Source organism: Aulonocara sp. 'chitande type north' Nkhata Bay, linkage group LG14 (genome assembly GCF_057382095.1).
Source record: "Aulonocara sp. 'chitande type north' Nkhata Bay isolate Kocher_YH1m ecotype deep benthic linkage group LG14, A_spYH_male_GT1.1, whole genome shotgun sequence".
Classification (NCBI taxonomy): Eukaryota; Metazoa; Chordata; class Actinopteri; order Cichliformes; family Cichlidae; genus Aulonocara; species Aulonocara sp. 'chitande type north' Nkhata Bay.
Genome location: NC_141357.1, coordinates 6,863,746 through 7,152,103, shown reverse-complemented (window position 1 = coordinate 7,152,103; position 288,358 = coordinate 6,863,746). Strand labels below are relative to the sequence as shown.

Sequence of the window (288,358 nt, the reverse complement as noted above, 5' to 3'; positions counted from 1 at the left end):
CAGGTTACTCAGGGAAGAGCAGCTTTCTTTCCTCACAGGTTAGCACACAGACACCTATGTACAGAATGTGATCGTGCGCTGCTCGGTTAAATGACAGCCTTCAAATAACTGATCAGGCTACCGGCCTGGTTTAAGGGCATGGCAATCAGAATATACACCCTAGGTAATCTGAATATGTCTCTGATTCTTTCTGCATCTTTCTCAGTCATCCCAACCACCAGCAGGTCCAACACACGCACACACACAGGTGCCAAATATCGATATTTTTAGGAAAATATGTAGGCGCTCTAACAGATTCGACAGCCTGTTTGACTCATCAGGGGTACTCTTCATGACTCCTAGGTGTTTATCAGATAAATGATGGGTAAGTAAGGTTATCATGTCAAGTTATAATGTATTGCTGCTCTGTGAGACCAGCTATGTGCTAGCAATATATTGTGACAGCGGCTGATTCCAACTCATCGTATTGATTAGAAACTGATAATTGCGTCACTACGTTACCACAACATTTCATTTTCAAATGCCAGTGCTGAATTGAAGATGAAATGAAATATAACAGTCAGAGGACAGACAATGGAGTCCCAGTGAGAAAAGAAGCTGAGAAAAGACGACTACGCACAATGACCCTCAGTGTTTGCTCCGTCTCTCACGCGTGCTCAGTCAGGACGTGGGAAGACACCGCCATGGCACTGCCCTGTACCGGCCCCGACTCTCACACTCTCACACAGACGCGGGCTGAGGCCACACTGTCCGGCAAACTCATCAGTGACATCTGACTGAGAAAACACAGCTGTGACAATAACTAGCCTGAGAAAGTGACGCACAAACACAGTAAAATAGACAAATCCACAGAAAAACGGCACAAAAGACAAAGGCTGGGCTCCGTGCAACAAGTGGTGTGAACCCTCCAGAGAGGGCGACGGCAAGAGCATGTGAAAACATTACGCGGGGAGAAAGACGGGCTGAAATATGAGAATCATAACACAAACAGGACTCCACTAAGCGTGAGGAAAAAAAAAAAAAAAAAAAAAAAAGCATGTGAGAAAAGTCAGACACAGACCCAGGTGAGAGGATAAACATGAATACGACAAAGGCTCACAGCTGCAGACACACACACACACACACACACACACACACACACACACACACACACACACACGAAAAGAGCAAGAAGAAGGCCACCATTTAGTGCCAGGCAGGCCAGTTTTGTGTCAATATCTCTAATGAAATAAAGGCTGCCTGAGACAATATTCAATCAACCTGCGTGTGAGACAAACCTGCAGCTCTCAGCATATTGCTGCACTGCACCACCACCACCCACCAGCAACACCCCTTTACCAATTAATCTAATAAGAGTCCTGCCTTTGCTCATGAAAATCCCAAACCGCTTCCATCTATGCTCAAAATGATGTGATTTAAAGTAGTTGCACTTCTAGCCTCAATTTTCCCATTTAATAAGCTATTATTATTATTAATAATAATAATAATAATAATAGATGGATTCTGCTTTCAGGAAAGCAAGATTATAAAATTAGTACAAGGCAGAAGAGGAAGGAGGAAGTGGAAAAGGAGAGGATATGACTATCAAAAAGCAGGGACAGGAGAAGGAGAGCAGAAGGAAGTGGAGGAGGAAAAGTGAGGGGGAGATTGGGGGAGGAAGAGATGGGGGGGAAAGAAGATGCAGGATGGGAAGTGGGAGTAGGAAGAGGTGGAGAAGGAAGAGAAAGAGAAAGAACAAGCAGGGGAGGAGGAGAATAAGGAGGTTGAGGAAGGGGATTATGGGAGGGAGGAATGAGGAGGAGGAAAAAAGGAGAAGAAATGGAAGAGAGGATGATGAGAAGCAACGTTAACAGAAGGGGTGTTACTGAATGTTTATGAAGAGGACGACGAACAAGTATGGCAAGAACCAGAGAGACTGAGGAGAAACAAAAACAAGAGGAACAGCAGAGTCCAATCGAAGGACCGGAAAGAAAATAACACGGATTAATACAAATATGCATAAATTTACAGATATAAATGTAGTTTAAATGAATGGAATGGATATTTGGGATTAAGAACAGCCTTTTCACAAAACAGGAAGTGCTCACTGAATTTAAAATCAGAGTTCTGCTTAACACCGAAAGTCACAGAGCCAAAACACAGACCGACAAAAATCACGTGCACGCACACACGGAGGAATGACTTTTACCCCATTTTATAAAAGATTAGCTGCTTAAGCTTTATCACGTGGGAGGAGATTAGAAACAAGAAAAAGAGAAAACAACTCAATCCTTAAAATTATACACCTGATGACAACAAGTCGGGGGGGGGGGGGGGGGGGGGGAATAACCGGCAAATATATTTGATCATACCGTAAAACAGGAAATAATATCAGCTTTTGTGGTGTAACATTCACTAAAAACAGAGAAAGACCTAAAATCTTCCGTGATCCCCATTTCATAACACGGCCACTCTACATATATTGATCTGTCATCAGTCGTGCATGGCCTTTTGAAAATTAAATGATCATTGAGCATTAAGTACTTGGACCAGTGATAGTGAAACCACTCCACACTGGCGCCTCAGTAAATCCACTTAGCTGACGAGTTATATCAGAGTACTTTCAGACACCTAGAGGAAATTAAAAAGGAGGAAGAAAGTAGGGTAACGGCTTCTTAAACAGAAAATTGCATGATATTATAATAGTACGGCACACTGGGAAGCAAAAAATAAAAATGCACCGTTTTCCTTATGTCTGGCTATAAATCATTTTCATAAAGTGACAGTTGTAATTCAGTAAATGATTCAAACATTTGACAGTTGAGAAATAAGTTAAGGGAGTTTGGCTAACGCTATAGTACACTAGCTAACCTAGCTTAGCAGTCTAAAAAAAAAAAGAAGAAAAAGTTCTTGATGGATACGTTTTATTTTGCTTTAAAAAAAAAAAAAAAAAAGTAATAGATGCAATGAAAACATGCTTTAAATATGCTTTAAATAATGATCATGCTTTTAACCAGGTGGTGCACTTCACAAATGGAAAAACAAACAAACAAACAAACACAACAACAAAGTTAGCCAGATGTAAATGTAAAAATATTGCCAAGGACCTAACACAAATACAGCTGGCGAATGAAATGTTAGGTAATCAAAGTCCAAAAGAGACTCATTCTATGGGGATATTGAAAATTTGTTTGAAATGCTAGCGCCAAACTATAATAATCTCTTAATATTCATCATGATTGTGGCATTAGTTACAAAAAATAAGATGTTTCTACTTGGTAATATAGATACTGTAAGTTTAAATCGATCCACTCAGTTATCGCTCTAGGTTTTTGTAGAATGACCGACTGAACACCATATATCAGTACAGAACATTCAAGAGGAAAAAAAGAAAAATCAGATTTGCTAAGTTAGCGATCAAACAGAGTTAAGTGAGGGTTAACGGTATTAATTTTTCAAGAATACACAGCGTAACATTGAATAATAAGTGATCTCTCATCCAAAACGTTGTTAATCTTTTATTTAAAAGTGAGCCCGCCAACATTATCACTGCAGAGCTCAGTCCTTTCCGGAGGGGAGTCCTGTGATGGAGAGAGTACGTGACTGAACTGGTCCCGGATCAGAGTCTGAGGTCACCAACAGTTTAGAGAGCACTCAGAACAAAGCAGCTGCCTTTTGTCAAAGTACGAAAGGACAATAATGAGTGTTTAACTCGCATAGTGGATATGTAACAGACTAACACTGCATTCACATAGCCAACAAAAAGTTTGAGCACACATTTTTAACTACTAAAGCCTTCCAGTTTCATCACCATGTTGAACCAGACGTCTAATCAATACTATCCAGCATGCTTAGTGGATCACTTAAAAGTGCAAAATAATTTGTATAATTTCACAATCATTTGTATTGTGCGAGTCTGCACTTGGCATATCACGGATATGGGCATTAGCTGAACTGCTGTGCATGGTGTATTACCCAAGTTGAGCAAACTACGAGACAGTCATAAGCTTAGAAGTCACACAGAAACCTGAAGGTTTTATGTTGCTGACATTCACTACATTTCACAGAATCTGTCCACACTCGCTGTCCATATAATGAGAGGCAAGCAGAGCAGAGCTGAACTGCTCGTGGGCACAGGCTGTATGATCTCATCTAAAGAGGACTTCATATTTTTAGGGCACAATGAGACGAATGTCAGTACAGCCTCTGCACTGTGGGTCACGGGCTACCTTTACTTGTGCTGCTTTCACTGGAACACACAAACACAGGCGAGGAGATTCTCATCAAAATGCCCCACGGCTAGTCCACTGAGCCATGTGAGCTACACTTGTGCCAAACACACCAACCCCCTACAGCTTGAATCTCTGCCCTTAATAAAAGTCTTAAGGTAGTAATTTTTTTTCCTGAAACAGAGGATTTACTGTTATGTTGTGACTAATTTGTACAACATGTGAACTTATGTTTGTGTATCCATGCATGGCTGAGATATACTAAGGCACTGGTTTTATCTACCCATATGTTTTTGACAGGGTTACATAAGAGAAATGTGTGAATACATGTCCTTGACATCCGTGGGACCTGTGGAAGGATGCTGTGGTGTGTGGTACTGGGATTACAGAAGATCCTTTGTGCACTGTGTTACAGTGTAGGGCCTCCATGGATGCTTGAGTCAGGGTAGTTTGGAGGGTCATCCCCTTTGGACGAAGGTGGCAGGGGTGGATGGATACATGTAAAAGTAACATCCACACAAAAGTTAAGGCCCACAATGGCTTATGTTTGAAACTGATGCTACTTTCTGCTGCTAATTTGTCACATAAGGTCACCGTGGTCTTGATTTGGTAGAGTTTTACCCAGGAAGTCCTTCCTGACAAATCCGCACAGGGATTTGTGTTTCCAGTTGGAATCAAACCAGGAATCTTTCACTTGTAAACTGCTACATTATGGAGCCACAGTATCTTGCGTCTTGTTTTAAAATAACTTTATAAAGTCCCTGTACATCACAGGTGTAAAACATAGAGCCCAGCAAAGACTTAAATACGGCCCACTAGCCAGCTCTGGAAAAAATAAAGGCACCAAAAAAAAAAGTAAAAGTAATCTTTCAACTGTAGTTTCAGAACTTTTAAAGCTTTCCCAATTAATAAAGACACCCTCCCTCCCCCCATGGCTATTCATACGCCACAGAAATTAAGTAGAAGAAAAACAGTAAAATGAAAGAAAAGTTCCCGTTTCTACGATCTGCCATAGAAGGCATTTTATTTTTTTACAATAAATGTACAGTAAAACTTTTATGACTTTAATTATAGGACAGTCTGCACAATGAGCTATCAAGAACTTTTTCCCCTTCACTAAATCATTGCAGAGATTAAATATGCAGTTAAACATCTTTAAACTGACATTAAGGGGAGTTTTGCTGGTCTGGTCCACTTACTGTAAGATCAAAATGAGCAGTATGTGGCCCACAATGTAAAATGATTCTGTACCTAAACCTTTTGGTGTTAATGCAATACAGGCCTGACGATAAAAAGATGCAGAAAAAAGAAAGAAAAAAAGAAAGGCCACAATAATCTTTATTTTGTGTCAGCAAATATTTATCATTGTGTCTCAAAGAAGCATCTGATTTCTTGGATATCAAACCAGCTGTCACCAGTTCTTCACAAAATTCTTCTGCGTACTATGACGGACAACTAAAGGCAGGAACGGTGAATTGCCAGATGTTTGGCATCTTAAATCAGTCAGTTGCAGATTCATTTCCTGCAGAGTCACTGTCGCAGCTTGTGTTAATAAAGGTTACAATAAAACTGTTTTACTGATGTGCTTTGACTTCACAATTCTAAAGCCATGTAAATTAACTGTCACTGTAACTGTCACACACAACACAGGCCTTTTAATGACTTTGGAGTGGAGTGGCAGATCCATACATCCTCATACACTGCTATCATTATCATTTTTTAAAGAAGTGCTAAAGAGTTTTCCAGACTCTTATCTATTGAGCCTCAATTTGCTCTTTCCTGCCCTCTGAGCCAAAATGATTAACTTTTGGCTTTAGAATGACTTTCTGTGGGAGTTGCTGTATTACACAAGGTACGCCCACGCTTGTCCCCACACTCAATCGTCTTGTGGAAGACAATGCGGCTGCCTCCGAGCGCATCTTTGCTAGAAAAGAGAAAAGTCGGGGAGTGAGAGAGAGGTGTATGCTGTAATTAATTTAAGGTTAATGATTCCCATCTGTCTCAAAGCAAGTGCAAGTCATTTGTAAAAGTGCGCACACACACACACACACACACACACACACACACCTGATTAAATCAGTATCCTTTGATACTGGCAGTACCCCCTCACACAGGCCACAACCGCCTGCACTGCTAACTGTTACTGCAAATACCCCTGAGTGGCTCCTACAGCATGGAGGAGAATAAAAACAAGCAATTAAGGGCTATATCAACAGGGCATTTAGATATGCATACACAAATATGTCCTTTGTGCGAGTATGTGAATGTGTCATGCTATGGTCACTGTGGGCTTTGTATACATGCTTAGTGGGGTTATCATGTTCTAAGAGGTACAAGAGGCAATCAATGTCCACACCCACAGACTCAAATGCATACCAGTACAATTTCGGTTAGTATTTATTAGTCACAGTAGCAGTGCTGTTTGTGCTGGGCTAAAGAGTGTGTGTGAGTGTGTGTCTCCATCCCTAATGCTTCATTTACGATACTGAATCCCTGTAGAGCATTGCAGCAGAGGGTGAGAATATAGTTTGCACTTTGAGATGGTGTAATTGCATTGCTCTCCCATCAAGATTGAAAGTGAGCTGATCATGTAGGATTCATGGATCTAATAAATATTCAGCACTTTTACTCAAATGTAGGAAAGAAAACCGACTGAGTACAACAAGTTCTAGCTATTGCATCGTCATATATATATATATATATATATATATATATATATATATATATATATATATATATATATATATATATATATATATATATATATATATATATATATATGAATAAATAAAAAAAAACAATGTTGGGCAAGGATACGTTTAAAGAGGTGCCAAACAATGGCTTGCCTTCCATTTTACTGCACCTTATTTAAAGTCGATTCTATATCACGATGAAGGTTTCGAAGCTATACCACAGGAGGCTGATTTCTAATGAATGAGCAAGTCAGCTCTAAATGCCACCTTGCATTTGCATCAATTATGCCATTACATTTTAATGGTTTCTAAGGAGCATAGGTCTGTTTGAAAGACTTCCTTTTTAAACTTGAATACAAGTTTAATGTTTTAGAAACAAGACCATTGTGGGTAAAACCAGGACAATGTAGGACTTGTATATGCACAAGTGTATCAATATGATAAAAGAAGCCAAATTTGTCATGTTGCAATACCCTGGATCAACTACAAAATAGACGTACATCATCAAGTATTATAATTAAAGCCATAAATTCTTTCTGTTGAAAACCAAGCCAGCTACAGTAAAACTGTGTCTGAAAGCTCAGGAGTGTCAACATTTTAAGGGCAGAAGTAACAAAGTTTTATCACAGCAGCAGAAGATGACAACAGCATTCGAAACATTTTATAACACTTCCACCTCCTGCTTTCTCAAGGTCTGATATTTCTCACGCTGTGGTTTACAGTATGTGTGTCCATAAAATCCTTGCGCTCTGATATTCCTCTGTCACCACTCAGGCTCAAACAGCGAGATATTAGCAGGCGCTAGTCTGTCAATGCAGTGCCATTAATGGATGCGATACTGTGTCCAATGTCCACATTCTTATCAGCGTCTGCGTGCGTTCAAGTGTCATAATGAACATACGACTACTGCAACAGGAGCTGGGTGTTTCCCAGGTCGTCTGTCCTTGGATTGTGTGTGTGTGTGTGTGTGTGTGTGTGTGTGTGTGTGTGTGTGTGTGTGTGTGTGTGAGAGAGAGGTGGCATGTGTTGATCAAATTGCAGCACACCCAAGCCAGACAATGTAACAGACCATCACTGCATCAAAAATACAAAAAAAAAAAAGAGAAAAAGCTTGTGTGTGTCACATGGGGTGGCTGTGGCTCAGGTGGTAGAGCAGATCAGCTACTGACTGGAAGGTTGGTGGTTCGATCCTTGGCTTCCCCAGTCTGCAAGTCCCAAGTTGCTCTCCGATTTGTCCATCAGAGTGTGAATGCTGGTTAGATTGCACTTAAGGAAGTGCTTGTATGAGTAGGTGTGAATGAGGCATGTTGTACAAAGCGCTTTGAGTACTCCAGGAGAGTAGAAAAGCGCTATATAAGAATCAGTCCATTTACCATGCTTGAGCCCAATGTAGTGCACCATTGCCCTGCAGCGTTTTAAGGCAGTTAAAACCTAACCCCCCACAGGTTTTCCTCCCTGTGCCACTTTTTTTTTTTATTTTTTATTTTTTTTATAAATACCTCCCTCACAAGAGAGCAGAGGAGGATGGGACTCTGAGGATGAGAACGGCTGAGGCTGGTAGTTTACAACCAATACAGGTCATGCACACGTATGATTATAGATGCATGCTAACTACTACTGCGCTAAAACAGACACAATATGCAGCCATAAGGAGATGATACAAAAACTTCTATCTACTTAGGATTTTGGCTGAATCTGTTTAGAAATGTTGAAATGCCTGGCTTAACAGCAGGAGACCAACTTCCCTTTTATTAAAAAAAATAAAAAATAAAATAAAATGTCCTTTTAGAATTTTTATATAACACCCATCTGGATTTTGGATTAGATTTAGTAACACACTGCAACAGCACAAACTTGGTGTTTAAAAAACAAAACAAACAAAAAAAAACAAAAACAAAAAAAAAAAAAAAAAAAACTGTTTTAAAAAGAGCACTGTATGCATTTTTGGAAATTCCTTTCTCAAGGCAAAAATATAGGTAGTGTAATAATTAAATCAAGTGTACAAACTGATTTCCTAGCATTTGTGACATGCAGATTGACTGCTGATAGCGCAGATATTTAACACGATACTTTAACAAGACTGAAATGAACTGAATGCAGCCGTGTTTGAAAAACACCACAACTTCTGTAAATCGTCTGTAAAACTAACCACACTTATGGGTGCTATTTGGAGATTAGGCTCATGTGCTATTTTGCCCTGGTTAGTAATCTGGTCCTTAAATTAGAGTGTGGTCACTTATAAAAAGGCAGCTGTAGCTGACGGGTATCTGCAAGGCATCATCTCCACTCTTTTAGTGTAGTAAAGTAAAGGAAGAAACAAAACAAAAAACTGAGTATTGATTATAAAAAAAATTACGTTACTGGGACCCAAGTGGGCTGCTAGCCTTTGCCGATAACTCTGGACTCCACACTCTCATCCAAATATGGACTTCCAAAAATCTGTCATGCTAGCTGGTTTGCTATTTGGTTGCACTTTTTGAATGTAGTGAGTATTACTATAGCTTATGTATTGTAGTTCAGTTACGCTGTATGACCATTATAGCAGGGAGTAGGGTGTAGAGGATAAGTCAATCGTTTCTGACACTACCACAGTCACTTCTGGCTTCAAAAAACCCAACATGTCGTCAGCCAAAGGGCTAACGTTAAAGCTTCAAAATCCAGAGTTTAAAACCACTGGGTAATGTCACAGTGGCCAAGTAAATCTTTTATATACAGTCTGTGGCGTTCATACAAACATTCCTTCCAATTTACCACCCACACATGCACGCACACACAAACACACGAGCTTAATATCAGCTATTTGAGCATAGCTTCTCACCTGCACTCAGAGATTTGAGAGCAAAGACAGAGGAAAGGCAATTTAAAAAAAAACCTCCTACACTCTCATATCTGTCCTTCCTCAAAGATTGGCAACTCGACACACATGCACACATAAATCATGGAGAAGAGTGGCGCAGGGGACCAGCTTTGGGAGAATGAGCTGAGCCGTAGGTGCCATACTTACAAAAAAAAAAAAAAAAAAAAAAAACCCAAACCCAAAAAAAACCAAACACCCACCTGCGGTAAAAATAAAATGGGGAGATGTTTCAGCTACAGTTCGAACACAGAGAGCAATGGAGAGAGGGAACAAGAAGTGCAGAGCAGAGCTGGGTGGACCTGAGGACTCATCTTCACACAGACAGCTGGGTTTTCATCACGGAGAGAGATTATGTTTCAAAATGGCAACAAAATGTATGATCAACAAAACAAATTTAACATTATAACCATTGTAACATTTTGGTTTTGTTCATTTTTTTAACCCATGACACATTCCATTGAGAGATAAAGTCTTAGTCATGATAACATATTTTCTGTTGCAGAGATTTTGTTGCGCACTTCCCAAGCATAACAATATGTTGTGTTACTTCCATCAGTGAGAACTTTGAAGATGAAACGAGGCTGGGTCTTCCAACATGACAATGATCCAAAACACACCGCCCGGGCAACAAAGGAGTGGCTCCGTAAGAAGCATTTGAAAGTCCTGGAGTGGCCTAGCCAGTCTCCAGACCTCAACCCCATAGAAAATCTGTGGCGGGAGTTGAAAGTCAGTGTTGCTCGGCGACAGCCCCAAAAATCACTGCTCTCGAGAAGATCTGCATGGAGGAATGGGCCAAAATACCAGCTACTGTGTGTGCAAACCTGGTAAAGACCTATAGTAAACGTTTGACCTCTGTTATTGCCAACAAAGGTTATGTTACAAAGTATTGAGTTGTATTTTTGTTATTGACCAAATACTTATTTTCCACCCTGATTTACGAATAAATTCTTTACAAATCCTACCATGTGGATTCATGGATTTTTTTTTTTCACATTCTGTCTCTCACAGTTGAAGTGTACCTCTGGTGCAAATTACTGACCTCTGTCATCATTTTAGGTGGGGGAACTTGCACAATCGGTGGCTGACTAAATACTTTTTTGCCCCACTGTATACTGCTGGTAGAGTATGTTGGCAGGTGGGCAAGTGAAAGACTGGTGTAAAAAAAAAAAAAAAAAAAACAGCTGTAATTAATAACTGCGTGCGTAATTATTAAATTAAACTAATCAGGGACTGTTGGCAAATATGCCTTGCAATTATTCTGATTTGGTCTACTAGTTTAATACTGTTATCAGTCCTGAAAATGGCAAACTCACATATACTGTAAACAGAACTTCTATTGCACTTTTATAATGATTTTCCACAGGATTTACTGTCATTAACTATATTGTAATGCATGCATTCATATACAGATCAACAAATCATATGTGTAAATTAAGGTATGCTGACACACATGGTGGATTAGCGCTCTAAATGTATAGAATACCAAGGCATCCAGTGACAAGCATCAGATGGGAAACAAGTTCAGTGAGGGAATACATCTTAACCATTAAGAACAATTGGAAGAAGGCATGACTAAATGTGGTTGATAGAAGCAGCTTCTTTCCAAAACAGTCTGTTTTATTCGGTGTATTAGTTCTTCTTTCTGTCCCTGCGTAGAACTGTGCCTCACTTTTTTCAGTCAGTGTCTTTTCTTAAAGGTCGTAGCCAGGTCATGCTTGGGTAGCATCAGGTGGCACTACAGGCTAACACAGTGGCCTCTGGTGTCACATAATGCACTCTTTCCAGTGTGAAACTGAGGGGAGATTACTTTATAGCAACGTGCCTTCTGGCCTACAGGTGTCATCAACACCAGTAAGTGCCCACATGGCCCTCCAAGTATCAGAGGTGCTGACAGACTGGTGCTCCTCTCTTAGTAGTGCTTTCTCTAGAGAACACTGAGGTGGATAAATGATACAGGATAAATGGCTTCAGCTGCATAAGGGCAGGTAGCAGCATATATCATCATATATTCATCTCTTCCACTCCCAACTTGGATCAAGTTAACATAAGTGAAATAACTAACACAAAAAACATTGACATCAAAACACATAACAGTCCTAACCCTGATCTTTAAGAAGTGATCTGGGGCAGAGGGAGCAAATGACATCAAAGGGGAGAAGGTGCTGGAGGTGTCACTGTTTATCTCAGAATCAGAATCAGAATGGGGTTTATTGCCAAATGTTGAGCAGGTTTACAACATTAGGAAATTGCTGCGGTGCTTCAGTGCAAACATAGTGTCATAAATAGCACTTAAATAGACATGGAAAAAAAATAAAAGTAGGGATAAGAATTAAAAGTGCTACGTGGAAAGATATATGCATGAGATATACATGAGATATATACATGAGAATAAGAATTAAGAGTGCTACGTTGAAAGATATATACATGAGTGCAGGTGGTGATCAGTGCCAAACATGGAATGATGCAGTGAACACAGCGTAGGGTCATGTGTTAGTGGTGGGAACAGTCATATGGTTATTGTTCATGTGTCCAACAGCAGAGGGGAAGAAACTGTTCTCATGGCGAGAGGTTCTGGTGCGAATGGACCGGAGCCTCCTGCCTGAGGGGAGCAGGTCAAACAGACTGTGTCCAGGGTGAGAAGGGTCAGCTGAGATCCGAGCTGCACGCCGCAATGTCCTGGAGGTGTACAGGTCCTGCAAAGATGGGAGTCTGCAGCCAATCACCTTCTCAGCAGAGGGCACAACACGCTGCAGTCTCTGTTTGTCCCTGATAGTGGCTCCAGCGTACCACACGGTGATGGAGGAGGTGAGGATGGACTCGATGATTGCAGTGTAGAACTGCATCATCGTCCGTGTTGGCAGGTTGAATTTCTTCAGCTGCCTCAGGAAGTACATCCTCTGCTGGGCTTTCTTGATGACGGAGGTGATGGTGGGCTCCCACTTCAGGTCCTGGGTGATGGTGGTACCCAGGAAGCGGAATGAGTCCACAGAGGTGATGGGGGTGTCAGTCAGGATGATGGGGGGGGAGTGGAGCTGTGTGCTTCCTGAAGTCCACAATAATCTCCACTGTCTTCTGGGCATTCAGCACCAGGTTGTTGTGGCTGCACCAGGACACCAGACGTTCAACCTCTCTCCTGTAGGCAGACTCGTCCCCGTCCGAGATGAGTCCAATAACGGTGGTGTCATCTGCAAACTTGATTAGCTTGACAGACTTGTGGGTGGAGGTGCAGCGAGAAGAGCAGCGGTGCTGATGGTCCGGGAGTCCGAGACATTCTTTCCCAGCCTCACATGCTGCTTCCTGTCCGTCAGGAAGTCAGTGATCCACCGGCAGATGGGATCAGGCACATTCATCTGGGAAAGCTTGTCTCGGAGATGGTCTGGAAGGATGGTGTTGAAGGCAGAGCTGAAGTCCACAAACAGGATCCTGGCGTAGGTTCCTGGGGAGTCCAGATGCTGCAGGATGAAGTGTAGGGCCATGTTGATGGCGTCGTCTACAGACCTGTTGGCTCTATATGCAAACTGCAGGGGGTCCAGGAGGGGGGCCGTGAGGGTCCTGAGATGGGAGAGAACTAGGCGCTCAAAAGACTTCATGACCACAGATGTCAGAGCCACGGGTCTGTAGTCATTTAGTCCAGTGATCCTAGGTTTCTTGGGGACAGGGATTATGGTGGAGGACTTGAAGCAGGCAGGCACATGACATGCCTGCAGTGAGGAGTTGAAAATGCCAGAAAATACTGGGGCCAGCTCGTTTGCACAGTGTCTGAGGGTGGCAGGAGACACGCCGTCTGGGCCGGGAGCTTTCCGAGCATTCAGGTTCTTAAACTGCTTCCTCACATCTGCTTCATGAATATGAAGAGTTGTGGTGGGAGGAGGTGGTGTGAAATCCTCTTTTGTGTGGGGTGAGGAGGGGGGTGTTGTAGGTGAACGGTTTGAAGGTGGTGATGGCTCTATGGAGGGGGGAGAGGTGGGGGAATTAGTGTCCAAAGTGTCTCTATTGTTGGGGCTGTTGGAGGTGTGAAGGCTGCCTGATGGCTCGTCAAAACGGCAATAGAAGTCGTTAAGGGTGTTGGCTAAGAGCAAGTCATCAGTGGAGTGGGGGGTTTTAGGCTTGTAGTTTGTGATATTCCTAAAACCTTTCCACACAGAGGCCGAGTCATTCTCTGAGATCTGCTGCTGCATCTTCTCAGAGTGCTGATGTTTAGCAATGTCCACTTCTTTAGTGAACCTGTACTTGGCCTCTCTGTAGCAGTCCCTGTCTCCGCTTCTGAACGCCTTTCTCTTTTCCAGCCACAGCTTTTTGAGTTTAGGAGTAAACCAGGGTTTGTCATTGTTATAACTCACCCTGGTGCGTGATGGCACAATGCTATCCTCACAGAAGTGGATATAGGAGGTGACAGTGTCCGTAAACTCGTCCAAGCTGTTAGAAGCAGCCTTCAATGTGTCCCAGTCTGTGGTCTCCAAACACGTGCGAAGTTCCTCCACAGCCTCGTTGCTCCACAGTTTTTTAGTCCTCACGACAGGTTTGGAGAGCTTCAGCCTCTGTCTGTACGCAGGGATTAGGTGGATCATGACGTGGTCAGAAAGTCCGAGTGAAGCGCGGGGCACCGCGCGATAGGCCCCGCTGATCGTGCTGTAACAGTGGTCCAATATCCTCTCCTCTCTGGTCGGGCATTTAATATACTGCTTATATTTTGGAAGCTCATGGCTCAGATTGGCTTTGTTAAAGTCCCCAAGAGCAATGATGAGAGAGTCCGGGAATGTCCGCTCCGTGTGGAGAATCTGCTCCGCGAGTGCGCACTGAGCTGCCTGCGCATCTGCGTCTGGCGGGATGTAAACAGCGGCCAGGATGAATGAAGCAAACTCCCGCGGAGAATAAAACGGTTTGCAGTGAATAAAAAGATATTCCAGAGAGGAAGAGCAGTGCTGAGCAATCACTGTCACATCTGTGCACCAGCCACTATTGATGTAGAAGCAGAGACCTCCACCTTTGGACTTACCGGAGAGAGCGGCCTGCCGGTCCGCGCGCAGCAGATGGAAGCCCTCCAGCTTGAGCGCACAGTCTGGGATGTTCTCACTGAGCCACGACTCCGTAAAACATAAGACACAGGAGGAGGCAAAGTCTCTGTTCATGCTTCTCATCAGGGCCAGTTCGTCAATCTTATTCCCGAGTGAGCGTACATTAGAAAGGAAGATCCCAGGAAGAGCAGTTCGCAGTCCGCGTCTCCTCAAACGCACGAGTGCGCCGGCTCGCTTCCCTCTCTTTCGGCGTCTCGCTTTCCTGGTCAGAGTCAGCAGTAAATCTGCCGCAGATGCGACAAATATTGGAAATAAATCCACAGGCGTTGTAGTCCTGTAGTTAAGGAGCTCTTCTCTGGTGTACGAGTATCCAGAGGAGTGCCCAGACACAGAAGAAATGCACAAAAACAAAACAAAAGTAAAGCACTGAAGCACCAGGGCGACCATCCGCGGCGCCATCTTGGTAGCGGCCTGAGAGGTTTTATACCAAATTCAGGATATCTTCCAGAGGGCCAAGTTTGTTTGAAGTAGTCAGCAGCAGCAAAGAGGCTGGAGGTTTGGGCATCCTGGTTTTGAATATTTGCATAAGCTCTATGAGATAGTCATAATGTGAGGTAAGCGGTCTGGGAGCGAATGGGAAAGGGAGGCATGAGCCACAAGGTGCCCCTGAGCATACGCGCACACAGACACTCTTTTTGGATTTCATAACAGATTAGAAAGCCAAATGCATTATCAGCCTCTCCACCTCTGTGAGTTTGATCCTTGAGGCCGGTGCTAGCCTGACAGACACCTTATTCTTTGTGTACTTGAGCCAGACAGGTCAGATGGTTACATGACAACACTGCAGATATCATCAGTGTAACATCCAGGTCAAGTTTTTCCTCCCTGAAAACAACAGCAGAAATCAATATGCTGTTCTGGTCCAAGTCTGGTGTGGATTTCTGATCAGATTTCGGGAAAAAAAAAAATAAAAAAAATAAAAAAATAGGCCTGTTTGTTCTTTTAGCAGCTCAGCAAACATTTCCTACGCTATTTAACCTTCTCAAACTGGTTACTGCCTACAGATCAGAGGGAAAACTAAACCTTTCTAGCCTGCCAAAATGAAATTCTGAAGACAAGAAGACAAGACTGAAAATGTGCATTTTGTCTGGATATATTAAATGCTATCTGCACAAAGGACATCAGCTGCTGATGCCTGCGGGGCTTAAAAATAAAATTGTGTGTGTATGCATACATGCATGCATGCATGCATGCATGCATACATACATGCATGTATGCGCGTACACACACACACACACACACACACACACACACACACGGGGTGCAACGATACACAAAATTCACGGTTCGGTTCGATACTTTGGTGTCACGTTTTTTTGTTTTTTTTTTCTCGATACAAAAAAAAAAATTTTCATGCCTTTTTAAATTTGTCATTTATTAAAATTATAAATAGATATTTTAACTCAAAAGTACAGTTTTTAAATTTAATGTTGCTGAAACAACAAAATAATAAAAAATAAATCTGATGGAGAAATCACTCATCTTTGGAAAAGAGAGTTTATTACAGAGAAATGTCTCTTTCCAAAATAAAAGCTATACTATACGCTTCTTCTGGGCTGTATTCTCAGCAGCATATTAAACATATCAGGTCCCCATAAGAAGGATCATGTGCTAACGGCTGTCTAAATGACTCGGGTAACGTTTGTAGCATGCGTGCATGTTGATTTTGTCTGCTTCCACTTGTCTTTGCACTAGGATGATGTCGGCGTAAATGTGCAGTCATATTCGTTGTGTTCCCACTAGTGCTGTCAGCGTTAATCTCGTTAAAATGACATTAACGCCATAACGTGTCAAATCTCCGTTAATGAGTTACCACGGATCACCCCGTGCGTGGGGCTGGACGGCGTCAACACGTTAACAAGCTAACTGCGCTAACGCACTAGTTCCCACCAATTGAGCATTGCGTGGCACATCCTACATACTGTTTTACTTTTGTCCATGACGTGCTTACCTTCAGGGTCATACTTCACATGAAAACCAAGATAGTTCCAAACGCCAGATCTGAATGAGGGTGGGGGAGGTTCAGTTTCGGCTAGCATTGAGGCAGTTGCCATTTTGCAACGAGCTTAGCTTCTGTTTTGCTAGCTTGCGCTGCGCTCAGTGGATCTGCACTCGACAGTGCAGCCTAGGCGGAAAAAAAAAAAAAAAAAAAAAAAAAACCACAATTGTATTGTTCGATACATATGTGTACCGAACTGAAAGCACTGTATGGAATGGTTCAATATCGATACGAGTATTGTTGCGTCCCTATATGTATCGAACAATACAAAATTTTAAATTTATTTTATCAACTTTTCTTCTTTTTTTTTTTCTTCCTTTTTTTGGAAATTTATAGAAGATCTATGATGGAAAAGCAGAAGTAACACAAACTCTAGATATCATATTGTAGAGTCAGTGTTAAACCAACAAATAATCAATTTATTGATAATAAGTTTATCTCTTAACTCATTCACTGCCATTGACGTCTATAGCCGTCAATTGCCAATGGCTGGCAGTGAATGAGTTAACTCCAAACCTTAATGTACAACCTTTAAAAGAGGTTATCACTGTGCTAACACTGGAAATCTAATTTTAAAAAAAGTCTACTGGCCACATCGGGGGAACAGGATTTTTGAATTATTTTTCCATTTATTTCGAGCATGTGTGTACATATACGCAAAATAGAGCATATACACAGGAAGGAAAATACAGTCCTGCAGTACAATAGGTGCTCGAAAAGGAGTTGGAAGAAGTAACACTTATGTACTCCCACCCGCTTCACGTGATGATTAATTAAGTTGGTCCAAGCTGAAATACAAATAAACAACCCTGATCCTTGCTTTCACAGTTTACAACAGTAATTGACATCAGCAGATCATGTCGACTATGAAATCATCTTTAATTCTTAGAGTGAAGATTAACCTGATAGCAAAAAGTTCAAAGTGCTCTGTACTTGTGTCTCGGCCAAAGGTCATTTGAGAGATGGGAACCACCACTCCATCTTTGATCATTTTGTTCATAGCTGGACTGGCCATTGGCCCACCGGGCATTTGCCCAGTGGGCAGATGGTGATTTTTTGTTTTTATAGGCCAATGGGTTTTGTTTGGTTTTTTTCCCCCCCTTTTTTTTTTTCCCATAACGGTAAAAACACTGAAAGGTGGTGGAATGGCCAGATGCTGGGAGACGTGTAAAAATAACTCAATTGTTTGGTGGTGGCGATTGCGGAGCTCCCACAGATTCAGTAACATTAGCAAGTGGTGGAGGCCAGCAGATGCAACACGCTGGCAGGTCGATGACGGAAAGGCAGGAGGAGCAGAGACCCGAGGCGGTGAACTGAACTTCAGGGGCCCGTTCTTCGTACGTCGCTCACTACATCCAAGATCAAATGACACATCCAAGACCAAACCATCGCGCTAACCGTGAGCTCACTAATCTGGTTCCCCGAACACACCTGCTGTTGACGATTAGTACAGCTGGACGCAGTAATGTGACATCACTGGGTGTCGTAAAAGGGGCTACGCATCGATAGTAGAAACATTGATCGGCAACCCTCTGATTGGTCGGCGAAAATGTCGACGGAGCGCGCTCGGCTTGGTATTTTTCGGCAGCAGAGCAAGAACTCTTGAGTGAGGGATTTCAGGAGTTTCAGAGTTTAATCAGAATGCAAGGGAACACTGCAAAGGCTGCAAAAGCAAGGAGCGAGGGCTGGCAGAAAGTTGCTGACAAATTAAACTCGTAAGTGATTTAATAATAACAATAATAATGGAGTGGATTGATATAGCGCTTTTCAAGGCACCCAAAGCGCTTTACAATGCCACTATTCAGTCACTCTCACATTCACACACTGGTGGAGGCAGCTACAGTTGTAGCCACAGCTGCCCTGGGGCAGACTGACAGAAGCCAGGCTGCCATATCGCGCCATCGGCCCCTCTGGCCAACACCAGTAGGCGGTAGGGTAGATTTATTATATTACACTATATTATCCAATATTATATTACATTATATTATAATATGTTATATTATATCCCCTTTCACATTAGAGCCACAACAGGACCCACTAGAACATGGGAACAGGTAAAAGTGAAACATAAGAATATTCTACAGAATGGTAAGATTTATCACTTATATTGCTTTTCGTCTCTTGGAAAGAGACCCTGGAATAATCTGTTTGTTTATAACAGCAACCAAGAAAAGGGCAGAGCAAAAAAAAGACAGGTGGTGGTCCTGCACCCCCTCGTCAACAAGTTGGTTAAGTAAATAATACCCTCACGGGAAAATCGATATCTCTCTATGAGCACACTGTCGCGCTGAGCTAAAGGATCCTGTCTGTCCCGCAATATACGCTGAATTCTGAAAACTCTCCTTATCAATCTTGCACCTTCCGCAATGGGTGGCTCGCGTATACGGACAGGACATGGCTGCGACAGGCTTCCCAAATCCACCTTCGCTTTTATAGCCGTGGTCTCTCATCTTGATTACACAAAGTAATTTGCAATTACTACTCTGAAATATGAATTACATCTGTAATAATCACATACATGTAATAGAATGTTAATAGTACATTTCCCTTTTTTAGGAAATGACCTGTATGTATCTGTGTGAAATCAATAAATGGATCAGTGCTGCATTATCTTCAGTTACATTGATAATATTTATTTATGGTGAAACAGTGGTGGAATATCGCTGTTGCTTTCGTATAAATGAAGCGGACATACCTGCGTGGCTGCGATCTAATCCTGTTTACATAAAGTAAACCTGCTCCCGAGCAGGTTTACGCTTACGGCTCTGTTGCTATGACAGCAAGTCCCGGATGAGCTTCGGGGAACCGAACGATCCAAGATCAGGCGAAATTGTCAACAATCAAATCCAGCTAACCTACTTAGCGAGGTACGAAGAACGGGCCCCAGGTAAGAAGTTATGACCTGCAGTCTATCTGGGTCAGATATAAATCAAGTTTAGGTGGAGTTTATTTTCCTTATGCTGACTTTTTACAGTCAGTTACAATAACTCGTACTGCGTACTAGCTAGCATGACAGAGTTTCTATACAGTTGGGCGGGTGCTATGATGTTAATGATGTTGAACTTGTTTTATCTTATTTTATTTATAAGGTTAGTTATTAGAGTTTCCAACCGTCCCATAAAAAACGGAATCGTCTGGCATTCAGAGAAAATATTGCGCGTTTGGTATTGAGGTGAAAAGGAACAGTTTGTCCCTGACTTCAGCTACAATAAAAAAGACAAAGCTGGAGTTATTCTGTGTCTTTGCTGGACAGCTGACTCTTCTTTCATTCTCCCCCTCCCTCTCCTGTTTCTACTTCAATCATGAAACTGATCAATGATCAGCTGATCGGCTTTTCTCTCTTGTTTATCGCCCACTTTGCGCCAGAACGGGGAAACCGGCGGATGACGCGCTAAACAGCAGCACGTTTAAGCTTGATCAGCTGCTGTTAGAATTTATTTAATATTAATTTCTAGGATCAGCTGATGTTTGTTGGAGCCATGGCTGTAAAAGCTGGTGGTCATGATATTGGTTTGGTTATCTGGTGAGAGGGAAACATGAAGATGAAATCAGGAGATGTCCTTACTGAATCATCAGAGCTGAACAGATGATGGAGAAACAGGTTTACCTTTTAGGTGACATGAATGAGTTTAAGGGAAGTTATGAACCGTTTCTGAGAGACAAATAACACCAGGATCCTTTTCTTAGTAGCTGACAGCTGGTAACTGTGCAGGGGCGGGTCTAGCAAAGTTTTGCCAGGGGGCCAGGTAGGGGATTAACAGGGAAAGGGGGGCACAAAGAAATACTTTTCTTTTTTCCTCATTTAAAATGTCTCGCTTTTAACAAATAATTATCTGAATCTTACAACAAACGTTTTCATCTGATGTAAAATGTATAGAAATCCATTATTGTACATAGTAATTTTTTTTTAGGGTCCCATCATAATTTCTTCAGAAGTAGCTAAGTACTGTATATGATGCCAGTATTTTCCCACACTTTCTAGATACTGTACCAGTACTGTGTGTAAAATGCCATCAAATAGTCACTTTTTAAAGGTTGCCATGTTAGAAAAAATATTTTGCCCTGCCATGCTGTTTATTGATGTGGCAAATGAATGCTTTATGAAAATATATCTAAATCTGTCATCAGTAATCAGTAATGATCATGTCTCACCTCTAGTCTTCTCTGTCTTAATTTCAGGTTTTCACCATGTGTTGTAGATAGTTCAGGAGGTTAACTCGACCAAGCAGTCTACTTTCGGGTACTGTTTAGAATACCAGAATAGGGAGGATGGTGTAGGTTTAAGTTTATTAGACTGATACATATATACCAACAAGACAGTGTACATCACTGTCACAACAACGTTTGTTTTCATTCAAAAGGATTTATGGTTTTTCCTATAATTCCTGGTGGGCCGGTCCCTAGTCAAAATGCCCGGGCCGACATTTTGTCCCAGTCCAGCCCTGATTTTGTTAGAATGATAGTCTCCATCAAAGTGCATCATGTCAGCTTAAATTTCATTTATTATTAAGGTCAATAGTTTCAGATGGTGATGCCACAGTGTGGCGGTTTACACATCTTCCCAACAAGCAAAGGGTTGAAGCAGGAAGGGTACCTGGCATACAAATGTCCTCTGAGCAGGGATGTTAAAAATTTTCAGATGATAGATTAATGGTCATTTCACGCCTGACATGCCAACAAGTATTTTTTTTAGATGACTTTGTGGCTTAATCACAAACTATGGCAACTAAGTGGATGACAAATGTAGATAGTGCTTTCCCTAAAACTTTGATCAGTAATAAAAAAATAAATTTAAAAAAAAAAAGGTCATACTAAATGCTAATCTAATGATCCAAATTTACAACCCATAGAACAATTGTGCAGTGTTTCATGGTGGACTGGAGAGGTTAAAGGTGAAAGCAGATTAGAAAAAAGAAATCACTTTGGAGAAAAACAGGCAAGAAACTAGAGAAATAGAGGGAGAAGGGAGGTGATTGATGGGCGAGAGGTAGATTAGCTGCAGAATTAACCAGTTAACAATCAAGTCACACACTCTAACTGCAACTTAGATCTAGTGGGCAGACCTTCAAACAAAGTGTGTTTAATGTGCATCTTTCATGCCTATATGTTCCTGCATGTTTTCTGTAGTGTGCCCATAGTATCCACTCCATTTGTGTGTGTGTGTGTGTGTGTGTGTGTGTGTGTGTGTGTGTGTGTGTGTGTGTGTGTGTGTGTGTGTGTGTGTTAGTTAGTGAGAAGACTAATCGTATGTTGTGGTGAGAGTACAGAGGGGCGTTCAAAGGCACACAGTCATTCTCCCAGGGGGAAAGAATGCTGTGGAATTTGTTTGCAGAAACAGAAAAACAAAAACAAGACAGAAAATGCACAAATTTGTTAGAAAGGAAGGAGGAAAAAAAAAAAAAATAACACCGAGAACTAAAAGTAGAGAGCATAGAAGTCGCTGCCACATCCAGAAGCTCTGTAAGTAGGTGCCGAAGCGAGTCGCACACCACAAAAAGGTAGAAAGTTAAAGACCAGCAGAGTTACGCCCCATTGTAATGTGATGCTAAATTAAACAGGGCCACTCACAGCTCTTCTGTTAAAACATGCCAGAAAAAGTCAGTGGCATCCGTTTTACAGCTTACTGCTATATCCAAAGAACTGTGTCTAACAGTGAGACGCACACAGCTGGGTCTCAGTGACATAAACGCAGGTAAAATAATAACAAGTCAGAAGGCGTTTATCTGTCTGCATTTGGGCTTACTTCTGCTGATGTGTGCTAGAGGGTTTATTTTAATAGCAGTGACTTCTCAGACTTAATCTTTCCTTTTTCTCTCCAGTGTCACATCACATTACACAATCCATCCATTCCCCACACACACACACACACACACACACACACACACACACACACACACACACACACACACACACACACACACACACACACACGATTGTAGCGCCCAGTCTTGCCTTTGCTACAGCAAAGCTAAATTATAGTTATGTACTGTGGATGTGGTTGTTCAAATGACTACAGGGGTGCTAAAGAATGACAAATTGAAGAAAGCAGTGACACGTTTTATTTACTTAGCCCTGAATTTGACATCTAATGTTCTTTGACTAATCAGCAAAGAGGACTGTGCTTGCATAACGCCTGTTCTTTGAGGGGAGCACATCTGAGAGACTGCATCAATATACTTTAAACCTGTGAAGTCTGACAAGTGTGTGAACAGCATGAAATATACCAAAAGGGCTGACACACGAAAACTCTTACAAAATGTCCATCTTTCACAATATTTAAATAGGATATTAGTCAGCCTTTACTCTAAAGCCAGCAGAAGCTACTGCACCACCACCATCACCAACAACAGTCGCCTCAAGGTGTTAGAATTGTATGGTATAGATTGGGTTCTTGTTCTAATCAAACTATCAGGTGCGCCCCTATGAGCAAGCACTTGGTGACAAGTAGGGAGGAAAAACTCCGTTAACAAGAAGAAACCTCCAGAAGAATCAGGCTCAGGGAGGGGCAGCTATTTACCACGATAGACGATAGAGCGACAGGGGAGTAAACTATGGAGGAGGACACCCACCCCAACCGGCCATGGCAGATGACCACCACTCCCTGAGCCTTGTTTCTTGTTTCTTCATGGGGTTTTTTCCTCCCCACTGTCACTAAGTGTGTGTCATGGGGTGTTCAAATGATTGTTGGGGTTTTCTCTGTATTATTGTAGGGTCTTTACTTTATAATATAAAGCGCATTGAGCAACTGTTGTTGGTGTTACTAAAACTGACTTGAACAAATAACATGCACATCATGAGTGAAAAAAGGAAACAATAGCAAAATTTTAAGAAAATAAAATAATAACAAAATCTTACAGGAATTTAACACTTTCAAATTTAGACATCAGAATAAACCTCCTACTTGCATTTATCCCAGCTCATAATGGTTTTTATTGTCATTACTATTATAGTGATGATGACACTCTTCATTTACTTTATGGAATTTTCCATCATTAACACACACATTTCCTATACCAGATGCAATTGTTGCATCTGGTTGATGCATTGTTATAATGTTCTAATATGTGATGTTATAATGATCTGTTGTACATCTGTTGCCAAGCTTTTATTGTGGTGGCTGTTGGATTATTTTATTCGCCTGTTTCTGTTTGTTTTGTAATTTAAAAATAAAACACATAAATACAACAAAACAAAAAACAAATACTGATAGTTGCAGACAAAGGGCAACAAACTGTAAGACATGAAAAATATATATAAATTATAACCTACTGGCCTTGTCCTCTTTAACATGTTTGTATTCCATTATTGCAGATTTAATTTGTTTTAAATCATCAGCCAATCAGCATATAATGTGCCATGTCTAGTTAAAAAACTAATTAAAAACTCATTACACTGTGTAAAGCTATCAAACGAAAAAAAAATCCAAATTAAAAGCCAGAAACATTATCGCTAAATTAAATTAATTAAATTTTCTCTTCAATTTGTGCACAAAGAAGAGCCTGTTCTCCATGCATGTATGTAGCTTGTTGCTGGTTCTCCATGCATGTAATAAAGTGTTGAGCAACCCCTCATTTCTTTACACTTTGCAAGGAAAATGAGAAACTTGTCCAGTGATTTACTGAGACATACAAACGAACACAGAAATACAGTGTACAAAGCAAAAAATACAGTTTATACAATTATCACTCTCCAAGTAGTTTTTAGGAATAGTTCTCAAGGCTTCTTGAAGGACATTCATAGCCAACGTCCTTTGGATGTTGGCTGTTTAGTAAAAGTCCATCTTGTAAATGATTAATCAATAATAAAAATAAGAATAAAGTAATAAAGTTACTTATCAAAACCGATATTAAAAAGGGCTTGCCAACAACACATAACACTAAAAGGCAATCAACAGGCAGAGATGAAAAGATTTAACAACTCAAGGACAATTTTTTTAATTTAAAAACACAGTGAGTGCACTTCAAAAACAAAATACAATGTGACTATGGATAAGCACAAACTCATTTCCGTGTGTCCACTAATTAATAAATCAACTAATTTTACTTTAGGAAACATTTCTAGGAAACATTTCTAGGAAATATTTCTAGGAAAGCAAAACGCCAGAAAAATATGCTGGACACACAAAGTAGTGATGAAATACAAAAACAAACATAATACATAAAGTCGATTAACTCTTAACATTATAAATAATAATTAGTGACGTTCTGGGCTGATTGCAACACTGATGTTAAACAATCTGGCACCGTGTGAGACAAAAAAAAAAAAAAAAAAATCTTCATTTGATAAAAAAAACAAAACAAACAAAACTGTTTGAACACAGTCTTCCACACTCCTGACATTTCAAGAAGCTCAACTTCACTGGAGAAACTAACAGCAGTTTAAATGATCTAGATAACAATCCTTATCAACGCCTCCACAGTTAATGTACTTTTTTTTTTTACTCCTAAATGCAAAATTAAAAGTGAAAGTCTGCAATTCAATCTTATCTTGTTTGTTTGATTTAAAATGTACTGAGGAAGTGTACAGAGGAAAATCTGTGCCAAAGCAGAAGTTGACTCTTCACAGGGATACTGTTAGCTACATCATTTGTTCAGAGACACAGTGCAGTAGCAAGGATTTGTTTGAAGGAAAGGGTTTGGTCAATATCAAAAAAAAAAAAAAAAAAAAAAAAAAAAACCACACACAACACTTTAGTATCCAATGTTCAAAGGTCGAACAGCCGGCACACAGTAAAACTTTGAAAGAAACCCTCACATCAGCACCATATTATCAACAAGAACAGGCAAGTTACGCTCAGTCCCAAACAATCCAGGAACAGATAGAGAAACATGAGACAAGAGCGTCTGCGACCGGGAATGGTAGGGGGACAAAGAGAAAGAAAATAAAGACGGGGACAGCCATGCGGAAAGTGAGAACAAACCCAGGCCCTCAAACACCTGAGACAGGACAGCAAAGTGGCTCATTTGCATAAAATTAAATCTACTGTGTTCTGATTGGATACGCAGAGCTGCACCCTGTTAGCAACAGTTTGCCTCTGCACAGCAACGGGATGAACAGCACGAGGTATAAAGAGTCATGGATGGTACAAATAAACAGGTGGGCTGTGCACGAGTGCCGATGTGTTAATGTGTCCACGTCACACCTCCCTGCATGCCGTTGTCTAAAGAGCTGCATGTGAGCAAAAGGCCAAGTGCCTATTAGTGAGACGGTGTGTGTGCTAAGAGTTCTGTATAGCCTGCTGATAACCAACATTTGGTGCAACAAAGCACCTTCCATCGTCCCTTCCAATCTGTCAGCACAGGGACCGCTGTGTCTCTGCTGCCAAGAGCAGCGTTGATCAACTTCATTGGGGGCTAAACACCGCCAAGCGTCTGTTTAATTACACTCGATCTAACGGCAATTAGACATCAGGCAGCTGAGGGGGAAGAGTTACTGCAATTCTAGGCTTATGAACTGATCTTGTACAGTATGCAGATTTCACAAGCAACAAACACACAGGAGTGTTGTGTTTGTGTGTGTGGCAGCCACACAGTTACCTTGCAGTTGGTTTATTTTAAAGTGCACTAAAACGCAGGGCTATTAGAAGCACATTAGAAATAGGATAGGCTTATCAGAAACATAGGAGACGGAAACTTTTTTAGAATCAATACTAACCATAAAGCAGCTGAGCTTGGTTTGATTCATGTTGAACAGTAAATTCCTTAAAGCAAACCTTCAGAAACACTGTCATGTCCAGGCTCTGCTGATGCATGATTTACAATTTAATAAAGCCCTTATTTATCTTAAAATGGTCCTTTGTGAAAGCCCTCAGGTTAGCCTCTGTCTTGAATGGGTTGTTTTAGCTTTTCAAGGCCCCACTTCTAAGCCCGCTCTGTTCTGATTGGGCAGCTTTTGAAAGATGCCACAGGCTACAGAAAAAACGCAAACAGATCAGCAATAGATTCAAAGAGGCTGTGATTTAGAACTTCTTAAGGCTGTTGTCAGGCACAAGACAAGTAGGAAAAGAAAGAAAGAAAATAACAAACAACAACAACAACAACATGATCTTACGGGCCTTCTTTTCTGTGCTTTCCATCTCTTTCAGCTCCTTCAGTAGATGCCAAACTTCATTGTGCACAGATCATGAATGGCACCAACTTTGATGATCCCCTGGCTTTTCCTCCTTTGTCACATATATTAGCAAATACCTACAAGTAGGGCTGTGCGATATGACCAAAATCGCATATCCCCATATAAGAATTCTATTGTCCCGATAACGATACAAATCACAAAAATGTAACATTTTCTGTAAATTCTGTGAATCTCGGGCAGCTCGTCTTGTGGGAAGTGTTTCCAGCTGCGCGTCATGTAGCTGGAGTCGAGTGTTTTAACCGATGCATTTTCATGCACCACGAAACAAACGATAGCGTAAAATGAAACTATAGACGTTTTTATATCGTCATCCGATATATATCGTTATATCGAACAGCCCTACCTACAAGACTACTGACAGTCCCATGAGCTTCAGATGTACTCTGTGTTTAGCGGTAATGCTACAACCCGTTACTTTACCAGTTCCACTGGGAATACTTTTTACAGGAATAAGTATAATTTCTACATTTCTCTTTCTTTAAAACTCTAAAATTTATATAAATTGAACACTTTAAGAACTAAAGCTGTAAATGGAAAGCAGAACTTAAAAAAACAAAACAAAAAACAAAAACCCAGCTGTGTGAGATGAACCCATATGAAATTCTTGAGGATCAATATTCAACAATACTCCCGGACTCATCAATACAGTTCCTCTTTTCCTCCGGCCTGGACAAAGATTGTTAAACATGTCCCAAACCATCTCAACCTTGAACTGTCCCTCTGATGTACTTATTTCTAATCCTGCCAATTCTGGTCACACCAAATGAAAATATTATCTTCACTTCTGCTACCTCCAGTTTGGCTTCCTGTCTTTTTTGCCCCCAGTACCACCAACTGCTGCATATCCTTTCCAGCTTACTCTTTATGACCCGCATGTTTAATTTGGATAGATTTTATGTCAGATGCTCTTCCTGACGCAATCCTCACCATTTGTCTGGGCTTTGGATCAGCACCGGGAGTATACTGGCTTGTGGCGCCCTGTCACTGGGTTGTCATTCAAAGAAGGTAAAGGGCTTCAAAAAAAACCAAAAACACCAAAAAGAACAAATACTATTTTGACCATTTAAAACTTTGTGTGTTCCAAGTCAACACTGATGACTATAAATAACCCTAACTGAAAGACTGATAATGAGTTTAGGTGCAGCATTTAGATGAAGCACTTTCAAAAGCCAAAAATCTAACACTAGGCACTGGGGTAGTTAGGCCAAACAAGGTGAAGAAGTCTGGGATCTTTTTCATTACACAGAGTTGATACATCAACAAGAATTCCTTTATCAAAAAGGTGTTTGAAGTAAAAGCAGCTCCAGGCATGGAAAATCTCCCAGAAAACAAACAAACAGTCACACATAGTACTGATAGTGGACTGAACATCCGTTGATGTGTCAACGCTTTAAAAAAAAAAAAAAAAAAAAAAAAATCCAGCTAGGTCACTTTGAGGTGACTGAGTGCCATGATCCGATACCAAAGTCAGACTCCCCATTTGCTTGAACCCACCAAATTCAGACCGTGTCCGCCTAGTTCATGGTGATTCCTGGATAGCTCAGAGAAAAATTTCTAGAACTCACTCAAAGGTGCACAGTTAACAGTTGTGTAGGGGTTAGGCTGGAGTCCCAAATAAATCAATAACATTTCCAGCATATAAACTATCTAACCAATAATAAATCACAATGCACTTTGATATTTGCCCCTTAGATAACTAGTAATTTCCTTAGAGTTGATAAATACCCATTACATACCCATTATCTTGCCATCACCAGTGTGTGAATGTGTGTGTGAATGGGTGGATGACTGGATGTGTAAAGCGCTTTGGGGTCCTTAGGGACTAGTAAAGCGCTATACAAATACAGGCCAGTTACTATTTTTACCATTATAAATTGCTTGACAAAAAAAAAAAAAAAAACAAAAAAAAACACCCAACTACAATTTCTTATTTTATTTTTTTGTATTAAACATGGTTGTGGAATGTTACAATTAATTCTCATCTTCTAGATTTTTGTTTTAAACTAACATTGCATTTTATAAATAAACAGATTACACAGTTATTTACATCTAACAATGTTTCACCATTGTTAGAGGTAAATAAGGTCATTGAGGTTCAACCTCAATTACACTTTAAAGGAAAACAACTTGTGCAATGAAAGTTGTGCACGACATTTGATTTAATCATTTATATTGGTTTTCCTATGAGAAACACTATTGCAAAAGCAAACAGAAGACTCATGGGACTGGTAATGTTTAACTTGAAATCCTTAATTTACCAGTGTTGTCATCATGTTTTCCTGTTGTGTTTTGACTTCAGTTCCTGAACATGTGAGATAATGTTTCGAGGACACAAAGGTTTAGCCAGCATAACAGACTCCTGTAGTGATTGTTTAAATGTAGGGTTGTTGTTCACCTATCACCTGTGTAGTGGATGGGCCACATGAAACAGTTCTTTCCTTACTAATAATCCGTAAGATCTATTGCTGGGTTTTCTGATTTTTTTATTTTTATTTTTTTTTTAAGTTTATAGTTGTATGTACTTAAAAATTAAATTTTTTTGTGACTTAACCTCCAAGTACCTCATGCTTAAACAAGTGAATGCACTGGAGCGTGCCTCTCTGAAGTTAACATAATGCTACAGACTGTCTAGGGAAAACAGTGCTTGGACACTGCAGCACAATCAAAATTATTGCAGCTGTGTGAGATGAACTTGTTATCTTATCTCCTTTGAAATTGTTGTTTTTTAGATGGGGACAAGGTCTGCAACCACTCGCAGTCAGTTCAAAGTGATTTCAGTGGATCAAGAAGGAAATAAAATAGCAATAAGTTGGACTGTCAGTCTGCAGTCATTGGTGATAACTGCTAAACTAGTGAAAATCACAAATCAGAGTCTAGCCAGAACCTCACAAATTTGAAAAAGAAATTCAAAATGATATAGGTACTTGGCAAACACACTATCCAGAACAGAGCCAGCTGGAAACCAACTGGATCAAGTCCCCCAGTTGCAAAAGGCATGTAGATGAATTGCACTCATCAGTGCAGATTGCCAACACATTGCAGTCAATCTTTCTGCATTTATAAATTAGACAGCAATTATTTGCAACCTTAGGCCAATCTGACTCATCTGAGTTGGACCGCTATTGTTTGACGACAGATCTCTCAAAAGACCACCTTGTGGTTAAAAGTGATTGCCCAGAGGTTGAGGTTTTTGCACAGGGCAACCAGCTGGTCACCACAACTACTTTTAAATGCAATAACCAGACAACCACCAATTTTTCCTACTCACAAGAAGTCTGCTGTCCTATTTTTATTTCAATTTCACTGACCCATTACCGGGATGACTGAGAACCTTCACAGACACACTGACCCATTACCATTTTCTTTTTTTTTTTTTTTCAAAAAACAAAGAGTCTGCAGATGTTTAAGGTAAAGCAAAAAAAGTGTTTCCTGAAAAACACAGTAAAACGTTTCTCATATGACATCTTATACACTGGACTATGTTAGATTAATTTAGCAAAGTGATGAGACACTAAAGGTTTAAAGGGTAAAAATTACCAGAATTCAAACATAAGTTCAGACTGAAGGAGTTAATCTAGAGACGGGTAGTTATGATGTGAACTTATCACATGCATTCCTTTCTACTTTGATTAGGAAGTCTTCACAAACTGAGAACGTGTGAAACAGATATCTGTGGAGACACTCATATAAACAGAAATGCTTACATTTTTTTCCCCTTGAAAAGCATAAGTGCTGATATGGGTGTAAACAGTAAACACTGGTTCTTTGGATGCAATCTGATGTTATAGGTAGAGCAGGGCGATATGACCACAAATATTTATCACGATATACATTTGAAAATTTGCGATAACGATATAACTGACAATATAGTTGACACTAGACAAAATACTTTACAACTCCACAACTTTATTAGTGAAAAAAAAAAAAAAAAAACAACATCTATGTATTTTCACTTAAACAAGCAGCTGTTTTTTTATGTGCATTAAAGTTATATAAAAATGTAACAGTGCAAATTACTTGCTGACAGTTTAACCAAAAGGTATTTCCAGTGGAAATTGGCCGACATATCCTCAGCATAACCATGCATAATATCCACAAAACTTAAAAAGAGGTCACACACACACACACACACACACACACACACACCTATGTTGAAGCACAGTATCACTCCGCGAGGCTCCTGCCTACGATAGCCGTAATGCTCCGACAATGTGCTCCGTGTACGACATAAAATCATTTCGAGGTCAGTAAACACAACCAGAATTCAAACATAAGGCACACGGGATTATAAGGGGCACTGTCGATTTTCAGAAAAATTAAAGGATTGATTTTAAGTGTGCCGTATTTTCCAAAAAAAAAACACTGTAATAACAACGGCCCCGCTAGCATGCTCTACCAAAAATAGTGCTTTGTTGAGTATCTGATGGACAAAAGCTAAACCAGTTCCACATCACTGAAGTTGCAGCATTTTTACAAACCAATTCTGGTTCATCCGTTTCATTCAACGATCCCCTTTCGCCCTTCTCATTCTCCGCCACTGCTTATGAAAACAAAAGGCACTGCGCATGCGCGTTTTACCCATATTCTATCGCGATATTTCATTTTCTTATTGTTGCCCAACATTATACCGGTATCACTGTGAACGGTATGATATGGCCCAGCCCTAGTTATAGGTCAAGAAAGTAAAAATTAGTTTTTACTGTGACATCATCACATTTTATTTCTTCCTTCTTTTAAGATAAGTAGTTTAATTACCCTTTACCACAATCTACTATATGTATGTACCCCATTTACTTTTGTTGCGTTCCAGTTGACTTGGATATTTTGTGAGCAAGGCCCATCATTCTGCTTTTGTGACTGACAGCGTTTTCAGACAGAATTTAACAGTCAAAGTAAGGAAACATTTAGCCATCTGCTACAATTCCTAAAATGATCAATATTACAACAGTTTAAAAAAAAAAAATGAATAGACAATATCAGTTCAACTTGAAAACAACCAGCCTTCAAACCAGTTACAGCTGCATTTCAATCACAACTCCAAGTAAATGATTTGGCAGACTTTTATAGTGGATGCCCTTTCTGAGACAACCTCCCAAAAAGATTTCCCTTGTCCCAGTCTAAAAGTCAGGGATCTTTCACTTGTTGGGCACATGTGTAAACCAATATCCAACACCAAAATAGTACATTAAAGTACTAAAGAAGTGAATTCCTTCAGTGGGCTGGTTTCAGTCATTATGCAAATGTATGTTTATAAGAATGAGGAAACCTACAGTCAGCTGAGACTGAAGAAGTCACTTGGATGAGCGACGAAACGTTTCTCCCACAAAACGCTATGTCCAGATGAACAGAATCAAGTTTTGGAGATTTACTTTCCTGGATGATTGAGAATGCATCAAGAAGCTAAACTAAATATTTCTACTACTGTTGAACAGTAGATTTTTTTGCCACAACTTGCACTGCGCAGTCTAAAGCACAGCATCACACACCGATCTGTTGTGCTCCACATCATGATTGTCATCTTTCTTCCGGCTGTGCACTCCCACTGTCCTTTATTACCACTTTATCGCCATTAAGTGCATTATCAGGTTACACCAAGTGACTGACAAAATCCATCCATCCATTTCCTATTATCCATTTCAGGGTTGCGGGGGGCTGTAGCCCAGCTGTCTTAGGGCGAGATGCGGGATACACCCTGGACAGGTCACCAGTCTGACGCAGTGACTGACAAAATTGTACAGTTAATTTAAACATGATGAATTCCTCTCTTTTTTACCTGCACAGGTTTTAAAACATAACTAATTTTTAACAACAAGCGCTCCAGCAGAGCAAACCTCTACCAAGACAGCTCAGTAAAAATTAGATGCAGGTAGCATAACAGAGGTTTACTTTGATTACACGAACATGTTGTAGGAGTTGATCATGGATAATAGGTATTGATTTGGACATGAATAACTTGAGCTTATTATATAATATTACACTACAGTATATTTCTCACTAAGTAGGCAGCTCATTCTCTCTCTTGACAATACTTTCTTTGAGGATATAACACATCTTGGGGTCATCTTGAAAGAAAGACAAATGTGAAATGTAAAAGTGAGATCACTGAGTTCACGTGGACACAAAACAACATTGTGATATTTAGAATCCCCATAGATCATTCCCTATATGCCCATATGTCGTCAGTACAAACAATAGCAGTCAGAAATATAGTTTTAAATAGTTCTATATAGCATTATTCCTTTTACCTCTCCTTCAGGGTCAACAGCTTGATCTGAAGGTCAAAAGCCAAATGTTTCAAATAATATTTACATTTTTTTTTATACTGTACACACTATATGGTGACAATACTTATCCTTAGTCAGGTACTTGAACCACCTCAACTGGCTCCTTTCAATGTGGAGGAGCAGCGGCTCTACTCTGAGCCCCTCCCAGATGGCTGAACTATCTCAACCCATCTCTAAGGGAGAGGCCAGCCACCCTTTGGAGGAAGCTCATTTCTGCCGCTTGTATCTGCGATCTCGTTCTTTCGGTCACTACCCACAGCTTGTGACCATAGGTGAGGGTAGGGACGTAGATCGACCGGTAAATTGACAGCTTCGCTTTTACACTCAGCTCCCTCTTCACCACAACAGACCAGTACAGCACAGCATCCGCATCCACAGCAATCCGTCTGTCGATCTCCCGCTGCCTTCTCCCATCTCTTGTGAACAAGACCCCAATAAACCCTAGCTCTGCAAGCCTGCACACACACAGACACTATTACAGGCCAACACAGTTAAAAGGTATGTAGTGCAGCACCATAGCAAAATTCAAGGTTTCCTAATTGCTTTTGGCTAGAGAACTGTTCCTGTCATCTTATTACAGCCAGTTTCATACCACTCTTTGCAGTCAAGTGAATGTGCTTTGTGTTTTATATTTGTTATCCATTCTTTTTTCTTTTTTTAAATTGACATCACCTCGTTGAGAGTTTCTAATCAGCTCTGCTGAATCTCCCGTATTTGCCTAAGATCTGTTTTTGATCTCTTCTCTGATCCATATTTGTTAAGGACTCAAGAGGAGTAAGAAAGAAAAAGGTGTGGCACTAATCACGAGACACGCCTCAACACTAAAAACTGCCTCATCCTTTTAATCTAATGGCCTATCGAGCTTAACCTTTCCCTCCCGCCATCTCTGGGTGATTAATAATCAACACAACCCGGCCTGTGTGATCAATGTATCTTAGAACAAAGCGTAAGTCGCACAAACACATCCCAGCTTTTGTTTTACCTAAAAAGGCCCAGCCTCCATTTGTCCCGGCCTGTGAAGTGATTGCCAAATGCACCGTTACTATGTGTGGTTTCATCATTAACAGGTTTAAGAATTTTGCTTTTCTGAAACCATCCTCAAGAACCCTCACACCAAGAGGCAAATCCATCACAACTGTTTGTGAAAGAGTAAATACAGGTGGACACATCAGTTTATGAAAGAGAAAAGAAACTAAATGCTTGATCTCTTGTGACAGAAAGAAAACTTGTTAGAGGCTTTTGAAGCTTATCTGCAGTTAGAGCCAGCTTAGGTTATGCAAACAGCCCTTTCTGCACACAGTCAAAAGCAGGGGGTCAAGTAGCTCTTGACCAGTCTGCAAAAAGAAAAAAGAAGAAGAAGAAAAAAAACTTCACCCACAAGGCATAATGAAGCAGAGAGAGATCCAGTGAAGGGAAATTTCCACTATGAATGTTGGGAAGCAAGCTTCAAACAAAAAATTACTACAGTGAGGCGACAGACGCAAGGTTACAAATGATTCTGTGTCACAGCAAGACAAATGGACACAACCCACAGAGCCACCCCACTAACACAGGGAAATATGGACTCGCAAATTATGAAGTCTCCATACTTTTTTAGCTGACACTTTCACTTCCTCATCGTTTTCAAAAAAGCCTTCGGTCAGTATAATAATGGAAGCACATTCCCAATCAGAAGACCTGCTGTCACAAAATACGCCTGCCCGTAACTTCCCTTCCAATGAAACAGTCTGACTGAAATAAGGTTCCAGCATTGCCTTTGTGTCATCCTGCATCACCATAGACGAGCGCAATCAGTGACCATCTTTAACTCTGTATTTGCATGTTGTCCTATCACTCATATCTGAATTACTGAACATGCACGCCCAACAACCACACTGATACGGGTTCTGGAATAGCTGGTCGTAAGCCTCCACACATACCATGTCACACTGCAATAGCAAGCCATCAAAGCCAGTGAGTGAGATAAAAGGGCAAAGGTGGTGATCAGCTGGCTGTCCACAATGTTAGGACTCTAACGTCTAACAATGTCACACCTTTATACACTACACAATTTACTCAGTCACTTAGTGGGGAAAGTTGCCCATTCAGTGGTGCCAATTCCACATTAAGAGATGCTGAAAACTTTCTTCAACACTAGAATATCAGGGTGAGAAGCAGCGTCTTCCAGTCAGACTTTACCAGAATCAGTACAGGAGTGTACCCGTCAAACATTTTAAAATAGGTCACGCTCCAATATGAACATCTTTGACACTCTACAGAAAATGTATCTTTAAAGTTTCCTGCTTTATATTAGTTTGTAGTCAATCCATCTCTGGACTCTTAGCCAGCGCTACCCTTAGCTTTCATAGCCTCTAAGCCAAGCCTCTGCTGATTTCATTATTTTCATCTAATAGTAAAAATACATGATCCAATGCGTAGACGTCTCATTGGTATGTGGACAGTGTCTTTTTTTGGACTAAAAAAAATAAATTAAAAAAAAAAAAGGGGAACGTTTTGATAAAAGCAGTGTTATTGGGAACATTTTTCTTTAGAAGAAGAAGAACTGTTTTTCATCTGTTTTTTCTGGCCCCTGATTGTTCTTTGAAGACTTCGCAATCTTGAAAAGCAGAAAAGTAGTAAATAGACAACATATCTGATAGCGTAGGGTTAAGGTTAGAAATATTTAAGTCTCAGGGGGTTCTTTTTTTTTTTTAAATGAATAAATAACATACGTGTTAGCATCTTGCAATTATCATAATGCAACATGATGGAATCTCTTGTTGTCACCAACTCCCTTTAAAACTCTAATTTAAACTCCAGATTGCAACAGAGACACTTTCCATTATGTCCTTTGTTCAGGGTTATTTTTGGAATCTTTATAGCTGCAGGAGATATTACAACACTTTCCGTAACTTTATTAGCATTCCTCGTGACGAGTAATCCAACTGTTTTAGCGCCTCCAAGAAGCTCGCGTGTCGTGTGCACTCCGTGTTTGGCACCAGTGTGATCGTTCTGTTAATTATTACGTGTTCACACAGTTTTGCAAATAAATTGGAGCAACGCCGACAAACAGGATTTCACTTTATTGCTTATGATAGCGGTCGCCACGGAAAATGTCATAAATATCAGCCTGTGACATCTGATAGGCTACTCACACCACTGTACAAGACCTATTAAAACCTTACGTTTGAGCTAAAAAAAAAAAAAAATTAAAAAAAGCCTAACCCTTAAACTGCTATCAAACAGTTTTGTTACAACTTCTTGGAAGAAGAAGTCTTTAACATTTGCTCAGTTATTTATTCTCTTGCTCATTTCAAAAATGATTTGCTAATGTTAACCTTGCAATTGACAGTTATGAAGGTCAAAAATATTACTTCTTGACTGAAGGTGTCATTTGCTGATAATTCGTGCAACAAAAGATGTGCGTATGCTTACGTAACTTTATACACTAGATTCACACCATGTACCATTCAAACACGCGCAAATGTAACTTTATGTTCTTGAAGAAACAGCCGAAAATCAGCTACACGCACAAACTGACGTGTTAGTCTGATGTTAGCCGACAATATGTTGAGGCTGCTTTTCTGCCAGTGTTTCTGTACAGCCAGCCTTTCAGCCTTCCTAACAGCCAAACTACACTGGCCTCTTTGAGCATCCACTGCCCACAACAAAACCCACACAACCACCACGACTGCCAATATTGCACAAAGACACCATGTTACTACAACCCACGGCGAGGGGATGGGGGCAGAGAGAGAACTCATTTATGATAAAAGAGGTTATTCGCACACTGGAGCTATTTTTATTTGATTCCATTTCACAATTTTTGTTCCTGTAACAATCTTCTATATGCTGTGAAGTAAGCCGAGATTAACAAAGTGTAACCGAGGACAAGGGATGAGTAAACGGGGCAAAGAAATAATTGATCATTTATTTATTACATAAGTTAAACATACAAATTCCCAGTCGTTTCCAGACAGGACTTACAACACATCCTGCTGATATCCCAGCTGCACATGAGACTTACCACACAAACTGTGCGAAATAACACTACAACCCGTCACACCCCGCTTAGTGACACTGCAATCGTGGCACACACTGCAAACAATTCGGGTCTCAGCGCAGCTGGGCATCAGTGCTATGTATGGCCTGTGATCTGAGAGATAAAGGGAAGTGGCACAAACAATTAAAATAAAAAAAACAAAAGAGAGGTTAGTCCGCCCTTACAAAACTTACTCTCAATCAATAACCGCCTCTACGGCTGGACGGACTAACCAAAACAAAATTACAAATCAATCAAAAGAACAAAAAAAAGGACAGCAGAGACAGCACAGAATATTGATCAGTTTCCCTGCGCGCAGTCGATCTAGGGCTTGATCAATTCTTCTATTAAAATTCGTGGTCACACGACAGTATACCCACTCGCACCTGAGTGAATTAATTGCCTCTGGTTTTTTCCACAGAAGAGCGCTGACTTCACCCCACACACCCACTACCTTTTCACAGCTCTTCAGCCAATCACCTGGCAGAGAGCAACAAACTGCCAGGTGACACTTGTTACAAAAGGAAGTAGTCTGAACACGTTTTTTCTTCCTCCCTCTTTCTTTCCGAGAGCTGAAGGAACGGGCACGAGACCCTGCCAGGGTGACAGAGCGTCCAGTGCTGAATCAGCGGGTCGCAAGTTGTGTAATCTCACACACACACACACACACTAGCAGAGGCAGGGTGGACAGAGCAGAGTGTGTGTGTGTGTGTGTTTGTGCAAGGAAACTTCAAGAAAAAAGAAACAGAGGCCCAAACAAGTGTTACAGTTGTGGCTCCTCTTAATTTAAAGCCTCAGTGCCGCTGAATGGATCCAGTTGGCCTATAAGACGAGTCTCTTCAAACAGCCAATTCTTTAGGCTTGACCAAAGTTTTGTTTTTGTCAGGAAAAGTGCACACGCACACGCACACACGCGCACACACACGAGGGGGACTCTCAGCTTAAAGCCTGCCCTGTAACCATTCTGAGGGATGTGCTCAAATTTACCAATTAAAAGCCCTCACTTAGTCCTCTTATGGAGTGGGAACCTACAGGCCCTGATCTCTATTCATTTGAGGCCCTGTGGCATTAAAATGTGTGGGAGCCCCCTGCTGTTTAAATCAGGTCTAAACGCAGTCATCCAAAGCTGCATGAAGACTTTCTAGGACTTCTGACAACTGCTTGTGTAATGTGTAATAAAAAAAAAAAAAAAAAAAAAAAAAAAGCAAGATAAAGAAGATGGCCTACGATAACAATGGTGAGCCAGATGTGGGTGCTGCACGAGACACTTGCACAGCTGCCAGTTGCATCACAACCTGCTGTGTGCTGCACCCAAGCCGCTAACCAACGATGAATTGATCCATTGTCTGATGCTGGTGGTTGTATACACATCCAGTGCTCCTGACACTACCAGTAATCCCTATGACATGTGCATGTTTACCCAAACTATCTAACAGGCATTTAATTTATTCATCAAATGGCGCTTGCATTGTAGCAATTTAAATCTTGACAAAACGCTGTCCAGCAAGATTCATTTACTTATTGGCAGTCAGATATGCATTGCAAAATTTACATTTAGCTAATAAAGCATCTAATAGTACGGTTGCGTTCATCGGTTGGAAATGGATGCAGTACTGTTTGATGCAAACTGGTATAATTTGTATGCAGAATTAATAAACTCACTTACACATTAAAACTGCAATTAAGTAAGTAACCTTTTATATGGTATTATGACAATACAGACGACTCTTACGGCCAGATTGTTTTTTTAACAGTGGAGTTTGGCTGAACTCTTGCGTGGGTGTTATCGGCTGCTACCTATTGACAGAGCCAAATCCAGATGTTCGGACAAACACCTTTACTTCCAGAGCTACAGCGAAGCCGCAAGCCGGAGAAATTCAGTGTGTGGTGTTCACCAGTTTAGGAATTAGCTCATGTTAATTCACAAGAATACATGACTTGCAATTACGGAATTAAGGACACATTAGCCCGACACAGCAGGCTCCCGACACCGCAAACCTCGACCATTCACGTGAGAACACCCGGAGGTTGAACTTCGTTTAAAATGTGACAATTTATACTTAAAACTTGTGTTTTCTACCGCATACACACTCCACAAGAAATTTCCACAGTCACATAGGCACACCGTTGAATTCGGCACGTACATACTGCCCCACACTTCATTCATCTCTATTCCAGCTTTTGGCCACACTTGGCTCACACGTTGCTCTTTATCGTTGTCTCCAACAGTTTAACGAGCAAAAAGGGGCACACGGTGGCTTCTCCGCCAACCCAAGAGAAGTGGACGCACTGTCGAACAAGGGAACAAAGTTCAGAGTGGTGACAAGCGAAGACTTACAAGAGTTTGTTCATACTGCAGCGCCCGCTGATCTGACCCGTCTCCTGCCATGGTTCAGCTCGCGGTTTTCAGGTCGCCAAGTGAAAGGAAAAGCCGACAGCGCTATTGTGTTCTCACTGATTAAAGCATTAGATTTACTGTAGTTTCTGTTAAGGAGTTCACAAACGGAACTCCAAGTAAAGACTGTGAACTGGTTACAGTAAGTTCCTTCATTTTATAGCCTCAAGTTCTCAACAAGATAGAAGGCTGAGGCGGAGCTTTTGCTAGTTTAAGTGGGAGGTGTCAGTCAAGCCAGAAGGAACCTTTCGGTTGTTCATAGTTTTTCTTTTACCTTTAATCCTTTATTTTCTTTAGATAAAAATTAAAACCAAAACAAAACAGTCTAGTTTAGTATATATGCTTGTGTTGTTGTTGTTGTTGTGTATGTAATCAGGGAATTCATTAAAGGTTAAATAATATGAGTAATTAAAGCCTTCTGAGCTGGTCCAAGCTTCTTCAGGACCAAAAAACAAAGGACAATCAATCTAACCGTGTTCATAAGGAACGGTGCTGCAGTCATATGGTAGAGCTCCTAATGACTCCTCATCTCACAGCAAACATTTAGACTTATAACAGGAAATGCACAGGTTAAAGTGTGCCCCACTGTGTCTGAATGCACAATAACAGAGCCCTGGTACTGAACAAAATGTAACAATTTTTAATGTTAGAAATAGAAATGTCTGCATTTCGGTGGGGGGGACAAAGCTCTTTTGAGTTAAGCATTCAATTGTGCTCTGAAAAAATAACTCTGTGTAGGAATGCACAGTTTTATGCTCACAAATCACAATGGGCATTTTCAAAATTACTGAGGTTAAATCAGTGAATGACACAGGCAGCCTGAAACACAGTATGTGTGAAATGTTCTCTTTGGTGTCATATCTCTTTACTAAATAGTGAAATCTATATCTCATTGTAGCTATTTATTTCTGCATTAAGCTAGCTGCTACAAACACAATGCACCAGTGATAGGACAGGTGTTCTACAAGGAATACAATCTCTGAAATATCTCTGACACAGATGAATCCATCTTTTTTTTTCTTTCTTTTTTTAAGTATGATTAATGCAAGTTTTTCCCTGACATGACCCAATCTTTAAAGGTTGCTTAAACCCTGATGTATCGCATCGCAGAGATGTCAGCTAAAGTTAAAACATTGTCAGGCTGTATTCTCATGTAATATGAACTGGAATCACATCGAGTCCAGAATTTGTACCTAATTCGCGTTACTGTTTAGCCTTTAGTTACAAGACCAGAGATGATGCAGTTTAGAAGCATTAGGTTAGGTAGAAATCTTCTATTAGGAAGTAAATAATTTTAAAAGTACATAGAAGTATGTAATCCTGGTTGGGGTGGACAACTACACTTAATGTTTTTGGTAAAATGTTACAACCTTGTGGTGAAAGTTTCCATTTAATATTGGTTTCCATTTAAATGTATTTGATAAGGTAGCTGAAAACCTCTGAAGATTGAGTTTGAGTTGTTGCCTTCCAGCCGCCGTTTTAGAGTACCTGTGAGGAAGACTAAAAGACTCCAGGTCTCTTTTATCCCCACTGCATCTTGTCTCCTCAATGGCAAATAACTGTTCTTGGACTTTTTAATCACTATTATTGTCATTATTATTTTATAGTATTGTTCTGTTTATTTATATCCTGCTGCTAAACTAATTTCCCCTTGTGGGACAATAAAGAAATTGAATTGAATTGAATATTTACTACAGTATTTGAGGCTTTAGTGAAGTATTATACCAGCTGACCTGTCAATACTGACCACCAACAAGCTACACTGTGTGAACTTCACAGGTAGTCCAGGTAGTCCATCTAACTCACAGGTGTCAAACTCCAGGCCTCGAGGGCCGGTGTCCTGCAGATTTTAAATGTGTCCTTGATCCAACACAGCTGATTCAAATGGCTAAATGACCTCCTCAACATCTCTTGAAGTTCTCCAGAGGCCTGGTAATGAACTGATCATTTGATTCAGGTGTGTTGACCCAGTGTGAGCTCTAAAACCTGCAGGACACCGGCCCTTGAGGCCTGGAGTTTGACACCCCTGATAACTGATGCATTTCAATCTGTTTTAAGGGATGAAAGATATGACATTTTCACAAAGCTACACTGCCAGCGAGAGTAAAATTTGGAGCAGTTCATTAAAATCTCTAAGATTATGTAATCTAATCCTTTTTCCATTTTCTGATGCCAGGAGGAAGTGTAATTTTATTTTGCCATTGTTTTATACATAATATTTACAGACACAGCACGCTACTTTATTCAAATCTAATAACATTCTGTATATTTTCTTAGTATTTGTTACTTGCTAGCACAAATGCTAACATGCTAAAGTAGAAAACTAAAATGGTTCATATTATAAAAAAGAAAAATTCCAAATGTTGCAAACATCAATATGTTACCAGTGCAGACATGTTTGCATGCTAGGATGCTAGAACTATAAAGCTGCATCAACACAAGGATGACAATGAGGGATTCGCTCATCATGGATCACTTTGAAGGTGATGGTTATCTCTATTGGACATTCCAGCCTGTGGCTACCCAGTTAATTTGCTGGCAGGTTATCTGTGAGTCACCGGTATCGTGCTCTCTCATCAGCAGTCGCTTCAAATACTTGTCTCAAAGTTTATCTTGGGACCTGCCAAATTTACATCGCCTTCTGTGTAGATGTAACCAATAGCACCACACCATTGGATTACCATTTTGAACCCACCAAGCTAGCCAACTTTGAGGGTTCAAATTACAGTTGACTTTTTCTTTTTCTTTTTTAAAACAATAAAACCAATTTTCTACCCCAATTCATATTTATGTTTTATATTCCTTGGGGAGAGGAAACGTCTGTAACAGTTGTATGTTTTTGTTTGTTTGTTTTTTTAATGTGGGAGATGTAATGAATGCTTGGAGACAGAGCATTTGGCTTTGGAGTAGATTCAAACCCAGCAATCACCTGCTTACCCCAGTGAGCCCAGGATGTTTGATTTTGCCTTTTTAGCTGGTGTTACCATGTTAGGATAAGAAAGTTTCTCTCAACAGATGGCACTCTCAAGCTGCGAGCTCATAAAATCCCCAGTCTGTCTAAACCTATAAGACAGGTTGCTTTCACAGTACTGACTACTAAATATTTCCTTGTTATTGTTTTCTTTAGGTGGTGAATCAGCTGAAGCACTAGGTATTTGTTGTTTGCGCTGCACAAGGGAGTGATCCATTTCTGCCTTCATTAACCATCTTGCCATCAGTCAGGGGCTTTAGAAATTAGCGAATTTTGTTTAATTGTATGCTATACAGCAACTGAGACTTAAACCCAATAGGAAAATGTTTTTCCAGTGAATAAATCTAGTAAAAAGTAACCTAGTGGCTTTTGTCAAAGACTTCCATACAATGTGACTTATCTTTTGGCAAATTCAGGCACTTCTACTAGGTTTCATTTTGTAGCACCAGAAACTACATCCATTATTATTATACAGTTTATAGAAGAATGATCATGTTTGCATTGTAATTTTGAGGATGTTAGCATTGTGATACTGGCATTTACTGTTTTTCCTCTGAGGTACAGACTCACAGAGTTTTGAGTCTGGCTGTAGATGTTCAGTCTTGTTAAGTAAGACACAAAGACACAATATCCCATTCTGCTTATTGTTTTGGAATAAGATACTCTAACATAAAAGAATCACATCTGAAAGATTATGCCTTGAAATAAAAGATAGAAAGTTACTGATCTGAGCCAAAACCACAGACAATCAGATCAATGCAGAGAAAGCTCACTCTCACTCGGTATCACTTGAACAAACCTTTTCATGTGCAGAGGTTAACCATTCTAAAGATATTAACTGCTATCCAGTCGAACAAAGATAACTCTTCCTGAGGTCAATAATGTGTTAGATTTAATTTGTCTTCAGAAACCTGATACTGAGAAACTCAGGTGTTTGATGTTCTTTTGCAGTGATGTGAAACAAATACTAGGAACCTATTCATAGCTGTCAGCGGGGAGTCCAACCTGATATGAAACTCTACAAAAATACACACTTGAGCTCACTGCTGTTGGACAGAAGAGGTTAATCATTAGAATAGCACTGCTTTGTGTGAATCTTGTTTGAAAGCGACAACCTTTGTAGATTCAGCTCCTATCTTGTGGAGCTGCTGTTTTTAAGGTTACGCAAGGGTTCACATTCTTGAAACTCATGACTCACAATGGAAAATGGCTGGAGGTATGTGATAAGCAGAAACACCAGCTGATCAACAGCAGTCATCCATCTATTTTCTACCACTTATCCAGATCTGGGCAGTGATGGCACAAAACATTTATTGAGGGATCTATCTTCCCTACTACATCCTCCATCTCTCTCCGTCTCTGGCCTCTGCCTGGTTCACTTGTTGTATTTGAGAGCGTCCAGAATACTTTCACAAAGCCATGGTTGTATATAGAGATTGAAAAAGAAAATCAACCCCTTGTGCAGTTAAATCTGTAGTTGTCATCCAAGGTGCATGTTTGTTAGTAAGAGCTGAAAGGAGTCACAGGTCTAAAAATGGTGACAACTGAAAAACAAAACTGGAGCCTTTAAAAATGCACGCCACGCACCAAAACGGTGGCTATGTCCCTATTTTGTTATATTAATCTGTTTTGAGGAGGGTTGGCTAAACTGTCATGAAATGTGGACTCTGACACAGATGGGTGAAATTGAAAGGTATTGTACGTTTAATGATTGCTTTTTAGTCCAAAGGAACAACATCCAGCCGGAAAGAAGTCAATGAGGCAGAATAAACTGAAACAGGGATAATAGGCAAACTCAAAACAAGAACAACAACAAACAAAGGATAACAAAAATAAAAGTGAGAATGGAAACTCACAGCGAAATTCCAAAAACTCCAAACACTGGGTCAAAGACCTAGGACCATGACATAAATGATGAGGCAGCTAGTCTGAAATAATTCGCACATTGTTCTTAAGGAGACCACAAAGTTTATCACAGTTTATTTTGTCATTAAAAGTCTGCAAATTAAATATGTTACCCTCAAGAAGAGCAGTTTTTCTCTGATTACTATTATGCATCTTTCTCCAAATATTGCCCCTGTAGTACCTTGATGGAAATGCATTATTAAAACTTAGTGAAACTTGCTGATTTAAGTCACATTTTTCCAGTTCAGAGATTTTACTGCCATGTACAGGTATATCATTTTACACGGTACAAGATTTGGGGCTACGTCCAAATTCAGTCTAAACAGTGTATGTAGAATCTTGTCCAATGTCCATATTGTATCTGGCTATCACATATACATCTGAATAACTTTTCTTCATTTCTATTGTTGCTGACGAAAATGGAAATATAACTTTCAGTCTTTTATTGAGATATGTCTTTGAAAGATTTCAAGAATTCATCTTTCTTGTTTTTGCACTCTTTTTATTTGCCATTCTTCAACCACATTAAATAATAAAGCTGGCACTGCTGTTTCCGCTCTCTCTCTCAGTCTCTCTGTTTAGAACAACCTTATCTGAATATCCTCGTGTTCCTTTTACCTTAGTCTAAATCAGAGGTCGGCAACCTTTCTGATGATGAGTGCCATCTAAAAACGTCCTCAGCAGTCAATGTGCCATATGATTGCATTAGCAATATGGTAAATGGTAAATGGCCTGTATTTGTATAGCGCTTTACTAGTCCCTAAGGACCCCAAAGCGCTTTACATATCCAGTCATCCACCCATTCACACACACATTCACACACTGGTGATGGCAAGCTACATTGTAGCCACAGCCACCCTGGGGCGCACTGACAGAGGCGAGGCTGCCGGACACTGGCGCCACCGGGCCCTCTGACCACCACCAGTAGGCAACGGGTGAAGTGTCTTGCCCGAGGACACAACGACCGAGACTGTCCAAGCCGGGGCTCGAACCGGCAACCTTCAGATTACAAGACGAACTCCCAACTCTTGAGCCACGATCGCCCTTTAATATTTAATAACGCTCTATATTAACAGTTACACACTATATACAACAACTTTATAGAATTATATTTGTTCACATATGTTGGCAGCTATCAGTGAATTGTTATCAGCTATTTTGAAACAAAAAAATACATTTTTTATCCATAACAAGAACAGCAAATGAAATACAACAGAAAATGCAAATGCTATTTATGGTCTTCTCACAACAATGATAAGAAAAATAAACCGGGCCAATATGGCATGTTTGTTAATACAGAGATACACATGTTAATGTGATCTATCCTCTCCCACTCAGAGACACAGGTCTCCGAGTGTCCAGCATTCAGACGGCTACCTGAGGACACTCATGTGAGAGAAAATCTGCTCACACAGATATGTAGAGCCAAATACTGTCAATAAGGCCTTTGCAATGTTCTGAAGACAGTTAAACTTGTCAGGTAGTGATGTCCAGCAGGTGAAAATGCAAGCTCCATGAACACGCACGGCTATGGATTCCAGCTGCGTTCATAGTTCTGCAAACTTTGACCCCCACAGAGTCGAGGTTTTCACTTCAATCAGCTGCATTTTGATGTCACATTAATTGGCATTAACTCAGCCAGTTAATGCGAGACAAATCCAGCTGCTCATTAAAGCTTTCTGGTTTGATCAGAAAAGAAAACATTGGTCCATACGCCTGAAAGTCCTGAAAACACATTGTGAATTCTGTCTTGAGTCTACGGATGTATCCGTGTATTTCTACGGTGCTGATGCTGCGCTGAGCAGACAACTCCTAAAGCATTTGAAGTGTTGGAATGTGGAAATTTCAACATCGCTTGCAAAAACTGCCAGCTAGCAACGTCCCTCTCACCGGTAGGCTAAGTTATTTTTAGCCAATTACAAGTTGAATCTGGTAGTTGGGGTTGTTAGCTAAGATACCGTCATTAAGAAGCAGCACAACTAATGTGTGTATGTGAGCTAATTTGCGATGTGCACTGCTGGCCCGGCCATTTATTTTTTAATGCACCTTCTCAGATTAATTCACTGTGTGGCTCAAGAGTTGGGAGTTCGCCTTGTAATCGGAAGGTTGCCAGTTCGAGCCCCGGCTCGGACAGTCTCGGTCGTTGTGTCCTTGGGCAAGACACTTCACCTACCGCCTACTGGTGTTGGCCAGAAGGGCCCATGGCGCGATATGGCAGCCTCGCTTCTGTCAGTCTGCCCCAGGGCAGCTGTGGCTACAACTGTAGCTTTCCTCCACCTGTGTGTGTGTGTGTGTGTGTGTGTGTGTGTGTGTGTGTGTGTGTGTGTGTGTGTGTGTGTGTGTGTAAAGCCCTTTGGGGTCCCTAGGGGGGACTAGTAAAAGCACTATACAAATACAGGCCATTTACCATTTACCTGGGCAAGTTCACCCAACTGTCAGCACTACTTCGTCAGTTGCTTCACAAGGATGTGGTGTGGAGCTGAACTCAACACCACTCAGCAGGATGCTTTCAACAAACTTAAAGCGTGCCTCACCAGCCCACCAGTACTTCAATACTATGACATGCACAAAACAGTGATGCTTCCCAGCATGGTCTAGGAGCTGCATGCCTTCAGGACGACAAACCTGCGGCGTATGCATCAAGAACTTTAACTCCAACAGAGAGAAGGTACGCTCAGATAGAGAAGGAGTTACAAGCCAGTAGTGATTGAAACTGACCACCAGCCTTTGGTCACAATCCAAAACAAACCTTTCCACACAGTTCCAGCACGGCTACAGCGCATGATGATACGATTACAAAAGTTCAACTTGACTCTTGGAAACAAGAAAGGCAAACACCTTTCCATTGCAGACACACTCTCTTGCACACCAACGCTGGATGAGCAATCTCTAAAGGAAGTGGGGCACGACTTCAAGGTAATGTCACTTCAGCTCGTCTCACGCCTACAAGAGCTTGCCAAACACACCTCGAAGGTCGCTACTCTACAGACACTTGCTCGTTACATCCAGCAGGGGTGGCCAAAACAAGTGAGTAGTGTACCTATAGAAATCAAACCATTCTTCAGCTACCACGATGAACTAATCATCGACAACAATGTCATTATGAAAGGCAACAGAGCCATCATTCCAGCATCACTACATGACACCTATCTACAGGAACTACACAAGGGACATCCAGGCATGGAGTCTACAAAAAGGAGAGCAAGGGACAGTGTGGTTGACAATAAACTCTGACATTGAGAACAAAGTCAAATCATGCAGCATTTGCAACAGTCTAAAGCCTCACCAACAAAAACAACCCCTGAAACCCCAAATTCCTGATCTTCCCTGGTCCATCACAGCCACAGACATATTCGAATGGGACAACTGTCACTACCTTGTGCTCGTGGATTTGTATTCTGGATGGTTTGAAATAGATAAACTTGAAAACCTAACATTTGCCTCAGTCATTAACAAACTTAAACGCCACTTCCCAGTACATGGGATACCACAGAAACTGTACTCAGACAATGGCACCCAGTTCACCAGCCAGACCTTTCGTGAGTTTGCCACACACTGGGGATTTGTACATGTCACAAGCAGCCCTGAGTTTCCTCAGTCAAATGGACTCAGTGAAAGAGCTGTCCGGAGTGCTAAAAGACTCCTTGAAACATCAAAAAGAGATGGAATTGATTTCTATTTGAACCAGCAAGCTGCTCAGTCCATTAACACCAAACCAGGTGGTGAGATTACAAACACAGAGAGGATATGACAAGATTGGAGTTGTAAGTAAGGTACCGGTATGTGCTGAACCTCGCTGTTATGTAGTTGAGTCGGATGGAAAGGAATACAGGCGCAAAGACAACATCTTCTGCCTGTGAGCGAGCCTCAACCGGAAAAGCTCGCTACAACACAAAATGAACTGGACACATCTCGACGAGCGGATGAAATTGAACCCAATAAAGCACAAACCAACAAACATGAAACAATTCAAGTTCAACTTGACCCACCACAACTTGGCACAAAACAGTCCGAACAAGTGATCACACCTACAAAATGCCAAGTACGCTCTGATGACAACTTGTACCGAACCAGATCTGGTAGAGTGTCTAAGCACAGTGATGCTGTATTTTCTGTTTTGAAATGTGTTTTCTCTCATGTTATGTTGTTGCATATTTGTTGCATTTATGACAATGATTACCGTGAATTTCATTTGACATTTGAACCTTTATTTTTTGTGTAATCCATAACCCGATAAGTTCTTCCATTACAGTGGTGTTGTTTGATTTGGGTTTGCCTAACAAGTGCAAAACTAAAAAAAAAAAAAAAGAATGAAAAGGGGGATGTAGATAACAGTAATGTTATCCTTGTCTATACTGCCTGCCATTGCTGCTGTTACGGAGGTTTCCAGCGTATGTCGCTGTGGTTCTAACTTGCCTATGACAGTAATTCCTGTTACGAGTGTACGAACGTTCATGTTGGCTGCTAATAAACGGCTGGCATACAGTTACAGCGGACTGATGATTATAAGCAAACCTACAATGACCAAGGCAGTGTGATGGCTTGGGTGTGCATGGCTCACAGTGGCACTGGAACACTAGTGGGGTACACCTCTGGTGTACCCCAAGGCTCAGTTTTAGGCCCTCTTCTCTTTATAATATACACCCTCCCTCTAGGTACCATCTTCCGCAAATTTGATCTTCAGTTTCACTGTTTTGCTGATGACACCCAGTTATATCTCTCTTGCAAACCTGATTCCTCCCTCCCACCTTCTTCCCTTACAGAATGTCTATCCGAATTAAAATCCTGGTTTACCTCTAATTTTCTAAAGCTCAATGAGGATAAAACTGAGATCCTCCTTATTGGCACCAAATCCAACCTTTTGAAGGCAAACCATTTCTCACTCACCATCGATAACTCCACAGTTCTCCCTTCTCCTCAGGTTAAGAGCCTTGGTGTCATCCTAGACAGTTCACTTTCTTATAAATCACACATCAATAACCTCACCCGTTCTGCCTACTTCCATCTACGTAACATTAACAGATTGCTTCCTTCTCTTTCCACCCAGTCTACGTCCATTCTTGTACATAGTCTTGTTACCTCCCGTATTGACTACTGCAATTCTCTTCTGCATGGTCTCCCCCAAAAATCCCTCCATAAGCTTCAACTGGTTCAGAACTCTGCTGCTCGCATTATCACCAGAACCCCCTCCTACCAGCACATCACCCCTGTTCTTCAGGAACTTCACTGGCTCCCTATGAAATTCCGGATAATTTTCAAACTTCTTCTGCTCACCTTCAAGGCCCTTCATAACCTCGCTCCTTCTTACCTTTCTGACCTGTTAACCACCACTTGTTCTGCCCGTTCACTTCGTTCTTCTTCTTCTGTCCAGCTTACTGTACCTTCCTTCCGCCTCACCACCATGGGAAGCAGAGCTTTCAGCTGCTCTGCTCCCAGGCTGTGGAATTCTCTGCCCCGTGAAATAAGAAATATTGGTTCTCTCCCCCAGTTTAAATCCCAACTCAAAACTCATCTGTTCAAATCTGCATATTCACTGTGAATCCACTGTTTGTTCATTTTATCTTGTGCTTTATTTTATTGTTCTTATTCTGTCATTGTTTTACTAAGTGTTTTATCCTATTGTAAAGTGTCCTTGGGTGACTTGAAAGGCGCTCATAAATAAAATTTATTATTATTATTATTATTAGTGTTTACTGATGATGTGACACAGGACAGAAGGTAATTAATTCTAAGGTGTTCAGAGACATACAGTCATAATACAGATGGACAATTACCCAAAACATACAGCCAAAGCAACCCAGGAGTTTATTAAAGCAAAAGAAAAAAAAGGAATTTTCTTCAATGGTCAAGTCACCTGATCTTAACCCAGTTGAGCATGCATTTTACTTGTTGAAGACTAAACTTCAAACAGAAAGTCCCACAAACAAACAACAACTGAAAGGTGCTGCAGTAAAGGCCTGGCAGAGCATTAAAAAGGAGGAAAACCAGCATCTGGTGATTTCCATGAGTTCAAGACTTCAGGCTTTCATTGCCAGCAAATGTTTTCAACCAAGTATTAGACATGAACATTTTATTTTCAGTTATTTAATTTGTGCAGTTACTTTAGATCCCTTGAAATGAAGGGATTGTGTTAAAAATAATTTAGTCCTCACATTTTTATGCAATCCTTTTGTTCAGCTCACTAAAAGTCTGCACTTTAACTGCATCTAAGTTGTTTCAAATTCATTGTGATAATTTACAGAGCCGAATATTTATGGACTTAACTGTACATTTCTGCTATTCTAATTATTAACTTTGACAATGTAGGAAAAGAAGAAATGGAAAGAATTTTTGTTATTTGAAAGAAAAGTTGACCCCCAATGTCAACTGAGACCAAAGGATGAGAGATGGAAAAAGACTTGATGTCAGTCAAGTGCGAATACCAAACTCAAGGAATAAAATCTAAAGACAAATAAACAAAGGCTTAATGCCCTGTTTTTCCATTCTTTTTTTCCTCTTCTATTTAATGCACAAAAAGTGTGTTTGTCACACCCATATTAACATAAAAGCAATCACTCACAAGTGCTAATGCAAAAGCTCATGGCTATTATTTGACTGTGCGACAGCTTGTTTGCTGGAGGCATGTAAGTGTGACAGATTCGGCCAAGAAGCGGTAAACACTCCTACAGAACACTGAATTAGAAAGCTGACACCCAAGCACTTGAACGAATTGCTGGTAATTTCCTTTTTACGCAATTAGTGTATGTATGTATTTGCGTGTTTTGAGTGTAAGTTCTTGAATAATCATATTCTGTTAGAACACAAAGAAAGCTTCGAACACTGTGGCAGGAACACTCAGCGTCTCTGTGTGTAATGGTTAAACCAAATGCTGGCTAAATGCTCAGTGTGTTGCACAACAGAACTGGTCAGTGGGAGAAGCGGAGGCCTGAGTGGTGACAGGGCTAAAAAAAAAAAATTAACTTTACACGTGGGAGACTCACGTAGGTGAGTACCTTTTGTGACAGGAGGTGCTCAGTTGCGACGGCTCTGCCCTTCACCAGATTTCTCCTTTCCACACAGTCTGTGTCAATAAGACGAATCAGTTTGGTAGCAGGAAAAACCACCACATTTCACTCTTTCTAATCCTCTTTTGACTTCTGTGAAAGACACACCTGGCATCCTCCAACAGGTCTGCTGCTCTCCAATAGCCTGTAAGTGCCTACTGTTATACACCTGTCATTGGACTACAAGTGGGGTTTTCTGGTAGCTGGATCTTGGATTTTATTCTGCTTTATACCTCTTCTTCACTGCTCCAGAATTTTATTCAGAAAAACTCTCAAACATCCACCCAGAAAACTTCATCTTATTGTATCATTAATGTTTATTTATAGTATATATCAATATTGATCATAATTAGCAACTTTACAAATGTAAATAGATTTTTTTTAAACTTTTAAATGTAAATTTACCAGACATTTATGAAGTGCGCTTCAAAGAGTCCGCTGTCTTTTTCTTTGAACGATGATAATTATAAAAAATAAAATAAAACAAAGAGATAAAATTAGAAATATGAGATGTTTAATGTTTACAGTCCTACCTTAAAAATTTTTTTTCTTCTCTTAACTAATTGAAGCCTTCCATTGAACTACCAAATAAAGAAATTGGTACCCTCTTTCTGGCTGTACTTCTGCTATAATTTTGTTTGTATTTAACAAAATAAAAATGAAGACATACATATAAACATTCGTTTTTGACTAATAGTGAAAATCGGTTTCCTTTACCAACAACTCTCTCACTGAACTAACACAGCCAATCCCTCAACATGTTTGTACTCTCTCCTCATATTGCCTTCATATTAAATTATTTTTTGTTTTTTAAAGAACTTTTTTTAACATTGCACACAACAACAAACCAATCCTCCCTAACAAAAGAAGTAACTTCAATGGCCAAATTGCTATCTATCTATCTATCTATCTATCTATCTATCCATACATACATACATACATACATACATACATACATACATACATACATACATACCTAATGTAAGTGAAGCACCAATAGTTTACTGTTAGTTTCAGTGTGTAAACCTGACAGAAACATATGAAAAAATAAAGGAACAATGGAATTTATTTCTGAACCCTTTTCATCAATAAATTGCGACAGCTATTCTTTACCTGTATTTCATAAGTAAAACCGTCATAAACCCTCTGTTTAAACCACTGTATAAGTTTGTTAGCCTTTAAAAAGGTCATCAATTTTCTGAGTATTATTATCCCTTCAAGCTTTGTTCCGCTTTCACTCACGAGGATCTGATGTGCGGTAAACCAATTAAAAAGATTCTAAACACATGTCTCACAGCTGTGGATGCTGCTGCTTTCTTTTTATTTTGATTTATATCATGAACTTAAAAAAAAAAAAATTCATATTTGTGTGGATTTTATTCTTGTATTTATTTTTGAATGGAGCATTTGCGTGCACACTTTCTTTTAAGCAGTGATATTTCCACTTAAAACTTTATTATTCCTCTCTGCTGCTTTCTTCAGTCAACATCTGACCTTCTCTGACTTTAAAAGGCCATAATGCATCCTCCACCCCTTAATTTGTTTATTCTTGGTTTGAATGAGTGTGTTTGTGCATATACATATTGTGTGAGTGTAAGTGTGCTATATTAGAGCCCATTTCATGCAAAGCTGCTCTCCGCTAAGGCATGTGATGTTGTTTGTCTCAGTCTTGACACTTTTATGTCTTTGTCTCTGTGTTAATAAGCAGTGAAATCAAACTTGCAATCCCTCGAGGCTTAGAGGACCTCCTCCTTATCCTCCTCGCAGCATGTGCAGAACTCAAAAACATCCTGCAGCCATGTGTGGTTTCTCTTGGTGTATCTAAAAAGCTGCTCAAAAGACTGCCGGACAATAGATCATTTGCAACAGTGGAGTGTGAGCAAGGGATGTTGTTCTGTGGTTGCAACAATTAGGCTCATTCACACAGTGGTAACACTGCAACAGTGACCCCTTTTGTTGGCTGCACAGTGTACACATATAATTTATATTCTGCATATCTAATGAACATCTGACTATATATAGGTTGTTCCATGTTCTGATTAATCTCTGAGAAAATCTTCACAAAATATGACAGAAAGATGCATATACTACATCTCTCCAGTCTGCTAAGGAACATCAAATTCTGGAGTTTGCATATTCTTTCCGGGTACTCCAGTTTAATTCCACAGTCCAAAGACAGGGTTGGGTTAATTGACAATTCTAAATTTCCCATAAGTGTAAAGGCGTACATGAATTGTTGTCTGTCTCTCTGTGTTTGACCTGTGACTTGCAACCCAGGGTGTAACCAGTTTCTCGTCCTATGGGAGGTAGGATAGGTTCCTGCCTCCCATGACTCTGAGCCGAGTAAGTGGAAGAGGATGGATGGATGAATAAAACCTAATATTCAGTCCACTGATTAGCTAACTCCTAGTCCAAATGTTGGTTGGTGGTTCAATCCCAGTGGCTTCTGTCTCCAAGTGTTCTTCGAGCTACTGCAAGATACTGAACCTGAAACTCCCCCTGATACATTGATCTGAGTGTAAATATATGAGAATGGTAGACAAAACGTAGGTATAGGAAAAAAAATTCTTGTTTGAATATGTGTTTCTCTGGTAAATGAAACTTGTAGTAAAAACAACAAAGGGACAAAAAAACCTGTCCTCTTACATCCACGTGAAACTAGACGCTGTCTTCTAAAAAAGAAGACAATGTTTGGATTGCTGAAGCAATCAACAGCTTCTCAAAACTGGACCTGGGGATACAAAGGTTTGCATTTTACACACTTGGAAGGATATTGCATGTGGGCGTGCACCATTAACAATGCTAAAAAAGTTTTTCTCAGTAGACAAGTGGTGGTTAATGTTTTTTGTTCTTTAGATATGACACATATGATTCACCTAGCGATTCTCAACCCTCTACAACCTCACAGGTGATGGTCAGGTGCAATGTTCCCTCTAGTTTGTTTTTGTTCATGACCTGTGTAGTATGTTAACACTATTGGAAGTAAGAAAATAACTTGAACTCCAATTTTGAAAACACTACTTTCTTTTTTATTTTTATTTTTTTATAAAGCTCTGACTGAAAGCTCTGAGTGTGTGGTCTGGGAGAGAGTCCTGTAACTCTCTGTCTGCAAAATACAGTATATAGTGACCAATGTTGGGCAATTAATTATATAGTTACTTCTTCAAAAAAGTAACTGAGCTATGCAAAAAACAAAGGTTTTTTGCAGCTGTTTAACTAAAAATGCAGCAAAGGCGTTTCTTTAAATAAACATTTCAAACTATTTACAGAACAATCAGCTGTTCTGCATCAAATTTGATGCCACACAAATAAAAAAAAATTCTGTCCACTATGAGATAAAGAGGAACAACAGCCTGATACCTGGAGGCCTGACAACAGGAGATGTATCACTCCTGTAACATTCAGTAGTCGCCTCATTGTTCTGACACACACAACAAAACTACTGACTACACCAGCGGTCCCCAACCTTTTTTGCGCCACGGACCGGTTTATGCCCGACAATATTTTCATGGACCGGCCTTTAAGGTGTCGCGGATAAACACAACAAAATAAAACTAGTACCGGTACCGAAAAAAAGAAAATTTATTCATAACACAGGTGAAAAGACCAAGGAAAACCGAGTAAACGATAAAAACGATAACAAAATAACGCTGAAAACCGATAAAAACCCTGAAAACCATACATTTCACACCTGAGCGTCAACTTTCGTGGCCTGGTACCAAACGACTCACGGACCGGTACCGGTCCAAGGCCTGGGGGTTGGGGACTGCTGGACTACACTACAAACTAACTACACAATATTTGCGCTAAACGTTGCAAATCTCTCAGATCTCAAAACACCACCATCACTCCTAAAACTTCCCTCTTCCTAAACTACTAAATGCCATGTTGCCATATCATTTTTGATTTGTCGACATGGTACATTTTTCCACCAATAGGAAAGGGTGGGCTTTGTTTTTGCTCACAGGCGGAGAGTGCTTTTAAGCGCTTTCCTTATAAAACGCCGTTTTTACCGTTTCTTCCCGCAGTAAATATAAACAACGATAGTATTCAGGAAGAAAACCAAACATTGCAGATATTTTTAGCATAACTCTGGTTTTACGTGGCCTATCAACACAATTTAAAAACTGGTATAAAGTCCACACTTTTTCCGTCAATTGTTCCGTCTGTCCTGCTCACATCTCCAATGGTTGTACACGCTGTCATTAACGTGGCTTCACTCCACATCAGCCACGCCGCTTTGCTAGCTAAAACACCGGTGTCGGCACATAAAGACGCTGTCATAGCCTGTCAACGACGTTGATTAGCTGTGTATATACGAATGTGAATCACATTATTGGCTGGACTATGGGATAAGGTGGCATCGTTCTAATCCCATACGGGAGCAGCCAGTCACTTACTGACTAACACTGTAAAACAGAATTGTTAAAGTTTTAATTTCAATTCAGGTTAGATTTGTTGTTTTTTTTTGCGCAACGCAGATTTTCCGTGCGCAGAGACCGTGCCAGCAGTGCGCAATTGCGCACGCGCGCAGCTTAGAGGGAACATTGGTCAGGTGCATGGGTAGGGGTAGAAAGGGGAATGTAACCTCTGTTTAAGGCCAAAAAGGGTCTTATTTAGGCTCAGGGAATCATCATTGTATTCAGTAAAACAGATGATATGTCTGGGCATGCGGGGAGTAATAAACACACTGTAAATATTGTGGAATACAATCCACAGTGACCTCTCTCTTTTTTACGGGTTTTTTACATACCTCTCCTTGTTTTCCCCTTTGGTCCTGTCGTAATTACAATAATAATAATAATAGCTTATCTTAGAGTAAGCCTAGATTTCATCTCACCTATTGTCAGACCACTGTGGCTGTCATATGTAACACCACAATGTTCCATATTTTGTTCTTTTGTTCTTCACCATTTGTATACACAGTAGTTTTTCAAAGCTGCAACTTAATTACATCAACCAGGTTATGTGGTTGATTCAGCTTCTCTGTTTGTTCGTGGGACTAATCAAAAAGTTATGGCTTGATTTATGTCAGATGAACAGTTGGGTGCTCTGGAGGTAAGTAATGTTAATACAGAGATCAAAACAAAACATCTGTGTCATAGCAACATATTGTTGAATGTTATGGTTTCGCGATTTAACCACTGTGGATTTGTTTCACTGATTAGTGACTTTAAGTCACTAAAACAAATAAAAACAGATTTTAACACTCATCATTTATTGAGTCAAAGAAGTCAAATATTCAAAGCAGAGAATGATCTAAATAAAACTGTCAAAAGCAGATATTGTTCTTGCTTTGACCAAAACTTTCAAATGTAAAGACTTACTGTCCGATTCCAATTTTTTATGTATTTACATTTTTCAAAATTATATACTTAAATATATAAAATTCATCAGTAAATACAGCTGGATAAAGTTTGGAAAGCATACTTGTCTAAATCTAAAAAAGAGCAATAACCCTCACAAAAGGAAAGGTCGGAGTTGACAACACAAATTATTCTTATTAAATTTCTAAATTAGTCTTTTAATCATACTGAAATTGTTACATTAAATCTTAGGTTTCCCCTACCTGCCAAATCCCTTTTTAGCCCAGCCCATTAACACATGGATACTCTATGACAGAAATGAAAAAACAGTGAAGTAAACATCTAGAAACACAAGGATTCTGATTTTTAACTATTTCATTTATTTCTATATTTTGTTTTTATTCATTTTTTACTTTTTGTCTTCCATACATTCCAGAGTTACAGTATCTATAACTTATGATATAAGTTTGCACATTTCCAGGACATACAGAATGCTATAAGTCTATTTGTGTGACAGGACCCACGGGAGTCACACAACTCGAAATGAATAATTCAGAGTGTGTTCAGGCAGCAGCAGACTGACCATCTGGAGGTTCTGGAGAACAGCGAGCACCAGGAGGTCTGCTCGGTCCAATCAGCACTACATTAGGCCTGAATGAAACCACATTTGGTGTTACCTTTATAAGATATAACATTACTTATAACCAGGGGCGGATCTAGAGAAATTCATAGGGGCATGAGGGTGGCAAAATCAAAGCCTTTTTTTCCAAACACATATGCAGGTGGTGAAAAATTATGCACACATTTTGTAAACATATACAACTGTTTATCTAAAAATGCAGCCAATACACCTGCCGTTTTTATTTTATTTTGCACAACCATTTAAAAATATTACTCTAACTAAAATGAGAGAACAATCAGGTCTCGCAATAGGATGCTCTACAAATTGTGTGTGCCAGTAAAAAAAAAAAAAGTTTGTCCACCACAAGACAGAGGAGAACACCACAGGGATAAATCTGCTGGCCTGACAACAGGAGGTGCATCACTCCGCTGGTTTTCTACCTGGTGAAAGTGTTTACACTGCAATGTGCCTTTGTGACATTCATTAGTGCCCTCACTGACACACAAAACAAAACAGCGACTACAAAACAGACTAAATGCACAAGACAACACAACACACTTACTACATACTACACACTAAACGTCAGAAATCTCAGAAACTTCTAAAAACTCGCTATCTCACTCACTCGCTCTGTCTCGCTGCCGTTACTGTCACTCCCAAAACTTTCCCCTCTGTCTAAACAACCAAATCCCACGTGTTGACTTATTTTTTAATTGGTCAAAATGGTACATTTTCCCACCAATAGGAAAGAGGTGTCTTTTTTTCCCCTTTCTTTACTGTTTTCTCACTGTATTTAGAAAATGTTTAACCCCCCCTCCCACCCCACAAAAAAACCGTGATGATATATATATATATATATATATATATATATATATATATATATATATATATATATATATATATATATATATATATATATATATATATATATATATACAGTGGAACCCCGACTTACGAAATGAATTTGCTCCCGAGGGTCTTTGGTAAGTCAAAAATTTTCGTAAGTCGAATCATCCATCACGCCTTTTGAGTGAACGATAGGCTATAGGCTAATTGCTAACTGCAACAACAACACGTCGTTCAAGTGGAACAGCGAAGCGCAAGTACGAAAGCCAAGAGGGTTGTCACATGATTCGGAAGGCATTGTGGGCACTGCCAGCGGATTTCGTTACTCGGGCATTTTGCCGTAACACGGGCAGAAATATTGCAGTTAAGTGCCTTCGTAATTTGAATTTTTCATTAAATGGGGTATTCATAAGTCGGGGTTCCACTGTATATACAGTGGGGCAAAAAAGTATTTAGTCAGCCACCGATTGTGCAAGTTCCCCCACTTAAAATGATGACAGAGGTCAGTAATTTGCACCAGAGGTACACTTCAACTGTGAGAGACAGAATGTGAAAAAAAAAATCCATGAATTCACATGGTAGGATTTGTAAAGAATTTATTCGTAAATCAGGGTGGAAAATAAGTATTTGGTCACCTCAAACAAGGAAAATCTCTGGCTCTCACAGACCTGTAACGTCTTCTGTAAGAAGCTTTTCTGTCCCCCACTCGTTACCTGTATGAATGGCACCTGTTTGAACTCATCATCTGTATAAAAGACACCTGTCCACAGCCTCAAACAGTCAGACCCCAAACGCCGCCATGGCCAAGACCAAAGAGCTTTCGAAGGACACCAGGAAAAGTATTGTAGACCTGCACCAGACTGGGAAGAGTGAATCTACAATAGGCAAGCAGCTTGGTGTGAAAAAATCAACTGTGGGAGCAATCATCAGAAAATGGAAGACATACAAGACCACTGATAATCTCCCTCGATCTGGGGCTCCACGCAAGATCTCATCCCGTGGGGTCAAAATGATCATGAGAACGGTGAGCAAAGATCCCAGAACCACACGGGGGGACCTGGTGAATGACCTGCAGAGAGCTGGGACCAAAGTAACAAAGGTCACCATCAGTAACACACTACAACGGCAGGGAATCAAATCCCGCAGTGCCAGACGTGTTCCGCTGCTGAAGCCAGTGCATGTCCAGGCCCGTCTGAAGTTTGCCAGAGAGCACATGGATGATACAGCAGAGGATTGGGAGAATGTCATGTGGTCAGATGAAACCAAAGTAGGACTTTTTGGTATAAACTCAAATCGTCGTGTTTGGAGGAAGAAGAATACTGAGTTGCATCCCAAGAACACCATACCTACTGTGAAGCATGGGGGTGGAAACATCATGCTATGGGGCTGTTTTTCTGCCAAGGGGACAGGACGACTGATCCGTGTTAAGGACAGAATGAATGGGGCCATGTATCGTGAGATTTTGAGCCAAAACCTCCTTCCATCAGTGAGAACTTTGAAGATGAAACGAGGCTGGGTCTTCCAACATGACAATGATCCAAAACACACCGCCCGGGCAACAAAGGAGTGGCTCCGTAAGAAGCATTTGAAAGTCCTGGAGTGGCCTAGCCAGTCTCCAGACCTCAACCTCATAGAAAATCTGTGGCGGGAGTTGAAAGTCCGTGTTGCTCGGCGACAGCCCCAAAACATCACTGCTCTCGAGAAGATCTGCATGGAGGAATGGGCCAAAATACCAGCTACTGTGTGTGCAAACCTGGTAAAGACCTATAGTAAACGTTTGACCTCTGTTATTGCCAACAAAGGTTATGTTACAAAGTATTGAGTTGTATTTTTGTTATTGACCAAATACTTATTTTCCACCCTGATTTACGAATAAATTCTTTACAAATCCTACCATGTGAATTCATGGATTTTTTTTTCACATTCTGTCTCTCACAGTTGAAGTGTACCTCTGGTGCAAATTACTGACCTCTGTCATCATTTTAGGTGGGGGAACTTGCACAATCGGTGGCTGACTAAATACTTTTTTGCCCCACTGTACATATATCATAACTCTGGATTTACTGGCCTGTAATTAAAATTTTAAATCTTTGAAGTCCAAACTTTCAACACGGGCTGAAAGTGTCAGCGTGGCTGCAGCTTGTTGTTATGTCAGCTTGAATCAGTCATGTGATTTGGAGGTGCAGCGTGTCCGTGGACCCCAAAGGGTTAATAACACTCACCCTTATTCCATTTCCAGAGTGCAACAACCAACCAGCTGTGTAAAATCTGAAATTCCCTTGGTGTTGTTCAAAATGTGCTCTGACACAATCATAAGCATCACTTGCTACTGAAAACAAGAAAAAAGCCGGTCTGCACTATTGGCTGAACCATTTGTTAATGGTGGAGGTGGGTAACACGCACCCTCTAAGCTGCGCGCGTGCACAATTGCGCTGTTGTTCTCCTTTATCTCATAGTGGACAGAAATTATTTTTTGGAGTGGCACAAATAATTTGTGTGGCATCAAATTTGATGCAGAACAGCTGATTGTTCTGTAAATAGTTTGAAATGTTTATTTAAAAAACGCCTTTGCTGCATTTTTAGGTAAACAGCTGCAAAAAACTTTGTTGTTTGCAAAACTCAGTTACTTTTTTGAAGAAGTAACTATATAATTAATTGCCCAACATTGGTCAATATATACTATAGTTTGCAGAGAGAGAGTTACAGGACTCTCTCCCAGACTACAGACTCATAATACAAGTCAGAGCTTTATAAAAAAGAAAGAAAGAAAGAAAGAAAGTTGTGTTTTCAAATTTGGAGTTCAAGTTATTTTTACTTCCAATAGTGTTAACATACTACACAGGTCATGGACAAGATTTTTTTTTAATTTTCATTATAAGTGGGCTAAAGCAGTTAATTAAAAGTAATCTAACATAAATGTAAATGCTGTAATTTGATTATTTTAATAAACCATGTAACTTGAATGGATTCGATGCTGGCGTGACTACAGTGCACACATCTGCTGTCGCTCAAGGTGGTCCAAGGGACCGCTCAGGGAGCTTGTGTGTTCGCTCAGACACATGAAAAATTAGAGGGAACATTGGTAACACGATGCAATATATTCAGTTTTAGCATTTATGTTCACTGTTAACTGTAACTACGCTCAAAGTGTTAATGCTATCTTATTTTAATAAACAACACTGTCATATGCAAAACTAGGGTGGCACTTGGGGTGGCAAGAGATCATTTTAGGGTGGCACTTGCCACCCCATGCCACCCTTCTAGATCCGCCCCTACTTATAACATTTTTATTTTCTAAAACAGAACAATTCCTGTTTCACCAGCAAAAAACAATGAAGAAGCGCCTGTCAATTAAGGCAAATCCACAGTCTTTCCTTGGTTTTTCACTCATGAAAATCTATGAGCAGGCCATAGGACAGTCCTTGGTAACCTCTCTCGTAGAGAAAGCGTGAGAAGCTTAATGTTTCAGAAGGGAGTAGAGTAAAGCTGCTAATCCTCCACATCAATAGGAACCAGTTGAGGTGGTTCAGGTGTAAAACTAGCTGGTTGTGTGCATCCCCACCCCCTTACTTTTGTGTTCCCGGTCACAATTGACTGGTCAGTTTTAACAGCTCTTAAATTAACATAAAAAACATTTTTCACCACCAAATTCAGTTCAGTGGGTAGTTCAATGGGTTGTTCAGTGGGTCTTTCATTTATTTGGTCATTCAGTGGGCCATTCAGGGGGTCAGAGGCCAAAGGGGGTGTGGGGGGATTGCCATTTCTTTACTATGGTGGTCACTTTTGACACTATAGATGTAACAAAGTTGATTACCTAGAGGTCACCTTAGAAAAGCTGTAGGAGGTTCCCCTTGAAGAGATAAGTCTGAGCTTCTTTGCTAGACGCTCCTGCAAACTGAACCCAGGTAAGCATCAGAAAATGGATGGATGAATGGAAAGATCAATCAAATTCATTTAACGTAGACAAGGGCAATACAACAGTGATCCTCTTAGTTAAATGTCAGAATCAGCTCGCAACTTTTTAAAAAACGTCAATCTTCATGACATGGAAAACACCAATAATAATAGTCTTAAACTCTTTATTCTGCTTGGACTTTTATTCTTGGACTCTAATAGAATGGCTTTGTATGATTTACAGTGCACACAATAATGCTTATTTATTCACTGTCTAAAAACCAGGTGAGTCCATGCGTTTCTGTTTAAGTCAACTTTCTTCTGGTTCGCTCTTCCTCATAAACAATAGGTGTGAATGGAAAGTGGGCGGGGCTTTTGCCCTGAAAGCCAAAGGTGTGTTAGAGTCAGTCTAAGAGCCAATCCACTTCCTGTTAACTCACTGCACAAAACTCAAAAGAGTGGACTGCAAAATCGCTAAAACAATTCTTTATGACTGCTTTTAAGGCTACATCCACACGTACACGGGTATTTTTAAAAAAATAATCCCGTCCACACGTAAACGCAGAAATGAAGGAAAACGCTGCTAGGAACATGCCAAAGCAACAGGTGGCGATATATTCCTAACCGTGTAGAAATGTTGGCCAATCAGAAGTCTAGAAGCCTCGGTGGGAAATAGTAAACAAAGATGGGGCATAGAAGCAGAGTCGTATGTGTGGAGGGACAATAACTGTGTGTGCATATGTAAGCATTTAAACACTGCAGAGAGTACAATTAACAGTAACAGTATTGTAGAAATTCATTTCACCGAAACAATAACGTGGCGCACAGTGTGACGTCAAAAAAGGCGCACACCTTTGACGCTGCGTTTTCTGCGTTTCCTCCGTTTTTCTCGTCCACGCGTAAATGCAAAGTTTTTGAAAATATCCACCCTGGCAGGAGTTTTTAGAAATCTCCTTTTTTAGTGACCGAAAACGCCGTTTACGTGTGGACGAAAGGTGCAAACGCATAGAAAAATCTGCGTTTTCAAAAATACCTGGGTATGTGTGGACGTAGCCTAAGGCTCATTGTGGCTGAGTGTTTATGTAACTGCAAGACAAGAATAAAGATACTTAATCATAATGTAGACAGAGTTGGCACAAGTACTGACATTCTGTACTTAAATAGAAGTACAAATAGTACTGTTAAAAAGACTCCAGTAAAAGTTGGAAGTACTGATTCAACTAATTTACCAAGCCAGGGGTCGAACTGGCAACCTTCGGATTACAAGGCGAACTCCCAACTCTTGAGCCACGATCGCCCCAACAAGGGGAGAGTAAGGGCCTGTCTCAATATGCATACTTGTGCGTACTTGCGTTCTCGTGATACATCATCAGTTGGAGACCAAGTACTGTTCCAATTCAAAGTAGGCATCAAGCCGAGAACCCGAAAAATTCCCGGATGTGTTCTCACTCCGCCTGTTTTATTGAGCATGCATCGGTGGTGACTTGTGTGTACTTGGTACAGCTAAATATCCCAGAATGCATTTAGTCCAAAACCCAAACGTGACAATGGCTGAGGAGTGCGGCTAAAAACTTTTATTACTCTTTCTGGGTCACAAAATAAACTTTGAAGTTATTTTCAAGCGAGAATGTAGCTGTGTACACTTCAAATATCTGCTCGATTTATCTAGATATCATATATTTCCAAATGTGCTCTGACGTTTTCGGAGACGTCTGTTACCCACCAGCTCCATAGCAGACCGGGAGGTCGAGGATCACTTGAGCCGGCAAGAACAGTGGACTCCCGGCACATCGTTTTCAACCCCTCCGTGGTCTTTCGCTACTCAGGTTAAACATGATATATAAGTCTCTTAGATGACTTCGAAATGTTAATGTTCAGTTTATTTCAGTGTTTTATTTGTTCCTGGCTGAGATATATTTCAATTCAGGAGGAGACATTTTCACCGGGAACAAAAACAGCATGTTAATATGTGGAGATTCTGAAGGATGCTTCAAAATGATCAGATTATATTTTAAATATTTGTTCAGTTCTCTTCCAAACCCCAGCAGCTGTCTATTGTAATTTTTGAGTGTCCACTAAGATAAAAATAAAAGCCTTCTAACATCTCACCTGTTTGTTTTTATTAAGGCATACATGTACATTATTTTTATTAATAGAGATTTCACTACTGAGGTTAAACACAATATATAAGTCACTTAGATCACTTCTAAATGTTAATGTTTGGTGTATTTCAGTGTTTTATTTGCTCGTAGGTAAATCGGTTTGGCTGAGATTAAAGTTAAGCTTCATAACATATTAATCACAGTTAAATTAAGAGGGGACAGCAGTAAAAACTCCAGACCCGTGACAGCATCAAGTACGCTGGTGTTCCAATTGTACAAATCTTAAGTCCGTGCTCGCGTTCTCGGCAAGTCCAGACTCGCTGAGAACGCGAGTACAGACTTGCGGACTTGAGAATTGAGAAAGGCCTTAAAGCTAAACACATAGACAACAGGAACATAGGACTTCTTCAAAATAAAACAGGAAACATAATGAAACGCAGACATGACAACATGAACTTGACAACAAAAAATATGCAGACATGAAACACAAAGGACAAGGAAGATTATCAGAGGGGTTGAAAACACAAGGGGAATCTAATAAACAAATGAACTTAGATAACCTAACGAACTTAAACACAACCCATAAACATCAAAATAAACTAAAACTCAAAACGTTGGGTCAAAAGACCCAGGATCGTGACACCTGCTGCTCTTTTTGGATGTACACACCTGAATTCAACCAGATGTGTGCAAATGTTTCATGAGTTCCTAGCTAATTTCCATCCTCTGCACTTACAGTATACTATTTATGTTGCCTTTTTTCTAGATGGTATAAAGTTGGTATGAAGGTGGAATTCATCAGCTAAAATCAGTATGAATCTCTGCTACACTTGATGTAACCTAACACTGACCATGAAACCACAGCCACCGTGCACCAGTCACACACTGTTCTTTACTTTAAACCCACCACAGTACAGCAAACAAACCTGTTTATCCTGCACTAACTGCTTTTCATATAATCTTTAAATAAAACAGTCTACCTCAGTTTGTTTTGCAGCACATTTCAAAATATGAAAAAACATGCCATATGTACAGACCCAATATCTGATTTAAAAACATGAAGACTTGTAAGCTTTACATTTTCAGTTTATCAAGCACCACTGAGCATTCTTACCTTTAATTCTAAGCTCTCTTCTTCCTCTCTTGTACTGTCTTTATTATCATTCTCTGTCTCTGAGTGAAGTTGGCTCTTCTTGTTTTCTCTCCCTGTGAAATAAATCAGCTGGATCTTTAGCCAGGAAGCTAGGTCCTTTATGTTCGGTCCTCTTCTGTGGGGCTACCTAGATGCTGAAGTACCACACCCTGTAACTTATGGACACCTGCAGTTAGTCTGGTGTTGTGCAAAAGCAAAAGTATTTGTACTTCGTTACTTCTCATCCCTAAAGGAAATTTACATATGTATGACAAGTCCAACTTGTTCAGCAGGATTCCCAGTTCCACTTGAAAAAGTACTTCTTCTCTATGACTTATGAACTTGTCTATGACTAAAATGTATATTCAAAGTACAAGTGTGTGACTCGATCCAGAAAGTATGCTATTAAGTGACCAAGGAAAATCTCTGGCTCTCACAGACCTGTAACGTCTTCTGTAAGAAGCTTTTCTGTCCCCCACTCGTTACCTGTATGAATGGCACCTGTTTGAACTCATCATCTGTATAAAAGACACCTGTCCACAGCCTCAAACAGTCAGACTCCAAACTCCGCCATGGCCAAGACCAAAGAGCTTTCGAAGGACACCAGGAAAAGTATTGTAGACCTGCACCAGACTGGGAAGAGTGAATCTACAATAGGCAAGCAGCTTGGTGTGAAAAAATCAACTGTGGGAGCAATCATCAGAAAATGGAAGACATACAAGACCACTGATAATCTCCCTCGATCTGGGGCTCCACGCAAGATCTCATCCCGTGGGGTCAAAATGATCATGAGAACGGTGAGCAAAGATCCCAGAACCACACGGGGGGACCTGGTGAATGACCTGCAGAGAGCTGGGACCAAAGTAACAAAGGTCACCATCAGTAACACACTACAACGGCAGGGAATCAAATCCCGCAGTGCCAGACGTGTTCCGCTGCTGAAGCCAGTGCATGTCCAGGCCCGTCTGAAGTTTGCCAGAGAGCACATGGATGATACAGCAGGGGATTGGGAGAATGTCATGTGGTCAGATGAAACCAAAGTAGGACTTTTTGGTATAAACTCAAATCGTCGTGTTTGGAGGAAGAAGAATACTGAGTTGCATCCCAAGAACACCATACCTACTGTGAAGCATGGGGGTGGAAACATCATGCTATGGGGCTGTTTTTCTGCCAAGGGGACAGGACGACTGATCCGTGTTAAGGACAGAATGAATGGGGCCATGTATCGTGAGATTTTGAGCCAAAACCTCCTTCCAACATGACAATGATCCAAAACACACCGCCCGGGCAACAAAGGAGTGGCTCCGTAAGAAGCATTTGAAAGTCCTGGAGTGGCCTAGCCAGTCTCCAGACCTCAACCTCATAGAAAATCTGTGGCGGGAGTTGAAAGTCCGTGTTGCTCGGCGACAGCCCCAAAACATCACTGCTCTCGAGAAGATCTGCATGGAGGAATGGGCCAAAATACCAGCTACTGTGTGTGCAAACCTGGTAAAGACCTATAGTAAACGTTTGACCTCTGTTATTGCCAACAAAGGTTATGTTACAAAGTATTGAGTTGTATTTTTGTTATTGACCAAATACTTATTTTCCACCCTGATTTACGAATAAATTCTTTACAAATCCTACCATGTGAATTCATGGATTTTCTTTTCACATTCTGTCTCTCACAGTTGAAGTGTACCTCTGGTGCAAATTACTGACCTCTGTCATCATTTTAGGTGGGGGAACTTGCACAATCGGTGGCTGACTAAATACTTTTTTGCCCCACTGTACATATATCATAACTCTGGATTTACTGGCCTGTAATTAAAATTTTAAATCTTTGAAGTCCAAACTTTCAACACGGGCTGAAAGTGTCAGCGTGGCTGCAGCTTGTTGTTATGTCAGCTTGAATCAGTCATGTGATTTGGAGGTGCAGCGTGTCCGTGGACCCCAAAGGGTTAATAACACTCACCCTTATTCCATTTCCAGAGTGCAACAACCAACCAGCTGTGTAAAATCTGAAATTCCCTTGGTGTTGTTCAAAATGTGCTCTGACACAATCATAAGCATCACTTGCTACTGAAAACAAGAAAAAAGCCGGTCTGCACTATTGGCTGAACCATTTGTTAATGGTGGAGGTGGGTAACACGCACCCTCTAAGCTGCGCGCGTGCACAATTGCGCTGTTGTTCTCCTTTATCTCATAGTGGACAGAAATTATTTTTTGGAGTGGCACAAATAATTTGTGTGGCATCAAATTTGATGCAGAACAGCTGATTGTTCTGTAAATAGTTTGAAATGTTTATTTAAAAAACACCTTTGCTGCATTTTTAGGTAAACAGCTGCAAAAAACTTTGTTGTTTGCAAAACTCAGTTACTTTTTTGAAGAAGTAACTATATAATTAATTGCCCAACATTGGTCAATATATACTATAGTTTGCAGAGAGAGAGTTACAGGACTCTCTCCCAGACTACAGACTCATAATACAAGTCAGAGCTTTATAAAAAAGAAAGAAAGAAAGAAAGAAAGTTGTGTTTTCAAATTTGGAGTTCAAGTTATTTTTACTTCCAATAGTGTTAACATACTACACAGGTCATGGACAAGATTTTTTTTTAATTTTCATTATAAGTGGGCTAAAGCAGTTAATTAAAAGTAATCTAACATAAATGTAAATGCTGTAATTTGATTATTTTAATAAACCATGTAACTTGAATGGATTCGATGCTGGCGTGACTACAGTGCACACATCTGCTGTCGCTCAAGGTGGTCCAAGGGACCGCTCAGGGAGCTTGTGTGTTCGCTCAGACACATGAAAAATTAGAGGGAACATTGGTAACACGATGCAATATATTCAGTTTTAGCATTTATGTTCACTGTTAACTGTAACTACGCTCAAAGTGTTAATGCTATCTTATTTTAATAAACAACACTGTCATATGCAAAACTAGGGTGGCACTTGGGGTGGCAAGAGATCATTTTAGGGTGGCACTTGCCACCCCATGCCACCCTTCTAGATCCGCCCCTACTTATAACATTTTTATTTTCTAAAACAGAACAATTCCTGTTTCACCAGCAAAAAACAATGAAGAAGCGCCTGTCAATTAAGGCAAATCCACAGTCTTTCCTTGGTTTTTCACTCATGAAAATCTATGAGCAGGCCATAGGACAGTCCTTGGTAACCTCTCTCGTAGAGAAAGCGTGAGAAGCTTAATGTTTCAGAAGGGAGTAGAGTAAAGCTGCTAATCCTCCACATCAATAGGAACCAGTTGAGGTGGTTCAGGTGTAAAACTAGCTGGTTGTGTGCATCCCCACCCCCTTACTTTTGTGTTCCCGGTCACAATTGACTGGTCAGTTTTAACAGCTCTTAAATTAACATAAAAAACATTTTTCACCACCAAATTCAGTTCAGTGGGTAGTTCAATGGGTTGTTCAGTGGGTCTTTCATTTATTTGGTCATTCAGTGGGCCATTCAGGGGGTCAGAGGCCAAAGGGGGTGTGGGGGGATTGCCATTTCTTTACTATGGTGGTCACTTTTGACACTATAGATGTAACAAAGTTGATTACCTAGAGGTCACCTTAGAAAAGCTGTAGGAGGTTCCCCTTGAAGAGATAAGTCTGAGCTTCTTTGCTAGACGCTCCTGCAAACTGAACCCAGGTAAGCATCAGAAAATGGATGGATGAATGGAAAGATCAATCAAATTCATTTAACGTAGACAAGGGCAATACAACAGTGATCCTCTTAGTTAAATGTCAGAATCAGCTCGCAACTTTTTAAAAAACGTCAATCTTCATGACATGGAAAACACCAATAATAATAGTCTTAAACTCTTTATTCTGCTTGGACTTTTATTCTTGGACTCTAATAGAATGGCTTTGTATGATTTACAGTGCACACAATAATGCTTATTTATTCACTGTCTAAAAACCAGGTGAGTCCATGCGTTTCTGTTTAAGTCAACTTTCTTCTGGTTCGCTCTTCCTCATAAACAATAGGTGTGAATGGAAAGTGGGCGGGGCTTTTGCCCTGAAAGCCAAAGGTGTGTTAGAGTCAGTCTAAGAGCCAATCCACTTCCTGTTAACTCACTGCACAAAACTCAAAAGAGTGGACTGCAAAATCGCTAAAACAATTCTTTATGACTGCTTTTAAGGCTACATCCACACGTACACGGGTATTTTTAAAAAAATAATCCCGTCCACACGTAAACGCAGAAATGAAGGAAAACGCTGCTAGGAACATGCCAAAGCAACAGGTGGCGATATATTCCTAACCGTGTAGAAATGTTGGCCAATCAGAAGTCTAGAAGCCTCGGTGGGAAATAGTAAACAAAGATGGGGCATAGAAGCAGAGTCGTATGTGTGGAGGGACAATAACTGTGTGTGCATATGTAAGCATTTAAACACTGCAGAGAGTACAATTAACAGTAACAGTATTGTAGAAATTCATTTCACCGAAACAATAACGTGGCGCACAGTGTGACGTCAAAAAAGGCGCACACCTTTGACGCTGCGTTTTCTGCGTTTCCTCCGTTTTTCTCGTCCACGCGTAAATGCAAAGTTTTTGAAAATATCCACCCTGGCAGGAGTTTTTAGAAATCTCCTTTTTTAGTGACCGAAAACGCCGTTTACGTGTGGACGAAAGGTGCAAACGCATAGAAAAATCTGCGTTTTCAAAAATACCTGGGTATGTGTGGACGTAGCCTAAGGCTCATTGTGGCTGAGTGTTTATGTAACTGCAAGACAAGAATAAAGATACTTAATCATAATGTAGACAGAGTTGGCACAAGTACTGACATTCTGTACTTAAATAGAAGTACAAATAGTACTGTTAAAAAGACTCCAGTAAAAGTTGGAAGTACTGATTCAGCTAATTTACCAAGCCAGGGCTCGAACTGGCAACCTTCCGATTACAAGGCGAACTCCCAACTCTTGAGCCACGATCGCCCCAACAAGGGGAGAGTAAGGGCCTGTCTCAATATGCATACTTGTGCGTACTTGCGTTCTCGTGATACATCATCAGTTGGAGACCAAGTACTGTTCCAATTCAAAGTAGGCATCAAGCCGAGAACCCGAAAAATTCCCGGATGTGTTCTCACTCCGCCTGTTTTATTGAGCATGCATCGGTGGTGACTTGTGTGTACTTGGTACAGCTAAATATCCCAGAATGCATTTAGTCCAAAACCCAAACGTGACAATGGCTGAGGAGTGCGGCTAAAAACTTTTATTACTCTTTCTGGGTCACAAAATAAACTTTGAAGTTATTTTCAAGCGAGAATGTAGCTGTGTACACTTCAAATATCTGCTCGATTTATCTAGATATCATATATTTCCAAATGTGCTCTGACGTTTTCGGAGACGTCTGTTACCCACCAGCTCCATAGCAGACCGGGAGGTCGAGGATCACTTGAGCCGGCAAGAACAGTGGACTCCCGGCACATCGTTTTCAACCCCTCCGTGGTCTTTCGCTACTCAGGTTAAACATGATATATAAGTCTCTTAGATGACTTCGAAATGTTAATGTTCAGTTTATTTCAGTGTTTTATTTGTTCCTGGCTGAGATATATTTCAATTCAGGAGGAGACATTTTCACCGGGAACAAAAACAGCATGTTAATATGTGGAGATTCTGAAGGATGCTTCAAAATGATCAGATTATATTTTAAATATTTGTTCAGTTCTCTTCCAAACCCCAGCAGCTGTCTATTGTAATTTTTGAGTGTCCACTAAGATAAAAATAAAAGCCTTCTAACATCTCACCTGTTTGTTTTTATTAAGGCATACATGTACATTATTTTTATTAATAGAGATTTCACTACTGAGGTTAAACACAATATATAAGTCACTTAGATCACTTCTAAATGTTAATGTTTGGTGTATTTCAGTGTTTTATTTGCTCGTAGGTAAATCGGTTTGGCTGAGATTAAAGTTAAGCTTCATAACATATTAATCACAGTTAAATTAAGAGGGGACAGCAGTAAAAACTCCAGACCCGTGACAGCATCAAGTACGCTGGTGTTCCAATTGTACAAATCTTAAGTCCGTGCTCGCGTTCTCGGCAAGTCCAGACTCGCTGAGAACGCGAGTACAGACTTGCGGACTTGAGAATTGAGAAAGGCCTTAAAGCTAAACACATAGACAACAGGAACATAGGACTTCTTCAAAATAAAACAGGAAACATAATGAAACGCAGACATGACAACATGAACTTGACAACAAAAAATATGCAGACATGAAACACAAAGGACAAGGAAGATTATCAGAGGGGTTGAAAACACAAGGGGAATCTAATAAACCAATGAACTTAGATAACCTAACGAACTTAAACACAACCCATAAACATCAAAATAAACTAAAACTCAAAACGTTGGGTCAAAAGACCCAGGATCGTGACACCTGCTGCTCTTTTTGGATGTACACACCTGAATTCAACCAGATGTGTGCAAATGTTTCATGAGTTCCTAGCTAATTTCCATCCTCTGCACTTACAGTATACTATTTATGTTGCCTTTTTTCTAGATGGTATAAAGTTGGTATGAAGGTGGAATTCATCAGCTAAAATCAGTATGAATCTCTGCTACACTTGATGTAACCTAACACTGACCATGAAACCACAGCCACCGTGCACCAGTCACACACTGTTCTTTACTTTAAACCCACCACAGTACAGCAAACAAACCTGTTTATCCTGCACTAACTGCTTTTCATATAATCTTTAAATAAAACAGTCTACCTCAGTTTGTTTTGCAGCACATTTCAAAATATGAAAAAACATGCCATATGTACAGACCCAATATCTGATTTAAAAACATGAAGACTTGTAAGCTTTACATTTTCAGTTTATCAAGCACCACTGAGCATTCTTACCTTTAATTCTAAGCTCTCTTCTTCCTCTCTTGTACTGTCTTTATTATCATTCTCTGTCTCTGAGTGAAGTTGGCTCTTCTTGTTTTCTCTCCCTGTGAAATAAATCAGCTGGATCTTTAGCCAGGAAGCTAGGTCCTTTATGTTCGGTCCTCTTCTGTGGGGCTACCTAGATGCTGAAGTACCACACCCTGTAACTTATGGACACCTGCAGTTAGTCTGGTGTTGTGCAAAAGCAAAAGTATTTGTACTTCGTTACTTCTCATCCCTAAAGGAAATTTACATATGTATGACAAGTCCAACTTGTTCAGCAGGATTCCCAGTTCCACTTGAAAAAGTACTTCTTCTCTATGACTTATGAACTTGTCTATGACTAAAATGTATATTCAAAGTACAAGTGTGTGACTCGATCCAGAAAGTATGCTATTAAGTGACCATTTTTATTATTTTAAAATAATTCTTAAAATAATATCCCAACCAACTATCATAGTTTTTTTTCTCACTGTGATTGTGTTTGTATGGAAAATCTGCACTTGAATTTAAACTATTTATTCTGCTGTTTTCAACTCCACATTCTTATTCTTGGACTCCTATCAAATGCCTTTGTATGATTTAAGTTCACGATAATCCTTATGTATTCACTATCTAAAAACCAGGTGAGTCCATGCGTTTCTGTTTAAGTCAACTTTCTTCTGGTTGGCTGTTCCTCATAAACAATCCGGTTGTTCAGTCTGGCGTCACTAGCCGTGTCTGTACCTAAACTCCGCTGCAGGTCCATATATCAAACGATCACTATGGCATTACTGAGAATTGAAAAACTGTCTAAAGTCTTTCATCTTTAATAAAATGATCAGCGTTCTGCTCTACCAGGTGTAACAATTGAGTTTAACATCCAGGCATCCATGAAAACGGAATTTATGACATTTAACGGAGTTAGAAGTTAGCAGGGAGTTAGCTCGTTAGCTTCTATCTAAATACAATATAGCATGTCCTGACTGTCCTGGGTTTTGGAAACAAATTAAAACGTACAGCTCTCCTATCACTTCCAACATAAATGAAGACAGAAAACTAAACAGCAGTGACGTTTGTAGGGTTACTGAAGTTGGGCTAGCTGGTATATAATGATGTGCTACGTGACCGCTAGCGACACAGCTATGTTAGCATAATATAAACAAGCTAACTTTTTTTCCACTCGATAAAAGTTACCGTGAGTGTTCTCGGTGGTCAGGAACAAATGTAATCGCATGGCAGGATGCTGTAAAAGGACCAAACTTCAGCCAGGAGAACAACTGAGATAATCCATCCACAATACGAGGTTAGTCATTCATATACTGCTGCATGGGCTGGGCTGTAGTTACATCCTAAGGTTTTAAAAACTGAGCTTAAATAAATGATTAGCGGTAATAAAAGCCGAGGGAGGTCAACAGTGATCACTGACTGTTTTAGGAGCTTTTTGAGATCAAATAGAAGAAAATACATAACATTAAACATGTTAACAACACAAAAGCCATATTAAACGCAGACTACTTTAGGCCCGGAAGTAGGATTCGTCGCGTCATCACTTAACAACCGGATAGGTTTGAATGGAATGTTGGCGGGACTTTTGCCCTGAAAGCCAAAGGTGTGTTAGAGTCAGTCTAAGAGCCAATCCACTTCCTGTTAAACTCACTGCACAAAACTCAAAAGAGTGAAATGTAAAATGGCTAAAGCAATTCTTGATTACTGCTTTTACAATTTGACCATAAAATGCTAGCATTACATCCTGGGAGTTCTCAGTTATATTAGAAGTTATCTGGTTGAGTTACTGAGATGGGTACACTAAGGGACGTATAATCTCAATGATATTATAAAAAAGCCAAGAGTAAAAAAACACAAAAAACATTGTTGATTGGTGAGCCTAAATCCTGTGTGTTTGGCTCAAAGGAAGCACTTCTACATGCATTGAACTCTAAAAATGTATGTAAATCTTTGACCATTTTTAGTATGAGCACTATAAGAGCATACATATGACAGAAATTTGCGTTTTGAAGTCACTTTCATAGGAAAGTTATGGATATAAATAAGCCTGAAAGACTTGGCATAGGTAATCTTTAAAGATTTCTTGTCCAGTAGGTTTTCAAATACAATTTCAAATGAGTTTCTGTAAACAGAACAGAGCTGGACCTTTGTTTATGGCTCCAACAAAGACTAAACTGATAAATATGCAGTTTGGCAGTGTAACAAAAGGCAGTTTGATGAACGAGGCCCACTGTCTTTCCAAGAACCTTGAAAATCAATTTCAGACTACTTGAAGATAAAATTATCACAGTGCTGTCTTTCTTTGTATCTCTCCATTAACTTTTGCTCTGTCATGCTCTCACTGACTAGCAATCATTCTCTGCAGACCCTCCATAACATCTTATACTGTGAATGCACATCCTAAGCCTCTTTTGTCTCAGTCACATTAGAGTGAGAATGGTACAGTGACCAGCTTGTGAGTAAAAAAACTGGTGGTTGCAAGGTGACTGCACTGATTTTTTTTCTGTGCTGTTGGAGACCAATTGTAAGAAGAAGACACTATCTGGTCACCTAGTTGAGCATGCCTCTGGGAGACCACTTTCAACTGCAAGGCAATTGCACAGTTCATCTGGTGGGTGACAACCTGTCTCCAAAGCCTGACTCAGACTGACTGCAATCACTCTCAGACAGATTGTCAGCATGTTGCAATCAATCAGGGTTATTCTGGGGCTTCGATGCTGGTCATATTCTGGTTATATTCATATATAAGCGGAAAGTTGCTGAGTACATCTATGTCATTTTGCAAATAAATGACTCCTGCAGCTCCTACGTCACTATTTCTGGAAGAATTCAGAATTTCTGTTTCATCTGTTTGATCAGATTTCTGAGTTTTGCCAAATGATCACAGTTAATTGCCAATATCATCACAAGTAGATTGCATGTACTTGTGACCCCATGCAATTGCCAATTTGATGTTTTATCACCATCTTACAGCACTAAAGTTAAATGGCAGACTGCAACTAACTGTGAGTAGTCACAGACCTGGTCACTATCTGCAAAACAAACATTTCAAAGCCAATGGAAAATTTGGCCATGCTGCTGTTTTGCCCAGTGTGACTCTAACCCTATCCTGAAACCAAGCACACTTAACATTAGTCACATTTTGCACATACACTAACTACTTGAATACAGTTAGGTCTAATAATACAAGTTTTGTAGTTTTTGGCACCATTCATTACCACAGGGGTTTTAAAATATTTGAAAGATGTGATTGAAGTTTCAGCGTTCAATTATTTAGTTGTCTATATCTACTGTTAGTAGCTCCTACTGCATTCATTAAGGCTATTGTCTTTTTAATGTGTTCTAATTATTTATATCATATTTGATTTTATATAAGTTTAAAACCTTGCGCTGTAACATTAGCCCATGGGCTCACAGTTTGGTGGACACCAAATACTTGAATGCTTTAGAAAAGAATTACCCGAAGGCTAACCAAACTTTGAATGGGTACATCGAACTTAGGAATTTTTATAGTGAGACATTCAAAATCATATTAATGACTAACCTCATTCTGGGAATGGATCATCTTAGATGCTCCCTCGACTGAAGTGTGGCCTGTTTTCTGCATTTTTTCCCTGTTATATGATTGTATTTATCTCTGCCCATCAGGGATTCTCACATTAACTTTTGTTAAGTTAACGCTCATTCTCCATTTTTAAGGTTGTAATGTATTTATATTATCCTAGCAATAGCTCTGTAGCTAGCCGCCAGGTAGCATGCCATTATATGCAAGCTAGCTCAACTTCAGTAACCTTCCTAATATGCTATCAAATTTACTTACAGGTATAAATAAAGTAACCTTGAACCTACAAACATTGCTGTTTAATTTTCTGTTTTCATTTACGTCCGAAGTGATAGCAGAGCTGTCCATTTTTACTTTTTGGAAATCCCTGAGTCAGAACAGGGTATATCATCTTTAGGTGAAAACTAGCGAGCTAACTTCCTGCTCTTATCAAACTCCATTAAACTTCACTAATCCTCTTAATAATGAATATTTGAATATTAACTTTTTCGTAGCACCTGAACAACAGCCAAGATCATTTTCATGAAAGATGAAAGAATTTAAACAGTTTTTAACCTACAGTGATGCCGCAGTGTTTGAGTTTGGGAACCGAAGAAGTTTGGACTCGTTAATGACTAATAATGTCAGACTTACTGCAAAATGTGGTTTAGAAAATTCTTTTCACTGTCACAAACTAGACCGCTAGAAGATGTTAGAAAGTTAGAAAGTTAAAAGTTAGGCAGTTAGAAAAAAGAAAACTTTCATATGTGATAACTTGCTTCAATGTGTTTTCCAACCCTGAAAATTTCATGTGTTTTGCAGTGAGGGATCACAAAATGCTATATTTCAATCCACCCCTCTGTATTTTGAGAGCCTGTAAATTTGAAATTGTCAAGGTAAAATTTTGTGGTTAGGTCCTTTCTCCTGTGTTTTAATACACTTTAATTCAGAAACAATAATTCAGCAGGCTACTCTATGCACTGGCATTGAACCATAATGGTGAGGTTTCATATAATAAGTATGAGTTTGAAAAGGTATTTTTAAAGTTTATACTACAGGGTTAACCATTTATATGGATACACCGTAATAACATGGGAATGGTTGGTGATATTAAAGTCCTGTTTGTGGCACATTAGTATATGTGAGGGGGCAAACTCCTCAAGATGGGTGGTGACCATGGTGGCCATTTAGAAGTTGGCCATCTTGGATACAACTTTTGTTTTTTCAATAGGAAGAGGGCCATGTGACACATCAAACTTATTGGTAATGTCACAAGAAAAACAATGGTGTGCTTGGTTTCAACGTAACTTTATTCTTTCATGAGTTATTTACAAGTTTCTCTTTGTTCACAGCCATTGACATGTTGAAGAGGTTAACACGTGAGGAGCGGATCGAAATTGTGTTGATATCTGGTGAACGCAGTAACCGGGTCATTGCAGCAGATTTCAATGCAAGACACCTTACGAGACCACCCATCTCCCATGCTACAGTTAGCAAACTGCTTGCTAAGTTTCGTGAAACTGGTTCAGTGTTGGATTTGCCAAAATGTGGATGCAAGAAAACTGTCACTAATGAAGAAACATCAGTGGCTGTCCTAGCTTCATTCAGCAAGAGCCCACAGCGTAGCACTCGCCGCATGTCACTGGAGAGTGGCATTAGTGGAACATTCCTTCGGCGGATATTAGCTACTCACAAATGGCACCCTTACAAACTCCAGCTACTGCAGCATCTCAACGAGGATGACCGAGATCGGCGCACAGAATTTGCAGAATGGGCAAAACAAAAATTGGAGCAGGACCCTCAGTTCACGCAGAAGATTTTGTTCAGTGATGAGACAAACTTTTATGTGAATAGTGAAGTTAACAAACAAAACAACTGCTATTGGTCTGACACTAACCCACATTGGATGGATCCCTCCAAGACTGTTGGAACAACAAAAGTGATGGTTTGGTGTGGTATATGGGGTACAACAATAGTGGGTACATTCTTCATCAATGGAAACCTCAAGGCCACTGGACATTTTCAGGGTCCCTGTGCCTACCTGGTCAGCTCAGTATGGCTACATATGTTTTTATTTTCATTTTTGTTCCTGCTCTCTCCCTTCCTCTCTCTCCCTCCTCCCTCTGCCTGGGCGGAGCTCACCTGTGGGCTCCTGCCCTTGGCCCACGCACCTGGTCGCAATCACGCACCTGTGGCTCATCACGAGACTGTTCCAGCTCCTTTTTAAGATGGCAGCTCTGTGTTTCTCGTCGCTGGACCGTTGCCGACCCTCGTCAGTGTAATCCCAGCTCAGTTACCTCTAGAGTGTTTCTTCCTTTGTAATCCCTTCGTGTCTCTGTGTACAGATTCCCTGGACCAACCCTTGTGTTTCCCGAGCGATCGAGTGTGCGTGGAGTGTGAAGAGGAGCGTGAGGCGTGGATGGAGTGTGTGTGGTCTTTCTGTGTCTTTCCCCATTTGTGTGTGGACCCCCAGAGCCTGGCTTTCCTCTCACCTTTGTAAATAGATCACCTGGTGTTGCTGTAATAAAGACTCTTGTGTTTTCAAAACTTAGAGCCTGCATGTGAGTCCGTGCAGTCCCGTTGTGACAGATATTTGAAATTGCTACATGATGATGTGTTTCTCTCTTTATGCACTGAAGCTGGCACGTTCCCTGAGTTTTTCCAGCAAGATGGTGCACCACCACATTATCGGTGCCAGGTCCGAGCATTCCTAGATGAACAGTTTCCTGGAAAGTGGATTGGTCGTCGTGGGCCAGTTGAATGGCCCCCAAGGCCTCCCGATCTGACCCCCTTAGACTTTTATCTTTGGGGTCATCTGAAGGCAATTGTCTACGGTGTGAAGATACGAGATGTGCAGCACCTGAAACTACAGATACTGGATGCCTGTGCTGGCATTTCTCCTGCGGTGTTGCTATCAGTGTGTGAAGAGTGGGAGAAGAGGGTTGCATTGACAATCCAACACAATGGGCAGCACACTGAACACATTTTATGAGTGGTCAGAAACTTGTAAATAACTCATGAAAGAATAAAGTTACATAGAAACCAAGCACACCATTGTTTTTCTTGTGTCATTACCAATAAGTTTGATGTGTCACATGGGCCTCTTCCTATTGAAAAAATATAAGTTGTATCCAAGATGGCCAACTTCTAAATGGCCACCATGGTCACCACCCATCTTGAGGAGTTTGCCCCCTCACATATACTAATGTGCCACAAACAGGACTTTAATATCACCAACCATTCCCATTTTATTACTGTGTATCCATATAAATGGCCCACCCTGTAGATTCAGTTGTGATCTAAAGAAAAGAAAAGGCTGAACCCTGGCATGCTAAGCTTTATCTTTTGAGGTGAGACTCTGTAATGTGACCCTGTGACTCTGTGACTACATTAGCATCGCTGCAGGGTGATTAAAGCGCACACACAAACAGCAATACACAGTGCAGGTAACAGTCTATCATCAGGACTATCACATGCATTGCCAAACGGTGTTATAAATAAATATCAGCCTGAGAGTATAAATGTGCACATGCAAATAAACACTCTAGAAGAACCAGTAAGCTTGGGGTAGATTTTTTTTTCTTTTTGCAGCCCTCACTGCAAACTCAACAAACACTTTTTGACTCCAGTTTCCTCCCCGGTATACAACAAAGCACATAGCACCGTGAGGGTGCAGTCATATTTCAAGCTGTGAAAATGCTGGGAGTTGGACACTGGAGCCTTTTTGCTATTACATCTTCAGTTTTTCTTTATTCTTTTCCATTTGTTATTAGCACTGGTTCTATCCAGCTGTCAAACAAACTTTTCTAGCTGCATATGAATGAGCTTCTTTTTTTTTCTTTCTCCCATCAGCTGAGCTACGCTGAATAAATCATCCCACAAATCCCCTGGGCCAGACGGGCACACTGTCTAGGTTCACAAAGCACTCGCGATTTTCCTGTCACTAGCTTTGCAGGAAATGTGCAATGACAACTGGAGGAGAGAGGTAGCCTATTTTAAATGCAGTGTGTATAATTTTGCAAACCGTTTGCTTTGAGATTACAGACACTTCAGCAAGACAACTGTCAGAAACAGGAGATGATTTTTTTGTTTTAAAGATCAGTCACTCTATAAGACACACTGTAAAAAATCTGTAAAATACTGGTAATTTTTTTTGCCAAAATGTTATGTGTTTTTCTGCTGACTTTTTTTTTTACATTTCTATCAACCTCAATACATATAATTCTGTAAATTTACTGTACAATTTCCCTACCAATTATGGATACTTCTGTGAATTCCAATATGGAAAATTTCCTCATATAAAACCAGCAGATTATAGCATGCTTGTAGGGATTCTTTTTTTCTTTTTTTTTACAGTGTAATAAATTGCCTCCTAAAGTTTCTTAAACTCAAACACAATTATATTGACACTCCATACTTCTCACACTGTGCTACTCTAAAGTCACACCATTATACATGTCAGCTCTTTAAGATAAAAGGTCTGTTAATTTGGCTGCCCTCCATTGTGATCATCAGATTTATCAATGGCACCAGCTGTGACAAGCAGCTTGAAGAGGCTGTCAGAGTATTAAGAGCCTTTAGTGCCTAATTCAAGTCCAAAACAGAATAGCTGATGTGACATCATATATCTGCTTAGTGATCAGAGAACAAACAAGCATCTTGATTTTGAGCTTCTGTCATCCGGGGAAGAAGGATTTCTTATCTAGTGTTGCATGCTTTGTTGTGTTTTAATGTTGAGTGTATTTTAGTGTTGCATGCTTTTATTGTATTTATTGGAGCTTCTTCTTTTTAATTTTGTTTAGTTTTACATTCTTTTAATTATTCTTTCCCCTGATCAGGATACATTTTATGCTGTAAATAAAGTATATATTTTATTAATTATTTTAACCAGATTTTACATGTCTTTCTGTTCCCGTGATCATCCCCTGCTGCTCTTCCTGTTTTAGAAGGGGTTCCCTTCTAACTTACACCTGTGACATTTTCAGGCATTTGAGTTTTGACCCAGAGCAGTTTTGATGTCTTAGAAAATAGGATCAGTTATCCTATTTTGAGGTGGGAAACCATTACATTTTTCTTTTTAATTGTAAAAAGCATTTTCTCCCCCCCCCCCCAATCTCTTCTTATAACAGTCAGCAGTCAAATTTCTATACTTTTGAAAACCTGCAGTACGTTCAGGAAGAGGTTCAGTATTGTCTTACTGAAATAAGCAATACCATCTATAGAAGAGAAAAAAGAAACATCTGGATGACAGAGTGTGTTGCTACAAAATATGTATGTGTCATCCATTTTAAATGAGCCCTTTGCAGATGTGCTATCAATTCCATGTGCATTAGTGTGCACCATCATCACAGTGTGCTTATAAAAAGCTAGTGTCCCTCTCCTCTTTAGCTTGGAGGGCACAGCATCTATGCGTTCCAAAATGATTTTCAGATTTTCCACTTAATCTCAGTCCATTTTAAATGAGGTTATAGGTCCAAAGAAGGTATGGGTATTTCTGGATCTTGTTTATGTATGTATTTTTCTCATATTTTAGAGTTTTGACTTGCCCATTTTTTTGTAATAAAAACCCCCAATATATATTATTATAAACATATCAATATCCATCTTCCCTTAGGGGATTCTCGTTTTATACCCATGTATGTCTTTGGTCCAATTTCACTTCAATATATGATTTAAATGATTTGAAAATCAACGTATCTTTTCCACAGCCTCCCAACCTCTCAGGAGGCTGTGTGTAGTTTGGTTTCACTGCACACAGCAGGGTGCTCTTTCTTTCTTTTCTGCAGCATGTCTATTTGTTTTGGGAGTTATCCCACTTAATCCATTTAATAATCAAACAGCTGAAAATCCTTGTCAGCAAAATCTACTTTATCTAAGTCACGTGCAAAGACAAAGAGTGGAACAAAGACTTGCATCTGGTATGACCTACTGCTACTTTGAATACGGCTTGTCATTCTCTATACTAGTTTCATTTAGTGCTGTTCTGGTACGGTGAACAGCTGACTGTTGAGTTAGCAAATAAGACAAGTGTGTAAAAGAGTGTATTCCTTGTATTTTGAAGCATTTACTCATGTCCATTCAATGGTGACCTTGTGCAAGCTGCCTGAGCTCTGCTGAGGTTAAAGGCGTTGAGATGATTGAATTAAAGGAAATAAAGATTCTCTGATCTATAAGAATGTGCGTGGGTCCAGGTGTGTCCGTGTGTGTGTGTGAGAGTCACTTTGCAAGAAAGAAGCAGGTATGACTACATTGTGTGTGTATAGCATCTGCATTGTGTGCATGCTCTCCAGACAAAAAGAGCTTTATTTCTCAGCAACACCCTAACTGATGTTTACAAGGAAGGTATTTATATGCTGGGAGGTGGACTCACTGTTATCCCTATAAATTCTCTTTCTTGGCTCTCAAAGCGACCCCAGAATAATGACTGTTACACCCGAGGACCCCCTAACTTACTTGCAGCCTCTGGATTGATGGAATAAGTATATATATGCCCAAAAAAGGAGACCCCCGGTCTTACACTACAGATTAAAACCATTCACAGTGAACAGGTTCACCTGAAAATAAGGTGATTCAGGAGTTGGCAGTGTTTAAAAATGAATCATCCTCCCTCAAATGTGGCAGCTGAGGCCATTTTTTCTGTACCTCTCATTTCTTTTCAGGGTTATAATTAAGTTAGGGATTAAGTTAGGGAGTTAGGGATATATATATATTAGGGGTGCAACAATACTCATATCGGTATTGAACCGTTCGATACAGTGCTTTCGGTTCGGTACGCATATGTATCAAACAATACAAATTTTTATTTTATTTTATCAACTTTTCTTCTGACGATGCTGTCTGTGTTGAGCGCTCAGTGAATCTGCGTTCGACTACTCCGCCTAGGCTGCACTGTCGAGTGCAGATCCACTGAGCGCAGTGCAAGCTCGTAAGACAGAAGCTAAGCTCGAAATTGAACCTCCCCCACCCTCATTCAGATCTGGCGTTTGGAACTATCTTGGTTTTTATGTGAAGCATGACCCTGATGGTAAGCGCGTCATGGACAAAAGTAAAACAGTATGTCGGCTGTGCCACGCAATGCTCAGTTGATGGGAACTAGTGCGTTAGCGCAGTTAGCTTGGTAACGTGTTGATGCCGTCCAGCCCCACGCATGGGGCGATCCGCGGTAACTCGTTAATGGAGATTTGCTGCGTTATGGCGTTAATGTCATTTTAACGAGATTAACACTGACAACACTAGTGGGAACACAATGAATATGACTGCACATTTACACCGGCATCATCCTAGTGCAAAGACAAGTGGAAGCAGACAAAAACAACAAGCACGCATGCTACAAACTTTACCCGAGTCATTTAGACAGCCGTTAGCACATGATCCTCCTTATGGGGACCTGATATGTTTAATATGCTGCTGAGAATATAGCCCAGAAGAAGCGTATAGTATAGCTTATAGCTAGCTGTAATCTTGATTTGAATAACAGGAGCTTGTTAGGCTTTCAGATTGTATTATGGCATTAAATGACTATGTATATACTTTCTCAGAAATCTAATATCAGCAAGACTATTTTTTAAAATCATGTTTTATCATGTTCATGGGTGGGCTTCTGGCTCCGAGTATCTCTGTTACATGTGTTTATTAGAACATCAATGCCCCATCTGTGGAGGAAAAAACAATGTAATTTGTGGAACAATACAATCCATCTAAGCTGTGTCCCAGTGAGTGTGCAAGCAATCAAGGGAAATGATTTTCTAGCTCCAATTAAACAGGAATGCCAGTGGCATTGCACACTGCACACGCACAGACATGTACATGAACACACTGACACACAAGGCTAACTTAGCTCTTTAGAGAGTGTTGAGACAACGCTGGTCTCTGCGATCCTTTTGGTCCTGGTAGAGCTCACGCTGAGATTTTCCATGTTTTACACAATCCTTTTATTACCCATTATTCTTACAGATGCATCTGGAGATCAGCACACTGCATTCCTATGCAGTCCTATGCTAAAGGCTGATCTAAAGAACTCCACACAACAGTTACAGTTATAACCTCTGGTCTCCTCCCCCCTACAATGGAAATACACTAGTACAGTGGCCAAGGATGCTGACACCCTGACCCCCATCTCCTTTTTAGGTAGTGTCCGTTTGCCCTTTGTCTGCCCCTCACTCTCAGTAACTCTTGCTTCCTGCCCTGGGGGTGTGGGGTTGATTGTCCTCCTGCCCTGCACCCCAGTTCTTTGTTCCCATCCCAGGCCTATTTTCTATTTTGTATTCTTACACCCATTAACCACAATATTATAATGTTGCGAGCAATCACAAACTATATTCTTTTTAACTCTGAAGTATATTAAGGAATCTATTCTCAACAATAGCAATGTAGAATTAAACCAATCTCAATTAAGCTCTTATTTCTAGACCCCAACCCGCCCCAAATAGATGAACTTCATTAAAACTGCCTTTCTGTCATGTGAAGGCTGTGTGCAGGCAGGAAAAGGAACCAAAATACAGACTCATGGAAACAAAAGGTGAACTGGAATACAGCTTTAATGCTGGACGGCAAGACAGAAAACTGGCTGAACTAGAATACAAAATAAATTAACTTGGCAGGCTGGCAGAGAAAACACATACATGATGGTAGATCACAACACTAACACAGGGAAACACAAGGCTTAAATACACAGAGGGCGCAATCAGGGAATGGGTAACAGGAGGGAAACACAGCTGGGGCAAATCAAGCCTAACGAAACAGGGGAAGCAAGATACATTAACATAAGACATGGACCTTCAAAGTAAAACAGGAAACATAACACAGAGACACAGACTTGACACAGGGATACAGCAACTATGGAACAGAACAGAAACCAGAAGGCACAACTCTGACAAAGAAACCAAAAGACTAGAAATGATAAATAAAGGCAAAAATCAAAGTACAATAATAATGAAAACTCAAAACTCTGGGTCAACGACCCAGGCACCCGAACACTTTCTGTTAGCAGAAGTAGCTGAAAACAAAACAGTCTGTCTGATCTCCTCTTCACTTCACGTGTTCGAGCACTTCATGATGCAGCACACTCTGGCTCACTCTTTAAGGCCATCAAAGTAGAAGCAAGATTCAAAGATCAATAATAAATACTGGGAGCAGTCCAACCCTCCCCCCACCACCACCACATTGCACCTTTCTCTCTTCCTGTCTCAACAAGACTCACACTATCCCTCGAGTGGTGAACTTTAAAGGAAAATCCATCACACACTCTGGGCTGCACGTCCACTGACACACTCAGTCTTTATTTGCTGGTGGACAACTCTATTAGAGTCGTGATATGTTGAAGTGAAAACTCCCTCCAGGCCTGCAGTGCAGACCTGTGGCTCTTTGCCAGCTCGGCTGATGCCTCACCTAATTGTTTCACACTTAAATGTCAACTACGGCGTTAATGGAATGTGTCTAAAGAGCCCGTGACTGAAGGGAAGTAAATGTTTTACAGAACCATGGAGAAAGCCAACATGCAGGGCAAGATTTGTGGTTTCCTAATACAGAACTGGTCTCATTTCACAACTCAAGGAGCAACTCGATCACACTTACACAATGTGTTTACCCCGTACATGTTTAAGGAATTTCCTTTTAACTTTAGTAATGTATTTTAGTTGGCAGTGTGCTTTGTGCCAGCCCGTTCTCAATACTGCCTCTCTGTCATTAGGCATTCGATACAAAGTGTCCAGCCATGGAACAATGAAATCAGTCTCACTACCAATTGGCCACAAACAGTATATAGGACGCACAGGTTTAGTGCTAAAAGGGGTCTTCTAATCCAAACTCTGAATCTTTCCTAAGTTGTCATTGATACCTTATCTCACCCTTTGGTTAAGGCTTAAAGTAACCAAAGGGTGAGATAAAAGAATGTAGAATCCATTATACTCAAAGCCTAGACCGCTGGTTTGAAAACTTGTAATTTATACTACCATTGATCCTTTCAGCATGCTTACACGGCAACAGTCTCATGGCATGGTATCACTTCTATTTTATCTATCCTATCTATAGATTCATCTGCAGATACATGAAGTGCAGTTTTGCAGGAAAAAGGAGGACGCAGGAAGACACTGGAGGTTAGAGGGGCTAGAGGAACTGGTAAGTTCATTCATCCTCCCAAGCAAAGACCACAGCTCAAGGAAATATTTTTTTTAATAATCTTGTGTTTGTGAGATGTTGAGCGAGTGTTATTAGCAGTTCTGTTGCTGTTTTGAATTTTGAATATGAAATTTGAATTTCAGTTGCTGTTTTTAAATCATAGTTTATGTTTAAAAAACAAACAAACAACAATGGTAAGAATCAGGTCAGGTCTTTTCTCACATGTTGCACACAGCAAGAGGTTCTTTTCATCAGATGTGTGCTCACTTTTGGAGATATTCAGCAGGTTTAAAAGACAGTGCTCACTGAATAAAGCTTTTAGGAAGCAAAAGATACGATACCCACTTGCTAGCTACGGATTCAAAACTCTGTTACTTGTGCTGTTCTGATGCAGCTGCAACCAGAAATCACATTGCCTTTGTCCCAGACATCTGACACATTAAACACCACAGTGTAACGAAGCTGTGGCAACAGCAAGTGCAATGCAACCATGTCCCAGTACTGGTACCCAGTATTGGTGAAAGTTTGGGGACCTCCACATCGGCACCACCTCCCACCCTTTTTTTTTTTATCAGACTGGAAGCACTAGGGTTAGGGTTATGTTTATGAGCATGGAGATTTTGTGCATGTTAAACTTATTCACAGTTAGTTTTGATCTACACAAAGAAAAAATCTGAGTCCAAGACCAGGAATACAACTAATTTTTCCATATGGTAACAAAACAGACATTATCTGCCACCCCAGAAAACCCCAAACAGATTCTAAATGTAATCTACTTAGAAATTCAGATTTTTTTAAGATATTGCAAAAAGCTGTATAATGTCTGAGGATCAAAATGGAATCAATCCAAATTGAATTTCATGAAAGGAAGGCCAAAATCAGCTTTGTATTTGCAGGTAAGAAGCAAAACAATCTCACCAAGTCAGTGTACAGAAATAGGATATTTAGGAGTATGTATTTGCCATTAAACTGAGTGCTGACACAGCTTTTGGAAAAAGTCACTCAACCGATGCCGTTTCTCAAGAAACAAAATGCACAGGAGTAATAAATCACATTTCATGGTTTCTGTGTCTGTGAACATACATATAACACACACTTCTAGTAACACTACAATCACACAAAAGGATGTGTTGCACTTCTACAAACTATAACTCTGACCTCCTGTCAGTGAGCTGACAGCTGACAGGCTATGCAGTTTTCTGCAGACTTACTAGAAAATTTGCATTTGAACTACTTGTTTTGATACATGTGCTGTCAGCACACTAGCTAGGACACCTCACATATTGTGCTAAATCTGGATGTCCATATTAGATCGCGGATATGATGAATGTTGATTCTGCTTCTGATTCTGGAGGAAGGGAATTCTTCTTCCCCACTCTCACCAAATGCTTCCTTATAGGGATCAACACATTTTGAGAGGATTTTCGTTCTAATGTTGTAGGGTTATTACCTTACAATACAGAGTGAACTAGTGCTAGAAAACTTATAAAATGAATTGAATCAAACTACAGTTCGTATTTAAAAGAAACCATGTGATCAGGGCTCACCTGTATATATGAATCATCCTGCAGACATTGCTGCGCCTATTTTGGGCTTCTTTGGGTACAGTTACACCACTGAGGGTCAGATATGGTCCTGAGCTGGACTTGATCTGAGTTACAGCTAGCACTGTGTGGAGTCGATCTAATCGCATTGTCGCAACAGATCTGACATCAGTTCAGGCTAAATGTGACAACATTTGGGCCACACCCGGAGTGCTACCTGGCTTTTGTCCAATACAACTTTTAACACAGTATATTTAAACAACATTAGCAGGACCACAGAGGAAGAAGACTTGAATACCAAAGTTGTCATGTAAGCAGTTTCTTTCTACTTCAGTTTGCCTTTCATATAAACAAACGTAAATGTTTCAATGATAACTTCATTCTCGAATCACATTAATTCAAAGGAATTTCGTACATAAAATGACACGAAATGTCTAATTTGAAGTCAAAACTCTCAGTAGCTCCTTATTTGAAATGTAAATAATGGCGCCAGATTCTGTTGTTAGTTCTTAAAAATGTCAGAATTCGTTCCAAGACCGAGAAACACCTCTGAGAAGTCCCACTTATGTGAGAGCTCTCAGCATATTTAGCCGTGTAATCAGATGACTGATACACACTGAGAGAAACTGGCAAACCGAATTAAAGAACGATTAGCGGAAGGTCCCAGATCGATCATATCTGAATGTGTGTGGGAAGCCCTGTAACATGGATGCTCTGGGCCCCCTGGTGGGACAATCCAGGTACAGCTGGTCCTTGTGTAACCACTCTGAAGTATTCATCACAGTTAAGTAGCGGGACCTGCGGAGAGTTCACGCTCTGCGCAACAGGAAGCGCTCTGCTTTGATTCCCCTCGGACAAAACCAAAAAGGGCGACTGGTGGCCTCAGGCCCACTCAAAACTGTGTCAAGAGTCTCCGTATTTGGAGGCATGACAAGGCGCCACAAGGCGCACAAATTAAAAGAGTTTTTTCTCCCCTCTCTTCTTTTGAAAGGGTGAAGCACATGATCACTTCCCTATTAAAACAGATAATGTGTGAAGCGCTGTGGCCCTCGGAAAGGCCGTCTTGTGATTTGAGAGCTCGCAGCTGATGTGCATTATCTGTCCCGTGACTAAGAAAGGACGCGGGGTGTGTGTGTGTGTGTGTGTGTGTGTGTGTGTGTGTGTGTGTGTGTGTGAGGGACAGTAGGAGGTAAGGAAGTTGAGGGGAAGAGCAGAAGACGCTTGGTAACACACGCGCGCGCACATGCACGCATGTACGCGTGCAAGGACACTCATCAGTCGCGCAGTGCGCAGGTTACTCACCATCCTTCGTCGGGGCCCTGGGTGTCCCCCAGTGGAACCAGTGAAACCCCCGGCAGGCGTCCTGAAGTGGCGGTGAGCGGTCAGTCACCTGCTGCTCTCCATCTCTAGACCCTCCGAGCGCTGAGGGCAGAGGAGGAGGGGGAGGAGGGGGAGGAAGAAGAGGAGGAGGGTGCTCGGGAGGAAAGAGGTCGAAAAATCCCGCAAGTTCAAAGGCAAAGTTTGATTCGAGGCAACAGTTTATCCTCCACTGGAACTTGTCTGCAGCTGCTGCTGCAAAGATTCCAGGCTCCTGTCCGATGCCGCCGTTTCAGGCTGCCGGGTGAAATCCTGTTGGCTGCAACAAACAGCCCCAACTTCCAAGACGCGTTTAAAAACTCCCTCCACCCAAAACACCCCCTCCCTGTGACCGTGTGAAGAGACGTCCTGATAAATGGAACAGCGTGCTCACCTGTCTGTTCAATAAACACGGAGCGCAGAGAGAGAGAGAGACACACAGAGAGAGAGATGCTCCTCACACATTCAACAGCCGCTCCTGTGTTGCAATGCGGGTGCTGCTGCTGCCGTGGCAAAAAAAACAAAAAAACAAATCTCTCTCTCTAACACACACACACACCAACACACACACACCCCTCCTCGGCTGCCCATGCTACCCCCAGATGTGCTGCCTCCAGCGCCTGGAGCTGACCAGGACAGACGGGGATGCGGCGAGCAGCGAGCGTGTGGAGGAGGGTGGAGGAGAGCTCACTGTTGGAGGAGGCATGGGAGCTGGATGAGAGAGCGCGATGTGGATACCTGAGGGAGATTTGGGTGAAATTAGGTGGCATACAGACAAAGACGGGTGATCAGTAAAGTGGCGGAGGAGCATCTGTGCATGCCGCGCGTCAGTGCGCCTTAACCGGCGTTCCTGCACACGTAGAGCTTTCATGGTCCTTTCATTTGAATCTAGAAGTAATCGCGTTCTTTGAATGAAAGAGCTTGCGGTCTCTTCAAAAATCTTCAGTCAAAAATCACTTAGATGGTGACAAGTCAATATTTAGTGAATTGAAAGGAAAGAACCAGGATTGGTTTAAATAATTAATAATACATTTTCTCATTTAATGTAATCCCTGCCGAGGGATCAGATTTAGACTGGGATTAAAGATTAAAACATTAAAAGTGAAAGCAGCCATCACCTCAAAACTGAGTGATTAGCTAGTGATCAGATACAGCCTTATTCTCATTTTTTGACCCTAGCAGGCACCACACTTTAGAAAATAAACATCATGATGTGTTTAATAAGACATGAAAGTGGTGATTAAGAGCATTAACTCATGAGAAAAGCATTTACTGAAGTCAATAAGGGGGGCATTTTGCATAGAGTTTGCAGAAATCTTTTCCAACCAGAGGAGTCGCCCCCTGCTGCCCAATAGAAAAAAAATAAAATTTTAAGTCCTTTACTTCAGTCCAGTAAGGTATCTTTGAAATACAGTATGATGTGGGTATAATTTATTATTGATTAATTATTGTGTTTCTCTAACTCGAGACCTGAGAGTCAGAGTGTGCCGAGCTGTCTATTCTGTCTTATATCAGACTGCCTTTGAGTATTTTTTGGACAGAGAAACATGCTTAAATGTTTTTCGCCACTTCATATATTTAGTGATTGACCCTTGGATTTTAATAGCTGTGTATAAACAAGATTTATTGCATATACATACTAGATATCTGTGTTTTAGGATAGAGTAAAACTTTCATGTTGTGAACCAATTATCTTTAAAAGGCAACAGTAGCCGATCCCACACTGTCAGTATAAATCATGAGGTGGTAGAAAAACTGATAATTGGTTTAAAAAAAAAACAATAGCAGATTGGATGAATGACCTTCTATTTGTGATGCCTTTTGGGGATGACTGAAAATAAAAAGGAAAGGCAACATTACATGTAATGGGCAGGTTCCCATGTAACCCCCTCCCAATTGGAAGAGAACAGTTGAGGGTAAGGGGAGAAAGACAGGACGTGTGTAAGTCTGTGTACGTGTGTGAGTGGGAAATTACATTTGCATGCAAAAGATTCAGTGGCTGTATGAACACATAAGTCTTAATCATATTTTGGGAGTAAAAAAAAACACGACCAGTGCACTCACTCCCGTCTGGGGCATTGTTGCTTTGCAGAGTAATGTTGGGGTTTCAAGTAATTCCTCTGCTTTTGTTTTGTTCTAATTGTGGAAGGTGAAATGCCTGCACCCTGCTCCCTTTGAAACAATCACTTATGTAGCTAGGTGTTGTTACAGTTTGGTAATTAGACTTTGTACAAATTTGTTACAAGGCTGTATAGGGAAAGGAAGGCATGCAATTCTCACACACACACACACACACACACACACACACACACACACACACACACACACACACACACACACACACACACACATATATATATATAAAACCCCACCAGTTTGCCAAAATGCTTTTACAGGGAGGGCCCGCCATCTGCCGCGACCGGTTTGGAGTCAGGCAAGGAAGACAGAACAAAGAAACACCTTGAAAAACTCATAAATAAATAAATTCAGAGTGGTCTATAAACACATAGTGAGTGAAAAAACAGGGGAAAAATGTCCCTGGTCAGATCTGCACTGCTGATTGTTGCCAGCACTGTTTGCTGGGACTTTGTATGAGGCTACCGTGATGCCCCTGCATTCCAGCATTTGAAACCTCATTATTAACAACCCCCAAAAAAACCTTTATCAGGGAATATAACTCATATCTTCAGTCTTATTAAATCATTGTAAAAAAAAAAAAAAAAAAAAAAGCACTAATAAAACCATTTTTACAGCTTAACTTAATGGACAATGGTGCTGCAAGGAAATAGAATATCTGTAATTTTTGTTTGGAGCATAAAAACATACACAAAAGCTCCATAGGAGATTATTTCAGTAAGGCTTTTACACTCTTTAAAGGGCTTTGGTCACATTAAAATGAACAGAAGAGTTTGATTCTGGATCCGTGGACCTTTTTATGTTATGAGGTTACGTTGGACTTGACATATATTAACTAAGGAAACAAATTTCAGTCCACTTTTGTATGCCACGACATATATTGCACACATACTTGTCCTTTTATATTTTTGCGTATATTTATACCTATATCTCTATATTTATCTTTTTATCGTAATATTTATCTATCATAACTCAGTTTCTACACTCATTTTATATGAGTCCTTGTTGTTTGTTGTATATTTGCTGCTATGATAACCCAATTTCCCTCTGGGATTAATAAAGTTTTTCTGATTCTGAAATTTTTTTCTAATTCCAGTTTCTGCATTTTACATCACATTATGTTGTTAATACTGCATTGAAATAAGTGAAATCATTGTTTCAGTAAAGTCATGCTATGTGTACATCAATGCTTCCACAATCACATACTTCTCTTCTTAGATGTATTAGTTTTTCATACATAAAACATTAGAAAACATACTGCTGAGAAGTGTCTGTTGTTCTTAGTGAAAAAGAAAAAAACAAACCTTGAAGGGTTTCCAGAGTTTCGATTATCCAATTCTGATTTTCCTTTGCAGTCATGCGAAAGTTTTTCCAGTTAAAACCTTCAATCTAATAGTATCTAGTCTGAGACATATCTGAAGTGTTTGAGTGTAAAAGTAAAAGCTTATGAGACCCTTTTTAATATCAGCACAGCACAGGGGTTTTATATTTCTAAATGTGACTCTCTGCTATGGGCCGCATGGATGAAAATAAGCAGCAGAGTAATGGGAACAAAAAACAAGAGAAATATCATCCCAAAATAACTTAAAGTGCAGACTGAGCTACTTTTTTTTTTTACACAGAGAAATAATTCAGAGGTTTATGAGACATTTGTGTTGATATATTGCAATAAAAATGCATTTGTGTTTATAAGACAGGCAATCGTAAATTGCCTTTTTCAGGCCTAAAGAATTTCCAATGGAAAATGGTGTGTGGGCTGCTTTTATGTAGCTTGTCTAGACTTATCGGCAAATCCAAGCACTTTAAAGCAGAAAAGCTCCTGCACCTCTAAGAGCTCCCCCCCTAAGAGTTAAAGATGCTATATTTTAGATTTCCACATTAATAATTGTTCAGACATCATTTTAAAAAACTTTAGCATATCAATAAATAAGACAAGACTGGCCTGCTCTTTTGGTATTAACCTACCCTTTTAATTTACTTTATCCACACAAACAAGAAAAATCAGGAAAAGCTCAGGACGATCCGCTGTTATACCAGTGCCTCATAATTCGAGTCCTTAGTTAGACTTTCAGTTATAGCTGAAGGGGTTTAACAAAAGTATTTTGTTAACAGTTTAGAAATTACATTTTTATACGTAGTTTTCAGAGGCTCAAAATGAGGCTAATTGGACAAGCTAACATAATTTTTAACGTAAGGATTGTTTTTATTATTTGGATGAAAATCCTTACCAGTTACTGACTGCTTCAAAATCTAGAACCCACAGTATAACCAGATTCTTTCTTTCCTCCGCTGAGATGCTCTGCCAGGCCCTTAGGTTGTTTGCTTGTTTGTGGGTTTCTGCATTCAGTTGTGTATTTAATAAATGAAAAGCATGCTCTGTTGGGTTGAATCATGCTGTATTAATCTGAAGCACACATGAAGGCAAGCACACTCCAAATGTGCGGTTGTGAAAGTCTGCAGTATGAAGACAGCAAAATAAATAGTAAAATAAGCTTTTGGCTGTAGTGCAGGATTAGATGTCATTGAATCAATTCCTCAGCTAATCCAGTCTGTTTGCCTAAGTATGCTCGGGCAAAATACTTAAGCTCAAGTTATGAGTGCGCATGAGGATGTTAGCTCTTAGACATAGAAAAACAAAGTGATTGTGTGATTGGATAAATGAGGCTTATAGTAAAAAGCAATTTAAGCACTCAGTTAGAGTAGAAGTGCTCCATATCAGCACCAGTCCATTTAAATGTTGGCAATGCCATGTGATGTAGTTCGAAAAGTTAACTAAACAACAGTGATGTAAGACAGCAGGGTTTAGCTAAGAAAACATATATAGTGAACTAAGCAGTATAGACAACATCTGACAAATAATGTTGACAATAACCGGGGTACTGGAATTCAAACCCATATACATGTGAGACATTATTTGTTTTGGAGCCTTTGACAATGTATGCCCGACTCTTTTTCCACAGCCATTCTTCAGACATAAAGCAGAAAGCAGAAAGAAGTCAATAAAGTAATTTGTAACACCACTGCATTGGCTCTCCGTGATCTCACTCAATTATCCTGTAGATCAGTGAGCCAGCTGCTTCACAACTCCAAAGCAGATTCATTTATGCACTGTAGAAGGCCTGTCTTGAAAAATGCACCAGGGCTGATGGGTATATGGGAATGTGAACTCTATAAGTCTCAATTAGAGCCTGATATCCCAGACTGAGGTATGTAAGGTTATGAGGTTACAATTAAGTGAACAGGAAGCTTACTTGCTTTGTTTTTCCTCAGCTCCTTTCTCATTTGCAGCACCTGAGTCTGTCTTGCATAGATAGACTCACCTCACTGCTTTCCTTTAACTTGTGGACTTTTTAGCAACTGTCTGCGTACTATAATTTCCAGGCTTATTTGCATATCCTTTTGAGACAATAATGAATAATATGGCCTTATATGGTAACAACTGGTAAGATACCTATGTACCTTTTCAAAAATATAAGCTATTCACAATAAACAAAAACAATCTATATAACCATTTATGCAAATATAGTTAGTAACTGTATGCTTGAAGAACACCTGCAACATCTAGACAGTTAGTTGAATTGACAGAAGCTTGCATAGATCACGTGTAGTCTACAGTGAGTTGAAAAATTATTCTCTGCTCGAAGGAGATATGGTATCATTTTCTCTGTCTGCATGCTTCGATAAGCACAGTGAAATACTAGACAATACCACATAGAGTGCAGCACATTTGAACCTTTAGAAATGAACAGCTCAACTTGTAAGAGGTCTGTTATAACGTATTACAGGAGCTGGGAATGAGTATGTGTTTCAGGAAAAGCAACTGGCTCCCTTAGACTGTGTTTTCATCCACAATGGATGTGGCTTGTCCTGTGTTTGTGATAAAACTCATTGTATATCCTGTCAAAACTAGCCAAAACTCAGCATAGAGTAGGAATCAAGTTTTGTTTTTGCAGTATCAGTACAATAAGACAAAATAACCAACTACAAGTGTATATTCAGCAACTCCAATATTATTTCTAATTGATGCTTAAAAACAATTGGTTTTTCAAATGTGCAATGTTACAGACAAAATAATATCCCAATGCAAAAATGAATCAAAGCAGCATTAATATTGCACTATGTTATTTCTAGACATTTCCCTTTATTTTATTTTCCCTTTTATCTTTACAACGTACTTACCTTGGACTTAAATGCTAGTTGTCTTTCTTGCTAAACTGCTTTCCTAGTTAACGTGATTCAAGATACTAGCTTATGTATAATGTCAGATGGTGGTGACTTTGCCGAACCACGTGAAAAGCATGCTCAATTCATTTTTGCTTTCATTCAACAATTTCAAATAGACAAAATGTGTCAAAAGTCAATTCTGTAGCCATGGAAACTACCCCCCCCCCCCCCCCTCACAAGATGTGATTACAAACCTATCTCTCTGTCTCTCAGAAGGTGACTTAAGCCATAATCTTTAGCCATTGTATTTGGTTTTAAATGTTTCTTTTTATTCATAATTTGGTACTTGTAATATAATGGATGTTATGACTGATACAGTTTCAAATTTGTGGCTCATTGAGCAGTACAGAAAGTTATAGACAGAAGGTTATAAGTCTTACAGACTTTAAAAAATACTTGGGACATCTATTCAACATCTAACAAAAAAACCCCACAAAAAAACAAAACACAGCGATAATGCAAATCCATCTCTAATCACGTTGAAATAACCAATCCTGCTATTTTTATATCTGAAAATGTCAGCTGTTGTTTTGGCAAGAATAATGGAAAACACTCTTTGCCGTCCAGTCTAACCTCTGTGCTCGGGCTGAAGAAAATGGCTGCAGATGCTGTAGGAGTAATGATAATCTGACTTTACCATATCTGGCCCTGCTGTCTCTGATGAGGGTGCAACAGAGTTACAAGCTGCAATAAACCCCTGCAGGAAATAATGAATGATGCCATATCCAGCTGGCAATGGAAACATGCTGGGAGGTAGCACCATTATGTTCAATAACTGCTCTTGTTACTCGTAAACATCATTCTTCCATCAATATAAAAAACGGGAATTCCACGCAGGACCTGTGTCAAGCCTCTGTCTGTTCGGTTTGACATTAGATAAACAAATTAAAAAAAAAAGCGATTTTATATGTTAATTTCTTCCACAGTAATTTACTGTTTATTAAGACATATCAGACAGGTTTACATTTCCGTACAGCCAGAGCTGCTTGTAGATTAAAACATAGATTTGGGGGAACTGAACAGCATATGTACCTCAGTCTGTCGTACCTGTGGTTCTGCTTCCTGCACACAGAAAATAGAGAGAGTTAATCCAATCTGTAAACCATATCCTCCAGCTATCTATCTACACACTTGTCAAAAATCACTGTTACGAGGTGACGGCTGTGCAGAGTGGCAGAAAATGAACAGCCAGCAGAAGGAGTTTTTTCTCTGAGTACTGCTCAAAACTAAAGACCTGCATGATAGAAGAGCAATATTAAAGGATAAGGCATGGCATAACATAGTGAACTGTAAATAATGATACTAGGCAGAAGTGTTACGTGCCACCAGGTAAGGCAAGCGACTACTTGAGCCCCAGGCCAGTAAGGGGAAGCCTTGAGGCAAGCTACAGCAGTGGAAATGTGCAAAGCTTGTGTTGACAGTTGAAGAGACCTAACCTTACTGAGAGGGGCCCCAGCTGCCTCCACTCTCTTCCACTACAAATGGCATTTATGATTAGGCTTAAAAGAAAATAACCGTTGCCCTTTTGGAAGAGGAAAAAGCAAGACATTGGTGAGCAGAGCAGACATTAACGATTAAGAATATTGCTAAGTAATTAAATGCTGCTAGTCTGTGATGTCACTCCCACCAGCATCACATTATTCCTTTTGCTCACGTTCACACTTAGCATTGTTAACATAGCTAGCAGAGCTGCCTGGTGTGTCCATGTCTGCTGGCTGTGATTTGAGGGAGTCGAGTGGGTGCAGCCAAGAGTCAAATCAGGACACCAGCAGTTGACATGTTAGGATAGCTAGCAGGCTGAAAAACTGTAGAAGTTGGAAGTTGCAGTATTAACACTTTATAACCAGTCAGTTTGAGCTTGGGCATTGATACTGAAATAAACATGGTCTCTAGAGTGATGTTTCACCTGTTGTTTCATAGGAAACCTGTAACGGAGAGCAGGCATCCATGCACAGCTCTCTTCAGATCCCACCACAGCATTTCAGTCAGGTTCAGGTCTTGGCTATGACTGGGCCTTTGCAACATCTTGATATCTTTCTTCTTCAGCCATTCTGTTGTAAATTTGGAGATTAACTGGTATGCTTGGGATCACTGCCCTGTTGCCCTGTATTCTAGATAGCCTCTCCAATACTTTGGGATCTAGAGGAGTTCATGGTCAACTCAGTATCTGCAGGGTGCCCAGGTCCTGGGGCTGCAAAACAAATGTAAATGATCACTTTTCAGTCATAAGCTGTTTGTGCTAATATGCTGTTTTTGGTTTTCACCAAAAGTGGTGCTGTCTATTATGGCCAGACATCTCCATTTTGGTCTTGTCTGTCCAAGCAACATTATTTCAGGAGTCTTCAGTTCAATTCAATTATATTCATATACAACAACAGTGACAACAACTGCCTCAAGGCACTTAATACTGTAAGGTAAAGACCCTACAATAATACACACAGTACATCTTGTGATTTGTTTGTTTGAAACTTTGCAAAGCTAAGCTGTTATCTTCTTTTTTAAGATAAAATGCTTTCTCTGAGAACCTTTTCCAACAAGCTAATGTTCAGGTTTTTGTAACTGTACCATTTTGCTATTTACATTGCATGCTGCCCCGCCCCCAAGAAGATTTTGGAATTGTGTTAAGACTCACCTGACTCCTCCAGACCAGCAGAGTGCCAACTGTAAAGGTGTTCACACTTCAGGTAATCAAGTGCATTTGATTACCAGAACTTAGTTGCCACTGCTTACTTTGTAATACCTATGGAGCCAGTAAGATGTACTTACGACACTGTGCTTGGCTTTGCTGTCATTTCACTTTCCCCAGCTAAATGAAAGAAACAATGAGCAGGGGCCTTTTAGGAAAAGATTATGGTTTGGGTCCAAGAGCAACTGGTCTCATTACTGAGATACTTACACATCTTTAAGACGCGAGAGGCTTTGACTACAAACAGCAGCATTTGATACCATGGTATCATAATAAACTAAATATTAGTATAGATAGTAAATATAGCAATAGTACAGGGTTAAACATTTATATGGATGCACCGTAATAACATGGGAATGGTTGGTGATATTAAAGTCCTGTTTGTGGCACATTAGTATATGTGAGGGGGCAAACTCCTCAAGATGGGTGGTGACCATGGTGGCCATTTAGAAGTCGGCCATCTTGGATACAACTTCTGTTTTTTCAATAGGAAGAGGGCCATGTGACACATCAAACTTATTGGTAATGTCACAAGAAAAACAATGGTGTTCTTGGTTTCAACGTAACTTTATTCTTTCATGAGTTATTTACAAGTTTCTCTTTGTTCACAGCCATTGACATGTCGAAGAGGTTAACACGTGAGGAGCGGATCGAAATTGTGTTGATATCTGGTGAACGCAGTAACCGGGTCATTGCAGCAGATTTCAATGCAAGACACCCTACGAGACCACCCATCTCCCATGCTACAGTTAGCAAACTGCTTGCTAAGTTTCGTGAAACTGGTTCAGTGTTGGATTTGCCAAAATGTGGACGCAAGAAAACTGTCACTAATGAAGAAACATCAGTGGCTGTCCTAGCTTCATTCAGCAAGAGCCCACAGCGTAGCACTCGCCGCATGTCACTGGAGAGTGGCATTAGTGGAACAGCCCTTCGGCGGATATTAGCTACTCACAAATGGCACCCTTACAAACTCCAGCTACTGCAGCATCTCAACGAGGATGACCCAGATCGGCGCACAGAATTTGCAAAATGGGCAAAACAAAAATTGGAGCAGGACACAGAAGATTTTGTTCAGTGATGAGGCAAACTTTTATGTGAATGGTCAAGTTAACAAACAAAAACTATTGGTCTGACACTAACCCACATTGGATGGATCCCTCCAAGACTGTTGGAACAACAAAAGTGATGGTTTGGTGTGGTACATGGGGTACAATGATAGTGGGTCCATTCTTCATCAATGGAAACCTCAAGGCCACTGGATATTTGAAATTGCTACATGATGATGTGTTTCCCTCTTTATGCACTGAAGCTGGCACGTTCCCTGAGTTTTTCCAGCAAGATGGTGCACCGCCACATTATGGGTGCCAGGTCCGAGCATTCCTAGATGAACAGTTTCCTGGAAAGTGGATTGGTCGTCGTGGGCCAGTTAAATGGCCCCTAAGGTCTCCCGATCCGACCCCCTTAGACTTTTATCTTTGGCGTCATCTGAAGGCAATTGTCTACGGTGTGAAGATACGAGATGTGCAGCACCTGAAACTACGGATACTGGATGCCTGTGCTGGCATTTCTCCTGTGGTGTTGCTATCAGTGTGTGAAGAGTGGGAGAAGAGGGTTGCATTGACAATCCAACACAATGGGCAGCACATTGAACACATTTTATAAGTGGTCAGAAACTTGTAAATAACTCATGAAAGAATAAAGTTACGTTGAAACCAAGCACACCATTGTGTTTCTAGTGACATTACCAATAAGTTTGATGTGTCACATGGCCCTCTTCCTATTGAAAAAACAAAAGTTGCATCCAAGATGGCCGACTTCTAAATGGCCACCATGGTCACCACCCATCTTGAGGAGTTTGCCCCCTCACATATACTAATGTGGCACAACCAGGACTTTAATATCACCAACCATTCCCATGTTATTACGGTGTATCCATATAAATGGCCCACCCTGTATAGATAACCATCAGTTTAGCATTACGGTTATTATAAAATGTCACCCATAAAAACTCATTTAGAGTCATTCTGTTAAATGAAAGACAGCAACATAGTTGTCATCATGACTCTCTAGTGCTCCTTTGTGAAACAGCTATTGTGCTGGTAATCAGTCCTCATCCATGAACAAAAGATGCCACATCTGCGTTACTAATTACAGGCAAAGAAGTTAAATGCACACGGGGAGAATGAGAGGAGGTGGAAGAGGGGCTGTTTTTTATTGTAACAAATGCTAGTTTCTTGGAAGATATCCCCCCTTTTCTCAAACCTGAAAACACAAAACCCATTTTTTAGAATACACAAACAAAACATGCAAGACTTCTGGCATATCCAGTTTTTCCAATACAGTTTTTTCTCTGCTCAAGACCACAGCCAGCCAGTGTCAAAACAACGCTGAGAATTCATTTCACACTGAATCAAAAAACAAAAATGGAGAAAACAGTGCTTACAGTGTTTTCAGCAAACTTACCTTCAGAGAGTAGTATGTTCCCTTGCTACATGTCTGCACCTTGTTGCTCTGGAGAAATCAGAGGTTGACACTGTTGAGTCTGTCAACAAACTGATGTTCTTCAACAATAGGTCAACAATATTCTGCGATTCACCAAAATTGCTGACACTGACGTCAGCAATGAAAGCCGGTTGCCATTGTTATAACACAGGAATTACATTTCCACCTCTCTGTGGTGACTACACAGACTCTTTGTTCTGTTTTCTTTGTTGTCATTTCATGAACAAGAACATGGTTCATCACAGGTGCTATATTCTCATTCTTCTTCTTGTCTCTGTTTTACTGATTTGTAATGTGAGGTCAACTTTAAGATTTTACCAGACTAATTACTGATTTGCTTATTGTCCCGAGGATACTGAGGACCTGGTTCAGAGATCAGAATTTAGAAATCAAGTTAAATTAAGTGAAAACCAACAACAATTATATTTCTATATAAAAACTACTGCAGATGAAATAACGTTTCTTGAAACATTGGCATACTTTAAATCTGTCTAGATGAAAAAACCCTGCAAGAATCCGACTGACTGATGTAACCGTGGAAACATCAGACTCTACGTGTCGTGCATAAATCTCACCCTACGGCCACCCAAGAAGGAAATCCAGCAACCAATTACCTGTGAGTGGCAAATCTGAAGTTCCCTCAGCACTCCAAATGTCTTAAGTGTTCTTGAGTTTGAGACTGCACCTTTAATATTTTCTTTCCAAGGCTATATCACAAATAAACGCTGAAGCAAACTTGACATGGAGCGAAGGAACTGCTTGAAAAATATATTCATGATTCATGGTTACATACAATTACTGTATAGGTGCATTAATACGAACTGGAAGTACTTTGTTCTGTTGGCCCTGTTTTTACTGCATAAATGTGAATAACTTGTCTTCTCATATTCTTGTTTTTCACTGTACTTATAGTTTTCAAGTGGCCACATCCGAGGCTGAAAAATGAAGCCAAATAATAATAATAATAATAATAATAATAATAATAATAATAATAAAAAGCTTCCTCTTATAATCACTTAAGGCAGGGCCAAACAGCAAGTGAGTCCTCACAAACTACAAGGTAAAATCCCCAACATTACAGGCAGGGCTGTAACCTGGGTTTAAAAATGAGTGAGCCCCAGAATTTTTCAATCTTTCCCTGTATTTAAAGTGTAGCATCTGTGCTCCATTGAGCAACAAGACAAGGCTACACTTAAAAAAAAAGACAAGAGTAGAAATGCAATACAACTAAAACTAGAAATTTTAAATTAATTTTGTATGGCTTTCCACTTTTGCAAGAGCGTGTTTATAAAGATATGGAAGATCTATGTTAAGCTGAGCCTTAAGTCACAGTTTTCAATGTCATAAAGGTAGCTCCCTTTATACTTGGCTAGCTCATCATAGTAATTATGCTAAAAAAAACCGAATTGACAAACTAAAGCTGTATTCACGTCTCCGTTATTAGGCTATGGGGCAGAGTCAGAGCTGAACACAGTGATAACCTGCAATGTTCAGGTGCAAGTTTCAGAGTTCTAATACGAAGCTGCCACATTAGAAAGAAACAGCAGCCCCAAGAGTCGTAGTATAAATATATTAACATACTTCTTTTAAAGCCTGGGCTAAAGTTGGTAACCTCCTGTTATTTCTGAGTTGGATTTTTGGTTTTGTCACACCAGCAATTGTGAAGAAAGCCTGGCGCTTCTGGGAGACTTGGAACAGATATGTGACAGATTAAGTTTTATTACAGTTTACCAGCAGGATGTGTAGAATGGTTATCAGCTGTAGAACAGCTGCCTGAACAAACACAGCGCTCACATAAATAGCACTGAAGTGCATCTCTTAATGTCCTTTAGTAATCTATGGCTTACAGATATAGATTTGTCATATACAATCACTTCTGTCATCCCCACTTCATGTTTGTTTGTCAAAAGGTACTACTCTTTCTGCTGTAATGGTGCTGCGAGGCCTCAAATCAAAGTCTTTTCAAAAGAAATCTTAGATTAATATGACATTTATACAGCAAACAGACATAACCTTGCAAAATCCAAAATATCAGCAAAGATCAACTAACTGAGAGAGTCAGTTACCTTGTCAGTCATACTCAGAAGTTTTTTAAAGAGAGAAGGTCACAAAGCAAACTTTTGCCCACCTTAAAAAGGCTTTATACAGTTTCCTTGCCATATATAAGTATAGATAGATAAATCATCAAGTGCTTCTTTTTCATCCTTAACCCCAGAGGGTGTTTCGTTGCTTGAGGCACAGTCTAAACACAAAGCTGAATTTCCAAAAGAATTATAGTCAAAATCCGTTTGATATGATAGTTTAGTTTCTGCACCTTTGTCTGCTTTTTCTTCAGATACAGCTGGACTCGCTTGTGTGTGGAGAGGGTGCCTGAAGGTTAGCTCTCTCATACACAGAAAACATACAAAAAGAAAGTTTATTTTCTCTGCTGTAAGCCCTTGAGCGAGGCATTTACCCTTGAAAATGCAGAAGTGGCGCAGGTAGGCTGTGTGTTTTGTGAATAGCTTTACAGGGGCAGGACTGGACTCAGAAGGGTCTTTATGGTGTGAAAGGCTTCTGCTGTGGCAGTGAAGCAGGAACTATTTTATGAGGCTCGTGTGTATATGGCCAATTAAACAGTAAATCCACATTTTAGGGCTGTGATTTAAAATGTCAGTTCAGCTGTTCACAGCAGAGGGCAGCAGTGGTAAAATATTGATGAGCCTTGCTCACACTATCTAGAGTCATTTCAGTGACCTGATAATCGGCCCTATGTGAATCTATTCCTAACACACCTTTCAAAGTACTACACATATTTAATCTTTCTAATTAAAAATGTCCAAATGGAACCTCTTTTGTCCAGCTTGTGCCATTACTTACAAACTCGCGCATGCATCAAATCTTCAGTGCACAAATTCTTATTAACTTCTTTAACAAACAGAATCCATGCAGACTGTCATAGATTTGAAGGAGAAATTCAGAAATTCGTCCACAAATCGTGACGTAGTTGCTGCAGGGGAGCAAATCATGGAAATGGATTACTGGAGATTCCAAAGTTTAAAAAGATAAATGTGTAGACTGGCTTGTAAAATAACTAAACTGACGCTTTTTTCACAGGCGATGTCACGGTTCTGGGTCGGTTCGACCCAGGATTTTGAACTCTGATGTTTTGGTTTATTTTTGAATGTTTGTTGTGTTTTTCGGGTCCTATTATTATTATTATTATTATTATTATAATTCCATGTTTCTGTTTATTCGTGTTTCAGGGTTTGTGTGTCATGTTTAGCATTGAGTTCCATGTGTTACATTCTGTCTGTCTCTCAGTGTCATGTCTGCGTCTTTGTGTCGTGTTTTCTTGTTTCCTGTTTTATTGTGAAGGTCTGCGGCTCATGTGAGTGTGTTCAGTTTACCTCCCTTGTCTGGTCTCGTTAATTACTCCCAGCTGTCCCCCCCCCCCCACCTGTGTGTAATCTCCCTGCGTTTCTCTGAGTGTATTTAAGTCGTGTCTTCTGTCATTGTAGTCGCTGGTCGATCTGTGTATCCACCATGCGTCATCTTTCTGCGCTACCTGCTGTCAACCGTCCTGGTTTGTGTTCAGTAGTTTAGTTGTTCTCAGTTTAGATAGTCTTCTGTCCCGTTTGCCGTTTCTCTATTTGCATTTTGTGTTCAATAAACCACCTCACCTTCACGAGTGCCTGCGACTGGATCCTCCTTTAGTATTTCCACACGGCTCATCTCACTCACCGTGACAGGCGAAATAATGACCAAAGTAGACAAGTGAGACTCTATTTAATTGTCACAGCCTTCAGAGCCAAGAACTAATACTTTGGTGAAAAAGTGGAATAATTTTCTATCATTTCTCAAAAACAGGGAAGTATCTAATATTTTTAGATTCATTTAATGCCATGCTCAGTAATAAAGTTACATTTACATTTGATTCCATGTATTATGGAGTCAAATGTTTCCTGCTGTATTCACATTAGGGAAAACAGAGGTCCACGGTAGAGATAATGTTAATGAAAAGGGTTGCTTCGTAAACAGAAGCCAAGTCTGTGATCTGTCGCATTCACTTCCTGTCACCACATAATGGATATAAAATGGCAATAAGGCAGTCAGTCTGCTATCAGTCTGAGTGAATGGGGTCAAGTTGGCAGTTACATGCAATCTGTTTGTGATAATGTAGTGAATAACTGTAAAAATGTAGCAACACTGTAAATCTGTTGTTGAGTCCATAAACAGAAATTCACACTATAGCTACTTAAATTCAGAGCCACCTGTTGTCACCAGAGACTCGTCAGACGAGTTGTGCTAATGGAAACAGACCCACTCAGATTGTTTGTGTTGGCAGCCTCTCTGTGTATGTCAATCATTTGCTAACTTTCATCAAAAGATTCTTCACCAAGATGAAGAAATAATTCTGAGTAACTGAAATATAAAAACCAAGTAATTAAGGAAAAGGTGCTTAGAGTAGACAAGATGTATGCAAGCAAGTTTCATTTGACCAGGTTCCATTAAATGTATCATTTTACTTATATAACAAGATTACACAGAAAATTTAGGTGTGATCAGTTACTTAAAGTCAATATTTTGGGCATAAATATTTTATTGGGTTACAATAAAAATCTTATTGGGTATTTTGGGTCACAGTGTAGTATAAACAAACACCCATTCATAACATTTTCCACATGGTCAAAAATCATAGGAAACAATTAGTTATATAAATCTAGTTTTACTGGTTCCTTGTGTATGTTTTTCCTTGATGAGCAACAATAACAAAAATTGATTCATAGGTGCAGCTGTATTCCTTATTCCTTTTCCCCTGTTATAATCTGTCTCCTGTGTATTAATGAAAAGTTGTAATATTGTTAATACTGATAAGTTGCACAGTCAGCTTTTTTCACAGCTTTCTTTCCAGGCGTCAAATAGGCTAGACTGTATTGCAGACATTCCAACAGGCTTTTACACTAACCTGCTGCATATTGCTTTCCCTCTCACACAAACTCAGCTGCTGTGTCGCCTTTAGTCTGTATTATGTTGAACCTTTTCATACTTTTACTCATAGTATACTTTTATCTTCCTCTTGCACACTTATCCGCACACTTAAAAACAAGCACACTTATCCGTGTTTGTGATCGGCAGTAGCGGTTTTTGATACGTGCGACATCACGGGCATCGGCAAAAAAATAAAAAATTGCTCATACTCATGCTGCCCCGACATCAGCCAGCGCATATTGGGAATGGCATAGGCACCGATCGGTTTTCTATCGCCCATTTGCTGGGAGTAAGGGGGCCCTCTGTTTGCGAGGTGCGCCTGCTGCTTGCAGCACTGGGAGGAGAGGACGGGGCGGCGGGGGATTCACTGGCTGGCTGCAGCGGCATCTAATAACCAACTCACAAAATAAAACAAAATAAAAACAAACCAACAAACACGAAAACACCAGACATTATAATACAGACTTATAATTTGCACCGATGTTTTTTCGAAATTCTATACACGAAAAGTGAGCGCGAGAGCCCTCGGTGCACCTGCTCGCTGCTGAAGTCAAAGTAAACTTTATTGTCATCTCCGCTACAGTCCAGTATACAGAGAGACGAGACGGCGAGGCTCCAGTTACAGCAGTGCAAGTAAACAAACAATAAATATAAGAAGAGTAAGTACAGTCGTCCCTGTACCCAAATCCTCCACCATCTCCTCATTGAACGACTGGCGACCTGTAGCCCTGACCCCCATCGTAAGCAAATGCTTCGAGAAGCTGGTCAGGGACTTCATCTGCTCTGCACTACCCGACTCACTGGACCCTCTACAGTTTGCATACCGCCACAACAGGTCCACTGATGATGCCATAGCCCTGACACTACACACTGCCCTGTCACACCTGGAGAAGAGAGACACGTATGTGAGAATGCTGTTTGTAGATTACAGCTCAGCATTCAATACCATCGTTCCCTCGAAGCTGGACAGGAAACTGCAGGATCTAGGACTGAGCAGCTCCCTCTGCAGCTGGATCCTTAGCTTCCTGTCTGACAGACACCAGGTGGTCAGACTGGGCAGCATCACCTCATCCCCCATCACACTGAACACTGGTGCTCCACAGGGGTGTGTACTGAGCCCTCTCCTGTACTCACTCTACACCTACGACTGCACGGCCACTAACAGCTCCAACATCATTGTGAAGTTTGCGGACGACACTACAGTGGTGGGTCTTATCACCAACGGTGATGAGACGGCTTACAGGGAGGAGGTCAGCGCCCTGACCCACTGGTGTCAAGACAACCATCTCACCCTCAACGTCGCAAAGACAAAGGAGTTGATAGTGGACTTCCGGAGGTGCAGAGAAGTACACACCCCCATCACCATCAACGGCGCTGCTGTGGAGAGAGTGAGCAGCTTCCGGTTCCTTGGTGTACATCTGGCTGAGGCTCTTACGTGGTCAGTACACACAAACAAAACAGTGAAGAAGGCGCAGCAGCGCCTCTTCTTTCTCAGGAGACTGAAAAGATTCGGCATGAGCCCCCGCATCCTCAGGACCTTCTATCACTGTGCCATTGAGAGCATCCTCACTGGATGCATCACCACCTGGTATGGCAACAGCACCGCCTACAACTGCAAAGCTCTCCAGCGAGTAGTGCGGTGCTCTGAACGGATAATTGGAGGTGAGCTTCCCTCCCTCCAAGACATCTACAGGAAGCGCTGCCTGAGGAAAGCGGGGAGGATAAGATAAGATAAGATAAGATAAGATAAGATAACCTTTATTAGTCCCACACGTGGGAAATTTGTTTTGTCACAGCAGGAAGTGGACAGTGCAAAAGTTATGAGGCAAAAATTAGAATACAATAAGAATAAATACAGTACACAACTGTACAGAATAGAATAAAATAAAATATCATCAAGGACTCCAGTCACCCCAGCCATAAACTGTTCAGACTGCTTCCATCAGGAAGGAGGTTCTGCAGCATCCGGTCCCGTACCAGCAGACTGAGAGACAGCTTTTTCCATCAGGCCATCAGACTGCTGAACACGTCATAGACACCTCAGCTTCACTACTGGAACTTCAACATTATGCACTCCACACTGTATATAAATGCCACTTGTTTTGCACATATTCAACTCTGTATATTTTATATATTATATACTTTTTAGCCGGAAAAAACATTTCACTGTGTGTTGTACTAGTTATAACTACATGTGACAAATAAATAAAGAATTGAATTGAATTGAACAATCAGGATCAGAATACTTTATTAATCCCTGAGGAAATTATGTGGTTACAGCTGCTCCAAAAAGAAATGGTAAAAATAATAACAGTAACAGACTAAACTCCAAACAATACATTATGTTACAGATTTTAATATTAATTAGTCGTTGTCAATTGTTGATTTGTACTGTTCTCATTGTATGACAAATTATGATGGCTGTTTGGTAGCCATTTGCATACAATGCATACTCTCTCTCTCCTCATATGTGTGTGTGTGTCTCTGGCGAAATTCAGTATGGTTTCGACAACAATTTTATGATAATGTATAATCCTTGATATGTTTTATGTCTGTGTGTGTGTGTGTGTGTGTGGGAGGGGGGGGGGGGGGGGGCCGGGGCTAGGACAGGCTAGGACCGCCACTGGTGATCGGTCATGTTGCCATCCATATTACAGGAACGTGCAGGAGAAACTCAGCCTGACTGCAGATGTTTGGTGAAGTGAAAGATAACCTGGGTATTCTGAACTGAGTTTGTAGCACAAGGATGTAGTCTCGTGGTGAAATGACAAATAGCCATAAAAGAGCATTCGATTTGTGTCCATGGACATTACTGAGCGTAATGTCCATAACTATGAACTGAATGTATTTCAAAGAGGAACATTTTGTGTCTGCAGCACGTATGCTCTGGGGACTCTTTAGAGAGAAAATGGAAAAATAGAAACACTCATATTTTTACCAAAGCTATGGTGGCTCTGAGAGATCAAACAGAGCAATGTAAGAAAACACCAGCAAGTAAACGCTGCAAAAAAAAGGCTCACAAAACACAACATGAGTGATTTAGGGGAGACAATAACATGATATGTAAACAACTGATAGTAAAGCTATATCAACAGAATTATTATGCAATTTAAAAAAATTTAATGTATCTTGTTCACGTCATCTATGAATCCCTGCTTCATTTCAGCGCATCTCAGTGCGATCCGTCATGCGTTTGGGTTTTTGTCACTTTTGCAACTGTTTCGTCATTGCTCCCAAAAAGTTTTATTTAACTCCCATTCTGTTTTGTGTGCTTTTGCAGTTTCTTTATATTTGCTGGTGTTTTCTTACAATGCAGTGCATTTGACCTCTCTAGGCCACCATACAAACCCCTGTGGATTCATGTCCCGGAAGATGATGAATGCTCCATTTGTTACATGAATAGATTGTACATTGTGACTGCTTCATGGCTATCAAGAGACAGTATTGCAGCTTTATTACCAACAATGCAGGTTTGCTGTAGAATTAATTAAATATATTTATTATAAATAATTGAGCTGTCATTATGTTTCAAGCAAACTATTGTCTTCAGGGAGCATCTTATGAGTCATTGTTCTTTCAAGTCATTCAGACTATTCAAATGGAGACAAGCAGTCACTGAGTCATTTGGTGTCATTGTGTGCACCACAGTGAATGTGGACAAAAGAAAGAGAAAGAAAATAATTTCTGAGAAGGGGCAAAGCAAAGACTGCACGAGTACTCGCTTGATGTTCCTGTGCCCATAACTGCTAATGATTCAATCACATGAACACTGACCCCAGATCAGATGGGGTAGTTTAAATAGCATTTAATAGTCCCATCTTTAAAAAAAAAAGTGTAATCAGTATGCATGTGTGTGTGCGTGACAGATGAGACCATCGGGTGGCTGCAGCACCTGTGTTCACACTATAGCTCTGCTGTTAGTACATAACAAATGTGGCCACGTGTGTGTGCCTCTGATGTGCAGTGTGCTCTCTGTCGTCGTGATGTCCTTTGTATTTTTTTTCAAAACCTGCTGAGGTTTGGTTTTGCTGACGCGTTATTGTCAGTGCATAAAAATGAAAAACTGCCACCCAGACTTACAGATGCTAAGATGTGTTTGTCTCTCCCTCCTGCTGTCGCAGGTTGGCACTCGTGTTTAATCTGGTTTGTCTTCTCGGTGTGAAAGATAAATAGAAATGAATAACCTGGGTCACACCAACACAACACTCCCACCTACTCTTCATCTCGTTTCACTCCTTTCTTTTCTTCAAATTAGCTTCTCTCACACCTTCCTCCTCACACCTCCTTAAGGGCTGCACTCATGACACCTTCACCGTTATTCTTACTTTGTTTTTATTTATTGAATTCAGTTACGCCGGTTTTTCCTCTAACGAGATGTAGTGCCAATAATTAAGGTTGAACAATATCTATGAAGTCAGAACTTAAACACCTTCCTAATTACACCTCCATGTCCATATTTTGAAATCATGCTATGTTAAAAAATGTACTCCAACTTAACAAAGGCTAATTTTTTACATTTGACCCAATTATAGTCGCGGGGGGCTGGAGCCTATCTCAGCTACTGCAGGGTAAGAGGCAGGCAGCACCCTGGACAGGTCACCAGTCACAGGGCTCACACACACAGAGAACCATTCACACCCATGGGTAATTTAGAATCCCCAGTTATAAACTGGCAGCTTGCACATCTGGAAAGGCTCCATCATTGCAGAAAGGTAAACACAGGCTTAAGAGCAACATATGCTCTCATCCAGACAACAACGTTTTGAGAGGCCTTGCATATTGCAGCAAGATAATGTTAAACCACACACTGCATCTGTTACAACAGCATGGCTTTGAAAGCATTTGGTGCTTTATGAGACTAAAAGTACAATGAAGAAAGCCCCGGACTGTGGAGCAGCTACAATCCTCTATCAGATGACAATGGGACAACTCTTCTCATGTCCAGAGACGTTTACAGACTGATGATAAAGGAGAAAGAGTACACAGTGATAAACATGACCCCGTCCCAACTTTTATGAGATGTTCTGCTGCCATCAAATTCAAAATGAGTGAATATTTTTCATGAAATAGAAAAATGTCTCAGTTCAAACATTTGATATGTTTTGTGTGGTCTATGTGGACAAAACAGGGGCTTATGGGGTTTGCAAATCCTTGCACTCTGTTTTGTTGACTTTTTGATGTGATTTACATTTTGCACAGCATTCCAGCTTTATTGGAATTGGAACAAGCGAGGCTCATGTGAGGTCATCCATAGGTCTTTCCCCAGGGTAACTGCAATTTCTGTGTTAGCTCTATTTTACACTGCTGCACAGAAGTATTTGCTGTACTGAATTGTTGACTTCCGAATGAGTAGCATTTGGAGGAAGAGAATTAAGCGGATGTGTGGACCTCTCGTGTCCACCTGTAGGTTTTCTGTGTGAGCTTACCTTGCTCTCCTCACGTACAGATGCTTTTTGTGATGTCATTATGGACTGTTGTCTCTCTGTTGTCTCTCTGTTGTCTCTCTAGTACAAACTCTGAAATCATGTCATACCACAGGATTTTACATACTAGAGCAGGTTTTATTGTTCTCTAAAATCAGGAAAGAAAGATCTTAAATCATATATAATAATAGATTTCTCGTACTCTTAACAGCTTTGTGTCTGTGTGTTAGCAGTTTTGGAGACTATGTTCTTCTTGGTGTGTCAGCAGTTAAGTTAAGAAAGATTTAGGTTTAGTTTTTTTCTAGTTCTGTGTCCAGCCAAGCGAAACCAAAGCAAATTGAGTCTGAAAAAAAAAGAGTGCTGCTTCAGGTAGAGTTGAGTTTGATTCAGCTGGAAATATGAAGTGAGCATGAACTGAGCTGCTTTTGTGCTTATCAGTAGAATGAACCAGCAGGTAACAAAGAATGAGAGAAGAAAACAGGAAAGTCATAAGTGTGGGTGAGGAATGGGTTTGGACATGTAAATTAGTTATTAGTTATGAGACCACTGTGTTGTCTTGTAGGCTGACCCCATGTGTTGATGAGGCCTGCCAGATGTTCACTATATGAACATCTGCCAGCAGGTGAAGGCTCCATCGCAATGGGAGCTTTTTGTCGGTGAGGAAAAGTTGCCTGTTTTCATGTGTGGACAACATTTCACATGAATGAGTCACAAGTTTGAAAGTCATCAGTCAAACTAGCAGCAGAAATAGGACCTCATGCACACACGTACACTGGATAAAGGTTTGTTCTGTTCTGTTTAGTAACCAGACTTTGAAAATGCTGAGGACGCTGAGGAGACCAGTGAAATCATTCGCTCCCCCAGAGCTCGGCCTTTATCCCGCATTCTCTTCCATAGCTATTCAAGCTCACACAGGGAGAAAAAAAATCATTTCTCACTGTGGTTCTTGGAAAAGAGCAAGACACCAGCGTTAAATGGACACATCTGACAGAGCAAAGTGAGGAAGAATTGACCTTTTATTCTTCCACAAACTGCTAAAAGTTTTATGAACACATTCAGAGTTCACAGTGAACAAAAACCTTTCTCTGGTCTACGAGCTGAAATCAACAATTGGCAGAACAGATCTGAGATCCAGGCTCTGAGAAACACAATGGACTGTGAGGAACACAGTCACAGATGAAGTGCATGCTTAGTGTCAAAAATGGAACTCAGTATCTCAAATAACATTCACAGTGTACTTTTTTCAAAATAAATGAATAAGTGCCATTATTATAAGGACCTCCATAACTTAATTAAACATTCTTCACTGTTTGGATTTTACCCAGCACGTCACGCAGCCGACTCACAACAGAGGACACACTCTGGACCTGGTCATCACCCATGGGCTGTCCACCAGCGTGTCCTCTGTTGTTGACTTGGCTGTCTCTGACCACTACTGTGTGTTTTTTAACATCACCGGTTTTATTCAGCGGGAGACCTCGGTGCGAACTGTGAGGAGGCGCTATCTAACCTCTGAAGTGGCTGCAAATTTTACCAGGGTTTTAGACGAATGCCCCCCTGTGATTTTACCTGCACCCTGCGATCTGATTTTTAATCATTTCAACAGCAAACTGAAGAAAAGCCTTGACTCCGTTGCTCCACTCACCACCAAAAAGATTAACGTAAAACACGTATCACCCTGGAGAAACGAAGAAGTCAAAAAACTCAAAAGAAATTGCAGGGCAGCAGAAAGGAGGTGGAGGAAAAATAAAAATACTATCAACCATCAAATATTTTGCGAGCAACTTAAAATGTACAATAATACATTAAGGAACTCAAGAAATTCATACTTCGCCAAAATAATCAGTAATAACAAAAATAATCCCAAGGTCCTCTTTTCCACCATAGATCATTTATTTAACCCTGATTTTAACAGCTCCCAAAGAACCCCCACAGACTCGCTCTGTGAGCAGTTTGCAGACCACTTCAGGGGAAAAATCAGCGCCATCAGATCTGATATTTCATCTAATCGCGATATGATTGTAAACACATCTGATGGCTCGATTGTACCTGAGGAGACACTGGACAGCTTTGTCCTGGTTAATGCTGAGAACCTTCAGAAAGTTTTCTCCACAGTGAGACCCACCACATGTCTTTTAGATCCAATCCCTTCTTCACTCTTTAAAACACTTTATGGATTTTTTGAGGCTGAGCTTTTATACATGATGAATTGCTCTCTTCAGTTGGGTGTCTTCCCTGCTGCCTTTAAAACGGCGGTGGTGAGGCCCCTTCTGAAGAAGAGCAATTTGGATTGTAATGATTTTAATAACTACAGACCTGTATCCAACTTACCATTTTTAAGTAAAATCTTAGAAAAACTTGTTTTTACTCAGATTACTGATTTTCTCAATGATAGACAGATCCTGGAGATATTCCAGTCTGGATTTAGGGTGAACCACAGCACAGAGACGGCTCTCCTAAAGGTTTTAAATGATCTTAGATGTAACTGGGACTCCCAAAAGCTCTCAGTCCTGGTGCTACTGGATCTAAGCGCAGCCTTTGATACAGTAGACCACGCTATTCTTTTAAACAGACTGAAACACATGGTGGGCCTCTCTGGTGCTGTACACAACTGGTTCACTTCCTATCTCTCTGACAGAACTTTTATGGTGAGTATGGATACATGCTCCTCTAAGATCCATAGAATGACATGTGGTGTGCCTCAAGGGTCGGTTTTAGGCCCTGTACTTTTTAATTTGTATATGCTCCCTCTCGGCAGTGTCATCAGGAGGCATGGAGTGAACTTCCACAGTTACGCTGATGACACGCAGCTGTACATCTCCGTGTCTCCTGATGACACCAGACCAATGGATGCCCTTTTTAACTGTATCTTAGATATACGATCTTGGATGGCAGAAAACTTTTTACAGCTTAACCAGGACAAAACTGAAGTTTTAATCGTCGGTCCCGAGGCTCAGAGAGAGAAACTCTTGTCTAAATTACAGGCATTTTCACTATGTCCTTCGCTACAAGTGAAAAACCTGGGTGTTATTTTTGACTCTGAGCTTGGTTTTATCCCACATACTAAACATGTAACCAAAACTGGATTTTATCATCTAAAAAATATAGCCAGAGTCCGTCCAATTCTCTCTCGGGCCAACACGGAGATGCTGATGCATGCTTTTATTACCAGTCGCATTGATTACTGTAATGCCCTGCTCTCTGGTCTTCCTAAGAAGAATATTTCAACTTTACAACTTTTGCAAAACTCGGCAGCTCGTGTGCTGACGAAGACCAGAGGGCGGGCCCACATTACACCGGTTTTAGAATCGCTGCATTGGCTCCCCGTGTGTTTCAGGATCGATTTTAAAGTTCTTTTATTGGTTTTTAAATGTCTTAATGGTCGTGGGCCTTCTTATCTCTCAGATCTGCTTTTACCATACGAACCCTCGCGGACCCTGAGGTCCTCTGGTGCTGGCCTTTTAATTGTCCCTAAAGTCAGGACACATACTCACGGAGAGGCAGCTTTTCAGTGGTATGGTCCTCGTCTGTGGAACAGCCTGCCGGAGGAGCTCAGGGCCGCAGAGAACGTACATGTTTTTAAGAACAGGCTCAAGACCCACCTTTTTAATTTAGCTTTTACTTAGCGTTTATTTATTTTATGCTTATTTATTCTATCCTGTTATTCTATTATTAATTTAGACTTTACCTAATATTTATTGATTTTATTCTTATTCATTTTTTAACCTTCTTACTCTATTTATATTTATATTTATATTGTATCCTGTTCTTATTTATTTTATGATTTTACCCTGTATATATCCTATTGTGTCATATCTCCAGTGTTTCCTCAGAGGGCGCTCTCTGCACCGGGGCTGTGATCGACTGTGGCTGCTGGGTCTCTGGGGGTCCTCTCAGCCTGGCTGGGGGGGTCCTTGGCCTCCCTCCTGCTGTGTGCCCAGCCTGGAGGCTGCGGTCTGTGACCGGCTCCCGGTGCAGACGGCTCCCTGTTATAGTGTTTCCTCACTTGGCTCATGCGAGCCCAGCCCAATTTTTACTCTTTAAGTGTGCGCGTGTGTGTATGTGTGTGTGTGTGTGTGTGTGGGGGGGGGGATATGTGTGTATTCACATCATTTATGTTAATGAGAGTGTGGGGAGTGAGTTGGAGGGTGGGGTGGGCTGCTTTTAACTATGTAAAGCACTTTGTGCTACATTTTTTTTTGTATGAAAAGTGCTTTATAAATAAAGATTGATTGATTGATTGATTGATTGATTAATTTGCAACCTTTTATTCAATAGGTTGGAAAGTGTAATGCAATGTTTTTAACATTAGGACTGAGGAAATATCATCAATCTAATAGTCAGATCACAGGACATTTTGAAAGTGAGCTGGCAGTGGCTCATCTAAATCTTGTGTATTCAGAAGTCGCTTTTTGTAGTGTTTGCATGTTCTCCCTGTGATACTGGCTTTCCTCGCACAGTTCAAGACATACACCTTGGCGGGAAACTCTTTAAAAACACATTTTTCCAAAACATTTGTCTTACTGATGGTAAATAAAGTGAATGAACTAAACTAAACGAATCAACCACTAGATGGTGACAAACACTGTGATTGTACACATCTGCACACTGGTCTGTGCCCACATCAGACATGACTGAAACCTTCAGTGGGCTGGTTTCAGTCATTATGCAAATGTATTGTTTATAAGATTGGGGAAACCTGCAGTCAGCTGAGACTGAAGAAGTCACTTGGATGAGTGACGAAACGTTTCCCCCACAGAAAACACTACGTCCAGATGAACAGAGTCAACCTTTGGACACACACTGCTTCAGGTTTACAGGAAATCACCTCAAGGCAGCAGCGAATCTAGAAAATTATACATGGGGTCTTAAAAGTAGCTGTACATAATGATTATACTACAAATAAACACTTGTTACACCCAAAGTATGCAAAAGGACATCTCTGATCTCAAAGAACATCAAACTTTCAAGCATACTCTGGGTTCCCTCTGTCAGCTAGGAACAGGAAACTAAAGTGAATTGTTACAGTGAGGCATAACAACATGAAAGCATGGAGCCCTCCTGCCTGATCAGGTTCAGACTGCTGCTGGTGTGCTGGTGTGAGGGATATTTTCTTGACATACTTTGGGCCCCTTAGTACCAAATGAGCAAGTTAAAACACCACAGCCTATACCTGAGTGTTGTTACCGAGCATGTCCATCGCTTTATGACTACAGTGTATCATCTTCTTATGGCTGCTTTTAGTAGGATAACCCCCCCATGCCACAAAGCTCAAAGCATCTCACATTGATTTCTTGAACATCATAAAGGATACTCTGTACTCAGATGGCCTTCACAGTCACCAAATAGAGCACCTTTAGGATGTAGTAGAACGGGAGATTCATATTATGGATGTCAGCCAACAATTCCTCCAGCAACTGTGTGATGCTGTCATGTAAATATGGACCAAAATCTCTGAGAAATGTTTCCAGCACCTTATTGAATTTGTGCCATGAAGAATTACAGCAGCTCTGAAGAAGCAGATGTCCAACCCAGTACCAACATGGTGTACCTAATAAAGTTACTGAGTGTATATTAGAGATGGCACGATACCACTTTTTTATGTCCGATACCGATACCGATATCATAAATTTGGATATCGGCCGATACCGATATGAATCCGATATAGTGTTTTTTAATCAACAAAGCTGTTTTTTAAATATCTTGCTGCATTTTGTATAAGTTCATACTCAAGTTTAAAACAACAACTACACTAAAGCTATTCTGTTATACCTGTATGCAAAAAAAATGTTTCATAGTTCAGCAATACTGATCAATCTAATAAACTTAAACCTACACCATCCTCCCTATTCTGGTATTTTAAAGAGTACTTAGCGTAAATATTAAGCAACCTAACTAATAGGGTTCCAACTCCCAGCAACAACAAAAATAAATAAATAAAAAATAGGGAACCACCCCTCACGCTCCATCTCATGATGCTTAATCGACGTAATCAACCTTAATTTGATGCAGTGTGAAAAAAAATACACAGAAATCAATTATTTTTCAAGAAATATTAAATAGATTCAACATCTTTCTTCAACAAAATTGCAGACTGCACAGATGTTACCTTCACAAAGGAAAAAGTACTATAGCTTACTAGGGTATATATATTAGACTTAATAGTTACTATATACAGTAATTGACTTCTATACATTTTACATCAAATTAAAACTTTGGGTGTCAGATAATTATTTATTAAAAGCTAGACATTTTAAATGAGAATAAGAAAGAAAAGTATGTCTTTGTGCCCCCTTTTCCCTGTTCATGCCCTATCGGCCCCCCTGGCTAAACTTTGCTAGATGCGCCCCTGCACAGTTACCAGCCGTCAGCTACGTAGAAAAAGATCCTCGAGTAGAAAGTAATATTAAATAAATTCTAACAACAGCTGATCAAGCTTAAACGTGCTGCTGTTGTTCAGCCGCTGGTTTCCTCTTTCTGGTGCAAAGTGGGCCAAAAGCAAACTACAGACAAGGACTCGTGACAGAAAAGCCGATCAGCTGATCATTAAGCAGTTTCATGATTGAAGTAGCAGCAGGAGAGCGAGAGGAGTGCTTGTTAAGCTTAACGCAGGAATGCTTTACAAACATTCAGAGATGGACTTACACACTTGCTTTACTTCTCTCGGGATAACTTTGTCGGAGATGAAATGCCGGGTTGCTAGCGAAGCTCCAAATGCTATCCAGACCACCGACAGGTCCTGCATGCTACAGCCGCGCTATCACCTGATGCATACTGCTCCGACGTGCTAACGTTCTGAGGTGAGTTACGGCGTGTTGCAAGTTTTGTGAGGTGCTTTCCTGATATTTAATGGATCGGATTACATTTTTTATTTTTCTCCGATATCCGATCCAGTAATTTAGGTCAGTATCGGACCGATACCGATACGTAATATCGGATCGGTCCATCTCTAGTGTATATACAATATAGTTCTTACTAATATTACTGCTTCCATTACTGTTATAATTATTATGATTAATTCAACAACTGTAACAAAATAATTTGTCCAATACTGGATCAAAAATTAAAATAAATTGTTATACTGGAATATAACACAGTGAGACATTCTGCTTTCCTTTTTCGTGCTGAGTCAGCACACATACAAGGAAGGTTTGCTCTTCTCTTTTCTTTTGTGTTTGCCTGGGTCAAGATGTTATAAATGGGAAACAAGTGTAAGATGAACTGGAATTTCTCTTGAAATGAACATCCCAGCTGAGGCTAATTTAAACATCCACGCTGAGTGGTTTCCACTGTTACTTTAATGGCCTCAGGTCAGAAACTATCACTCATCTGTAATATGAGAGAATGGTTAATATGCTTTTTATGATGCATCTTTATCTATTTAGGGCTCAAAATCTGTAGGGGAACAGTACAATCAGATCTGGTTTTGAATGAATGACAGAAATTCAAAGCAGCAGGTCATCTATGTTCTATTTAAGCACATAGGAGAAAAAAAGGGACCAGAGTCCAGGTTATTTGGAATTTATGGGTTTATGAGTAATCAAAAGGATGATAACTCATCCCAGAAATAGTCAGATATTTCCCATCTGCGACAGACGAAACAGCTATACCACAGCAAGGCTTAAAAAACTATCTGGAAAAATGGATGTTTGTCATTTCTATTAGAAAATCATATTCACACATGGCCTTACTATGCGTGCAGGTGCAGGAATCACACACCTCTCATATGTGTGATCACAGGCTACCACAGGATACTTAACCTTTGACTTCCACTATCCCTACTCTCTGAAAAACACAGAATCAGAATCAGAAACTTTATTGTCATTGTCACGAGAACAACGAAATGAAGAATGGTCCCCGATCATTGCATCATCCCTAGCAATATCAAAATATAAATAAAACAATAAAATTCAATAAATAAAATAGATAGAATACTTAAAATACTAATAAGATGTAACGGTAAAACATTCACATACATTCCCACACACATGCTTCAGGCCGTGCATAGATTAACACAAGAGTGGCGTGATGGACATTTTTTTGTAGTATTCAGATGTGTTATTGCAGTTGGATAACAGCTGTGTTTGAGTCTATTAGGCCTTGCTCTGATTGCCCTGTACCGTCTGCCTGAGGGCAACAGTTCGAACAGGGAGTGGCCAGGATGTGAGGTGTCTTTTATGATGTTTTGGGCCTTTTTAAAACAGTGGGCATTGTGTAGAACTTCCAGTGTGGGGAGAGGGCAGCCAGTGATCTTTTGGGCGGTGTTAATGATCCCTTGGAGTGCTTTCCTCTGAGCCACTGTGCAGCTAGTGTACCAAATACATATGCAGTAAGTTAGAACACTCTCAATGGTGGCTCTGTAGAAGGACACCAGCAGTTTCTGTGTGATGTTATTCCTCCTGAGAATTCTCAGGAAGTACAGTCTCTGTTGGGCCTTTTTCAGCAGCTCGGAGGTGTTCACACTCCAGGAAAGGTTCTCCTCTATATTGACTCCCAGGAAGCGGAAGCTTGCCACCCTTTCTACACAGTCCCCATTTATGAATAGTGGTTGGATCTCTGCCTTTTTCCTTCTGAAATCTATTATGAGTTCTTTGGTTTTTGAAGTGTTGAGGAGGAGGTTATTGGCCTTACGCCATGACGTCAGCTGCTCCACCTCGTCTCTGTACGTAGACTCGTCTCCCTTGGTAATGAGCCCCACCACTGTGGTGTCATCTGCAAATTTCACAAAGATGTTGCTGTGGTGGCGAGGAGTGCAGTCGTGTGTGTAGAGAGAGTAGAGCAGTGGACTGAGCACACAGCCCTGGGGTGAGCCAGTGCTAAGACTCAGGGCTGAGGATGTGTGAACTCTGACTCTCTGTCTACGGCCCGAGAGGAAGCTGTTGATCCACATGCAGGTGCTGTATGGAAGCCCCAGGTCTTATAGCTTGGCCACCAGTTTGTGTGGAAGGATGGTGTTAAAAGCTGAGCAGTAATCCACGAAGAGCATCCGCGCATAGCTACCATGCTCTTCCAGGTGAGTTAATGCAGCATGGAGTGCTGTGGCTACAGCGTCTTCCGTGGACCGGTTTGCTCTGTAGGCAAACTGGTGTGGATCCAGGCTGCGGGGCAGGGCTGCTGTGATGTGTCTGCGGACCAGCTTCTCAAAGCATTTCATTACCACTGGGGTGAGTGCCACCGGTCTGTAGTCATTCAGGCCGGTGATGTGGGGCTTCTTAGGCAAGGGGACTATGGTGGAGGACTTCAGGCAGAGTGGGACAGTCGCCTGTGCGAGGGATTTGTTGAAGATCCTGGTGAAGATCCCAGCCAGCTGTTCTGCACAATCCCTCAATATTCGACCTGGCACACCATCAGGACCCGCCGCCTTCCTCGGGTTAACAGCCTGCAGCATGCGCCTCACCTCGTGCTCTTCCAGGGTGAGGGTGGTGCTGCTATGGGTGGCGTGTTGCTGCTGTGGCTCCAATACCTCCGGTACCCTGGTCTCAAAGCGGGCGAAGAAGATATTCAGCTCCTCTGCCAGCTCCAGGTCACCGTCCGCAGCTCCGAGATTGATTTTATAGTTGGTTAGGTGCTGGATGCCTTGCCACACCTGCCGGCTGGTATTACTCTTCAGATGGTCCTCAATCCTCCTCCTATAGTCCCCCTTTGCCTCTCTGATGCCTCTCTTCAGGTTGGATCGGGCTGTGGTGTAGTAATCCCTGTTCCCTGTTGACTGGCAAACATAGTGGAGGTGGACAGGTGTGTGGTCAACCAGCTGTTTTCAGCACACACCTCTGGTGTATTAATGTGCTTTATCCAGCAGAGTGCAGCAGCAGATTTCTATGTGAGTGTGTGTGTGTGTAATGGAAAGAATTCTGTATGCCCTTTGGCAGTGTCTGCACTCCTGATTCAGGAGTTTCGTACATGTGTACATCTGTAAAAATATATTTATGTTCCGGTCTGTCTGCGCTCTGCCTGTGTCTTTTTTATTGTGAGGTACATATGGGACAAAACATTACACAGCACATGTGGTGAGTGATGTGGAAAACAACCAGGGGAAGGAAAAAAGAAAGAACCGATGGAGCAAAAGGAAAAATATAAAAGGGAATATGAGAAACAGGAAATTAAATGACAGAAATGGGAGGTCAGAGGAGAAAGAGAAAGCAAAATCTAAGGATGAAGTCAAATCACTCATGTCTGTCACTCCCACTCCACAGCTCCAACACTGTGGGAGAGGAACGTGCCGGGAAACTCAGAGAGGAAAGCAGCATAAAAATCCTGCCGACCTTAAATGACGATGTATAAATGATGAAAAACCAGAGGGATTATCAGCCCGCTTCTACCAACAAACATCTTTTTTTATTTTTTTTCACACTGTTCAATAAATACAAAATGTAAACAAGCTTCATATTCATAAACAACAAAGACAACGGGCATCATGAGATCTGACTGAAATTCAAAACAGGAAGAAGAATAACCAGAGCAGAGCAGAGAAGCGCTGAGATCGACTGGAGGTGTTTCAGACCTCTTGCTGTCGAGCAGCACTGATCCGTACGTGAGCGACAGCGGGTGGAACCACAACAATGAAAGCAGCAGACTGTGGCAGAGAGTTTTCAAACCCTGCCAACTTCACTGTCTTGTACATCTTGTATTGCTTATTATTTATATTCTTTACAGGTAAAAAAAAGGAAACACTTGCACGCGCACACATTCACACTGATTTAAGCTGTGCTTCACAAAGAAGCTCTGTCAGTCAAATACAACTAGCTCTCTCAATATTACCAACATTTAAAAGTCCAGCTGGATTTCTGAACACTGAACAGCGTTATCTGTTTACACCATTTGTCCATTTTTTGTTGAGCTGCTTCCAAAAAAATTACAATTAAAAATCCAACACATGATCAAGGCACGAAAATGAAGGCAGCATATAAGTAAATGCTGGTGGGTCGTCTCCGCAGTTTACATTCCTTCACTTATTGAGTCTTTTATTCCATTTTACAGGCCCGCTGTGTCCACGTTGCCTCGTTACAATCCTGAAGCTGATACAGGGTGGGTGTCAGGGGAGGGGAGGGAGGGAGGAAGGAAGACCTCAGAGAGCAGCTCTGGCTTTTTGTCCATCTTGGACGAATAAGGGAGGCTCAGGGATCAGTGGTGTCTCCAGGTTTGTCTTTTGTCTGGAGCCTTCATCACCATGTCATCTTCTTCTTTGTCATCTATAGATAAAAGCAAAATGTGCTGAGCACCCACGAAACAGGAAGTTGTGCTTTTACACTAACACTGTGCAGAAACAGCTTCCAAGTACAACGTTACCCAGCGAGAAGCAAATTCTTTCAGTGCAGATGTTTACATGTAATTAATAGCTATTTACACTCATCACAGATGTTTTATTACATATAAAGCGACCTTTCAAAAGGTCAAGAGAGTGTGCTTACCGAGACATTCGGGGCAGCAGGAGCCCTCTGTGCGGGTGATGTTGGAGCAAGTCAGTAGTGGACATTGTTTCCTCTGACACTTGGTCACACCATGCTGTGGAGAAAAAGGAAGGATTTGTGAAAATAAGCAACATGTGGGAGTAAAGGTTGTTTGTTTCCTCTGATAACAGATATACCTGCTGTATTTTCTAGCTGTAAACTCAACACTGAATAAATGCATTAATTGGGTCTCCTTTTTGATAATTTTTTCAGATTATCTGGCTTTTCAGCTACTAAGCACTATTTTCACTACCCACTCTAGCTAACAGAGTTAACTAACTCCATAAGCTAGAATGAGTACGTAGGATACAAAGTTTTTATTAGAGATCTTAACCGAAACCAGCTGTTGCCCACTGGAGCTGGAAATGAGGATGTTGAAAATAGTGAGAGTTGACCAAACAGATTAACCAATACAGCGAGCTGAGAGGTACTTTAAATACTGAACAGCAAAACTGGGGGATGACTCAACACACACACACACACACACACACACACACACACACACACACACACACACACACTCTCTACTGGCTTCAGTTCCTTATCAGATCTTGTATTCGGTTATCTTGAATACATTTAGTCTGAACTCTCTGGAAACTATGATTCATTTCCTTAGTTATATAATGAAAATATCATCTATCATCCATTAAGTATCAGAAAAACCATTAATAATATAAAAGTAACATTTTGGTAAAGTAAGAGAATTTCCTCTTGTGTCATATTTACTTACATCACACCAGCAGTTGATGCACTTCATCTCCCCAAAGAGTGGCACCCAGGGATGCCAGCTGTCGCTGTTGTGGTAGTAGTTCTTGCCAAATTTGCAGTATCTGGGGCTGTCTGCTTGCATCATGTCACTGTGCTCCAGGGCTGCAGTGGTCCTCTCCTCCTGGGGGCACACCTTGCAGCAGTCGGTGGGGTGACGTCTCACTGGGTGACTGCAGGTCAGCATTGGACATGTCACCTTCTCACAGTGAACCTCTCCTGTAGATCCCTATGGATAAAACACAGCCAACAGCAGGAGGTCAGCAGCAATTTTTAACTTCAGCAGCTGACTTGTTGCTTTTTCCACATAAATAGTTTGGACATATCCCAAGAAAGAACTGATGAGAAATGTATTAAGGCTTCACTTTCTTTGGACTCTAATACAAAACAAATGACCCATTAAGAGCCAGAAAGTAAAGCCAGCCAGATGTGAGGGGATTTATTGATATGTATTTACCTTGCAACTGCACACGGCACATTTAATGTAGCCAAAAGGAGGAACAAAGGGGTGCCATGTGGTCCCAGGGGCATGCATCTTCTGGTCTCCTTCGAAGTAACAACCTGACAGAGAGAAAGGGTTACTGAGGACAGTCAGTAAGAAAATCCCTGAAGGAAAAAAATGCAGCACCGAGACATGCAGAAATAAAGGCAAAATAAAAATGAAAGAAGACCTGTTACACGTTTTATTTTTTACATATGCTGTTATGGTAGTTTATCTTTTACACTCGTGTACGTACAAGAGCCTTTAAATGATCATTTTGGTCTGATTTTTGGTTTAGTAAGAGCAGATATCCTCAATATGATCTTAATGTGATCATCTCTGGCACATAGCTCTGGCAAAAACTGCAGAATCCCCACCCACCTGTTGCTCTAATCTCTTTTATGAGGGGCAGCCAATCAGAAAAAAAGCTGACTGAAAAAAAGAGGAGGAACAGAGCTAAAATGACTTTCACTCAGCAAATAATCCGAGGAGCTTTGTCAAGGCCCAGTATTCTTTCAACTCACGCAGAAGTACTGAAGTAAAGATTAAGAAAAAATTATAGGAGATGGAAACGAGCAAAAAAAAGGTCCCTTTTAAAGAATGAGAAAGAAAGAAGAGCTGAGTTATAGACAGAAGAAGTGGTCCCTACCTTCAGGATGTTCATCAACCCTCTCTGGAACTTTCACGTCTTTGAGCTCCTTCGTCTCTGTACAGGAAAAAGGAAATGGAGGAATTAGTTTGAAGCTTTATGATTGCTGTGGGAATAAAATAGATCCACAAAAAGCAGTATGAAACCTGATGCTGAACTAAAAACGGGCTAACTCACCATCACAGATGGGGCAGCATTTGCCCTCCGGTTTAATGGTTCTGGAGCAGGTCAACGCCGGGCAGATGACTGGATCACAGATCACTGTTCGCTTCTACAGAAAAAAGCCCACAAAGATTTGACACGGACGTGAATTTTACATGACCTGCTTTTTAAATGTTTTAACATTCTATTAAAATGATTCATTTAAACATCAAAAAAACATTTTTTTGTGTTTCTGGTGTTAACCTGGCAGATGCAGGAGAAACACTTGTCATAGTTGGGCGTCCAGCTGGAACCATGAGGGTAGTGCTGGTTCTCAAAGAAGCAGGTATGGGGGTCTTTTTTTAGCTCCTCGGGGTCCTTTGACAGAAAGTCTTCCAACTCCTCCTCCTCCTCCTCCTCTGCCTCGCTCCTGGTCCCAAACTCGCAGTTGTTTGGCACGTGGACCTGGTGAGAGGGAATGTGTGAGGAAAAGAAAGGAAGCGACAGATGGACATGGAGGCCATGAAAGAAAAAGAAGAAGGGGGAGGGGGAGAAATAACAAGAAAGATGGAAAAAAAAAAGAAAACAGGAGAAAGCAAGGTTAGAGCAAGAGTGATGTTGGACACAGCTGACTAAAAACCGGTGTCAAGTCATCTATAGTTAATTGTTCTTAAATGGAGCATTTTTGTGCTCCTGAGCAGATGGCTGTTTATGTGTTGGACCTGTTTCCTATTAAAACAGCTGGATACTTCTGTTCCAAGTGTGTGAGAGAGATCACTCTTCTTAGTTCAACTGTTAAACAACATATTGTTCAACAACTACACCTGCAATGCTGCAGCTAGCTTTGCAAGCAGCTGTGGGCTATGGCTGTGAAAGTGTGTTGTTTTGTGTAGGCTAGTAGGCACTAAGTGGGCAATCACGCAACCTCACAAATACAAGGCTTCTTTAGATTGCTAAAAGAAGCTCCCGTTTGCACACATCCAAAATTACACTTCTAAATGTGAAAATCTTAGTGGTTCATCTTTTATATATGACCTGAGATTGAAGTGCCTGTTTTAAAAAAATCCAAAATAAAAACAAACCACAAATTGAGCACGCCAAAGTTGTACATACCTGTCCTCGTATTTCTCCTCTCGGGTTGAGCTTGGTGCTGACCTGGATGAAGGCTGTTCCCTGGTCCAGATGTTTCAGTAATTCAACACTGATGTCCTTTAACACTCCCTGAGCCTTGAGGAGACCAAAAGACAAAAACATTGAGTGGCCTTCTTTACTCCAAATACACTGATGTGCGTAAGGACACATTTATTGTGTACACTGATGTACCTTTGAGCCATAGAAGCCAGTGAGCAGCCTCATGTGGGTGCTATCATCTAGCTCTCCGATCTCAGCCAGTCCGTGGAGGCGGGCGTTCACCGTCAGGTCGTCAGTTTGGCTGAGGCCTGCAACAAGTATCTCATAATGCAGGTGGCAGTATTTGTCCACTGACACCCAGGCATGGCCAGAAGCACCTGTTCTTACTGGTGGGGACACAAAGTGGCCAGCTAGAGGGGTGGGCAACTCTGGAAGAAGAAGAAGGAAGCAGTTCAGAATATTTGCATGCATATTGGCATGGTTTTTTACATTAATTTCACAACCTTAATCAATGTATACCATGTCTAGGTGCCTCTAGGCCACTATAAGGGAGGGCCTTGATCTGCCCCCGCAGCTCCCCCTCCTGGCTGTGTGCTGTTGCGACATTGATGAAGAGCTCATTCTGCAGCAGCATGTGCATGTGTCGGGCCTCCAGGCGGCTCCAGCTTCCTATCGCCTGCCCCGTGGCCTTGCTGAACTCTGGCGTTAAATCGCACAGGATGGAGCGCTTGTTTCTCCTACGTGGCTTCAACTCGATGGTGAGGCTGACAACATCGCTGGTGAGCCCTGTGACCTGAACCTGAAGAAGAGGAGAGAGAAAGGTTGAAGTCTAATCACTGTCAGTGTTGCCTGTTTTATTCTAAGGGTGAGGGTTACTGCTGATCTCTCTGTGTTTATGCTTTCCATGTATACATGGAAACATACAGGGTGGGGAGGCCCCAGAACAGAGTCACACTAAACCACATGGAAATAATAATCCTATTTTGACTAAAGTACCTTGACAGAAATGCAGCTGGACCTCTTGCAACACTCAAATAAAATTTGAGTCAAATCCAGTCAAAATATGTATTGCAAGACACATTTGTGAACAACAACAACCCTGCAAAAGTGAGCAGACTCATACCTGGTACTGCAGCGTTCCATTATCATGGAGGTTGAAGATAGCAGATCCCACACCTCCCGTCTTCCCTGGGATCAATGCATCACTGCTGGACATCACACTCTGAATAGCTGAGCCAGAGAAAGACAGATTCATATCAAAAGTCCACTTCAGAGCACATTCCTGCTCACACTACTTATCTAAAATCTGTCACATTCAAGTTTTCTGAGAATAAAAAATATTACAGCCACATACCCATGATTTTATCCATTTACTGAAAAAGAGTCATTGAGAGGGCAGATTAAATTGGACAACTAGTCAGGAGGCGTGTCTGCTTGTGTGGCACTCAGGCCAAATACATATATGTTAGCACACGTGCACACACACACACACACATGCATACAATAACCCACCCAAGATTTAAGCTTCAAAATGAGGTAACCTTGGCTGAATGCAGAAGGCTTAAAAGAGTGGGCTGAGAGGACAGAAGGGAATGAGTAAGAGAGAAGAGTGCTGAGAAAAACGTCTGAAAATGACACAGACAGAAAGAAGCCAGAGAAGAGGAAAGATGCCAAAGAGGACAGCAGATGATGGGATAGAGAAATGAAGGGAGAGAGAGTGGGAATGAGAGTGGGAAAAAGTGAGAAGGAGGGGGGGATTGGGTTTGAATTCTTCAGACATAATATCAAGCTGTTAATCACAGGACTGGAACACTGGCAGGGAAACCCACGTCCTGCAGACTGTGACCTTGGCAGTGCAACTGTGTGAGTGACTATGTGAGTGTAAATATGTTACAAACCAGCATCTTCATACATATGTGTCTGTGTATTACAATAAATGTTTCACGCTAATGTGAAATGTCCAAATATGCATTGCACTGAAAGACTGTGTGCATGCTTTAACTGTTTCAGACGATTAAGCTGTCCACAACATTCCTCCAGCCATTCCACGCGCGCGCGCGCACACACACACACACACACACACACACACACACACACACACACACACACACACACACACACACACACACACAAACAGTCTTGGTGGGCCACCAAGTCAAACAGAAGGTCTGTAAACATGGTTTTCCCCCAGCGATAATACTTGAAAGAACCCAGACAGAAAAAAAGTATTTATAGAGGTGAATGACAAAAACAGTCCACAGATGGACGAGCAGCAAACCAACAAACATGTTCTCAGCAGCCTCATTGTCTGGTGCCTTAACACTGCTGGTGACATGTAGGCGAGGATGGACCGATTGCAGTAAATACTTACTATCACAAGATTTTCTGCCTGTGATGAAACCTGAGATTTGCCTGGGATCCTGACCCTCGGCGGCCACAGCGATCTCTAGCTGACCGCGAGATAACCAGAACAACTCACGACTCTTCAGATCTGTCAGCACCTCTGCAAAGTCCGGATCCTGCACACATTGAAAAGTACGAAAAGTTAAATGTGGATAAATATAAAACCATTTTCCTCTTAAAACAAATGCCTTTTCAAATGCTAGCAATAAAAATGTCACATTATGCCTTTTTGGATGTTGTTGACAGGATGTTGGTTCAACACTGGCATGTTACCAGAGTAACGAAACCTCAACTTATTTAAACCAGTTTCCAGCTAAAATAAAAAAAGTTTCTTCATTTTGGGATAATTAAAATGTGATCTGCAGCACAGAGAGCAAAAACAAAAGCCGAAAGACAGTGAAATTGGCTTAAGATAAAATAAATAGGGCAGTCAGAAAGGAATCACGAAGTCAGAACGCATCAAGGGCACAAATGGCTTTCTTACAGAAAGAACACAGATTTAAAATTGCCCCCACTCATACATGCACACTTAAAACTTGAGGCAAAAAATATGGCTTGAATTGCCTTAAAAAGTTTCATACTGAGAGAAATTAGATTTAATGCAGGCTGACCGGTCTCCAAGAAGACGTTGAAAAATGTTGGATTAATAGGACAGATGCACACGAGTGTTGGAGAAATGTTACTTTTATGACCTGTGGGGCCGCAGTTCAATATAAATACACATGTACCATAAATCCACACAGCGAGGGGCTAAAACAGAGTGGGAATGGCGGGGGGTGGGGGGGGTGAATGGACACAATTATGAGAGAGGAGGAAATGTGTTGTACAAATAAAGCCAATTATCTTCATCATCATTGCCCAGCTAGAAATAGTGTATGATATGTAATTCATAGTTAAAGTGTGTGTTTTGCGTGTATTTTTCATGGACAGTCTCTCAGAGAAAGAGAGGTGCATCGGCCCTTCACGCAATTCCTGGCAGAATTAAAAACAGGCCCGCCTTTCATCACTCCTCCTCCTCCTCCCTCCATCCATCTCAGCCCCGCAGACCACTAACCACTGACATGTGTGAGGAGTGTGTACGCAGTGCATCCTCTTTACCTCCCTCCTACCCTCCCCTCTTTTCGTCTCCCAGACGTCTCACGTCTGTCTCATGCAAAACTACTTGCTAACTTTCTCCCCTCTAGTTTCCTCTCCATCCAGTTTTTTTTTTTAGTCTTGTCTTTTCTGTGATCAGAGCAGCGGCAGTGGCAACATAACTAGGATGTGGTGACAAAACCACATCCATCTCTGAGAGAAGGAGGCGTGGGATGTTCTGTGTCCTAAGTTTTTTAGTGAAAACAACACTGCTCCTCCCCCAGTCACCTTTTAACTTTTAGTCTGTCTCAGATATAAATACATCTATTTTACTTTACCCAAAGTGCCCACTTATTTTACTTGGTGATGGATTGAAGAACATCTATGGCTCTTTTTGAGTACAAAATATAATACCTGTCAACATTTTTCAAAATCTGGCATTTTATTCAGTGCTTTTTCATTTAATTTTCAGCATAATACCCAAATATTTTGTGAAACTGTGACATTAAACTAAAAATTTCCCCTCAATATGCACAGTAACTACCTGTCACTTACGGATGGATGCATTATTTAAAAATAACATTTTTAAATAATTTCCCAGAAGAAACATGAAGAAGAAGTGAGTCTTAAAAAGGAGTGTTGCGAGGTGTGAAATGGTGGCTACACCAAGCTGGGTACTCACATGAGACGTGATGTTGGCTCGGATCTCTCTCAGGATGTGCTGCCGGCACAACAGTTGGACTCGGATGGGCACCAAAATGGGGTCTGAGAAGAGACAGAGTTGTCTCAGTGTCACTCTTTTACATTCCTTGACTTTCATATTAATGCATCTACATTTATAGAAAGATTTCAAGTGAACTTTCTCCTTCCTCTCACCTCTATCTCTGTGTTGGATGAGGCCCTGCAGGATGAGGATGAAATGGAGGTTGTTCTCAGTGTCACTCAGCGTCAACATAGCAATGCCTCCCATGGCTGAATTCTCTTCCTCTGACGTCAGTATTGAACTGAATGTCTCTGTATGTAACACATGTGCACATTAGATCTGCATTCTCTTACAGGACTTGTAAACAAAGCCGGCACATTTTAGCTACATTAATCCACGCGAAGCCTTTTAAGATTACATGAAAATATACACGGCTCTGCTGCTTTGTAAATATTGGGCTTCTTGTGTACTGTGACACAAAGACAAAGGCGTACACATGTCTCAAAAAAAAATGAGCCATTAGAGAGCTACAGCATCCCACATGGATACACACCAGCAAACAGTGCTCTGTGTTTGATGATCCTTCCCTCCACTTCGTCTCGTTGGCCTGTGGACGTGGACATACTGATGTGCATCTGCTCAGACTGCAGCTGTCGCAGTAGAGGCTCAGCCACGTTCTTCCATACTCCACAGATCTACACACACAGAAGCAGGTAGGTGCTTAAAAGATGGAAATCATTTTATACTTCTTCAGGATAGCATGCATGTGGCAAAAACACATATCAGACACCACAGGCACATCTGTTGAATACATCCAACCATTGTATTCTCAATCCTGGGCTGCAAAGCTTCAACATAAAACCTCTCCCTGAGAGCAGAGGGAAGAAATGTGGCGTTGTGCCTGTGCCTCATAACTCAAGAGTTCAGTGGTAATCTCCATTTTAATTAGCGATGTTCTCTGTCCCCCTGCTAAGCAGTGATGTAACATGTGAAAAATCCTCTCTTTCCCCAAAGTTTTGCTTAAGCAAAACCCCCTTCCTTTTCTCATGCCAGAGTGTTTTCTCTAAGGTCCTCTGGCGCTTGACGCTGCCATTTATCTAAAAATAATAACAGGCCCAATTTCTGGGACCTGCATTTAGGGGGCTCCTGCCTCACTGAGCAGGCAGTTCAGGTCTGAAATGGAAAGTGGAGATGTGTGTGTTTTGATGGGAAATGATGCTTAGTGACAAGAGTCAGACCTCGAGGAGCATATGGACATGCATGCACATTTAATACTGTTACATCAACATATCAGTTTACTGATTTATCTGGATAATGCTAGCCTGCTATTAACCTTAAAAACCTGAACGGCCACGTGTTGATGCTAACCGCAATCAGGCTGACTCTGTCATGTTTAAGAATGGGCAATGGAACAGAGAAGAAGTGTCACCGCATGTGTATTTGGCTGTCAGCGAGTGTGTTTATTGTTTATTATTGCAGAGTGAGTTATGAGTGAAGAAGTGGCAGGGTGAGTGCTCATTACACCGGTGCTTAGTTTCCCTTTCTGTCCAGGAGCACTCACGCACATGTAACAGGATGTGAGGAGATGATTTTCTATTCTTACCATGTCGGAGTCTCCCTTGGGGACTCTGTACTCGAAAGCAGGGGTCCCATCTGAGTCCAGGAAGACAATCTTAGTGGGATGGCCCATTCTGGAAAGCCAGAGGGAAATGTAAGCGAAATGCAGGCAGAAAAGTTGACAAACTTTTAATTTATTGAAAATAAATTTTTTTTTTTCACCAATTCCAGTTTTATATTCTATTATACTGACTGCTACTCAAAAAACAAAGTTTGTTTTTACAAAAAATAAAAATATATTAACACAGGAGGTTTGTTTGGAATAAGCTGGAAAGGCGCTGGAATAGTTAGCAACAGGCACTGATATTAGCGTACCTGATCTTTAAAAAAAAGAACAGAACGACATCTGAAGAGAAGCAAAGAGTCTCACCTCTGGTATGTGATGGAAAAGGTCAGGCTGCTTCTGGTCAGAGTAAAGCGAGCTCTGGCAACTCCACTGGAGCTGGGCAGCCACGAGTCCTTCAGTCCTGTCAGCACTGCTACAAAGTCTGCACCACAACAGAATGTTTCATGAGCTGTAGTGTTTTATTCAGGCTCTGTGTCATGTGTGTTCAGGACAATTCTGTCTATTTGTAAGCAGGTGCTCCATATGTACCTGTGCGGCTCTCCCCAGGCCCCACGTCCTCAGAGCTCAGGTAGGATCTATCATTGTATGACTTGTGGAGTTCTTCCTCTCGCTCTTTGCTCTTTCGGGGGAAATATTCAAAGGAGTTCAGCACAGAGTCAATCTGTTTTTTACCACCTATAAAATAAAATAAAAACACTGAAAGTCACTAAAAGAATCTGTAAATTACTGTCAAATAGTGTATAAGCAAATAGACAGTTTCCCAAACTACTGTATTGAAATGTACACTGGCTATACACTGCAAATGTAAGTAATGACCTTGTGTAATTTCAATGATAATATAAGCATGTAAATTTGAAAAAAGTTTAAATGAAGAATGAAGGTAGAATTAAGTTATCTGTACTCTTTGCCTGCATTTATTTCATTTGTACTTTTTCTCACGGGAATAAGTTCAGTTAGGTTATGTTTAGTCTTCTTGTGGATGTGTAATGTGGTTTCCACTGTTTGTGTGGCTAAGAACACTCTAAAGGGTTAGCCAATAACACATGAATAGGACACATGCATGGGAAGAAAAATAAGATGTTTGTCTTTTAACACATAATATAAATCCTGTGTATAATAAGAGTGCAAAAGTTTAAAAAAAAGTTAAATCAAGTTTTTTTTTATTTGATATACTATAATTGGTATATTCTTTTGGAGGCAATGAGTCTGCATATTTTTAAGTAAAGTCAACGTGTCAAAATCGGACAGTGTGTGACTTATCCCACTTCAGTAAATACAAAAGTAAGAAAATGATGTAAATAAACATGTGGTGTAACTCAACTAAATACGAATAAGAAACATTAACTTAAGGTGTTTATTTTGACTTGTGAAATACTTCAGGATGATAAGTCATATGAACTGCACACAGCACGCCAGAGTAAAAGAGCTCTTATTTGAGCCACAAGTTCTTGCATAAGTGAAGCCAAGTCATCAAACTCTGGAAAAAACCCCAACTGCTATTAACTACTTTTATGGTACTGAGATTTCTTTCAGCATCTGCCTTTGAAACAGTGTCAGTACCTGGCAAGATAAACAGCATAAAGACAAACATTTGAAAACACATTGTGCCAAAGTCTGGTTCACACATGACAATAAAACACTGGCTGCTGTGTTTTAAGAATGGATGGAGTGCGAAGCATGTGGATAAAGGGATCGGACAGTGACAAATCTAGGCTGATCATGGCAGGTAGAAATTCCAGAAGAATGAGCAGAGACGGGAGGAAACAAATGAGGCAGAAGACGTCAGACGCCACTTATTTCTTGTTTCTCAGCACGAGGTTGTCTCTTGCAGCAGAGGAGTTTAAGGAGAATTGGGAGCGACACTGGCATGCGATCCTAACAATGACCTGCTGTTTCACACAAACTCTCCTGATGCTATGTGTGGCCTTCGCTGCTTTGCACACACACACACAGACAAAAAGTGACACATAAAGCCCTGCTCATTCAGCCAAATACAGCTTCTCTGATATGTTCTTTGAGAAAGCAATCCACACACTGCCTCTTACTCACTCAAACGCTATTTCACCAAGGCTTTTTTTCCCTGAGGAACTCAACTGGACTGTCTGCTGTGTGATTCACACACACACACACACACACACACACACACACACACACACACACACACACACACACACACACACCACCTAAAACTCATCTCCAATCTCATAATTCCACTGCTCTACTGGGCACGCTGAAGCCCTTCTGGGCAGCATCACTCTCACTTCTCCCCAGTTGGTAATACTACATGCTCAGGTGCTCACACACACACTTATACACCCACCATTTTCCAACACTTACATAAATATACCAGGTGCAAGGTTGCCAAAGCTAAGACAAACACACTCAACCTTTTCCTTAAAGCTTGACCACAACAGACACGCACACACATATATAAACACACAGTGTCTCCACAGTGTTTTACCTTTACTTTCCATTCCATTACCACACATGCCATGGAGAAAAACACCCATGGAGAATAACACTGCAGCATGAAGGCCCACCCTTTGTGTGTGTGCGTGCGTGTGTGACCATGTGTAAAGCAGCTCTGACTCCCTAATAGGGTGAGACTGTGTGCGCAGCAGTGTGCAGACAAGGTAAGTGACTATGTGAGAATGAGGCTAAATAGGTGGGTGGTGCTTTCAGCTGAGACTGGTTGGAGAAAATGTCCATTTGATGCGGCTGAATGGAAAATCAATTGACTCGCTCATTGTATTCAGCAGCTGTTCTGACGGCGAACAAGCTTACCCAAGGAGGGAAGAAAAACAACAACAACCAAGGAAAAGTTATAGAGAGGAAGAAGAAAAAGAAAGAAATAGAAGTTGAACGGAATAAACAAAAAGAAAGTTGAAAAAATTGCTCTTGTGACAAAAGGGGGGAAACAACTGCTCTCTCCACATACAGTTTGTTTACTGAATTAAGAATGTTCATGCTTGTTTATTCAGCTGCCTGTTTTTCGTGTGTTTAGGACTACTAGAATGGCTTGACATCTACAAAAGCTGAGAGCAGCATTTGAGCTGAGAGGATGATTACCTTGAAGACAGGTTTTGCAGCAGTGACCCGCCAGCTGGACGGGATTGTCGCAGTCCAGGGCCGGACAGTCCTGTTTTATGTTTTTGCAGTTTACCTTTCCCGACACCTTACCACGGCGACTCTTTTGCTGCCAGAGAAAAATAAAAACAAACACACACACATTAGTCAGCTCACCTGGAGTTACAGCTTACTGCAGGGGAAAAAAGTCAAACACAACATGTGGAGTGAGATCACACTAAGCCAAAACTTACAGGTTCACAGTGGCACTGGACACAGTGCATGATGCCAAAGGGCTCCCCCAGGTCTGGGTGCCACTTGTCCTCCAAGGAATAAAAGCGACCTCCAAATGAGCATCCTGCAATGCAAACGGTGTTGATTACACACAGCAAAAATTAGGCGATTACAACCTCATTTCTTTGGCTCTTTCCAAAATAAAGAACTTGATTAGAAAAGCAAAACGATATGCTTAAAAAAATGTTTTTCTTTTTGAGATATGCCAAAATTAATTAGGGAACACAACAACAACAAAAAAAACTTTTAAAAAAATACATTTTAAAAGATAAGCTGGACTTTCTGATATTTAGAGTTTTCCTACTATGTTCTGTTATAAGTGGTGGAACCTCATATTAAACATGGGCAATGTTTTCAAGGCCGAGCATAAGGCAAATAAGGATTATATTGAACGGAATATCATGCAAAGCTATTCTAGTAAGTTCTAGTAATAAAAAATTAAAACATTTAAAAATAAAAAACACACAACTTAAAAAATAAGGATAATACTCCACTTTAATAGCAAGAAAAAGACTAACTCATTTTTATGACAAACCACAGATACCAGACCACGAGTGCCATTTGCATACTTAAAAACAAATAAATCCCACACATGAGCTCACTGCCCAGACTTGCTGGAAGCTACCAAAACTCCCTGGATGCCTCAAATTTTGGAACTTGAGCTTTGCATCCTGTCTGACCTAAATGATCCAGAGAGAAGTTCCACTCAAACTTTTATCAGAGATTCCCAGATTCCCCAGAAACACACACACGTCTTAATTAATTCAGTGGGCATATTATAAAGATTATACAGTATACTGAACTTCTAGTGAAAAGGATTTTTACAGTACATGATGAGTTCAGTCTACTTTGAAATGAAAGTGAACAATGGGCTGCAACTCTTCCCATATTTTGCCCAAAGTGGATGCGAAGGAACTCCAACACTCTTGCAGAACATGTGAGCCTTTCACTTTAAACCCAGTGTGCTGGAGCAGAGCTACGGCTATAAAATACACATCCATGTCCTAATATGTAGGGACGGGGCTGTATATTGATGTTACAGGGGATAAAAATAGCTTTCAGTGTTGTTATTACTAGGCTGCACTCATAATTAAGTGTTTGTCACGCCGAGTTACCGCAGGAGTATTATAATTATTTTTGGTTAGGGTGACTGTATGTGGTGTGTGCACGCACAAACTTGATGTTACCCTGGCCAGCTTCACTCGAGCTGATGGCTCTCCCCCGCTCACGGCTACCAAGCTGGTTCGCATTATTCTTTCATTAAAGTTACTGCACACTTTAAACAGTCCAGTCGAGTTAAAGGGAGAGCCAAACAGAGAGCCTCGCCACTCCGCGCTGCGCTCAAATAGAGGAGGAGGCTCCGAGGAGCCAGCGGTTGTAATGGAAAGTCGATTGATTTGAGTTTCCAACATGAAATTACACGTTATAACGGGGTGGTTAACGTGGAGTTCCCGCTGCTCTGTGCTCCAGAGTAGTTACCTTATAAAAACCGCGGCAAGCTTATGTACGAAGGGGCTTTCACATATGAATCAAAAGACATCGACTGCGGTTATGACTCACATGTTTGCCGCTGGTTTACACATGAAGCAACCTGGAACCGGGAGAGGAAACTAGAAAAAAACGACTGTGTACTACTGCAGCGGAAAAAGCTAACTTTTAAATGTCGAGATTTAACGGTCTTTAAATGTTAGCTAGCTCCGCTATCGGCGCTGCTGTCGCGTGCACAGCTAGAGGGGTGAACTGGGGTCATAACCCCACACCCACGAAACAACTCACGGAAAAATAGACATTTTAACAGTAAGTAATTTTATATCAAATTATGCACATTTTTTAAATACATTCTTCATATAAAAAAAGAAATAATTAATAACAAAAGTTTTAAAACAAACAAAACTTTTAAATTGTTAATTAGCTGCTGCTCAGTGCTGCCCCCTGGGTCACAAACTGTTTACACAGCAGGGGTTATCTGATTTGGAAGCCTGAAACTGATGCTAACAAATGCAGCTTAGGTAGCCAACTTCTTCAGAGGCTTTCAAAGCGTGCGGCCATTTTTATAGCTATTGCTGGTATAAAAAAAAAAAACGAGTATACTCCAGCTGGCAGCTCAATTCTGCAACACCGCTTTTCTTACGTGGCTTTTCTTACGTTTCCAAAAACAACATACCTGATGTTCCTCTGAAGGGCAGCGGTTCTCTCTCGGGCTGGATGGGCAGAGAGGGAGACTTGAGCCGTGAGGCCGCTCCTCCGTGCAGCCACCACGCGCAGCTCAGCGCGCAAAGCAAGGAGTGGAGTGCGCAGGGAAGCAGCATCACAAACCTCCGCAAAGGACTCCCTTCAAAAACTTCCGAGAAACCGGCTCCTTTAAACCGGGATATACAGTAATGAGAGGGAATAAAACGTTTCCTCCTTATAACAAAACGTCCTTTGTCGTTAGATGTGAACGTCCGCTGTTGAGAATCATCCGAGTTTCGGCCAGACAAAAAGTTTTCCGTGAGCAGGGCAGTACTTGCACCGTCTTTCCTCGGTACCAGCGGTCTCTTCGCCTTGTCTCGTTTGATTTTATAGGCTGCTTCCCTGACAGCTCCAAACAGCCGGGAGGAGGAGGAAGGGGGAAGATGAAGGGTGGGCCGGGTGATGGGTGAGGGGGTGGATGATGGACAGGGCAATCGACACCCCTATCAACTCAATACGCTGTCGAAACGACTGGGCAGTTACAGCAGTGTGTTTCAACACACATATCTGAGACGAGGTGACGGCATAAATATCTTTCCTGTCATTGAATTAGCTTGGTAAATATTTTTTTTCTGGTTGTTGTTAAAATAAAATAGCTTCTCTACAACACCCCCCTCCTATTTTTTTCATGTTGCATGTTTGATGTTGAGGTTATAAAGGACCGTGGGTGCTTTTAATAAAGTTTAATACGCTGCTGCTTCGATATTAAATGTGCCAGGTATAATTGTTTTTTGTGTGCCAATCCCGTGCGTGGGAGTTATGCTGCTCTCTTGATTTAGTTATTGTGTAATTGAATCAGTATTGGTGTTATTTAGCGGTGATTACCTATTTATCTGTCCGTTTCCCCAACTTTAATCATTTGGCCTTTGCGCACATTAAAGCGCTGTGCCGTAAGATAAAGTCTAATCTGCTCACCGCGATGAGCGGCACGCTTTCAGCCATCTGACGCCCACGGACATGAGCCACGAGCTCTGGGGAGAAAGTGGGAATCTCCAGCTCATGTACAGTAAGGAATGTGTAAGTGTCCGCTGTTTTCTGTTCCCTTATTTTTTCAAGTGCGTTTGGCGCTGAGACCTAAGTGACTTAACAGAAACAAATGAAAATAGTTGGAATACCTCATGGCAAATTTCTCCTGGCCCTTCTGCAGACCTCTGTGTCCCCCTCCCGCGCAGTTTCCCTTTGGCTTGTCTCGAAGCCATGCCTGCTTGAACGATTCCACTTAAAATCACATGTATTTTAAAATAAAATGTATTCATTTGTGGATGTGTTGGGGGCTATTTAACATAAAGTCTTTAAAAAAATTCACCACGTCAACAACAAGTGAATTTTATTAGGGACTATTTAGCCCTGGGAAATATCTCCATCAAACACAAGTAGCGGTTTACAGTCCAGTTCCTCACTGTGGTCCCTACAGAGGGGAGCCCAAAACAAACTGGTCAGGTTTACATTACAATAGTGCTGCTTTGGTTTATACCACAGGGTTCAGGAAAGGTCAGGCTTTGTCAGAATGTTACCAAGCTTTCTGTGTTCACAGTTCACCTGGTAGTTTGTGTCTCATTTTGCTCTTCTTTCCTATCAAATCCACACACCCCACTGATGCACAGCAGCATTGTGCACTCCGCTGTATATTATGTACCCCCTCCTATACCAGAAATCGACTGCAAGGGCCATTAATATTACCTCCATATTAAATCGTTGCGCAAAATGTGCTAAATCTGTATGGCTTCGCTGGTAGATGTGTTTTCGCCTCTACGCACCATTTCAAACTCCTCCGTGGATTACTTTGTCCACACATAGGCTAGAAAATGCATTAATATTGATAGCTCTATTAAACCGTTACATTAAAAAAAAGCGCCAGTTTCATTCATTCCGTGCCAAAGGCGCAGGCAAGGTGTTATTTTTTTATACATGTGTCACATTACATGGCCTTTAGGAGCCACTTCCACCCGAGTGTGAGGATTTACGCGGCTCCCCCCATCGCAACTGCCCAACCCTCTTTCACCTCAGCAATGGGACTCAATGATGGGCTATTTGCTCTTCATGATAGGGTGATAAGCGACTCTTTTCTTCTGCGCTGCAAAGTGATTAATTAAGCAGACGGGATGGCAAATCGTCTATATAAAAAACCCCGCAGTGTACAGCCCCCCATACTGACAGCGGGTTTTTGTGTATTGGAGGTGTCCTGCGCTTAAAATCAGTCTGGCACCTCTGTTTCATAGTACTTATAACACGACATTTCTCTGGGGTCTCACCGTCATTCTTTTCGACCATCAAGCAAAAGATCACAAATACACATTTAAGTTTCAAGGTGTCCGCTCTGCTCTGAGCGGAACTTTTATTTTGATGGTTTGTAAGGCTGGCAGGGGGAACGCTGATCGAATAGTTTAATCCTTCGGTGAGTTAAATCAGTCCTCACCTGCAGTATTTTATTTTATTTTTATCAGGGGAAAATCGTCATATTTCCTAACTAAAATCGGACTTTTAGGTTCAGAAATAAAAGCAAATGATCAATAAAGTCATAATTCGTGTATGTTTTATCAAGAGACACATTTAGAAAAAATAAACCTGAGCATGTTTATAATGACGTATTTATGACCTGTTGCTGATAACTCGCAAAGATTCGATCGCATTGTAAATCTTTTTTTAACGAGTGTATCTTGGCCTCAGATCCTTGGATTCCCCTCCACCGCAGAATTTATAGGGTCGTGTAATGGTCATTATTCGGTATTAATTACAGATTGTTTCCTGGATAAAAACAATGATCTTGGATTGATCACTGTCCCTCATTAATCTTTAAGGCTGGAGATGAGCGGACTGGAAAGGAGAGGCTCAAAAGTCTTAAATCATCTCTAATTTGCCACGAAAGGTTACAGCCCAATAAAAATCGATTAACCGTGGATATGGATGCTGGCAGCTCTGTGCGGTTCTGATATAATTAAAAGCAGACATGGTGCTCTCTCTCTCTCTCTCTCTCTCTCTTTTATTAAGATTCCCGCTCCGCTGTACGGGGAGCTTTCTCAGAAGAGTGCGCAATAACCTGATATGAAACACTGCTGGCACGGAACGGCCGTGGATGTTTTTTACGTGACACCATTACAAGGACATTATTAAAAGTTCTCAGCGATCCTGCTGCGCGCGCCTGGGTTTGCGAGGGAGGGGGTGGTCAAGGGTGGGTATCGGCTGTCAGTCACGCATAATAAAGGTTTACCCATGAATACGCTCATGGATACTTTCCTCTGTAACGGAGAGCAAATCGCTGTGTATTTGCTCTTTTTTTCACGCCAGACGACCACAGCTTCATCCTACCCCCACCTCCACATCCAGACTCAGAGCGCTCACTCAAGGGGGGGGGGGGGCATCCTGTTTGCTGCTCGGAGTGACCGAAGGTGTGAATATCAGTCAGCCCTGGATGCCCCGCTCATGCACCTCCCTTTCAGTCACCACCTGTTCCCAGACTCGATGTGCCTCCACGCGCTCACATTGAGAAGCGTCGGTTTCGGAATTATTCTGTTTAGAGTCGTACACTCTGCGTGACCTTCCCTTTTTTGCCGCCATGCATCTCAAGACCCCAATTATTTCTGACTCATGTTTAGATACACGGCCCCTGTTGTAATTACGCGTTTCCCTTTTGGAATCCAGCGTCGTTTTAGGTTTCTATCAAGGGCGGACATCTGAAGAAGAGGTAGCTTACTTCGAGGTGCTGGAAACCGCCATCAACGTCATCAATAAAAAGATTTTTTTTAAATCTATCTATCTATCTATCTATCTATCTATCTATCTATCTATCTATCTATCTATCTATCTATCTATCTATCTATCTATCTATCGTGTTTTTAAAAATGTGCTCTGAATATGGTAAATTAAGACGCACACCATGTTTTCGCCCCTGCCAGTGTTATGCTGATGCTGATAATAATAAGAGGCTGTAGAGCTAATTGTGTACTGATGCCGGTAGCGGAAAAGGGGAGAGAGGGGGCGGGCGAGTGGGGAGTCAAATGGGCCTTTGCTCAGTCAGTATGTGAATGTGCAAATGGAAGAAGACGTCTTGCAGAGTTGGTGTTTATTCATACAAACTGAATCAATTTGCAGACACAGTCGAAATTGAGGAGAAAGGAGCGCTGCTCCTGTCTTCTCACCGTCTCCTATTGTGGATCGGGGAGGAGGCGTGACCATAATTACTGCAGGCAATTAGCGAGCATAGGCTATGTCCAAATGCAGTGGAGGTGAGTGTGTGTGTGGGGAGGCTGCTCGGTTTGTTTTGACACCTCCGGGAAAAGACCTGTGTAGTTACAGGGGACGTTCCCAGCGTTTAGTTTATCACCAGGAGAAGTTTGTGCGTGTGTGGAGTAACAGATGATTACTAGTGGAGAGTCTACAAAGTTATGCTGAAATTATAAAAAGCTCTTCTTATTTCCAGCCAGCAAACTTCCCGACACTGACCTGTGCACGGCGGTGATTAGGATGTGGTTTTCAGTGATCAAAATACTTATCAGTGAATAATTGTACTAAAATGTAGGTAGAACGATGAGCTAAGACTTAAAGGAAACAATAACGATTCCTTTTTATTGTAAGCATGTTTTTATAAGCAGTGGTTACTCGGGGCTAATTCCGAAGAAGAATGCTTTGTTAATTCCAGAGTGAAATCAAGGAGAAATATTTTAGAAGATTTTGAAAACAAATTATACTCTAAGTATTTATGCAATAAGCAAATTTACACAGTGTTTAGGTTAGCGTTTAGGTTGTCTGTCTGCAATAGCACTGAGCTTTATACATACATAGAAGTAACTTAAACATGACCTGCAAAGACTCAATTAGAAGTATAGGTCTGAATTTAATTACTCCGATATTCAAGACATGGTATGGTTGTGTTTGTCAGTCAGCACAAAATCTCAGATTGTGTGACTATTCAAGAGACTTAATTTGCTTAAAATCTGCTACTATTTCAACCCAGTATTGTAGAGACCTGACAAAGCTGGCAAGCTAAACTCAGCAGAATTCAGTTCAATTCAATTTTATTTCCAGAGCGCCAAATCACAACAGCTGTCACCTCAGGGTCCTTTATTCTGTAAGGCAAAACCCTAAAATGATAAAGAGCAACAATCAGATGACCCACCCATGAGCAAGCAGTTGACAACAGTGGAAAGGAAAAACAAGAAGAAAACGCCAACAGAATCAGGCTGAGGGAGTGGAGTCCATCTGCTGGTTGGGGGTAGATAGCACAGTATTGTTAAAGAAAGATTTAATAATTATATGTAGTGCGGTACTTTAAAGTCTGGCTATTTCAACAGTTAGTATGTTTCTTCTTAGGTTCTTTTCCTGTGTTAAATGCATTAGTCTGTTATGTTTTTCAAAATATCACTCTGCAGAGTAAAGGTGTATAGATAGATCCACAGACTCTGAAAGATCAGGTCAAGAATAAAGATATTGGCAGCTAGGTGCACTTTTGGGGGGCCTCTTTGAACAAGAAGACCATTCAAAGTAGCTACTTCACAGGATGCAAAAGACAAAAAGTGAACAAACACAAAGAACCAAAAGAAAATATAAAGAAGTATAAAACATAATGAGATCATAGAATAGAGAAGACGTGTTTGATTTAAAAGGTGAATAAAAAAATCAACTAAAAACATGCAACTGAAATGCTCAATTATAATTATCTCAAGCACTTGCAGTACTTGAGCAAAAGGGGGGAAAAGAAAGTCCAGCATCTTGCTGTGCAGTTCATGTTCAGAGAGCCAGAATACGACAGACGTTGCCAAATGTGCACACATGGCACGACATGTTATCCATCCTTCCTGGCAGACTCCCTTCCCGCCCTCCCCGCTCTCTCCTGTCGGCCCTTTGAAATCTGCATCACTCCGGTCTCATTTCTGTTTACAAGGCTCAAATTGCTTCCACACACTTTATTTGTAAAAGTCGATAGATGTGCAGAGGGGAGAGAGAAGGAGAGAGCGAGCTGTGCCAAAAGCGGTCACGGCACATGCATTTTTTACTCGCGCGGCAAATACCTCCACCGTTAAACATCAACACGCAGTCATCCTGATGAGTGGTCCGAGAGGCGACAGTCTAACAAGCTTCTCCTGACTCATCAGTAATTACCGAGTCTGGCCCGCTGCTTAACTGATTTCGTGCTTGCATGAAATGAATGATGCTCAATGTAAAGTTGGTCTGAGTTCCACTGCTACTCCTCCACCTCTTCAAAAGTGCCCCTGAAGAACTTCTGCTGGTTGATGCTTGTTTTAATTGCAAGGATTTTTCTTTTTCAATGAGATTTACTGTTTGGGTGGTCTGACTGAACATTGGAAGACAATGGAATAGGAAAGAAAAGGCAAACAATCGCTGAAGACAGGCAGGGAGGAGAGGATGGTACAGGAGGGAGTTGCGCAAAAGGCTTTATTGCCTAATCACAAGTCAAGTGGTCAAGAATGAATGTGAATATCAGCCGAGCCAAGAATAAATAGTCCTCGGCACCAGTGGTTCTTCCAGTGGGGCTTGGAGCCCTGAAGATTGAGGAGAAAATGAAGGAAAGTTTATGCTTTCATTATTTTCTTTGCCAGAGAATCACAAAATGAATCTTTCCCAAACTTACAAGTCCAGAAGTGTTTGGAACAAAGAAAATAAACAAAAAAGAAAAAAATTGAAAAAAGGGAGGTGCAAAGAAAGGAATAAAAACATAAAAAAAAATATTACAGATTTGACAAATAAAATGGCAAAAACAGTACCACTTTCATTGTATAGTATGCAAAATATAGTATGTTATTAGTGTGGTGAGGCCATTAGTGAAACCAAGTGGAGCCAGAGACCTAACAAGGCATGAAATGTCCAAAAAACACAACTTTAAAGTTTTTTGTTGTTTTTTTTTAATCTGCAGATTAAAATGAATTTAAACACCAATAACAAAGAAATGAGCAAATAGCTGTTTCTGTTCAAAGAATGAACACACTTATGGCTCAGAATGGTTTCACACTGACGTGTGTAACATGGCCAGCTAGTATCATCGTTTGGTGTCTTCTTCTGCCTTCCCTCTTTCTTAAGTATTTTAAACTGTTTTTAAACTGTTCTTATGATGCTTTTCTGCAGCACAGGCTTGGGTCTTATTGGATGCAGATTCACAGATTGTTACTAATATTTTTGCTTTATTCTTGTGTCAAGTCAGATACTTTCTGTTAGTATACTTTTTAGCAGGATACAGGCCTGGCAGAGGTAGGAAGTGAAAGATTTCAAAGAGTATGAAAAAAAAGTGTGAGATTTGTCTAAAGACCCAGAACAATTGTCAGGACACAATGACTTGACCAAGTCAAGAATTGTAGATTTAAAGAAAACAATTACTGGAACCCTGCAAAGGAATGGATTGTGAGGATTAAGACCAAAAAAGAAAATTCTATTTCTACAGAAAAGATTAAATGAAACTAGAGATCTTTGGCCACAGAAACACTGCTTAAAAAGATGAGAGACATACAACCCAAAGAACAGTGTGCCCCACAGTGAAGCACGGTGGTGGGAGTATGCTGCAGTATGTCCAGAAGTGGGAATCACACTAAGGTGGATGTTTCATGAATATATAAAAGGATATGTGAAGATTTCAGGAGAAAACCCAAAGCGCTCAGCAACGAAACTGGGTCTAGGTCACTGGGCACAAATCAGGATTGTTCAACGTGTTGAGGTCTCCCAGATAACTTCTAAACCAGCTAAAGATACTAAGGATAGATTCTAATGAATGATTTTTATTTTTGAATATATTTTTCCATTCTGGAGAAGGATTTGTCTGCAAATAGGGTGGAAAAACTAAAATGAGCCACCAAGTTGGTCATATATCCAGTAAGAAGCCTTTGTCCAATCAGATGTCTAGAAATGCTGATCAAGTGTCCAAATATGCTCCTATCAAGACAACACACTTCTTTAGGGATTTGCTAGAGATATGAAACCTCAGTGAAATTTTAATAACCAGATTATGTGTTCAATTTCAGTCCCTGTCAACAGTTTTCAGACATATCTGAAAATTATGGTGTATGAGGTCAAATGCTGGTTTCTTTATTTGTTCTTGCTGTTGTTGCAGTAATACAAGTGGTCACTGAAAGAAGCTAGGACGAGTAGGAGATAAAAACTGGTAAAATCAAGAAAGAAATACAATAAAAATGCTTCAAAAGTGTGCAAACGTCTTGATGAATGCTCAATCATCCAGGTAAGTAAATCTCCAAAAGTTGATTCTGTTCCAGATGAACAGAATCAACGTTTGGAAAAGTGTGCAAAGTTTCCTCAAAATAAGGTTTAAACAGTGTTTGTCCCATGCCTTACAGTAAAACAATTGTGAATCTTGATGGCATTACCTTGGGACCCAATCACGCTATGAGGAATCTTGGAGTCATTTTTGACCAGCATACGTACTTCAATGCTCATATTAAACAAATCTGTAGGACTGTTTTCTGCCATTTGCACAATATCTCTAAAATTAAACATATCCTGTCTCAGAATTATGCCAAAAAAAAACTAGCCCATGCATTTATTGCTTCTAAGCTGTATTCTTATAATTCCTTATCCCCAGGATGTACTAAAAAATCCTTGACTGCTGATGTTTTCTCTGTATTATTGTGGGATCTTTACCTTACAATATGAAGCGCCTTGAGGTGACAGCTGTTGTGATTTGGCGCTGTGTAAATCAAACTAAACTGAATTGAATCTTTACTGTGCACATGTATCAGCGGAGAGGCGAGACAGATGCCATCTGTGCCATTTCTTCAATAGATTTGTCTTCCAAATTTATGTGTGTGCCACATCTGTCTTATAATATCTCAGACAGCTTAACATGCACATCCAGATATTTGCAAACAAAATAACTTTGATTTCAGTGAGTGCACAACACAAATATAAACCACTTTATTGTGAATGCTGAGCCGGCACAGCACATAAAGTAGTCATTAGACCTGTGACTGCAGTAATTGTGTAATTAATATAAAGTATTTTATAGCTAGGCTTTTAGTTCAAAAGACATTCCAGTAAAGTTTGGTTTTCATTTAAAAAAAAACAACGCAGTAAACATTCCTCAGTGTGTGCTCTGTGTGAGAAGACTTTATGCATTTGTCTTAAAGTCTTGTCGGGTTTTAATGAAGATTTGACACTGTAATTAAATAGTGTTGAATAAAGATTGTTTCAATTTAATTGATTTCCCTGTTTGATTCTTCTTAAAGTTCAATGAGCAAATTGGCAATGTAAAAAAGTATGCCATTCTATTAATATACTGTATGCTGCCTTAAAAATATGGTCTGAGCCATTTGATCCATTAGGATGTCTTGGAAGTGAAAGCAGATGGGAATCACTCTCTGAGCTCATTCCTTTTTGTCCAGTCCATCACCTGCTGTCTTTAATTTATGCATGCTGTTTTGTCTTTTCCCTCTCTGCTCTTTTAAAGTCTTTAGAGGCCCTATGGGTTTCAAAGGGTCAGAAAGGGGCAGGCTTACTGTCCTATCAAAGACAGGCTGCAGGATAAGCATAGTATACCACCTGTCCTTGGTGCTCTGTGTCAACACTGCTGGTGTCGCTGTACTCATGTATCATCATCTCCACCCCCGGCTACTTGTACAGTGGTTCTTCCTATGCACGCAAACACACACACAAACACACCTTGAAATCCAAGACTAACTGAGCAAATGCTCAGAGTTAGTGCTTCTGCTCTCTCACACACACAAACAAATGTGCGCACTATGAGCACAGGACCCCTACTGTCTGACAACCATCACACAGAGACAAATCAAGGAGTCCTGCTGCTAAAAACCCACCCTTTCCTCACACTTCACATCACAGAGGACTCTTTCTGGCCCAAGCCAAATCTGTGGGGGTTGTTTAGCTGAGAAAAAGGTTGTCTCCTGGTGAGAAAGTCAATTGTAGGTCCGGGGGTCACGCAGGGAGTGGAGAGACACTTCCAAAAGTCTGTGAAGATTAAAAATTAGCCTTTCAAATGACAGCTAAAGTTAAAACTACACAGGTCATCTGTGGGAGTTTTTGTTTATCCTTTCATTGAAGAGAAGGTTTCACAAGCTCTTCTTATTAGGGTTCAGTTTCCTGTCCTGCTTTCCCTGACTGAAAGGTCCCAGGAACCCCCACATCTGGAAAGGAAGCCAAGGTGGAGCATGATGATCCAAAACTGGACACCAGACCTGAGTCTGAGTCAGAAAGTGCCAGCTTCTCAAACTTCTGGATCACTTTCCTAACCGACTGAAAGGGAACCTCTTGGCGCCACTCACTTCTGCTGTTTCCATGAGGCTCCCTGTAGGTTGAGCTCTTACTAAGAAATACGTAAACAGGTGGGGGTAGGCCACAGCGCAGTCTCAGTCTGCCCTGGCCCAGGCCCAGGGCTGGGACCACTCCAGCATTGCTGAAACGTGTTGGCAGTGTGGCGAGATGCTCCTGGGTTAGAGGGTTGTGGAAGCTTAGGGTCCCTCCTCCAATGTTTAGGAAGACCCCAATGGTTTTGATCTGAGGTGGGATGGTACAAAGTTGTTCACAGTTCCCATCATACACTGCCCAAAAAGTCAAACTGTGCCTCTCAAGCCACCAGCCATTAGAACCATCCACTGAGATCACACCTGAGGGAGACAGAAAAGTTTCAGTTTTCTCTGCACTTTTATGGATTTGGTTATGCATTAAAATAGTCTTTAACAATTCCTGGCTCTGGGGATAACACTTTGGCCAACGCTCAAATATCCCAATAGCCATTCAATTGATTTTTACAATATTTTATTTATTTATTCTCCTAAGACGATGCATCTGTTTGACTTTGGTGGCTTTCTTACTTTTCCTCTTGCACCACCATGAGGTTGACATTTGTAGTGTTTATAGACACTATCAGATCATTAGTTCACATTGCTCAATACTTTTATAACGAGTCAGCTTAATTAATGTTATTCCCATCTGTGTGGCTAAGTTAATATAATGTAACTAAAATAAGCTGACAACTGTACAATAATTTAGGGTTGAAGTAAATAGCTTAAGGAATAAATCAAATGCTACTATAAACTGTAGGAATTTCATTGTGTGTTTGTTATTTTTGCTTAGTGGAAATTGTTGCTCTTATTTGTCTGTGATGTAGTCTGGATGCTGAGGAGGTGAGCCACCAACTTGGTGGTATCATGGATAAACAAGGAGAAGACAAAAGACATCTTTCCTTGAAACACCACAGATATACCCCTCCTGCATAAACGATACCCTCCGGGACCATCACCGCAGCCTGGACAGGAACAAGAAATGCTGTGATTCATAGTTATGAGTTACAACACTCTCAACGATATTGCTCAAAAGAGTGGGAATAACTAAAAAGAATATTTAAATCCAAAAGATGTGTTGAGTTTTTGTTTAATGTTGTGGTCTGCAATGGTGTTCTGAATAAAATAAGTAAGAAACCAAGTTTCTTTTTATGTTAAATCTTTGTTTTGTTTTAATTTGACTGATTTCATTTCATTTCATTTTTGTGTTGTATTGGCAAACAGAGTGAATAAATGTCTTTACTGAGTGTCATCTACAGCTGGGTACTGTTCTGATACTGTGAAGTATAAAGTTGGGCGACTATGAAAAACAACATTTTAACTTTGTTACATGCATGTCCTCTACGAGTTTATATCTTAAGTGGAAAACTTTAATTTTTTGTGTGTTTTTTTTGTTGGGCAACATGGTGGTGTGGTGGTTACCACCATTGTGTCACAGCAAGAAGGTCCTGGTTGAAATCCGCTGGCCACCTGGGACCTCCCAGTGTGGAACTTGTATGTCCTCACTGTGCCTGGATAGGTTATTTCTGGATACTCGAGCTTCCTCCAACAGTCCAAAGATGTGCATGTTAGACTAACTGGTGATTCTAAATGAGCTGGAGGTGTGAATGGTTGTCTGTCTCTCTGTGTTAGCCCTGTGACAGATTGAGAGCATGTCCAGTGTGTACCCTGCCTCTTGCCCTATAATAGCAGGGATAAGCTCCAGCCCTGCCTTAATCTTGGATCGGTTGAATATAAAAAGATCCAATGATGTTTATTCAGAAAAACACCAACAAGGAAACCTCAGTTACTCACATCACTGCCGTTGAATGTGATTTTAACCACTAGAAAGCATCTGATCTGTCACACACACATATATCCACAAACACAAATCCAAATGTCTTGATGCATGCTCAATCATCCAGGTAAGTAAGTCCCAAAAGGTTGATTCTGTTCATCTGGACGTAGCGTTTTCAGTGAGAGAAATGTTTCATCACTCATCCAGGTGACTTCTTCTGCCTCAGCTGACTGCAGGTTTCTCCAACCTTATAAAGAGTATATTGCACAATGACTGAAACTAGCACCACTGAATGAACAATAGGCTGTGAAGTCAGTTCCTTGATCATTAATATGTACATTCTCATGACCATTTATTAACAACTACTGATCAAAGACCATTGATCATTGATCAAAGACCACTGATGGCTGCAATCACAGCATTTTAAGATGGCGAAAGATGTACCCTTAGGCCCCCTCCTCAATTCAGACATGGTCTTTCCCTTTTCATCTGACCGAAGAATGATGGACACCATACATTCTTGCCAGTCATACAGTAAAACATATCCTGTTTTCTTGCCCCTTTTTAACTGGGGAGACCATTATTGACCAAATAAGCTTCATGTTGTATTGTATAAGATTTGAATTTAGTGACTGACAAATAAACTCATTACACTAGAGTTTACTGAGGTCAAAGTGAAAAGACAATAAGGGCTGTTTTAATATAAACTTGTGTCTAAAGACACTTCTTGTTCTAAATGGAAGACTTGTCCTCTGTTGGCCATTTAAAATAATGCAGATTTAACGTTTGGCTGTCTTCTCAGTTCTCCATTGTTATCAACCTGCTTGTACAGCACAGAAGAAAAGAGGAGGGAAGCTGTAATGCTACTGATTTAGACACTGTGTGTGTCTTCCTATGTGTGCCATGAATAATTAAGTTGTTGTTTTTACCAATCTTGTAGATGGAGCTATTACACACTTCCACCTCCCAGTAGTACTGCCCCCGTGCAATTACTACATCAGCACGAATATGATGGAGAGTCCCTGGGTCTGAGGTCATCACAGGTCTTCCAATTTTGCCTTCTGGAGCTGGTACAGGGGGATTCTCTTCGTGGTAGGTGACAGTTAAAGAGGAGTCAGAAAGACGGAGAGATGGTGGGGCAGTTGAAGCATCAAGATGATCCAGAGCAAAATGCAGTCCTAAATTAGGCCAGAGTAAAAATAGGACAGAGCAGATCAAGTACAGCATGTAAACACACACACACACTCTCTCTCTCTCTCATATATATATATATATATATATATATATATATATATATATATATATATATACACATATATATATATATATATATATATATATATATATATATATATATATATATATATATATATATATATATATACACATATATATATATATATATATATATATATATATATATATATATATATATATATATATATATATATATATATATACATATATATATATATATATATGATTACCTACCAAAGACAGAAGCCTCCATTTCCTCCTCCCGGAGATCTACAGCACCATCCACTGGTGTTATCGTGGAACTGGCAACACTGGAATCTGGGCCAAAAGAGGGAAATGTCTAGGTTACCTTATGAGAATCTTTTGGGTTGTTGCTTGAAAGTGAGGTTGCTATACTTACAGTATAAACTGGTCTGACCTGTTACTTTACTGCTGTCCTCCTAAATGTGGCGATGTGTGGTGAGAAATAATGAAATACAGAAGAAAAATGCCAGAGACATTAGTCATACCGCATAATAATCCATTTATTTATTTGCACAATCAAACTTTCCATGACTCTCTGACATCTCTCTTATTTAATCACAGTACCCATCTGAGATTCAGGATGAAGCATGTATTATTTATCAAATAAATATGCCAGAAAAACCAAACACATTTTATTTGCAGCAGAGGTTGTTGGATTGGATTGTTAAGTAATAACATAATGATCCTATTAATAATGACCATAATGACCCAAGTTTTTAAAAACCTCACAATGTTTTATTAATGAAAAGGATGTCTTGGATAAAATTTCAATATGGACACTGGTCTTAGAATTAAAACCTTTTCATTACAAGAATTTTTGTACTTGTTATTAATCTCTGTCTCTCTTCCACAGCATGTCTTCTATCCTGTCTTCCTTCTCTCACCCCAACCGGTCGCAGCAGATGGCCGCCCCTCCCTGAGCCTGGTTCTGCCGGAGGTTTCTTCCTGTTAAAAGGGAGTTTTTCCTTCCCACTGTCACCAAAGTGCTTGCTCATAGGGGGTCATTTGATTGTTGCGTTTTTCTCTGTATGTATTATTGTAGGGTCTACCTTACAATATAAAGTGCCTTGAGGCAACTGTTGTTGTGATTTGGTGCTATATAAAATTGAATTGAACTGAATTGAAGAAATTCAAACTGAACAGCAACATATTATTGCTGAAACTTCCCCTTGTCTGAACATTTGTCCATTTTCATTGCCTTTTTAATCATAGTGCCTTAAAAAAACCCTATCTGCCCCCTTATTGATTTGGGCTTTTTTTTTGCATATATGTCACACTTGAATGTCTCAGATCATCAAAAAATATTGGACAAAGGTAACCTGAGTAAATATATAATATGATATATAATATATAAGCATTTTTCACTGATAAGTAAATACAAAATCATCATTTATAAACTGCATTTTATGTTTACTCTTGTACAGGAATGACACTGTAGGGGTATAAAATTTTCCTAAATCACAATTAAGTTAGTAATTGTGGCATTAAACCATTAAACCTCACCAGTTAAAACCTGACTGGTCTGTATTCAAAATATAGATCTGTTTATTGCTAGTACATATATATAAAATGTTGATGACTCCACCTTTTTTCAAAGATGTTGTCCCTCCTTCTCCAACCTCACCCATTCTGTGCATCTTAGGTGACAGATGACAGGTGGGTAGTCGCTTCTCCTGACTCTTGACTTCAAGCCATTGGTATTAAAGCTTTTTCACATGACTGTAGTAGTTCTAGTTCCCAGTCTGTTGATCCATCTCATTCATCTTTTTGGTTGTACCTGTTTGTTTTTGTTTTTACTCTACATCAGTCAGACACTTTAGTCTATAGTGCCAATCTTGTTGAATGAATGGATAAGGGGATTGAAAGGGGTTTTATAAAATCAGTCTTGCTGTTTTTATATTTGCCTTCATCAGAGGCACTAGTAGTTAAATTACATTTCAAAAAGGTTACCAAAGGGGATTTATTTGACTGTACAAAATTAACCCATAAGAACCCACGGTGACACCTTTACACATTGAGGAAAGTTCCTGTTACATTTTCAACGTTGACGTGCTCGTAGTTTTCCTGACACTGGACCTTTTATGGGACATTGAGTATTTTATTTGGGGTAGTGTATATTGTCTATGAAACAAAATATCCAATGCCCCATAAAAGGTCCAGTGTAATGTAACAAAGCAATAAACAAAACAACAAAATACAAAAAAAGATTTAAAAATGTGCTTATCACTTCCCACAAATATGATACACAAAAAGGGTTGAAACAGCAGGCGGCACTTAGAATTGGAGATTATGTATCGGAATTTCAGGAGCAGGACCACGCCTCCAAACATGCTCCTTCCGGCTGTCATCTGGGTTCCCCCAGTTCTGCAAGCTGATCATTCTTGTTTACGTGCCCCACCCTCCCTCCCTCCCTCCTTCTTCTCCATTCTTCAACTTCTTCAATTCTATTTAGTACACGGGGATCTGCCAGGCCCGGGAGCCATTGGCAGTCCCCTTCGAGGCCTTCCCCAAACCGCAGCTCAATTCATGTCAAAGCATTGACTTTTACCTAGTAAAACACTGTCAAAGTTAAAATGAGGACATGGGCCCAGCTAGTGAAATAATAGATTTGAAGAAGTGTGCATGAAGAGAGAACATGGAACAGCTTTATCAAGTAATAGGCTACAGCTCTGTTAAAGACACTAACTAAATAATAAATAAATACATAAATTCTACTGTAAAAACATTTATTTAAAAGAAAAAACCCTGTAATTTTAGTAGGCCAAATCTGATCTACACAACTGGCGTCTGATCTTGTCATAGCTATGTAAAGCTTGCAATATGTCACAAATACAACGGCAACTAATAACAGTGACGTGAGCAAAGTTACCAAATCTTAGGTCCAGAAAAGCTTTTGCCGTTTGTATTTGTTAATTTATTTGTTAATTTATGTCAACAGATATTTTTTTTATAACTAGAGCCTGAGTAACATTAGCTTGAATACTTTAAACAGAATATGTTTTGACAGTAGTGCCAGTGTGACACTCAGCACTGCATGCTAACACATGCACTTGCTGTTGTGCTTATGGGAGCCTGGCTAGGCTCACAGTTTTCACATAAAGCCCATCCCTGAATGGGTAATTATCTCAACAGGAAAAAAAGCTACAAGGTATCTTTTGATTTTGAAAACTAAAGCAGTGATATGTAGAGATGGACCGATCCGATATTACGTATCGGTATCGGTCCGATACTGACCTAAATTACTGGATCGGATATCGGAGAAAAATAAAAAATGTAATCCGATCCATTAAATATCACGAAAGCACCTCACAAAACTTGCAACACTCCGTAACTCACCTCAGAACGTTAGCACGTCGGAGCAGTATGCATCACGTGATAGAGCGGCTGTGGCATGCAGGACCTGTGGTGGTCTGGATAGCATTTGGAGCTTCGCTAGCAACCCGGCATTTCATCTCCGACAAAGTTATCCCCGAGAGAAGTAAAGCAAGTGTGTAAGTCCATCTCTGAATGTAAAGCATTCCTGCATTAAGCTTAACAAGCGACTGCCTCTTCTTGCTGCTACTTCAATCATGAAACTGCTTAACGATCAGCTGATCGGCTTTTCTGTGCGAGTCTGTGTCTCTAGTTTGCTTTTGGCCCACTTTGCACCAGAAAGAGGAAACCAGCGGCTGAACAACAGCAGCACGTTTAAGCTTGATCAGCTGTTGTTAGAATTTATTTATTATTACTTTCTACACCAGGATCTTTTTCTACGTAGCTGACGGCTGGTAACTGTGCAGGGGCGGATCTAGCAAAGTTTAGCCAGGGGGGCCGATAGGGCATTAACAGGGAAAAGGGGGCACAAAGACATACTTTTCTTTCTTATTCTCATTTAAAATGTCTAGCTTTTAATAAATAATTATCTGACAGCCAAAGTTTTAATTTGATGCAAAATGAATAGAAGTCCATTACTGTATATAGTAACTATTAAGTCTAATATATATACCCTAGTAAGCTATAGTACTTTTTCCTTTGTGAAGGTACCATCTGTGCAGTCTGCAATTTTGTTGAAGAAAGATGTTGAATCTATTTAATATTTCTTGAAAAATAATTGATTTCTGTGCATTTTTTTTTCCACACTGCATCAAATTAAGGTTGATTACGTCGATTAAGCATCATGAGGTGGAGCGTGAGGGGTGGTTCCCTATTTTTTATTTATTTATTTTTGTTGTTGCTGGGAGTTGGAACCCTATTAGTTAGGTTGCTTAATATATATGCTAAGTACTCTTTAAAATACCAGAATAGGGAGGATGGTGTAGGTTTAAGTTTATTAGATTGATCAGTATTGCTGAACTATGAAATATTTTTTTTGGATACAGGTATAACAGAATAGCTTTAGTGTAGTTGTTGTTTTAAACTTGAGTATGAACTTATACAAAATGCAGCAAGATATTTAAAAAACAGTTTTGTTGATTAAAAAACACTATATCGGATTCATATCGGTATCGGCAGATATCCAAATTTATGATATCGGTATCGGACATAAAAAAGTGGTATCGTGCCATCTCTAGTGATATGTGGAGTAGCCAGACTAAGCTAGCTTAGTTACCAAAAAAAGTACATACAATAGTAAAGTACCTAACTCAAAACTCGTCATACAGTTAACTTTATTCCTGTAGATGTTTATTGATATTCATTACTTACTTGCTGGCCTTGATGTGCCATAAGAAGGCAAACAGTATAGATGTTAACTTTAGGTACACATTAAATAAGCGGTAACCTGAATTCTAGGCATGCTGGCAAGTGTATTTTGTTTTCTCTTGAAACACTCAGACTTGTTTCCATAGGTTTCAAGTGTTTCTGTGCTGAGCCAAGCAATGCTGTTTTGGCTTTTAGTGTACCTTGGAAGTATTAATAATCTTTTAATTTAATTAATCTAAATCTATCTATCAAGAGACACTTGTTCGATTACGGGTTTTTGGCTACTAGTGTTGTGCAGGTTTTGGTATCGATCCAGTGCCAAGTAAATACAAATTCAGTATTGGTGATACTGATAATTTAAACTTATGTAAGGACTTATGTAAGGAAGAGTAGTGTGTCAAGATTTATGAATGACAGGGTAGGGACAGGCTTAGGGCGTCGGGGGGTTCCCCGGAGGCATCTTCCTTGGGGGGCTCAACCCGGGGTAGCGGTCACGTCCGGTTGGGGGCTCTGTTGGCTCTCAGGTGACTGTTTCCTCGCGGCTGCGTGCAGCGGGGCTAGGGGAGGGTCTGTGCTGACGGACGTGGGTTACTGACCTGGCAACCTGGCTGCCCCTGGGTGGGTCCGGGATGGGCGTGAGGTTCTGGGGGCGCTCCGTCTCTGGGCTGGGGCCCGGGCCGGGCCTCGGGGGCTTGGGTCCTGGTTGGTGTGTTGCCGGGGTTGTGGGCGGGTGGGTGCATGGGGGCCCGGCCCTGGAGCAGGGTGCCGCCGGTGCGTCGAGCCGCCTGGGGGGCTCTTCAACTGGTGGGGGGGATGGTCACATCTTGCAGGAGCTTTCTTCTCTTCAGGAACTCTCTGCAGGAGGGGGAGATACAGGAGAGGTGGAGGAAGATCTCAGCCTGGGCGTTTACCGTCTTATGTAGTCTGGAAGATGTGTGGATGGTGGGGTGGGTGCAGTTTTCTCTGTGGTGGGGTTGGGTGGACTGTCCAGGGCTCTGTGGAGCCGGAGGGCGCTACTGCACTGGGCCCCGGTCTGATGGGCCTGGGCCCCCCTTCCCTGGCGGGTCGCGAAGGGTGGGAGTGCCTACTGGGGTCAGCGGGGGAGCTGGCCCCAGGGAGGGGTTACCTGCCCCTCCCTTCCTTCCCTCCCCATCTCCAGCTGCCTCCCTCTTCCTGCTCCTCCACAACCACCCACACATGCAGGGCCTTGGAGTGGGGGTATGTCACCAGGGTGCAGAGGAGGCTACCCCCCCCCCCCCCCCTGTCCCCTTCTGGCTGCCTCTGCCTCAATTTTATCCCACAACTTAGACATTCACATTATTCACACTCTCATTACACATACATATAGGATCTTGGGGGTGGGCACAATCACGGAGTCCAAATTACCATCAGGGTGTATACCTCACCCCTGACGTCGTTGCCCACCTCTCAATTTTAAATACACTTAGTCATTGAGGGCTAGCAGGAGGGACTATGCGCTTACCTGCTGCTCCTTGGCAGGTAGCTCCATGCCCTCCTGGGTTTTAATTGCACCTTAGAACACATATGCATCAACACTACAATGAGCGGGTGGAGGGAGGTTTGGAGTCTTCTCCCACCCCCATTCTCTGCGGCCTGCTGGAGCGGGAGGGCTAGTAGGAGGAGTTGGCCGTCCGACTGCGGTCTGGGGTGTGGGGCCTCCCTGCTGCTGCGGAGTCGGGGTGGTCTGCCTCTCCCCACCGCAGGGAAAAGGGTAACACCACCTGGGTCTGGGTGCAATTCCCCCCTCCAGGGGCAAGGGCACCTAGACCCGGTTTGTAGAGTACGCTTGGGGAGTGTGATCGTGTGTACAGCGTCTCTTTATGTCTGTCTCCACGTTGGTTGAGTGTGGAGTAAGTGCATATGAGAGCATGAGGGTGGGAATGGATGTTTGTGTCTGTGTGTGCCTGTATGTCTGTGTCTATATGTCAGGTTGGGTATCAGACGCCACCTCTCTGGGGACACCTCAGGCCCTCCAAGGTTTGGAGGCCTATCTCCACCCACCACCACTTCCCCTGCCGGTGGCGGACTCCCTCAGGTGTCGGTGTGTTGGTGGTTCTTTGTGTCTGGGGGTGGGCGTCCGGGTACACACCGGCTCACTCCTTGGCGGCCGCTTGTCGGGGCCTGGGGCTCGCTCGGGCCCCTTTGGAGGTGGGGTGCCCCCGGCCTCTCGGCCTGGGGCTCGGTCACTCAGGCACAGCTGGGGGCCGGCGGAGCTCACGGGCGCGTCACTGCAACTCCCCCTGACTTCTGCTCCGCGGCTGCTGGGCGAGCCCTCATCTGGGACTCTCCTCAGCTCTTACTGGAACAGTGGCGCGGCTGCCCCTCTGTTGGTCTTCCATGGTCTCTTGTGTTCTGGGGGCCTCTGGATGTCTGGAGTTTTGATCTCCTCCATACCCGCTTCACACCCTGGAGGACGGGGCTGTGGCCCCCCCACACTCCCTAGCAGATCATTACATGGAGAAACCTTTGGAATGCAAGCATGCTGATCCACACAGGTATGCACACATGGGTATTCACAGACGCGGACTAAAGCTTTCTTGGCTTTAAGACATGCATGCGCTCAAAGCACACTGTGCGCTGTCTATCTTGCGTGCTGCACAATATCGTTTATTATTTAGTAAATATTGATATCTATGACTAGCTAGTTTATTGTGATGGTGCTTTGTTTTCTCTATTATTATGTTGCTCTTTGTTGTTTGCTGTCTCCTCTGTTTGTTTTTTTTGTTTGTTTGTTTTTTTTTCTCCATACAGGTGACCCAGGAGTTCTTTTTTTTTTTTTTTCTCTCTCTTCCCCCCCCTTCTCACCGTCTCTTCTCCCCTTTGGTTTTCTTTCTTTCTCTCCCCCTCTTTCTCTCATTCATTCCCCCTGTCCTATTTATTAAAAAAAAAAAAAAAATGACAAAGGATGAACTGAAGCTCTGCCATCACGTAATGTCACATACTGCTGTTTCTGATGTCATTTAAAAAAAAAAAAAAAAAAAAAAAAAAGATTTATGAATGACTGATGAATCATCATTAGTTTGCCAATTATAAACACACTCTAGGGACCATTAAATACCGGTGAATGTACTTTGTACCATACTTTGTTAATGCAACAAATTCCAACTTTCAGCTTTTTATCAGTTTTTTGAAGACCTGAAATGTAAATTTGTCTGTCTTTGAAACACTTCAAATACATAATGATAAAATAGAAATAAATAAATAGGACAGAATATGTTTCTGTTCTAATACAATAATTAATTCATTATTATATGTATTTATTAATTTAATCTACAAATGATACAATATAAAGGTAATCAGTCTGTTAAAATAACAACTATGATGACCAATAATACGTGAGTACAGAGTCAGTCTCTGTGCTGGGGTTCTAGAGCTGCCTGAGGGATATCTTTCCTCCTGTTCGTTTCTTTTTTGTGTGCTCCTTCATATCTTTATATAAGTTAATAATGGTTGAGGGACCAGGAGAAAATTTCCTTCCATCTGCTGCGCTTTCTTACTGCAGCCTACATGTTGCTACTCAGAGCCGCTGAGTCACATGACCGCAGGACAAATAAACACACCAGAACAGGAAAGAGGGTGACAAAACAAAATGTGCAAGCATCGGTCCTCTCGTGCAGAGAACTGGTGATTGCACAGACATCTAGTGCTGTGTGATACTGCAGATTTTGGTACTGATCTGATACCAAGTAAATTCAGGGCCAGTGGTGCTGATACCAATACTGATACAGATACTGATACATTTAACCTATAAAGGCAGCATGTCATAAATCATGAGATAACTCTTAGTCAATTTGCAAATTCTGAACACATTTTATTTAACACTGCAAAATTATGAGTTTTACTTTCCACAATAATGACACCTTGCAGCTTTTCATGTATTTTTAAACTGGGTTTTCTAGAGACCTGAAATGTAAATATGTCTGTCTCTAAAGCACTTAGGGTCAGCTTGCTGTTTAAATGCTCTATATGGTATAAATAAAATAGTCGTGACAGGTAACACAAAAAAAGATCAGACATTTTTGATAGGGCATGTTTGAGGTGTATTTTTTCATAAAAAAAAAAAATAAAGAAAGAACTTTGAAAATCAAAACAAAGTATTGATCCTATCCCTCTAGTATGAATCTTAAACCAATTCAGCATTGCTATCAATACAGTTGGATAGATTTGAATTGGATAATTGGTTTTGCTTGACTGGTGATTCAAAAGCAGTGATGCTGTGAGACTGGTCATTGTGTGTTTCGGGGGTTAAGGGAGTCTCAGCACCAACTGACAGACTCTTCTGGCTTTATCTGTTTGTTTTTTATTAGCGCTGTCACATTACAATTCATAATAATGGTGGTCAACAAAATCCCAACAATATTATTGCAATACATGTGTGAAATGTGGAAAGGTATAATAGCTAATAAGTTTTAAAGATATTAGGTATGATCTGTAAGTATAACTGCACAAAAGCTTACAAAAACAACAGTGATATAATCAAGTCATGATCTGGGTTATAAATGGTTATTGTCAGTGTAGTATTATCTTACCAACAGTAATAACTCCCTCTTGTGAATGTAGCATTGGAGAGTTAGGATTCGGAAGTGGGTTAGACAATCTATTTTTTTTTTAAATGTGCTATCAGGTTTATGGCTACTATCCCAGACCCCAAAAGGCAGAGTACCTACCTAGCCTACCTAGACCACATTGTGTTTAAGTGGAAATGCCAGAATTTCCCTAAAGGACATCTGACCTGCACATGTGGCGGGTGATCCTCAGGTGAGGCCTCTCTGTTGACATGATTAGATCTCATGCTGGGATGTTTTGGGAGGCAAGATATGGCAGATGACCAGGTCAAGCACGGCAGCTCCACAGGATGCCGACAACAGGGGCACCGCACAGAGCACATGGGTTGACGGCGTAGCCTCGCTCCCTCTCCAGCTGCTACACACTGACCACACATGGTGTGAGAGCATGGCAGGATCAGAGTGATGTCATAGTCTTGTTTACAAGCTGGACAGTGGGGGAACTGCTGCAAACAATCTGTGTCTTTGCCCTCATCCTCTCCCCTTCTGCATCTTCCCACAGTCAACTCCTTGCTCGTTATTTCAGAAGAACCGTGTTTCATTGCTATTTAGGTGTTCTGTCTAAATGCAATGTCATTGTAGATACACTACATCAATTTTTTGTTTGAGATCCACAGCTGTCTGACTGCATGTACACAGCCATGGTCTTCACAAGGCATCAGTCAGTAGAAGCAGCATTCGAAATCCGTTCTTCCAAACAAAAGGGACCACGCGTGCAACGTCTGTTTATAAAGATGTCCTTTTAGCAAACCGCAGAGATGTTCGAATGGGAAGTGGTATCCTCCTGTGGCCTTTCACAAAGTGAAACTGCAGAATAGGAGGAGCCCAGCTGAATAGATGTATTCTTGTTGTGGTGTCCAGTATGCCTCCCAGCTGGTTATGAAGGGGTGAAACCGGTGGAATGACCAAGCAGATAAAATATGGAAAGAGAGAGACAGACAAAGAGAGAGAGAGGGAGTAGGAGAATATGATTAGTGGGGAGCAGGAGAGAGGAGGCCAGCCTTTTGAAAGGTACTTATTGCCTGGCGTTGCCATGGTTATGGCTCTTCCTGCAGAGACTCACAGCTGCAAGATAATGCACCACAAAAACCCACTTGTGCATGCAGGCACACACACACACACACACACACACACACACACACACACACACACACACACACACACACACACACACGTGCACAAAAGCTTGCAAAAACAACAGTGATATAATCAAGTCAGGATCTGGGATCTGGGTCGAATTTCCCAGAGGAACCCACCCGAGGGATTAATAAAGTTCTATCTTATCTTATTATTTTGCACTAAAAGATCAGTGTTTTGTACGTTAAAACAATAATTAACGATGACAATGTGTGTGATAAAAACATCTTAGACAAGCATGAACAGACTTCTGTGATCAGTGTGATTATCTGTTTTGGCAAGGTCCCCGGTATTCCTCATGGGAATTCCTGTGAACCACGATCACATAGTTGCAGTATTGCTTAACATAATACCAGAGAAGTTTGTCAAAGCCTGTAATCTCAAAGGGCTCACACAAATGTATGAATTTGTTACTGTAGCATGGGAGAGTTAGGATTCAGAAGTGGGTTGGACTAAGCAAATTTTTTTCATATTCAGAGAAGGGTTTGGGGGGCTAGTGACATATGGGTATTTTCTGTCTTTGCGGAGCAGTCAAGATATACAGGAAGGTGGGGACAGAGAGAAGGGAAAGGGCCGTAGGTCAGACCCGATCCCAGGCTGTTACGCATCAGGCAAGTGGCACATGTTCCCTCGCTCACCCACTGAGGTAATTGGCGCTCAAGAGGAGTTATTCGATTGCTCCAGTGAGCCAAATTCATACATTTTGAAAATACTACACCATCTGTCCATGGTATCCCAGCTACCATGGGGTGAGAGGCAGGGTAGAGACAGACAACAGACAACCATTCACACTCACATTCACGCCTATGGGCAATTTAGAATTACCAGTTAACCTTACCCAACTAAGTGCATGTCTTTGGACTGTGTGAGGAAGCCAGAGTATCCAGAGAGAACCCACAGAAACCTGGGGAGAACATGCCAACTCCACACAGAAAGGCCCCAGCCAGGTGGTAGAATCCAACTCAGGACCTGCTGATACTAATATATTGCGAAATAGTACCGAAGTTCACGTGTAGACTTGTTGTTATCCCATAACACTTTCAGCTATTGTACTTGTCCTTGCTGATATTTCTTTCAACAAGCTCCACCTTCTTTCTTAATGACTCACTTTCTCAACTGCTATGTGAAACAGTGAGCCTGGAGTACCTGAAAAGAATGCTCCCAAAGTACAGGTAGCACACCTGAGGACCTGAAGGTTCAAACCAGATATTCCCTTTAAAAAGAACTGTCTAACAATGCCTCATGAAAATAGGGCACATCCATACAAAAACATTGACAAAATATTTAACTACATATATTTAGTTTATTTGAGAAAATACATTTATGATGAAAATATCTCTTGCTGTCTATTACACTCTACATGTGTGACTGCAGTGACAATTAAATGACCTGAGTAGTGTGCAAAAAATATTTTTGCATTTTGCTCACCATATAGAGATCACTCGGGAAAGGCGAGTAGTGAGTAGCTTCCACTGCTGAATTTTCTTGTCTGTGTTTCTAGTGTAATGGTTTACACAATCATTTAATAAACAAAAGATTCACAGCAGGAGACACAAATCCCTTTGGGGTTGTGTAAGGAAAGGCATATGGTGTAAAAAACAATGGTTTCATCACTTTTATTTTGGTATCTTTTCTTTCTATGATGGTGATCCAAAACAAACTGGATTCCTCTATGAGCAATGAACATGGCTTGACCATTACTGGATGTGCCAAAAGCAGCAGTTGAAACAATGTTGTTGTCACAAAAGCCTTCTCTAGCCTAGTGCCTTATGACCCAAAACAGAGCACTATAAGAGCGAAATTAACTACAGTATTTCATTATGAGTTCCATATGTCTGCATCATGGTGTCATAACTGGTTACTATAGTCTGGGTCTATGTGGTGCCTCTCTGGTCTTATTTGCACTGAACCAGAGTCAAATATTAACTTTGGGCTAAGTCAAATACACAGACTTCTTTCTCTAAAGGTCACAGCAAAGCCACGAGCCCCTCTCAATACACGCTTTATTGCGGTGAACAAGTGAAAGAGAAAATAGCTGAATGGAATCTTGATGCCAGTATTTCTGGGACTCTGCTGGAGCTTTGTAGACTGAAAAGAGACTATATGATTAATACGAAATGATTTCTGAACATATGCCCTAATTTTTATGGCAACAAAAAGAAGAAGAATGGAGGTTGAGGAACCATAGTTAAGGAAACCATGCGTCCAGGAGCGGGTTATGGCGCATAGCAGTAAGTATGCTGCTTGTACTCGCAGAGAAGAGGAGGAGATAAAACGACAGTGAGACTCATAGTTACTTAGAGTGGTGTATAAATGTGTTTTATATCAAACATGGTGTGGTAGTCTCGGCCCTGATTTTTTTTTAGGACTCCTGCTCTGATGTATTTCTCCAGAACCTGAGAATTTCATGCTTTTTCTTCGGAACAGTGATTCATGACATCATTGTGACTTATGTAATCAGCAAGAAAAATAGAAAGCTAAATGAAGATACTTAGTGCTTTCACACTTTTACTCACCCCATCCTAACTTTCACACCTAACATAAACATATGCGAGTAGAACACATGAATGGAAATGGGTGTAAGGCTTGTAAAGATGCGACGGTATTTGGCAGAATCAGACAGCGACGCATAAATGGGCGGGCTATGCTGCATGCTGCTTACTTCACTGAACTTTCCGCATCAATGTGGATAAAAGAGGGGAGGAGATATAATGAAACAAACACAGATAGGTTAAATTGTGTCTGCTGTTGCATGAATGAGGTAGATGGCTCGTCAGTCATCTCCGTTGTGTGCTCCTCCAGGACTTCTGCTGCTGCTGCTGCTGACAGGAATGATTTTTACCCACCGACCTGAAGTTCATGCAACATCACTGTCTTTGCAGTTCTGCAAAAAATGTGTTAGGGATGAACTGATGAATAGATTTAAAAAGCAGGTGAGGAAATGATTTCTGCATTTTATCAATCTACCAAAGTAACATTAAAACAATGTAAATGTGGGGATGCTGATAAGCAGTTTTTAAATGTACACATTTTAGGAGGCACAATTATAACATTTATTTATATATTTATTTTGAATTTTTATTGAAAGATCTTGACTCTTTTTGTTTAACAAAGTGAGTCATTTTCATGACTGCATGGATAATGTGCTGTTGTTGATGTACTCAGGTACTCAAGTGCAGCGTCTCAGAGAAGCTGCCCTCTTCAGTACGGCTATGTACCGCAATACGACCCGCAGAATGGAATAATAAAACTGTAAGTACAACCGAAGTATGTTTAGCAAAAACAGTTTGTCAACAAATATAAGAGTAGGCTACCAGACATCCTACTCTCAGTAAATGTATGCGTCAGTGGCCACTGACCAAGTCTCATTTTATTTTGTCTGCAAGTGTACAGTCTAACTTCAGTTATTTCTTACTTTTAAACTTTTTTTTCAGTTAGTTAACTGCAATAAGCTTCACCAAGAATACAGAAGACAATTAAACAAAGCAGCATTCTTGTCTTCTGTTCAAACAGCAATTTCTACTTTGTTAAAAAGTTCAGTAACAGCTTGTGTTTTTAAGGCTGTCTCAAGGGCTTAGAAGAGGTTTAGAAGAGATATAATGTAGTGGATCACAGTCAGTTGTGTCACATGCACAAAACTAGACAGAAAAAGTTCTGGCACATACTGCACAGACTTCCATGGAAGTAATATACTCCCACTACGTTGCACTCGCCAAAATCTGCTGCTATTCCGGTCTGACAGCATTGTCAGTGTTGTTACTGGTAACTATAATAGATTTTTACTGTATATACACTCTGCCCTGACTCTGCCCATAGATTTATAGATTATATATTTGAAAATCTGCAAAACAACGAGCAACGAAGTGACATGTTTAAGGACATCAAGCAGCAATTCTGTGAAGTGTGTATTTTAAGTTATAGTCTATCACTGGTAGGGATGGGTATTGATAAGATTTTCACGATTCCGATTCCATTTTCGATTCTGTTTAACGATTTGATTCTTTATCGATTCTCTTATTTTTTTTTTTAAAAGAACACTAAGGTTGATTAGCTTAGAACTTTGTTTTATATCTTCTCTTTGAACAAGATAGAAATTTAGGTGTAACATGGCCTTACAAACCCAACAGTGAGATCTTAAGAGATCCACAGCCTACAGCTCTTCAATGGGGTGTCACAGGGTCCCCAGGAAAATAAATTGTAAATGTAAAATAATAAAATAAATATTCTTCTGTAGCAATAATAAAGTATAACATAAATTATTCAGTAGCAATTACACAAGAATATCCAGTAATGTCCCTGCCTACAATTAAACACATTCACTTACTGAAAATCATCTGCTGTGGCAAATGGGTGCAAGCCTTTTACCACAAACTTAGTCACTGCTCGGTGACATTCGTCTATCCTGGCCTGAGACGCTGCCGGTAGACTGCAGTGAGAACTGCCAGCATCTGAGCCAGCCAGACTCTGTCTGTCTCTCTCATCATGGTCACCTAAACGCACAGTAATGGCAGGTTTTGTAATAAGGCAGATCGCGCTAACATAATATGCACTATTAGTTGATTATTTACCTGCCATATTAACGGGAGAGGACGTGCAAACGTTACCGCTGCTGCTGGGTTGAGATTCACGAGTCCGGAGCGGAATTAAAAAACACGACATTCATTTAAGGTTATCACGTGTTTTGTGAGCAAATGCTTTTGCATATTCGTAGTGTTTCCTCCCTTAAATGAAATATCTACTTTGCAAGTATTGCAAGTTGCCCTGTTGTCATCCGTATAATCAGTATAATCAAACTTTTGAGCATTTGAGCCGCCATGTTTCCTGCCAGGTAAATGACGCTCCGCAACGTGGTGACATCATTCGGGGCGACTGGAATCGATAAGGGAATCGTTTGCAAAAATGGCAAACAATTCCAAGGAATTGAAACAGTGGGAACCGGTTCTCAACAAGAATCGGTTTTCGATACCCATCCCTAATCACTGGTCCTGTGCTATCAGCGAATGGCATTGTGCATTGTAAGACTAGCAGTACTGTAGCCCAACTGCATCAATAGGTAGGCACCTGGGAGGCCCAGTCATGTCTCCTTGCATAAGCCCCTGCAAACACTGCTAACAATAAGAATCCGGACGTGCTGACAATTTGTTCTAAACACAAAACACACCTGATTGTTGGAATTAATATTAGGTCTGCAGATATATTACTAAATATCAAAAGTGATTAAAAGTAAAATGCTTTAATAAAAAATCATTGAAAAAGCCAACAACAAACATTTTAATCATTTCTTATCAAATGAGATTCACTGAACTGCGATAACTTCACATCAGCTGTAAGACTGACTAAAATGTGCAGTTCAAAACTCTCGAAAGAGAAACAAAGGCCATAACAGCTAAGATAAATCTGATAAAGACTTTGGAAGGAAAGAATTTAGCATGACCCCGCTCAGACTGCCTGCTGCTGTTCGCCTATGAGTAGGGCTGAACGATTATGGAAAATAATCTAATTGCGATTTTTTGCCCCAATATTGCGATTGCGATGCGATATGCGATTATTTTTTAAGGTCTTTGTCTTCTGTATTATTAAACAAAGACAAGCAATACATCATATAGTATGGCCAATACTATATTACATTAATTTTAAACTGTTCTTTCCTGGAAGACAGACCTCTGTTATGATGACATGAGGTGATGCATGAATTGATGACTGACATTTTTATTTAACTTCTTCAATCACAACAGTATATTTGAACATACACAATAGTTTATTTTTAGCTTACAAACATCTGAGCATAAAGTGCTGACAAGGAACCCTGGTGTAAACATTAAAATGAAAGTCAGTACAATGTGCAGATTGCAGAAATATACATAAACAAAATCAGTGGCTTTACCACACTCAGTTTTTCGACATCTGTGAACTACTAGACAGTCATTCAATTAAAAAATAATATTAAATAAATAAAACTAATAAATAAAAAATACACACATCTTACTGATCTCTGCAGTCAGTAACATTACACATAAAGTGCAAACATAATAGCAATTGTATAAACACACACACAAACACGCCTTTAAAATTTAAAGGCGTGAAATTGGACGGTCTAGTTCTGATCTGCGTCACCGCTGTCTCGGTGGAGTTTAATAAACTCGGCCGTCTGCTTCTTGCTATCTAAAATATAACCAGACACTGGTGTAAATTCTCGACTGTCTCATACTTCTGTTTAATAAGTTTTCTGTTTGACGTTTAGTCAGCTGTGTGAAAACCAAGGAGGAACCCACCCGGGGGATTAATAAAGTTTTATTTTATCTAATCTAATAACTTTAATCTCAGCCAAACCGATTTACTCACGAACAAACAAAACACTGAAAAAAGCCCAACAATAACATTTTTAGGTTGTCTAAGTGACTTATATATCACGTTTAACCCGAGCAGCGAAACTCCGCGGTGATCTGAAAATGATGTGCCGGGAGTTGTGCCGTTCTCGGCCGCATCAGTAACCCTCGAGCTCCCGGCTAGCTGTCGAGCTGGTGGGTAGCAGACGCCTCTGAAAACGTCGAAGCACTTTTGCAAATATGGGATATCTTGATAAACCGAGCAGATATTTGATGTTTACACAACTACTTTCTCGCCTGAAAATATGTTAAAAGTTTATTTTGTGACCCTGAAAGATTAGTATGAGTAATTTTAAAACTTAGTAGCGGCCGCCATTGCTGGAAACTGGAGTTTGTCTGGGCCGCGCTATGAATTCTGGGATATGGTAGTAATTTGGACAGCCTTCGGCGCGTTGCTGTGACGTAATCGGTCTACAAATGTGGCCTCAGGAGGATGCAGCCCATGAATTTGGACATGTCCAGAGTATAATCGCAGCCTTTGCGGTTAGAAAATTGCACTTGATCATGTCGCGATATTATCGCAAATGCGATATATCGTTCAGCCCTACCTATGAGTGAGAGGTATGGCATGGAAGAAGCATCTAAAAATAAACTTTGCATCATTCATGTTCATTTATTCATATCGTACATGGGGACATGATGATATGAATAATGAGTGAAATTCTACTGAACTTAATTCCTTTTCAAGTCCTGAATGAAATTCATCAGAAATGGACACAATCCAAAGTTCACATTGCCAACATTAAGATGCTGGCGTGCATGATGGTGCAGACAACTGTAGGCCTTTAGTAAACACATATTGCCCAATCTGAACTTCACTGTGGGAATGATAGGAAGTAATAACATGCATTAAGTGGACAGATAGACCTGAAAGAAGGTGGCACTGCAAATTTATAAGGCATGATATTTTTCCAGCATTACTGAAATGATTGTTTTAATGATTTTTTCTGTTTAATATTTTGATTTGTAAAACTGAGGCTGCAACATTACAACTCAGGCTTCAAACGATCTTTCAGTTTGCTGATTCCAGTATAAGTTTCACATACAAAGCTTTACTATTTTCCCCTAAAAACAGGTCATCTGGATGTTGATATGCTCTATTTGTATTGTTGAACATTAATGGGACCACGATACCGTCACGTATGTTGGGATTGTAACCGATAGCAAAGTTGTAATCGTTTTTGTGTTTGTGTTTGGTTTTTTTTCAAGCTCCAGGAGAAGCATGCTGACGTACTGGCATCCCTCCAAATGTTACACGACGGTTTAGAGCAGGCTAAAACAAATCAGAGCTGCTTGGTTGACCTGCGTGCTATTGTCCGCAATTATCTGATACTTGTCAAAAATAACCTTCAGGTAATGCATCATAACACTACTTTTCCTAAATGTTGTGCAAATTTTTAAGGCGATAAAAGTCAAATAAGGACCTGCACCTTCTTGAATCTATGCCACAAAGAATTAAGGCAGGGAGGAAAAGGGCGTCCAACCTGGTACTAGTAAGGAACAAATGAAGTGGCCAGTGAGTGTAGGCTGTGTATATAGTTTGTTACAAATACGGAGAATTCAAACTACTTGACAACATATACCCTTGGAAAAGACAGAGAAAAAACAGGAATATTTAGAGAATGAGTACAAAGGGGACACCATGTAAAAAAATACTTGACTTCATCTAATTAATTGAAGAAACTCACTTGTTTCATGTAACACCTGAGGTGCCCTTGGTGTTGCTTTTATGATTAATGAGACCCAATGAAACCATCTTTAATTTTTCAACATACTGCGTCTTATAGATGACACAAATTTTACATATAGATTTGGACACATGCATGCTATCAGCAGCCTTTATATAGAAATGTTTGTAGTTTTTCTGAAAAAAAAAAAGCCAATGAATGCTTAACTGAGTTCTTCTTACTTACAGAGTGGTCTGGTGACAGCGTCTCCTTCGGTAGTGCAGCACTGCTCAAATGAAACCACACTGAAAAAAGTGCTGGCTGGCTCCAAACAGCTACTCAAAGGAAAACTTGAGCTCTTTGCTAAGGAGTGTCCACAAGTTTCACTTAGTAAAAGGAAGGAATCTGATCCTGATCGAAGATGTGAATGAAGTACGCTGAGAGGACCCAGGAAGAAAAGACTGGGAGTTGGAACATTGTGACATTTGCATTGAATGGAAGGATGTTTAAAGGTAACAATCTGCGAGTGCTCTGAGTGCAAATGGAAGATGTAAACCTCATATGGAGGAAATGCTTCTGCAGAAAAGTTTCCAAAAGGCAACAAGAGCAGTTTTTAAAGACTCTAATTGTACAAGTGAAAGAGAAACCTACATCGGTGCATGGAGACAAGTGCTAGCATAAAGCCTAATAACATGCTCAACATCACCGTGATAACAAGCTGGAACTGACCAGGTATAATTTTTTATACACTGCTTTGCATTTGAAGAAGAACACACAGCTTACTAAGGCTGCCTTTAGTTCTGCAGATATTTAATCCTAAATCACAATAGTGGATAAATTGAAGTTTGGACCTCATGCTGGCATGAGAAAATGTTTAGGGATCACTGCAGTCAATATGCTCAGATCATCCAACTAAGTTGGGAAATGTGAGAGTGTACTCAAGTTTGGAGCCAAGCAACTGACACATCAACAGATTGCCACGCATGACTAATATTAAGACATTCCATTCACCTTGAATCACATGGATTTAAGTGAAGGAGCCGACAGTGACTGATAGTAGAGTTGATAGTGGTGGTGGCAGTGTGCTTTAGATCTAAAAGCCCACTGTTTGCCTTTACAAAGATATATTGCGCAACCAACTGTGCCAGGAAAATTCAAATTGGCTTTTAAGATGAGGAAATCTGACTAAAGTGCTATTTACTCTCCTGGCCCACAGATGAATCATGCAAGGGAATCTGTGTAATGACTAGCTACCTACAAATGAACAAAGTCTGTCTGTGTGCTCATACTTGTTATGGCAAAGTGCAACAGAAACTGTGACTGTAGCACCCTCTGTAGGTATGAGGTTGCATTAATCGTATTGTGTGTCAATATGCATCAGATATTGTTCATCACCGTCACCACCTGTGGATGGCTCCCAACTCTGTGTACTTGGCCTGGAGTGCAAGGAATTGATTAAGTTTATGAGAATTTTGTATTCTACAACAAAAGTGATCATAATGACTGCACTCATGTCTCATGTTAATAAATAACAGATGGATGTGTATGGATGCAGAGAGTATGTGGTATTCTGCCTTATTTCTATATATTCTGCACAAAATGTATGTATGTGTTTGCTTATTTAAAACATGTAAAAGTGCTGCTCAGTTTATATATATGTATACGCTAGCCAATTATTGCTGAATGATTGCAGTGCCCATCAAAGACTTTGCTAGAGACACTCTGTTTTTTGTTATTTATTTATTGTGGAGGACTTTGGACTGTCTGTGGCAGCAGTTGGACCACTCTGTATTATGTGGATCGCTTTAATTATTGATATTAAATGAACTTTTAAAACATAAAAAAGCTATAAAATGTAATAGCTTTTTAAAAAAAATTATATTTTAAAATTACAGTGTAAAAATTTTGAAGGAGCATGACTGATCTGTGTTCATCAATGTTCAGTGTGCCTTCGGCAATTTCAAAAAATAATAAAGTATATAATAATAACAATAAGCCTGCATTTAGTATGTTTTCTGTCATAATTTCAAGTTTAGAATGGTAACTTTGCATTGTAACATTGTAAGACCTTGAAGGTATCCAGGTTCACAAGCGTAATAACTGGCTAACCTGATGCAGCAGGTGGCCGGAAAAATGGACTGCTGTGATTGGCCAACCCGGTCATATGACCAAAGGCAACAGGCAGGCACCAAGGGGCGCTGGAAAATCAGAAAATCAAGACGCTGCACTGATTGAAAACACAGGACAAAACCGGAAGTTGTGCACATTGCCTACAAAATAAAACATTTGTATAGTCGTCTGTGCTGGCATTAAAAAAAAATCATGTTGGTCTTCATATGACACGCACACATATGAAAACCACACGGTAGCTCTTCATACACCTGCCTGCCGTTTGCATCCGGGGTAGTTAGGCATAATTACATTACGTTCTCATTACGTTCCCTGTGTTCTACTGTGGGAGTTTTAACCGGAAATCACCGCTATTAAGACAAAATGACATTCCCGTGTCACATGACATTCTTCTATATAGTTGTATGAGATGTTACGATACAACAGTCGCTTGATGTGGCATTTAACAGAATTATAACGCTATAGGAAAGGCCTACTCGTTTTAAAATGTAGGTTTAACACGCATTTGTATTTTAGTTTTTTTTTATTATTAACATAACCACTGCTTTGCTATGTAGGTAGGTAAAGTTGATTCTTTTTGATGAGGACTCGCCACTGATACACTTGCTTCGGTTTTTGAAACGGTTGGAATACGCTCATTTGTACGCTCGAAGATATTCCACGAACCGGGCAGACTTGAAAATTTAACTCTGGTGTCTGATCGCTCAAATTTATCCGGGACACTTTTTTTTAATGAAGTTTTGAAATCTAGTCCGGGAGCAGGTTTCACCATGACAGAGCGGACTCCTCTCCTCCACTACCGCCTCTCTACCAGCGTCAATGAATCCGAGCTGCGGTCACAGGCGGGCCGGCAGGCCCCGGTTCATAACCCGGGCAGCCAAGGGCGGAGGGCTGCCCAGCAGAAGCAACAGAAGAAACTCTCCACCTTCTTCGGTGTAGTCATCCCTACCTTGCTATCGATGTTCAGCGTGGTAGTCTTTCTCAGAATAGGTGAGTGCTCATTTAGACGGACGTGCGCTAATCACCTGTTTGGTAAGAGCGATGCCAAACTCTTTAGAGATTTTTAAAGTTGTGCACTTTTCAGCAAAGTTGAGGGTGCATGTCTCGACTGTGACCCCCCATTTTTTTTAAAACTTTCACGTTAAATCCCGTTATGTTCCGTTACTTGTCACTGTCACATGTCACTTCCGTGACATTCCGGCTTTGCAGTACAGGTGTGACAGCATATGTCCATTACCTGTATGCACGGCATTCATTCATTGATATCACGAGGAGAAACATCTATAGCTTTTTTAAATATTCAAACCCCAAACTGTCTCACATAGTTTTTCATATAACCTGCCTCTGTGGATGAATGACGTAAGAGAGATTTTTCCACCTCACTGATGTACAGCCTTTGCTTATTTGCTAAAAAGAGCTTTAGATAGCCAGGAATTTAATGTTATACAAAGGTGAGTAGATGTAAAAATTTCCCTCAGTGTTGTTAAATGAGGGAAGGTGTAACTGAGTGTTCTGCTCCGATTAAAATCCTACAGGTTGTACTTGTTTGTGGACCAGTTGAGACGATGAATTTCTCTCTATATATCCATGAATCTACCAAAGAATTGTGCCCTTACAGTTAAGACTAGATTCTAGTGAAGATCACAGTGGGCTACAAATCTATTTAGCCCTTAGTCACGAGAGGAAAAACTATTGGTACTATTGGTACTAGGGAGAAGGACTCCCCCCCCCCCCCCCCCCCCCTTTTTAAGCAGAGAGGATGCAAAAGAAGGTGAAATGGTCTCCAAATATTAAACGACAGATAACATCTGCGGTCAATCTCATCGGAGGTATGCTAACACCTCCTACCATACTCAATAATGCTAAAACAACATATTTGACAAATATAAAAAATAGACTATAGTATATTAAGTAAGGAGCACTCTGAGGTCATCCACTGTTTACCTTGCTATGAAAATAAGCAGATATTTATAATTTAATGCACTTTCCCCTATTTCTGTGTTTAAAGCATTAAAAGAGGTCACATCTAACTTCACCTTCTCTTTTCTCTCATCACAACCCCTCATATCTGGGCATTGCTGCTTGTGTTAGTTGTTTTCCCCACCCCACCACCACTACTGTCCCCCTCCCTCAGTCTCGTGAGACGTCAGCTGCTGTGCAGTGAGGATTCCTAAAAAACACACACACACAGGGAAAACACAGTGTTGTGTCTGTTTTCAGACTCCTTGCACAGGAACTGTTAGGGGTTTCATTGTGGATGTGAAATTACTATTTTATCAGTCTTGACAACTGGCGCAGATAAGGATGAAGACTTTGACTAAAATATGCCCTACTGACAAGATAATAGTGACAAGAAAGTAAAGCTGCATTCATTAACCGTGCCTGCTGCATTCTTAAAGAGATTGTAGGTCTGGTCCTTGGAGATCATGTGAGATCCACAGCAGTAGTGGTCACAGTGTATGAAACCATGGTGCTTTTAATGCCTCTCAAAGGTTACAGCAGAAACTAGTGATAATGTGGTAAATGTGTGTCTAGCATGGTGTAAAGTGAGCTTAATATCCTGTCCCAAATGTATTTAGATGCGCATTCATTCGCTTTTGAATATCAGAAATTTTAGTTATACTTATTGTTGTGTAAAAACTCGGAATTTCTTTCTGTCAGGAACCATTCCAACCACAGATGCTATTGTGAGAAGTGGGAATTTTCTTCCAACATGTGATTCCAGTTTCGCTTTCACTGAGGTTGGAATGTTTTGATGAGTCATTTTTTAAGCCGAAGACAGAGCTGCTTTCATTTTTCATTTCCTGAAGGAGTTTTGCAGATGTGTTCATCATACAGTTGAAGCAAGCATGAATTTGTTTCTGCAGTACAAAAGGCCATTTTCATGATGGTTCCGCTGCTTGTTTGGGGGAATTATCATGTTACTCTAAATTGCTCACATTTTCGATACCACATTTGGTGGTGTCACCAGTGCAACACCACATAGGTAACTTCTGCTTTCAGACAGTTGAGCACAGGATTAGTGGCTCAGTGAGGGAAGTTCATGTTTAAAAGTATTTTTCAAAGATGGTTCACTTCTTACTGGGGTTCATCTCCAAGCAAAGAGAATTTTGTCTACTGGCTTTACAAAAGACAAAAAAATAAATAAAACTGAAGTCTTTGTTTTTTATAGTCTGGGTAATATTTCTCAGTGTCACTCCCTACCTTGGATGACTGATAACTGACCCAAAGCAACACATTAGGAATATGAGCCACACCTCGATTTCAACCAGCAAGTCAAGAGTTTAGGTCAGACTTTCTATGTACAGATTACAGATGTTACCAACATCTAGAGCTGGGCGATATGAGATTTTTCCATATCACGATATGTTTTTTTCATTTCAGGCGATAACGATATATATCACGATATAAGCCAAATAACTAAATTTGTAAGATTTAAATGTGCCGTTGCTCACAAGTAAAATGTGAAATAATCAGCCGCTTGTTTTGATTTAAATATTTATTTCCCATAATAAGTTAAACAGGGCAGATGTACTTAAGGAAAATGAGACTTCAGTTTCAAATAAATAAAGGCAAATATTGCAAACTAAACAAAAAGCAGCCGCTAAAGCGTTTAAGTTTGAAAATAGAACAAACAAAACAGACTACTAAATTGTCACTTCCACTTAGAAACAAAATATTAATTCTAAAAATAAATCTTAGTTTTTTTTTTTACAGAAGAACAGACAAAATTGACTAACTTTTGTCAATGTCAATATCAAATGAACTGAGAACTAAAAGGAAATTCTCACTCTCCTTGTTGTATAGCTGAGCTTTTCCAACAGTTTTAAAATAAAGATGCTAACAGAACATTCTTTAAATCCTAGGTACACATCCAAGGTGCAACACACACACACACACACACACACACATATACATATATATATACACACATATATATATATATATATATATATATATATATATATATATATATATATATATATATACATACATATACACATATATATATATACATATATATATATATATATATATATATATATATATATATATATATATATATATATATATATATATATATATATATTAGCGTTGGAAGCGCTATCTGAGAGAAATGTTTACGTCCAGGGAGTTGGTAACGAGGATCCAGTACCTTAATTAGCTGCTTGAATCCTTCATTTTCGACCGTGTTTATTGGTAGCATGTCTTTAGCAAGACAGTAGGCTATGGCATTCGTTATGTCGCTATGTCTCTTAGCTTTTTTGTCATATGGTAAGACGCTGGAGAAAGCCGACTCAATTGACTGTTGCTGCTTCGCAGGGATTCCCCCGGTTGTTTTCGATGACAAATTAGCACTTTCAGTCAGAGATTGAGCGTGCTCTTGTGGGTGGCACTGCTTCAGGTGATGAAACAGGTTAGTTGTATTTCCAGTCTTGGTGGGAACATGCTGTCGGCACAACTTACAGTGCGTGCTACTCTGTTTTTTGTCGGACTTCAAATAGCCGAAATATCTCCACACTACGGAACTTTTCCGGCCCTTCCTTTCGACAATCTCTTCGGCATTCGAGCTGTCATCTGTGTTCTCTTCCGTTCTCTCGGTTGATTTTTCTCTACTTGGTGCACTCATTTTCTCCATCACCCAGTCGACACGGCGGTTAGCTGCTAGCTGCTTCACAAACAAATACGCACGTGCGCCTTGGCACTTGTGCTGTACGTAACAAGTCACGTGACGTGACGCTGCGGCTGTGATTGGTTTGGCTCTGCGCTACTTAATTTGGATTGGATGACTTTTTTTTTTCTTTTTTTTTTTTTAAGAGGACAAGAGCGGCGAGGTCTATCGCGATAGTTTAATTTCTCTATCGAGTAAAAGTTATATCGCGATACATATCGTTATCGTTATATCGCCCAGCTCTACCAACATCTGAACAATTCTCGACAGTTACTTAAGTACGTATCTGCGCCCTCATTTCTTCCCACATTGAGTATTTAAACTCACCGTGTTGCCTGCGTATAGCTGCACACAGCTGAAAGGGTACTTACTTTCACTGGCTTCCTGTTTGCTGCAGAATTCAACTTAAGGTTTTATTAATTACTTTGAAATCACTACATGGTATGGTTCTGCCTGATATTGCAGAATTTTTATACCCTTATGCCACCCCCACCCATACAGACTGACTTTTGTATGAATTTTTTAAAAAACTTTTCATCTTGCCCTCATTAATTTATCTGTTTTTTCCTTGCATGCTCGTAATTTATGGGTTTTCTGATTCAGGTGCCGCAGGGTAAATTAAACCATGTCTGAGAAAGAGATCCTAGATTTTTCTAGGTCTCTATTGTTTCTAGTGCTTCATCTCACCATGTTTGTGCTTTCTGACTAGGACTTGCAGTGGGACAGGCTGGGCTCTACCAGGCTATTGCCATGTATGTTGTGGCCTACATCATCATCTGTATGACCGTGCTGTCTGTCTGCGCCATCTCCACCAATGGAGCCCTTGATGCCGGGGGAGCTTATTGTATCCTCTTAAAACACACACACACACAGAAACGCCATCTGCATACGACTGTAACAGTGCCAGTGGTGCAGGCACTAAAAGAACAAAAACTAGTTAAACAAATATAATCTGTATGTTGGTGCAGTTCAAGACTTGTCAGTGACATTGAATGGACCTAGGGTTGGCGATTATTTGTACTAAAGACACCTTTAAAGTATCATGTTTATTTTGGGTCCTGACCAATAGAACCATTATAGCCACATTTATGCTAAAATGTGTAAATAAGCCAGGATTACATTTTAAGTATTTTTGCTTGAAGGTAACTGTGAAAGAATAACACTATGGATTTTGGTTCATTTGTAGTATCTGGGCAACTTAATAAAGCCTTCTAGCAATTTTGCTTTTCCAATTCCAATTCGGATTTTCTCTCATTTTATTTGTGCCATGACCCTAGATGAGGCACTGACTTGGCAGGAGGAAACTTGGGAGGATCCAGCCTTCCAACCATGACCATGTCCACGGTTCTAAATGGTGCATTTCCAAGATTATTCAAAATTCCTCTTAGCCTAGCTTCAACAACTCTTTCCTACACCTTCATAGCATGGCTTATCAACTTTATACTGCAGCTGCTACAGCTCTGCCCTTCACCTGTTCACCCTACATATCTGTATATCTCCATTTCTCAGGCATTCTCTCACTTTCCTCGATTGTGTGAAACAACCTGGTAAAAAGTCCACTGCCCTCTCTCCTAAACATTTCCATACCTGCACAGCTATGTTATCTGAACCACCTGCCTTTCCACTTTTCATCCTCTTCATAGCAGCCCTTACAACTCCTAACTAATCCTCTGCACTTCCTAATTCATCTTTTTTCCATCCATCCTCTTCTCTCTCTCTATTTCTTGGTTCATCAGCTCCTCAGAGTACTCCTTCCATCTTCTCAATGCACACTTTTCACTTGTTGAAATTCCCTCTGTCCTTAATCACTAACGCATATCCTTTTCAGATTAGTCTCTGTCTGTCTAGCCAATTGATGCAAGTCTTTTGATCTTATCTTGGTGTCACTATAAATTCACCGTAAGCCTTTTCCTTTGTCTTTGCCGCTTCTTGCCCTTGCTGTATATCTAGCCTCCCAGTATTCCTGTCTACTTTCTTTTTACGGCTGTTTGTTTAAATGTTGTTAGAAGTGGGTGTTAACCCACATGGAAAAGATATATATAAATCTTATAAAGTTTGTATCTGTCTTGTGTGAAACTTGTATGAAAAGCATATGAGAGTGAAAACAGATATAAGATCCCTTGAAAAATTATATAATGAAACTTGTATGTTTTGGATACTTACTAAAACAATGTATGAAAGTAATGAGAAAGTGGCCACTTTCATGAGTAATCACATATAAGTTTTTACTATTTCTTTTCCATATGGGAACAGCCAGTATGCCTCGGTTTAAAAGGAACACAATCCACTTACCAGCACTCCCAAAACTCACTAACTGGTCTTTGGACAGCTTGCTACCTATTTTTCCCAGCTTGAAGTCTTTATGCTAAGCTAAGCTAATATAAACCAAAAAAACTACAAGGGAGGTAATGATATTGCCCGAAACTATTAGACTACTATCCGTAGAGAAATGCACATACATGTGAATGAATGAAACAAGTGTGCTTTGCCTTAATGGCACTCAGACATGATCAGCCGAGCATTGGGACCAGAGTTTGGTGGCAGCATCGGCATCATGTTCTTCCTGGCTAATGTGTGCGGCAGTGCTCTGATGGTGCTCGGTCTGGTTGAAGCCATCTTGTCCACATTTGGAGTCCCTGAAGGTAACTTTCACTTTCATAGTTTGTCTCATTAGCATAATTGTGTACTTTTGTTTGAAAAACTCACATCAGGTTGGGAGTGGTGTATTTAAGCTTTCTTAACATTATTAAAATGGGTCTCTCATTTCATCCTTCTAGCTGGGAATGTAGCCACTTCTCACTACCAGGTTCTTCCATCTGGCTACTGGTGGTCTCTGCTTTATGGCACTGGGATTGCCCTACTGTGCCTGCTGGTGTGCCTGGTGGGAGCCCACATTTATGCCAAAACCACCTTCCTCATCTTTGTGATTGTTATTGTTGTCCTGATCACTGTCTTCATCAGCTTCTTCGCCGTGCACCCTCAATCTATCACGCTTCCTGACCTGAAGCCCAATGCGACGGGCCCCACCACAGCCAATTTTACAGGCTTCAAGTTGGAGACACTGCTTGGGAACGTATGGGGTAAGTTAGAGGACTGCTGGGTCAAAAAGTATAAAAAAAATTATACCACCATGTTGGTATGAGCAATAAGTGTCTTTTATGCTCTTCTGTATGTTTACTGCTTGTGTACATTGTGCATAATACCCCTACACTCCCTATAAAAGAATTAGCCACCATGATGTCAAATATTGGTTGGCCCATTGTGAAGCCTTAAACTTTTTGGTAAATTTAGCTACTCGTCAGTCACTGGGTAAGCTCACCCAGCGATTGTTATCCTTTTTACCACAAAAACACCACGATGTCCTATTTAGAAAAACTTGAAACTACGGACTGAAGCCATCAATTCATCAGAACACTGCTTCCAGTAGATATCTTTCAGTTTTTAGTCATAACGTTATGTGCACATTGCTCAAGAGTTGTCTGCCATAGTGAACGTTTCCCTAGCCCCGGTTGTTTGGAGATGTTTTCCCTGAATAGAAAAATTCACTAGCTACTAGCCAAAAGTAAAATTTCAGTAAAAGGTTCACCTTCGGCGCCGGTTTAGCTCACTGGAGTCAGTGGTTGTCAGCTGGTCGCAGACCACTCTATTGGACTCTGTGTGTGGAAGAACTCTGGCTTTATTGACTTGATCCTATGTCACTATAGAACTTCGTCTTGGCCTCACTTTGATATCCTGAAGATATCTACATACATCTTTTACAGTCTATGAAAGAAAGCTCAAACAAGCCAGAGTGCTATATATAAGATTTAATAATAACCAGCTCAGCTCTGGATGACGTAAAGTGGTCTTTGAACTGTGCAAGGGACAAAGGTGAATAGCAGGAGGTGTGGACAGAACTGATTAGCATTAAAGATACATTCATTACATAATAATTACTTACTCAGACAGAATCAAAGGGTTTGCCTGATTTAGCCCACAAAGCATTTTAGCAATTTACCTTGGAGAGCTCTAACAAATGTTTCTTTATTTTTTTCATAGATTTACTATTATAACGGTGGTTTTCTTTCCAATATTGCCATTGTTGATTGCCAAATTTCAAATATCAAGGTCGGACCCAAAATACTTCAGAATGCTCAGTTTCAGACTGTTCTTTCTACACTTGGATGTGCATCGTGTCAGAGACAGTGCATCCCTAATAGGGTTATATTTTAGATATACAGAGGTGGCTGTGAGCACGGACGCTCAGGAACCTGCTCTTCAGATCATTTGTTTGTAATAACCAGCTAACTGGAACAAATAACTAGTTAGCGCTAGTGCAAATATTATTTTCTGCAGATATTAGAAGTATTCAAATGGTAACAGACTTGTATTAGCACAATGTTACCTTGATGACTCATTTCTTACTACCTGAGCCCTTTCATCAGGAACAGCCACCCTTCTCATTGCTATATTTAATTTTACTGTCACTTCCTGTAGTCTTAACTTGTTACCTGGCAGTTTCATGGAATAATTCTTCAGGAAGATGTTGTCCTGCATATATCACTCCTTATAAAAAGCTTCTGTTGGTCTTATGTAATGATTAAGCAAATTAATTTCATGGCCCATTATTTACAGGATTATAACATCACACATCAAGCACTTAAAAATATACCAACTTCTTTCCCACAGAACAATATCAGCTAAGTTAATAACATATTAACTGTTGACATGCACCCGGTTACCAGTGTCCTGTCGGCCTGGGGGTTACAGTTATTGCAAATGTGAATATTCCAAAGCAACAAAAGCAACTGCAAAAGAGTAAAAGAATGCAAATGCAGATAATTGTTCCCTTATAAATAAGTTAGAAAATCTGAATGATCATTTTAATCATTCATGAGAATCGTGGGTCAATCATTCCACTTGGTCATGTCTTCATGTTATTATATGAAAGAATAATAAAAACATCCCCATACAGAGATACTCTTTCAGTTTTACCTTTGTAATAAAATGTATCCATACTGATCTGATTTGGGAAGAACAAAAATAAGTATTTTTGTTTGATCTGGAAAACACTGGGAATGATTCACAGTGATCAGAGACCATAGAAAGTAGGGCTGAACGATATATCGCATTTGCGATAATATCGCGACATGATCAAGTGCAATTTTCTAACCGCAAAGGCTGCGATTATACTCTGGACATGTCCAAATTCATGGGCTGCATCCTCCTGAGGCCGCATTTGTAGACCGATTACGTCACAGCGACGTGCCGAAGGCTGTCCAAATTACTACCATATCCCAGCCAAACTCCAGTTTCCAGCAATGGCGGCCGCTACTAAGTTTTAAAATTACTCATACTAATCTTTCTGGGTCACAAAATAAACTTTTAACATATTTTCAGGCGAGAAAGTAGTTGTGTAAACATCAAATATCTGCTCGGTTTATCAAGATATCCCATATTTGCAAAAGTGCTTCGACGTTTTCAGAGGCGTCTGCTACCCACCAGCTCGACAGCTAGCCGGGAGCTCGAGGGTTACTGATGCGGCCGAGAATGGCACAACTCCCGGCACATCATTTTCAGATCACCGCGGAGTTTCGCTGCTCGGGTTAAACGTAATATATAAGTCACTTAGACAACCTAAAAATGTTATTGTTGGGCTTTTTTCAGTGTTTTGTTTGTTCGTGAGTAAATCGGTTTGGCTGAGATTAAAGTTATTAGATTAGATAAAATAAAACTTTATTAATCCCCCGGGTGGGTTCCTCCTTGGTTTTCACACAGCTGACTAAACGTCAAACAGAAAACTTATTAAACAGAAGTATGAGACAGTTGAGAATTTACGCCAGTGTCTGGTTATATTTTAGATAGCAAGAAGCAGACGGCCGAGTTTATTAAACTCCACCGAGACAGCGGTGACGCTAATCAGAAGGCTAGACCGTCCAATTTCACGCCTTTAAATTTTAAAGGCGTGTTTGTGTGTGTGTGTGTTTATACAATTGCTATTATGTTTGCACTTTATGTGTAATGTTACTGACTGCAGAGATCAGTAAGCTGTGTGTATTTTTTATTTATTAGTTTTATTTATTTAATATTATTTTTTAATTTAATGACTGTCTAGTAGTTCACAGATGTCGAAAAACTGAGTGTGGTAAAGCCACTGATTTTTTTTATGTACATTTCTGCAATCTGCACATTGTACTGACTTTCATTTTAATGTTTACACCAGGGTTCCTTGTCAGCACTTTATGCTCAGATGTTTGTAAGCTAAAAATAAACTATTGTGTATGTTCAAATATACTGTTGTGATTGAAGAAGTTAAATAAAAATGTCAGTCATCAATTCATGCATCACCTCATGTCATCATAACAGAGGTCTGTCTTCCAGGAAAGAACAGTTTAAAATTAATGTAATATAGTATTGGCCATACTATATGATGTATTGCTTGTCTTTGTTTAATAATACAGAAGACAAAGACCTTAAAAAATAATCGCATATCGCATCGCAATCGCAATATTGGGGCAAAAAATCGCAATTAGATTATTTTCCATAATCGTTCAGCCCTAATAGAAAGTGAAGTCTATTAGGTGACCTCAAGCGACTATGGGCAAAATAACTGCTGATGACGCGATGTGCGCAGGTCCAATGGGCAAGTGAAGAGACTACCAATCAGAGTGAAGAAAACAGTTGACGTATTACTTGTTAGTAAATACATTAGGGGGTAACCTAGGCAGCTGAAGCCTTGCATGTCCGCAAGAGACCTACTGGCAGCTTCAAAGCGATGCATAATCAGCAAATTGCTTCCACTGTGTATTCGGCTTAAGTGATTTCTTTTTCTTCTTTTTTTTTCTTCATTCCAAAATCTCGGAAAATGAAATGCAGCATGTTAATAAGTGAGCTTCATACATGCTGGTCGGCAGGTTTTGTTACCTTTGGACTGATTTGACTCTATTCCCTGCAATCTCAGCCAAACATGTGAAGGTGTAAACACCAACCAGCGGAAGTCGCTGTTGTGGAGAAAATGGTGTCATTCTTCTGACAGTGGCTGCTTTCCTAAAAGCACATTAATTTTTTTTTTTTTCATTTTACTGCTGACTGAAAAGGAAAGCTTCGTAATTAGAGGTTATATATGTGTCCAGGATCTTAATATTCACAGAAGCCAAACCAAGCGCTGCTCTGTGTTTGCACTGCCTTACTGTAAAGCACATGATTTGTGAGCTAATTGCTCTAACTCAGGCATGCACACGTGGCAGCTATTAAACACACATCTTTGGATAATCCCTGTTTTCAGTATGAGGACGCACATGCACGCACACACACACACATGCACAAATGCTTGTAAAATAAAAGGTTGTGGTAGGATTTGACTGAAAATTGTTCTGCAGCAAAACATTTGACTTTTTATTCCATCAGTGACAACATCAGTACTGAGCTTTTATTTGTTGTGTACCTCCCTGAAAAGGGACCCTGTCATGCTCATTTCCAAGCGGCAAGGTTTTATTTATGGAGCCTACTATGGTGGCTTTGCATGCCTCACAGTTCAAAATAGTGCATCACTTTCTTATCCTGGGCCTTGGTTCAGCAGCTCAGTTGATTGCCTCCTTTCTGCTTAAGACCTTTACACACCAAACATGTTAAATCTGTGCAAATAATTTGTGCATTAGAAATATTTTTTGGACTTGCCTATTAATGCAGCCATTCACACCGACTGCATGATGTCGCTGGATGAATTTGCAGCGTTTATTTTTTCGAACCAAGCTTGACATCATTGCTTGATGTGAACTTCATGTTTTTTCACGGTTCATTTTTTTAGAATGAATGCTTTCGGTGTGTACATCCGTTAGATGACAAGTTTTAATCCAAAAAATTTGGAATTTTGTGTTATTTTTCACACGTGCTTGCTGTGCAATGGCTGTTGCATTTCTAACTAATTGGCTGCCCCTTGCAGACAGAAGTTTTAAGCAGCAGATGCGTGCTCACATTGAGCACAGACCAAATAAGTGCTATCCGCCCTCACTGAGATTATACAGAGCAAAGGCCAGGAAACCATTGACACTGAGCTTTTATATCACTGAACGGTGATCACAAGTCTGTCTTGTTCTTAGATAGGATGTGCACTCCCAATTGTTTTGTCTGATACAAATAGAGAAGACAGAGAATAGATGTCTCACAGATTGGAGCTGCAAAATTGAATTTTTCGAAATAAATCATGTGATAGATTTGATGGCGCTCTGTAAACAGCAGAGAAGCTTTACAAAGGATTGCTTTCTCTAATGCTCCAAAACATGATGAAGCTGGATGGGCAGGCAGGTGCAGCAGATTGAAGTTTTCTTTGAAGAGTGGTGGTGTCGATAAAAGCATTGACTCCAGGGCTGTATCTGTTCATATGTCTTCCTGCAGCTGATTACACTGTAGATTACACAACGCAAACCACGATGACCTTCGCCACCGTGTTCGCCGTCATGTTCAACGGCTGCACGGGGATCATGGCCGGCTCCAACATGTCAGGTAAGTGAACAGATGTTGTGTGTGTGCCGCCTGGTTACCTGTGTCAGAACATACACCATAAAACCTGCATTATCCATCAGGTGACCTGAAGAATCCCAGCTACTCCATTCCCCGGGGCACCATCACAGCCGTAATCTTCACCTTCATCGTCTACATCATGCTCAGCGTGCTGGTCGCCTGCACCTGCGATCGGTCAGTAAAAACGTTGGTCTGAAATTATTACTTTTGAATGGAATCTCAACCTGATTGTAACGAGATATGAGGTCGTTTGGTAATGTTCCTGTAGTGCCAGTGAACATGTAGTTTATTACCACAAAATAAATTTTCTGGAATTGTCATGGCAGCTCACACTGAAACAGGCAAACTCAAATCTTTCTAGCTTGTTATGGACCCCGTGAGGCCACAGTCACCTCTACCAGCCCTTTAAACACGCCCTCTGCATCACAGTGTTACTATTAGAGAAAAGTGCTCACGGACGTTTACAGTTCCAAGTTGCAGATCAGGCTATAGCAGCCTTCATGAGACACACACTTCATATCCACTTGGACTGTGTTGGATGGAAGCAGGTGAAAAGATAGTTCTACATGTTTAAGCTTGTTTAGGTCGAGTGCTCAAAGAATTTAGTTGGCTTTTATCCATGAAGGTTTTGATTGAACTTGGGCTGGCTGTAGCTCAGGAGGAGCTAGAATTTGAAGGTTTGTGGTTTGATCCCTTGCTGCTCCAGTCTGCATGTCAAAGTATCCCTGATACCATGTACTGTTCACTGATTTGCTCTACATTCATCGAAGTGTGAATGTTGGATAGAAAGCTCCCGCATAGGAAAAAAGCCTGTGTGAATGGGAGACTGAGGTTTTTAGTATATAGTGCTTTGAGTTGTCAAGTAGAGTAGAAAAACACTATACAACAACCACTTTATCTACCATTAAAAAGCTTTACCAGTAAACATGTGACAGTGTTTTTTCTTGTTCCCTGCATGTAATCACTGAGAATCTGTGACAGGTACTTGTGATCAGTTAGGAACATTTAAAGACGTGTTTTAAATCAAAGCCAACTCTGTCCTGAGTAGTAACCACAAACAGTATAAAGAATGTTGGTGACGTTAGGAAATTGTTTGTGAAGTGTCGTCGCTTTTTGCAACCAGAGGTATTGCATTTTTAGTTTAGTTAATCCCATCAAGGCTCTGGTAAAGGAACCTCTCATTCATGTAGCTCTGTTGTCTTAAAATATTGGATCAGCAGTTATCAGAGAGCTGTAAACACACAGCAACTTTACATTTGTTCTCGACCCTGGTGGCTTTGTATAAGGAAGAATTAAGGTTGCATGAATAACAACAGCAGCAATACTATGGTACTAACCAGTATGGTGGGTTTTTTTTACCAGTTTCACACAGTGCCTCAGTACTCATCCCTAAGTGTAACAGCCCAGTGTTCACAGAGCCGTTCATATTATTGAAATCTTTGAGTTCAAATGCAGTGCTGTAGTAGTGGACACAGCACATTTTCCCTTCAGCGATCCAATACTCATAAGGTGTCAGATAATGCAGAGAGGGTTCATTTTCTGCTTCACCACGCAGAATTGGAGCGTCAGAGGAGGCCGATTTCAAAACCATTCATTCCAGCGAGATGTTATCAATACCAGGTGTCAGTTAATCAAGCCAACCATTATAATGGAAACACATTTGGGATTCTCATATCTTTTATATGTTGTTCAGTATGTTTGCTCTAGTGACTGATGTTACTATATAGTGGCTCAAGTGTGATTTTTTTTTTTTATAAAAGTAAAAGCATCATTAAATCCAGGTATGTTGTTAAGTGTGAAATGTTTTCATTTCATACTTAAGGTTAGGTACATTAAGTTCTTGATGTAGCAATTACCACTTGCTTTTCTCTGGTTAGCTGTCCTTTGTCTTCCTCACTCTAAATGTCTCGTTCTATCTGCCTTTTGCTGAAAGTCAGAGTTCAGAATTGATGCAGCTTTAAAGCGAATGTTGCCAAGGTGCTAAACTGACATGACAGGGCTATAAAAGAGCATCGGAGATCAATACTGCCACCATTTACTCTGCTGCAGCGCCCTCCCTGTATCTGCCTACCATACACATATACTTGGTGACAAGAAGCTTCTTAACACACTTTCTCTACATCTGCACTGTTGAATGTGTTTTTCTAGAATCACCAATGTTCATATATCCTTTTCATGATGTAGCTATTTAAATGCACACATATTGTGTGTTGTATTATAACAAATTATGACAAAGGTAACCTTGTGTTTATCACTAGAGTAGGCCATTCTCACATGACTCGTATCGGGGATGAAAACGTGTATGTTGGTGGTGACGTATTCTCTGATCTAAATGTGTATGTGTACACAGTAGGAATACAGATTGATTGTATACTGAATGAACACTGAATACTAGCTGAAAGTAATAAAGAAATGAAACGGATAGCTTACTGAGTTTTTGTAAGTGGCTAATATTTAATAGGGAAGTAAGAAAACTGCTAATCCACTAGTGTACATCCTTTTTTTGCTTTTTTTTTTTCCTCACTGCTCATCTGTTTCTGGGCTGTGGGGGGAACAGTATGAGGAGAGAGCCCAGACCTCCCTCTCCCCTGCCTACACCTGGAGCTCATAGAGTTACACTGAAACTGAAACTCTTATACATGTCCCGGGGTGTCTTCGGGCATGTCCAACTGGGAGGACCCACCTAGGGGACCCCAGTTGGAAATGCCTTAAACACTTCCCTCAAGAAGAACCCAGGAGGTGTCCTGGTCCAATGCCTGAGCTATCCGAACTGACTCCTTTTGATGTGGAAGAGTGGTGATTTTACACTGACTAACTTGTACCCGAGTACTCTCAGAGTTGCCAATTCTCATTCCCGCCACGTCATTACAATGTAAAGTTTTTAGACTACTGTGGTAAATCTTAGAACGTGTGACGTAACAAGTGTAAGTGGCGATGTTAATTACCAAAACTAAAAGTGAAGACTAAATCCTCAAAATAATTAAATGTAAGTAAATTGTTAAAAGTTGTTTGCTTAATTGACAAACAGGTAGAGCAAGCCAGTTAGAGCAAGCTATAACTCTGATTAAAGGTAAAACGTTTAAAAAGGGTCATCAAAAACTTTTCAAACCGTTAGCCAAAAGAAAATCAGTTATTCAATACAAAATAACTGATGTACAAAAAAACCTCCATGATGTTATAAAATGAATAAATAACAATTAAAACAATTAGATTTGTATGAATTGGTCACACAGGGCTGTCAGGTGTGTTCAAACCAAAATGTTGGTGACCACAAACCAAGAACATATATAACTGCACAAACGTGTAACATAACTGACGCCTAGTTCTGAGTTTTATGTACGACGGACGATGTTTATCAGTCAGTGATGCACTTGTTTGTACTTGTTTGCACTTGTTTGCACTTGTTCTTAGAAACCTGGTCATACGACTTATTTCTTCACTGTACAGAGGAAGTGCAAAGGATTCCTATGAAAGGACAGTAAAAGGAACAGATGAGTGAGACAGAAAGTGAATCATCAACTTATTTGCAGAACCGTGCAATCTTTCCAACAAAGAAGGAGACATCGGCACACGTGGTGTAAGGTTGCGTACAGCAGGTTTCATGCCTGGTAAATCATTTCTTTTATTTTCGTTAGTTTGCTTAGGATCATTTGGTTTATTGAGGTTAATATGAAGTCATTTCCTAGAACTGCTGGTATTTCTGTTCCTCCTTGTGTGGTTCAGGTATCTGACTTTGAGATTTTTGACTTTAAATGTGTTTAATTGTGGAAAACATGGAAAAGGATGGTTGCTAATTTTAACTTTAAACCAGTTGCATACTTTGGCATGAAGTAGTTTTTTCACGTTGTAGTCTTTTGCCTGTAAGAAGCTGGAATTCACTGTTTGTACTTTCCACAATTTATGCAATAGTCTGTGCAATCTGTGGTGTGGGGTGGGTGAGTGAATCACCAGACCAATGTTTTGTGCAAACTCTTAAGACTGTATTAATTTGCTCACTAGTTGCTACCATCAGCTAATTAGTGTGCTTGTGGTGTCAGGGGACACTGAACAGTCCATTTTAAGATTCAGCTTTCATTTTCTCATGGTGCAAACAGGAGCTTATAGACATTACCTGCTTGTAAGTAGTGAGCTGCCTTGTACATCATCTCCCGCTTGCAAAAAAAAAAACCCATTTATTTTAAACCTTCACTGCTATTTCTGCTACATTAAGCTGGCTCACTCCTTGAAAAATATTACCAACAATACCTGAAGTGCATCATAAAACTTTATTGAATTTCTGCAAGGAAATTGCTGGAAGACCCATATTTATCACACTGCGAGAATTCAAGTAACATCTATTTTTCAAGTGCAAATGGTTCCAGAAATGAGGGAAAAAAACTGCCATCCATTATGAATGCAGGTCTCATACACCTATTCAGAGTGTATACTTGGTGAAAACTACCCCCAGATGTTGTGATGTAACTACAATAACTATGTCTTCATTTTATGGTTTAAAAACAAAACAAAACAGGCTGATTATTATCAAGATACTAAAAATCCTCACGAGTTATTATTCACGTCAAGTCAAAGTCAATAACACTTGTTTTTTTTCTGGCTAGCCAAATTGTCCTGATCTGAAATATATTTGCTTCAATTATCAAACACTTGATAGCACTTTGTTAATAAATTATGAATTTTTAGTTGATTAAATTTGAGTTAATTGTTGCAGAAAAATTAAATAAAGTCTACTAATTGGTTAAAAATTGTTTTTTAATCTATGAACATTATCTGGATGGTTATTATGATGGTGCAGCTATTTATTAAACTTTGTAGATTGTCAATAGGTAGTTTAGCTTAGTGCATATATAGACCTCATTTGGATGGATGCTGGATCTCAGGGATGTCAGAGTAGAATTTCAATTTTTCTTTTACTCTTACTAGCTTGACTTATACTACAAAACTGCATATTAAAATTTATTAAAACATTGTGGCTTTGGTTAAAACATGATGACAGAAATGTCACATGATGCTAAAGGAGACCTTCTGTATATCTCTGAGACTAAATAGTATTTGCCACCTTAAGATCTAGAAAACGCTCACTAATTGATGTAACATTTATCCCAAAACAGCGATACTATTGCCCTAGGCACCATAAGCATTGACAAATGCACTCAGCTAACATTTTATTAGGTACAACTTGCTAGTACCAAGTTGAACCCACTTTTGCCCTGAGAACTGTCTTAATTCTTCTTCGCATAAACTAAACAAGGTGGGGGAAGATTTTTGTTTATGTTGACATAATAGCATCTCACAGTTACTGCAAATTTGTCGGCTTTTCATCTATGATGCCAGTCTCCCATTGTATCAGATTCCAAAGGTGTTCTACTGGATTGAGATCTGGTGACTATGGAGGCAATCTGAGTACAGTGAACTCATTGTCATGTCCGAGAGACCTGTTTGAGAACAGTCTTAGAAAATCAGTGTACTGTGGTCATAAAGTGATGAACATGATCAGAAACAATACTTGGTTTGCTTATGGTGTTTAAATAATTCTCACTGGGCACTGAAGGGCACAAAAAGTGCAAAGAAAGTATGCCCCACATAATTAGACTATCACTACCAATTCAAGGATTCAAAGTGTTTATTGTCATATGTACAAAGAAAGCATTTCTCTGTGCAATGAAATTCTTTTTTTGCTGTCCACACACAGATGCCGGTTAATATATACAAATAGAAGAGATAAATGAAGACAAAAAATTTAAGTTTGAAGTGGATGTGTGTGCAAAAGAGCTATTAGCTTAATATACTGGCTTAATATGCAAGATGACCTAATGTGCAAAAATTATTAATGTTGTTAAAAATAGGTCAGCTGTTCAAGAGTCTGATAACAGTGGGGAAGAAGGAGTTGTTGAGTCGGGATGTTCTAGATTTCACACTTCTGAGCCTTCGTCCCGAGGGCAGAAGACTGAACAGTCTACAGGGAGTATGGGCTGAATTATTAGGCAAGTTGTATTTTTGAGGAATAATTTTATTATTGAACAACAACCATGTTCTCAATGAACCCAAAAAACTCATTAATATCAAAGCTGAATGTTTTTGGAAGTAGTTTTTAGTTTGTTTTTAGTTTTAGCTATTTTAGGGGGATATCTGTGTGTGCAGGTGACTATTACTGTGCATAATTATTAGGCAACTTAACAAAAAACAAATATATACCCATTTCAATTATTTGTTTTTACCAGTGAAACCAATATAACATCTCCACATTCACAAATATACATTTCTGACATTCAAATACAAAACAAAAACAAATCAGCGACCAATATAGCCACCTTTCTTTGCAAGGACACTCAAAAGCCTGCCATCCATGGATTCTGTCAGTGTTTTGATCTGTTCACCATCAACATTGCGTGCAGCAGCAACCACAGCCTCCCAGACACTGTTCAGAGAGGTGTACTGTTTTCCCTCCTTGTAAATCTCACATTTGATGATGGACCACAGGTTCTCAATGGGGTTCAGATCAGGTGAACAAGGTGGCCATGTCATTAGTTTTTCTTCTTTTATACCCTTTCTTGCCAGCCACGCTGTGGAGTACTTGGACGCGTGTGATGGAGCATTGTCCTGCATGAAAATCATGTTTTTCTTGAATGATGCAGACTTCTTCCTGTACCACTGCTTGAAGAAGGTGTCTTCCAGAAACTGGCAGTAGGACTGGGAGTTGAGCTTGACTCCATCCTCAACCCGAAAAGGCCCCACAAGCTCATCTTTGATGATACCAGCCCAAACCAGTACTCCACCTCCACCTTGCTGGCGTCTGAGTCGGACTGGAGCTCTCTGCCCTTTACCAATCCAGCCACGGGCCCATCCATCTGGCCTATCAAGACTCACTCTCATTTCATCAGTCCATAAAACCTTAGACAAACCAGTCTTGAGATATTTCTTGGCCCAGTCTTGACGTTTCAGCTTGTGTGTCTTGTTCAGTGGTGGTCGTCTTTCAGCCTTTCTTACCTTGGCCATGTCTCTGAGTATTGCACACCTTGTGCTTTTGGGCACTCCGGTGATGTTGCAGCTCTGAAATATGGCCAAACTGGTGGCAAGTGGCATCTTGGCAGCTGCACGCTTGACTTTTCTGAGTTCATGGGCAGTTATTTTGCGCCTTGGTTTTTCCACACGCTTCTTGTTGACTATTTTGAATGAAACGCTTGATTGTTCGATGATCACGTTTCAGAAGCTTTGCAATTTTGAGACTGCTGCATCCCTCTTCAAGGTTCAAGGTTCAAGGTTCTTTATTTGGCACATGCATAGTTATACAAGTATAACACACAGTGAAATGTAGCCTGACACGCTCCTCGACATGTACAAAAATAGGGGGGGGGGGGCTGTAGAGGAAGAACATTATTTATATATATATATATATATATATATATATATATATATATTTATATATTAGTATGTACACTGGGTGAATGTGCAGTAGTAGCAGCAAGCAGGTGAATTCTGTACATTAATATGAATAGACATCTGACTATTTTACAGGATAGACAATATAAACATATTTAAAATTAAAGGAATTTGAAATGTACATTGTTCCTTGGTTTAGTGTCTGGAAGAGTCCTGTCTCGGTCAATTATAGATGATGTGAGAGGGCGGGTGTGTGTGTTTAGGGCACGGATGGCTTGGGGATAGAAGCTCCTCTTGAGTCTCTCTGTCCTTGCCCGGAAGATGCGGAACCTTCTACCAGCTTGCAGAAGTTGGAACAGTTTGTTGCCAGGATGGGACGGGTCCTTCAGTATCTGCGCTGCTCTAGTCCGGCATCTCCTGGTGTAGGTGTCCTGAAGCGGGGGGAGAGCAATCCTGCAGCAGCGTTCTGCTGTACGGATCACTCTCTGGAGAGCTTTTTGGTCCTTCACACAGCTGTTCCCAAACCACGATGTCATGTTCTGTGTGAGGATGCTCTCCACAGCGCCTGTATAGAAAATCCTGAGGATCTTTGGAGAGACCCTGAATTTCCTCAGTTGTCGTAGGTGATACAGGCGCTGCCTAGCCTCTTTGGTCTGGACCTGAATGTGGGCGGCCCATGTCAGGTCTCTGCAAGATATCTCACTATTTTTGACTTTTCTGAGCCTGTCAAGTCCTTCTTTTGACCCATTTTGCCAAAGGAAAGGATGTTGCCTAATAATTATGCACACCTGATATAGGGTGTTGATGTCATTAGACCACACCCCTTCTCATTACAGAGATGCACATCACCTCATATGCTTAATTGGTAGTAGGCTTTCGAGCCTATACAGCTTGGAGTAAGACAACATGCATGAAGAGGTTGATGTGGACAAAATACTCATTTGCTAATAATTCTGCACTCCCTGTATGTTGGGGGTTGTGGAATCTTTCAGGATGGAGGCAGCTCTCCTTTAGACTCTGTGATGGTAGATGCTCTGCAGAGAGGGCAGTGGAGTCCTGATGATCTTCTCCGCAGTTGTTATCATTCTCTGCAGGTGTTTGCGTACCATGCAGTGATGCAGCTGGTCAGTGTGCTCTCCACAATGCAGCTGTAGAACCTGTTGAATCTCAATTATTGATGCAATGCAGGATGGATTCATGCTTTGTGTGGTTTATGCTAAATTCTGAAACAGCATTCTGATTGTTGTAACAGAAATTGAGACTCATCAGACTCAGAGATCAAGACTCTTGCCCAATTTTAGTGAATCTGTGCAAATTGTATTCTCTTTTTCTTGTTCTTAGCAACTGGAGTGGCACCTAGTGTGGTCGTCTGCTGCTGTAGATGATTATGGTTCAACATGCTGAGCATTCAGAGATGCTCTTTTGTATACTTTGGTTGTAACAAGTGGTTGTTTGAGCTACTGTTGACCCCCAGTCAGTTGAAAGTATTCTGGCCATTCTCCTTTGATCTCTAGCATCAACAAAGTCTTTTCACTCAGAGCAGTGCTGCTCACTGTCTGCCACCAACAACTGTGCCATGTTTAGTCTCTTAAATCACCGTTCTTCTCTATTCTGTAGAAACATGAGTAGGTCATCTTGGCCATGTCCATGTCTGGCACTAATATGGCCAGGTTACTTTTCTTTGAAGTTCTCCAATGTCTGTCCATAAAAGCAAAAACAGAACACCCTCTGCCTGCTGTTCCACAAGTTGTCCAAAGTGTGGCAGTGACGCTCTCTCTACAAACTGCAGCTCTTCTTTGAAAGATTTCGACAGACAGACCAACCTTTACACAGAGCTCTTCTTCTAAATTGCTACACTCTGCAAATTGTAGCTCTCCATCATAGCTTTTAAAAGCCAAGCAGTTAAGATTGTGAGTATTTAAAAGTAAATGTTAGGGAGGTGAGAAAAGGGCTGTTGAAAATGCTTCTTGATAGCTGCCTACCTGAGTCTGTGTGTGCCGCTCTTGCAGCATCTCTCTTGTCTTAGGTGTGAGCGATCGTCAGCGTGTGCTCATTATAACGAGGGATAAGATCATTCACCGTGGCACTGACAGCTTCAGATGGTTCAGGCTCGGTTTTAACATGAACTAATGTATGATGTGCTTCAGCTAGCTGAACTTTTCTGTTATGAGCTGTAGGTGGAGGGCTCACAGATTTTTTTTTTCTTTTTTTCCTTCCTGTAATTTCCTAGCAGTGTGATCAGTCACTTCCATGCAGAGAAAGTAACTGAGTTGGATTTTTATTTTAAGTATAAATCAGAATGGACTTTTGAAGTTTGATGGATTCAGTTATTATAGTTTAGCAATGCCACATCATTATAAAATATTTCAAAATATAAAAAAGTGCGAAGGCCTTCACTGAAAGATTGACTTTGCATATGTACTTTTTAAGAGCACATTTTGTCCTTTGCAGCTATTAGCACTGCAAAGAAAATGAAGCCTATTTGGATGGAAAAACTGTCCAACTGTTTTTCAGGTCACCATTAATCGAGCGGCTGCATTTCGTCTGTTTTGAGATTATCGCTGATGATATGCCACTATGGTAAGAGGGGCTGCAGATGATGGCGATGTAGTCTGAGGGGATAGGAGATAAAGGGGAATCTATTAACCTCATGTGACCAGCCAGCCAGCCATGACAGATTGCCCTGTCGCTACTTTATCAAGCTCTTTTGGTAATGTGTGTGTGGATAATGAAATGCATGACAACTCAATGTGCTTTTCCAAGCTGATGATGATGGTTATTATTATTATTATTATTATTATTATTATTATTATTGGGCTGAGTCTTAACAGGTTAAAGTCATGTAGTCGGGGTTTCTGTCTTTGCTTGATTGACGTCTTTGTGTTTGTGTGAGCGCAGCACAGTGCATGAGTGACCTGTGGGCTAATCCGCCCTATGCTATAGAAGCTTTTGTATTAATAACCGACTTGATAATTATATTAATTTGAATCTGCTGGGCCTCCTTTTGTGGTGCTATCTCTGACATGCAGCTTTGTAAATGCATGCGCAATCCATACACCCCCTGAAGTGCCTCTCGCTCTCATCTAGCTCCTCTGTTGTCCCCTCTACTCTCTCGCTCACACACACACTCACACACACAGTGTCTAATTCCCCTCACTTTTCTAGAAAACACATCTTTCTTCACAGAGCTTAACACTTTTTTCCATTGGCTATTCTTCCAAACACTTCACTGTATGTCTGCGGTCTCTTGTCTTCTCCCACGCACTGCCAATTTCCATTCTACTGCCTTCCTATCCTATATTTTAACCGTCCCTCCCCTAGCGCGGATTACCTTTCATGCTTGTGTTTACTTTTTTAATTATTCAATATCATCTCCTCTGTTGCTTCTGCACCTTCTGTGTAGATCAAGTCCTACAACTCAACTTTTTTGTTTTTTAAGAATTGAGGGTTTTTTACTGTCTCCCACTAAATGACTGTGGCCTAAGGGTGGGCCACAAGCTATTAAGATAGAGTTTGCAAAAGCAAGTGTGACTGATCAGAGAATTACACAGCTCTCCATTTGAATATTGGCACCCAAGCAAACCAGCGTGCTACACATGCAATTTCAAATTTGTGCTTAAAGCCAGCACGTGTAGGATTTCAGAGTTTCGGCTTAGGTGTCCCACAGTGGAAGTATCAAGAAGACAGACACGATTTAGCCAAGGTACTCAGAGTGGTCAAGCAGAATTTCTGTTTTACATAAGGATTTTTGGATTGTGTCATGACATGGGGAGGGGATATCTTGAAATGGCATTTCAGGCAGGTGCATGAGGCCTATCCAATCAGAAGAAGTTGGCTTAAAGGGGGGGGGGATTTATTTAAGTGGATGAACTGAGGGGCTGCACACAGTATTATTGTAGGATTAACAAAGTAACTCTAAATTATGCAAGTATGCTCATTTAGAGTCCAAGATCACATATACAGAGATGGAAACAGAACTGAGGGAGCTCAAACTAACCTAATCAAATGAGAAAGTGGGGAACATAGAGGTCTAGTCTTACCAAACAGGACATGATGCATGTTGTGGTACATAGAGAAAATCATGCCTTTGAACTTCAAAACACCTAAAAACCATAAAAAGAGAGGTACATTTATAGAACTGTAAAGACAGTATGATGTTGGCATATGCATTTATGGCACACTAAAAGTCCAAAATGGAAAGCTACAGAAGAATTTCATCTGATCTGACTCTTGATTGCAGTTTCTTTTTTCCAGCTTTGGGCAAAACAGTCACTTTTTAATATTTAAAAAAAGATACAAAGTCTCTGTAGTAAATATCAGTCATTTAGCTAATGGTAAGGTTTTTTTTGTTTTGCTTTTTAATGTTTGCCAAAATATCTGAGCTGTCTTGTATCTCATTCTGTTGATGCAAAAGTAAAAAGACTAGAAACCACAAAAAAGACCACAAAAACTACACTTATACTTCCTAGGCCCCCTCTTTGTGGCGGCGTTGCAAAGCTAAAGTATACATGAGCTTACATATGCTTATTTCTGTAGTCTATTAACTTATTGTGTGCTGATTCTTGTGCTTGTTCTGGCCTTCTCTTCCTCATTGTCCACTGTGTAGTCACTTCCTTATGCTCTTATCCTCACTCACCTCCTTCTCCCCATCCCTTTCTCCTGGTGCTATCACCCCACAGCAGCATTCTTGGCTTCCATTTCCAGTTTCTCTCTCCTCCCTGTCTATCATTCATTCATCCGTCCACACAGCTGCATTCCCTCCTTTTGTTAGTCACCTCCTATCTCTCTGCCGCAGAGATTCCAGTCACTTTCGCCCACTCTCTCTTCTTTTTCTCGCTGCCGTCCCAGTTTTTGAGGAGGTGGTAACAATGACGGCGGCACAGGCCAAGTTTTCGACAACATGTCCTCTCGGGATAAAAAGCTACAGCAATGGGAAGGAGAGACACAGGAGTAAAGGGCTTTAGACAGAGGAGAGAAAGGGAGGATTTGGGTCACAGAGAGGTGTGGACGCTGGGCTTTTCATTTAAAATGGTTTGGCAGGCATTTGTGTTGTCCGTGATGGATATGAGGAAGCTCATTATAATTGATGGCTACCTCACCTGTTGTCTGTGGGATGCACTAAACTTGAATTATAAATAATAATAATAATAGTTTTCTTTTACTTACACCATGGTACAAGTACAGAGGTGAAATATGGACTCTTATGCTAATATAGGATTTTATCTCATCTACTCAAAGTCCATATTTCACCTCTGTAACTTGTACCTTGTAAGTAAAAGAACATTTTCACTCCGATAAACTGTTTAAGCTCATTTGTGATAATAGAAACAATAGAGCTGTTCTGGAGCTTCCAGGGTTTGTTTGAAATTGTATCTGTAAATTTCTGCTCATATTAGATTTCATAAGGAAAAGAAACAGAACTGATTTCTTTATTTTTAACTAAATTTCTATAGGCCATTGTATTGACTTTTTGAAGCTATTACAAGCAGCCCGACTTAAAAATTGTTACCAACAACAGCAAAAGCTGCAGTTCCTCAAGTGGCCCTTTGAGGTTAACTCCCAAAGTGAGTCTCATTAACATAGATTCCCATTTGAACGGCACAACTTTATAGTAGAAACAAGTCTGGTATGAATTCCAGTTTTGGTTAGGGCCAGGGTAGGCCAGCTAGGGTTCCCTAGGAGTCATAAGGTTAACAAGGTTAACTGTTACCTTGAGTGAAAAGTTGCTGCCAACACAGGTAGCTAAATGAAATGGCTGTCTGTTAGGTGTCACCTTAGTTAATTTGAAAAAACTGGACCTCAATACCATGTTTGTGGTGTGTGGCATTTTAATGCAAATGTCTGATGAATGAATTGGCTGTTTGTGTGATTAATTGTTCTAAATGTATATAGTACCATGCAAAAAGTTGTTTGCTTCTGTTATTTTGATGTATTCCTAAAATAGTAACACTGTCTGCTCTCTGTGTCTAGGCATTTCACTCATATAGCCACTGGATGCACCCTTTACTCAAGCTTACTGGCTACCAAGCTGATCACTCAGTCCTCTTGTCCATAAATGGTTACTTCTGGCCCCCCAAAAAAATGTAGATGGCAATGCCCTAAATTTTAAATTCAAGGCCACTAATTGCTCATTTGCCTTCATTGTTGGGGAACAGCAAAGTTTTGCAACTAACTGAAACAGGCCCACTCTGTAGCATCTCCTTTTGTAACAGTATATTTCCCTGTCTGGGTATAACCACATCACAAACTGTTCAGTGAGTTTATTTAATGCACATCACTTCAAAATGTTAATTATTCACTGGAGTCTTTTGCAATCCTAATAAAAAGGCTTTCCCCTCACCATGAACCCCACATCAGTCATGCTTTGTTAAAAGCATCAGTTGCAAATGATCGAGTAATAAAAACAAGACGCTGGAAATTGGAAGTTGGTGCAAAGAATGACCGAATAAAAAAACCCTGAAAATTGGAAATGGAAAATGAAGAGCTGCTGCAAAAACAAGATGACAATGTTGGAGGGGAAAGGATTTGATAAACATTTTATAAAAGAAGATGATGGTTCCTGAAAAGGCTAAGATGTGCCGAGAACGTGTGAAGGGTTGGGAAGAAAGGGAAGGCAGGCGACTGAGGAATTGATAAGGAAAAAAGCGATGGAGGTTGTGTGTGTGTGTGTGTTTGTGCACGCAGAGGCCTTGTTAGATATTGATCCCATTTAATAATCCTTAACCACAGTCTACTCCCCTGCGGGCACTTAACCATCCTCCCCATCTCTTGCTGACTCTTACGGCCCCTCTCTTCCTCCCTTTATACTTTGTGTTCCTCTCCTTCTCGGCTGTTGCTTTGTCTCTGTGCATCTCTTTCTCACTCCTCGTGTCTCTTGGATGTGCTGTAAAAGTACATTTAAGGTCAAGATGAAGGGAGGTTGAAGACCAACAGTAAATCCCATCTGCAAACGGTAATATTTTAATAGAAAGTCAGGGTTAAAAATGGCAGTACATGTGGATTTTGAAAGAAGTAATTATTTAGATGTTACTGCTGTTGAATGAAGGATGCTAGAAATTAAAAATCAGGATTTCTCCATTGCTCCTGCTAATCAGTCTCTCATGTAGGTTTTGCTTTGTTGAATGCAACAATTAACTTAATTTTGTTCCTGACTGAAGTGAAAGATGTTGTGCAACACATGTGCTTAAAGATCCACTGAAGTAGGGACTTGAAGTTCATGGAAAAAGGTGGATCATCAGTAATGAGCTCAAGCTGCACAAGTCCAAGTAACATAAAAGCCTAACACCTTACTAGGTCATGTGGAGAAACCTAACAATTTTCTCCTTGGGCAACACTTGGCAAGACTGGAGAGGGAAAAACTTCTTTTAACAGAATGCTCATCTGACAGAACCGAGCCAGGGTGGCTGCTGACCCAGAGCAGTCAGGTCCCCTAGGTTAACTGATTTGAGGATGAAGAAGGAATGAGCCGCTGCCTCACAATCTGCTCTTTTTCTGTACTTCTGTACTTACAAGTCGCTTCTGCTGAAGTGTCTTAGCTGAGTGAAACACACCAAATTGTTCACTTCTGGGGACATTACCATCAGAAATGAAAGCAAGTCATTGGGTCCCAAATTCCTGAAATGGCAGGAGTGTATGAAGACATGGCAGTGTCATGTGGGCAGAATTTGAAGGTTGGAAAACAAAAGTAAGTAGCTAAGATGTTAAAAACAGTACAAAAGTGAAGCGATTGTCTGGGGAATAAGGTTAGACATAGCCGTTATACTTGAAGAGTTTCATATCCACTTTAAAGGTGTTCTTGATAGTGCAGGTCTTGGAATTTGTTTTTGCCTGAAAACAAATTGAATTAAATGTGTTTCTGAAATCTAAAGGAATAAATAATCATCACCTATTGTCTTTAATTAAAAGTCTTAGCATTACATACCACCATCTCTGTTGCAAACAGAGAAGTGAATCTCTCTCCATCAATGTTACAGTGAGATTCTACAGTGATGTGCAAAAGTCTTGAACCACCCCTTGTTTCTTTATATTTTGCTTCCAGATATCCAAAGCAAAGGAGTAAACTGCACCAGTGTTGCAGCTACACATAAAACACAACTTGGCAAAGAACCAATTTAAAATAGGCGTGTTAGGCATGTTGTTACCAGCCCCTTTTTTGGAAAGAAAACACCCATGTAATTTCCTTCCGTTTCTTTACTTGAAAACTGCCAAAGATAACAATTTTAAAGGGTATCCTGAAGAGCTATTAGCCCAAAATATGTCATATCTCAGCACAGTGTGCAGTGTGTCCTTGAAACATTTGGGGAAACTGAACAGGTGGAGGACACTTAAGGCTCATCAGAAATGGTCTCAGTGGAAGAGCTGCAGTAAAGAAGTCATTCTTGCAGAAGAGAAACAAGAACAGGTTGATGTATGCCAAGTTATACAAGAACGGGACTCCATCACTGATGAATCCAAATTTGAAACTTTTGCTGCACATAATAGTTAGTTTCTACAGCCATCTAAAAAACATGGTGGAGGCTCTGCCATGTTTTGAATCCTGCATTTTCAGCCAAAATTGATGCAACTGTGAATGTGGAAAAAAAGAGACTCTAATGCACCCTGCAATGTGATCCAGAAAACATCTGATTGTCAACGGCTTCATTTTTTCTGCTTGGCAATGATCACAAACACAGTTCCAATACAATAAAAGCACAGCTGGATAGAAAACACACAATTGAACACTATCAGCCATGGACTGGCCTCCCCAGAGCCGAGACCTCAACATCATTGAAGCAGTGTGAGATCTTGTTTACAGAGAATATGACTATGTTGGTTTTAGTCATTCAGGTCATGGTAGGCTTCCATGTCTGTTAAGATATGGTAGTCTTTACAGGCCATCACCAAACAGACGTGTTGACACCAGTTAGCACCAGGACCAGGTTATTCGTGCTCTGGACATGGAGGAAGTGCAGCTGCTTTTTGGGCCTTTTTCCCAGGGCATTTGTGTTGTGGTTCCAGGTGAGGTCAGCAGAGATGTGGGGACACAGATTTCACTCATTCTCCATTTCTAGTGAGAGAGGAGTGGATCTGTGTGTGCCGCCTGAAGTCCATTATGAGTTCATTTGCTATGAGCACATTCAGGTTATTTTCTGAGCACCAGCGGGTCAAGTTCTCTACCTGTCTCAGTTCCATCAGAGACGAGCTCAACCATGGTGGTGTCATTGGCATACTTGAACGCAGCCACTTTGTGGATCCGGTGCTGAGTGACAGTGGTGGGGGGAGAGGTGGGGGCTGAGTTGGAGTGATTGAGGCTGGTTGGCTATGTTTTTGATCCAGGAGCAGGTGTCAGAGGGGACCTGAAGGTGTTTCAGTTTGGTGGTGAGGAAGTCTGGACACTGAGCTAGTCCACAAAGAGCATTCTTGAATCACTTTTTCACACTGGGCCATATAGGTTTAGTGTTATCTTTGTCTAATATTTTAATGTGTTTGATGATGTGAAACATTTAAGTGTGACAAACACAAAAAAAGAGGAAATCAGGAAGGGGGCCACCACTTTTTTACACCACTGTACTGTGCCAACTATACATACTTCCCATTTCCCTAGCAGAACTTAAATAAGTTAGTGGTGAATCAAGATTTATTTCCACAGTACTGTGTATATTTTTTCTAATGCACCTTTGAATCTTATAGTGAGTGGAATGATTGACTTACAGGACCGTCACAGCTATATTTTAGACAAGCAAATGGCCACATAATGGTGCAATGAGCATAAAAGTGATGTTAGCCATAAGCTAAAGCCATCTCAGTAACCAACTCTGATTTCATCCGAGTATGTATTGAACATTCTCGGGGATCATTAAACTAGATGATCCTCAGTGGTTACATTACTCCTGATGAGCGGTGACCTCGGCCTCTGACAGCAGCATACACAGCATTTGTGATAGCGATGCCGCACTTATGTCATAATGCACCGTAACACACACACATGTACCCGCTCCTCATGTCAACTCATAATTTATCATCCCATTTGAAAAATCTCAGATAATTAATCCATAATGTTAGATTAAAGGTGAATTTAATGGTGAATTATCAGGAGCACAACACGTGAAATGATGGATTAAAAGATGAATGTGCATGAATACACAAATGAGGGCATGAATAAAAAATGGTAAACAAATAAGCTGAAGGATGGAGCGGACTGGGAGGAGTGAGAACAATCGACCAGCAATCTCTGTGGGCTCCTTTTAGTCATCGAGCTTTGTTTCCTCCTCTTTTCTAAATGAGTTCCTTTAATCTGTCACTCGCTCCCTTGTGCTTTTGTTCTCCTCTTTATTTCAGTGGCAGAGCTCATTTCAGCAGGGTGATCTGATCAATAATTACTATACAGGCTACACACACAACAGTCACACAAAGATATACATATATAGTACTCCATAGGTAGCGAATACACAGCCTCAAAAGCAGTAGAGACTTATTTATCCATCCATTGTCTATGCTAACCAGCACCCCCACCCATTCTAGGCCCCCACTGATCATATGTAGGCAGTTTATTAAAACTAAATTTTAACTGAATTTAATTAAATATGATTTTTATACTTGTCTATGGTGATCCTTGACTATAGCTATTTCTTTCATTGTTTTCACATTGATGGGATTTTTTTGTCCAATTTGAACCAAATTCTTCACTATTTTTCTCTTTCTGTAACTTATAGTTATGTTCATAGTGTTTTTTTTTACTCCTGCTGTACTTGATTGCACTTGAAAACAAATCCACCATCACAGGTGGAGTCAGGCTGGCTGATGATGTAGTGATTCAGCTTTTCAGGTGGCAAACTTCTTATAAATTTGATTCTGCTGTGATTCACACAGCAGTGTTGTGCTACTGGTCCTTAGATTGACCGTTGAGGTGTGGAAGTAAGAAGTCAGAATTGATTGCCGGAGGTTTCTTTCCATTATTTCCTCTTACTGACGCCAACACGCTTGCTCATAGAGGGTAAGCTGATGGTTGCTTTTTTTTGTGTGTTATTGTAGCGTCTTTATCTTACATCATAAAGTGCCTTGAGGTAACTGTTGTTGTGATTTGGCGCTATATAAATAAAACTAAATAATATAAAAGAAACACAATGGAAAACTATCCAGTGTGTACCCGCTGTCTGTGCTTCTCAGGGCTGCTTTTTCATAATTAGATGCTATCTTTGTGTCTCTTTTGCATCATGGTATCTTTTTGGAGGAATGCATGCATGCTAGATGAATTCTCCCAGTCAGTTTCTCTCAGCAGCTAGAGAACTTTGTGTGCAAACACCAGTGCTCAACCATAAATTCTATTTAAACAGTTCTAGATGCAGCAAACGGATGTAGGGCGTCAGGTTTTGTGATCCCTGGATCTCATCTCTAGTTTTTGCAGGTGATGTGGCTCTGTTGGTTTACCCTGTAGCTTGCACTGGGGGGGGGTTGGTCAGGGACCCTAAGCATGAACTTTATTAAGAACAAGTTATCATACTCCATCTTTCCTGTCCAGTCATCTGTTAATGATAGTGATGTAGGTAGTCACAAGGTAGAATATGTCAACAAGCCCAACTCCACCCTTCAAAACGTAGCTGGTGTCTAGTTTTCCACTTTTGTCCTGCTGAGACAGTCTGTCCCAGGACTATCCTGCTGCCAAGGTCGTAGTGCTTAACAACTGCCCCAAATTGCTGTCTTCCCCATGCATAAAAGTATGAATGCAAAATGCATTTGCTGCCATTCTATTATGAACCAACTCTCTCTCTCTCTCTCTCTCTCTCTCTCTCTCTCTCTCTCTCTCTCTCTCTCTCTCTCTCTCTCTCTCTCTCTCACACACACACACACACACACACACACACACACACACACACACACACACACACACACACACACACACACACACACAAACAAACACCCCATTTGTCATCACTGTCATTTCACTGTGGCTTTGTTTTTGGGAGTCAGTTTGGAAATGTCAACCTTTTTTGAGATTTATTTTGTTGCTGCCACACGTCAGAGAAATTAATAATCAGTCTATAAGTTCTGACCCAAATCATCAGTCACCTGTGTTATACACACACACACACACACACACACACACACACACACACACACACACACACACATTATTTCCTCATCATGCATGCATCTTTTTCTGTGAAAATTACACGTGCACATTTGAGTATCAGCCCAATGAACTTTTTTCCCGTTTTTCCTGTGTTATGAAAATGTCATGGAGTCTGATTAAAGCAATAGTTCATCAACTTTTCACTGCTGTGCTCACCCCCACGCCACATACAACCACAACCACACACAAACACAACCACACACACACACACACACACACACACACACACACACACACACACACACACACACACACACACACACACACACACACACACACACGCACGCCATAAACAAAGTAGTTGGCATTTCCTAATTTCGAGGGTGATGTTAACTTCGCTGCAGAACCTTTTGTTTAGTTGATTTGTGGTAATGCAAAAAAACCTGCGCGTGTGCGTGCACTGACTGTGTCTCAGGCTCCATGTGAAATAATAGTGTTCTCAGGTCTGTGGATGGAGTGAACAATACTTAATAGGCCCATGATAATAAGTATTAAAATCAGCGGACCTGAAAGAAAACGTGATGGGACACTTAATTAGGAGAGAAAGATGGAGAAAAACAGATAGCGGACAGTGGTACATGTAGATATAAAATGAAGATGGCTGAGCAAGAGAAGCAAGAAAAACCTCTTGAATGGGTTTAAAAACACCATGATGAAAGGTAGAGGGTAATAGATGGACTGTGTGTGTGTGTGTGTGTGTATTAAGTTACAAAGAGAGACTGAGATGGATCAGGAAAAAGAGAGAAATACTTTGCACTCTAATTCTCATCTCTCTCGCTGTGTTGTATTGAAAATAGGTGGGGGGCTGGCCGTAATCATGCGCTCCCTGCTGATTTTTTTTTTGTACTCTCTGATCTCTCTTTCTCCATGTCTATCTTGCACGCACACACAAACACACGGTGTAGTGGGCCCGCTATTTCAGGATCTCATCATTAGGCACCCTGGCATTGTAATCATCACCTCCTCTTCAATCTTTTTCTTTTTCATTGAACATCAGCGCATTTTGGACAAACAAGTTTGAAATGATAAATAACCCTTTGAATTACTTGATTTAGAGCTCCTCTTATAAACAGAATACGATTAAAATGAAAGTCTCTGGGTTGATGGAAGATCATTCTTTTTTCGTACTAGGTTGTAGCAGGTTACCATTTTGTCTTCACACCAAAAGTCAGTGCAGGTCTGTTACAGGGCATCGAAATCATTTTAGATAAATAGTGAATTGGAGGGAAAGTTCTGATTCATACTTGGATTTTTCTTCAGCATCGATGAGTATCAGAAAACATGAAAAAAAAATGACCACGGGTCAGTTCACCTGATTGCCCGTTATGAATACCATAACACATAAATTAGCAAACAGATAGTATTGGCTAATAATCTCTGTTGGGGTGGGTTCTGTTACTTGGTTATCATTGTATGCCAAAATGGAATTGTGTTAGGATTTTGCTGACATTTGTGTTACTATTTCAGAACTTGTAACTGACAAAAATCGTTGTAAAGGTGTTAAGATTATGTTAAAGTTTAAATTTTGATATAAAAATTCTAATTTTGTCACAGCTGTTTAGTGAGGCAGCTGGGTTTGTTTTTTTCAAATATTTGCAATTGAGCTATAAAAACAATGGGACAAGTATTTAAAGCTACATTTTGTAATTACTCTTTGTAGAACTCCACAAAAGCTTTCACCACCAGAGGGAAGCATTTTACTGGTTGGTGTGTTGAATTGTTTGTCTGATGTGTACTGCTGCCTTTGGTATTTCCTTTTAACCCTTTTAGTTAACCTTTATAGGACCTATAACTGAAGTGTGTTCTAAATGAAGTTGTGCCTACAAATGTTATAATGTCTTTCATTTCAGTGTTTTGCAGAGACGTGCCAATTACCAATTGTATTTATCCAAAAATAGCAGCTCTGTTGTGTTGTCAGACTTTATTGTGGTGCAGATGTTCTGTCATTTGTTTAGGCGACAAACATAATGAGGAGTATCTGATGCATAATTATGCAGCTGTGGTATGTTTATGTAGTGTCAGAGATGTACCAAAAGCTGTCTGGAACGTGTTCATTAAAGAGTTCACAACTACAGAAAAGCAACAGCAAGTGGATATTTCACACACACAGTTTTTCTAGGACCAAGTTGTACTAAGATATACTCTGTTAATCTGAAAGGTTCGGAAAATTTCTGACAACGGTTTTGAAATTCCATGATGTTCCTGTCGACTTCTTTCCTAGTTTGTTAAATGGGAGGGGAAAATCATTCTAATTAATCAGCAACTCTAAAACATAGAAAGCACTAAGAAAGGAGTCAAAACTGAGCACAATCTTTTTTTCCCCCCCAAAAACTGTGCTTGAAAATGTTCAAGAAATCCTCAAGTTATCAACTTAACAGTGTTCAGTGCCATAAACCTCTCCCGAAAATTCCAGTGCTTTGTTAAAGTACTTGTCCTATATAGTTTAATATTCACTCTGGTTCCTCCTATCTGTCAATTTTATTCTCCAAACCGTTGCAGCCTTCTCCTTCAGAGGGATTACAGTTTCCTGAGAGACATCAATGTTTGGCACCCCTTCGTCCTCATCGGAGTTTATTCCTCCACGCTGTCTGCTGCCATGAGCAACCTCATCGGGGCCTCACGTGTCCTCTACGCCATGGCAAAGGATGACCTGTTTGGTAGGTGGCTCTATGTTTTTTTTGTTTTTTTTTTCCAAGGGACGCAAAATCTCGACTGAAACCATCGTTACTGACATTTCAGTGTTTAAAATATGCCAGGAACACAGATGTGATTTGTTATATGAAAATGCCACTGACAACAGAGAAAACATTGGTGTCTGTTTCATAGCAGTGCTGGCTGCCAGACAATCAACTGTATACCTACAGCTGCAGAGAAATAAACACTCTTTAAAAATCTTAAGATGATATCATTTAATCCTGACTGTAAAATTTGTATTGCTTATAATAATAGCAGCAAGGCGATAAGATGGATTATAGTTGATGCAGGTGAAATAATCATCAATATCATCAGCTTTAATAACTAGAGCCATAATTACCCTTTCAGATGGAGTATTTTTAAAGCCTTATATAATCTGTTATTTTCATAGTATTTGTTAAAAATATTTAAAAAAAAGTATTTTATATATCCTGATTTCTTTTTTTGCATATTTGCCACCAGTTTCAGATCATCAAAAAAAGGTCATATTAGATAACTTGAGTAAATTAAAAAATGTAGTTTTTAATGATGACTTCATGTATTAAGTGGATAAAAACTATAGAAACCCAATTGGCCCTTTGAAGAAAAAAACAATCATCAGTCATGAATGAAGTGTGATTAACCATAGTGTTGGGTCTAAACTCAGACCCCGCTGTATCCAGGACTTATTCCCATGAAAGAAAAACAAGGCAACGGTGTTCGATCGATTTCTTGCGCAAGGGAGGCCTCGTCTGTGTCCAGCACGACAAAGTGTGTGTGTGTGTGTGTGTGTGTGTGTGTGTGTGTGTTAGACCTCCGCTGACCAAAGGGTCGTAAACCCAGGAAGCTTACATCAAAAGAAACAGATCTTTCAGATAGGATGTATCTACAATAAAACCTCCCCCAGCACAGAGTGGCTGGAGAGGTGGTCAGGATCAAAGAGATGGCTTTGATCCTACTGCTTAAACTAAGACTGTACAAATTTAAGAAACACAATGGCAACATTCAACAATTAGACTTAACACATAGTGTTTTGAAAGCAGAGTTGTTTCACTAACCACACTCAAGCCTAATTACTGCCAGAAAATCATTTAAATAAAACCTATGTGACAAAAAGAATTTGAATAAAAGAGCTCAAAAAGCAAACACATCATGACACGATCTAACGAAACAGCTGAGAAACACAGTCATCGATCATTCTCAAAAGATGACCGATGACTGTGTTACAAAGACATTTCAAAGGACAGGTACTCCAGCGAGTACCAAAAATGAACACAAGGGCTCGTCTCATATTGGGCAAAAACATCTTGTTGATCCTCGGTGCTATGATGACATGGAACTATTTGGAAGGTTTGAGTCCTGTTACATCTGACATAAAACTAACACAACATTTCATAGAAAGAACATCACACTAGCACTCACACCTTAGTTGGTAGTGTGATGGTCAAGTTCAAGTTCAAGTTCAAGGTTCTTTATTTGTCACATGCATAGTTATAGAAGTATAACACACAGTGAAATGTAGCCTGACACGCTCCTCGACATGTGCAAAAAAATTGGGGGGGGGGGGGGTGTAGCGGAAGAACATTATATATATATATGTAGTATATACATTGGGTGAATGTGCAGTAGTAGCAGCAAGCAGGTGAATTCTGTACATTAATATAAATAGACATCTGACTATTTTACAGGATAGACAATATAAACATATTTAAAATTAAAGGAATTGAAATGTACATTGTGCCTTGGTTTAGTGTCTGGAAGAGAGTCCTGACTCAGTCAATTATAGATGATGTGAGAGGGCGGGTGTGTGTGTTTAGGGCACGGATGGCTTGGGGATAGAAGCTCCTCTTGAGTCTCTCTGTCCTTGCCCGGATGATGCAGAACCTTCTACCAGATTGCAGAAGTTGGAACAGTTTGTTGCCAGGATGGGACGGGTCCTTCAGTATCTGCGCTGCTCTAGTCCGGCATCTCCTGGTGTAGGTGTCCTGAAGCGGGGGGAGAGCAATCCTGCAGCAGCGTTCTGCTGTACGGATCACTCTCTGGAGAGCTTTTTGGTCCTTCACACAGCTGTTCCCAAACCACGATGTCATGTTCTGTGTGAGGATGCTCTCCACAGCGCCTGTATAGAAAATCCTGAGGATCTTTGGAGAGACCCTGAATTTCCTCAGTTGTCGTAGGTGATACAGGCGCTGCCTAGCTTTTTTGGTCTGGACCTGAATGTGGGCGGCCCATGTCAGGTCTGAGGAGATGTGGACACCAAGATACTTGAAGGACTGCACCCTCTCCACTGGAGCTCCATTGATGATAATGGGCTTGTAGTCTCTGTGCTGACCCCTTCTGAAGTCCACCACCAGCTCCTTGGTCTTGCTGACGTTCAGCTGGAGGTGGTTGTCCTGGCACCACGATGCCAGATTCTTCACTTCATCCATGTAGGCCGCCTCATCGTTGTTGGAGATGGCACCCAACACCACTGTGTCGTCAGCAAACTTCACAATGGTGTTGGAGCCATGGGTGGCCACACAGTATGAAGTGTAGAGGGAGTAGAGCAGTGGCGAGAGGACACATCCCTGAGGTGCTCCTGTGTTGATGGTGATGCTGTTGGAGAAGCACCTGCCCACCCTCACCACCTGAGTTCTGCCAGTGAGGAAGTCCAACACCCATGCACACAGACGGCTGTTAAGTCCCAGATCCCTCAGCTTTGTGAACAGTCTGCAGGGCACTATTGTGTTAAACGCTGAACTGTAATCAACAAACAGCATTCGCACATAGTTACCCTGTTTCTTGTCCACATGGCTGAGAGTGGTGTGTAGGACGTGGGCGATGGCATCCTCTGTGGATCTGTTGGATCTGTAGGCAAACTGCAGCGGATCTGTGGTGTCTGGGATGGAGGAGGAGATGATGTTCTTCAGCAGCCTCTCAAACACCTTCATTACTACCGAGGTCAGTGCAACTGGCCGGTAATCGTTCAGGGATGAGGGTTTGCTGTTCTTGGGCACAGGGATGATGGTGGATCTTTTGAAGCATGTGGGGACCACGGACTTCGCCAGGGACTCGTTGAAGATGTAAGTGAACACACCTGCTAGCTGGTCAGCACAGCAGCGCAGCAGACGGCCGGTGATGCCGTCTGGCCCCGCCGCTTTCCTTGTGTTCACTCTCCTCAGTGCCGCTCGGACGTCATGCTCCGCGATGCTGGTCACCGGTCTCTCGCTGATGACATCACTGTCCTCGGTAGTCAGGCGGTAGATAGCATTAGCCGCCTGGCTAACCTCGAAACGGGCGTAGAACTGATTCAGCTCGTTGGTGAATGCAGAGTCAGCGTTGATCAGCGCAGTGTCCCTGGCTTTGTAGTCCGTAATGGTGCGTAGTCCGTGCCACATACTCCGTGTGTCGCCCTGGTGGAAGTGGGACTCCACACGTTCCCGGTACCGGCGTTTGGCATCTCTCACCGCGCGCCGCACGCCGTATGAGGCCGCTTTGTAGGCGCTCATATCGCCAGTGGCGAGACCCGCGTTGTAGGAGGCGGTCCTGGCGTTTACTGCAGTGAGGATCGATCTGTCCATCCACGGTTTCAACCACCGGTCTTGGACTGTTTTGCTGCTTTAGGACCTTACTTATGAAACTGTGAGTTCTGCTCTCTGCCAGAAAATCAGGAAGGGGACAAATACTTTTGGCAGCACTGTAGTTAGTGTTAGAACATAAGGTTCAGGAGACTTTTTTTTTTTTATTCCTTCTTGATATATTTTTTTTCCAATTTAAATGAGTTTACTCATATTTTCCTCTAATATGTATTCCTATTCTGTGGAATATTCTTAACACGTTCACATTCACCTGCCCCAAGTGGAGAAGTTTAAGTATCATGGGTTCTTGTTCATGAGTGACGGGAGAAGGGAGATCGACAGATGGATTGGTGCTGTGGCCTCATTGATGCGGATACTGTACCGACCGGTCTGTTGTGTAGAAGTGAAGCTGTCAATTTACCGGTCAGTCTACGTCCCTGCCCTCACCTATGGTCACGAGCTGTGGGTAGTGACCGAAAGAACAAGATCCGCGGATACAAGTGGCAGAAATGAGCTTCCTCCGAAGGGTGGCTGGCCTCTCCCTTAGAGATAGGGTGAGAAGTTCAGCCACCCGGGAGAGGCTCAGAGTAGAGCTGCTGCTCCTCCACATCGAAAGGAGCCAGTTGAGGTGGTTTGGGCATCTGACAAGGATGCCTCCTAGGTGAGGAGACAGTGCTATGTGAGATGCCTCCTCACCTCCGGTGTTCCAGGCATGTCCCAGCGGAAGGAGGCACCGGGGCAGACCCAGGACACGCTGGAGAGATTGTATCTCTTGGCTGGTCTGGGAACGCCCCTGGGTATTCCTGAAAGCATTAAATTTACTCCTACAGCAGGGGGGTATCAGTGTGGTCCTCTACATGAGGCTCATCTGGTAGATGCCCGTGGATTTATTGTTAACACGTTCACATTAGGCTCAAGACAAATCAGACCCACAGATTACAATGTTAGAACTGCTTACTGCCTTGAAAGTATAAGAAAAAGTCTTTGGTTATTTAAGTTATTGTAGAGCTGTGGTCACTCTAATCTTTTGAGCTGATTGTAACCTACAGCAAATACTTTAACTCAGTGTCATCTGACAAAATTATACACCTTTGTTAAACATGATAGCTGTGTGGTAGTGACTCAAAGTTAGAAGCAACGCAACGTCTGTCAGTCTTTTCTGCTAGGTTGTTATTTGAGGAAAAAGTTGCTAAAGAAATAAGAAAAGTAACTAAATGTTGAACTAAGTTTGCAACAGTGAGCTAAACTGAAATGGGAGAGAATGTTAGAAACAAAGTTGTTACTTTGTTCTCATGTACACCTCCAGAGAGTGAACAGTGGGAGCAAGTGATCTGTTACAGAGCAGTGCTGACTATAGATTACACAGTGTTGGAGTCAAATTGTTAAATGTTGTCATTGTGTTACTTAAATTTGTAAGTCTTAGTTCAAGCATGATCAAAGACATTCCTTTGTCTCTGACCACCTCTCCAACCAGTTTGTTGGTAAATGTATTTTTATAGCGCTTTACTAGTCCTTACGGACCTCAAAGTGCTTTACACTTTCAGTCATCCACCCATCGGTGATGGCAAGCTACATTGTAGCCACAGCCACCCTGGGGCGCACTGACAGAGGCGAGGCTGCCGAACCCTGGCACCGGCGGGCCCTCTGACCACCACCAGTAGGCAACGGGTGAAGTGTCTTGCCCAAGGACACAACGACTGAGACTGTCCGAGCCGGGGCTCGAACCGGCAACCTTCCGATTACAAGGCGAACTCCCAACTCTTGAGCCACGATCGCCATGGGGGAGGCTGCAGTGTTTTATTATAGGGACATCCTATCTGAAGGTTCTGTTTTCTTGGTTAGTAAGCTTCCTTCTTTTATGACCCTTTTGGTGAGCAGGAGGTCACACAAACGCACCCACAAACACACACACTCACATGCATACACACACACATACACACACATACAGATGCTTGCACATACATACACACATAGTACCTTATCTTTTGTAACCATAGGGGGGGTTTACAATGGGAGGTGCTTGTGTGTACTGTAACTGTTTTCAATAAAAGGCGGCAAGGAAGGCTTTTTATTTGATGCTGGCTAGGAGACAGGTGAGGAGCGTTCAGCTCCAAGAGCCTGGTTCCGACCAGTCTCCCTTGCTAGCAAGTAAAAGCTGTTCGTCTTGTTTCCTTGCTTGTCATTAACGGGAATAAGTTTCTAAACCAGCGGGGCCTGTGGAAGCGCAGACCCAACACCTAGCTGTGTTTACATTTTCACATTTAAAAAAAGAGTGCGTAACAGAATTGTAAAGTATGTGATCATCTAGAGTTTGTTGTATCATCAAAAGATTCAGGTATGTGAAGAAATCTCTGTGTGCAAGGGATAAGGCTGTGATCTTCAGGCCTTCAGGCAGCTCAGCATTAAAAACCGTCATGATAGTGTCATGGAAATCAGTGAATGAACCCATTTTCTGGGATCATAGTTCACCATGCCATCCACAAATGCCTGTTGAAGCTCTTTGACAGTGGTCCCCAACCTTTTTTGCGCCACGGACCGGTTTATGTCCGACAATATTTTCACGGACCGGTGTCGCAGATAAATACAACAAAATAAAACCAGTACCTGTACCAAAAAAATAAGATTTATTCATAACACATGGGAAAAGAGCCAGGGAAACCGAGTTAACGATAAAAACGATTTAAAAAAATAACGCTAAAAACCGATAAAAATCCTGAAAACCATAAATTTCACACCCGAGCCTCAACTCTCGTGGCACCAAATGACTCACGGACCGATACCGGTCCGTGGCCCGGGGGTTGGGGACTGCTGCTCTTTGATACAAAGTAGTCATATTTCAACATGATGCAGAAACACTGCTATCTTCTCTGAGCCAAAGTTAATTTAAAATGAACTGCGGAAAACTGTTCTGTGGTCAGATGAAGCAGAATTTTAAATTCTCTCTAAAAAAATTGGATTCTTCATCATCCAAACTAAAAAGGAAAGGGACCAGCTGGTTTGTTATCAGTAAAGCCTGCATCTCTGGTATGGAGATGTATCAGTGCCTGTGGAATTGGCAGCTTGCATATCTGGAAAGGCTCCATCAATACTTAGAGGTATGCACAGGTTTTAGAGCAACTTATACTCCCTTCGAACAGTGAAGGCCTTGCATGTTTTAGCAAGACAAAGTTAAACCACATAGTGCATCTTTTACAACAGCATGGCTTTGTAGTAGAACAGTGCAGCTGCCTGCCTGCAGTCCAGACCTTTCACCAGCAAAACAGAAAAGAAAACACAGAAACAAAGAAAATATGACCCAGGCAGCTAGAACCCTCTATCAGATCAGAATGGGACAACACTCGTCTTCCCAATAAGGATGTTCACAGGCTGTTGTTTAAAGCAGATGGGATGCTACACAGTGTAAACATGGAGCTGTCCCAACGTTTTTTTTTTGCACTGCCAGAAAGTTTCAAAATGAGCAACATGAAATAGTAAAAAGACTCAGCGTAAACATTTGATATACTTGTGTGTTTTATTGTGAATAAAATGTGTTTTTGAGATTTTCAAATTACTGCTTCCTGTTTCTTATTTAAATTTTACACAGATTAAAAGACAAACACTTTGTTTGTACCTTCACCGTGACAGGAAATCCAAAAAGCAGTCCTAATATCCAGCAGAAACTTTTTGTCATGTGTGTAGGTCCATGTGTAGGCGGCTGGTGTATTTCAGGGATCAGTGGTGCTTATTTCTTTTCTTAAAAAAAAAAAAACTCTGAAAAAACTGAACACAAACCCTCTGAGTCAAAGCCATTCCCATATCAAGCGAGTGCAGCGTTTGTGTGATTTCAATCACTTCTCTGTGTGAGTCGACGCTGCCTGCTGCTTTGTCGTTATTAATGACTCTGAGCAACTTCCTTATCCCGTCCTCTCCTTTTTTTGTTAAGTCTGTTGCAAATGGATTTGGCCCGTTTCTGTCTGTGTGTATAGCCGCACTTCTGTGCGTGTGTGTGTCAGGGGAGATAAATGGCCGTATTAGTCAGAGTTCCTCGATGAAGTGATCTGATGGAGCAGAGGCAGACGACTCTGGTACGAGTCTGTTCACTCACTGACACCCAAAGGGTTAACTTAAGTTAGATTAATGTCTTTAATTAAGAGTCAGTGACTGTGGAACCATAAATGTGTAGTGTGTGTGTGTGTGTGTGTGTGTGTGTGTGTGTGTAAAAGGGACAGTAGGATCATGACGTGTGTGTTGTTCTGGTTGTTGTCACTCATGCATGCTGCTCACTGCTTAACCTTGCCACTGTCCTATGCAAACTAAGTGATGGATGCGTCAATACACACACACACACACACACACACACACACACACACACACACACACACACACACACACACACACACACACACACACACACACACACAATCACACTCAAAAGAAGTTCTTTGTTTTTCCTCCCTCTGTCCCACACCTCTTCCATTTCTTTCTCCTCTCTAACTTGCTAATCTCTAACTCCTTCACCTCTGCCCTGCCTCTCTTCATCCTTTCCATCTCCCTGCTCTGCCGCATTGATTTGACTTTAAAGTCGCGCTGATTTAATTCCAGTCCTTTACCATCTGTGAAATTTACTCTTAAACTCAGATCCCCCTCGACCGCCCGCCTCGTCCCTGCACCTCCTGTCTCTCCACCGTGTGAGCCTCGTTATCGTCTCCATAGTCTTTCACCAGCCTTACCTCTGTTGTGCTCAGCCACCACAGGGTTCAAAGCAAATACCATCATCGCCACACGATGAAATGTCGTGCAAGCTATGAGATGTATGTAAATGTATGTAAATATCTTTCAATAGACCATACAGGCCTGTAAGGTATTAAATAGAGTGACGCGTCGTTTGTCTCCCTCGCTGTCGCCTGCCCACTCGCTTTCCCTCTCTCTCGCTCTCCCTTTTCAAAGCAGACATTTAGTTAATTACATAAATTTTGTGCAAATGTCAGTAAAGGTAGAAAATACCATCCCCAGTGAAAATCAGATCTGTTCTGTGCACTTTACCATCATCGGTTATTATTTATATCTGTTGCTCTTGGAAATAAAATAAAAAATGGAAAGAAAGCAGTAACAGAACCTAGCGAGTCGGAGCGGGATTGGCTGTTGCTTCCAGGAGGAGTTTGTTTTTTAAATCTCATACTGTGTTAATATCTCCCTACTTGAGTGAAATGTTCAGAATTTAAAGAGTGACAAATTAGATCGTCAAAGGGACTTGGATGTACTTTCAGTAATGCATACCAGCAAAATCTTGTTTATGGTCATTGCCTCGACTGTTGCACATGCAGACTGCGACAGCCGCACCTCCATTTCAATGTACTAATGGCTGCGCTACACACCCCAGGTTACGAAAAGCGAGACGTACACAACCATACAAAACGACACTAAAGCGTGGTGCACACCAGCAGTTATGACTTAGCTTTTCACGTCACTCACATTCACGAGGTCGAAAAATGGCACACATAAACTAAGCATTAGACCAAAGGCCTGCAACAGGCACAATGACTGACACCTGTGGGGTATACAGCGAAGGAAGTTCAATACAGCCAGGCTTTCTTTGGATCAGCTGCTGTGACAAAACCTGAAACCCAGTGAGGGATAATGGATATCACAACGTTGGTTATCAGCGTTTTCGGCTATCCAAGCTTTCTATTTCTTCCTCACATGAAAAGAGTTGTTTTGTGCACCATGTGACTCTTCTTCCACTTCTTCCACACAAAATAATCCCTGTCAGTTCTGCCTACGCCAGTCAGAGATGATGACGATGATAAAATAGTGAAGTAGAAAAACAGTGTTTTTTAAGCTGTTATTTTTACTGCAGTAGTTCTGAAAAATCAAAGCACAGATTAAAAATGATGAGTTTGCTCATTAGAAGCTGCGCATTAGTAACACAACCGAAACTATAAACTGGATATATTTAAACATCAAACGTTACTTTCATAGTGTACCAAAGGTGTGTAAATTGCTTTAGTTTGTCAGCACATCAAAATAAAATTAATTATTCGACTTATTGAACAGGTCTTCTTGCTGTGTGAATGTATGTAAAACATTTATACATTTTTGCATCACTTCCATTGACAGTGTTGGGCTTCATTTGGCGGTGTTAGTAACGTGTAACTCAACAAACTGCACATGTAAACTGTATTTCCTTAGCAGAGAATCTATACTGCAGAGAATCAGTGAAAACATGAAGCTTCCTGCTGGTTTTGAACTGAAACTCAATATAAATAAAACTGAACAGGTTATATGTTCATAGACATACGTTACCATGGTGATTTAGCCAGTTTAAAAAAGAGGATAAATTTTTGTGACACTGAAAACTTTAAGCTCAACATAGCTTGCTAACCCAATAATCATGATTCTTAGTACACCCCAGTGCTCTGCACTTGCTATTTAACTTCCCCAGATATCGACACTGTGTCAAGCTGTGTCCCCTTTTCTGCTTCTACGAACACATTTAATAGATAACACTGTCTATTAAAACCGAGAAAGGCCATTCGTTACAATCTTTCACTGATTAAGCTGTTCTGTTGACACATGCTTTACTGATGTGAACATGGAAGACTGTTGTTACGGTGATGCTGCTGATAAATATTTTAATACTAAGATTCAAAAGGTCACTGTCTTTATTGTTTTTGTTTTTTTCTCACCTCTGCAGGTAAGGCGCTGTGGCTGGCTAAGAAGACATCTCGCAGTGGCAACCCCTGGGTCTCAGTGCTGATCTCCTGGTTCCTAGTGCAGGTTAGTAGTGATAAGCAAATCAGTATCAGCAGATAAGTGCAACTTTATATCACGTCAAGCAGTACTGCTAAATAACTGTAAGTAAATGTTTTGTAATCAGTGTGTGGGCTGAGGAGAAAAGAGTCTAATGTTAGAGTTTGTCCCGTCAGCTTCATGTTTTGTACAAATCCAAATGAGGAAACATGTTTTGAATAGCAAAATTAAAAGCAAAGGAATGCTGTGTCAAAAATAAGAGCTTCAGTGATCAAACGTCCAAACAAGACAACACTAGCCTTAGACTTGGCTTTCAATATTTCACTGAAATCAGTAACATTCTTCTACGAGAGATATAATTCTCAGTACATAAGGAAGGTAGAGAACCTTCAAACAAGCCAATATTATTTCTGTATAATTAATGCAAGGTTGGCAAGGTAGAGGGACAAAATCATCGGGAATTCCTGTTGTTTGGATTGTTCAGTGTTTTTCAAAGAAACTTTCCTCAGGCAAGAAGATCAGAAAGTCCTCTCTCCCTTCAAACTAAACTTATTCATTCACCAGTTCAGCCTGAGCAGTTTGATGTCTTTGTTTTCTATCACCGCTCAATCTGCATCCACGCACACCTGTCATAGTGCTGCTTAAATTTGTGCATTTGCATTAAACAAATGGCACCTGAAGTCAGTTATTCTGTCGACTAATGCGTTCCAAAGGCGTGCTTCTGCATCACTAAAGTCTCTTTGGTTTAATAGAGTTCAGTGAATTTTCCAAAAAAGCACAACTTACTTACTTTAAGTAGTTTTACTGTGTTGATTGGTAGGTGAGGATGCTGAAATTTCCTTTCCTTCCCCGTCTTTTATTAATAACACTTTAAAATTTTTGATAGACAAAGAGATATAAATAAATAGAGAGACAGGCAGACAGGCTGTGGGATTTGCAGAGGATAGCAGCTGGAAGGAAAACGGATCAAGATGAAGTGCGTTCACTTTTGTAACATGGTTACAGACTGCTACCACAGAGGCAGTATCTGTCAGATATCTGACAGTTTATAATGTTATTCATAATTGCTGCAGGCATTTATGTCCCTTTAGATTAAAGTGGACCCATTATGTGTTTCTTTATTTTTCTGTCATATATATTTTGTTACAATGGTGGCTGCCAAAGTTTCAAATCGGGAGGCCAGTGGATGTAGATGTAATCCCTGTGAGCCAAAAGGTCAGGCTTCAGACTTCTCACTTCATTTCTCCAATCTAGGAAGAACATCTATCCCTCCGTCTGCTCATTTTTTTGCCACTTTTCTGGATCCAGGAGCACAAGTCTAAGCAGAGAGGCAGAGAACTTTCCTTCCTCAGCTCTTCTGAGGGGGCTAGCGAAAAAGATGTAGTCCCTCCAGTGGGTCTTGGGTCTGCCCCTGGGCCTCCTCCCAGTTGGATATGCCTGAAACACCTTGCATAGGAAGGACAAAGGAGGCAACCTAGTCAAATGCCTGAACCACTCGAACCCCCTCCTTTCAGTGCAGAGGATAACGTCTCCACTCTGAGCTTCTCCCAAATGGTCGAGCTCATCGTCCTGTCTCTAAGGGAGTGGTCAGCTCATGGCCATAAGTGAGGGGAGGAATGCAGATCAACTGTTAAATGGACAGATTCACCTTCACTCTCTCTTCACCATCGCACATTGAGCCCATCTGTCGACCTGTCAATATAGCCCCCCCCCCTCTTCACTTTCCTTTCTACTATCATTAGCATGGTGTTAGTCTTCAAACCAACAACCCACTTCACTTATAGTGTCACAGTTGTAAATAAAACACAACCACATTAGTATGTTGTAACATGCATACTTATTTCTTTATGCTGAAACATAAAAGCTATTTCAGACACGGTTACTCAGGAGACTACAATACGAAGCTGCAGCTGACAAACAGGTGGCAGGTGGTGGCTGCCGTTACATTTTGTCTTTCTTCACACTTGGACCAATCTATGACTGCATGGATGAACCTTTCTTCAGCCTGATGGGGCTCACATTGAGTCTTTGCTGTTAATTCCCACTGCAAGCACCAATATCATACCAATAGCGTGGAAGTGTGCTTTTTAGGGCTTTGTTAAGCAGATGTTTAGTTCAAGTTAATCAAGATAATCAGGTGTAAAAGGCTGTCAAATGAATTCAAAACCTTTAAGTGGAATTAACATTATACAACTTAATCCTTTCAATTCCTTTAAGCCTTCAGCTTCACAGTATAAAATACAAACTATTTAGAACTGTCCAAGAATAAAAATAGGGAGGTGGAAAACATTCAGAAGCATTTTTGACAAGCAAAATTATAACTAAACAAGAGTAACTTATCATCTAATCGATTCACTTCCCATCTGGGTTCATTACTAGCAACAACCTGGTGTGTAGGTGATTAAAGTATAGAGGCAGCGCAAACCGAACAAGACTGAACAATATCAGAGCAGCTGAATGGGAAAAACTGGCACTTTTTTCCCACTCTGACCAAAAGACAGCACATAGTGTTTTTCTCTTCTATTGTGTCACCTAAGTGGAGGAAAGAAGCCAATTTAGACCAGGAGAAAATATTGGCAGAGTAGAGGAGGGTGGGGATAGAGATGAAGAGCAGGCGGAGGATCTTAGGAGCAAATAGGCCTGACTAAACCATCATTATCAGAGGTGAGTGTTAAAGGCTGAATGGCTTGTCATTATTTGCGCCCTCTCTTTTTCTCACTCGCTGTCCCCCTCTCGTCCCCTTCTCTTCATCTCCGGCACTCTCCAGGAGCGGAGGAGGAGCAATTAGATGGAAATCGTTAGCTGCGTCGCTGCTGCTGCCATCATCAGAAATCATTGACTCCTGTCCTCTTTCTCTCTGCCTCTTCCTCCACCATTTGAATGATTCACTGATGACAAAAGTCTGATTGTAATCTTGCCTTAAACTCTCATGTGCTGCGGGATTGAAAAGGAAGGAGGAGGGAAGAGGGCGTCAGGGGCCTTGCTTTATTGGACTTCTAAGTAAAGGAGAAATGGTCGGGGAATGCAGGGAGAGAAAAGTATAAATGGTTGAAAAGAAGACTGAAGAGCATAGGGTTGGATGGTGATCTGACAATATAGGCTGCAACCCAAGAAAAATAAATGGTATGTATGTCACTTCCAAAGGACGTCAATAAACTTGGCAAAAACAAAGCAAGATGAACCGGACAAAGCCGCAACAGCCTGGCACTTCCTCCTTATGCTGGTCATCAACTTTGTCACACACTGCTGTGTGATGGCGTTCCACTCTTCAACCAGCATTTGTCATATGTCAACCAACATGGTTGTGTTGAACGCTCTGGCTATAACAGTACGCCCAAGCTGATCCATAGTTTTAATTCTACTGTCCAGCACTAATCGGGCACTGATGTGTTGTTGGGACAACTTAAATTGTTGTTGTTGGATTCAGTTCCAGCTTTCATCACTGTTGATGCTTGACTAGTCATTTTTACACTGCCGGTGATGTTTGATAATGTTTGACCACAGTTTTAGGCTTAAGTTTTAGGCTGGTCCTACAGGCCGGGCGTTTGGTTTCAAATAATCTCAATGGAATCTAAAATCTTGTTAAGAAACGTGACAGATGTGAACATTTTTGATGACTCGTAGGCAATTCAGATGGATACAGACCTGTCGATAGCCAGCAGGTGTTCTCCAGCCGGTAATCGTGAATCTTGAGTTGGATATAAGAGTTGAGGGTGGCTATGTTATGGACATGGATGCAAATTTAATCTGAAATGACTGCTGATGGAATCCGTGTTAATATAAAACAGTTGTTTGAGTCTTTAACAGACGATGGGAGAAAGCAGAGCTCTGTACAACAAACATCTTTCCCCTTTGTTGGTGTAGAGGAACATTGCCTCCTTGCCTCTGTGATGTCTTTGTTTTTGATGCACAGTTTGACTGATGTCAGTTATACTTTGCTCCCTGGTTACCTTACACACAAGGAAACTCCAGAGTTTGGGACCAGTACCGGTCCAATCGTTTGACATTCTAGTCTGTATTTGAGTGTTAACGTGATAGGATCATTTTACGTTTTATAAATACTAATATAATAAATTGTAGACTATGTCTTCATAGTCAAGTTATTTTATAACCCTCTTGAATGAAAGGTGAAAGTCTTTAATTCTTGATTGTTTTAGTTCAAATTCACTGTGGTGTTGTACCGAATTGTCTCTGTCCTAACTGATGGACCCGGCTTTCTGCATCTGGACTCAAATACACACTCTAGAATGTGCTGTATGATTGTTACCTGTAATGCTTAGCCATGTCTGGAAAAGCACAGTTCTGTAGTAAAAAGCATTACTCAGCTTTTTCCACTTTATTCTTTTTATTTAATAAAAACGTGTGTGTGAGCCTTTACACTGCAAGGACCTGTGTGGCAATTAATGCACACTGCTCTCCAGTAAAAACAGTCTTTTAAATCAGCGCATAATAGCGGGATGGTGTGTGTATGCACACACAAACGCAACTCATTCACACTCAGTTGGTGTGCTGTCAGAGCGGTTGTACATGCAGGCCTGTGTCTGAGTTAATGGCTAATTAATGCTCTGGTAGAGCCAGCTCCCACGGGTGCACTGAAGAGACACCCACTGACTTTGACTGTCAGAGGTCAGCAGTGCTCCCTCACACACTTTCTCTTTTTCACTTGTCTTCCTCTCTCTTCTTTGTCTTCCCCCACTTCTCCAGCCTCACTGCTCCCTCGGTGCATCTGGTGACCTGTTCTCCCCGCCTGTCAATAATGTGACATCATTAATTTCAACTCCCCACCGTTACATTTTCTCCCCCCTCTCTCTTTCTCAGTGTACATCTGCCTTATGGTGGCTGCTATCTCCCCTCCACACATACCAATAATATATCCTTGAGCTCATGAATATGTTCCCCAACTCTGGAGACGTTTCTCAGTAGCAAATCATAAAACACACAATAAAAGGAGAGAGAGAGAGGCGGTGTTCTGTGTTTGTACAGTACAGCAGTTACCTCCTTGGTCTGTGCAATCAGGCCCTGCAGCTCACAAACACATATAAAAAGCCCACTCCATGATGATGAAACGACTGCAGGAAATGTTTCATTCGGCACAGACGAGCTAATGACGGTCTTTACCTGAAAGATTTACATGTGCTGTTTCTCCACCAAAGTGAAGGTGAGGTGCTTGAGGAACGGAAGGTAGCAGTGGGGAAGATATCCATTTCTGACAATTTAGTCGTGTTCGCGCCACAATTCAACAGAGATTGTTGCAAATGAGTGTAATTTACACACTGAATGAACAGCTAAGCTATGGTTTGCGTGATGGTGATAATGTGTTGTGAAAGTAGCACACATGTATTACTGTGACATTAGAGTTTTGTTCAAATGAGGGATAGTTGAGCTGAGGAGGGGGGTGATCATGTGTGTTTATTTTTAAAGTGTAGTTTCACGTCAAATACATCTGAGATATCTGCTTGTAATATTCTCTTGGATGTAGATACAGTTGATATTTACAACCATGAAGTGCAACATAGAATAAATTAAATAAATGTCACACATTGAGTGTTATTTTATAGTTTTGATGTCCTACACGTTGTTGCAAATAATAAAATAAAGAAATGGAGAAGTAGTTTCCATCTTAAGAAGTCTCTCAAAGTAGAATGGGAGCCAGAACCTGAACCATCCCGTAGCTGTGCTACTAAAGGCTCAGATTGTTTGCCCCCCTTTTCCACTCCTGTTGCTCAATGTTCACTGCCCCAGTTGGCCGTCGCAGACCCTGGTTCTGCAAAAGGTTTCTTCCTATTAAAAGAGCGTTTTTCTTTCCCACTCATGCCAAGTGCTGCTAAAAGGAGATCACTTCATTTTGGAGTCTTCTTTCTAATACTGTAGAGTGCTTAGCTTGCAATATGTACTGCTGTAAGGTAGCTGTTGTTGTAAATTTTCTCTTTATAACTAAAACTGAATTGAAGTGAATAGAATAAAAAGTTTGAAGCATTTACAGAAAGAGCAGGAAACCCTCAGAATTGAGTTTTCAGTTTAGCACAGTTGTCTGTGAAGCTTTTAGCTATACTTATAATTTAATAATGATTTGAATTTCTGATCTTAAACTTTGCTATCAGCATTTAGTGGCACATTCTGCAACTTGTAGTTTGAGACAAGCAAGTAAAGTGAGTATTAGTCTTATAATTGACACATTTTAATATTTACTCCTAGCAGCTCGTGGCTCAAAGTCAAGAACAACATAATTTGGTATAAAATTCAAATTGTGCTGTAGCTTTGTGCATATAACTTAGCCTTTTGCATTTCTGGTCTAAATGTAGGTTTTTCTTTTTAAATAAATTTTTGGTTAGATGCCTGAAATTATGACTGCTTTAGGCATTTTCACATTTTATTTTCCACCATTTAATAAATATGTAAATACCCCATTTTTGGCTTTTGTGTTTTAGGGAATAAGATGGCTAACAAAAGGCTAAATGAGCGTTCATAAGTTGCCCGGGATATTCTACATCATCACATCTAACACAGAGATGACCTGTGACAGTCATTCAAAAAATAATGTTTTTTCTTTCACGGCTTAATAGTAGTGTGTTAATTCTAGGTTGATTACAGGGTACTGGTAAAACGAGGGAGAAATATATATTTAAAAGAAGATGCATATGCAGCAACAGTCTAATACTCCAGTATCCAAAATGACCATTTCTAGTCCAAACATTAAGCTATGTCATTGTGATTTATTATGCTAAGTAAACTGTTGTCAGGTGAAACAGTCGAAGCTTTTACTGTCTTTATTCGTGACTTCCCCGTCCAAATATTACTCGCAGTGAATTGCATAGAGCCTTGTTCACACATTCTGATATCAGGGAACATGGCAGGGAGCAGGGCTTATAATGAGGTCATCATTTCCCTGCTCCATTAGAAGTCAACTAGTGCACCTCTGTAAGAAAGGGTGAGTCTCATACATCTATGTGCTGTCATTATTATTAGATGTACGGCTCTCCCCCTGAATCGGCCACTGAGAATATAAAGTGCAAGCGGATGTGGCTGTTTTGTCACGTAGCTGCCATAGCTAACATAGCTGCCTGTCTGAACAGCAGGCTTGATACCATCTTAATTAAAACTCAACATTAGCCTCAGTAAGTGGCTCCCAAAGTGGAGCCAGATGACCACCTGTGGTCCTTCCAAGATCCCCAGAAAAGTGTAGAACAGTTTAGTTTAACGGTGTCTTGCTCCCTAGATGCTAGTCTAATCTATCCTTTATGTCACCTCTTTGCCACAGTGGAGCTAGATAATCATATCTCACAGCAAAAAGGTTTCTTGGGACCAAAACTCAATTATCTAGGGATCCTTGGCTTGAAAATGTATGGAACCTCTGCCCTTGTTAAGACCTCACTTTAAAGCCTCTGAGACGTTTTAGCTCCAACAATTCTCTGATTGCTGGTATTATTTTATATATTTATTTTTGGTTATTTTATATTTTTGGAAAATATCCAGCTAAGAGGCAAACAAAGCTCAGATGTATCAGAGCAGCTGACATGGCTTTAACTTCATATTTTAGATTTTTGGAAGTGAAAAGTTGTTAGGCGCTGGAAAAAAGTCATAAAAAAAGAATAAAATGCACTGTTCTGACTGTAGAATGTAGTATTGCTCTAAATGCTAATCTCTTCTCTGTTTGTCTTCCCCCTTCTTTCCCTGCTTCTTTGTTTCGGTCATTCTAGCTGGTCCTGTTTTCAGGGAAGCTCAACACCATCGCCAGCATTGTGACCATTTTCTTCCTGCTGGTGTACGCTGCTGTGGACTTGGCTTGCCTCGCCCTAGAATGGGCCTCGGCACCTAATTTCAGGTACACACACGTCTGGTAATTTACACACACATGTAGACAGAGATTCTGTGCCATAATAAAAGCTCATGGCTTTCTTGCACATGTTCTCCATCACTTTTTCCTGACTCACTGAGCACACTGCGCTCCCCATTGTATTTTTTTCCCTCTGCTATTGTTTATGTATATGTGTATTTGGAGGTGGTTGTTTGCCAGCTGGATGCTGCTATAGCGACGGTGTACTAATTAAAAGACATAAAACTGGCCACTGCTTATAGCCCCATATTGGACAGGGACTGACAATAAAACTGTTTGTTTTTGTGGAGGCGCAGCCTGAACTGGATGCTCAAGCTACAGCGTGTGGAGATGCTTAGAGATTTAAATTTACAATGTTTGTGGAGTGTGTGTGTGTGTGTGTGTGTGTGTGTGTGTGTGTGTGAGAGAGAGAGAGAGTGTGTGTGCTGTGTTTGTATTCCTAGGATGCTTGCAGTGATTCTGATTTATAAAAGCTCCTGGAAACCATTCTCACATAACAGTAGCACAACTCTGTGTGTGTGTGTGTGTGTGTGTGTGTGTGTGTGTGTGTGTGTGTGTGTGTGTGTGCATGCACATCCCTGTCTCAATGACATCATGACACAGCCAGGCATTTGATTCGATCTGCAACTTTTTATGACTCATTTCATATTTTCTTTGTGAGGTGTTGATGGTGTCACACGAAAAATCTCTTGGAAAATCCAATAACCTGTATTATTGTGTTTTTTTATTTTTTTATTTTAAAGATTCATACTTTCTCCGCTGGCTGTGAAATACATTTCCAATGTGTTAACTGCCACTGTTTTTATTTGTTATGGGGGAAATGGAACTGTTTAAAAACCACACTTCGCTTTATTGTTGTGACAAATTGCCTCCAGCGCTGCATTTGCCGTTATATATTCCTCTGCAGTGATAGTTGGAAATGAGGCAGAAGACATGTTAGAACACTTCTGCCCATATCAAGGACACATCAGTCAAGTGAAGCCGAAATCGGGATACAGCAGCAAACGTCAAACATACTGTATGTGAGGAAAAACAAAGAGGTTGATAAGTAATTCGTGTAATATTGGATCTGGGCGCAGTGGGATTTATTCAGCTGTTCTCTGAACATTTAGGTGCACAATATGAGTGGATTAAACTGATGGCTGCATATTGGAGCTGAGCACCACAATTATACTCCTGGAGAGCAGTTTAGGCATTGAATTCGTCACTTAAGGACATTCACACAGAAAGAGAGCACTTGTAAGATGATGTTCTTCAACAACAGTTGCTTCTATTTTCGATATTGAATGGAACCATTTATTCGCAATAGAACTATTGATCGGGACTCGGTGAAGGTCGAAGATGAAGCGATGCCTAGGAAAATAACAGAGAAATATCATTAGGTGCCCCTTCAGTGAGTCTGTCTGTCCTGTGGATGAACTCCCAACTCCATTGTACTGCATTGCAATAACAGTAGCTATGCTAATTGTTGTTCTGTTTTGCAGTATTGGTTCACATGGCGTAGCAACAAATGAAGCGGGCTTTCACTTACTGAAGCTCTTGTTCGCTCGACCCTGCAGCTTGCATTAAATCTTGTATCTCTAAAGCAGCAGAGATACAATCATTGCCAGCTGTTGTCCATGATGTTGGTGTTTGAGTGTGTCCGACTACAGTACAGCATCCTCTAGGGAGACAGCTGAGCTGTAAGGATTGCCACAGACTTTATCAGGGGTATAAGCTAGCTAGAAGCTGGCTAGTTAACAAAATAATTGCATGGGGATTTTTCACAAATAAACTGATTAAAAAAATAGAACTAAAATTTTACTAAACTTTTTGCCAAATACTAATAAAAAAAACTGATATGTCAGGAATCCCTCTGGTGATATTGTTTAGAGGCATGTGGCATGTTTTTTTCCAGCGTTTTCTTGCGTGCATACAATGTGTATTTACTGCAATCACAACAGAATAAATCCATATCTATAAAATACCTAAGAATGTGTTCATAACTGCTTTGAATAGACTGATGTCCAGGCCCTTAAAGTGCAGAATTAAAAGTCTGTGTCCGTGAGAGAAAATTTTATTTGCCAGCATGTTGATGATTTTTCTGTAGGTCTCAGATAACTACAAAGAAGCAGCAGAAATATAGACAGATAGCAAGTGTCTTTAGTAACGTGTTTGACCTTAAAAATCTCAATCTGAAATCCCCATTTCTGAATATTACCTGCTGAGTCAAATGAAGTCAGTATGGCACAGAAAGGTTTTAGAAAGCTTCACGGATATAAAAGCATATTAACATGAAAAAAGGCAAGAAATCCAAACAAAGATTTTATATAAAATGTACATAAACAGAGACCCTGAGAAACAGAGACATGAAGCGAAAGAGAGACAGAAGCAGAAAAATGCAGAGAAATAACAGAAGGCTGATCTGATACTGATGAAGAAACTGTGCATCTGTTCTGTAGCTGTCTGCTCACTGAAGCTAGCTGAAGCTTCTCCTCTTAGACTTGGTAATCGCGACTTAGTAAGAACATCAGTTAAAAATGCACCTTTAATAGCTTCTTGTAAGTATCATTCAAGTTTGCTTCCCCAATATTTTAAGTTTGGCTATATTCCAGAAAGATAAAAAAAAAAAGCTACTTCCTCTTTTTATCTCTGGAAACTGCTGCACGACCAACATTTCAGCACTGGAGGATCTAAGCGTGTGAGTCGGTGCATAAACATGACAGACTGTCAGAAATGTAGCGTGATCTGAGGCCATTTGAGGTTTATATTCTGTAGGATACTTAGAGGTCAGTGAAACTCTGTTAAAATGGAGCTGATGTCCTCTTTATTTTGGTAATAGCCTTACTACAGAGTTCTGAATAAGCTCCAGCAAAAGCTACTGAAGCTTTGGAAATTCACTCAAAAGCATGTCTTCTATGGGGGAAAGTTTTCACTTTAAATTTTGGCAGAAATGTTTCAAAGCTGCGATTCCTTCATCGGTATTCTTCCAAATTAGCAATGGCTAACTGCCACAGGAGTGCACTGTGGACACCAGTACACACTGTATACTTTAGTGAACAACGGGTTGCTCAAAAGTGAGTGTGAGAGAATAAGTAGCTTTGAGTGTGCCACACTCAGTACCAAGTGTTTCCTCTGGTGCCCTCCATATAGAGTGCTGTGTGCTATCTGCTCATGCCTCGTTATCAATATGTGACCGCTGGCAAAGGCTACAGGACACAAAGTTAGCCTCAAAACTTTTCCCACTATCCCCTCTCTGTTGGCCGAGGGGACCAAGGCCTCCGGAGCTGATAAGATGATGTGTGTGTGTCGTCCCCCCCCCACTGTTAATTCCGTTAGTTCACTGTTGCTGTGTCACTGGGCAAATTTGAACGCCAGTTGTTTATGTGTTTATTCGTTCAATTTTTTTTTGTCTTTCTCTGTGCTGTCTCTCTCTGTGCTCTCTGTCTGGCTCTCTCCCACATCTCTTTCCAGGCGAAAAGAATTAAAAGCCATTTAGTGCTGTCTCTCCCCCTGAGAAATACTGTGTAATTAGCATAACTAATTTAGCAGAAATATTTCCCTTTCCCTTAAATTTGCTGTTGCGTAGGGGAGGGAAGGGGGCTGCAATTATGATGTAGCGGAAAAGATGCCTGCTTGTTAAGTGTGTCTGTGTGTGTGTGTGTGTGTGTGTGTGTGTGTGTGTGTGTGTGTGTGTGTGTGTGTGTGCGCGCGCGTGCATGTGTCTGCACAGAGAGAGTTAAGGTATGCAATTTTAGAGCCTGGGTGTTTGTCTGACATCCCCGTCACGCTTTCTGTTTTGTTTTTTTTGTTTTTTCTGATCACTGATGTGTGAGTGCATGTGTGCGCTTGCTTGCGTTCCCCTTTATTGGTGTGTGTTTGAAGCTTTATCTTTATTTATGCGTTTTTGTGGGAAGAGGCTTGTGTTGGCCGCAGCTTTATCAGCAATGGCCCCAGCTGCGTGGAGTGGTCCTGCTGCTGATGCTGCACAGGCACCAGCCACTTGGACTAGTGGCTTAAACGCGCATGAACACGTGCATGTAAAACACACACACACACTGTATGGTAGGGTCACTGGCCAAGAATCAGGACTCGACTGTGTGCTCTGCATTGATGCCAAAGGGTGTTTATGGAAGGCATAGAACTCACAGATGCAGTGACCTTCAGTTAGACAAAAAACAAACTTTTACCAGCTTGTTGCCATGTGATGCCCAAATTACAACTGTGTTCTCTTTAATCGTCTTTGTAATAACGTGTAAATTGACAAGCCATCAGCTCCAAAAACAAAAGCTGGGTCAGTCCTTTGTCCAAATATGAGTCAGCCAGTGTTATTAAATGAGATTGGGGTAGTGTAAAAATCCAGATGGAAGGTCTGGATGAATGAGAAAAAATAGGTTGTTAGAGAGTCATTATCTGTTAATGGAGGGATCTGACTTGGTGATGGTCCAATATAAAGTTGCCTTACAAAATTCAGTTTATTGTACAAGAATAAAGCATAATTGGAACTAGATCTATATGTTTTATGTTATAAATCTGTATCAGAAAAGAGTGTGTAAGTTACACTTTTAAATTAATACATTAAAGTTAGCAGGCTAACCCCTGCAAGCTGCAGGTATCACTGTTAGAAAGAGACAGGGTGGCTGCTGTCAGCCTTCAGCAAATTACAAGATATCTGCCAAATTTTAGTCTGTTTTTAATTTAGTTGAGCTGTTGCTTTGTAAAACAACTGGGAGCTAGACGGGAGCACATGAACAGATACATTTTCTTTAGTTTTAAGTCAAGTCAAGTGGCTTTATTGTCATTTCAACCATGTGTAGTGGTAGAGTACACAGTGAAACGACACAGTGTTCCTACAAGACCATGGTGCTACATATGACATATAACAGACAATCAGCACAGGACTACAGGACTATGTGCAAAAATTGCAAAAAAACCCCAAAGCAAAGACAGTGCAGACACAACAGTGCAACAGAAATGTGCAAACGACTGAGCATTGTGCAAAAGGTTACTGGGTGTATGAAGGTGTGCATGTGTATGAGATGAAGAACAGTCAGTTTGCTTCTTAGGTGAATCAAAAGGTGGAAACGGTGTGACTTGCCCAAATGGGCAAGCAGCTTTACACTCAACTTGCCCAACATTTTTTTTTTTTACAGGCCAACGGGCACTGTTTCATTTATTGTGTTGAAAGCTGACCTGTACTAACCTTCTACTGTTTGCCCTTAAATTCTATGGCAACCATTTGTGGTTAAACTGCATTTCAGGAGTTACAGAAAAGGAACACTGTCAGTTTTAAAGGAGACATGAAAAGTAAATGGTAAATGGACTGATTCTTTTTATATAGCACTTTTCTACTCTCCTGGAGTACTCAAAGCGCTTTGTACAACACGCCCCATTCACACAAGCACTGTTTTCTATACTTGTCAGTGCTTTCAAACTAACACTCATGAACATTCATAGTCTGATGGGTGCATCGGAGAGCCAGTGGGGGTTAGTATCTTGCCCAAGGATATTTGGCATGCAGACTGGGGGGGAGCCAGGGATCGAACCACCAACCTTCCAATCAGCTGAAGACCTGCTCTACATCCTGAGCTAGAGCCACCCCCTGCTCAGCTATAAAATTGTTAAATAGTATCTTAAAATAATCAACATTTAACTCTATGGCATATGAAATGATACAGGAAGGATTTAATATGGAGGGGAATTGAGGAGAAACCTCGAGTAAATATTGTTAATAAGTCTATAATGAATTAACAAATATTGCAGACTTTAAGTGGAAGTGCCCATGTAATGCCTTTGATTTGTATATTTCAGAGCTGGTGGCATATTTTAAACTTTATTGTATTCTCAGTCTCATTTGGGTCCACAGAGGTGTAACAGGGGACAGAATCACAAAGCATAAAAACACTATTTGCTGTTTTTTACTCTCAATTTTAAGTATGCTCCCTGAATCAACTTTCATAGCCATATATATCACAAGAAGAGCTCTTTCCCTGAACATTGTTCCCTGCACAGTGTTACATTTATCTAACTCCCAGTGGAAATAATTGTTTAAACTTGTTTAACTTCTTCAAATGAAGGCTGGAAAAAATAACCCTTGCCACTTTTTGTGTTTCTTAGCTGAGGTCGAAGGACTCTTCTGATATGTGCCGAGAGTTACCAAATATAACAATAAAGGATTCTGATTCTTCTTCTTCTTCTTCTTCTTCTTCTTCTTCTTCTTCTTCATGGATTCTAACTTGGATATGGCAAATGAAAGGACACGGGGAGGAGCCAATGTAGGGGGGAATCAGTTGGAAACCTCCAGAGCAGTAAGATGAAGTTAGCATGGAAGTAACAACCACTGTAGTTCCTCTGGGTTTTTCTTGAGGATGCGTTAAAAAATGTTTTATAACCTTTGTCTATGCTTTTGCACACATGCAGTTTATGGATGCAGCTTGCCATTCAAGCTTGCTTGCATTAACTGTTAACTTAGCCATCCACCTTTTCAAGGTGCAAGGTACCTTCAAGCTTCAAAACAACAATATGGCAGCGGCTGAAACACTAATGATCAAGCTTCAAAATGTGAGTCCAAAACTAGCGGGTAACATAATGGCTACATCCATGTTTTTTCCTGTATACGGGCCGAATGGTACACACAATTCCCAGTACATGTTTTTTATTAATAGAAAACGTAGTTTCTACAATAGGAAATATTCAAAAATGTATGTTTGGTCATAAACCTTGGTGAAACAGCTGGGAAAAAAACACAAACCATGACAAAGTAATTCAGAAAGGTATATCTAAAACACTTTGCAATTGCCGGCAAATATTATGTGGAAAGTTTATTTGCTGGTTTGTGAGTCATGTTACCGTCTTGCTAGTGTCACTTGGTTTTATTTAACTTTGGCTCCCATACTATCCTAGGCTGATGAAACTCAGTATCAGTAAGCAGCTGTATAATCATATTTTTAAAATGCAAAGTGGATTTCCGAGCTGGATTTCAAATGCAAGAGGACCTGGGAGTTTGGTGAAAATCTGTGTGAAACCCGGCCTGTAATTATTCCTTGGGTGGAGAGGGTGTAAAATTTCAGACATTGAAATTGCAGACAAAAGCATGTAATAGGGAAACACCCCACCACCTCTGAAAATAAAATCCTGTCCGAGGGAGACTTCTGCGAACGATATATTGAGGTATACACTTTGATGTTTGATCCGTTTCATCTTGAGTTTTATCAAGTGCTCCAATTTTCGATGAAAGGCTGATGCTGTAATGTACAGTGGATAACCTTTTGCAAATTGCCATTCATATTCAGCAACTGTGGAGTTCATTCAATTTTTATCAAAGCTACAGAATCCCATCACCATTCAAATGCACTTCAGTATCAGCAAGTGAACACATCACACTTCATAATGCCGTGACACTCTGGCTCTGACTCTAAACCCCTTCAGTGGAATAGTAAGTGGTGCCTCCGCCTGTTGTTGGTTCAGGCCATTATGTTCATCTCAGTACAAAACCAGGTCTAGCCAAGCACTAGAAATCCATCAGCATAGCAGTTACCTATTTACAAAAGCATTATTGCATTATGATTTGAAGGACCGGTCGATCTACGTCCCTACCCTCACCTATGGCCACGAGCTGTGGGTAGTGACCGAAAGAACGAGATCGCGGATACAAGCGGCGGAAATGAGCTTCCTCCGAAGGGTGGCTGGCCTCTCCCTTAGAGATAGGGTGAGAAGTTCGGCCATCCGGGAGGGGCTTAGAGTAGAGCAGCTGCTGCTCCACATCGAAAGGAGCCAGCTGAGGTGGTTCGGGCATCTGGCAAGGATGCCCCCTGGGCGCCTCCTGGGCGAGGTGTTCCAGGCATGTCCCACCGGGAGGAGGCCCCGGGGCAGACCCAGGACACGCTGGAGAGATTATATCTCTCGGCTGGCCTGGGAACGCCTTGGTATTCCCCCGGACAAGCTGGAGGAGGTGGCTGGGGAGAGGGAGGTCTGGACCTCTTTGCTTAGGCTGCTACCCCCGCGACCCGACCTCGGATAAGCGGATGAAGATGGATGGATGGATGGATGGATTTGAAGGCTCTCTCCTGTTTTACAAATAACTGTTGCTCTCTAATTGCAGAAACATGCAGGACTCCCACATGACTTGGATAGCTTGTGTCAGAATTAGCTGGAGAGAAAATGATCTTATGTTACACATTTCAGCTTCCATGTTGCTTATTTAATTTATGTAAATTCATTCCAAAGTGATCACAATTAAGCTCATCAAGTTGCTTTCAGACAACATTAAGGGGAGCTCCTCTGCTGAATGCTTCCTTTCAGTTAGTGATGATACTGATTCAGTATAGTCGATACTCAGTTTACAGATGTTTTTTAAACTGATATTTGTTCATACATGAACACCGTCACTTTGTATCATACTTTGTGAAGTCAAGCCCAACATCACTAGTTTCTCTCGGCGGCCTTTTCAACCTGTGGAACCAAACTGTACAGTAGGATATCTGCTCTTCCTGTACTCAAATTCAAACTACATAATATCAGCCTGACCCAAAAGACTTGCTGATTCAGAACTGAGTATGGACAACAGGGACAGAAACTGATAGTGATTTGCTGTGACATATGTCAGAGTGTAGGATTTCTTACAGAAAGGCAGAGGCCTGTAATATGAGGGGGATTCAGAGCTTGTTAAGGTGACTTCAGCTTTAATCCTTGTTTTTCATCTTATTAAGGTCCATCACAGTGGTAACTTGCGTTCTGGAGCAGGTTATGTATGGATTAAGAGATCAACAACTGAAAGGTGACCTCACTATTCTTGAAAGATTCCATAGACCCTAATGTGCAGGCAGTAAGAAGATCTATAGGATTTACAGACCACCCTTTCTGGTTCTGAAGAACAACTGTATTCCTTGGATGTTGTTTTTTTTTTTTTTTTTATCTTAAAATGCAACACCTAGGGCTTGTATTGGATGACCTTTATGTATAAAGTTCATTTAACAGTTTTATACATAAGAGAGAGCTGATTTATACTCTTTGTCTGGTTCTTTACTCTTTTTTAACATTTTTACAGTTGCTGCTTATATTTCTAAAAGCAGTTAATAGAAGAACTGAGGTAATATAATCGATTGGAACTGTATGTTTATAGAGACTGAGATACTTCCAAGTAAATTAGCCGATAGTATTCACAATGACAGAAGTTATTTTTATGATAAGATAAAGTATTTTGGAATATGTTTAAAATAAAAGGTTACGGTCTAAATTTTTTCTGCTTATGCTATTATTGACAGGAAAACCAGAAGAGCTTGTTCACACGCATGATCTGAAGTTCTAGATGTGTTTGTAGAGTACAAACAAATTCAGCTATGAAATATAGCTGAATCATAGATTTGTACACCAGTGTTGTCCAATGTTTGCAGGAGATTGTCATTGGCTCCCCTTTGCTAGTGATGTTAGGTTATGAAAGCTGCAATTGATTGGGAATATTTTGTGATAGGACTTCAGACTTACTAATCGTGAACATGTAGAGACAAAAGATAAAACGGTGTGTTTTCTAATGAAGGTATTCAACAGCAGAAGAGAAAAACCTTAGTAGGACAGGACATACTATATTCCCTTCAAAGAAAATAGAAGAGATTTTAAGAAAAAATAATGATGCAAAAAACTTATCCTGCCATGATTCTCTTGTTAAATTGCATGAAGAGTTTTCAGATAATATTCTGACTTCTGGTTGAACCTTTGCTCAGGTATCTCATATATCAAGCACTAAGAGGAAGCGGATGCAATTTACCAGGCTGATCCAATATCAAATGATCTAAGGTTTCTTAAGGTCAGTCCCGTCCCCACTGGTGTTGTGCCAGTGTTGGGGTGCTGCATGACGTAACGTCTCAAACTCACTGACCTCTTACTTAAAGAATCTGGCATCTTCTTCTCGCCTCCCCTTGGGAGTGTATGTGAGGAAGGATAACATTTCTGTCCCTACTTCTCAATTATGACGTGTCTTTTGGCTAAAGCCTGGCCCTCTCTCCCTCTCTCTCTCTCTCTCTCTCTCTGTCTTCATCATTCTGCGTTTCTTAATGTCTCTGGGGATTTGATTGGCAGCATTTTGCTGTGTCAGCTAAGTGACATCAGTTGCTTGAGAACAAGTGAGGCGGGGAGAAAGGGGAGCGTGCGAGGTGAGTGTACGAGGGGACCGTCGTCGCTGATGGTAAAGGGGGGAGGCAGACCGGGTGGGCAAGCTTTTATCGTAATTACACCAACTCTTCGATGAGATGAAGAGAAGGATTAGATGAGACAATTGTGGGCAATGCTGATGCTGAAGTGATCAGGTCAAGAGGAAATAAAAGCAAAGTTTGAAGACAGAAGGCCTGTATGGTACAACACTGGGAACAAGCTAGGAGGGAGCTGAAATATTAAGAAGATACCGTCCTCCAGCAAGTTCAAGTGTTTTACTGTTTCGTCTTCAAAATAGAGGCTTAACTTTCCCTAAAGTGTTAGTCATTAAACTCTAATGAAACCAGCGTTTTTGTAACTTAAACAGTTGCTAACCAGCCATCCATCAAATTCGGTGTGAGTTTCAGTTCCCCATGTTATTTCATTGCTCTTTTAAATGCTTCTGAGAATAGTATGTGTCGCTTTCCAGTGAATGAAGCCTTAGCTCGACTCTCCACTTAGTCCCTTTTTTTCTTATCCAAAAATCTTTCCTTATCCAAAAATGTCCAAAACAGGTACACAGTAACTGAATCCGGAATTATCGAAGGCTTACAAAGTTCAGTTAAAATGGATGCAGAGATTTAGAGGTCAAAAAACTGTGTGGCTCCACTCTGAACTCGCCTAACTTCCTGTCTCTGCCAGACTATCAAAATAAAAGTATACATTTTAAGCACAAGAAATTAAACTACAAACTTATTCCATTATTCCTGATATGTTAATCTGTAAGTATTACTTCCAATATAATACAACACTAAGCAAGTCCAAGATTCTTCCGGCGCCACTCCGAGCTGGCAGTGTCAACACAGAGTCCTTTTTTCTTTTTTTATACCAAATTTCCCCTTGTGGGACAATTAAAGGATTATTCTATTCTATTCTATTCTATTCTATTCTATTCTATTCCAAGCTATAACTTTATAGTTTTAATCATTAACCCAAATTATGTTAATCATATAAACTCCACAAACTGCATCAGCAACTCAGCTGGTGTGACGTTGAGCGTTTCATTATTTCTGTTCTCACCAACCTGATGTGCACCTCATGACAAAAACCATAAACATCTTTCCCTAAAATTAGTTATGTCAAGTTATTTATTTACTCGCTTACCCTCTACCCCTGGATCAGCTGTTTGGAGTGTTTCCAACGGAGAAGTTGCAAAGTTCTTTCTGGTGAACAAAACTGAAGGATGTTTCTTCCATCTGTTCTACTTCTGCTTTTTAAATTTTCATTTGTCGGCTGTTGTAAATCCCGCTCATAAATTGGGCTTATGTTACTAGTGTTTTAGTCACGAGTATTTCTGGCAAATAGGCTGGATCTACTGACTCAGTTACACAGTTAAAAACTGTCATTATTGAGCCAGTACTAAGAAAATTTTTGCCTTAGCAATTTTTGGCTTTGAAAGATTTCACTTTCAGGTTTTTAATCTTAGACTTGCACACATTTCGCTTTGCTCCTTTGCCTTTAACAGCTTGACCAACAGAAAGACTAATGACTACCTCATGGCTGCTTCTTTCAGTTGAGCTCTGTGTTTGTCTTCTCTTTTAATTTAGCTTTCTGGTGGGCCCACCCCCCTGCCCTTCTCTCCGTACTTTAGCACTTCGCTGCATCGTTGTGTTCAGCAGTTGTTGCTTCTGTCTCTTACAAAGAGTCTAAATCTGTAAGTGAATCCAGGAAGGAAGCCCGCCGGTCATTTGAGCTGCTTTGTGTAATTACAGCTATTTTAATGGCTGTTTATCCGCACAGCTTCAGTTATTGCAGGGAAATCGAGGTCAGTTACATGCTCCTCCAAAAATATGAGCATTTCCATCCTCTGTGCAGTTCCCAACTCCATGACCCTCCAACTCGTTTCCACTTAAAACTAGTACAAAAATTCATGCAAGTATTTGTGGATGGAAGCCAGCTAATGTGTCCTTATGCATTCATGCATTCATATAAGAATTTATGCCCGATCACACAAACACTGAAAGGTCTAAAGCAGTAAGCAGCAGCAGCCTATTATCTATGTGTGCTGTTTGTTTTAATTGATCTTGTCACAGCATTAACGCCACATTAGTTTTGATGCTGCTGTGAAGTCACACATTAGGGAATGACTCTGATGTTTAATTATGGTTTGTCTAACATTGAGAGTGAGACATCACTTTTGGTTAAAAAAAAAACTTTAAAAAACACTTTAGCAAAATTATGGCAGATATTAAGTTGGCATAATTTCTAAAATATAGATATTGATTGAAGATTTTTCATTATGAGGTTTACTTAGCCAAGTAATTTAACCTGACTTAATTAAGGTAGTATAATCAAGGACAGATAATAGTATATTGCCCCCAAGAAATTTGCATCTCAAGCTGTTGGAGCATCAGGTAGGAACACAGAACCGAGGTAATGAGAGGCAGAAATTAAAATGTTATGATGTCAAAAGCTAAGATAGTTGCATAAAGACCTTGGTGATAAACCCTAAGGAGCACAATTTAGTCCCTGTAAATTTTGTGTAGTTGATTTCTATAAAATTCATACTTTAAATGTTAGTGTTTTCCAAACAACTGGTAAGCATTCATGTATTTCATGTCTGTGAAAGTACAAAAGTCTCAGCAAGTGGGAATTCACGTGTCACTGAAATTCTCCAGTGAAACTCAGACAAATTAAATTCTTTTATGGCCGTAGCAGCTGTATAAAAGATTCCCTTAGCAGTGGTAAAAATGTGTCCAGTTTCCAGATGGCTCTTTCCCAGTTTTTATCTTCTTTGATATATACTTAAAGAATCCATGGTAAGTAGCACAACTATACACTAGGCAAAGCAGAAGATCACAACAATTATCAAGCAGTCTGAGGCCTGAGATTTTACTTCACAGCATATACACTCTTCATTACACTTTGCCAGTAGCAGGTTTGAACCCCTTTTGCTTTCAGAACTCCCATAATTTATCATGACACAGATTCAAGAAGGTACTGGACACACCTGAGAGATTTTGGATCATTTTGGTATGACTGGATCAGGCAGATGTCCACCACATCCCAAAAGTGCTCCTGTGGATTGACATTTGGTCACTGTGGAGTGTATTTGAATACAGTGATCTTATTTTCAAGTTTGAGATGATTTGAGCTTTATGATAAAAATGTGATATTCTGCTGGAACTAGCCATCAAAAGATGGTACACTGTGGTCATAAAGAGATGGAGATGGTCAGCAGCAACAACATTCAGGTAGGCTGTGACATTTAAATGATGCTCAGTTCATACTAAGGTGCCCAAAGTGTCCCATGAAAATATCCCACCAGCCTGAACCATTGACACAGGGAAGGATGGATCCACTCTTTATTGTTGTTTATGAAAAATTACTTTTTTAATGTTCTGTTCTCTCTTTGTTTTTGTTTTTTTTGCTTTTTTTTTTAACACAGCATGCTTATACAGATTCAATTGTAAACAATTACTAGCATATGTGGACTTGTAAGCATGGAGACGGAAAAAAAGAAAAGAAAAGTAAAATAACTGAGGAGGTAAAAGAAAGTAGAAAAAAATAAATATATATATATGTATATAACAATAATGAATAAATAAATAATTGTTCTCTACTTTTTGATGAGTCTGTGTGAATTATAGCCTCAGTTTCCTGTTCTTAGCTGACAGGAGTGACAGCTGGCGTGGTCTTCTGCTGCTGTAGCCCATCTGCCTCAAGGTTTGACATGTTGTGCATTCAGAGATGCTCTTCTGCATGTCTTGGTTGTAACGAGTGGTTATTTGAGTTACTTTTGCCTTCCTATCAGCTTGAAGCAGTCTAACCATTCTTCTCTGACCTCTTGTATCAACACATTTTCACCCAGACAACTGCTGCTCACTGGATAGTTCCTATTTTTCAGACCATTTTCTGTACAAATCTTGACATGGCTATGTGGTAAAACCCCAGTAGATCAGCAGTTTCTGAAATACTGACTCAAATCACCTTTCTTCCCCATTCTGATGCTCGGTTTGAACTTCAGCAGCTTGTCTTCATCATGTGAACGTGTCTAAACGCATTCATTGGCTGTCATGTGACTGGCTGATTAGACATCCTTTAAAGTATTTATTTAAGTATTAAAAGCATAGTTGGTGTCTGATTAAATCAGCAGTTAGCAGTTGCTAACTCTAAAATTAGCAACTGCTAATTGCTAATAAAAATTGACTGGAGAATGGGAGCAGTACTATTCTGGCTGAGAATGTAATTCTTTGCTCCTGCCAGACATTACTCATTCAGTAGGGCCTTCCCTTAGTTATCTTTCTCAGCCCAAGTACATGTACAGCCATGTTAGGAGAATCTTCATTCCATTGCAGCTGCTGTTTCACTAAACTCCTTGGTGGTTTGTTAAATCCTTCTCATTTTAAAGAACATTCTGACATTTTGGGAAATCTTTCTTCAGAGGTGTGCGATGGAAGCTGGTCACTAACAAAAGGTTTGTCTGACTGTATCCTCTGAAGGAGTCCAATCAAACAGCGACGCACAAATGGAACATGCTGTTTATTACGTGGGATTCAGAATTTTACAGACATTTCAGACGGTCTGTTTGTGTTGCCCTTGTTTATAAAATGTCAATTTTAAAGTGTAAAGTAGGCCTTCGCAATGTCTGTTTTTTCATACATCTAATTTCACTGGGCTCTGCAGTAGAAGCGTATTTGCATTTTTAAAAAGCCAAACCAAAGCTATGCTGCTATTGATAGAAGTTATTGTGAAAGGGAGATTGGCAGTTTAAATCTGTACCCCTTACACAGCCAGAACTTTGTAGAGCTCACCCACCTTTATTTCAATGCAACTAAACTTTAAATACTCTGAAACAGTTTACTATAGTTGGTTTACAAGTGTCTACTTATTTGTTTGGTTGGTAATTTCAGAAAAACCTTATACCCTATAGTACCATCTGAACTTAGTTTAGATTATGTGAATGCATTCAGTGCAGACCAAGCACACTTGGTCTCCTTTTGAATGAACTTGGGAAACAAGTAAAAAGAAACAGGCATAGAGCAGAGAGTTAAACTGCGTTTGTTTCCTGCAGGGTTTTTTCTCTCGTTTCTCAAGGCTTGATTTGAAAGCAAAGCAATATCTCATCTTTAGAATATTAGAAGAGTCAAAACCATTTAGTTAGTAAGAAAATAGTAATGAGTATTAAGTTAGAAAACAATTTTTAAAAAAAAGCACAAATATCCCTCCAGTATTGAATGACTTCAGAGGTTTGCAGTCTGTTTTTCTGGAGGGCTGGTGGGGGGGTGGCTAATATTCTAATGTGGTGCTCTCTTCACCACCCTTGTTTTCTCCCCAGGCCCACCTTTCGTTATTTCACCTGGCACACATGCATATTGGGCATCATCGGTTGCGCCATCATGATGTTCCTCATCAATGCCATCTACGCCTCGGCCAGCATCGCCTTCATGCTCCTGCTGCTTCTGCTGATTCACTACCTCAGTCCCACCTCCAGCTGGGGCTACATCAGCCAGGCTCTCATTTTCCACCAGGTCTGACACACACACACAAACACACACTCAGTATTGCCTTGTCATTACTATAGCAACTAAAATCTCATCCCCTCAGCTTTACAAGAGCCCGTACCTCTGCCAAGCAACCATTCTATCAGGTTTATAGAGACACAAACGAATACAAACACAGACAGTTCTCCGCTGCCTCTCCTCAGCCAATGATTTTGCATTTAGCAGACAAACACACACATTTTCCCCTCTCTCTTTTCTCACTCATGCCGCCTTGTCATCCCTACAGCAGCTATCTGTCACCTTTATATCAGGCTTAGCAGACACACACACACACCTACATCTATTCCCCCGCAAAGCTCTTTACATTTATGACACTGATACACACAAACAGAGCTTTACATCATCCAGCTCTTCATGTCCTCTAGCGGGCCAGCCTGTTGCTCTCAAGGAGACAGCTCACCGTTGCCAGGACGGCCCACAGCCGAGTGGGGGAGTCATTGCCAAGGCTGCAGAGAGGGTGTCTGGGTTTGCCACTCGCTTGTCAGGAGGCAGAACATGATTACAACCACTTAACTTATTGCACTTTTCCTCCAAATCCTCACCACCCCCTTTTCCCATTTTCTTCTAGTATCATCTCCTCCCACTTCTGCAGTTTCTCTTACACAAGACACAACACTGAGGCAGCAGCTACTCTCAAGTAATTCAATTGGCCACCCTTGATAGCTCTGTTTACCAGAATGGTGGTGATAGGTACGGATGAGGGCTGAAGACTGGTTTATTTAAACCTGCACTTAGCTGGTCAGTCATATTACTGCTTTGTCAGTAGTTGAATAATATTTAAAATGTATTTTAACATATCATCAATCAATCTATGAATCTCTATTCCATTATTAAACACTCAATCTATGTGTAGTTATTATTATAATAATTATGTAAAGTCCTTTGTTATAGTTTTTAATCCATATAATAGCTACCATAGCTTTTTACCCCTCAGCTGTAAAAGGCTGATGGGCGGGCTGTTGCCGTTGACACCAGAGTTCATCAGTGTGATAATTTGAGAACCAGGTGGTGTACGATTTTCATTTAGTACCATAGGTACATTAATCTCAGTGACTTCAACTTCAAGGTTAAAGTTAGAGGTCAAATTTTCTAAAACTCTGAACACAATAACTCAAACGAGGTGACAAAGGATTTTCATCCCACAGGTGAAGCTACTAGAAATCTTAGACATCTTCAAATCCCACATGGGGGCTGGCCATTAGGGAATGATATTGCATCACTTTTCAGATCTGGCAACTACATCCACTTTTTGTTTACAGTCTTTGGCTGTAATTCATATTTTTAAAAACAGCTTGGCTGACAGTCAGTTAGAATTCCAGTGTTTTTGTTGTTGTTTTGTTATGTCATTATAAAATTAAGTGACCTGTTAAATCACAATGTGTTTGAATATTTATCCAGCGCAAAATTGATTTGACACTCTAGATAAACATTGCCATTGCGAATGTCATCTTTAATGACAATAGGCTGCTGGCAAACAACGAGGTACTTATATCAGTGCATCCGCACTTATTTCCAAATATCTAAAATGTAAGTCATAAACCCTTTGAATACTCATTTCACAAATGAGCCTCAGCTTGGCCCTCCGAGCCTTCAAACCTCCCCAGGCAAAGAGCGCAAATGATTATACTGATGGGCTCAGCAGAGGAGACCATACATGCACATTTACTGAGCTCATGCATACACTTGTCCAATGCTCCTGCACCCTCGAGTAGTAACCAGTGTGGCGGTCTGCCAGCTGGGTGACATTGAAGCAAAGCAACAAAAACAAAACACAGCATTCTACAACGACAGCAACAGCAACAAAAAAATCTCAATTGGAGATAACAAGCAGCTGACAACAGAGTTTAGGAAAGAAAGTGAGAGGAGAAAAAGACAAACTGAGGCACCAAAGCCTGATGGTATCATGGGAAAAGAAAGAAGGAAGCAGGAATATAAGGAGGGAGTGGGGTTGAGTGATTGAGAAACTAAGTGATGGATGAGACCGAAGCGACAGTGAAATGATGATAGTCTGATGGATGAGAAGATGGGAAAATGGAGAGATAAAGGAAGACAGATGATTAGATGAGTGGAGGCAGTTGGACGCTGCCTCTGGGACCATGTTTTGTGTGTGTGTGTGTTTTACAGCAAAAAAACGAAAACAAGTGTGACAATCATGATATAATAATGCTGGTTGCATCCTCAAGTTTTGATTGATAGTCATGTACACACAAACATAAACTCAGCAGCTTGAGCTGAACTTGGATTGTTAAGACAGTCGTTATTGTCAGAGGCTTTTTCGAGGCCTTTTCAGGCTAAACTCCAGCTGCAGCACAAGAGTGATTATAGTCCATAAAATGAAGCACACCCTGAAAGTACTTTTAAGTGGAAGCCATTTTAACTATTTTAGGATATTCTCAAGTGAAGTTTTCCATTTGTCTGTTTTATAGTCACCCTGCAAGTGTCTGAATGTATTTAAAGGTTTTCAAACTATTTTTTTCCTCCCCAACTTTCCTTTTATACCAGGAACACCAATTTTAACCATAGACTGCAAATAAAAGCTACTGTTATGCCATCGATTGGCATTTTGAAACTTCTACAATAGCAGCAGTCGCTGTTGCCATGTCCGTTTTTTGGAGCCAGAGTATTTGGACCAGAGGGTGGTGTGCTAAATAGAGATGTTCCTGGCAGCTGACTAAACGGGGAAAAAAATTACTAACCGACTAGTCTAAAACTAAATAACACTCAGATATGGGCGACCGTGGGTCAGGGGGTTGGGAAGCGCCTCTGTAACCGGAAGGTCGTCGGTTCGATCCCCGGGCTCTCAGAGGGGCTGCAATATGGCAGCCTCGCTTCTGTCCGTCTGCCCCAGGGCAGCTGTGGCTACAACTGTAGCTTGCTTCCGCCAGTGTATGAATGTGAGAGTGAATGAATAGTGGAATTGTAAAGCACTTTGGGTGCCTTGCAAAGCGCTATATAAATGCAATCCATTATTATTATATCAAGCTGAATTTGTGAATCGATTAATGGAAAATGTCAAAATCAATCTAAACAAAGGCATTTGAAGCCATTAATCACATTCTTCAGTAATGAATCATACTGCTTAACTGAGTGGCACCTCGCGTCACACATTATCAACATTGCACGTCGTATTTCAAACAAACAGTCTCTTTGTGAAATATGATATTAAATTGATTTCTTTTTTTTTGTGATCAACATTTTATTGATTTACAACAGGGTTGGGGGTGTACAGACATATACAGCACGACTGTAAACTGCAGTAGCAAAGCAAACATTGGTCACAAGGCATGGGGACAGGAAAGAAAAAACACAAAAACACACAGTTACAACCAGTTCTTGCCTCTTCCAGGAGATAACTTTGGATGAGAAGATTTTCCAAGCTTCGACAGTCGTGGGTCGAGCTTTATTTAATTTTGCTGTGGTATGTTCAAGATTAATGATACGGATAAGACATCGTATCCAGAATGATTCCATACAAATGTCAGGACTGAACTATTGCTTTGTAATTTTCTTCTTTGCGGATGTGAATCCGGCGAACAACATTTTGCATTGTATTTGTTTTAAGGAGATTTCAGAGGTATCATTGAGGAGACAAAGACCAGGATTGGGGATATAAAAAAACTTCCAGCACCTCAGATAACACAGAGTTCACAAAGACCCAAAAATTGGATATAACTGGACAGTCTCATAACATGTGTAAGAACGTGCCTGGTGACGAATCATTGCATATGTGACAGTGATATGTATCCTGTAGTTTCATCTGGAATCTCTTATAGGGTGTAATGTATGTTCTGTGTATGGTTTTGAAATGAATTAGTTGATGTGCCTGGTTCCTAAATCGATTTCTTTACTATAAAAAAAGTCCATGTATTTTAAAAATATCCGAAAAACTGATAAACTGCGGCTGAAAAGTGTGGTGCATTATGAACGCTGTTCAAAGATTCATGACAACTACTGTCTAAAACAACAAAATGATAAATCATCCACCTGTTTTCTTCACCCATCTGGAGTTGGGTAACAGGGGCAGCAGCCTAAGCAGAGAAGCCGAAACCTCACTCTTGTCAGTCCCCTACTCCAGCTTATCTGGAGGAACATCGAGGCATTCCCAGACCAGATGTAATAATAGATGTAATCTCTCCAGCTCATCCTCGGCTAGCCCCTGGCCTCTTCCCAGTAGGCCAACCCTGGCTAAAACATCTTAACCTTATGCCTCAGCTGTCTCCTTTCAATGTGGAGGAGCAGCAACTCTGCTCTGAACTTCTCTCGAATTATTGAATTCCTCTTTCGAGAGCCCCTCCACCCTTTGGAAATCGCTCATTTCCCTGCAATCTCATTTCTCAGTGATGCTCCATCTGGTGGCACATCGCTGCATAACATTTAGAACACAACAATTTAAAGTATTTCAGCATCAATTAAAATGATAGCAATCGGATTAAATGCCAATACGTCTGGTACTGACTAGTGACAATAGCGTGGTCAACTGGTCGCACACGTCCCTAGTTTTAAGTTATCCACTAATGTTGGCAAGATTGGTTTATTAGGTGCATCCATAACCTTGACAGGTTCAAAATACATAGATGTGTATGTGCTAATTAGTGTTAAGTAACAGATAATAAAATACTATAACTTCACTCACCAGAACTGAAGCACAAACATTTTTCATTTGTTGTACCGCATACCAGTCCATAATATTTGTCAGATAATTAGAGTACACCAGTCCTTCCTTCAGGCTTTGTTGGTGTCCAAATACATAGAAAGAAAATTCACCCACCTTATACTTTTTGAAGGTGATGATATCTGTACAGACCCAAATATTTCTTCCTTTCTTTCTTTTTTTTAATCAGAGTGTAATCATTTCTATTTAATGCTGTGAAGTTGGGCAGTGACTGGAATGTCTTTGCTTTTTCAGCCAGCCCCAATTGGTCAGTAGAGGAACAGCAGTCTTGTCACATTTTCCTTTTCAGCCCTGAAATTGCTCCTTGGTTTTAACACTCAAAACTCCAAAAAGTCTGAAGAAAAGCATGGAATTGTCCATTACCATTTTCTATCATTGTCACGGTCTCGCTGGCAGACCGTGGGGATGTGGGGAAAGGAGGACCCAAAATGCAGGACTCTACAGTGCAACAGTGTTTATTTACAGTGGTGACAATCCGAACAACAATAAATCCCCCCGTGCGATCCCAACTCCCGTTCCGTGTCTTCTCCTTTATCCCGTGCTCCGTGCTCTGTCTCCGTTCCCTGTGTACTCTCCGTGTGCTGCCTCCTGGTCGCCACAATTCCTCCTGAGGAAACACGCATACCAAAGGCAGCCGTGAGTACAAAACCTAACAGTAGACTTGCACTAACCTTGCACAATATACTTAAGACTGACGGGAAGTCACTCAACGATCCAGCGTCGAGGAGCTCTCAGCCACACTGTTTTGAAGCTCCTCTGACGAGGCTTGATCGGCGCCAGGTGTGTGTGGATTCCTGGGTGGGACCGGTCAGCTGGCAGGGCCACACCCACCAGGCCTAAAAGTGCCTGCCACGACCGCACCCTCACATACACAAGCACACACCCCTAAACACCTGACAGTACACCAACACGGAAAAACAGGACAGCAGACACAACCATAATAACAACAACCACAATAATGATAATAATAATAATAATAATAATAACTACAATAGTAGTCCACACTGCTCACGGACCCCGAATCCCTGGAACTGGGTCCGTGACAATCATAGAGATAAATTGGGCTGCGTAGGATGCAGCTTTAACATGTCATCAGAGTTAATGATCAATATGTAGTCAGCGTTAATCATTGCTGTTTAGTCCTAATGTTTGGTTCTACTCAGCTGCATTTCCTTAATGGTACCTTGAGCCAATTTTATCAACGTGAATCCTGATGATGGCTGCATGATTGCTTGCATTGTAAAATATAATAATATATATAATATATATAATTCTAATACACTCTGGCATTTAAGTGTACATTCATAAGCAGCAGCACATGGGCACATTTTTCACAGTAACAGTCTGAATGACACACATCTATACTAGAGATGGCACGATACCACTTTTTTATGTCCGATACCGATACCGATATCATAAATTTGGATATCTGCCGATACCGATATGAATCCGATATAGTGTTTTTTAATCAACAAAACTGTTTTTTTAAATATCTTGCTGCATTTTGTATAAGTTCATACTCAAGTTTAAAACAACAACTACACTAAAGCTATTCTGTTATACCTGTATGCAAAAAAAAATATTTCATAGTTCAGCAACACTGATCAATCTAATAAACTTAAACCTACACCATCCTCCCTATTTTTGGTATTTTAAAGAGTACTTAGCAGAAATATTAAGCAAAGAAAAGTATGTCTTTGTGCCCCTTTTCCCTGTTAATGCCCTATCGGCCCCCCTGGCTAAACTTTGCTAGATCCGCCCCTGCACAGTTACCAGCGTCAGCTACGTAGAAAAAGATCCTCGAGTAGAAAGTAATATTAAATAAATTCTAACAGCAGCTGATCAAGCTTAAACGTGCTGCTGTTGTTCAACCGCTGGTTTGCTCTTTCTGGTGCAAAGTGGGCCAAAAACAAACAAGAGACACGGACTCGCGACAGAAAAGCCGATCAGCTGATCATTAAGCAGTTTCATGATTGAAGTAGCAGCAAGAGGAGGAAGTCGCTCCATATATCGCTTGTTAAGCTTAACGCAGGAATGCTTTACAAACATTCAGAGATGGACTTACACACTTGCTTTACTTCTCTCGGGGATAACTTTGTCGGAGATGAAATGCCGGGTTGCTAGCGAAGCTCCAAATGCTATCCAGACCACCGACAGGTCCCGCATGCCACAGCCGCTCTATCACGTGATGCATACTGCTCCGACGTGCTAACGTTCTGAGGTGAGTTACGGCGTGTTGCAAGTTTTGTGAGGTGCTTTCGTGATATTTAATGGATCGGATTACATTTTTTATTTTTCTCCGATATCCGATCCAGTAATTTAGGTCAGTATCGGACCGATACCGATACGTAATATCGGATCGGTCCATCTCTAATCTATACATGCATATAAACATCTTAACATGTCTGACTATTCTATACTTGGGCGGCCGTGGCTCAGGGGGTTGGGAAGCGTATCTGTAACCAGAAGGTTGCCGGTTCGATCCCCGGACTCTCTGTCCTGGTCATTGTGTCCTTGGGCAAGACACTTTACCCTACCGCCTACTGGTGTTGGCCAGAGGGGCCGATGGCGCGATATGGCAGCCTCGCTTCTGTCAGTCTGCCCCAGGGCAGCTGTGGCTACAACCGTAGCTTGCCTCCACCAGTGTGTGAATGTGAGAGTGAATGAATAGTGGCATTGTAAAGCGCTTTGGGTGCCTTGAAAAGCGCTATATAAATCCAATCCATTATTATTATTATTATTATTATTCAATGAATGGATCTGGACTAGTGGTTATATAGCCTTTTTCTAGTTTTAGAGACCACTTCCACCATACATTTATAGAGTACTTTATTCTATACACTATAAATACTTTATCTACCTCTCATCCATGGCAACAAAACCATGGCAGTGTCTGGTACAGGGACATGTGTGGATCAGGCTTTAGTTGAACTGGGATCCCTGGTCCTGTGGGAACTTCATCACTGGTCACTGCTACAAGCTGTAGAACAGACCTTCCCAAAGTGTGGGGCCCCATTGCAGGGGGGGCGCAGCATGAAAAGGGGAAAAAAAAAACAACGCTTGGACACTGCTAGCACGGGGCTCCCACACAAACGCAAAGCAGGAGATGAAGCATCGCATCGCTGAATATGTTTCCAAACCAACTTCATTCTAAGCCAAAGACTAGAAAATCTGGTGAAGCATATCTTCCCTTTGGTTTCACCTGCACAGGCATTTTTTGAAAAATGTATTGATAGCAATGTTGAATATTAATACACAGGAAAAAAACAAGTACATGTAAAATAATTACACAGTGACGCCTCTGAATTCTAAATGGAGGGACAGTAACTGCATGTGTGTATGTAAGCGTATAAAACCTGAAGATAGAGACAAAATACTGTTAATCTGACTATCTGTCATTCTGCAATTCATCTCATGTAAACAATAACGTGGCGCACAGCGTGACGTGGAAAACGTTGCGTGACGAACTCCGTATTCCTCGTCCACATATAAACCCAAAAAAGGAGTTTTAAAAAATCTCAGTTTTTGGTGATTCCAAATGCTGTTTACATGTGGACGAAACAGCTGCGTTTTCAAAATCACGTGCAGACGCAGCGTAAAAGAGTTAGTAGTTTATTTTCTTACTACCTGCAGATTACTTGTATTTGCTTAATTGTTTACTAAATGTTTGAGGTGTGAAATAAACTGCAATGGGGCAAAATATGGGTGTGTGTGGTTGGAGGATGTGTTTGTGCGCGTGTGCGCGCGCAAGGGGGGGAGAATATTTTTCTTGTAAAACAAAGGGGGGCCCAGCAAAAAAAGTTTGGGAACCACTGCTTTAGAAGAAAGCCGGCTTCTGTTGTTGAAGAAGTTGCTAAAAAATCTTTCTAAAGATGACTGCCTGTACAGATGGTAGAGGAATGAAATTCATAGTTTCTGAAACCTTCCTTAATGTACCTCATGCTAAATCTCAGGACCAATAAAAGTCAATTTTCCTTGATGCCAAAAAAAACAGACACAGAAAAGTGAGCAAAACACATACAGTGGGGCAAAAAAGTATTTAGTCAGCCACCGATTGTGCAAGTTCCCCCACTTAAAATGATGACAGAGGTCAGTAATTTGCACCAGAGGTACACTTCAACTGTGAGAGACAGAATGTGAAAAAAAAATCCATGAATCCACATGGTAGGATTTGTAAAGAATTTATTCGTAAATCAGGGTGGAAAATAAGTATTTGGTCACCTCAAACAAGGAAAATCTCTGGCTCTCACAGACCTGTAACGTCTTCTGTAAGAAGCTTTTCTGTCCCCCACTCGTTACCTGTATGAATGGCACCTGTTTGAACTCATCATCTGTATAAAAGACACCTGCCCACAGCCTCAAACAGTCAGACTCCAAACTCCGCCATGGCCAAGACCAAAGAGCTTTCGAAGGACACCAGGAAAAGTATTGTAGACCTGCACCAGACTGGGAAGAGTGAATCTACAATAGGCAAGCAGCTTGGTGTGAAAAAATCAACTGTGGGAGCAATCATCAGAAAATGGAAGACATACAAGACCACTGATAATCTCCCTCGATCTGGGGCTCCACGCAAGATCTCATCCCGTGGGGTCAAAATGATCATGAGAACGGTGAGCAAAGATCCCAGAACCACACGGGGGGACCTGGTGAATGACCTGCAGAGAGCTGGGACCAAAGTAACAAAGGTCACCATCAGTAACACACTACAACGGCAGGGAATCAAATCCCGCAGTGCCAGACGTGTTCCGCTGCTGAAGCCAGTGCATGTCCAGGCCCGTCTGAAGTTTGCCAGAGAGCACATGGATGATACAGCAGAGGATTGGGAGAATGTCATGTGGTCAGATGAAACCAAAGTAGAACTTTTTGGTATAAACTCAACTCGTCGTGTTTGGAGGAAGAAGAATACTGAGTTGCATCCCAAGAACACCATACCTACTGTGAACCATGGGGGTGGAAACATCATGCTATGGGGCTGTTTTTCTGCCAAGGGGACAGGACGACTGATCCGTGTTAAGGACAGAATGAATGGGGCCATGTATCGTGAGATTTTGAGCCAAAACCTCCTTCCATCAGTGAGAACTTTGAAGATGAAACGAGGCTGGGTCTTCCAACATGACAATGATCCAAAACACACCGCCCGGGCAACAAAGGAGTGGCTCCGTAAGAAGCATTTGAAAGTCCTGGAGTGGCCTAGCCAGTCTCCAGACCTCAACCCCATAGAAAATCTGTGGCGGGAGTTGAAAGTCCGTGTTGCTCGGCGACAGCCCCAAAACATCACTGCTCTCGAGAAGATCTGCATGGAGGAATGGGCCAAAATACCAGCTACTGTGTGTGCAAACCTGGTAAAGACCTATAGTAAACGTTTGACCTCTGTTATTGCCAACAAAGGTTATGTTACAAAGTATTGAGTTGTATTTTTGTTATTGACCAAATACTTATTTTCCACCCTGATTTACCAATAAATTCTTTACAAATCCTACCATGTGAATTCATGGATTTTTTTTTTCACATTCTGTCTCTCACAGTTGAAGTGTACCTCTGGTGCAAATTACTGACCTCTGTCATCATTTTAAGTGGGGGAACTTGCACAATCGGTGGCTGACTAAATACTTTTTTGCCCCACTGTATATTGGCAATTTCAGCTTGAAGTGTTGTTTTTTTTCCCCTGCACAATATCAAATATTATGGAAATTAACATTAAGTGAAAAAACTAAAATTTAGGTCATTGCAAGTTCAGTCACATCTGGATATTTATTTTGGTGGGACTCAAATGGACTTGAGCATGAGACAGCTGCAGATACAACTCAGATTTAGTGAAAGTCAAACTAGAGGCTTCTGTGGAATGCAGGTTTAGTGAAGTAGGAGTTTATGGGGTTAAAAACGCACAGATTCTCCAACAGCTCTGCTTACATGTCTCTCTTCAACCTTTAGGTGCGTAAGTATTTGCTAATGCTGGACGTGAGGAAGGACCACGTCAAATTCTGGAGACCTCAGATCCTGCTCATGGTTTCCAACCCTCGCAGTAGCGTGGGCCTCATCACCTTCATCAACGACATCAAGAAGAGCGGCCTGTACGTGCTGGGACACGTCCAGCTCGGAGACCTTAGTAAGAACACCAAAGTTCGATTTAAACCTCGAGAAACTTTTTTCGTTTATTTAATCAGCTTCTTCTCCAGTGACTTTTGCATTAGGAGGATTCGAAGGCTTACTTCTGCACCATTTCTCATGTACACCCACTCAGTGTGAGAGAGAGACTATTAATTATGAGCAAAATAAATATGGGATGCTGAGAAGATATTGTTTTTGGAGGATTTTAACATGATTATGATATTTAAAAGCAGCAGAGGCAACAAAAAAATCTTCTTTCCCTGAGAACTTCAACTGTATTGCTATAAAATATATCAAATATACCACTATCACTAAAGTCCTTTCATTTTGGTTCAGTTTAAAATGGCCAAATATGGAAAGTATATGAGTGAGAAATGCACCTCTATGTTGGCAATGCAGTCCAAAGTTCCAGACTGAGCGGTTCATTGTTTAATGGACCTCTTCAGAATGCTAACCCGTTCTCTTTGACATCGCCTCATCTGCTGCTGTCGAGGGAAGTAATCGCACGCACAAAGCTCTGGAGGCACCTCCTTTCTACACACTTGCAGATTTTCAAGGGGCAAGGTCATTGATTGTCTTTTTCTTTGTCTTCCGTGGGGTGTAAAGGGGTGGGGGAGATGATGGCAGACCGGGACTGGCCATGAATGGAGTGCTCCCAGTCCAAATCCTTTGTGTTTCACAGTGGAAAAAAATGATATGTTCATTAGCCGCTGAAGGGCCCTTCTCTCACTTGACGAGCCACTTGGTCTTGAGAAATATGAGCGAGCTATTCATTCACATAATTACACTGAAGTGGAGTTTGTTGTTGAGGATTTGCACATTGCCCTGCTAATCTATTTTGAGTCTACCCATTTATGCTTACAATTGTGCAGCAGCTGTTTGCCTTAAAGCTGAATGGAATACATGGCAGCTTCTAGCACAGTTCAAACAACCACAGGACGCCTGTAGACGTGGCCTCTGGATGGCCCTCTACATACATGCTGATGCTTTTTTTTGGGATGACTGATCACCTGCTCGCCTGTTTGTGCTTCCCTGTATCTTTCATTCTTTATCCAAGTCTGTCTACACTGTCATTTGCGCTTGCATCTTTCTGTTTCTTCCCTCTCCTCCATATCTCAGCATGCTCTCTTGCATCTCACTCACGCTCTGCCTCTAATTCCAGCTCTGTCAACTCACTTCTCCACTCCCTCCTTTTACTTTTTGGCTTTCCTGCTTCTGGGTCCATTTCCTTCTCATTCTCTGAATCTTAGCACACTTCTGTTCAACTGTCAGATGTATTTCTAGTGCAATTCAACTTTATGTTTTTTTTTCCAGACACTTTGCCGTCTGACCCTCTGCAGGCCCAATATGAGTCCTGGTTGTCCCTGGTGGACCATCTAAATATCAAAGCCTTTGTCAACCTGACCTTAGCTGATTCTGTACGTCATGGTGTCCAACATCTCCTCTTCATTTCAGGACTTGGTCAGTACCCCTATTAATAACGCACATTGTCCTTATTTGTTATTAAATTCAAAGGCAAGTATCAATATACTAATATGATTTTTGTTCCTTCCACGTACTTACATTTTGATTAAAGCCAATGCCTAATGAATGTTTTTACATTTACATTATATTATATTATTATTTAGACTGTCAAAAAATAGTACCTGCTCTTCAACCAGTGGTTTGGTTACTATGTTTACTCAAAGTTTCAAGTATTGAACTAAACTGCCCAAACATCCAGAAGCAGACACGTTAACACTCTAAGATGATATGCTGTGTCGGTTATTGAGCTGCGATATCCAAACTGCTATTTGCACTTTTTATCTATGTGCCCAAAATGCACTTGATTTTAACTTCTTGTAGTTTCTATGTAAATGTGTTTATTTAACATGCCTGAAATGCACCATAACCCTAATCCCGCCCCAAGGGCAAGGACTGGCAGCATATCAAAAGAGTCACATTTGATCAAAAAGGTCTTTACAGAGCCACAAAACATACAGTACTGCGCAAAAGTCTTGAGTTACTCACTAGTTCTATATATTTTGCTTCCAAGGAGCCAGATTTTCTTGTTATTTTGTTCAAGTTGTCTTAAGTAATAGTTCTCCAGGCTTTCATAAGGTCTTTTAAAAATTTTCTTTAGCCATCGGTTGCTCTTTTGCTCACTTTCAGTCCAGGCCATGTAACGGACATATTGTGAATCATTCTAAGTCTTCCACTCTCAACATTATAGGAAATGAATGATGGTAATAAAAAAAAAAAATTTTGCCTTTCCTCTTCCCAGGTGGGATGCGTCCTAACACCCTTGTCCTGGGTTTCTATGATGACTGTCTTCCAAAAGACAAACTGATTGAACCATCAATGTCGAGCACTCAGTCCACAGATCCCTCAGGTCCTTCTCACGAGCCAGAGCAACCTCCTCTCTTCCACTTTGTATCCCTGCGGGGCTCTAGTAACAGACTGGACTATGGTGAATTTGGAGACGGAAAGGTTCTAGGGTCCCAGGAGTATGTAGCTATCATTGCTGATGCCATGAAGATGCTCAAGAACGTGGTACTAGCTCGATACTTCAACAACTTTGACAGAGCCCAGGTTCTCTCACCTCCCTCCTGCACTCCCGGGAAGAGAGCTGTGTATGTGGATGTCTGGCCAGTCAACCTCCTACGCCCAGACAGCTGTAGCTATGTGGATACCTGCTCTCTATTCCTGCTGCAGCTGGCATGTATCCTTAACATGGTGCGGGACTGGCGCAAAGCTACACTGCGTCTCTTCCTGTGTGTTGAGGAGGGCCGAAGTGTGAGGGGCCCGGAGGAGAAGCTCAGCCAGCTGCTTAAGGAGTTGAGAATTAAGGCTCAGATCCACCCCGTGCCTTGGGATCAGCAGGTGGCACTACACTGGCAGCGTCAAGGCAACTGGGGGAAGAAACAGCTGGATGCTACTACGGAAGAGAAGAAGCTGCAACCTGAGGAGGAGGAGGATGAGGAGAACGAAGAAGATTACGTCAACAGCTTCCCAAGCAACGCCACACGTGTGTCAGATGACTACCTTTCAGCTGTCAACAAGCTGATCCTGGATCAGTCCCGGCCCCAACCCGCTGTGCGTTTCTTGTACTTGCCACGCCCCCCAGCTGACACCCGCCGCTATACTGCTTACCTGCGCCAGCTGGAGCTGCTGACTCAGGACCTTGGCCCTACGCTGCTCATCCACGGCGTAACACCAGTCATCACCACCGACCTTTGAAACGGCACGCTCGATGAAGTGTGCTTCACACACAGAGTTTTCTTGAATTCACTGAAGGTGTGTGGACCTCGGAGCTGCCTTTGTCTGACCTGTCCACCCAACAGTAGTTCAACAAAACACCTCGTCACTCACAGAGACCGTCTGCACTCCCTTGCACATTTTACACTGACACAGAACAAAGTCGTCAGTTTCAACTTGACTGTCTACATATTTACCATTTCTTTATTTTATATGTGCACTCCAGTAAAAATTCTAGTATTCCAATCAAGCCCCTGAAGGCACCATCATATTCCATTTATGGACCTCATTTCAATATAAGATGAGTACAATCAGATGATGATTGGATTTACCAAAATAATGTTTTCAGGGGAAAAGCAGGAGGTGAATGTTGAAAAAGTAGAGCCAGTCAATCAAAAAACCACAGTCAAATGGCACAATTGTTCTCACTTTTCACCAGTGTTACATTAATGAGCTAAATCGCTCGCAGCAGGCTCAGCTAGTTTTAAATTTCCCCTCTCCTAGAGCTTCCTTCCCTGTTTTCTTACAATAATCATTCTATTTTAGTTTTTTACTTTTCCAGATCAAAAAGTGCCTTGCTAGTTAGGGAGCTGGAGTTGGACTGTTAGACCTTGACTCGTGAAATCTGCATTTTTTGCCTTTACAAATGAAACACCCGAACAATAACAATGGTGCTTGATGCCTTTAAGGTTTAATTCCAAACATCTTGCGTGTGGGATCTGAGAAACACACTCCACCTTTTATCCAAATACACTTTTGTCCCTCCACTGCCAAATAGCAGCCTTCCAACATTAATTTAACATGTTTACAATGCAAATCGTTACTGTGATTATCTATGTTTTATTGATATGTCATTTTTGGTACGGCGTTGTTGGCCAGGCTTAATTGAAGTAACTTCTTTGCCTTTTACCTAAACCATTTCTTTAGTGAGTCTATGTAGCTTTTGCTAAACTGTATGGACAAATTTATGGGATATTTGTAACTGCTAGATTACCAATATACATAGTGTGTCATCCCTGTGTGACCCAGGATTCTGTGGCAAATTGGATTTCCATTCTTTGGAAAATCCCTCTCTTTTCTGTAAAAATCTGAAGGCTAGGGGTCCATAAATATTTCATGTAAAATAAATTAATTCACTTCAACTTACACTTGAAACTCTTTTTCACCCTGACTCCAACATGCCTGTGTGGTACTTGAAGAGAGGTTGGTGCTTGGTTTTGGACATGGCTTGAAATGTTTGTTGGGGGTTTTTTTTGCAGTTTTTGGAATGACACATATTTTTATTTCTCGACCCACTGGGTCCACTCTGTTGCTACAGCTGGGTTCCCTTTTGGACACTACAGCCCCCAACAAGCAACTGATTATAGAGTTCTTCTTTGTCCTGCAAAAAAAATAAATCACATGCTTTATTGAAAGAATGAAATGTTTAGAGTTTGATATATACTTTTAAATTGAAATGGCAGATAAATAATAAAATGTTTGTATTATATGTCCTTTTTGTTTTGTTATACCTGCTCAGATTGTTTGCAAAAGCCAGATCAAACTTAACTACTTCTCCAAATGTCTGCACTTTGTTTCCTTCAGCCTTAGACCAGTTTATGCGTCTTTGAGAAGAGATCTGAGGGGTTTTTGTGAGCGCTTGTTTGTGTGAGGTAAACTTTGGAAATAGGGCTGAGATAGCTCAGCAGCTCAGACAGAGAGATTCTAGAGGGTGCCAGCCAGCCAAATTACTTTGTCCTGCAGTCACCCTCGCTGCCAACCAGGCAGAAATGGATTCCATCTCCGTTCTGAGGTGAACAACAGATTGGAGAAATAAGCCCAAATAACCAGCGATATCTGTTCAGGAGGAGGGAGGCTGACATTTATCACTGAGGGAAAGACGTGGGCTCTGAGAGGATTGGGTCTGCGTGTGTGCAGAGAAAAAAGGTTCGCAACTTAGTTTTCTGACGTGCTTGTTTATTGGTTGCACCATTAATGGCATGTAATTAGTCTTAAGAAAAATGCAATTTGTAAGTAGATCGAAACAAATCCCAATCAGTATGAATCAAACAAACTGATATATAATCCAACATGAATCAAAAATACAAAGGCGTATGCTCTTACAATTTACAGTTGACAAGCAGTTTGATTAGATTTTCCCTTTCTTTTTGTCGTAAATATACTATTAGTTTTACAATGAAATCATCCCATGTACAAATAATCCCTGAGAGCCAAAAGCTCAGACAGTTTCTGACTGTTGGTAAGAGAGGATATTCCTAATATGGTCATCTCAAGCACACTCCTCTAGCCTTAAGCACAGAAGCTCCGCCCAGCTGTACAAACCTGTTCATGAGAAAGACCCAGTTAGAAGAACGCTTGCTTGAATCAGACATCAGGACGATTTTTGGGGTGGCTGTAGGTCAAGAGGTTGAGCAGGTCATCTGCTAATCAGAAAGTTTGTGGTTTCCTTCCTGGCTGCTCCAATCTGCGTGCCAGCCAACATATTTGTGCAAGAAAAATGTGAACCTCAAGTCTGATGCATTCATCAGAGTGTGAATGTTAGATACAGAGCACTTGGGCTTAGAAAGTGCTTGTGTGAATAGGTGAATGAGGCATTTTGTATAAGTGCTCCGAGTGCTCAAATAGAGCAGAAAAGCACTGTATAAGAGCCAGTCTATTTGCTGTTTATCTCCTGTGTGATGCACTGTGTTTAACAAGCTACTGAATGCCTAAATTCTCTTTATAATTAATAAAGTATCTATCACTTGAATCTATCACTGCTTACTTTCATTCTCCATACACATGATTTAATGAAAGAAGAAAATATAGACTAGCAAGTCAGAAATTTTGCTCATTAAAAGAAAAACTGACAACTAACTATGTTTGGGAATGAGCTGCCTGAATGGATAGCATATGTTGTGTTTTAGACTCCAGAATTCGTCTCCTTTAAATTATTATTATCACATTAGGAAACAGGCAGCAAGAAAAGGATGGCCTGTACATGCACTGCATCTTGAAAACAAATGGTTAAAACATTTTCACAAATATGAACACATTTTTTGAATTTTGGCATGAAAAAAAATGTAAATGATGCCAAAAAAAAGCCAAAAGCAACCATCAGTGAGATACAGAAATGTGCTGCGAATGAAATATTACTGTATACACAATGAGTAGCAACCCACACAAAAACATGCAACCCAATGAGCCACTATTATAAACACTGGAAATGCAAATGTTATGAGTATGTATACATTTTTTTTTTATTATACACTTATTATTATAAATATTACTATGACAACCCTGCTCTGCCACGTGTGCAGCCCTGATCAGAGGAAACCTGTCACCTCTACAGTGTGTCAGAGCTCTAACCACTGGGGATCCCATCGGCACATACCACCGTACTTCATCACTTCTAATTTCTACAGCACTTTAAATTTCATCTCCCTCTCTACATCTCCAGATCCACTTAATTGTACATGACACGCAGATTGCCAGAGTCATCAGATGGATCGGAGAGGGAGAGAGAAGACGGGAGGAGAGGAGGAAGGGGGGTGTCAAGTAGGATTTGGTCATGCTGACAACCAGATTCAATTACTAGTTAAGGTTTTCGGAGGCCAAACAGGCCGCTGGCTTTTCCTGTGAATCATGTGTGCATGCAAATGTGTAGAAAGTGCATCCTCACATTTTAAGATTTTGAATAGCTAAAGCTCTCACATTGATACAGCAGTCTCAGTGCATTTGAGATGTCTTACATACTGAACGCGTGTTGTCCACTTTTAGTAGGATGATATTAGGATTGTTCAGTAAATGCTCAATATCTGCTGTTTTGATGATAACAATCCTTAAGGTCTGCACATCTCATGCAATAATAAAGTGAGGCTTAGCATGTTACTTCTTCATGGCACAGCTCTATTTTCTAAGCAGCTATTAGCCAGTTTGCATTTCACTGGGTACTTTTCAATCATAGACTATGAACAAACAGTGTTTTTCCAAAGCTTGACCTTCTGAGATATTGTTGCAGAAAATTTCATGTTTTTAATGTTTGATGTTTAAAAGACATTCAAGGGAGAAAAACAATACCTTGTGAACTCACAGTTAGAAAAAAGGGGGCAAAAATGATAAATCTGTAAATATTGGACAGATGCCAGTAAAAATGTCATAATTGTTTTGGGGTTTTTGTGTGTGTGTGTGTGTGTGTGTGTCTCATCTTCTTTCTGTTTTCTTCTTGTCTGCTCTTCTTTCAGTTTACTTGCTGCTTTACTTTTAGGGTTACTGTTTTCACTTTCGTCCTTTGTTCTTTTCCCACACTAGTATCTCATTGCATGTGGCTGAGTTGACCTTATTTACCAGCTCTCACTTGGGTGTATTTGGTATCAATTTGTCATTGTTTGGGGCAAATGAATAGTCCGTTTGTTTGGAAAAAATGAAAAGAAACCTGAAAGTCTCTTTCAACTTTCTTGCGTGGCAGCTGGTCGAATTTTTATGAATACAAGGGGGTCTAAGAGTTACATCTTTTTAGGTCAATCAGTATGTGTATGTATGAACAAACGGATTACATAAAGTGGCATTTACTTTTCCATTTCACAAAGAATTTCTTGGCTTAATACTTCAAATCAAATCAAATCACTTTATTGTCACATCACATGTGCAGGTACACTGGTACAGTACATGTGAGTGAAATTCTTGTGTGCGAGCTTCACAAGCAACAGAGGTGTGCAAAAATACAATAACATAAGAACAAGCAAAATATAAGAATGGTAAATGGCCTGCATTTGTATAGCGCTTTTCTAGTCCCTAAGGACCCCAAAGCGCTTTACACAACCAGTCATCCACCCATTCACACACTGGTGATGGCAAGCTACATTGTAGCCACAGCCACCCTGGGGCGCACTGACAGTGGCAAGGCTGCCGGACACTGGCGCCACCGGGCCCTCTGACCACCACCAGGGGGGAAAAAGCATTCATAAAGCATAGATTGCCACATTCTGGGGTCAATAGTAGGAACTTGTTTATAGGTGTAGGGAGGAAAGGGAATGCAGGGTATGATTCTGTTTAAGACCATAGTAAAGGTCAGAGTAAAGTTGAAATAGCTTTGTGTACAACACTGCAATTGGCACATGTTGCTTTGGTAAAAAAAACAAAATTAGTAAGGAACTGAACACTGTTGGAACACGAGTTGTCTTGTGATTGACAAAAGAGTCTGATGCTCTTCCATCTGAGCTATCCAGGCTCCAAAAGTCACACTTTTGTCATCTGGTCCACACATTTAAATATATATTTTTTCTGTTCTGTAAAAATGTGAACTTTTAACCTGTTATTTCACTGTATGTACTAGCGACGATTTGCAGTTAGATATTATTAAATCATTATGTCAGACAAAAGCCAATGCAAGTATTTAATTCTAGGGGGAGACATGCCCCCCTAGGCTGTATTATGAATTGAATTGAATAGGAATTGGATTACAAACCCTACCAAGAGGTAGGTCAATCATATAGTGAGTGTTCTGCAGGGTGGTCTTCCACAAATGCTACCTGCACTTGATGGACTTTGCTAAGCTGCACCGTCTGTGTTTAGTTTTTGATTCAATGTGAATGACCCACTTAGTTGTAAGCTGTTTTATGAAGTCCTACCAACAAACCTACCAAGTGCTAGATGGTGATCAAAATGACTTTGCCGAAACCCAGGCTCGAAATACAGTCCTTTAGATGTTCAGTCTAACGCTCTCCCAACTGAGCAATTTTGGCACATTTTGCTTTAGAAAGTACTCAAAAATTGCATTTTAATAACCAGTCATGTCTACCACTGGCCAAACTGCACTCCAGCTGACCCACTCATACTTTTAAGCTTTGGATTTTACAGTGAACACAGCCATGTGATGAACTCTGCTCTCTTAATTTTTAACTGGCTTTCTCTCAGTGGACTACAGTGCCAACCGCCATGTTTGACCAAGATGTGCATTATAATTGGAAACTGCACCAAGACAACCCAGGTGGAAATGTTCTGACAAGGATTTGCAGTTAGATTTTATTAAATCGTGATATCAGACAAGAGCCAACGCAACTATTTAATTCTACGGGGAGACATGCACTTAGCCCTAGGTTGTATTACATAGTTTGATGACCAACCCTACCAAGAGGTAGGCAGGTCAATCATTTAGTGAGTGTTCACCAGGAGCATCTGGATGAGTGCTTTCTACAAAGTCCAACTTCACTTGCTGGACTTTGCTAAGCTGCACCGTCTGTGTTTAGTTTTTGATTCGATGGGAATGATCCACTTTGTTGTAGGCTGTATTATGAAGTCCTACCAACAAACCTACCAAGACGGTGATCAAAATGGCTTTGCCGAAACCCAGACCCCCTTAACGACTTTTTTTCTAAAACGCGACTAGTGACAAATCTGCCGTTATTAGAGACTTATTTATGACGACTTTTAGACGTGAAAGCGCGTATTGCTCTTACTCTAAATAAGCAGCGGGTAGGTGCCAAAGCACTTACAGGCGGAGGATAGTCCTCCCCCAGCTGCTATCAGGGCAGGGCTGACTGTAACGCAGTCTGTTCTTCTTTTACTGTTATGTTAGCATGACCAATTATGCAAATTAGGCGATGACATCATTTAGTGACTTCTAGCAACTTTTAGGACAACCAGTAGCGATTTTCCTTACTGAGGAGTTGGCAACAACTCCACAGTAAGGAAAATCGCTATTGGCTGTCCTAAAAGCCGCTAGAAGTTGCTACATGACGTCATCGCCTAATTTGCATAATTGGTCATGCTAATGTAATTGTAACCTACGTTGTTGGAGAGAGAAATAACATCGTGGAAGAGAGATAAAGTCAGTAAAAAACGTCTTAAATCCATTTATAATTTATATCTTTTAGCAATTATTGTTTTTTTAATGTCACAATTCCAACCCTGCTCCTTTATCCGGGCTTGGACCGGCAAAAGTGACCCGAAATAGGCACTCTGGTGGAGTTACTTTGTGTGTGTGTGTTTATAAGTATTTTAAAAACTTGTGGTCCACAAAACAATATATAACACATAACAGTAAAAGAACTGACTGCGTTACAGTCAGTGCGGGAGCAGCAGCTTCGCTCATGCGCGATTCATTTGCAGTTTGGACGCATAGGTTTGAATGTCTCCTGCCCTGATAGCAGCTGGGGGAGGACTATCCTCCGCCTGTCAGCACTTTTGGCATGGGCAAGGTGCCTAAATTTGTTTAAAAGGAAGAAGCTGAAAATTGAAAAAGTTAAAAGTTGAACTGTGAATAGTTCGTTTTTGTATTATATGATTTATTTATTAAATTTTATGTGGAGTGAATAAATAAAAGTATATTTACGGTGGCCCTTAGAGACAAAGCATGTACAAACTTCAAAACACAACAGAAGTGCTCCAGGATGCTAGGCGCTGTGTTGAGCTTTTGTTACCTAGTGGCTACACAAGCCAGCAACTACCAACGACTGGATTTGGTGTGTGGTAGTAACAGATAAATGAACATTTTTCTTAAAATTATTTGAATATATATGAGTGCTTGTGTATGAATACACAAACCATAAAAGTATGCTTTCAATTGTGTAATTTAAGTGATCTAGGTAGCTGTGTTTTGGAGTTTGTACGTGCTTTTTGGAGTTTGTATGTGTTTTGTCTCTAGGGGCCACTGTAAATATTTATATATAAACATAGATAAATAAAACCACTTTTTTTTACATTAGTAATTCCTTTTGTGCATAATTTTATATTATTGTTAATAATAAATTAATTAAAGCAACAAAACAGCCTGAAGCCAAGCACACCATTGTTTTTCTTGTGACATTACCAATAAGTTTGATCTGTCACATGGCCCTCTTCCTATTGAAAAAACAAAAGTTGTATCCAAGATGGCCGACTTCTAAATGGCCACCATGGTCACCACCCATCTGGAGGAGTTTGCCCCCTCACATATACTAATGTGCCACAAACAGGACTTTAATATCACCAACCATTCCCATTTTATTACGGTGTATAGATATAAATGGCCCACCCTGTACATTCAGTTTAAGATGTGAGCTCAGCCGGTCACTAACTGGTGGTGAGTTGAATCAAGGGGCAGGGCAGGATTCTTTATAGGTCTGGTACGCTAGGATTATCTGGAGGAGGCCTCTGTCTTAGAGCTACAATTCCCACATCGTCATGCCACCTGAAGTCGATGGACTCAACTACATATGATAATGGGGTCACAAAATTATCATGAACAACTGAGCTTTTCTATTAAGTTGGTGAGAGGTGAATGTTGGCCAAGACAAGGACAGTGCTTGACATTACCTCCTGCCCGCTCCATGACGTGTAGCTCAGTCAGCGAGAGGCTGAGATTACCCAAATGCAACACTGAACAACACAAGAAATCCTGTCTGTGGCCCTCTCTCTTTAAAACTCCACCATCTAATGTGGTTTAGAGTAGAATACCAATCATATAAAATTTAATCTAGTAGAGCTATTTCTTCTATTTTGTAGCTTTCAAGTATATGGTATTATTTAATTTAGTTAGGTCTGTTAGCGAGACCATTCTCACTGACGTTGAAATATTTGGTGTCTGGTAAACCTTGAGCTGATAGGCTATAGTTACATCGTGAGGTTTTAAACACTGAGTTTTAAAACGTGCGTCAGATGAACAATGATATGAAAAAACCCCAGAGGCCTTCAGTGATGACTAACTATTTTAGGGGCTTGTTCAGATTATATAGAACAAGATACATAGCATTAAAACACGTTTAAAAGACATCAGTCTTAAGGAATGCAGTATAGTTTGGACCCATAAGTAGGATTCATACGCCATCACTTAACAACCAGATTGTCTTGGAGCAACTGTAACAATATAATTTCTTTAGGGATTAATAAATTATTCTGATTCCACTTGCACTGTAAATTGATTTGCTGAGATAGTGATGCAATGTGAAATGAAGTTTTTTTCATGCTTACTTGGTTGAAATATCTGAACTGAGTGTCCCTTTTAAAGTGTCTTCTCCCAAGAACTGTGCAGAACTGACTTTGCCTAAGCTTCAGGGAGTACATCTATGTAATTCTTGTCACAATAGACTGCAGGGCCATGCAGCGACAAATTTGACAAGGGGATGTTTGAGTAACAATATTATGGCAGTTTTTTTGTTTTTTTTAGTTTAGTAAAAAACACCAGTAATAATCTTTTAACAAAAAACTGCTTTTATTTTTATTTTTGCATTGAAGTACAACTGTGCCCCTTTATTATTTAAATTAATTTCAGTTAATATCTTTAACTGCTGCAAATGACTATGATAATTCATTCATAAAACAACCCCAACAATAGGATGTCAAATCCTATCTATTATACACCATTTCATAATCAATTTGCTTCTAAAATGTTTCAAATGAGAGGTACAAAGCTACTTTGAGTAAAGGTTTGCTCACTTTTTTAAGAATGTTATTCTTTAGAAGACAGTTTAAGTTTATTTATCCAAGACAAAAAATTGCATTGTCAGGACCTGAATTTAAATCTCAACATTTATGACACAAGGCAGAATTGCTACAAACTGTGCTAACAGTGTAGCACAAGTACTGCTAACAGTATTGATCAAGTTACTTCAAAAATAATTGTAGCCTGGCTAAATTAACCAGCCCAGAACACAGATTATCTTTGGGGTTCTTTTAATCTGAATGATAAAGTAAGTGCTCAGAAGAAAATAACAAGGTTGTAAAAATAAAGAAATAAAATTGTTACAGACAGCTCCTATCCAGTAACAGCTTTGTGCTCTGGTAACCCACTGCTACTGCAGGTTATTTCCCCAACTTTATCAGCATCTGGAACTCAAGGACATCTAGCGTCATTTCGTGTCTGATATAAACCCAAACATAAATAAAACAAAACTTAGCAGTGCAAAAATAACTGTAGTGGCTTCCCCTGCATAGATACAGAGCCAAGATTAAACAGTTAACACGGTACATTTCCCTCTTACCCACAGAGATAGTATAATACAAGTGTGAACTCAAATACATACAGTGCATTAATCCAGGAGAAAACGGAATATGGATCCCTCTGAGACGAACGGCGAAGTTGGTGGCAGCCACTCCTGGTGCCTTAACTGTTGCACACTTTGCGTTCAAAACAGATCACGCAGCGAAAAAAAGGCATTGCACACCCACATAAAACCAATGCAAGCTAGCACTCGGGCATGTCTCCGTAGATCCCCATGATCCCTTCCGCTCTCAGAGGTACCCCAAAAGAAAAACAGCGCCATCCAGTGGCATGTCCCATAATATCGAACTTCCACCCGGCTACATAATAATTAGTTATTAATTACTGATTACTTCTCCAAGAAAGTAATCCAGTTACTTTAGTGATTACTTATTTTTAAAAGTAATTACTTTATTGCTTAGTTACTTTTTAAAAACATGATACACAACCTGAGTATGTAATAAAACAATAGACTTTTAGCCCAGTTCTATTTTTTCTGCATAATCCAGCATATGAAATGTAATCAAATGAAAAAGTCTATTTTTAAAACTTGTTTTATTAGTTTTAATCTTTTAACTTTATGCACATTGCATCAAGCAAAAATGAAATCATATGCAACAGTCTTTGACTGGAAGAAATTTGTTTAACATTTAAACCTATTTTCTGCATATTCCAGCATATAAAATAAAATATTTTTTTGTGTTTACACTCACTCTTTCAAATTAGTGCAAGTAAAAGACAGCAAAAAATAAGTAAACTCAAAGATTGAGCGGTACTGTTGCCCTTAAGTCTATTTTCACCTGTTTAGCAGGAGTGAGGCCTGTAGGAGGTTTGCCCGGTCCCGCAGCGGTCGTGTCAGTGGGGGGATCCGGGGCTTTCTCTGTGAATTTCACATTCCCATGGCATTAAACTTCTAATCTGCTTGCTCAGATTAGAAGTTTAATTTTTTGCTGTAGAAAGAAGTTTTCTTCCCATGCAGAGTTTACAGCCAACGCTAATGTTTTTGTAAATGGTAAATGGCCTGTATTTATATAGCGCTTTACTAGTCCCTAAGGACCCCAAAGCGCTTTACATATCCAGTCATCCACCCATTCACACACACATTCACACACTGGTGATGGCAAGCTACATTGTAGCCACAGCCACCCTGGGGCGCACTGACAGAGGCGAGGCTGCCGGACACTGGCACCACCGGGCCCTCTGACCACCACCAGTAGGCAACGGGTGAAGTGTCTTGCCCAAGGACACAACGACCGAGACTGTCCAAGCCGGGGCTCGAACCGGCAACCTTCCGATTACAAGGCGAACTCCCAACTCTTGAGCCACGATCGTCACTTTTTACAGAATCAAACTCAAAGTAATGTCATTACTTCTAGGCTTTAAATACTGCACGGTCGTACTCTGTCCCGTACTCCATATTATCCATTGTTGATCTACACACATCTGTTGCTACCACGAACCATTGTCATGAGACACTTTCACAAACAAAATCACGGTTTAGTAATGCAGCATGCTTACGGGAAAGTAACAGTAATCTAATAACTTGTTTTACAATAGTAATCCCTTACTTTATTCATTACTTGAAAAAAGTAATCAAAATATAGTAACACATTACTTTTAACACGTTACCCCCCATCTCTGATTGCTAATTGTGTTAATTCTACAAGTACTAGAGTGCATTAACATGGCTAGTATTGAGATTTTATAAAAGGACTGGTTTAATTCAATTCAATCCAATTCAATTTTATTTATATAGCGCTAAATCACAACAAAAGTCGCCTCAAGGCGCTTCATAGATACAGAGAAAAACCCAACAATCATATGACCCCCTATGAGCACGCACTTTGGCGACAGTGGGAAGGAAAAACTCCCTTTTAACATGAAGAAACCTCCGGCAGAACCAGGCTCAGGGAGGGGCGGGGCCATCTGCTGCGACCGGTTGGGGTGAGAGAGAGAAAGAGAGAGCACTTTTGTAAACTGATTTAACATTGTAGTTATCGTATTGTGATTTAACAGCACCTTATAATCAAGATTGCCTATCATCCACTCATGCATTCTTTTCCTAGCCCCTTTGAATCTTGACTGGCTAAATAATTAAAGAAATAAAAACACAAAGCAATGTTAATGCATTATTATCATGTTAACTTTGACAGCCCTAGCATCAAAACATAATTCCACTATGGATATATTCTCGACATGGGGAAACATGATCAGATGATGGAGGTCAGCTGTTGGATAGCCAGATACCATCCGGTGATCCGGGCGTGTTATCCGTCATGTGATGGAGTCACTGCAGCGGGGCATGATCTGTACAGATGGTGAAAGGGCAGCTCAGGGGGTAATAATAACAAAGACAGTTGACCACCCAGCAAATCGCCAGGCACTCCTTTTCCACCATACAGTACCTAGCCTCTGGATCTAACAGTTTCTTGCTGATATAAATGACTGGGTGGTCGGCCCCCTTACTTGCTGGGATAAAACAGCCGCCAGCCCTCTATTTGAGGTGTCAGTCTGCAGAACAAAAGGGAGGAAAAAGTTAGGAGAGTGAAGTTGGGATTTCCCGGGGCCTGGGGCCTGGGGCTCGCTCGGGCCCCTTTGGAGGTGGGGTGCCCCGGCCTCTCGGCCTAGGGCTCGGTCACTCAGGCGCAGCTGGGGGCCGGCGGAGCTCACGGGCGCGTCACTGCAACTCCCCCTGACTTCTGCTCCGCGGCTGCTGGGTGAGCCCTCATCTGGGACTCTCCTCAGCTCTTACTGGGACAGTGGCGCGGCTGCCCCTCTGTTGGTCTTCCATGGTCTCTTGTGTTCTGGGGGCCTCTGGATGTCTGGAGTTTTGATCTCCTCCATACCCGCTTCACACCCTGGAGGACGGGGCTGTGGCCCCCCCACACTCCCTAGCAGATCATTACATGGAGAAACCTTTGGAATGCAAGCATGCTGATCCACACAGGTATGCACACATGGGTATTCACAGACACGGACTAAAGCTTTCTTGGCTGCTGCCTCAAAGCACACTGTGCGCTGTCTATCTTGCGTGCTGCACAATATCGTTTATTACTTAGTAAATACTGATATCTATGACTAGCTAGTTTATTGTGATGGTGCTTTGTTTTCTCTATTATTATGTTGCTCTTTGTTGTTTGCTGTCTCCTCTGTTTTTTTTTTTTGTTTGTTTGTTTTTTTTTTTTTTCTCCATACAGGTGACCCAGGAGTTCTTTTTTTTTTCTCTCTCTTCCCCCCCCTTCTCACCGTCTCTTCTCCTCTTTGGTTTTCTTTCTTTCTCTCCCCCTCTCTCTCTCATTCATTCCCCCTGTCCTATTTATTTAAAAAAAAAAAAAAAATGACAAAGGATGAACTGAAGCTCTGCCATCACGTAATGTCGCATACTGCTGTTTCTGATGTCATTTAAAAAAAAAAAAAAAAAAAAAAAAAAAAGAAGAAGAAGTTGGGATTTCCCACAGCGAGCCCTCTTCACCTGCACGAGCGCTGCCTGGCACTGCTTTGACCACTGGACCAGATGTGGGACACCCTTTCGGGTGAGATCAGTCAAGGGGCTGGTCAAGTCGGGGATGAATCGGTGGTTGTAACCAGCCAACCCCAAGAACTGCCTCACCTTTTTCGGTCTTTGGAGGCAGGTAGGATGCGATTGCTGCTGTCTTATTCATCTGTTGGCGCACCTGCCTTCCTCCCAAGTGGTACCCGAGATTCATCCAGCTGCACACTTCTTCGGGTTGGCTGTGAGCCCCTCCTGCCTTGGGGACTTCAGGACCATGGCCACCCGCTGCATATGCTCCACTCAGGTGTCACTGTGGATGATGACATCATCTAAGTAGGCTGTCATCCAGTGTTGTAAAAACACAAGCAGTGCCTAACCAGTCAAGGAGCTTGTTGAGCTGGGGGCATTGGGTATTCGTCAAACTGTGACACCTCATTCACCTTGTGGTAGTCAACACAGAACCATATAGACCCATCTTTCTTCATGACAAGAACTATGGGGCTACAATAGGCACTGTGTGACTCTTTTACTCCCATCTCATTTTGTTTAGAAGGATTTTCAGCCAATTCTCTCTGAACAATTTGTCTCTTATGCTTATGCACTGAGACTTCAACCAGCTTAACTTTTTAAAAACCTCTGCAGGCATCTCTCCCGTCCGGACGTTGTAATGCTCTTATTGTTGAATTGTATGGAAATAAATGATTGTTGATTAAGCATTTATACACCGAGTATTGTCCTTCCTTCAGCCCAAAGATTCAAAGAATTGGGAGAATTCAACAAGAGTCCATTTGTTCAATGGTGAAATCTTTGATATGTCTATAGCTGAGCTATGAAGCCAGTACACACACACACACACACACACACACACACACACACACACACACACACACACAAATTAACATAGTTTACAGTATCAGCAGTAGGGATGGGTATCGTTTAGGTTTTATCCGATACCGGTGCCAAATCGGTACTTTTGAAACGGTGCCGGTGCTTAAACGGTGCTCGAACCGGTGCTTAAAGAATGGAGAACACAAACTTTGTCCAAAAACCTCTCATGTTCAGCTGGTTTTTGTAAAAATATAACAATGTTAGCCTTTTCTGCAGCTATGTGGCATATATGGCATCACTCTTGGCTGGAAGCAGTGCTTAATCAATGGAAAAAACACAAACTTTGTCCAAAAACCTCTCATGTTTAGCTGTTTTCCACTTTTTCTTTGGTCATTTTAGCCTTTTTGGCCAAGGTGAAGGGAGTATCTGCCATCAAACAAGAAGACAGCCGCATGTAGCTATGATGATGTTTGCTAGTTCACCTTACCTGCATTAATGTAATAACGTGTTTAGCCTACTCAACGTAAATTACACACGAACAACATGAAGCTACTCATGCAGAGAAGAACGGCTGCTGCTGCCATCATCACCCGTCATCATTTCTGCTACACTGGCAGGGCTAGGGGCCAGGACTCTATTCTTCGGGTTTTTGGGGGATGTTGCTCCGGGTCCGATAACTGGCAACCCACCCGACGTGCACGGTGTGAGGTCTCGCAGCAAGCTATCAAATACGGCGCATTTCTCGGCTTTTAAAAAAAACGCTATGCGTCGCCAGCTGTTTAATCGGATTCTTGGTGTTACCTCCTTTGACAGTATCACAGTATCAGCTTAAAGCACTTGTTGCAGGCTGCTGAGTTTGCATATTTTGCTGTGAAGTACAGCCAGACTTTTGACCGCTTCACCTTGGACATTTTTAATCTGTAGCTCTGCTCTAACAGAACGTACGTACCTGGCCCCGCCTACTATCCTCGGAAACGTAAAATGATTGGCTAGAAGTGTATCACAGCTCAGGAAAAAAAAGCACCGAAATAAAGCACCGAAATGTGCGCTGCTTTTCGGTCTGGTTACTACCGTTTATGTCAGAACCGGTGCGACACCGGTACCCATCCCTAATCAGCAGTGTGTGTGCTGAGTCATGCTGTGATCCATGTTGTTCTTTTGAATATGTGTGATGCACTTGCAGAGCTACAGGTGGAGACGAGCATGCCTTATTCTCTTTCATGTTTGACCTTCTCTGTAGCATGATAGTCCTTCATTTCCACACACAGGTCAGTCAATATAAGGTGAATAAAGATGGCCGAATTTCATTACCTTTGTTGTCTCACCATGAGAGTCAGCTACCTTTGCAATGTGTGTGAGCGGGTGTGTTTGTTTTGCTGAGGGGAAAGATGGGGAGAAAAAGAATTATGCTGAAAAAAATGGACAAAACTGAGGCCCTCACAGTGGTAGAAATGTTTACATAACTCAACTTTTTTGGAGAAATGCTTCAGAAAGGAGGGATTTGGACTGAGTAGGATGGATAGGACTCTCAGTTCTATTCATCAATGGCCTTTAACCAAGCTTAACATTGACATTGCTTTCTGAGGCTCGTTCTGAGGTTGGAGTTAGATTAGGTGCCCTTGCTGTTTTTTTGGGATTACTTTGAGAAACCTGTGTGTCACTGAATCAAGGAATGAATACGTGCCACTACCTTGGCAGATTCCATATTAATTCCATGTAATTTAATCAAGTCCTGTTGTCACTAACTTTTCAACATCTGTTTCATACTTTTCTCCTCTTATCCATTCTTGATTTGTTTTATCTTAGCCTTCTGCTTTTTTCATTTATACACTGTCCAGATCTTTAGACAATTTCACCATCGCTTGTTTTATTGGATTTGTTTTTTCTTAATCACACCAAACCATAACAAACTGGCAGCACAGTTACTCAGTGATTAGAACCGTTTCCTCTCCACAAAAGAAAAAACAACAACAAAAAACAACAACCTTTTGTATCATTTGGGAAATAATGAGGCCATAGAAATAGCAAGCAATCTTAGACTATATCCACATGCACACAGGGATTAAAAAAAAAAATATAGATATGAAACTGGAAATGCATGCCAAAGCAACCTGTTGCAATATAACTCTAACAGTTTAGAAATGATTACCGATCGGATGCTGACAAATAATATTGTGACTCACAGTCTGATGTCACAAAAGGAGACAAAAGGCACGCACCTTTAATGTAGCAAGACAAAATTATTATGGTACTTCTTCACATCTAAATGCAGAAAATTACGTTTTTCAAAAGCTATGTTTTCAATTACCTAAAAATACTCCATGTGGACAGAAAGCAGAAAGCTAGAGATACACCTAAACATGATGCTAGTCCATAAGCCTATTATTACAGCAATTACTTATTTACATTGGGCTAGCAGAAATACATAACATTATGCAGTTTTCACAAATTTTAAGCTGCAACACTTTGCAACGTTTACACTTAAAGGCAAAGTCTGTCTTAATTTACAAAATCAGATAAAACCATTCTGTTGCTCCTTAACATGCAGTCCCACCACTGTGATTAAGTGCACTTCTAATCAGACTGTAGTTCTGTATCCTTTGAAACTGTGTTATAGCATTGTTCACAAAGCTCAAAAATCACTCTCGTAATTAGGAATTACTGTCCAAAATTATATGAAGTGACCCGAGCTGTAATTAAGTGCAATTTTCATATAATCTAAGTGTGCTATTTTTTTCATAGCTTAAATTAAAATCAGTTATATTCTAGAACTTTTTCAAGTATTGTAATCAAGGCTGAAATAAAGGCTTCGTAAAATATTTAACAAGTCTTAGCTCAAGCTGTTTTGAGAGTTGGAGTCCAGAAAGAATGTAAATAAACTCAAAACCAGTTCAAGGCCAAAAACCAAGGCACTAAATATTTTGTTTTGTCACCCATGGTGGTCCTGACTCATATTAATTTGAGCCATTGCCGCTGCTGGAAGCTGGAGATACTACCGGACAAAAAGAAGGAGCTGATGATATCTTTGTGTCTGGATTTAAGCACAATGGTCATGACACAATTCCGCTGTCATGTTGTCAAACTTGAAATTATAACATTTTTCTCTGTAGTTTTCACAGAGTGCAAATTCCATTAGGTATGCATATAAGAATTGAAAAAATATTTTATTGCCTTTTTCACTTGACCAAAATAATAAAGCATGTTTCTTTTTTGCATAAGTCATATGAAAATAGCATAGTAGGTTATAAAATGACCAAGACAGATTTATGTAACTGAAAACAAATTTTTTGACACTGTTTCCTTGGAAATATTGTAATTTCCTGAGTGGATATTACAGTTTGATCGTCTTGTAATCCATTGAAGCTCAGCTTTGTAAGTAACGCTCTATCCATTGAGCTCTAGTGAACCATTGATGTAAATGGTAAATGGACTGGTTCTTATATAGCGCTTTTCTACTCTTCTGAGCACTCAAAGCGCGTCTAATGTTCCCCATCAAACTGCTTAAACAGTGTTAAGAAAAAAGCACACCACTGCTCATTTTGTCTCCAGTAATCAAAGCTGTGGCCCAAATGAGGAACAAAGAGAGGTGAGAGACCTCATCTGCTCAGTTCTACTTCAGTCTTGCTGCTTGTCATTATCTTTCCTCCTCTTATTTCACCTACTGTCACCTCGTACCTTCTCCCCTCCTTCATCCCTTTGCTCTACCCAGAGATGTAATCACATCTATTCAGTGATGAAGATTAAATTTTCCTCTCCCTCCACCTCCTCTTTCACCAATTCCTATTTGAGCCTGGTCAGATCTGGTTATCCTTTTGTCATCAAGGGAACAAACAAATTATGTCTTCTTACACAGTCAGGACAAGAGCGATCACTTGAATGAAATAAGACAGAGAGCACAAGGAGTGAGGCGGGATGGCTGTGGCTCAGTAAAATTAGCACGGGAAATGGTTATGAGTGTTTGTCTTTGTGTGTGTTTACAGCAGTAATTAGTGTATTATGCTGTGAGTAAAATGCTCAGGCTAGCCATGCAGTGGAAATGGACAAGTAATGGAGTTACGCCAAAGTACACCCAATGGGTTCATTTAGCACACACAAACACACACGTAGTAGCAGGCGCATCCACTAAACACAGAAACCAAATGTCACAAAAGTTAATTGCAAGTGTTTATTTGAATGATCACTCTTGTGTGTCTTTAATCAGATAGCAGAAGTTGAAAGACAACTTGAAGTCATGCGTATGAGCAGGAATGTTGTTAGAAGTAGACCAAGAATTCTATAATAGTGAAGCTAGGGTCAATGAAAAGACCAACACTCTGACATTGTTAGGGCAGGGAACTAGTTCCTAATGAGGCCAATCAAGCCACAAATGGATGCACTAATGGCTTGTTAATGTACCAGGATGAAAAGGTCTCTCTAACCTTTGCTTCCTATTATATAGGGCAATATGTTTAAAAAACAACAACAACAATAACACACAGACACACACACACACTCTCAAAATACAGGTTTGAAAGCATCAAATTAAGAAAAAACTTTATTTCAGGAAGGAACATTAACAAAAGTTAATGATGTTTTATTATTAGAAGCCCTCACTAGTTAAGTTGTTAGAGGACACTAATATCCCCGTGTATACTCTGCTCTGTGGCCTCCATTTGTTGTATTGCTGCACATTTGAATTAAGTAAAGTTTAACTAAATGGTACCTCCACTGGTCTTTGTCTAAACCACAGACTATATACAATCCCGATCCAAAGAACACTTAAAAAATGGCAAAAAATCATATTTTGCATGGTCTGAGCTTAACAAGGTTCCAAATCGAGCTTCAACATGCAACAAGAAGAAACGGGAGTGAGAAAAAACATTTGAGCATGCAATTTATTTGAAAACCATGCTTAAACTGAAACATGTGGTTTTACAGCTGATCAAAAGTTTAAGACCACATGGCTTTAACCCTTTTGTGCATGAATTATGACAATCTCAATCAGGATTTTTTCTTAAGTATTTTTATTCATCTTTAGGCATGAAAAAAGATTTTTGAATTTCTAAGTAGTTAGAGAAATTAAAATTTTAAATTAAATAAGACATTTTTTGTGCACTTACACTGGCTGAAAAGTGGGTGGCAGGGTATGAAGTGACACATCAGTGTCCAATGTAGTGGTTTATGTGCAAGTATACATCAACACTGACACAAATATAAGAAGACAGCCTTTAAATAGCTGTCCACTGTGGTGACAACTCTGTGTGAAAGGGTTAAAAGGCCTGTTTCAGTTTAAGTGTTGCATGCTTATAAAAATGTTCTCTCACTCCCATTTCTTCTTGTTGCATGTTGAAGCTCTACTTGGAACCTTGTTAAGATCCAACCATGCAAATTATGATTTTTTTTTTTTGTCATTTTTCAAGTGTTCTTAAACTTTTGATCGGGACTATATAAAAGATGAATGGAATATAAACAAATATATAAAAGATGACATCATGTGTCTCCTGCTGTTAGGCCAAAAGCTAAACCTCTTCACCATCAGCTTTTAAAAACCAGATACTTCATAGCAAAAAGTGCAGAGTAACTTTTTCTTACATCAGTTTAGCTATGAGGAGGAATTACTAAGTATAAATCTTTTTTTTTTTTTTTTTTTTTTTACATTACTGCTATGAGTCACAATCCTCCAAATGTTGGTTAATTTTATCTTTATAGTTGTAATTTTTTCGGCATGTAATACTTTAATATAATGAATTAATCTTCTATTCTATCAGTGCTCTAAGTGCATAAGACCCAAGAGCAAAGAATATTATCAATTATCAAATTGTTAACTAGTAATATTTGGTTAGGTGGCTGCTAAAACTGGTGTGGCTGCTTTACAAGATTGTTATTAGTCTATCAAGTCTATTGTTTATCAATCAGTGTCACGGTTCCTCTGTCCTTGCTGGTTGACTCGCTGTTCTCTATAATTGTCTTGTCACTCTCTCTCCCTCTCTCTCTCTCGCGTGTATGTGTGTATTCTGGTAAAAGTCTCCAAACCTTGAGTTATTGTTTCCACTTACCTGTGAGAGAGATACAAACCTGTGTTTTTCTGTGCTCAGGTTTGCCTGGAGAATCCCCTGTTGTGGATTGGTGAGCAGTTTTTATTTGGATTTGAGAGAGCATCTAGAAATTGTGATGAAGCTGTAGAGAGCCATTGTGGAGTCTGGATTGTCACAACTGTTTTGATAATTCTTTTTAAATGTTATTATTCACTGTAAATACTCGTGTGATACTGTGCTCCCAGTCAAAGTACATTACTCGGAGCCCTGCCAGTCCTACCTGTACTATTGTGTCCCACCTGTGTCCAGATTACAGATGGCACGATACCACTTTTTTATGTCCGATACCGATACCGATATCATAAATTTGGATATCTGCCGATACCGATATGAATCCGATATAGTGTTTTTTAATCAACAAAACTGTTTTTTAAATATCTTGCTGCATTTTGTATAAGTTCATACTCAAGTTTAAAACAACAACAACACTAAAGCTATTCTGTTATACCTGTATGCAAAAAAAAACATTTCATAGTTCAGCAATACTGATCAATCTAATAAACTTAAACCTACACCATCCTCCCTATTCTGGTATTTTAAAGAGTACTTAGCGTAAATATTAAGCAACCTAACTAATAGGGTTCCAACTTCCAGCAACAACAAAAATAAATAAATAAAAAATAGGGAACCACCCCTCATGCTCCACCTCATGATGCTTAATCGACGTAATCAACCTTAATTTGATGCAGTGTGGAAAAAAAAAATGCACAGAAATCAATTGTTTTTCAAGAAATATTAAATAGATTCAACATCTTTCTTCAACAGAATTGCAGACTGCACAGATGGTACCTTCCCAAAGGAAAAAGTACTATAGCTTACTAGGGTATATATATTAGACTTAATAGTTACTATATACAGTAATTGACTTCTATTCATTTTGCATCAAATTAAAACTTTGGGTGTCAGATAATTATTTATTAAAAGCTAGACATTTTAAATGAGAATAAGAAAGAAAAGTATGTCTTTGTGCTCCCTTTTCCCTGTTAATGCCCTATTGGCCCCCCTGGCTAAACTTTGCTAGATCCGCCCCTGCACAGTTACCAGCCGTCAGCTAGTAGAAAAAGATCCTCGAGTAGAAAGTAATAATAAATAAATTCTAACAACAGCTGATCAAGCTTAAACGTGCTGCTGTTGTTCAGCCGCTGGTTTCCTCTTTCTGGTGCAAAGTGGGCCAAAAGCAAACTAGAGACACAGACTCACGACAGAAAAGCCAATCAGCTGATCGTTAAGCAGTTTCATGATTGAAGTAGCAGCAAGAAGAGGCAGTCGTTTGTTAAGCTTAACGCAGGAATGCTTTACAAACATTCAGAGATGGACTTACACACTTGCTTCACTTCTCTCGGGATAACTTTGTCGGAGATGAAATGCCGGGTTGCTAGCGAAGCTCCAAATGCTATCCAGACCACAGGTCCTGCATGCCACAGCCGCTCTATCACGTGATGCATACTGCTCCGACGTGCTAACGTTCTGAGGTGAGTTACGGGTGTTGCAAGTTTTGTGAGATGCTTTCGTGATATTTAATGGAATATATTTAATTATATATTAATTTAATTATATATATGATATTTAATTTTTCTCCGATATCCGATCCAGTAATTTAGGTCAGTATCGGACCGATACCGATACGTAATATCGGATCGGTCCATCTCTAGTCCAGATCAGGACAGAATGATCCAGAGCATCAAGGTGGGGACAAACCGTTTTAAAGTTGATCCCAAATCTTTCCTTTTTATAGAGTTTATTAACATGGGCTCAAATCCAGATGTGACAGCTCACAGAGGGTAAGCAAAGTGTGGCAGATTTCTTCACAGACTTTTCGACATTGGCTACAGAGACCTGGGCAATGGTAAATGGCCTGTATTTGTATAGCGCTTTACTTAGTCCCTATGGACCTCAAAGCGCTTTACACTTCATTCAGTCATCCACCCATTCACACACAGGTGATGGCAAGCTACACTGTAGCCTCAGCTGCCCTGGAGCACACTGACAGAGGCAAAGCTGCTGGACACTGGCGCCACCGGGCCCTCTGACCACCACCAGTAGGCAACGGGTGAAGTGTCTTGCCCAAGGACACAACGACCGAGACTGTCAGAGCTGGGGCTCGAACCGGCAACCTTCCGATTGCAAAACAAACTGCCAACTCTTGAGCCACAATCGCCCTAGGAAATCCTTCCACAGAGCCTTTTTGCATAGTCTTACTAATGAACTGAAATGGGAATTAGCAGCTAAAGACCTCACCACTTCCCTTGATTCACTAATTTCAATGTGTACTGGAATAGATTTCATTTGGGGCGACCGTGGCTCAGGGGGTTGGGAAGTTCTCCTCTTCAGACAGTACTTCTGAGGAGGAAAAACCCCCAGATCTCATCTCCACCCTGTGTTATCTGCTCTTTGTTTTGAGAGATTGAGACCTTGGTCCGAAATGCCCAGAAGGAACCAGCTCTATGCACTCACAAAAGTCTGCGCTGAGGTAATCCATCGGGCTCATACAGCCAAGTTCATGTGTCATTCTGGTACCAAACAGAACATCTCTTTCCTACAATGTCTGTTCTGGTGGCCATCATTGGCCAAAGATGTTTGCACGTGGTTGCTTGTTCAGCTTGTACCCTGAATAAGCCGTCCAGCTGTTGAGACCCCTTCCTACGCCTGGTCACCCATGGCCCCATATTGTGTTTGGCCTTCCTTCCTCATCGGGTAATCAGTTATACTCAACATTAATAGGTTTTCAAGAGCTGCCCATTGTATCTCTACCAAAGCTTCGTTCTGCCCTAAGAACAGCTCAGTTATTCAACAAGCACATCTTCAGTTCACATGGAACCCCTTCCGACATAGTCTTTGACTGTGGCTGACAGTTCACTTAATGCATCTGGAAAGAATTCTGTTCAGCACTCAGAGAATAGGTTAGTCTGCTTTCTGGTTTCCACTTGCAGACAAATGGTCAAACCAAGTGTGCCAAAATGGAACTGGAGGCTGTTCTTTGCTGCATCGCTTCATCCAACCAATGAATCTTGAGTTTGCAGCTGGCATGGGCAAAATATTCCCATAATTCAGTGATGTTCTCTGAATTATGGTTTTGAAGTTATGAGGCTCCTCTGATTCCTGCAGTCAAAGGTGAGCTGTCTCAACTTCTTTCACTGTAGAGTGAACAATTCTTTCACATTGTTACTGTTGTTGTTTAAATTTTCTTAGCGCTCTGTGTGTTTCCTCAAACGCACCGAAAGCTTTGATAGGCGAGACCTTTTTTCAGAAATTGGGAGGTAGTGTTTTAGCAAATCAGAAAAAAGTCCACAGGCTGCCATATTTTGAACTTTACTAAAAAAGAGAAACATGGCTGTCTGTGTTACAGCCAAGTGGCCAAAACCAGGTGAATGGACCCAAATGCAAAAACAGAATGGAGGCAAAAGGTTCAAACATGATAACAACACTTTTATTTAAAATATATATATATATATATTACTCTGACACTCAGGTGATGGCTGTGAACTAAATCTTGAATGTGAGCAATGTCATAAACACACGAGCTATGAGGACAACTCAGGGAGAGGATTGTGGCTCAGCCAGGGAAGGTCTGTGGCACTGGACCACAGAGAGAAATGTAAGTGATGGTGGCGATTGGTAAGGTAAGATAGTAAGTAGTAAGTAAACTGGAAGTGTTTCACATTTTTTGCAGGTGGAGGCTGACGTGAGGGGAAGGCAGTCAAAGTTGTCCGGGTGAGCGTCCAGAAGCTGAGGGTCCAGAGGGAGTGTTTTCCGTGAATCCTTTGAGCATAGGCGGGGAGGCAGGCAGGTGAATGGGAATCCAACAGAGCTTGGCTGTGACCGTGATTACCAAAGTGGTGAGAATTGCAGAGAGTGGAATGGTAGACCGGAGGATTCCTGAAAAGCACAGGGAGAAAAAACACCAGGTAAGCATATACCAAAAACTATGATGCATAGGTACAACTTGGTGGCCTCACACTAATGCAGGTCAGCAGAAGAGCTGGTGAAGACTCATTGAGAGTGCTGGTCTTAGGCAGCCCATATTGGCAACAGGTGCAGATCGTGACTGGAATGAGGTAGCTCCACCTAGGGATGGAAGCTCCAGCTTCATGGAAAAACACAGCCACTCACCCAGACCATGACAATATGATTTATGATTTATTTTCAATAAACTTTCAGGTGCTTTCAGCAAACTAATCCTAGATGTTGTTCTTTTAAAATTCCATTTGACTGTCTATTTTTCATGTGTACTGGGTTTTGCAGCAGCTTAGGTAGGCAAATCATCTTGAATAATGTTTTTTACACTAACCGAAATGTCATGTTTATCATGTGCACTGCCGTCATGACGTGCTGTGAACATCATTCAAAAGTTTGGGGTGCACACTCGCTGAAAGGAAGGCTGTCATCTCTCACCCCATTCAAATTTCATTCATGTCAGGACTCATTCAGCCCAAAATTTAGAAGTCACCGGGGTCACTTTCTCTTCACTAAAAATACAAAATTCATTCAAGAGAAATGATCGCTCGCCTTCTGCATATCAACCCTTGGCTAGAAACGGCCCAGTGTGTGGTTGATGGATGAAGTCATCATTTGCTGAAAAATGCATGGTCTGAATATAGAAAAGCAGCTAGGGTTTGTTTGTCGAGGCAGCCAGAAAGGCAGTGTCTCCTGACACTTTAACTGCTTAGTGTGTTTCTTGCCACCTCTGGAAAATAGTGCTGTTGTATAAAAGTTAATCGAGCAGAACAGAGTTTATACTGGGAAGAAGAAGAAAAAGAATTGGACATATGCATAGAGAGGGGAAGGGAAAGAGATGGCAGTGAATGGGACACAGTGATCTGGCACGGCAAGCTGCAGAGCAGGAGGAAATGAAATAGGACATCTTCATTTAGTTTTAACATCTGCCTAACTCTGCATTGCAACCTGCTCTGCTCAGGCAGAAAGCAGCAGGCTCAGTCTCTCATACTAGCAGATGGATTTAGACTTTGAGACTCATATGCCTGGCAATATTCGCTGCCTCAGGTGAGATTTTAGAATTTGGTATTGAATCAACCGTATCAAACTGGTCTCAGGATATGAAAAGTCGATGCTTAAATGGGATTTTCTTCTTTAATTAGCAGATCTCCCACCTGTATATCTTCTGCCCGGAGGGCTGTGAATTGTGTATATTCCTCAATTAACTGTCATGAAAAGAAGGAGAATGACAAAGTAAGAAAGAGATAACAGGAAGAGGGAAGTGACAGCAGACTGCTGTCACATTTGACTCCTGCACTGAATAACTGAGACCCAAAACACTCCTATGTTACATCTACACTCTGTTGTTCTTGTTATTTAAAATGCGATTGTCCATGTTGACACTTTTATTTAGTTGATATTCTATTATGGTAGCATTATAGGAAAGGTTGTGTTTGTGTATTTTACTTAACAGTCTATTATCTTTCCCAGGGTCCCAGATGTAACATATCCTGATGTTTATTCAAGAAGACCTTACACTGCCATACTTGCAAGGGTGTACAACCAGCTCATAATTTTCTGACGTACAATGTCTTGTATAGCATTTTGCCTGCAAGGTTGCCCTTACTTGATAGATTTAAGAGTGTTTCACAAAGCAAGGTTTTCCCTTCTGAAAAAACCTGCTTGACCATTAACTGGGTAAACACATGTCTTGTGACAATGACAACAGCAACAGAGAACATTTACCTGAAGCTTCATGGTGTTTGCTTCGCCTTGACTTGGCACCATTAAGTGATAACTTGGTACTCAGAATAGGTCTGTGGCTTCTCAGAGCTGTGCACAAGGTGGCCTTTGCATTGGCTGTCAGTCTCAACTAGTCTAATATGATGTAAAACAATTATGTCTAAACCTACTAACCCAGTGAATAAAAAAACTAGCAAGTAAAAACCAAGCCAAGTCCAAACCAAAGGGCAAAACACATAGCTCCCTGAGAAGAGATTATGAGTGTTTTGGTAACAAAGTTAGAATCACACCCATCCTCTGTCAGGCAGATGATTTGTCATTATGTCAGGCAGTGTTAGCTGTCTGACCTATGATACCTTGTCTTATCTCTAAGATGCCAACAATATCAGGGAAAGCATAGTGTGTTCTACAATTTATAGTTCATTGCAATTAAGGTTTCACAAATTATGTCAGGACAAGTGCAAAACAAAATACATACACCCCCACATACACTAAACTTAAAGCATTTTTGATATCATTTGTCAATGTTCGGATGTATGGCAGGCAGGATGAAGAACCCCAAAACAGGACTCAAGACAACAACTTCTTCCTGCTGGAAAAAACTAACATTAAATACAAAACTAAACGAAAAACAGGAAACAAGAAACTTTAACTAGAAAACAAACCAGGATCTGTAAACTTAGCTATAGCTGGAAACACAGAGAGAAACACACAGCATAATAAGGATACGACATGACAAAGGACAAAGCAAAACACAGGGTTTATGTACACAGAGAGATAACGAGGGTATGAGACACAGGAGGAGAGCACAGCTGGGAGTAATCAGACCTAGCAAGACAAAGGAAGACAAGCAGAATACAAAAACAGACTGTCAAAGTAAAACAGGAAGTTAACACAGAGACACAGACTTGAAACATGACTTGAGGCATGAACCGTGGCACAGGGGGAAAAAGGCACAAAGTAGACATAACACAGACACAGGCTGAAACTAGAAGCTAAAGCAACAAAATATAACCTCAAGAGAACTAAATCCATGAATAACAAATAATTGAGAAATATAAATTAAATACAAAACACTGGGTCACACCCACAACCATGACATCATTAATGTTAATTTCAAATTCTTCTTAATACATATATTGAAGCTGTTGCAGTTAGGCTTCATTGGAAATTTTGTTGATTTTGCAGCATAGCTGTGTGGGAATTAAATTTTCCTGAATAGTGCTGGACAAGAAGGTAATTAATATTCAACTGTTGTAAAATATGTCCCAACCACAAAAACTGAATGATCCACTAATCAATTAGTGCCACACACCACACAGATGCACAAATGGTCACTGTGGGCTTTCTGCCACCTGCCTGCTTTCAGTATGAGCACGGTGAGTGTCCTTGTAAAGAAAACACATAGGGGTTGGATTAATTCATGGTGAAAAACAATTTCATTGGTCCACTACCTGGTGGCTCCAGGAGCATTAATAATGGGGATGTATTAACTATCACATTGGGCTCATATGTCCCATGTTTATCCAGAAAGTCAGTACTCTTAGAGTTTTATCAAGCAATGGCAGAATTTCTCATTATAGAAGTATGGCCAACCAATTTCAGTGGGTGAAGAAGTACAGCTATGTGCTTTGATTCTCCAGCAGTCCAGCGTTGACTTAAAAAAAAACAAAAAAAAAACCAAGCAAACTACTCTGTATTTCTTTGTGCATCGTTAATCTTAAAAGATTTGTAAAATATTTTTACTAATCCTGTCTTTGCACTTTTTATTCTGCAAGCTCTCAGATTTTGCAACATATTTACCTTCATAGGGGAACCCTCAGGATGGGAAGATCCCATCTTAAAATAAGGATCTATTTGCCATTTAATTATCAATAGCTCAAATAAAGACCTTGACAACCAGCAACATTTAGGAAGTGAAGGTAAGCTTATTGTAGCTGTTTGAGAACAGCCTAAGTTGTATGGCTTAATTTTTCTTTTAGACAGAGGCAGGAAATAAAAGGAGACAGCTTAGAAAAAAATGACAGAAATCACAGAACATCCTGGCAAATTGGGAAAATATGTTACTCCCCCAAGTCCCAGTGGCTGTCAGGGCCAAATATTTAGCTGTTAGGTGCAAATATTTACATGTATATTTACTAAACCATGTATCTACCTTAACTTTGATTGGTGTGAATGAGCTCTCAGAATTTCTGCTCTCCACAGAGTAAATAACTGCAAGAGTGGAGAGAAGCTGTTGAGCTCTGCTGGATCTTTTGAAGTGATGAATGGCCAAACTTGCAAAGCCCAGGTTCACATGCTAGGGAAACAGGACAAAAGACACTGTGAAAGAGATCCAGAGATTCATAATAATTAATGATTAAATACAGGCTGGTGTATAAACACATAATAAGTGAAAAGAGGTGAGTGAAGACAAAACATTTAGTGCATCATGCGAAGCCCCCAGCAGACTAGGCCTACTGAAGCATAAGATAAGATAAGATAAGATAAGATAGAACTTTATTAATCCCTCGGGTGGGTTCCTCTGGGAAATTCGACTTCCAAAAAAAAGCACAGCAACGACCGAAGTTACAGTTACAGAATTGTTATATATTTAAACATATATATATACACACACACACACACACACACACACACACACACACACACACACACACACACACATATAAATACAGAGACAAATATAAATAAAATATACAAAGGGGATAAATAGAATAAATAGGAATAAAAAATAAAAATACAAGTGAATTGCACATTTCAAGTATTGAGTCTATTGCACTGTTGACTATTTACAAAAAGTATTGCACAAGGTATTGTACAGTGAGGTGCAGAGGCACTACAGCTTAGTTGTTCCCCCCTCCTTTGTCCTCCTGTTTCCCCTCCCTCTCCCCTCCAGAGAGGAGTTAAACAGTCTGATGGCGTGTGGGACAAAGGAGTTTTTAAGTCTGTTAGTTCTTGTCTTGGGGAGAAGCAACCTGTCACTGAACAGACTCTTCTGATTGTTTATGGCCGTGTGCAGAGGATGCCCAGCATTGTTCATAATGTCCAGCAGTTTCTTTAATGTCCTTTTCTCTGCCACTGTCACCAGAGTGTCCAGCTTCATGCCGACCACAGAGCTAGCCTTCCTGATCAGTTTCTCCAGCCTGGATGAGTCCCTCTTTGCTGTGCTGCTCCCCCAGCACACCACAGCATAGAAAAGTACTCCAGCAAGCACAGACTGGTAAAACATCCTCAGGAGCTTCCTGCAGATGTTAAAAGACCTCAGCCTCCTGAGGAAGTACAGTCGGCTTTGGGCTTTTTTATACAGGTGCTCTGTGTTGCATGACCAGTCCAGTTTATTGTCCACCCACAGCCCGAGGTACTTGTACTTGTACTTGTACTTGTTGCATAAGGGAGGATTCAGGGTCACAAGTAAACCAGCAGTCTAAGAGCAAACTGCTTTATTGTATTGATATAGTAGTACAGGACCTTTAAGATAAGATGGGGCATGATTATTCAAGACCTTTCATGTGAGGAGAATTAAAAATAAAAAAATAAATAAATTCTGGACTTAACAGTGGGTGAATAAAGAGAAGCCAGTAGTGCTTCTGCTCTGTCAGTACTCCCTGCAGCATTTTGAATCAACTGAAGCCATTAGTTTATGTTAGCTAACTAGCGACAGAATTGAAAACTCAGAGGAAAATAAGAACACTAATAGTAAAAATCAGTTTAAGAGGATCACTTTTGTGCTGTCCTCGACTGCAACAATGAGTTAAGAAACCGAGGGTATACTGTCTATTTTCACTGTCTGGCTGTTTAGCAATAAGTGGCTGTTCACTGTTTGGCTATCTGCATTCAAATGGAAATATCCACCTGTTAGCCATAATGTTTGAGTTTGTAAAGCACTTTATAGATATGAACAGTGTGGATGTTTTTAAGAGCAGGGCTCTCTAGCCATGATAGGTGTAGCGTTTCATGTTCCCTTTAAGGTTTTATTTGCTTCTAGAGACCTATTTCTTTGCAAACTCGTTTCATGGTCGTTTTGCTTTTTGAGTTTTTTCTCATTTTTAATTATATTTGGGTTATTTTTCTGTGCTCCTTTTGTTTAGGTCTTTAGGTTCATTCCAGTTTAAGATGGGATTTGTGCTTCAACTTGTTGATTGGGTTTGTTCTTTTGTTCCTGTTTTCTTTATTTTATACGTTTTTCGGCAGTAACACTGTTTGAGTTTTATATTCTGTTTTTCCAAGCCCTGACTTTGGGTCCAACTTTGCATGCCATGCAGCTGTACCTGGCAATTTGTGCCTCCAGTCCAAACTGATAGACCAAAGTTGGTGTATCTGTATTTAATTTTAGACATTTAAGTTAAAAGTTACCACTACACTATCACAGAAGTTAGACTTCCTTTTTGTCAACTCAAGTGAAAAATTAATTACTTAGAGCAGTTAGCCTTGAAACAAGTGTAATAACAGAGTGCATTTGGTGCCTGACAAGATTATCTTTAAATTTCAAAAAAGATTTAATCAACCTGAAATGAGATATTTAAGACTTTATGAAATTGTGCTTTTTTTGCAGTGCAGAGATTAACTGTGTGAGACTGGATGCTGTTAATGGAAGGCTCCCGCAAATAAAGTAATACATACTCTCGCTGTGTGGGTTTGTGTTTAGCACGCTGCTGAAGTGTGTAATAAATCTCCAGGGCCAGACCAAGAACGAGAAGCAGTTGTAACTTACCCCTCCTGTCATCAACACACACACACACACACACACACACACACACACACACACACACACACACACACACACACACACACACACACACACACTGTCTGTCTATACAAGAAATGCACTTTATCAACTACACATCAGTAGTAACTCAGAATCTGCAGCTCACTCCCATCTCCCTTTCTGTGTATGTGAGAAACTACTGTATGTTTGTGTTTTGTTCCATACTTCAACCTGTGGGACCATTCAGACTAAAGTTATTTGGCTCCAACTGAGAGAGAAATGTGTGTATGTTGTATATGTGTGTATTGTAGGGAAGGAGAGGGAGGACAAGGAGGAAAATAAAACAACAGATAGGAAGAAAAAAAAAACAAAGGCTCCACTCTGATTGAATCTGTTGAGGCGTGGCATTGCGATAGATCAGAAACAGTGGTGTGTGTGTGTGTGCAAGACACTTGATCTGGCCAAAAGTGGAGAAAGATGGAATTTTTCCTCTATTTCTGAAAGATGTCTGCCAGTATGTTTTTGTGTGAGTTTGTATTTGCTCATCTGTGTGCATTTTGCAAGTATGTGTTTGTGTGTGCATGATAAACACATTAGTGTGTGCATCAGCATTCATGCAGCCCAGTGTGCGCGATTAGATATTTACTCACTGCTGCAGTGGGTGATTAAGTGCAGTTTGAAGCGGTGGTTTTACGCTACACTGCCTCCTGGACTCTGCAGTCACCACAGCACACACAGGTAGAAAGAAAAGCACATAAGACCACTACCCCATTTCATATGTTATTTAGAGGACTTCAAGGTTTACTCCATTCATTATCTTAATAATTACTATTACTTTTCTAATGATGACTAATGATAAATACCCATTCTCTGAAGAAATATACATGCATCCATATTTTTGGTATATTTAATAATTACATTGATGCTTACAGGTATTCTCAGTGAGGTAATTTTGAGACTTGGTGTAAAGTGAAAAATGGAAATTACAGACACTGCTTTCTCATGCATGGTTTGGCTTTATCTTCTTTGTTGAAAAAGGGTTGAGCTTTCACACAGAGGGTGACATGCTGTCAGTTATGCTACCCAGAAGTGGAAATGTGCAAGGAAGAGTGCAGGTGTTTTTGTCTGTTAGTGCAGGTAATTAATCACAAGCACCTGCACTGATTTAATACGTTCATAATCCAGAGTTAAAGAGGGATTAGGCAGGTGAGGGAACCCTAAGTTCCAGTCTAACAGTGCAGCATGATGAAATGAGTCACTTAGAAATAAGTCACACAATAACTTCTATTATGAGTTGTGAGCTCCAGCAAGTTTGTTTTCTTTGTGTTCAGGATATAATCATCTGACCTGTGCTGATTTTGAGGTTTATTGATCTTTATGCATTTAACCATCGGTTAACTCCATGAACAAATCACTGCCTATTGTATTCCCTTTCACTGAGCACATTGCTACCAGCTCTTCGCATTTAGGCACACTTTAAGTGTTGCATAAACTTGCTGTTTACTGTTGTTTTCAAAAAGTTAAAATAAGATCATGATCTGGGCAACAATGCAACCTTTTAAACGCATGAAAATATTTAGTTAGAAAGTCCCTGTTTTGTTGCCATGGTAATGATTTCCTTTGGTATAAAAATGATGAGACTGGTACACGTTCAACATGGATTTTGTCCTCTCTAAAAACATTAAGCTGTACAGCAGTTAGTACCAATGAACTACCTGTTCATTTTCTCTTTTTTCCATCTCCTACCTGGTGGTAGACAGGATAAACAGTGCAATAATTGCTAACCCCTTTAAAAATGTGCATAGTTTTGCCTACTTATGTTATGGTGGGATCTGTGAGTTAAGCAAACATAGTTTCTAACAAAAACACAAAGCTCATTTAACACTCTACCTTCAAACATGTTTATACTGCAAACTCCAAAAAGGCTGGTTATTTTCTTCTGGGCTTTTTTGGTTTTGTTTTTTTTTTTGCAATGGAGGTAAACATCAGTCACTGTAGAAACAGCCACTGGATATCTTTCAGGATTTTAAACAGATTCATGTATTCAGGACTTTGTTTAAAAAAAAAGGAAAAAGAAAAATGTGTGGAAATGGCAATGGCTTGTCATTTTAAAACCAGTTTATTTTCTCTGGTAACAGCTGTGTATCTCACTAACAGATAAATCACGACAAAGCATCTGAAGATATGAAACTCATCTACTCACTGAAATTACCAGCTTCGAAATGTCTCATTCAAGTGGGGGTCTCTCCTGCACTACAGTGTTAGTCCTGATGTGTTTACACATATACCCGGAGCCAGTTTTGATTGACAGGTGTGGCCTCTTCACTATTTTTGTGAAAACTAATACCAAAGCCCACCCTTGTAGTCCAGGGAGGTTAAATAAACCTTCTCACTTAACACTGACGCACCAATTTCAAACCTCATTTTCCCATCCTTCTCTTCATCTCGCTCTCTGCCCCTGTGGGTGTATGAGATTACCTCTTAGGAGCTGCTGAAATTCTAAAGCATGTCAGCATTTGTGTGATTCACAAGAGACATATTATGATGGATTTATAAGCCATTCACACATGTTGAAGCAATCAAGGAATTCCTCCTCCTGACTCATATTCTCTCATTTAATAAAAAAAAAATAAGATAGAAGAGAGAGTGGGCGAGAAAAAGAATGAATGGAAATGAAAGAGATAAAGCTGAAGGATGAGACAGATGAAGAAAAGAAGAAAGAAAACCTGGACAGATTGAGAGTTGGAGGAAAAAACAGTGGGAATGAAATGTAATGGACAGTTGCCAAAAACCCTTGTTATTTTTTTTTTAGTATTTTAGAAAAAGGAAGTATGGATGAAAAGACAATATAAGAAATGTGGAAAGCAGAGGAAAACAGCAATGAATTGTGAACAATCATATGGGAAAGTTGTTTGACAGAGTGTGGGGAGGGAACGAAAGAGCACGATTTAATGTGGCGCATCTTTATGAGGTTGTAAGTCTTGTCTTTTTTTTGGGGGGGGGGTGAAAGTGATCTGTAGTTTATAGCTTACCCCCCACACCCTCCTCTTCCTTTCTTCTTCTTCCTTCATCATTCAGCTCCTCTGGCAAATTATATGGTAAAATATGTCTAGAAAATATAAAAAGGAACAATGTTTTTCCTACCATGGTCAATATCTCAAATGTCATGTATGCTTTTTTTTCATACAATATTGGAAAATCAAACAATTCAGTGTTTGTCCCTGGGACCTTTCATCAAGGGCAACTTTAAAGTTCTCTGTTGAATATTAACAAGGCAGTGCCTCTGAATGCATTGACTCTTCTGTTGACTTTATTGAAAATGGACTTTATAGTTTAATATAAATTTATTGAAGAACTTAAGAAATTATCGCAGAGGTTTTGCATGATAGTCTTCAACAGTGAGAGGTAACTTATTATTGTAACCTGTTACATTACCAGATTATTTTGCCATGTTATGTTGTAGCTGTGTTTCCAAAATATTGTGTTGAGCCACACTGGAGGATTTTTGTGCCCACCCATACCTTATTATTACAACAAGTGATAAATGGAAATTTTCTTTATTATGTTAGTAAACAACAGAACCCGATTAATAGTGAAGAGGAAATTTGTGAGGGTTGATCATTTTCTTGTGTGAAGAAAACCACAATTACCTAATATTGCAAATAACCTAACAACTAAAGAAAAGAAAAAACTCAAAAACAGC

At 40.6% G+C, this 288,358-nt stretch overlaps 5 protein-coding genes across 12 annotated transcripts in view; 2 read left to right on the top strand and 3 right to left on the bottom strand.

Moving 5' to 3' along the window:
* The window catches only part of LOC147313991 (chloride channel protein 2-like), a 190,858-nt gene extending 151,039 nt beyond the window's left edge, over positions 1-39,819 (bottom strand). For all 5 annotated transcript variants that reach the window (XM_086260743.1, XM_086260747.1, XM_086260744.1 and 2 more), the window contains exon 1: positions 39,607-39,819. In XM_086260743.1, the coding sequence (XP_086116869.1) occupies positions 39,607-39,657 (51 nt within the window). In that variant the 5' untranslated portion in view covers positions 39,658-39,819. The remainder of the gene's footprint in view (positions 1-39,606) is intronic.
* Positions 39,820-121,154: 81,335 nt separating this feature from the next.
* On the bottom strand, positions 121,155-137,263 carry chrd (chordin). 3 transcript variants are annotated; one of them, XM_086260740.1, is made up of 21 exons: positions 136,843-137,263; positions 134,639-134,742; positions 134,388-134,514; positions 131,847-131,993; positions 131,622-131,739; positions 131,238-131,325; positions 130,188-130,329; positions 129,808-129,945; positions 129,614-129,696; positions 127,826-127,973; positions 126,578-126,684; positions 125,974-126,253; positions 125,647-125,882; positions 125,437-125,550; positions 124,588-124,788; positions 124,360-124,453; positions 124,183-124,239; positions 123,510-123,613; positions 123,018-123,281; positions 122,249-122,342; positions 121,155-122,029 (listed from the first exon to the last, which is right to left on the bottom strand). In XM_086260740.1, the coding sequence occupies exons 1-21, from the start codon at positions 136,985-136,987 to the stop codon at positions 121,962-121,964; spliced, it is 2,859 nt and encodes a 952-aa protein (XP_086116866.1). In that variant the 5' UTR covers positions 136,988-137,263; the 3' UTR covers positions 121,155-121,961. The 3 variants fall into 3 exon arrangements, with proteins under 3 accessions (XP_086116866.1, XP_086116867.1, XP_086116868.1); XM_086260741.1 differs by lacking the exon at positions 136,843-137,263 and adding an exon at positions 136,239-136,405; XM_086260742.1 differs by lacking the exon at positions 136,843-137,263 and adding an exon at positions 136,158-136,179.
* A 5,440-nt stretch (positions 137,264-142,703) lies between these two features.
* On the bottom strand, positions 142,704-161,544 carry LOC147313989 (uncharacterized). Its single transcript, XM_086260737.1, has 6 exons — positions 161,463-161,544; positions 159,655-160,360; positions 150,616-150,637; positions 150,432-150,515; positions 149,870-150,118; positions 142,704-147,487 (listed from the first exon to the last, which is right to left on the bottom strand). Exons 2-6 carry the CDS (start codon positions 160,027-160,029, stop codon positions 146,949-146,951), a joined length of 1,269 nt encoding a protein of 422 aa, XP_086116863.1. The 5' UTR covers positions 160,030-160,360; positions 161,463-161,544; the 3' UTR covers positions 142,704-146,948.
* Positions 161,545-162,611: 1,067 nt separating this feature from the next.
* LOC147313988 (uncharacterized) lies at positions 162,612-170,662 on the top strand. 2 transcript variants are annotated; one of them, XM_086260739.1, is made up of 5 exons: positions 162,612-162,855; positions 163,427-163,557; positions 163,790-163,876; positions 168,220-168,363; positions 168,926-170,662. In XM_086260739.1, exons 1-5 carry the CDS (start codon positions 162,843-162,845, stop codon positions 169,106-169,108), a joined length of 558 nt encoding a protein of 185 aa, XP_086116865.1. In that variant the 5' UTR covers positions 162,612-162,842; the 3' UTR covers positions 169,109-170,662. The 2 variants fall into 2 exon arrangements, with proteins under 2 accessions (XP_086116865.1, XP_086116864.1); XM_086260738.1 differs by lacking the exon at positions 162,612-162,855 and having other exon boundaries at positions 163,345-163,557.
* Positions 170,663-171,181: 519 nt separating this feature from the next.
* LOC147313987 (solute carrier family 12 member 9) lies at positions 171,182-256,689 on the top strand. The gene is made up of 13 exons (XM_086260735.1): positions 171,182-171,797; positions 176,189-176,323; positions 177,984-178,121; positions 178,257-178,559; positions 183,853-183,960; positions 184,041-184,152; positions 205,964-206,121; positions 216,368-216,450; positions 224,121-224,245; positions 239,700-239,892; positions 250,529-250,703; positions 252,020-252,166; positions 252,969-256,689. The coding sequence occupies exons 1-13, from the start codon at positions 171,578-171,580 to the stop codon at positions 253,922-253,924; spliced, it is 2,853 nt and encodes a 950-aa protein (XP_086116861.1). The 5' UTR covers positions 171,182-171,577; the 3' UTR covers positions 253,925-256,689.
* The last annotated feature ends 31,669 nt before the right edge of the window (positions 256,690-288,358 follow it).

Coding starts and splice junctions, on each gene's coding strand:
- chrd (XM_086260740.1), bottom strand. CDS start 136,987: ATGCTGCTTCCCTGCGCACTCCACTCCTTGCTTTGCGCGCTGAGCTGC. Junction 125,883..125,973: donor CCTAGAGGCACCTAGACATG/GTATACATTGAT, acceptor TTCTTCTTCCAG/AGTTGCCCACCCCTCTAGCT. Junction 124,789..125,436: donor GAGGAGAAATACGAGGACAG/GTATGTACAACT, acceptor CCCTCTCACCAG/GTCCACGTGCCAAACAACTG.
- LOC147313989 (XM_086260737.1), bottom strand. CDS start 160,029: ATGAAACACGGTTCTTCTGAAATAACGAGCAAGGAGTTGACTGTGGGA. Junction 150,638..159,654: donor ATCACCCGCCACATGTGCAG/GTCAGATGTCCT, acceptor CGCCACATTTAG/GAGGACAGCAGTAAAGTAAC. Junction 147,488..149,869: donor TAGCTCCATCTACAAGATTG/GTAAAAACAACA, acceptor TGTCTCCCTCAG/GTGTGATCTCAGTGGATGGT.
- LOC147313988 (XM_086260738.1), top strand. CDS start 163,390: ATGGCTCGTCAGTCATCTCCGTTGTGTGCTCCTCCAGGACTTCTGCTG. Junction 163,558..163,789: donor TGAATAGATTTAAAAAGCAG/GTGAGGAAATGA, acceptor TGATGTACTCAG/GTACTCAAGTGCAGCGTCTC. Junction 163,877..168,219: donor CAGAATGGAATAATAAAACT/GTAAGTACAACC, acceptor TTTTTTTTCAAG/CTCCAGGAGAAGCATGCTGA.
- LOC147313987 (XM_086260735.1), top strand. CDS start 171,578: ATGACAGAGCGGACTCCTCTCCTCCACTACCGCCTCTCTACCAGCGTC. Junction 206,122..216,367: donor GGCAAAGGATGACCTGTTTG/GTAGGTGGCTCT, acceptor TCACCTCTGCAG/GTAAGGCGCTGTGGCTGGCT. Junction 250,704..252,019: donor CGTCCAGCTCGGAGACCTTA/GTAAGAACACCA, acceptor TTTTTTTTCCAG/ACACTTTGCCGTCTGACCCT.